This window comes from Nyctereutes procyonoides, unplaced genomic scaffold (genome assembly GCF_905146905.1).
Source record: "Nyctereutes procyonoides isolate TBG_1078 unplaced genomic scaffold, NYPRO_anot_genome, whole genome shotgun sequence".
NCBI lineage: Eukaryota > Metazoa > Chordata > Mammalia > Carnivora > Canidae > Nyctereutes > Nyctereutes procyonoides.
Genome location: NW_026575134.1, coordinates 23146003 through 23434360, shown reverse-complemented (window position 1 = coordinate 23434360; position 288358 = coordinate 23146003). Strand labels below are relative to the sequence as shown.

Here is a 288358-nt window from a genome sequence, read left to right as displayed (position 1 = left end):
CCTTTACCCTCACTCTGCGCGGAGTCCGGCGCTGAGGGTTCTTTGCTCTGTGAAGGACTGTGTTACAGAAAACGGATGCATTTTCTGAAAACTATGTGTCATGCGCTAAATTTGTGTAGATGTTGACTATAGATCATCGATGATAGGAATGGCATCGGTTACTAAGATCCCCGGAAGCACGTTATGCGCACATTGTTAAATGGTGCAAGTGCAGTGCCTCGCATGGAACAGGTGATGCACAAAGCACAGGGCCCTGAGCCAGGAGGGCACAGCAGCAAGAAATGCGGGCTCTGGGGCAAGGGAGCGTGGGGGAGGGCTTCAAAAGCTGCCTGTTTGGGAATGCTGGCAATTCCCTTGAATTCTGCCTTTTATCTTGATAAATTTGCTCAAATTCTCTAAGCCTTGTTTCTATAAAATGGGAAGAAACAATAGTTCCTGTATCACAGAGCTATTCTGTAGCCAAATGTAGTAAAGGTTTAACAGTTTTCTTTTTTCAAGAAATGTTAGCTATCATTACCTAATAAAATAAGGATTCTATCAAACCAAAGATCACTTTGAATACTGTTTTCTTTTTTTTTTTTCTTTTCTTTCCTCAAGGCTCCTATTTGTTTATTCTTTAATCAGGGTCCATTATTTTAGATAAAACTCAGCAATTCTTGACTACTCTTTATAAACACAAGGTATTTTATGTCAAAACGGAATTCTAAGCCTGCCTCATTCTTTACCTGCGTGGCCTCCTATCTGTTTTACATTCCTTTGCTCTCTTGCGCTGAATTCAATGAGTTTCAAGATGTGAATGAAAGAGTTTGCCTTGGATACATGTCAAACCAAAGCCACCAGTATTTATTTCCTCTTTCTCAGAGTAAAAAACCCACTGTTGGGCATCATTTTAGTTGAGGTGGTGGTGGGGGGGGGTGACTTAAGTGTTTTTAACTAAATTTAACATTCCAAGACTTCAACAGCATTTGAACCATTATAATATATGCATATTTAGAGGGCTATGCTTATGTGAACAGTTATTTTTTTCTTTCAAAAAGTTGTCTGTTACCAAACCAAAAAAAAAATTCTTTATATGCAGCTTCTGTTGTCAGAACCATCTTGTCAGCTAAAAGCAAAGCAAAACTCTCGATAAAATTCTCAGAAAAAAATTAAGATTTTTATGCTCAAATTTACATTAGTGACTTAATATAATTGGCATCCACCTGCCTTTACATCTTAATATTTAGCTGAAAAGAAATACGATAACTTTCCTGTTAAACGAATTGAGTTCATCACTTCTTCTTGCCATAATGACGTATTTTAGGAATTCACCTGTGTGTATGAATGTTCGTGAGCGTGAATATGCACGTAGTTTTTCTTAGATACCTTTGTTATATCTGTATGGCTTTCATTTCCTGGAAAAGCCTTAGTAGAGCATAGAGTCCGAATTCTTTATGCCTTTGTTTAATAGTGTCTTCGCATAGGTTTTCAGGAACCTGCTATTTTGTCTTCTGTATTTGAACAGTAAAGGAAGTTGGATTTTCTCCTCTGAAAGCACCTGGGAACTGTAGATAAGCAGAAGTAAAATGGAGGGAAAAATTAGAACGCCACAACCACAACGCAAATAATAGTTTTGGTCACAAACTGTCAAAACTTAAGAGAGTACAGGAGAATGGCAGAACGTGCCCCACCGAGCACACGTTGAGACCTGCTGTCTTCCCTGGTGGTGTCACATGGCTTTGATTTTCATCTAATTGCAAGAAAACACAAACACTGGCAAAAGCTTTACTGGATGTTGGTGACCCCACCGTGTTAAATAGGAATTGAATTTGAGCGCCTAAAGAAAACCTCTGTATGTGTTTGTTTGGCTTTTATTGCCACAAACTTAATAGGCCCATCAATCAGAGAAGAAACACCGTCTAGGAAATTGGAAAAAGTTTTGATGGTGAGATTAAAAAATAAGCACATTCTCCTACTTCATGACCTTGATTATTTATAGCTCTGGAAAAGTCATTCCCTGCATCGCATCCAGTGATTAAAGGGGATTAAACAGGGTCCTTTGAATCGCGCCATCCCCGGCACAGCAAAGGCCCCTCAGCGGAAGGCCAAGGGCTGCTCTCGCCTTCTGCCCCCGCCAGGCCGTGCGAGCGCCCAGCGTCTCTGGCTGCGGGGTGCGGGGGCGCCGCGCTCCCCTGCGCTCACCCCAAATCCCACAGGTAACCGCAAGGATTGAGTCGCCCCTGTTGTCGGCCGGGGTCGGCCACGTCCCGGCCCCTCCGTCCCCGCTTCACATGGTGCCTGCATCGCTGTACCTGGTGGGAGAGGAGAAGGGCACCCCGCCCCGGCGCTCAGGACAGCGGCTCCGGGGCTCTGGGCCGGCGCGCAGGGGAGAGGCCCGCAGGGAGGGGAGCGTAGGGGAGAGGCCTGCAGGGAGAGGTCCATAGGGGAGAGGCCTGCAGGGTAGGGGCGCTCAGGGGAGGGGCCCGCAGGGGAGAGGTCCGTAGGGGAGAGGCGCGCAGGGGAGGGGTGCGCAGGGCAGAGGCCAGGCTGCGGCAGGGGGCCCGGCTGGAGGTCGGCCGGCTCCTGCCCCCTCGCGGGCAGGCTCTCGGGCTGTGAGGGGCAAGTGCGAGCCCTTGGATCGGTGAGAGGAATCGGGGCGTGTGGGGTCCGCGTGTCCTGCTGCTCCGCGAGTGTCGGTGCGAAGCAGTAGGCGGACGGGCCGGGCCGTGAGCCCGTCGCCTGCCCGCGGCGTCCGGGGCTGGGAAGCTGGAGCACGGGCGGCCGTGACGGTCCTTGCTGAGCACCTGCCGTGACCCTAGGCCTGGCAGGTGGCGATGACGCAGAAGCTAAGAGAGGAACCGCAAGACACAGGCCGGCGCGCTTGCTCTCAGCGGGTGTGGCCCGATCGGCTCATTCGGAAGCGCCTACATGGGCGGCCCCGCGGGTCCACAGCTCGGCGTGCAGGCGCGGGGCAGGGTCTCAGTCACCCGTGCGCTGGGAACAAGACGCAAGAGTCCAAGTGGGTGTGAGGGCAAACTGCCCAACCAACCCGGGACCTTGACACTCTCAGACACAGGTGCACGCTCACGCATATGTGCACTCATCCCTCAGTTTTGAGGAGTAACAGTCCATATTAACCTTTTGCATGACTCGCATAAATTTGTCATTTTATGTAATCTTATTCACTTTTTTCCAAAATTTATTTTATTTTTATTTTATTTTATGGTAGAGAGAGAGAGAGGCAGAGACACAGGCAGAGGGAGAAGCAGGCTCCATGCACCAGGAGCCGACGTGGGATTCGATCCCAGGTCTCCAGGATCGCGCCCTGGGCCAAAGGCAGGCGCCAAACCTCTGCGCCACCCAGGGATCCCTCCAAAATTTATTTTATTGTAATATTTTATTTTATTTTTTTATTTTTATTGTAATATTTTGTTTTATTTTTAGGAAGAGAATGAGTACAATTGATACTATATAGAAGGAAAGATATTTTTCCTTTAAAAAACCCTGGTTCAAAATTATCTAATGAGTAAAGAAGGCAGCACACACACACAAAAAAAAAAAAAATGAGAAGAGAGGCTTCCGACTTTAAGGAGGGAAGTTTGACAGAGATGTTTTAGGATTGGAAAGACTTAATTGTGTTTGTTAATAGATAGAGGAATGAAAATAGAGATACCATGAAATTTCAAGAAATTGTGAAGATAAGAGAAAAGATTACAAAGATGATTATAGGGACCTCTGGGTGGCCCAGCAATTAAGTGTCTGCCTTCAGCCCAGGGTGTGATCCTGGAGACGCGGGATCGAGTCCCGCATCCAGCTCCCTGCATGGAGCCTGCTTCCCGCCTCTGCACATGTGTCTCTCCCTATCCCTCTCCCTCCCTCTGCCTCTCCCTTTGTGTCTCTCATGAATAAATAAATAAATAAATAATTGTTTTTAAAAAGGTGATTATAATAATATTAGTTTAATCACTAACATAAAAAAAAGTTTGCATAAAAAGCTTTTGGGTAGGTTTGAAAAATAATGTAATTTTAAAGAGAATGGAAGTGCTTCATAACAAACAAAAAAAGAAATGCAACGAGGAGTCTACTTGAAAATTATAGGTAAAAAACAGATTTGTAAACTAGCTTTGCGAGCCCAGCAGTGGTTTTAAAAAGTGAATTTGCTTTAAAGATAATTGAAAAGGTGGCTTTATTTCAGGGGAAGATGGTGAGTAGGTGTGGATGGGGGTATTGATATGTGTCACCTTTGGTAATGTAGGATTGGGGCAGTCAAGAGTCCAGACAATTCTGAATGTTATAGAAAAGATCATTTGAATGGATGGATGGTCAAGAAATTACACTTTAATATAGTTTTGGGGGAGCAGCATAATGGCAACTTCTGTATCCTTTAAATTATCCATGAAGATGTGAAAGGAAAAGAAAATATTGGAGAAGAAAAAAAAGAGGGAAGCAAACCAAAGAGAGTCTTAACTATAGAGAACAAACAGGTTTCAGGAGGGGACAAGGAAGGGGATGGGGATTAAAGAGGACACTTGTGATGAGCACTGGGTGTTATATGTAAGTGATGAGCCACTAAATTCTACTCCTGAAACCGATATTACACTATATGTTAACTAACTAGAATTTAAATATAAATGTGAAACAAAAACAAAAAACAAAAAAAAGGAAAATGTCACAACACTATCAAAAAGCATTGTAATAATGACAATGAACATGTATTGAGTTCTTATGATGTCAGCCAAACTTAGTCAAATGTAGTGACTCAGTTTATCTTTGAAAATATTTTATTGTTATCCATAAATTATCCTCATTTTTCAGCTGAAGAAATTGAGGTCAGAAGTTAAGTAAAATCCTGAAGCTTTTATAGCTAGTCAACAAGAGTTGAAATTTGAACCTACTAAATGTGGCTACGAAGTCTGTTCTTTCAAACACCACATTATATTGTTTAATAATAAAGCTTTTGAGAAATTGGTAATAATTTCAAGTTGGAACAGATTGAGAAAAATATGGTTTGAATGTGAGAAAACCAGGCTTCTGTTGATGAACTAAACTGTTTCCCCCTGTTTTTCTTGGAGAGAGGAGTAGGATGTTCCTAACCAATCCTATCCAAGAATAGCTCATGGGTGATGCCCACTTTATTCACACACTACCCCTGGATCTTAACTGACTTCCACACAGCTGCCCTGACTCTCTGCGAGTAGCCATGGATTATGCCCAGCAGTCTCCCCAGACCGCCCCCCTTTCCTTCGAGGGCCCACCCTGGAGTGAGCCTTCCCTTTTAGCACCACAGACTTCTGTGGGGGATCATTATACCAATCTCACCTTTCTCCATCGGCTCTTACCATAATGGAGAAGAGAAAACAATATAATCCTTGTATCAAAATTGAGTTTTCCAAGAAATAAAACTTTAAATCATTAGAGACAATGACAGTGGTTTTAAAAATGCCTTTGGGGGCACCTGAGTGGCTCAGTGGTTGAGCATCTGCCTTCAGCCTAGGGTGTGATCCTGGGGTCCTGGAATTGAGTCCCGCATCAGGCTCCCACACGGAGCCTGCTTCTCCCTCTGCCTGTGTCTCTGCCTCTGTGTCTGTGTCTCTCATGAATAAATAAATAAAATATTTTTAAAAAATAAAAATGCTTTTGAAAAACTTAGGATCAATCACTGGCAAATTCTAAATAGAATGCAAGTCTTACATAGCAGTGAATTTAAGATCAAACTGAACATAACCTGTAAAACAGGAGTAAAAGAGAGGCCAAGGATGCCCAGGATTCAAGAAAAGAAGTGTGTGAGTTATAATCATAAAGTGGGAAAATTCCATCTTAAAAAAATACATTCTAGGGGATCCCTGAGTGGCTCAGAGGTTTAGCACCTGCCTTCGGCCCAGGGCATGATCCCAGGGTCCTGGGATCGAGTCCCGCATCAGGCTCCCTGCATGGAGCCTGCTTCTGCCTCTGCCTGGGTATCTCTCTCTCTCTCTCTCTCTCTCTCTCTCTTTCTCATGAATAAATAAATAAAATCTTAAAAAAAATACATTATATTATTTGGAGTAAAAAGAAAAAAAACAAATCAGCAGTTGCTATTTTGAAAGATGAAATGCCTAAAATTTGGCATTATGAAATTTTAAATTTTTAAAAAGATTTATTTTTTTGAGCGAGAGGAAGAGAGAGAGACAGAGTAGGGGAAGTGGCAAGGGGAGAGGGAGGGAATCTCAAACAGACTCTGCTGCCGGGGAGCCAGCGGCGGGCTCGATGCGGTGACCCAGGAGAGCCGAGAGTCAGATGCTCAGCTGACTGTGCCACCCTGGCACCCCTGGAAATTGGTAAATTGTAAGAGAAAAATTAAAAGCCAAATAATGGGTAAAACTCTATCTGATCATTAAAATGAGATGAAAAATGACAGTGCAATCTTTATATTTCTGTATAGACACTTCACTGAAAAAGGAAATTAAATAGGACAATATATTTTATCTTTTTTTTTATATATTTCATCTTTGATATAAAGCAGGCAGCTCAGCGCAGCGGTGCTGCAGCTCTCCTGCTGGGACCTCCTGCCAAGGCCGCACCTGAGCTCGGCCTGCACCTGAGCTGGGGGCCGCACCTGAGCTGGGGGCCACACCTGAGCTGGGGGCCGCACCTGAGCTGGGGGCCACACCTGAGCTGGGGGCCGCACCTGAGCTCGGGCCGCACCTGAGCTGGGGGCCACACCTGAGCTGGGGGCCGCACCTGAGCTGGGGGCCGCACCTGAGCTGGGGGCCGCACCTGAGCTCGGGCCGCACCTGAGCTCGGAGGCTGCATGGGCCCCGCACCCGAGCCTGCGTCCCCTCACCTCGTCCAAGGAGAGCCGCTCCTCCGTCTTCCGTGACCTTCACAACCTTGTCATTTTCGTAAGGACACAGGCCTTCATTTTGCAGAGAGTCTGTCGAGGTGGGACTGGCTAGTGCTTCCCCAGGCTCTTGCCGAAGCTGCGGATTTGGGGCGGGGGTGCCCCGCGTGCCGACTCGTCCTGGTTCTCGTCTCTCGATTTCCGTGTGGTGTTGGTGCGTCCCACTCTGGGTGCTGTTACCTTAACACGTAATTAAGGCGACCGCTGCCGGGTCTCTCCACTAGAGAGGTAGGTACGTTTCTTTTGTTCTTAGTAATAGGTATTTTGCAGAAAGATATTTTGAAACTGAATATTCTTTTCCTCATCCCACTTCTCTCATTAATTCTAGAAACTATTGATATATCTTGCCTGTAGTATTACTTTGGTCACTATTGATGATTATTGGCTAATTTCATTTATACCAATGCATTTATTAGTTGATACCCTACTAGGATACTAGGAAGATACTTATCTTCTCCTACTTCATTTATTCATTTATTTATATCAGTGTGAACTAATGGATTCCAATCCTTTATTTATTTTTTATTCAGTGTGTTACAATCATTTTTATGATTATCCAGATTGGCCAGTGGGAGTTCTTTTAGCTAGATCCTTAATTGTTTTGATGTGTCCAAATCATTCTTTAAGTACCTCATTACTACCTGAGACAACATAGTGTTCTAGGACTTTCTCTGCTGCAACCCAGAAATTAGCCATTTCTTTAAGAAGCCCTGGTTCCTGGGCAGCCAGGTGGCTCAGTGGTTTAGCGCTGCCTTCAGCCCAGGGCCTGAACCTGGAGACCCTGGATTGAGTCCCATGTCGGCTCCCTGCGTGGAGCCTGCTTCTCCCTCTGCCTGTGTCTCTGCTTCTCTCTCTCTCTCTCTCTCTCTCTGTGTGTGTGTGTCTCTCATGAATAAATAAGTAATATTTAAAAAAAAAAAAAAGGAGAAGAAGCCCTGGTTCCTTTCAATGGAAAACAGTGTGTAGAAATGAAGATCCGAGTGCTACACGTAAGTCTTGTTATTGGGGTTTGCTACTCACAGGCCCTCTTAGTGGACAGAAAGAACTAGGAAATATATATATTCACACAAGTGCATGCACTACGCAGCATCACATCTATATCTATATTTATATCTATTTTAAACCATGACTTAATACTAATAGATTGAAATATTTTAAGACTATTTTTTTCAGAAAAATTTTAGATTCACTGTAAAATTGAAGGGAAGGTACAGAGACCTCTCATGTATCTCCCACCCTCACACAAACGTAGCCTCTCCCATTATCAGCATCAACAACAAATGTTACAAAGTTGGGTTTATAGCTGAGTCACTGAGGTCATGCCTTTGGTGTTTGGTCTAAAAAGTCATCATCGTACTCAAGGTCATCTAGGTTTTCTCCTGTGTTATTTTTTACCTAATACATTGCATTTTACATTTAAGTGTCTGATCCATTTTCAGTTAATTTTTGTTAATAGGGTAAAATCTGGTCTGGATTCATCTTTCTGCATGTGGATGTCCAGTTGATACAGCCGCATTAATCGAAAAGATAATGTTTTCTTCATTGTATTGCTTTTACCTCTTTGTCAAAAATTAGTTGACTATATCTAAGGAGGGGGGTCATTTCTGGGGTAATCTGTTCTGTTTCATCGATCTGTTTGTCTTTTATTTTACTAATACCACACTGTCTTTTTTTTTTTTTTTAGATTTTATTTATTTATTCATGAGAGACACAGAGAGAGAAAGGCAGAGACACAGGCAGAGGGAGAAGCAGGCTCCATGCAGGGAGCCCAATGTGGGACTGGATCCCTGGACTCCAGGCTCACGCCCTGGGCCTAAGGCAGATGTTCAACCACTGAGCCACCGGGGTGTCCCAATACTGCACCGTCTTGATTATCCTGTAGCTTTATAGTAACAGTGAAGTCAGGTAATACCAGGCCTCCATCTCTGTTGTTCTCCTTCAGTTTCATACTAGCTTTTCTGGGTCTTTTGCCACCCTATATAAACTTTAGAACCAGTTTGTTAAGTTGTTAGGATTTTGATTGGTAATCCATTGAATCAATAGATCAACCAACATCCTGACATTATCAACTCTACTTATCCTTTTTTTTTTTTATTTTTAAAGATTTATTTATTTATTCATTCAGAGAGAGCGAGAGAGAGGCAGATACACAGGCAGAGGGAGAAGCAGGCTCCATGCAGGAAGCCTGATGTGGGACTCGATCCCAGGTCTCCAGGATCATACCCCAGGCTGCAGGCGGCACTAAACCGCTGCGCCACCAGGGCTACCCTAAACATTTTAATCTAATTTACACCATATGGGCATCTCATAAGGTCAGACTTATCACAGATAACTGACCAGAGAATGAATTTTTATAAATTATTTGGTTCCTGTTAAATTTTTTTAATTTAATCTAGCATGGATATATTAGACATGCTAAAACTTAACCCTTAAACTTCCCTGATGTTTTTTTTTTTTTATAAATTAATTTTTATTGGTGTTCAATTTACCAACATACAGAATAACACCCAGTGCTCATCCCGTCAAGTGTACCCCTCAGTGCCCGTCACCCATTCACCCCCACCCCCCGCCCTCCTCCCCTTCCACCACCCCTAGTTCATTTCCCAGAGTTAGAAGTCTTTATGTTCTGTGTCCCTTTCTGATATCTCCCACACATTTCTTCTCCCTTCCCTTATATTCCCCTTCACTATTGAACATAAATTATTTCTCCATTTATTTATTCCTCTTTCATTCCGTTTATCAGTTTTGTAGTTTTCCTCCTATAGATCTAGTACATATTTCATTAGATTTACATCTAAGTATTTAATTTCATTTGGTGCTAGATGATAGTAGTTTAATTTCAAGTTCCACTTGTTCGTTGGTATAAAGGAAGAAGATTGTCTTTTGTTTCTTAACCTTATATCCTGCAATCTTGCTATAATAACTTCTTAGTTCAGGAGTTTTTGTCATTGATTTTTTTTTATTTTCTACATAGAGCTTTGAGTTTCTCACTACTAAGTATGATCAAAAAAAAAGTATGATGTTCAGTGTACGTTTTTTGTATATATTCTTTGTTGAGGAAGGTCCCCATTATTTCTAATTTGCAGAGAGTTTTTATCATGAATGGGTGTTGGATTTTGGCAAATGCTTTTTCTGCATTTATTGACACAATCATCCTGTTTTTCTTTGTTAGCCTGTTGATGTGCTGGATTACATTAATTGATTTTTGAATGTTGAATCAGTCTTGCATACATGGGAAAAACGTCACTTGATCACGGTGTGTAATTCACTTTATGCCTGTTGGATTTGATTTGCTAATATTTTGTTGAAGATTTTTACACCCATGTTCATGGGAGATATTGATCTATAATGTTTTTTACTTGCAATTCTTTGTCTAGTTTGGTAATAAGGGAATGCTGAACTCATAGAATGAATTAGGAAGTGTTCTTTCTTCTTCTAGCCTGTGAAAGAGATTATAGAAAATTGGTGTAATTTCTTCTTTAAACGTTTGGTTGAATTCATGCCTGAATCCACGTGGGCCTGGTGCTTTCTGTTTTGGAAGGTTCTTAATTATTGATTAAATTTCTTTAATATGGACCTATTCACATAGAACATTTCTTCTCGTATGAGTTTTGGTAAATTATGTCTTTCAAGGAATTGGACCATTTCATCCTGGTTATAAAATTTGTGGGCGTAGAGTTTTCATGGTCTTCCTTTATTATCCTTTTCATGTTCATAGGATCTGCAGAACAGATTCATTTTTAATGCATTATCAGTTGTGACTGTGCAATGACTTTTGGACTGAAATGAGAGAGAAGGAATAAAAAAAAAGGAGAGAATTAAAAATTTTAGTGTTGCTAATTTTTTTTCAAGCATTTATCATCATCTCCAAATATTCATTGACTTTTAAAAATAGAAGGATGTCATTTTTCCAATCCCTTCATTTTACACCTGAAATCACTGAGGTGGAGGGAAATGATACTACTTGATAAAATAGCATACTTAGGTCAATATAAATCCTTAAGTTTTACCTACAAGACCAATATTCAAGAAGACTAAATTGCTTAAAGTCTACTATAGGGGATACCTGGGTCTGCCTATGTCTCTGCCTCTCTCTCTCTCTCTGTGTGTGACTATCATAAATAAATTAATAAATAATTTTAAAAAAATAAATAAAGTCTACTATAGTCATCAAATGTGGCTCAAATTTTGCTGAATTGATTTTAAATCTGCTGAGCTTGACAGTACCTTACTACATAAGATATTTATAATAACAGAAGGAAGGCTAGAGTGGACCATGCTAAATGGCAATCAAATTAAAATAATCATTGATTTTTAAAATTAAATTAGATTGTAGAAGTAGTAACTGATGTTTAAAATCTTTACAATAAAAAAACAAATAAAATAAAATAAAATCTTTACAATCTTATTTGTGAAATCATGAATCCACTCAAAAGTTGGTTTAGTAAGTACCTATATGCTGGAAATTGTACTTTTCATGGAAGACATAGCGATTAAATCATATTGTCAAAGACTTAATAATCTGTATTTGAAAAAACATACAGTTAATATAGTTTTAATACAGTATATATTCAACATAACATTAGATAATGCTTTGGGACGCCTCGGTGGCTTGGTGATTGAGCCTCTGCCTTTGGCTCAGGGAGTGATCCCGGGGTCCTGGAATCAAGTCCCACATCCAGCTCCTTGCAGGGAGCCTGCTGCTCCTCTATGTCTCTGTCTCTGTCTCTGTCTCTGTCTCTCTCTGTGTGTGTGTCTCTCATGAATAAATAAATAAAATCTTTTAAAAATATGTTAAAAAAAACATTAGGGAATGCTTTCTGTGAAATACATGCAAGACAGTATAGGATTACAGATTTAGAAGCCAGCAAGTACCATCAAAAAAAATGGAGGGGGGAGAGAGATAAAAAGGATTTTCCTTTTTTGAAATAAAAAATTAGTCAGAGATCATTTGTTCAGTGAAGCTGGGCCAGTGTCTATACTTTTCCCTGCTATACCCCCATTTCCTACTAGTGTTGCCTGGTTCACTGTAGATGCTCAATAAATATTTATAAAACGAATAAATGAAAGAATGGATTTTGAGTGAACACTAAGTAACTTCATGTAGTTGAAGCTTAGGGCAATGGAATAGGGAGTAACAAAAGGCAAATCAGGAAATATTTATTGATGCATATAAAGAAAGTTTTTGTTACCACTTTATATAATCAGGACATTGTTCTGTGAAAAAAAAATGTGATGATATAATCAGACTTACTAAGCAGCAGCATCCTAAGGAAATATAATGTGAAGCACACAAATAATTCTAAAGTTTCTAGTAGTCATTTTAAAAATTACTAGTCCATACATACTCTACATTAAATACCATTTATATACCATTAGGGTCAAAATTATTATTTCATATCATCAATATTAAAATTATTAATGAAATATTTTTGTTGTACTGCCTTTGAAATCTGGTGTATATTTTACATTTATAGTCAATCTCAACTTAGATTAGCTACATTTTAAATGCTCAACAGTCACGCGTGCCTAGAGATAACTGTATTAAACAAAGTCTAAGTTTAGGGGTCTTACAACTTAAAGTGTGGTCCTTAGACCGACAACACTTGAGAAGTTGGTAAAAATATAGAATCTTGGGCCATACTCCAGATCAACACAGTCAAAATCTGTATTTTCCCCAGAACTTCAGGTAGTTATATGCACATGACAGTTGACAAAGCACTGGTCTGGGTAAGCAGCTGCGATGTTAGATATGTGCATCCTAAGTAGTACAGAAGATACACACCGTTGGAATTCAGAATGATTAGAACTATTACTCATATTAGTTTTGTCTTAACACTACAAAGCAAATAAAGCTTTGCATGTATGTAATATTGTATTCACACTGGTTTTTTATTTCATCCAAATGTTGGATTGTCTCATGTTATTAATACCTGGTAACCTGAGGTAAGAGTTTGAAGTTCCACAAAGGGGAACAAACATATAGTATCTATCATCAATGCCTGGTGGGTAGATTTATGGGTTTTATTATTTATTATGTTTCCTAGCAATAATTAGAAATTAACAATTAGAATTAATAATTAGAATTAGTCTCTAGAATAGAAACTATAAAATATTTTTGCAAATACATTTTGCAAATATAAGAAAACAAAACAAAACAAAGAATGGCAGAGCTAACCCTCCTAATTCTTATAAATCTTCTGCAGTCTCAATTATAAGAAAAAAATAATGATGATATAATCAGGCTTACTAAGCAGTAAGGTGAAACCTCTAAAATCAAAGTATCTACTTGAAGTATAGATTAATATTCCTATAGTTAATGGTGAATTTCACCCCCAGTGTATATTGTACTTTGAGATATTACCTAATAATAGTATAAAGCCAGTATAATTAGTAAGACATTTGAAATATTTTTAATTTAATCTTCCTTGTTAGACATTTCCTCTATTCAACTTCGCCTCGGGGAGTTCCAATTTACAACAGTTGTCTCAATATAATTATTAATAGCACCCCCTTTTGTTCTCAAAAGAGACCTTGTTTGGAAAATAAATCATTTGGTCACCCTGTTTATCACATGAACTTAAATTTGTCTTTTGGGTGTTTTATACTGTATGTAATGTATAAGTACAGTACATGTACACACTTTTAAAATATTGACCATATATTCTGGGGGGAAAAAATCCTCAGTATGTTGGAGATCACATAGTGGAGACCTGACTTGTGAAAAACTGGAATGTTTCCCAGGTTCACTCTTAGCCTCGTGCTTAATTACTCCCGGCAGCCCCTTTCAGGCCAGGAATCTGTGTTCCCTCTCATGCTGATGCAAAGTGACAGTCCAAGCAGAACTGTGTATTTTTCTCTCCTCTCTCTCCTCTCTCTGCTCCCTAATTGTGGGAAGAGGGGGAAATAATTGTTAGGAATTTCAGGGACCTTTCCTGCTTAGCACATTGTTGACTGGCCTAAGCAAAGGTAGAAAAGGCCACTTAACCAAGCCCGAGTAAGAGAGGCCTGGAAAGCCTTGAAGGAGAATCTGCCAACTGCAAAGTGGATCAGCCACTTATGTTCACCTGGGATCATCAGAGATACTCTGGAAGTGGAAATACTTATGTGTAAGCAGAAAAATTGAAATATAAAATTGAAATGATTAAGAATGGGCCCTACTCTAAATTGATAGATGTGTATATAATCTCAGAAAAACTTTCTGAGCTCTCAGAGTCTCCAAAAAGGAAATAAAACAAATTTATTCTTTGCCATTTCATGTAAATATAGAATTATTTTTTATTTAAACTGAAGAGAATTAGGATTGACAAACTTTGGAGAATGAGTGATGAAATGCGAGGGACCCACAGAAGGAGACAGCTGAGACATTTGGGGAGGGATCAGTTGAACCAGCAATTGAATGCTCCTGTGGAAATCAGAGAAACGTAAGGTTATCTGTCAAACACGACTCTTCATAGAGGAGACAAAATATGAAGCAGGACACAGAACCTCCCAAATATAGCAGACATTTGGCTGGGAATGCCGTCAAAAATTTAAATTGCAGGTGTGTATGTTCTACTTAGAGATGGTCCAAATATATGCAATTGCTCCCTCAGCATCCCAGCACTGCCTACAACAGATTTTGGCATTTTTCACGTAATGATGGTTTAAATGGGGACTTTTCCTAAATATGGTCTTCAGAGCACTGACTTTCCCAATACGCCGTGGGCAAAGATACCACTTTCAAGTAAATGTAGAACGACGTTCACACTCTATTTCTGTGGTAAGACTCACATTACATATTTCACATACTTAATGGTCTTAGAATTTCTCACAGTAGCCAAATTAGTTGTTTGACTTTCTTTATTTTATCATTACTTAAGCATCTTAAATTTCAGAAATTTGACTGTGAGTACCTCTTAATATTCCAGGAAGTGAATCTCCCTCAGAAAATATTTTGGAAATTGCCAGGATGGAGGTATACTGCTAGTATACTACTATTTCTAGTATGATGTTGGCCTTGAAATGAATACTTAAGTTTAAAGAAAAGCAAAGATAGTATTAAAAAGTTGGTTGGGTTGTTGTTGTTGTTTTTTTTTTTTTTTTCAAAATTTTAGTTGAATTTAGATTTCCCTTGCTCAGTTATTTGAACCTTTCTCTGTGTCTGAAATAGCAGTATTCTTTTCACTCCTATATTAATGCACTGACAAAAGTCCTGGTTAACAAAGAACCTGGCATTTAACATTCAGATATTCTCAATATGAAACCTGTGATTCTAGGATGGACATACAGATCTAGCTAGCTGGCTAGCTGGCTGTGACTTTTAACCATACTGCATATTTCTGAACTGAGATAGATACACCCTCAGAAGTACAATGTTGAAAATCATCACTGTTGTCATTTGGATGATATAATATAGTGTTGGAAAATAACTGCATTTACATTTCAGCTCATGATTATTTATTTCTAAAGGTGAAAAAAAAAGCTGGGCTAGAAAAATAGGAAATTCCCTAAAGAGTTTCTTGTTGGTACCTAGGGACTAAATAGTATAAGTTTTCCAGATGCTCAGAGATAATGGTGTAATCTGACCTGCCTGTACTATGGTTAACTTGGTAGAAGTGTGGGAAAATATCTTTCAGCACTGGACTTTGTAATCTACACTCATTTACAATCAATATGAGTGATACAACTTGAAGAATAAAATAAAGCCAATAGGTAGTATTGGCGAAGGAAAATGATTTTTTAAAAAATGTCCCAAGATGTTATTACCAATATAATTTTATTCTGTTGCCTACTTCCTCAAACCAAGTTCTTTCAGCCAAAGTCACTTAACATATTTGAATTGAATAATAAATATATTTACTCTCTTACTGTTATTTCTCAGCTGCATTTAGTATTAATTACTGGTAACAATGGATATAAACATCCCATTGTATAATCATAGGTGATTACAAATAATTGGGTTGGGTTAACGAACTAGTAAAGTAACAAGCATCTAATATTATTAGGTCTTTAGTTATTGCAAAAAAAAAAGATTTCAAATTCCATGAAATTAACAAGTGTATGTGAAATTATCTCTATGTCTGGCTTTCTTTTCACAAGTTCTAAATTTTCTTTGATTTTTGATGGGACTAATTTTAATGGCCCAATAGATATAAGCTATGATATAATTTTAATATTTAGTTATTATATTCATAAATTCCATCAGTTATTTAAGTTGTGATAGCCAAAGTACTGGATACTCTGAGTTTATCTTTCAACAGGGCACACATGATACCTGCCTTTAAGAAGGTTATAAATTGGTGAGAAAGATAATGATGAGCAAAGAGACGAAGTGATGGCATTTAGTAACTGAAAGGAATGCTGATGTAGATTATTTCCTCACATCAAAGACAAAGGTTGTATTATGAGAAGCATGTTTTTATACTTGTAGTATCTGCATTTTTGGTAGTGTGTGTTCCGGAATTTCTGAGGACAATTTTTCTGGCTGGATTTCAGTGAGACCTAAATAACCTTTGAAGAATGTTGCCAGATTTGAGCCCGCTTCACCAGGCTCTCCTCCTATATCTTCCATGATCAAGGTTAAAGGTGAGGACCATGGTTGTAAAATAAAGGATAGTCAGTGGTTCTGTCAATTTGTTTATGACTGTGTAGGTAGTATCTGCTGAAGTACCAGAATTACCCGGACATTTGGCAAAATGAGTTTCTAACAATACTCAAAAATCAGATAACACTTTTTAAGATGTCTGATGACCTGATTTTTTCCCTTTTTTAACATTGATGTTTCTATTCAAGATTTAGTGAATGTGATCGTCCAGAAATTTTAATTCTGACTAGTGTTGAAAGAAGTGCTGAACCACTTTTGTTTTGTGGGTCCATATCTTAGTACTTCAAATGAGTATGCATTTGTGTCTTTGAAATTAGTTCATTTCAGAGGAGGTAACTAAAAAACAGAGAAAGAGGAGAGAAGACATCAGAATGAGACTAAGAAGAAAGATGATATTGTCTACAATATGTAATTCCCATGTATATCTTGTGAAAGATAATGATTCTTCAGTTTGTTCCATTATAGCAAATTGCTTCAGAAGTAGGAATGAAAAGAAGCAGAAAAACTGGGTTCTAGTCATATGACAAACACCAACCTATTCACAGGTGAACCAGCTACCCCAGGGATTAAGAGAAGTAATCTACTTGAAAGTTCCATTTTTACAGAAATTGCTCTGTGGCTAAAACTTGCGAAACACCAGTTCTGTCTATAAATCATGCTTCTTTTAAATTATTTTTTTGACTTTAATTAATAGACTATTGTAAAATCTAATATTTGCAGCCGTCTTTTATTCCTTTACTCCCCTAAGAAACAAACAAACAAATAAACAAACAAAACACAATCCTAATATATCCCTGAGACTTACCAATCAGGAAAGCAAAATGAATCAATAAAATATGGATGGATATAAAAGCAGAAAAAAAGAAAGATGATGGCCCAAGCCAATGAATAGCAAACTAGATCCTAAGGAACAAAGGCCCTTAAACTTGCTGGGAGGAACTAGGGGAATGGGATTTAGCTCTCAGATTTGTCATCTTCCCTTGGTTCCCTCTTCCCTTACATTCACTCTCCTGGGCAGGTCAAACAAAGGTCTGGTATGTGGTATACGCTGCTGTAGAGAGGCTGTAAGGCACACAGCTGTTTGTATTTGGTACACAGGTGTTTCAGTCTTTATTTTCCATCATGCCAAGAGCAGATTTTTAATGGAGAATAATTCACAAAAATTTCTGTACCTGGTTCACAGAATTAAGCCCACCCAGGTTGAAAAGTAAAACAAAACTCAGTGCCACCTCCACTCTCATGACCAACCAGACAAGCAGGTAAATCATTTGAGAAGATTTCCAAGCTTAATCCTTTGAAAATTGATCTTACCTCAGGGGGATACCAAATCATATTCTTCATCTAAATATTCCTGCTTCAAGCCCTACTTGCTCAACAAGTTTTGTAGGAGTGAAAAACGTTTTTTGTCTTAAAACAATGTTGAATTCGTTCTAAAGAAAATGCTTTATCCTTATTTTTAGCAGTTAAATGATGCTTCTTTTAAAAAGTTAGTCTTTATTATAAAAATAACTATTATAATCTGTTTATATATTCTTTGGAAGTTGAAAGACAAAAGCATGCATTTTTCTAAAGACACTCATGTCAGTATTTTAGCTAAAAGTTATTTCTGCCACAGAGAGAAAACTCAATGAAATATCAAACAACCAACTTTTTTTAAAAGAAGTAAAATGCTACATGGATAGTTCCCTTGTGCAAATTTAAATAATAATACACAATAACGGTAATGTAATGTTTATCTCATTAACTTTATTTTCGGCTGACATAGAACATTTATAGAGGCGAGATGTTTGACTTGTGAGATGGGTGACCCCGATTTTAATCTGTGCTCTGCCATCAATTAGCTAGTTTTTTTAAATGTAATTCCCTTAACCTCTCTTGATTTAAATTCAATTATCCTTAAAATTGGAGAGTTTGACTATATTATCTCATAGGTCCCTGGAAGCTCTAAAATCTCTATGATGCTAAAAGGCCAACTCCACATAATTCCCATCTCCATCAGTTCATATGTGTCTATCTGGCCCAGTTTTGCTCAGGGTTTATATGAACTAATGACATGTATATAGTGTCCACGGATAAACCACTCCAAAGCTATGTTTTGCTTCTTAGGTTTTCTTAACATATATTTTTATTTTATTTTATTTTATTTTATTTTATTTATTTCTAAACATATATTTTTATTTATCTTAATTTTTAACATATATTTTTAAAGTTATATATCAAATAATTCGCATTTAAATTCCAACAATTAAACCCAATCAGAAAAAAATAAAATAAAATAAACCAATCAGATACACCAGGAACACAGTGTTCTAGTTCTGTAGGATCATAAATATTGCTAAATAATCGGGTATACATATATATAAAATATATAAATATATATATATATGGCAGTTGACAATTTCAAGCTATTTATTGGAGAATTTCCAAAAAGAAAGAGAATGAGAAGGGAAGGAAGGGGACAGATGGGAAAGAGAGGGGAGGGGAAGGAGAAGGAAGGAAGGAAAGGAGGGAGGGAGCAAAAAAGCAGTGAGAGTAAGAAAAGCCTTCTACTAGTTGTACAGTAAGGCTCATTTTGTTCACAGGAGTCACTCTGAGGTTGCTCAATGATCAGTTGTATGTGGGAGCAGCAAATTAGAACCATTCGTTTTCCTCAAGGTGGCATAGCAATTCTCAAGAGTGGTGTGGATACACTGATGGGTCACGATTAGTTGGAGGTGAATTTCAAGTAATTTGATATTTGTTAAAAGAGCAAACTTTGCAAATGATTTTCTTTCAAGTAAATCAGAACACATTTAGGTTAAGCCTATAATAATAACCCTTTTGCTTCTATTCTGACATTCTGTCTTGAGCGGAAAGAAAAAGTAGAGTAATAGAGGGCTGTAAATTGTTCACAACTCTCAGTAAGTGCCTGGCTAGTTGAGAAAGTCAGGGAAACCCTGTGGATGAAGATTGTGTAAACTGAACTCAACTTAGTCTAAGAAAAGAGGTAAAACACTGGAAATCCAGGGATAGAGTTTTGCGTCAGACTTTACTGAAGCAGGTGCTCAACACCTATTCCACTGAACCTTCCCCTCTCATTTGCGCCCAATACTGTATGGACTTCATTCCCCTACTGCAGACCCTGTATTCCAAACTGGAGGTGGGAGGGCAGATATCACCATGCGCACTAGTGCACACACACACACACACACACTATATACCTATGTACACCTATGCCAAGCAATTTCTTTACGTATATTACATATAATACATATTATATACATTGTGTTTTATATGTACAAATGTTATTATATATTTTAACATTATATGATTATATTATTTTATAATTATACAGTGTGTGTGTATCTCCTGAGGAAGGACTCTGTTTCACTCAGGTAGTTCGGTAGTACTTCCACTACCTTCCACCTTACAGACAAATCATCATGGCCATAGGGACCTGGTACTGGAACCAGAGGACCCAACTGCAAGGACATGACGTTTCACCAGAATAAATATGGAAAGAGTGTCTAACAGCAGTGATTCTCTGCTGAGTTGAATGCAAAAAGTTTTCATATCAAATTAATTTGATTATTCCCCATAATAACATTTGGAGAACAGAAACAAAGTAATAAAGTTACCTCGCCACCATTTCCATTTTTAAAGCTGCACTAATACAGTTCAAATACACTTCTTTGCATACTTATTGCTATAAAAGGATCAGATGGGTTACAAGAAAAATATAAAAACTAATATACCAATCAGGCTGTTAACTGTGAGAAATATAAACAAGCACTTAATATGATTTAAAAATGGAGAAAGGATTCCCGGCCCTAAAATTACAACTTGGCATTTCATAGCTGTGCCTAAAAAACAATGCTAAATAATTTTGTTAATTAGTACTTGTGAGTGTGTTTTAGTGTGTATGTGTGCCTGTGTGTGTGTTAAGGAATATTTGGTGATTTTACTAAACATTTTAGACATTTTAAGTGGCCACTGAATCACATATTTTAGCTTCAAATATCATTGTTTTGTACAGTCATTAAAGCTAAAGATCATCTTGCTAGTTTTGACGTTATAATATCTTTATTTTTATTAGGAGTTACAAGAAACGTACATGCATTTTCCACCAGAGGTCTACCACCTATGTGAGATTATTTAGAAGAAAAATTCCATTTTTAAAGACCCAGGAATTATTGCTAAAAAATAATACACACTTTGTTGTCTTAAGTACAAGATTTAGTTTATTACCGTTTTCTGAGAAATTTACTCAGTGTTAGGCAAAATCCTACCTTCTGGGAATTTAAAAAAACAAATATAATTCCTACCACTAAGAAGTTGATAATCGCACATTTGTGTGTGCATGTGCACATACGTAGGAAATTTGAACAGAGATAAGAGAGTTTGAAAACATATTTTAAAATAATATACTTAGTAATGTATTTTAAAAGTTGCCATCATACCTTTGCTAAAATTGGTGAAATTCATCTGACAGGCATTTTTGACCAATTTATTGAAAATTAAATTAAGGAATATGAAATGACTTTCATAAATTTGACTATATTTCACTTACAATCTATGTCATTTCTAAGTATATGATAAATAGTCCGTAACTGTGATTTGATAGACACATCAATGATTAGGTAATGCTTATATTTAAGGTTGTAAATATTCTCAATAAGCTCTTGTATATAATATTCACATCATTTCTGAAACATTCTAGCAAGTCCTCTGGTGACCAAAACCTCAGCTAATTCATCATTCCTATTTTCTCACTCACCAGCTAAAGCAATTTCCTTCCATTTGGGTGCCAGTTGGCACTTCAAGTTTCTTTTCAATTATGTTTTTAATTTTTTTGAGTTGTATTTGGCCTTCCATTTCATTCTAATTTTAGGTAGTACCTCTTTCTCACTGGATACCCATAAGTCATTCTTGTTCTATTGTGCTTTTTTTTTTTTCATTTCTTTCTTCTTAACTCAAAAATGTAAATTCTCCAAATTTGCCAAAGGATAATGATTTCAGATTCCATAGTAACAGGCTCACACCAAAGCTGTTTAATTCTGAAGTCACCATCTCATAGCCATCCTCACTCACACTCTTAATGCCAAAATGGCCTCTTGCCTTCCCCACTACTGCAGCACCACCATGAAGTTCCCTAAGACAGGACCCTACCTTCCAGAAATGGTCAGTGGAGCCTCATTTCTTACTAGATTGTGTTCTAATTCCTAGTCTTGCATCCAAGAAAAAGCATTCATGCCGAGATTCTAACAATTTTCTAGCAATGCTTTTATTATTGACTACATAGTTTGTGTATCAGTTATATCTCCTGTGCCTTAAAACATATCATGAGCCTCATCCAAGCATGATTGCTTCCTAACAAGGAAGCAAATTGGTCATTGTTTGGGACAGAGAGGAAATTGGGGAGGTGGCAGGGCTGAGAACTGCCGCTGTCATGGTGAACTAGGATAAGTTTTCAAATAGGCAGGTATGGTGACAAGGTGGAACATAAATATTAAATATTTAGTTCTGGTTCATTCAACATATTTGTGAACAAAGTTGCATAGCCCTCTGAAAATCCAAAGAAGAGAGCAGAACACACTTACAATTCTGAGATTTGGTTTGGAGATCTTTATCTTGTATTCACAGAAAAAGAAGCATAAGCTAGAGCAAAAGCTTAGCTTTGTTGTTTACTGACCCTCAAAGCTGGAGTAGTTTTTTATTTTTTATTTTTTACATTTTATGTATTTATTATATATAGAGAGAGATACCAAGAGAGAGCATGAGTGGAGTGGCAGGAAGAGGGAGAAGCAGGCTCCCTGCTGAGCAAGGAGTCCAATGTGGGGCTTGAGCCCAGAATCCTGGAATCATGGCCTGAGCTGATGGCAGATGCTTAACTGACTGAACCACCCCACCCAGGTGCCTCGGTTCTCTAATTTTTTAAGCCTAGTTAAGGTTTTGAAAATTTCAGGGGCACCTGGCCGGCTCAGTGGTATAGCACATGACTCTTGTTCTCAGGGTTTTGAGTTTAAGCCCCATGTTGGGTGTGGAGCCTACTCTTAAAAAAATAAACAAATAAATAAAAATAAAGTTTTGAAAACTTGAAATCAAAACTCAAGTACAAATCTTGAGAGTTCTCTGGGCTTGAAAATAGGTTCAGGCAGCTGCAGAACCTTAGGTGTCTAGGAAAATGGACAAAGAGGCTGATGACTGGGTTAGGAACCCAAAATAGAGGCCACATGAGAACCCTAGTACAGAGAATTGGGAGAGATTTTTGGACAACTTCAATTCATAAGAATCTGGAAGCAAACTATCGAACATTAACATGGTATGACCCAGGACAACTTACCAGAGACCATGACTTGGTATCTAAATTTCCACGGAAGAGCAAAACAGTGATCCAGAAGCCTGGGTGTGCCCTGGCTCAAGTCAGCCTCAAGCAGTCTAAAGAAGAGCTCCTAAGCCCTCTCCCCTCCAAATTAAATACTGGATTTTGTTTCTTTAGGCATGAATGTGGCCCATTCCCATGATGAATAGTGCTCTAGGGTTAGAGTCCTGTATGGTTATGACGAGCATCTCAGATCTGTGTACATGAAGGCATTTTATTTGAACCACATGGATCCACAATTGGGTTTGAAATCTAATGAAAATACGTTATCTTAATATATCTGGTATCCCTGAATTTATTACTGTTACAGGAGCCAGAAAAAAACCACAGGAGTAATTTTGCTCATAGAATTTTGGCTCTTCTACTGCCATCCTTAGCCAGAAGCACAATGCCTAAGTATTCAGGAAAATTAAGGAGAGCAGGCGAAAGAGTTATCTACATTGTTGTAGGCCCCCCAAGTAGTTTGCTTCAGGTTCCTATTTATTTTTCTCAAATATTTACATTCTCTTGTAACACATTCTGGAATCATCACGTTGACTTGTCTAAAGTATTCCATCTATGTGAAGAACTGAGAAGATATTTGTGAACTTGTGTTAGCAGGAAGACGGACTAACAAAGATGTAAAATATTCATTATCTGGTTAAAGCAAAAAATACAGATTGCATTAATATGAGAAAAAGAAAAAATAGTATAATGTCATACATAGTAGTGGAGGATTAATCATCCATGTCTTTCTTTGGTATAATGATAATTATGGCGGGCTCATTTATAATTTGTTTACAGCTTTCTTTTAAAGGGAAACTACTTTATGCTGTTTTACGTCTAATAGTTACAGATACACCAGAATAATTTGTATTTCCATTATTCAAATGTCAGTTGTAACATCATAAAGAAAAATTGTTGGTAGCTTATATTGGGATGCATGGTTTCCTTTTATGGCCAAGAGTCATGATCATGATTATCATATGTATCTAATAAGTGCTCTTTTTTATTGAGCACTAGAGGGATGTAGGATAAATTTCTGGCTTTCAAATACTGTCAAAACTGATGCAGGAAATAATAAGTTTAAACATCATTTCCGGAGATAACTATTAAAGTGTGTGTGTGTGTGTGTGTGTGTGTGTGTGTGTGTGTAGACAGTAAATAGTAACAGCAAGCACTTATGTGGCACTGATAGTGTGCCAGATATGTTGTAAATGCTTTATGTAAATAAGCTAACTTAATCCTCACAACAAATATGTGTTAGATACTTTTATTGAATGCATTTCATAGATGCAGAGGGACATATAGTATAAAATATTCCAATAAGGGGAGTGAAATGTAATGCAAAGTCAAGCGGAGAAAAAGATACCACATGCCCTGTTGCCAACAATAAAATTATAGGCCCTACAAGATTGGGTTTTTCTAGTTTCCTCACCTTGTGTTCTGGACTACCTACAATATTACCAAGTGGGAGTGATTAGGACTTCCAGATCTTCCAGTTTGTCTGCCTCCATGTACCTGGTTGTGGTCCAGAAGGTTACATAAGAGTACAGATTCCATCACATATCCATATAATGAAATATGTTTTAGAATTTGGAGATACCTTGTTTTTAAGATTTTATTTATTTATTCATGAGAGACGCAGAGACACAGGCAGAGACACAGGCAGAGGGAGAAGCAGGCTCCATGCAGGGAGCCCCATGCAGGACTCGATCCCAGGACTCAATCCTGGGACTCCAGGATCATGCCCTAAGCTGAAGGCAGATGCTCAATCACAGAGCCACCCAGGCATCCCAATAATTCGGAGATATCTTAAAGAAATTGAGTCAGTGGGAAAATATGTTGTCCAAGGGCTAATAAAGAGGGAAGTTACTGTAAGTAAGTGAAATAGTTCCATTTGATAAGTTCCATTTATTTTTAATTATGCCAAATCTGAAAAAAACCTATAAATGCATAATTTATACCCAATGGTATAGCTTCTTAAAGATGACTCCTTCAGCCTCCCCCACAAATAAGCCATGGTTTCTTCTTTCCACTGATGATCCATGAGATTTCTATTCTGTCTGTAAGCTTGACTCTGAATAAGCCCTAATAGAGTCTCTACAAACTCTTAGTCTATAATTTTGCAATAGGTATCTAGCCTGTAAAGCTGGTGTAGCATGAATTTAAAAAAAAATTGTTTAGATGTTTACCATACATTGGGCCAGTCTCTACCTAGGATTGGCGAATTAAAAATTGGTTTAAGTGTTTCTACTGGTTATATTTGTAAAAAGAGTTGTTTTATCACCCAGATCTATGGGTAAATTTATAGATAGAGCTGTAGTTATGGATATGGATGTAGATTTCCTCAGCTCTGCCTCTCAAGAAAAGTAATTTAATGCAAAAAAGCTATCATCTTCTTAAAGATTACATGAGTTTTATTGAATGTATACAGCAGCATGATTATATATTGAAAATATAGCAATCTCGAAATGCGTAATTATGTAAAAGGTATACTTGATATGGTTTCTCAATTGACAGAAAGCAATAATGTGATCAAATAGCATTAAATTTAGTAGCATTAAAATTACTTCAGTGTAAGCATACGAAGTCCTCTGGGTAGGGTCAATCATATATAGCCTTGCTTTTATAGATGCTCTTGGTTCAAAGGATCCTGCATATCTGTTAAAAGAAGATCTCCTCTCTTAAAAGAAGACAACAATGTTCACTTTAATGAGTGACCGTGAGGATTATAAATAATATCAGTAGTACCCATTGGAGTGTCTGATACAGATTACTTTTTAAACATATGTTTAAATATTATTATAACTTATGAAAGGAGTTATATTTATCTTGTCTCCCATGAAGCTCTTAATGGTATCCTAGGCTTAAATATTTCAGTCATCATTTTATTCATTCATTTATTCATTTGTTCACCCTATATGTATTTATTGACTACCAACTTACTGTCAGTCACCATTTTAATTGTTGTAAGTGCAACAAAGTACAGAAAATAAACAAAAAAAATTTAGGCAAATGATCATACAGCGCATCAAGAACTCTTGCTACGCTTGTTGGTATCCTCAGCAAGCCTTGCTCTAGACCACTCCCTCACTCCAGAAACAGAGGGTGCCTTGCCCTCCTTTCACGCTTTGTTATACTTCCAAGTGCTCCACTTCCTTTTAATCGGGACTAATCTCCTACTTCTTCACTTATAGCTGCCTTTAATATCTTCTCCTGACTAAATATCCTCCTTTATGGCATCTGCGTCTCCTCCTGAGCAACGTTTGACCTTAGTAAGGAAAGATATCCATTCTTTCCCAGCACCGTAAATATTCCTGTTTTCTTTTCTAAAATAAGTACTTAGGATTTATTGCAGAAAAATTAAATAATAATTGTTTATTTTTATGCTCATCTTATTTTCTCAGGAGCATATGTAGGTCACACTTTCCCCAAATCCCTCATCAGATCCTCTCCCACCCCTCCCCCCAACACACATGTGCAAATATATATGTCTTACATACTTTTTATTGAGAGGTCAATCTTGCACAGCTTTAGGGAACCAATTCTTGTCTTTCAGAATGAGAAGGTAGAGTAGAAAATTAGGAAATTTTCTCATATTCTTGGTGGTAATTTATCCTAAAGGTGATATCCAAATCCAGGACATAAAAAAACAAATTATACAAGTCCCACAGAATCAACAGAAAAATGTTATTCTCTATAACCCATCATCCGTAGTAAGCGAAGTGAGCGAAGAAGTTGTTCTAATCATCATTGATTAGTTAAGAAGCCAGTGTGGTTTTTGAATGTTCAGAGGCTTTATTTTAATGTTCTTTGGAAAACTAATTTGTATGAACATAAATAAAATACAGATATCTCAATACTGAAGTTGTTCAAACATACTGGTCTCTAAAACATCAGATCATCCTAAGATATCCTATTTCTTTGCCAGAACTTTAGTTTCTTGGTCACAGAAACCAGTTTTGTGCAACAAGGGAAATAGAACAGATGGCAAAGCCACAGCTCAGAAAAGAAAAAAATAATCATCCCTCTGGTTTAGATAATCTCTAGAGTTTTGCTTTTAGAATAAGACTAGTTTCCTATAGCAATACCTTAAAAAGAAGAATGAGGTTTTTGTGGTTGGAATTTATGACTAGAAGTGAGGAATACTAGAGTATAATTTTGGTTGCACCATTTATTCATTGTCTCTGAGAGTGGTGAAGTAGCTCTGATTAATAAATAAATATTGACAGACTGTTTCTAGGACTTTGTGAAAAGCACACTAGGCAAATATTCATTGTCACCAGAAATATTTAAAATATGATTATTCAAATATCAGATGGCAAAATAAATGAAACATAGGAGAGACTTATTTTTACCAGTCAGAAAATATGTAAAACCATGCATAAACCAAGAGTGATTGTCTCAGTTTTTTTTCTTTCACAAGGTTAAGAGAACAGTATTGAAAAGGGTAGCATTATCTCCTCAAAATACAGTATATAAATCTTTCTTTGGATTAGTATGTCACATTTTTGCTTTCCCTTGAACTTTTACATGGTGGGAAAGAATTCCTCAGGAGTTCAGCAGAAACATCACTTTACCAAACATCCATCTATGAATACCCATCGTGCGCGGGAAGTGAGGTGAAGTCAATAAAATAGTCACGACTAAGCAATGGCAGCATCTGACCTTTGGAAACAGAAGCTTTTTGGAAATCAGAACACTGGTTTGGGAACCAGCCTTCTCATCTGCCCACTGACCCCCCAAGAAGGGATAGCCTCATAAATGAAGTGCTGGATGTGAATCTAGATGGTGAAAGAAAGCCATGCTCTGACCCTGTGTAAGACAGCGCTGTCAGAAAAAAGGTAGAGAAGGAGGCTTTGAACACAAAGACTTGACCTCAGAGCTGAAAGTGAGTGGCTGTTCTCTCTCGGGGCAGATAAATCATGAATATTCGTGATTGCTTTTGAGTTATCACAGAAAAGGTGCAAACATGAGAAGTGAAACGCCATTCCATTTATTATGTCTAAAATAGGACAAAAAAATCTTTATCATATTTTATCTGGTTTTTACCCACACATTTTTCTTTTATTGGTTTATTAAGTTACTTGGGCCATGACTTCATTCCATCTAAACCATTTTCTTCACATTTATGAATATAAATACACCAATTGTTGCTACATTTAAGCATGAGCAAGAATTAGCATCTTCATAAAAGTTTGTTTTGGGGTCTTTGTAGCTTTTCTGTGCCATGTACGGAGAGCCAATGCACACACACTGTTGATGAATCAGATTAGGGCAAATCACAGCAAGCATTATTTAGTTTCCCTTTGAGGATTATTGTTACAGGGGAGGTATGCATTCTTGTCCCAAAACAAATGATTTGAGTATTATGCCACTGCCTATAAGTTTATGCATCTTTATACTTTAAATGTTACCTGATTACATTGTATGAAATTCTAATTATATACCAAGGAAAATTAAAGGTAATAGAGGTCTAAGTTTCAGAGTCTGTTACGGCCCCAGATCCCCAATGTCCTGGGGGAAAGACGTAAGTTTTAAAACAGGTAGTCTGGTAAACTAGCTTTACAGTAGATTTGAACTGCATATGGGTTACTTGTTATAAGTTCAAAGAACTCCAGTAGAGACTAAAATTAAAAAAAAAAAAATTAAAGTACCCAGTCTGTTTTTGATGAGTGTTTGACATTTATTACTTCCTTTGGCTTTTTTTTTTTTTTTTTTTGCCTTAAAAAAAAAAAAATGTGTGATTTAGAAGGACCAAACCACTGGCTGTGATAAAGTCAGAAATTAAGTTAGTCAGAAAATGATATTCCCTTGTCACCATTTGATTCATGGAAAATCAGGGAGACACTGTCTTTCCCCAAATGATTTTTGACAGTTTTCTAAATTCCCCTTTCAACTATATTATCCATCTAGGTCTGGAATACCTATGCCATGGGAAAACTCAGAGGGGAGAAAAAAGAAAAGCAAAAATATAATATATTACCCTTTTAGATTTTGTTTTTTCCAACATCCATTCCTGCTTCACCAGCAAAGAGAAAAGTTGTCAAATAGTCACACTGGAAGAGGTACCGTCTGGCCCAGCACAACTGAGTTTCTATCCAGGGAGAAAAGTCATTATAGGATTCAGAATACTTTTTATTTCGGTCTTATAAACAAGTTTAAAAATAACACCAAAAAAGGATGTTAACCATATGCCATCTCGCAGTTTGTGACTAAAGAGGATAAAGTTACCCGAGTTCCCTCAAGCCCTTTGAACTAGAGAGCCAGTGTTCATTTTCTGTTCCATTGTACGACTGATAAACAGTAACCCCTTCATTGCTATTCTAGAGTGTGTGGAAGGTTCCCTTTGTTCAGCAAACACAGTACAGTGCATCACTTTTATTACTGTACTTAACCAGAATACTTCAAACAGATGCTTATATTCACCAGGCTTTTGTTTTCCTTATTTGCCCCTTAAAAAATTCTTTTAGATAGAATCATCATTGACAAGTCATAGGCTAAAGAATGTGCAAAGGATCCTTATGTGTCCCAGTCCCAGAGCAGGATCAATCAATTATAAAGGCTTTTACCAGGGTTGTTGTTTTATTTTTTTAAGATTTAATTTATTTATTCATGAGAGGCACACAGAGAGAGGCAGAGGCACAGAGAGAGGGAGAAGCAGGCTCCCTGCAGGGAGCCCCACGCGGAACTCGATCCCGGGACCCCGGGTCGCCCTGGGCCGAAGGCAGATGCTCAACCGCTGAGCCATGCGGGTGACCCTTTACCAGGGTTTTAAGAATGTGTCCCATCGTTCAAAAATAAGCAAGCTGAAGATAAATCATTACTTTCAGGCAACAATATAATTCTTAGTATTACAAGACATGTAATATAGCTCCATTTACCACCTTCACTCCACAAATTCACATACCATTTATAGAGACCTAAATATGGTCAAACTACATTCTTCAAGCTACCTGCACATGTCATTTCTTGTAAAAAAAGGGAGTCACATTCATAGATTTTTCTTTACATGATGCATGTATTTAAGCAAATAAAAGGACCGCAAACGTGCAAAACCAACCATACAGAGACTTGGGTTGGGACGTGATGTTGCATCACCACATGATCATTGTCCCCTGTCACCCACACTGGGTTCTCAAAGCTCCAACTGCTAATTGCAGGTTATATTTTATTCTTGTGCTTTGGGAAAGTATTTTAAATCTCTAGTTTTATTATTGAATAATAAAACTGAATAAAAAGTGATAGAAGCAGGATTGTTTCATCTGCCATCATAGTACAAAGGGCATTACAGGTTTTTTTTAAAAAGATTTTATTTATTTATTCATGAGAGACACACGGAGAGAGAGAGGCAGAGACACAAGCAGAGGGAGAAGCAGGCTCCATGCAGGGAGCCTGACGTGGGACTCGCTCCCGGGACCCCAGGATCATGTCCTGGGCCAAAGGCAGATGGTCAACCACTGAGCCCCCAGGTGCCCCAAAAGGACATCACAGTTTTAAAAGTCTTGCCTATTTTATCTGTTGGCAATTGTTTAAATCTCAGAAAACATGTTGCAGAATGTTTCTCTTTTTATTTTTGGAAGTGACTTTGGTGTGACTACCAATCTCTAGGCATTCTTCCTCTTTCTCATTAGCAATATTGGATCTCATAATGAGAATGATGATGACTGTGACCTCAGAATAATATTATAGGAGTTTTGTAATCAATGGAAATGATACAACAAGGGCACAGGAGAGATGAGGCTCTGAAGTTCTCTAGGTTACACCAGAGCGAAGGGACGATGTAGACTCCAGAGATAATCACCAAAGACTGTAAATGTGAATACTCCTTTGGTTTTCAAGTTTCAACAGAGTTCTTGTGGTGTAGCAGATGTATTTCTGTGCATTTCTAGTTCAAATTCCGCAATCTGTGAGAGGGTCAAGGTTCGGTGTTGAGGAGGAGCCTGGCCATGTGGGAGTATTGCCTTCGAATGAAGGCAGCCATGGAAACCCTAGGTGGAGACAGGAGTAAGCTTTCCAAAATCTCAATTCTTTTTGCCTCAGTTTAGTCAGATATAACGTGGGGTAAAAGAATAGCAGCTTTAGAGGGTGGTTGTGAAGGTAGTGGAAATAATATATATGCAGGTATTAAAGGAACATCTGGATGGTGATAAATGTTCAAAAATATTGTTATTTCTCCTTGCTATGTTATCGTTAACCAGTGGTTCAAGGCCTGCCCATGCCACGTCCTCGACGTTCCTGGGCGCTTCACTCCACGATGATCTACTTTCAAGTTAAAGCTTTGAGGCCTCATCTTAATTCAACCTACCTTTTCACTTTGACTTGGTCTCCAGCAGTCAAAAATAGAACTCAACAAGACACACGTGCTTCCTAGAGGAAGTGTTTGTCAAATTTCACTTCATTAGAATGTGAAGAAGGCCATTAGAGGATAATGCTGTCATGGGCCTCCTGTAAATGCCTTTTGGTACATATGCATAGGCCAAAAGACATGGTCATGGTGGCATGCAAAACCACACAACACTAATCCATGATGATAAAAGCCAGATTAGGAATTATGTCTCTAGATGAGTAGCTAATGACTGGGAGGCGGTAGAGTCAAGCTGCCGGGATACTGGAAATCTTTTACATCTTGGTTGGGTGCTGGGTACATGTTACATCCATGTTATAATGATTTGTCATCTGGCACTTAAAAGATGTACACTTCACAATTGTCCAACTAAAACAGAAGTGCTCTAAAGATGTTTGAAGGTGCGGTCTCTAGAACTGAGCAAGGATTTTCATGAAATGTGTATTATTGAAAATTCACATTGGATTTTTATGGGTCATTGCCCTCTGGTTTCAGTTCTCAGGCAAGTCCTTAAGCCAGTACCCCTCAACTCTTAGAGCAAGTCCTTGTCATTTTTGATCATATGTGCTCAGCTCTGTCTCCCTTCATTCTTTGTCCTAGTTATTTTCACTGACTTTTAAATCATTTCCTGTTATTTACTGAAATTTTAGCACACAACTTAAGTCGTTTTTTTCTCATCCAAATCCTATTGCTATCTTCTGCGAATTCAATGTTTTTGTTCAGCTGACAACCTGCCCTCTCAGGTCCTTGGGCTCATCTCCATTTGTCTCAACCTCAGTGACTAAGTTCCATACTCACATGTGGGCCTTGTCATCACCATGAGGAGTTCGGAGTAAAAGACTGAGACAACTAAATCTATCACAGCCTCCTTTGTTTGGGCCCTCTCCCTCGGCGATCCCCAGGAGAGCGGTTCAGTTCTCTAATTCACACATCCAAATAGCCCGATGGTTCTGTTTTCCCAGTGGGTACTATTTTTTCACTTCTTTACAACCTTCCTCATTTAATTTTTCATTCACTATCAGGATAACACCTCATTCCTCCAGACCAGTTCAACTCCCTTGCATCTTTCTGCCAAACCCCAGTCTTGGATCATCTGAATCACCTGTCATCTCCACGCTTCCACCGGAAACTGCTAGAGACAATCACAAAACAATGTAAGTTGGCCACGGCACACACTCCTGATGACCGCACTGAATAGGCTCGGATTCTGTCCAGTGATTCTTAGTTTTCTTCATCAACTGGTTCTGAGCTTTTCCTCAGCATTCTTTTCAAAACGTACTTAGCTTTCTTACCTGCTGACTTTCCCTCCCCCTCAGAGAGAACAGCCACTTACTGCAATGGAGAAAATTATAAGCATCAAATGAGAACCATCCCAACTTTTTGCCACTCGACGGATTAATCACTTGTCATTTTCTTATTCCCTCTTGACACAGCAGCAAATGTTTTCTTCCTCCTATTCAACTTGTGTCCTGGACGATATTCTCTCTTTTTTGCAGCTCTCACTCTACCTTCTATCTCTTCACTCCTGTAGCCTCAACTCTTACTTCTATACCTGACAATCCTATCATGATTTTACAATTATCTTCTATCTGAAACTTCCCTCTATCCCACATCTCCCACCAGCTACCACTCCCCTTTTCCTTTTCTTCCTTTCACAGCTAACTATGCTGCTATGTGTAGATACCTACATGCATGTATTTATACATAAACACGACACATACATACTCAATACGTGCATTACACATCTATATCTAATTATAGTGTGTAATATACTTACGTATATAATACATAGGTTGTACACTTACTCTGCATACTTTTTTGTGCAAAAATGAGCTCATCAAAGTTGCAAATAACTAGGTGGTAACTAGGTCACTTAATCTAAAAGACACTTTGTAACCCTTATTATAGATTTTTTTGGACTTTCTCTCTGCTGAACTAGAAACTCTGTGAGGGCTGGGGCTGGATGTCTCTTGTATCTCCAAACCTTGCATAGTAGATCCTTGGTAAATATTTACTGTGTAATTTAATTAATGCTATAAAAAGTTGTATAATACTCTTTACTGGGACTTGCATTTAGAAAAACATTAGCCTTCGTAGAAAGCATCTGTTACTTAAGCACAAAGGAAATGTTTACTAATATTTTAGAACCAAGCTCTTATTCAACTTTAAGTTCACAGCTTTGGCATTTTAAAATAAATTGATGAATTTATATGATGCAATTTCTCTAAGCGGATAGGAGAGCAAAATAGTGTATTTTATATTATACCATCCAATATATCTTGATTCTTCATTGTATAACAGAGTCTTTTAATGTTTCTATGTCATCCAGAATCACTATAGGTAAGAACTTGTTTTTCTAACTTATATGTATGGGAAAACTTGGTTCTCATAAAAGATAAATATTCTTTAAGAACGAAGGAAGTATCTTAGGTAAGCAGTACTTTTCTGACAGGTTCATAACTTATGATGAGACTTCACTTCCAACAATGGATCTTTAATGTGTACCCCATCTTGTTGTGTACGCTATAGCAGACTCAATACAATATCTGGGAAAAAATAAAACAGCCTCATTCCTCCTGTGTTATTCTGTGGTTTGCCTTTATATGGAGACCAGTATTCTTCTATTTGTGTTTGAATGGTTTTTCTACATTTTATCCCTCATAACTGATTATTAATCCTATCTCCTATGGCTGTCTGTTAAATTATGTGATACATATCTTAGCAGCACCAAAGAATCACTGTCTACCAGGTAACAGTCCAGTGACATAATGATCACCCTCCTGCTCAGTACCTACCAAAATCTCTCCAGAGAGCAATGACATGCAGGGACAGAGCATTTGCTCTCCTTCCACTCTAGCAGGTACTCGAGAAGGGTCTGTTCTTAGATTGATCTGAATATTCAACAGCTGCATATCATTTTGACCTCTAATAGAATTACTTTTCTCAAATTATAGAATATTATTTTTAAAAGCCACATTATTTTTATAGTTTTATTTTTTTGTAAGAATATGTGACATGAAATTTCTCAGGACTCTACAAAGAATTTTCTCCAGTCTCAGTACCAGGAATAAGTACATGATATGTTCTCTGCAATTTGTTTATTATAGTCTGTGGACCTTGAATCACATTCTTGACTACATTAACCTTCATTGTCTAACTAGTAGCTCAGAGAGAGACAAGATCTGAGGTCTCTAGTTCTAGGTTAATCAGAGGAGACTCCTAATCCTTGTGAGAACTCTGTAGATTCGGTGACCCAAGGATTCAGACTAGTTGCTCTCAGGATAAAACAAACTGCTTAAGCTGCTCAGGGGAAGCTCAGTATGTGGTGAGGCTAGATGAGTCATGTAATAACAAGTTTTGTGTAAAGAGTACTAGGGCGGTCACTAGATGTGTAGCATGGTTTCTGTGGGACCTCTGCTCCATGGATAGCCTTTCAAGCTATGAAGAAATATAGTTTTCTTGAGTCAGCCTTCTGGCTCGAAAGCAGTCTCCCTGTCTTCACTTAAGCATAGATGTCCTCACTTAAGGATAAATGAGAACACACTGCTTATCCTGGATTTAGTTCTTCTGACCATGTGGATCGGCATCAAGTCCTCCTGTCCACTTGGAAGCAGACTCTTGGCTCCTGATCATGTAAATCAGTCCTCTTGGCTTCTAACCTGCTGTTTCTCAGTCAGAAATTCCAACCCAGCTGCTCTCCTGATGACTAACAAAACATAGCACCTTGGATCGGGAAATAATACTTTTCATTTTAACCAATGCTCCTGTAAACCCAATGTACCATGACATTGATAGAATAAAAGATTGCATAGAATAAGGAAAAGAATAGTCTTATTAAAGCTTTAGTATGTTGCAATTTGACAGACATTTCCCTTGTTGCATAAATGTCTTAAAAGGCATGAGTTATATTTGAACTTACTTATATTGTGAAATTCTTATGATAAGAAAAACCCTACAGAAAGCATAAGCTCTATGAATTTTATAACTACTATCTCATCTACAGTTAATAAGAAATCTTTAACTCTTCAGGAGATTGTCTCTATTCTGGACATGGGCATTTTTTGTTTTGCCAAATTGACAGAAAACAAAAGTAAGAGTCAAATATTCCATAATTGAGTTGATTCCTAATAGATTTTGTATGAAGTGATGAAATTGGGATAAAATAATTTAACTCTGGAATTTTTCCTTTTTATAACCTATTGTTATAGGTAGCCATTTGGAGAAATCTTCCATTACTTAGAAAGCGTGAACTGTCAACTTACATTGAATTGTAGAAACAGATTAAAATGAAAATGTAAAGTGCCAAGCTTGTTTTACAGTCAAAAAAAAAAAAAAAAACCTCAAAAACCTATTGGCCTATGGCCAAAATATTTGCCTCCCAAACGTCATCTTTAGAGCAATGTTTTAAACCCTCGGTGATTGCCTATCCGTCCTCTCAACTCCCAGCAGGCTAAAGCAGACTCACATAGTCCCACACAGATGTAGACAGAGAAACTGCTCATTATCAATCAATGAACACAAACAAGTTAAAGACTGCTCAGTTCCCCCTGTTAAAGGTAAAGAGGCTTAAAGCCCCTGAAGAGTTTATTATTCTGGGCCTGAGATCATCAAAGGCATTTGATTTTGACCTGCACAGTAGCCACAAAGGTTAAATCGAGGTTAAGTTTCCCAAACAAAATGGAAGCAATTAAGCAGTTCAATAATGTTGCTTTATTTTTGTTTGTTTGTTTTTAACCCAGAGGCCAATAAAAGTATTAATGTAATCAGAATGTAAGTTTTGTATACTTCTAAGAATGCAAGGGACACATAAGAAATTGCCCTTTATGCTTAAGTGTATGTTTTTACATACTACTTTTTTTTTTTCACTAAAAGTAACATTGGAAGAATATCCATATATCCAGCCAGTGAGTAAGATTTCAGTCTTTGCAGTAGGAAGTCTAAGGACTTTTGAGGTCTATCATTTGCAGTTAGGCAGGAAACGAAAATCAGCTTTGTTGAAATGGAATATTAATATTACGTATATGTTTATTGGAATATGGTCAGTTAGAAAGAACACTATTCATGGAAGCAAAGGATCTGGATGTAGCTATTATCCTTCTCTTGGAATGTAATGCAAGCATCACCTACTTTATTTTTATTTTATACAAATAATTTTCACATTCATTATCTCACCTGACTCCTAAAATATCTTTATAAGGTAGAGGGACATTTGGCAAATACAACAACAAAAAACATTACACGGCATGGGCAAAACCACATATTTAGTAAGAGTTGGAGCCAGACTCTAGTTCCTACTCTAGTTCCTACATCACAACACATCAGACCTGGAGTCAAGTCTCTTTAAGTAACGTGGAGTATTTGGTTTTATCTCTAATACAAATATTTTTAATGATATTCTGAAAGAATAACTTTTTAGCACTACAAGCAATAGTTGACATACTATTTACTGAATCTCGTGTGTCTGCAAAACTATGTGAAGAAGGGGAGGCCCGGGTGTATTGACTGTAGCTGCATATACCGGCAAAAGGAAGTTTAAAAAATTTGGACTGTGACTAATGAAAGTCTTCTTACTGAAGGCCTCTTCCAAGCAGATACCCTCTACCTTAAGTGAATCTTAAGGGGTTAATAAGAGGGGGGGGGTCCGTTTGAGGAATGGGCCGCTCAGAGACTGTCGAGGTGCAGGAGGAGGCTCCGTGGAGGAAGCGGCGGCGGCGGCCAGCAGGTCGGACAGGAGCACTTTATTCCTCTGCAGCTGGGACGGGCCGGCCGCACTGGGTGGCACAGAATGTCGCCCATCACTTGCCAAGTATGGACACACCCAGGTTTCCTGTTCCACATGGGTTAGAGCTCGGGTCACAGATGTCCGGCCGAGGGTGGCCTCGCTCCGACCCAGATCATGGCACGAGGGAAGGAGCAGTCACTCTGGGGAGCACTTCTTTTTTTTTTGTGCCTTGAAGCCTTTCGGTCCCTTATAGTGGGGACGTTGGGCTGTTAAAGGTTAAGGAGCCTTTTGTGGTGTCTCCCAGGTAGAGGTTGTCCCCACGTACACTGTGTAATTAAAACAAAATAAAACAAAAGATATCAAAGAGCGGGATGCTTTAGGTGGTGTCCTTCAAAAAACCTTTTAGCACCGTGAGCTTCCTAGGCGGGCTGTTTGCTGAAACCCGCGTCCGAAGGAATCCTGCGGACTCTTACAGGTAGCTGGGGGGGGGGGGTGTCTTTGGGCAGAGTAAGGGGGGCCGGCTGACGGGCCTCGCAGCTGGTGGGACTGCGCGGTCAGAAACCGTTCCCGGCATCTGCCCTTAGATAAAACAGCAGCCACTTCTGTACAGGACAGGCTGCAAATCACTTAGAGAGAAAGCAAAGTACCAGGGAGGAAAGGATGCGCGAGAGGGACCTGGGTTGCTGCGGCTGCTGCGCGGGCGGCGCCGGTGCCCTGGGGGGACAGCGCCATGCCCGATGGGGTCACCCCGGGCGGCGACGAGAGGCCGACTCCCGCAGGCTGACCCCCTGACCTGCGGACTCTGCCTGCGCCCCACGCGAGCCCCCGCAGCCCCACGCGAGCCACCGCAGCCCCACGCGAGCCCCCGCGAGCCCCACACGAGCCACCGCAGCCCCACGCGAGCCCCCACGAGCCCCCGCAGCCCCACGTGAGCCCCCCGCAGCCCCACGCGAGCTCCTGCAGCCCCACGCGAGCCCCCGCAGCGCCCGCAGCCCCACGCAAGCCCCCACAGCCCCACGTGAGCCCCCGCAGCCCCACGCGAGCCCCACGCGAGCTCCTGCAGCCCCACGCGAGCCCCCGCAGCGCCCGCAGCCCCACGTGAGCCCCCGCAGCCCCACGCGAGCCCCCGCAAGCCCCCGCAGCCCCACGTGAGCTCCCGCAGCCCCACGCGAGCCCCCACAGCCCCACGCGAGCCCCCGCAGCCCCACGTGAGCCCCACGCGAGCCCCCGCAGCCCCACGCGAGCCCCCCACAGCCCCACGCGAGCTCCCGCAGCCCCACGCGAGCCCCCACAGCCCCACGCGAGCCCCCGCAGCCCCACGTGAGCCCCACGCGAGCCCCCGCAGCCCGCTCCGACACGCAGCCCAGGAGACCGGGGACGCCGGAAGGGGCTTGAAGACCTGCACACTTTACTTCTGAACACCGAGATCCACCCCTAGTTTTTCTAGGTTCTTCTGAGACACACTTTCCGCGCAGCGGGGTTTTCCTCCGACAGCGCCCAGGCCCAGGGCCAGCCGGGCCGGCGGGGACGCGGGCGACGCGGGCTGCGCCTCTGGCTCCGGAGGCCATTCGGAGTCCCGGAGGGAGGAGCTCCCGGGCAGCGCCCTGCGGGCCCAGCATCCTGCCCGTTGACCCGCAGACTGGCCGCTGCTATCTCTCTGTCTTGCCCCTTCTCAGCCAAAGGTGGTTGGTTCTGACGCTTATTTTGTCTAAAAATTGGATACCTTGTTTCCTAATTACAAATGTTACACACCAAGCTTCAGATGTCTGTAAAGGCCGGAATCAGAAGGAGAGAGACAGGGCTGCTACTTTTTAATATTTGTTCTCATTTTTCTAAAATTTAAAATATGACGGATCAGACACACATATGTCAAGAAGTTAATGTTGGTTTGATCTTGATGGTGAGCTCTAAGTGCATGCCTTATCTATTTTATTCTGTAGTAACAATATTTTAAACGATTTTAAGCCCCAAGAACTTCCTTGTGGAAGTACCGAATATTAAAAATAAGAAAGCTGGGGGATCCCTGGGTGGCTCAGCGGTTTCGCGCTTGCCTTTGGTCCAGGGCGCGATCCTGGAGTCCCGGGATCGAGTCCCGCATCGGGCTCCCTGCGTGAAGCCTGCTTCTCCCTCCACCTGTGTCTCTGCCTCTCTCTCTCTATGTCTATCATAAATAAATAAAAATAAACCTTTAAAATAAAAAGAAGAAGAAAGCTAATTCAACTACATAGCTACCACTCAGAATTGATTACTTTAAAAATTTGAGAATTAGTCTTTTTAGCAACAACAGTATTTGTTGTTTTACTTTTTAAATACACATCTTCATAAATTTTTGTTGCTTTGTTTTACTGTCCGCAATTTTTTTCATACCGTGTACAATTTGACATTTTAGATCTTTTTAAGCATTCATATTTCACCAAATTTTGCCACCTATAGAACTTCTAATATCATTAATTATACTTGAAACCATGAATTATAATCATTTCATTGCATTGCATTGTATCATTTTACAGTAATTATAAATCTGTTCTATTAGTAGATGCTTTCATTGTTTTCAGTCAATAGCACTGTGATAAATAACTTTGTATAAATCATTTTGATGACTTCCTTAAGACTAATTTTTAAATACAATACACATTTAGAGCTCTTATGCATATATACATATCAAGCTGTTTTCTAAGAAGGTATAACTTCTCTTCTGAGATGAGTATGCTAGTGCTTAATTTGCGACATCTCCAACAAGAAAAAAACCAAATAGAGCTTGGGATTTTTGTCACTTGAGGGTAAAAAATATTAGCTTACTTCTGTTTATATTTATTTGATTGCTTTCCAGGTTGAACATTAAATATATATGTGTATTATATATATGATCCCTTGAGCTTCTTATTTTGAAGATGGACTTGTTATACTCAGCTTTAGTATTTTGGGTTTTTTTATACATATATATTGGAATTATCAGTTTTGTGTTATATTTAGAATAAAACAATATTACTAGTTCGTATTGTATTTTATTTCTGGCATAAATAAGTTTAAGATTTTATATAGTCAAGTGTTTTGTTTGCTTGTTGGTTTTTTTCACCATTTTCCCACTGCCTTTGTGTTTAGAAAGTCCTATTCGTTTTCTAGGATTGGAATAATCTGTTATCGTAAACTCAGTATCTTAAAATCACAAGAATTTATTCTCTCACCATTCTGAAGTCAGAAGTACAACATGTGCATCACTGGGTCAAAATCAAGATGAGCAGGCCACTGTTCTAGAGCTCAAGAGAAAACCCATTCCTTACCTCTTGTAATTCTGTGGCTACCTTCCTTGGCCTATGGCCATCTTCAAAGGCAGCAGTGTAGCATTGTCAAATCTCTCTACTTCTACCTTCAAAGGACCGTCTACCTTCTGAGTGTGTATCTAATATCCCTCTGCCTCTTTCTTGTAAGTTATAGAAAAAAAAATAACTTTTCTACCATATTGTATCAAACATTAATATTAACTTGGACATGGTACAATTTTTAGAATTTCTCTCTTTAAAAAGATTTTATTTATTTATTCATGAGAGACAGTGAGAGGCAGAGACAAAGGCAGAGGGAGGAGAAGCAGGCTCCATGCAAGGAGCCCAATGCGGGTCTCAACCCCTGGACTCCAGGATCACGCCCTGAGCCAAAGGCAGACGCTCAACCACTGAGCTGCTCAGGCGTTCCAGAACCTTTTTTTTTTTTTAATCAAAATTGTCTTTATCTACACTCATAATGATAGAAGTAGTGATTATGTATAAATCTCTATTATGCATGGAAGCAACTTTATCAAAAGATGGCCTCCAAAGATGATTAAAGTCAGTAATGTGGTTCTGTACTTAATTTTAACTCCTCAGATTTAGTGCCTCAGCTCTCATTATATTCCCCAAAATATGTAAAAAATATTCTAACCACAGTTGTTTTCTTTTATGATCCAGTTCTTAAACTATAAAAAGAAATTGCTACCTATAAAATATAATTGGTATTGCTTTTTTAGTCAGAAAGATAACCAGATGCTTTAAAAAAATGAATTCTTTATACAAGATTCTCAAAACTTATTTCCTCAATAACAGCTCTCATATTTTAAAAATATCATTTATTAGTCATGTCTTTTTTTCTTTGATATTTCAGTGTAAAATGAGTATGCAAGATGGCTACATAGGATGGATTACTTACAAGGCGTTTAGTGGATGCCGTTTTCTATAGGCAAAAAGATTTATTTACAAAGAATTTTCGCTCTACTTTTTTAAGAAAAAATGTCTAATATTTCATAAGCTGAAAAAGATTTTTCTGAGAATTAAATTTTTGATTAAGTAGATACCGAATAAACTACTAATATTTGTTGTTGTTTTACCTAAAGAAGATATGCATAGTTTCATAATCATGAAATCTTCCAGATGATCCTGAAATTTAAACTACCTCTAAGTTGAAAAAATAGTTTTATTTTAGTATTACTATTGTAATGTATTTTTCTTGGTCTACATTCTTAAAGTTCTTGTATTTGAAACATGGCTTTAAATCATTGTAGTTTCCACAGGCGCAGTTAATGAAAGATGCTCATATATGCATTTATCCAAATAAGTTTGTATATAGGGTAAAATATCTTAAATTATTTTTTTTAAGATTTTATTTATTTATTCATGAGAGACACAGAGAGAGAGAGAGAGAGAGGCAGAGACACAGGCAGAGGGAGAAGCAGGCTCCATGCAGGGAGCCCAACGTGGGACTCCCTCCCGGGTTTCCAGGATCAGGCCCTGGGCTGAAGTCGGCGCTAAACCACTGAGCCACCCGGGCTGCCCCAATATCTTAAATTCTTTCAGGAAATAGAGCCAGCAAAGAAAAATTTCACATTTCCATTTTTACTTATAAAAAATTAAGTAAATTATTTAATATTATGCATGAATGATTACCAGTAATCTATTCATAAGCTACAATTCTCACTTTTTCTTTAGGCCAGGGGATTTGAGGCAGCTGATTGAAACATATAAACACAAATTAAATGGAGAGAGGGATAAAAATGTGTAAGTTTGAAGTTAAGTTTGATTCCACAGCTATTTGCTTTGAATTGGATGCTTAGCGTGACAATTTAACAAATGTGTGCAACCAGTCGAAAACTTATAAGACATTAAGATTGACTGCTATATTAATAAGTACTGATATACATATATAGACTGGCAAATAGATAAATGATATGTAGAAAGAGATAGATACAGATATCTAGAAATTAATACGCTGATATATAGCAATAATACTGATATAAAAGCCAAAATGGAAAGTATACTTATGCTGTTGTCCAATCCAATAGAGTATTTTAGCCAAGCACAATTTGTCCTATATTTGGTAATTTTCCCCACTGTAATATCACTAGTTAAAGAGGAAAATGATGCTTGCTTATCCTTCCCCAGAGTTGAGTTATTCAGCTTATACCTATTAAACTGATGAGAAAACCAAGATGCAATGATGATAATTGACTTGTCTTTTGTCATACAGCCAATTATGGGTGAAAGAAAGCTGGAACCCTAATTTCTCGACTTTTAGGTCACACAGTAAGTAGTAGCCCAGTTTTAAAACCTGTATTACTTGGCCTGAAAACCAGATCATTTGGTCTCTGATACACTCTTTATATATGAATTTGTTGAAATTCAGAAAAATCTCCTGAACCTAGAGGAATATTTTTAAGTTAATTGAAGCACATTTGTATATGCAAGTTTTGACATGAGACCGCAACTTGGCCTGTGTTTATTTTTAGTTACCTTTTCATTTTCTTTAATCACACCATAGACATATAAATAGCATATAAATCAGTAACAATAATTATGCGTATGTATACTTTTTATTTGGATAATGTTGTTGTCTGTAAACTGTTATTCCTTTTTTTCAAAATTCAGCTTTCAGAGAAACAGTGACCACTGATTTCTGATGAGTCATTTCCTTCTCATTCCTTCAAAAAGTCTAGTTTACACTGTCCTCAATGGCTTAGACTTTTACTGTGGTCACTATAGATTTCCCGCTGTCCTGTGTCAAGTTCAGTTGAAAATGCTATCAACATCCCTCTGAGGGCTTCTTATCTACTATACCCAAAAAATAACCTATGCTCCACAAAATCTGGCTTCCTCATTACTTCCTATAAAACGTTGCTACGTGTCCATCTAGTAACCTGTGACTATTGTCTTCTTTTTATGGATGAGTTTTCTGATAATATTTCAGTCAGCAATGATTCCCACTCTCATATGGATTGCCATAAAACTTTTTTAAAAAGAATTCCTGAAATATATTTCTATGAATTGATTGTGTATGGGTCTCAGTGCAATTGAACTGTAACACACCATAGTGACCAAAGGCATAGACTTTGGAGCATGACAATCAAGGGAATAGCAAAAAATTAGTAACTACCTGTGTCCCAGGTGAATGCCAAACTCCTTGTCTTGGTCAAATTAATGTCAGAAATTTTAAAAATCTATGCATTTTAGAAAAATGTGGCTATTCATTTGTGGCTAATAGAATATTGGGAAGATGAGTGTAACTGTGAATGAGAAATGGTCTTAAGAGAAGGTTGAAATGACATCCTGGAGGAAGGGCCTGGAATGTCAAACTAATATATTGCTAATGTCCTTCCTGTCTTGGAAATGGAGAACATCTAAATCAGAATTTTAGCAATTTAACATTGATGTCTGTATGACTAAAGAAAAAGAGAGTTAGAAATCTCTCGTAAGAGGCTATTTTGGATGTGTAGGAGAGAAGTGATTAACATCCAAAATAGGCCAGTATAACTGGGAGTGAGAAGGAAATAGTACCTCATCTAGAACCTTACTTCTTTCACCTGCTACCAAATATGTGACAGGCCCATGATCAGTGCAAATATGGTGACTAGCTGTGAGGGAGCAGGAAGTTCAAGTCTGGAGTTGTAAATTCAAGCGAAGGAGAGGGTAGTGATGCATTTAAAATCAAAGGCAAGGGAGAATGAAAATTTGGAAGGGAAATTAGTGAATTCTCATCTACCCCTGCAGAGTTTGAGGTAACTTCAGGCTTATTTTATGGAGTAAACAGCAGGCTGCTAAGTGTGTAGCTTTGATATTTAGATAATAATTTGAGAATCACCCAGTAAGGATGATATTTGAAGATGTGGGAGGGAAGTAGAAAAATATGTAGGCTGAAAGGAATGCACTGTGATCATGGCACCTAGAAAATATCTGTACTTAGGGGACAGTGAATGAGCTGGCGAAAGAACTTAAGATGCAGTGACATGCAACATGGCTTAAAGCAGCCATGCTGTTGGGGTGACCAGCTGTCTCAGTCAGAAGCGCATGTGACATGAGATCTCGGAATTGTGAGTTCAAGCCCCAGGTTGAGTGTAGAGATTATTTAAAAATAAAATCTTTAGGGACACCAAAGTGGCTCAGTTGGTTAAGCATTTGACTCTTGATTTCAGCTCAAGTCATGATCTCAGGGTTGTGAGATCAAGCTCGGCATCAGCCTCCGCTCCACTCTGGGTGTGGAGCCTGCTTAAGATTCTCTCTCTCTCCCTCTTCCTCTGTCTCTCCCCAATCCCTCCTCACTCTCTAAAAAATAAGTTAAGTCAATAAATTCTTCTTAAAAAGAAAGAAAAAAAATTACTAAAGTAGCCGTGCTGTTAATAAAGGCAGCATACTCAGCCTTGTCATACCCCTTTGAGAGCTATCTAAGAATAAAGCATCAGTGGGTTTGATGGTTAAATTAATTGTTAATAGAGCTTTACAAGAACCCTCTTAGTAGAATAATTGGAGTCAAAATTAAATTCCATTTTGTTTAGAAATAAAAGGGAAATGAATTAAAACAGTTATATCTAACTAGTTTCCTCAAAATTAATGTAGTTTGTATTGTTTTTCTTACTACAGTAATTCATACAGGAATTTTAAATATGAGGAAAATACTGGCACCTCTTTATTCATTCATGGCTATGAGTGTGGGGAGGGTCTCAGGGTAGGTAGCATTATCAAGTTTAGGTCAGGTTTGAAGTGAGGAAATGGAGACAGTATTCTAGAAAAAGTTTAGATAATAGGATTTTTTAAAGTTTCTAAATGATCTAGAATGTAGCCAGAAGCAAATCCAATTGAGAAGGGCCCTGAAAATGAAAACACTGTGGCTTGATTGCCACCACAGCCCCCCCCATCAATGTATTTACTTTTTGTCTGTCTTTCTATTGATTTTTTATGCTGCATTATGGCTATGAGGTCACCATTAAAAGAAACAAATGAATAAGCAAGACCCATAACTTTTGTTCTATAATACTTTATAAAAATGGGACAATTTTTTTTAGTACTGAGCATATAACAGATTCTCATGATACTCATAATATTTTAATATTATAATTAATTAAATATATCTTATGCATTTGAACAGACACTAAATGCTAAGTTCCTACCAAGGCCCTGAGCTTCACTAAATGTGCTGTTGTGTTTTTGCAATAGCAGAATTAGCCAGACCAAATATCAGGTCACTTAGAAAATACAGCAAAGGTATTATTCCTAATATATTTAACTTCTTCACTCAGTATAATGTAAGTAATTATGAAAGAAAATAGAAAGAAAAATCTACTTTGCTTACGACAGGTATTTAGAGAATGAGACAGCATTATGGTGTTACGGATACCATTGTGGGCTTGAAGTCTTCTCAAGGCTTTCAGATGTTTTAGGCTCCTTGTTTTCTTATCGTCTAAATACAAATATCGCCATTAACTTAAATCATATGTGTTGACAAAGAAGGCAATTTTCCTTTTTTTGTCATGTGCCGGGATGGCATACTTGTGAATTTGTCTAGAGTTTTGCTGCACAGAATAACATGTAGTAGCTGGTCTAGACACATTTAATCCTTACGACAACCTTATGAAATAAATACTGTCTTCCTTGGGTTTTGTTTTGTTTTGTTTTGTTTTTGATGAGGAAAAATAAAGATAAAGAAGTTGCAAAAAAAAGTAGCAAAAGTGCCACACCCATTATGGATGTAGGTTTGAGGTTTAAAACATGGTTAAAAGCATTTTGGCTTGGCTAGGGTTTTCACCAGAAGCATAATTTTTACCCAAGAGAATAAATGTATGCAAGAAAAGTTTTGTTCTTCACTAAAAGATGTATTAACACTAAAGAGAATAATCAAACTGAAGAAAATATTATATGTTTGAGAAATTCCATGTTAGCCTGATTTTTATCTTTGGTCAGGCCAAGTCTTCAGGTCAGCGAATGGGAAAGTCCACAAGTTATTGAAATAACTTGAAAAAAAAAAAGTAGAACAACTCCAGGAGCAATTCTACCTTAGTCACTTGTCATTCTCCTGCCTAAAACAATATTCTTGATTTAATTAATTCTTGGTTACTCAGTACATACTGAGAAGGGACTTGATAATATCAAAAGCCACAGGAGCTGTTCTAAGGAAAGAGCTGACCCTTGGCTCGGACTCCTGGAAATAATCTGAGGTGGTGCTGAGATGGGAAAGCACCTAGAACAGCAAAGATGATTAAATGTCTGTGTTTGTTTAAAGCATTCTTTTGCATTTAAACAGAACTTGGAGGCATTTCAAGAAAATGAATGAAAATACAAACAAGTGCGTTTTGTAAGAAAATTAGAAGAAAGAACCTGGAAGGAAACTTGTCTCAGACAAGTTCTGTGAGGTTGAATACAGTGTTACCTGATGCTGGGGTTAAAATGGAGAAAAGAGCACATCAAAGAAGCACAATTAAGAAAGGGCTAGCATTGCACTTCCTTAAAAAGGAATAGTTGTTGGGTGCAAGCGTGCCACTTTTGGAGTCCATATCTTCTGTATCTTTACTGATTGCTGTGTGTGCGTGCCTCTGGATGAACACTAGATCACTGAGAGATGTGTTCAGATCTGTTACTCTGGACATGGACTTGTACATTTCTCATTGGAAAAGCGAATATTTCCACTTTCTATATTTTGAAACTGCCTTGCAGGCGAATTTTAATATATTCCATCTAAAAAAAAATATTCCATCTATTGAACTGAATATTTCGTTGTATTTGGTGAACCTCTTCATTTAGGTGGTGCTTTTGATTTTTTTTGTCAGATATTAATCAAGACATATTAATTTTGTTTTAATTTAGTATTTAATGATCATTGTATTTATATATATATATATCCATTCGAATGTTTGCTACACCATTCTTATTATCCCTTAATTGTGTTAATTTAACCTTTCTAATAGGTTCATAAGGAGGATATATATATATATATATATATATATACCATATATATGGTATATATAGGCATATAATAGGTATATATATATGGTATATACCTATTATTATTATATATTTATATATACAATTATATATAACATAATAGGATATATATATGGGATATATATATATATATATATCCTTCTGTTTCAACACTCTTCTATCCTTCTCCTTCCCTCTGTTACTGTTTTTCTTCTGTTCGAAGAACCAAGGCTAAAAATTTCATTATATCCCCTGTCGAGGGCTATTGTCCTACCCACCTTAGCCTTGGCTTTATCTCAGACCCCCACACTCAGTCAATTAAAATGTGTGTTCCTGCTTAGCAAAAATAGGCTGATGTCCCTAGGGTGTTGTTTTATATCACAGGATTCAAACTTCCCAGTCTTTTCTGGTTTCTCATTTTTCCTATGACTTTCGTTTTGTTTGTTTTTTTGTTTTTGTTTGTTTAGTATCTGTGCCACATTAGGATCTTTTCTATAGGTATCTGGTGTGTCATGTTAATTAGCATTTAAATAGTATAATAAAGCTCTCCTTAAAAATTAAATGGTGAAGATACAATTTTATCCTATTTTAGTTTTAGGATGCTGTTACCACCTTGTTTATTATTTCTACTCCCAGAAAAGTTTTCATCTAAGAGTTTTTCTTCCTTCTGCTTATCCTCCGTTTGATCGTGACTCTGTCTCTCTCTGTCTATCAAACCTCATGGTTTCTTATTCCTAGCCTATATTATATATTGTTAGGAGATTGCCATCTATTTCCTTCTCTTTTCTATAGTCATACTCTGTAGGTAGTTGCATAAGTTATTGGCTGTTTACTATGTTTCAGGCACTGTGCTTGGAACTAAGGCATTAAGGTAACTAACATACATTTCCTGTAGTCAAGGCCAAAGTATATTTTGGGAAATAATATGTGAAAATGAACTGTTTCAATAAAGTGAAATACATGCAAATAAATATATGTGAATGCACGAAGGTTGGTGTGATTCACTCTTTGTGAGACTCAGAAAGGCCTAAGGGAAGAAGTATCAGGTGAAGAGATTTTTAAAGCATGATCAGAGCTTCTCAGTCAGAAACAGAGCAGGGAAGCAATCTGGTCACAATGATTAGGTTATGCATATATACTTCATTAAGATATGCTGATTTTGGATAAACTTTGGAATAACTGGGATAGGTGGCTAACAGAGAGATGTTAGAAGATAAAATTAGAAATACCGACAAGAGCCAGATTATTAAAAGCCTTTTTTTTAGAACAGCAAGGAAAGAGAGAGCATTGAAAGATTTTATGTAAGATAATAATATTAATAATTTTCTTTTAAATTAGATAACTGTGTAATCAAGATGACAAGTTTTGAGTTTGTTGTATAAGTAGTAATCAAGAGAAGTTGAGGGGCACCTGGGTGGTGCATTCAGTTAAGTGTCCAACTCTTGGTTTTAGCTCAGGTAATGATCTCACGGTTATGAGATTTTGCCCCGTGTTGGGTTCTGCACTCAGTGTGGCATCTGCTTGAGATTTTCTCTCTCTCCCTTTGCCTCTCCCACTCATGCTCACTCTCTCTCAAATAAATAAATAAATAAATCGTTAAAAATTTTAAGAAGAGAGAGAAAGAGAAGTTGGAACACCAAACCAAGGCAATGACAGCATGGATAGGAGCAGAACCAGATAAGACATAGTTAGTAAAATCGGAAGAACATAGTGATTGATTAGGTAAAAATACTGGGAGAGGCAAGAGCTAAGTGAAAGGACATGATTGACTTTGGCACTTCAAGATTATTATGTGTATTGGAGAAAAGTATAAATGAAAGAGAAGGGCTTTATTTGGATAATAATGAATTTAAATTCGCCCCTGTTGAAGCTGAGCTCCATAGGGGATGTGGATGTGGATGTGTCTCCAAAGCAGATAGAAATATGAGTTTTGCAGTTTGGAAGAGCATTATTAGTCAGAGATGCTGATTTGGAAAATATCAGAATATCCATAATAGTTAAAGCTATGATAATGAGGTGAAATGTCATTTTCAAATGGTTAGAATGAAAAGAAAAGTGCCCAGGGGTAAACTTTGATAAAGAGTGAGGATGCAAAGAGGTGATTTAGTCAATAAAGCTGACAGAGGAAGAGAGGGCAGAGACCTCATAGACCTCATAGACCTGTGTAATAGGAGTTCAGTGAGAGTTCTGTGATGGAAAATAAAGGAAGGGAAATTTCAAGTAGGAATTTCAATTGATCAAGAGTATCAGGGATAAAGAAAATGTGGTACATATATACAACGGAGTATTGCTCAGCCATGAAAAGGAATCAAATATTGCCTTTTGTGACAACATGGATGAACCTAGAAGTTATGCTAAGTGAAGTGAAAGACAAATGTCATATGATTTCACTTATATGCGGAATCTAAAAAACTAAAATAAAACAAAATGAACTCTTAAATACAGAGAACAAACTGTTGGGGAGGGGGTAGGTGGCTGGGTGAAAGAGGTAAAGGGGAGTAAGAGGTACAAATATCCAGCTATAAAATAAATAAGTCACAGATATGAAAAGTGCAGCATAGGGAATATAGTCAATAATATTGTAATAACATTGTATGGTGACAGATGGTGACCACACTTACCATGGTGAGGAATGAATAATGTACAGATGTGTGGAATCACTATGTTGTACGCCTGAAACTAACATAACATCGTATGTCAACTATACTTTATATATTTCTTTTTTTTTTTTTTTTTTTTAGTTTTATTTATGATAGTCACAGAGAGAGAGAGAGAGGCAGAGACACAGGCAGAGGGAGAAGCAGGCTCCATGCACCGGGAGCCCGACATGGGATTCGATCCCGGGTCTCCAGGATCGCGCCCTGGGCCAAAGGCAGACGCTAAACCACTGCGCCACCCAGGGATCCCTACTTTATATATTTCTTTAAAAAGGATGTCAAATGCCAGAGATTTGAAATAAGATAATAATTGGATAATTAGGAGATCTTAATGTCCTAAGTAAGCTAGTAAGGCTTTCTGTCTCCTGTAGAGAACTGAGTAATGAGTGAGGGTAGGATTGGAGATAGTCCCAGTTGACTCCTCTTCTGAGAAAGTTGGCCATAAGGAGAAATGGAGATTGATTCATAGCAAGAGGGGAATGTGGAGAATGAGGAAGTTGTTCGTTACTGCCTTTCCTTTTCTTTTCATGAGGTCAGGAAATTGAGCATGTTTGTTGACGGAAAAGAAAAGAACCAAAGAAAGGTGAGAAAGAGGAGGTATCACAGAGAAGGGAATTGATGTGAGTTCATTTTGTGGGTACACTTAGAGACCAAGAGTTGCATACTGAAAAACTCAAGGTAAAACTTTATTAGTTTGTCTCAATGCTATAGGAAACCTTTAATGAAGTACTATCATTGATATAATCCTAGAAATATAGGTCTTGAAAATATTAAAAAATTATAAGAGGCCACAAGTTTCCATTATAATAGCAGAAAGCAAGAAAGATTTTAAAGAGAATCCATCTGAGAAATCAAATTCTGCTGATTGACATAGTACTTACTCAGCAACCTAAGATTAAATTGGATTGATAAGGAAAACTGGAAGAAAAAATAGTAGGTTTATGAGATTCTAGCAACTGCTATTTCACTAACTCTATATACAAAAGGAAAACTACTCCTAGGGAGCACTTTGATGAGTTCTGTTTGTGATTTTAATGATATGAAACTTAAAAAAAATGCTTTACGGTTGTCCAGAGCCAAGAAGTATCTGAATTTTTTGGCTCTATTATTGAGTAAACATGCTATTGTTCAAAAGGAAATTTTGAAAAAAATATAAAGCTTTTTTTTTTTGCCCAATTTAATACGGAATTTTAAAGCAACTTTGTAATGATCTCCATATCTGACCAGCTATTTTTAGTATGAGTCCCTGTGCTTCTGGATAAAAACAACCCCAAGAAAAGTGAAAGATAATCCCAAGTAAGTCCAAAAGTAAGTTACATACAACTCATGTACTATATATTAAGAGTCAGAGTCCTGGAAGAAACAGCTGGCACACTCAAAATAGGTAATTTGAGAAAAGTTTAATAAAGGGACAATTTACAAAGGTGTGGACAGGATGTGGGGAAATCACAAAGGGTAGCGCTGTGTTCTAGGCCTTTAAGAGAAGATGCTATTACCAACCAAAGGACTGATGGAGAGAGGGAGGGAGGGGGAAGGAGGAAGTGTTTACAGAACAGGAAAAAAAAAAGAGAGTAAGCATGCAGCCAGCTCATGAAATCCTTGAAGGAGAAGGGAAGGGAAACAAACAACGGGACCTTCCTCTCTATCCCTTTCTTCACTCATTCTGTTCTCAGGTTGGTAATCTCCGCTGGCAACTGCCAAATAAGAGCTGAAAGATACAAAAGCCAATGGGTTGAGTTTATACCTATACTGTTAAACTCCCTAGGCACAAAAACAAGAAGATGAGCTGGAGGATCCAGAGGGGCAAACAGAAGATGTCTAGCACATACATAGTTTATTCTTAACATGAACAATGATATAGCATTTTATTAAAAGAAAGTTTCTTACTAATTCTAACAGGTGCTAAATAAATAATTAAAGGATATCAGGTCAATGGGCTATCCTTGCAGCCTTTTGAACGTCCCCAGATTTTGGCTCACATTGGTTAAAATCATTTCTATTTTCTCTCTAGTGAGATATTCTCTCTACACCACAGTTCCCAGTGCACATGACTCAGGCTTAAGCAGCTCTGGCTGGTGCCGTATACTCTGGCCTCTTCATCACCCTATTTTAGAGCACAGCTGTGCTGCCATATTTCTGCCTCCCACCAATGCCAGCCGTACCTTGCTTTCCATACAGATAGAGGAGAGCTAATCAAAGCATCACAGGTGCATTTTTACATTTTGAGTCTTTCTCTGTCTCATTATATGTTCACTTTTCTTACCAATCTCATGTAAGCTTTCACCTACTGCCCGCTCCACCCCCGACCCCCCCACCCCCCCACCCCCACAAACACATCACCTGCTAGTACCCAGTAGCTAAGAAAGAGGAAGTTACTCAGTGACGTGAATTTCAAGCTGGGCAGAAGGGCCAGTTTCTACAGTATGGTAGTGGAATTACTTTGCCTGAGCAGGGTTTTTTGATTCCATGCAATTCGTATCACACAGGTGGTCCTAGTCAGGAAAGAAATAATCCACTCCCCTAGGCATCAGGACTAATACTTTTAAATAGAGTGCATATGAGGATGCCTACGCAGAGTTATTGGAAAAACATTTATAACTACAGGAGTCCTGTTTTCAAGAGTAAGATTAATCTAATAATAAAGGGCTTTGATTTACCAGAGTTCAATCAAATAATTTGATAGAATGATTTTCCCAGTCAACTGTTTCATTTAAACGCATTTTGTTTTTTCAGCGGCCACACAAGACACACTTATTTAAATATACACATATTTTTTAGTTTTGTTGTTGTTTCAGGAAAGAAGATGCTAAGAAATGTTTGTTGTATCCAAGTTAGGATCACATATGTTGCCTGCCTTGAGACCGAAAATATTCTAATGAACATTTTCATCTCTCTTGAGAAAGACATCGTACAGTAATCACTTGTATATTTTTCTGTTCTGTTGAAACTTCTTTAAAAAAAAAAAATATATATATATATATATATATATATATATATAATCAACTGAACAGAGAAAACTGGTTTTCTGCCAAAACCTGTCTAAATTGTAACCTATGCAGTTCATTTTAAAGCACTCATTTATCATTCACAAATTAACCTTGTACAGGAGAGCTGCTCTCATTTCTATTGCCTTTCTGTCCTGCAAAGAATAAAACTCAAGCATTAAACAAATAATAAGAGTTGAATCTGGGAGGCATATTTAATGCAAAGAGGATTTTTAATGGCATCTCTATAATTACCAGCATTAATAACCGACTATAAATCTTCATTTCCCAAATGCCATAGTTATTAGGAAGAGAATGATAATTTGTACTAGATATTTTTAAGAACCTTGTGCCAAAATCATGTTGCTTCCTTTTAGCTTAAACTATTGGTTTTCAGGGAGTGGGGATCAGATGTTTATTATAGAGCATAGTTCTGAAATACTATGCAGAATGATTTTAAATGTTTGGCTCTTTACTCTTTAGTTGGAACATGATATTACCACCATGATATTGGCTATAAATCTTTGCCCAACTCTGGGGTGGCACTTTAAAAATCACACTTATCTTAAATAATAATAATAATTCAAAAAATCTGGGTTACTGTAGTCGGCAACAAGCTACACTGAAAAAGTTATAGAGGTGACTTTTACTGCAGGAACACTGACTCTTGTAAGATATGCCTTGTAACTTTATTGCAGACAAATTTTTGAAGCGCTTCAAAAATTCTATGGAACATTTGCAAGTCTGGGTTCTCTTAGCCCGTGTTTTTTTGTAAAGCTTTATGGGCTCGGCTTGTACATTTAAAGACGTTTTCTTTAAAGACTTTCTTATAGGGAAGTCCATGGCAAAATGTGTGATTTCTGACACCTTTCCTGTTCCCAACAGCACCATTCTGAATTTATGTTCCCTGTCCTGAATCCTGCTCTCCAGGGATAGAGACAATGGAATGTCTCATTTAACGGTGAACTTCTGATTCGGCACCCCTTGCATACTGAACACTCTGACACATTTGAAGAGATATCATTTCATCCTTAGACTCCCTTCCGGGTGACTCGCTGTCTTTCTAAATGCTCCTGCACGATGAAAATCTACCTCCTATACAGCATGTATACTGAAATCGAATACAGGTATACGTTTCTATAGGGCGTCCGGTCATGCTCTCAGGGGAAATTTACCACCTAGCCAACTAATAAATAATAACGTTTAAACTTGGCATCCCAGAGGCTTCTCTTCCCCTAAAGGAAGCCCTGGCACCTCTTTGCGTTCATGCTCTGCTTGCTGTAAAAGGCACATCCCACTACTGAGAGCAACAGACCTTCAGAACCTGCCGCGTTGCGGTCCTACGGAGCTCAAAGGGCATGAGCTTGCATCTCCAGATAGATAAGTTTGTTTAAGGATTTTTAACTTCTTCCCTCAACTCTGGATGTGTTATCCTCGTTTCCCAGAAGAAAGGCCTGTGGCATTTCGAGACCAAGCACTAAGGGTGAAAGAGGCTGAGATGTTTAATTACGTGCTGTCCCTGCTGTGCGGAGCGAGGACCACAACCGCATCTCCTCTCTTCCCAGTATGCACGCTATCTCTTCTAGATGCTTTTCTAGAATTCTACTTCAATCTGAAACTATGAGAATGGCACTATAGAGGTTTCTGACTGACTATAAATCAAACAAATAAATTAGGATATTTCAAGCACAATAAATACTATTTTAAAATAGTTCCTATTTGTCCTACAAGAATTCTGTTCTCATTTTATACTTCCTGATTCTTCTCTTCCCCAATTTTCTTCTTTCTACTGACTTAGATTTCCAGTCTATATACATGAGTAGAATATAAAGTAGGCTCAACTTATTTTCATAATAGGAATTGGACTATTACTTTATTACATGCAGTATATTGATGGCTCGCAATCCCCGAACATTCACAGATTCAAGGGGAAACCAATGACTCAATTAACTTCTACTTGAGTAGTTACCAGCTGTTGGGAAAAGGTCTGTGTACTAAGGGAGGCATCATTCAATTGGAGAGTGACAAATGAATAAGCATGAAGTCACATCCACCTCCCAGTGAGTGATGTGACAACAAATATTATTTATTTCATTAGTGGTACTTGAAAGAGTGCTGAAGGTGTCCTAAATCTCTCTCTCTCTCTCCTCTCTCTCTCTCTCTACTCAAACAGGCTAAGAAAAAACTAGACTGGAATGGCCTCTGTCTTGTTTAATGGATTGTATATAGTTCATAACATATATTTTCATGGGAATGTTTTAGCTTTGTGTCAATGCTCATTCATCATGCTGTTGTTTGTTTTGTTAAACCTAAATAGAGCAAAAGATTAAGTGACCTTTTACTCTTTGGTATATTTACCATACAATTTCTTATAAATAATTAAATCTGGAGAATTTGAGGGGTTGTAAAAAGCACCTAAAATTCCTTTGTGTCATACAGAAAACACAATTAGTATGGCAATATTTGAAATATTTTCTTGATTTTTCTATGATTTCTATAAAAGTAGCAATCTTTGTTTGTAGATCTCATATCTTTTGACTTAAGTCGTCAGCTAGAAAAAAAAAACATGAACAATTGATTTAGGAGAATCACCTATCGTATAGGTCGCTTTTATGTTTTCTATCCTTCAGTATAAATTAGTCACCTTTAAATTAATGTTGAATAGAACATGAAGAACAAAAAGTAAACATTCCCTTCAAATGAATGATTGAGTTAAAGATGGGGGGAAATGCAAGAGAGAATTTTAATACATTTTGATTATGCTTAACATTTGAAAAATGTAGTTATGGTAAACTATTATTCCTCTTTTAAATTTTTACATATTTCTATAGAAGCCTTTTGAGATATTTGTTGGCCGTGTACTTTTATTCACGTATTGGTTCTCATTTTTGGCAAGATTTCATTCTGTAATTAACCTTATAGATACCTGTCTATGTATTTCAATAGAAGCGTGTAACACAAGTCTCAGGTTTTTTTACTGGTGAACCCTGCAACTGGGTTCAGTTAAGATAAGATTTCTATTTTAATTCTAAACTATGATATCATCTTATCTTTCCTAAAGTTCATAATATCTGAAATTCTCTAGATGTCATGTTAATTTTATTATCTTTATTCCCCATATTGGTTTCATATGTTGAAGCCTTAGCTTTTCACATAGATATAAAGTATTCCCCTTTCAGAGCCTGTGTCATGTGCTTTTTAAAATCCCCTTTCTACTGGCAAATAGAAACACACTGGATGTTGAGTTGAATTTGGAAACCTAAGAAACTTAAATTGTATGTGTGGGTGATGCAGTTTTCTGTAATCCCATCAAATAAGCTTACTTTCCTCTAAAATATGGAAGGATCCTGATATTTGGAAACATTATTAGTAAGATTTGAGCTCTGTCAGGGTTAACCTCTATATTAATCGCCAAGGACGGTTTACAGACCAACAGACCACATTGGGCACGTATACTCACATAGATGCACACATCCCTAAACATAGAAAGGTGACAAACCAGTTTTAATACTCTAATGGTTTTTCTTCCTATCCCATTTCCAAAAGCATTCAGTGAAGCTTGCTGTGAACGTTGTAGTTTCTGTAGGATTCCTTCCCCTCTCCCCTGTCTTCAGGTCTCAACCTTTCGATGAACATACAAATCTCTTCTCGGTCTACACCTGCAAGAAAATATTTGTTGCATGATGTGTCAAGATTCTGTTAGGAAAGAAGATGTGCTATTCAGAACCATTTTCAACTAATATAATGTGCATCTGCAGCATAAGAACCATCTGAGAAACTTATTGAAAAAACAGATGACTATGCCTCCTACTTTTGGGCCCTGAATCAGAAAGTTCAGAGTGATTTCTATATATTTGTATGTTGAACAAGCTTCACCCATCATACCAATGCACATCCAGTTGTGAGAGCCATTGCCCTAGCGCAGGTGTCACACATGGTAGGTATTATGTGCCTAAAGAATGATTTAATGGGCAAATGAATAAAGCCAAAAAATATTAATTTAGAACCAATAAACCTTTCTGTACTGAAACTAAATACAATGCATTGTTGAAATATAACTGATGACTGTGTGAAATTTGTACGTATATTCTTGGGAAAACTCTATCCTATGCTCACAGCTAATAGTAAGTTTTGAAACAAAAATAAAACTTATTCCTTGTAGGTTCCTTTGTCAGCAACTGTCATTTGCAAACCTCTCAGTTGTGCCAAGTTGCTAAAGGCAATATGAGATTTTAATTGTTTTGGGTTTTTTTTCTGCTAGCCTATCTTTATCTGCTCATTATATTCAACTGACAGATTATCCTGCTTGGATCTATTCTTATGTGTCCAGTACTCCATATTTCATTTTGCTCTGTAGAAGAAAGGTCTTGGTGGCCTGGTTTGCACATAAGTATTTGTTATTGGTGACATATGCCCTTCTACTTTATCTGTAAATACAAGAAGATGGAAATACAATGTGATATTCATAGTTTAGAAGCTATGGTTAGTGTTTCAGGTATGAAACTTGAAATCAAACTCCCTTTATACACCTCAGTTTAATTTTTGTTTGATTGTATTATCACTGAAGAGAGTGGAACCTAAATACCATAATCAATGTTCACTTAGTTTTTTAAAAAAAATATAAACCTTGTTATCTTGTATTTTGATCTTGTATATCTTGTATCTAGTCATTTTGAATGACTAGATTGTATAGTAAATAATACTCTAGAGAATCATATCATCATAGCAGAGCTTAATGGTATTGGTATATATGATAAAGCCAAGCTTTCAGAGGAAGTGCCAAGGTTAGTTCCACAAGTTCTGTTTGGGGAACTATGGTTGTCATGCTTAGAATTTTCATAGCATCTCTATACATTTCAACATTTATTCAGAAAAGTACATGCTCCTCATACTAATCCAAGGACTAGTTTTAGGGACCTTCTGTCAGACGTCTTTACTTCCTATTCCTTGTCAGGCTCTGCATAATTAATTCATTTTATTAGGGAGGTAGATGAGAATATAGAATTCTTAGAGGCAACAAAAAAATTATTTTAACATCTTTGCCAAAAGTTCTTTTACTTTTCACTGAAGATAATGGTAATCAGATATCACCCTCACTGGTGTATCAGTCTTCTGTTAGTAATGTGGATCCATTATTAGAACCCAAAGGAAAAGAATTATATACATTCAGACTCTTTTGATTGAAGCATTGAGTACTATCTATGTCCTCCAAACCAACATTTTTATAAATAGTTCCTTGGTAAGTAAGCCCTACTCAAAAAACTTATTTTGCATGCATCATTAATTTCGTGTTGGAATCCTTAATCACATAAACATAATTGAAGATAAGTGAGCACAGAGTGATCTGACAGGAAACTTAACGCTAAAATATACTTTTACTTCACTGCATAGAGTTGATTCCTCTAAGTTATGAAAAATTAAAGGAATAAGTCATAGGAAAGTAAGATCATACCAAATATCACAATTATATTACTATACACTGTTTAAATCTCTAAATGTAAAAAAAAAAATCTAAATATCACCAATGCCTCAGTTATTTTTCTTTTTGCCTTATTTCTTTTCTAAGAAATTACATTAAATTAAGAAATGCATTTCCATTATTTAATGATGGCCAGCTAAACAGTGTAAACTTGAATTCAATGACTTCATGAAGACCACAAAATAATTAACAGTTTTGGAGTTTCCAGTACTCAATTTGATACTTCTAAAAATATCTGGAGGTTAAAAAGTATTGTCTCAAATTTATAAAATATTGAATAACTCTCTCCTTAAAGTCAAGCAATTTTTCCTGGACTATTTTATCTCTGGTATACATCATTTTGTATGTGAAAACAAGAGAACTAGTGACTACTTTGCCAATGATCCTTAACCTATCTGAATGCAGAAGGCATGATCATATGTCGACATATGGATTTTGCCTGGTCTAAGAATTCTAATTGTCTTCATTTAGCTCTCTAGAATGATACAACTTTGTTGTTAGGACACAACTCTTTTTTTATGATAAAACATCTTTAATTTTTCTTCTCATTTCTTCAAATGCACATCTAGGAATTATGCCATAAGTGTTCTGAGCCATGGGGATTTTGAGTGGAGAAATTTTAAAAATAAGCTTTATTTAAGAACTATAAAACGATCCTCATGTAGGCTAAGATGGGCCAATATCAGTGTATTAGTCATTTTAGGCTTAATAATGATGCTGTAGGGACGCCTGGGTGGCTCCGTGGTTGAGCGTCTGCCTTTGGCTCACGTCATGACCCCAAAGTCCCGGGATCGAGTCCCACATGGGGCTCCCTGCAAGGAGTCTGCTTCTCCCTCTGCCTGTGTCTCTGCCTCTCTCTGTGTCTCTCATGAGTAAATAAATAAAAGTCTTTTAAAAATGCTGTAATAAAAAACCTGATATCTCAAAAGGCTTATTATCTTGTTCATTTTATACCTTTTTGTGACCTGCCTCGATCTCTGTTCTGCATCTTCTTCACTTGGATTATAAATCGAAGGAACAGCCTCTTCTGAGACATGGTTGAGGGAGTCGTGATGAAACCAGAGAATGGTTCTCATAACTTCTAATCAAATGCTGCAGCAGGATTGCTCATTTTGCATTGGCCAAAACAAATCAAATGACTAAGCCGAATTTCACTGGGGTAGGAAAATTACAATCTTACCATAGGGAGAGGCAGCACATGATTAGAAACTGTACCTCAGTTAACTTTTTGAAAATATTTTTCCATAAAGGTATCCTGAAATATAGTTTATCAAAAGTCTGTAATAAAATCCAACATGTTTTTTAAAGATTTTATTTATTTATTCATGAGAGACACAGACAGAGAGGCTGAGACTCAGGCAAAGGGAGCTCCTCCCTGTGGGGAGCCTGATGTGGGACTCGATCCTAAGACCCTGGGATCACGCCCTGGGCCAAAGGCAGACGCTCAACCACTGAACCACCCAGGTGCCCCAATAAAACCCAACATTTAAGAAAAAGTTTTTCCAAATAAAAATTATATTAAATTACATATAAACTGACACCTGGACTTTTTAATATAAATATAAAAGTCACTTAATTAACATTGTATAAGAAAAATGTTTTCTTCCTACCAACTTCCTACTAACTATCTGACCTTATTTTAATGGTGAATTACCTTTATCACAATATATTAACACTCTCGGATAAAAGCAAAAATCAGACCTATTGCTCTTCTAAAATGCACAACTATTATTATAGCATGGCACAAGTATTCTTTAAAATTTTTTTTTAATTTTTATTTATTTATGATAGAGAGAGAGAGAGAGAGAGAGAGAGAGGCAGAGACACAGGCAGAGTGAGAAGCAGGCTCCATGCACCGGGAGCCCGATGTGGGATTCGATCCCAGGTCTCCAGGATCGTGCCCTGGGCCAAAGGCAGGCGCCAAACCGCTGCGCCACCCAGGGATCACCCCACAAGTATTCTTAACAACAACAAAAAAAAAACATGCATAGATGGTGGCATAACTTCAATGAAAAATATATAAGTACTTCAGATTTGGGATTAGCATAAATTTGCCTATAAACAACATTTTCCTGTTTTAGGGCTAAAACCAAAATTGTATCATATCAGCTTATAAAAAAGCTTCATATTTTTCATCATTCACACTTCTCTAAGATTAAATTTCTTTTTGAGATCTTTCCATCAAGAAAATTTACTACATAAAAATCATATTTTCTTCATTTTTCATCATCATTAAATACATATTCATCATCATTTAAATATTCCTTTATTATTAACCACTACAGGGTTTTCTATAAAATTCTCAGCAAATCTTGAAAGTCCTTTATAAAAATAACTTTAAAAATATTTTTAGTATTTTTAATTTTAGGCTATTTGTGTAGCGCATATGAGTGGGAAATATTGAAGTCATTGAAGTCATTTGAAGTCATTTCTATAGTAGTAACTGGCTATCAGTAGATATTGAAGTTAGAAGTTCCATTCAAAATTGTAAAATTAGTGTGAATGTATTCGTATCTCTCTTCTTCCTTGCAAGAGGAATGAGTGCCTAAACGGATAAAGGACAGATCTAAGCTCCCAGGGGAAGATATTTTTAAAAAGAGATTTTAAGTCTAGAGTTGCTTGACTTCTTCCTTATTCTCTCCATCCTTCCTGTCTCTGCCTCTCTTCTTATCTGCTCCTCCCTCTCTCCCTCTTCTTTTTAAAATGTAACCCATTTAAATACCATAGCACATGGTACAGCTAGCAAACAACATTATAACATAAAATTTAGAATGGGAGCTGAATTTTTTACACACTTGAATTTTTACGAGTATGTTCATTACCATAAAAATAGACAGGCCTGTAATTTAGAAATAATAACTTTGTTCCCTTTTAATGATAGGAGATAAAGCACATCTCAACACATTAACAACATACATTTGAGAGTGCATACATTTTTATTGCTGATTTCTCCTAATCTGGAAATATTTTGGTATTTTTAGATTAGAAAGAAGGAAATTATAGTACAAATGAGTTAATTAATTTTTGCTTGAAATACTCATGAATGAAATCTGAATTCTTGTCTATCAAATAGAGGCATTCGTTTCATTGAATTGAATATTGGTTTCAGGAGAATATGGAATACACACTGAAAACACATTACAGCTGTGCCAATCTTTTTGCAATTATTTTGAATAGTTGGCTATTTGCCCCATTTGACAGTTTGTGAACATGGTGAATAATTTAGCATTCATGCTGCTGCTGTTTTGGCACAATTAACATGAGTCTCATATCCACTGCTATTCAAATTGATTGCAATATGGGGGGAAAGAGAATCACTGCCTTAATGTTCATTTCTTTGTACTCTATTTTTCTAAACACGGCTGGCAAGACAATGCTAAATAAAACACAATGAAGACCACTTGTGTGATGACCTAAAAGCCAGTGAGAACATCCCTTTTTATTAAATTCCTGTTACCAATTTAGATCTGGTATCTAATTTTAGAATTTTCTTGGAGAGCCTATCAACTGGACGTCCATGTATTCCAGGCATGTGCAAAATATTTATGGACTTCTGTGCAAAGCCAAAGACTGCCGTGTCATTATGTATATTATCATCCATTTGTCATTCTGCCTAACATGACTCAGAGGCAATGACTGTTACACAATTTCTTTTTTATTCTCGATGGCTTAACTTGAATTTAGTCTCCTGTTGTGCTGTTCTAATCTGACCAAAAAAGTCAGTATGATTTAAGATTGTTTGGAAAAATTAGTTTAAAATATATTTATCATAGATTCTTAATATCTTCATACAAACAGCTACTTTTCCAATTGCTCTTCTATCTTAGAAGAAAGTCTGAAAGGTATTGCGTTTCTTAGTGCCAAGAGAATCTCTTTTAAGTAAAGGATAAAAAGGATCACCATCCCAGTTTGTTCAGTGAATGTTTGGTAGTTCATCTACAAGTTCAAGGTAATAATGATAATATCTTTTAACTGACACCATAGTCTTCTCTTAGCTCTGTTGTAAAAGATTGCGAGCTTTCTATATGGTATAAAAAAAAATACTTGTTTCAGAACAAATGAAAAATCCTTTAGTTTGCCACAGTTGTACTTCTGGATGTGTTCATTCATTCATTCATTGAGGGAGAGCCTGAGTGACTCAGTCATTTAAGTTTGGGATTCTTGATTTCAGCTCAGGTCATGATCTCAGGGTCATGAGATGGAGCCCCAAGTCAGGCTCTGCTCTGGGTGGGGAGCCTACCTAGGATTCTCTTTCTCCCTCTCCCTCTGCCTCCCCCCTCCCACCTCTGCTCATGCTCATTCATGCTCTTTCTCTCAAAAAAAAAATTTTTTTTTTAATTAAAAGAAAACATTCGTTCAGTAAATATTTAGTTACACCTACCATGCCGGTACCATCTCAGGTGCTGGGGATATAGAAGAAAACAGATTGGTCATGGAGAATACTTTCTAAAGGGGGAAGAGAAACAGAATCCATACAGGGAAAATACATAATTTGTCAGATGGAAATTAGGGCTCTGAGTTAAAAGAGACCAGAGTTAGGGGACAGGAACAAGGCCTACAGTTTTAAACTGGGTGCTCAGGGCAAATGCAGCCTCCCTGAGAATGTAACCTGGGAGTAGATCCCTGAGGAAGCTGAGAGAAAAAAAAAAACATTGAACTCTGGGGGGAAGAGCATGCCAGGCACCAGCAAGAGCAACTCCTGGCTTTCGATTATTGGCTTTTAAGAATGCAGAGGGTAGAGGATCTCTTAGAAGATGAGAAGCTGTATTTTATAAAATTCAGCAATTCTCTTATGCGCATAAGGTTGGAGTTCTCTCATTATCATTCCAGTTTGTGAATGCAAGATTCTATCATTTTAATAAATGTGTTTGGAAAAATGTCAGTGCTGGTAGCACATTTGTCCACTTTTGCAATGTAACTGAATTTTTTTAAAAGTCCTTGCTATATCTGATATCACTATTGTGGTATGAGACTTGATATACCAACCTAAGTCCAAATGAATTGCAACTACATAAAGGGCAACATGAGCTTTTTGTCAATGTCAAATTATTTAATTTGCCCAGGGCTCAGTTTTATCATCAGTGAAATGGGAAAAACTTTTGTCTGGTGGAGGATTAAAGATATCATAGGTGAGTCTGTCTAGTTTGGCGTCTGGCTTACTGTGGGAAATAGAAAACTGATGCATGCTTTACAGTGGAATCATACTATTTATTATTAAAGTACAGTAGGAAACTTGAGTGTCACAAAACATGCATTGTTCATAATTTCATGACCATCACATTCCTTTCAAACAGAATCCTTGGAGCCAAAAAAGAGCCGGCGGCTACACACTGCAGTGTTAAAGGGCATCAGGTGGAGGGCATCGCCCAAGGCAACCACTGCCATGATTTCCATGTGTTAGGACCACCTCTTCTTTTCAAAAGATGAGTCTGGGAGAGAAATAAATGCCGTGCACTGCCACGAGTTGGCCACGGGTCTCTCTTCCAGGTGCCCACACAACTGTCCTAGCTCCTAGTGATTTGCACATTTCTGTGCAATCTGGTTGGGTCCTGGGCGTCATGCACTGTGGTAGACGTGATTTTACACCAGGGCTCCAGAGCACGTGTGGGCTTCATGTTGGCTTCACAGGACTCTGGTTCATTTCCCAACTTCTCAGGTTCTGCCTGGAGCCCTTACTCTTGCCACCTCATGCCATCCGTAGAAATGTTACCCCCAATTCTTCAATTACCGTGAATAGGTGAAATATTTAAAATCCAGAGTGATTCCTCATTCTCCCCGTTATTCTGCAGTTTTCACCAAAAATGTCTGCCTCCTTCCATCCTTTATCCATACATTTCAGCTTTCAAAAAAAGCCTTTGTTGAGTACCTAGTGTATGCTTACTGCTTAGTTTACAAGGCAAAGAAGGTGTAATTTTTCCCAGTGAAGAAAGGAAGGAAAGTGACCCTTACACAAATCATTATAATATATTTTGACATTCCATTATAGTCACTAAGAGCAGAGAGTGTCAGGAATCCAGAAATGGGCACAGACAACTGTGCAGAGTTTTAGGGGAGGGTTCAAAAACAGGATGACATTTGAGATGAGTCATGAAGGATGGGAAAGGATTTGATCACTAGAGTATCCTGGGATTTATTTTTGTAAAAAAGCAGGTTTTTGCTAATTGTTGTATCAAACACCCCTCTACAATTCTCATGCCAATACTCAAACTGTAAACTTTCCATGCTTTTGGTATAATTTGTATTCCTTTATCTGCACCTGCCACCCTTAACACAGTTCTTAGGAAATCCTGTTTAGGGAAAAGGAGGCATAAGGGCAGCACTCACAATAGCTTACTTTTGTGTAAGTAAGCTATTATACTATTAGAAGACAATGCCATAAAATCAGTTCAGTTAGGTTACAACCTCAAGTGGTTGTCAGTACAGCTAAATGTGCTGTAAGAATACCACTCCTGATACTTGTATTCATTGCATCAGACTTCAGGATTACGTAACAAAACCATAAAGATAAGCATAATAAATTAGCAATGCTTTTTAAACCAGAATTAAATTCTATTATGTCTGTTTCCTCAGAATTAAATGTATGGGGGAAAAGGAAAATAATTTATAAAAGGAAAAACTCATAGAAAATGTGTCTTTAAAATAATGCCATCTCAAAATTATATTTTTCTTCAAATAATACATGCATGAGTTCGTATGGGAGGGAAAGGGACCTTCCAAAGGAATGAATAAAATGCTGACCAAATACTTTATTACAAATATAATTGTTAATTGCCCTTCTTATTTTAATAGCACTTAAAGGGGATTCTGTCAAACAGTCATACACATGGACATACCTGCATACTTACAACAGTACAGAATGAGAATACACAAAAAAGAAAAGTGAAGGTTCTCTCCAGAAACTAGAAACTAGAGAAAGCGGGTTCCTTCATGTGAGCATTAATTGTCATTTTAAACTTCTCAACAGCAAAGGTTAAAAGGAAATATGTTTCTATCGAATGATGAAAAAGAGCATATCGGTTATTTATTGGAGAAAAACTTCATTTGGCACTAAATACTGGGAGGAATTTATCATGTGTATTATTATTTGAGATGTTGACTAGTATAATGAATAGTGGCTTTGCAGACATTGGAAGAATATAGTTTGTGAGATCATTTGTTTTATCAGCAGCCTACAATAAAAGTTAAAGGCATAATATTACAGTGTGGATCAGTGAGTCAGTTTCTATGAAAAACTTACTCTTGAAACCTGTCTTTACACTTGGGAGAAGAATGCAGAAATAAATGAAATCATTTGGAAGAAAGGAGATTTAATTTCCCCAAAGTGGGTATGGTAAAGGAAAATTGTGTGTTCTTGGTAGTTTCCCTTTTCAGAGTAGATATTTCAGTATTTGTTGTGAATTCAAAATTACAGAAAGGTAAATATTTCTAAATATTTCATATTTGAGAAAGGGAGAGAGCTAGTTATCCAATATCAGCTAATGACTAGCTAATTGCTTCTCTTATAGTTGGTCTTCCCAAAACCCACTGCAATTCAGATTCCGTTCCTACCACCAACTCTCTTCTTGCACAGGATAGGGCTGATTTTCATCCTCCCACTTCAAATAGGACTTCCATTACCCAGGTTCCACATCCCTCTCCCACATTTAGCTGACCTTCTTAAAAGTTTCTACCTGAATGTCCTTTCCTGGTTATTTATATGTCTCATTTCCCTATTTGGGGTTCTCCTCTTTTGCCTGTTCCCACCTGCCATTCAAGTTCTGTCCTTTAGCCCTATTTTTTTCTCTACCTTGATCCTGACTTCCATGTATCCCCATCTTGGTGTCTGGTATTTGAGCTGCACACTAACCTACCAAGCTGCTTATGTGTACACAAAACAATCTTCTTAAAACCAACAAGTTCAGGGACATCTGGGTGGCTTAGCAGTTGAGCATCAGTCTTCAGCTCAGGGCGTGATCCCAGAGTCCCGGGATTGAGTCCCATGTCGGGCTCCCCGCAGGGAGCCTGCTTCTCCCTCTGTCCCGTGTCTCTGCCTCTCTCTGTATGTGTCTCATGAATAAATAAATAAGATCTTTTTAAAAAAGTTCACAATCAAACCCCTTTGTCTTTCCTCAGGCATATCTGCTCCTCTTGTCTTACTTGAATCAGTTAATGGCTCTATCCATCTGTCCCATGGTCATGGCAACCGCTATAAATAATTGTATTATTTATAATATTGTAAGAACAGCATAGGAAACGTGAAATCCCACTTCTCCATTCTTTTCTTTATTGAAACTTCCCCCAGGACTAGCATGCCTCCTTTCTAGTTACCTGATTGACTTCTCTCTCCTATCCATAATCCACTACCATGACTGGGTGGCTTGGTGCCCCGGTCTAGACAGTTAGAGTAGAAACCTACCTGGCCTTTCTACCCTCCTGCTTGCTGCTGGTAATGATCTCCTTATACTGCAACCAGGCTCATTTATGTAAAAAGCAAATCTGTCTGTGGCTTTCTCCTCTTTAAAGTCCTTTTGTGTCTTGTCATCACCTATATTAGAATCGCTAGCATGACTGTATAGACCCTTTTTGATTTGCCCCCTGCTGATTTCTCCTCCCCCTCCTCCTTGCAATTCACACCCTGTTACTGGCAAAATTGCTCCCATTTCCTGCACTCACACATGCTCTCTCCTGTTATGTGACTTTGTACTCTGGCTGGAGCCTTGGCACGACCTCCTCATCTTTCTTCACCTGCTCTCACTCATCATTTAAGACCCAGCTCAGGCACCGTCTCCCACAGAAAGCCTCTGTAAAATCCTAGTTGGGCTAAATACCTATCCTTTGTGCTACAGGAACAATTAGCCTGTATTTTCTTTTCACATCACTTTCCTTTACTAGAATGGAACCTCTTCAGGGGCAGAAATCACAATTTTTGCCTTTCCCATAGCAACTAGTTCAGTGCCTGGAAATGATTGATAAAGATCCATTGTAATAAGTTAAATAAAAATTATCATCAATAGTGTGGCTGCCCCTTTATATCAAATGCATATCTCAATTTAATCAAAATGAGAGGAAAGTACATTGAACATGTGTATTTTGGTCACTATTAAACCTTTCTGAGGAAGAAATTTGACTTTTCTTCCCAAAATGGTAGGAATAAGAAACACTCTCTAGAAACATCTTGAACCGAAGTTTTCGGCATCATGCCAACTACATTTAATATCAGAACCATGGACTTGAGCTTCATCCCAAATTTCTACTTCAGAGACAAGAATGGAAGGTATATATATATATATATATTATAGATAAGTTTTATTTAATAAATTAATATCTTGACAATGGGGCTATTATAAATATTTTAACAAAGTAATAAATAATAGTTTTTATATTCTAATCCCCAAATGAAATTACAGTTCTAAGTGGAGCAATATGAATCATTAGATTCTTACTTCTAAGTAAAATAATTGAATATTGTTAATATCTTAAGTGATAAATTTCACACTATGGTTTGGAAATACACTTTAGAATATGGTATTTTAGGCAGTGGAAGGAACCAAAGGTGAAGTATATCTAGCCCAGCTAACTCACTTATAGAGAAGGATATTGATACCCCTAGTAACACATAACTGGTTAGTACCCATGCTGGAAATAGGACTCATGTTGGGTTTCTCCCATCAGTTGTACTGCCTGCCTCCTCACTTATTATTTAGAAATATAATACATGTATTATATACATGAAATATATCCCATGTATTTGGATCAAATACGAGCCTGTAGCCACCCCATGCTTCCAACATACACACCCCACTACATGGAAGGGTTAAATACTGGAATCTTTCTATTGTTGTCATTCTTCCTTGGACCACTGAGAAACATGAAAGGCTCATCCCTGAAATTAATAGAACCAATGAGTTGTACAGAACATCCACTTCTGCTTTACAATTTTGTTACAAATTTTTTTCCAAGTATATGGAATAAAATGGAGGTCTGAAAGTGACATTTTGTTTCCAGGAAATATGAAATGAAACACTCAGAAGAAAAAGAAATTTAAAGTGCAAATATTAGTAACAAAGAAAATAATTTTCTCAATATTTAAAGTTTAATCAATGTACGTAGGTCACTAGCCCATCACTTGTAAAACAACTTACTATTTAGATGTTGAACATTATTTTTAGAGAATTGAATATACACAGTATCCATTTCTTGTAATGAGACTCAGGTGATAGTATTTACCTTTAGACCCATTCACAATGTACTAATCAGAAACCTGCAGTTTTCTATATCCTAAGAGTCTGATTTCTGAAAATAGCCTTTATCACCTTTTCCAAGAGTGAAATCTGAGAGTAATTCTTCAGAATAAGGAAGTGGGTCAAAGTCAACTGTTCCACTTGTTTAAAGATGCCAGAAATCACACAAGTTTGTATTATTCAAGAAAGAAGAAAAATATTACATGTAACTGAACACTATGTCAGCCTAGCTCAATACTTTAAAATGACAAGAGTGATTTTTTTTTGGTCTATATTTTAGGGTTTATAATTAAACAGCATTAGGAGATAGTTGGTGTATATTTCTATAAAGCTAGAGTTAACATTGCCACTTCAATTTCATTGCAGAACTTTGTGGTAGGAAATGTGTTTGTTTGTTTTTGAATTCTTAGAATCTTAGCACAGTGTCTGGAACAGAAGAGCAATAAATGTTTGTTGAATTACATTTAATGTGTACATGTATGTATAGATGTACAAATATATGCATGCATATAAAAATACATGAAACTATAGGTTTTATAATCTATGGAGAAAAGATGTTCACTTGATTCAAACCCCCTACTATCTCACTGTTTTAAGGTCCTTGTTCCTCAGACAGTCTTATTCTCTCATGGCAGCATTATTTCCACGCCAAGCATTCGAAGGGAAACCTGCCTCCCTTACCAACAGCCCCACCAACCTCCAGGGGAAAGGGTGACACATTTTTCCCACACCTACTTATACAGGAAGAAGATTTACCCCTTAAATGTTATAACACCTGATATTTAGCTTACAGGTCAGAGAACTGGGCAAAACGAAAGCGATTTCTGTCAAACCTATACCTAATGAAATTCTATTATTTAAGGATATTTCATCACCCTACCAACAAAATACTTTTCTACATATCCCAAATGAGAACACAGTAATTTCTTCAGTTAGAAAACATAGTAATTTTTGCTCTTTCTTTTTCTTTTTTTTAAGTAAGCAAATACCAGTTTTTTTTTTCTTAATTCTGAGATTTGTTTTTCACACCAATTTTCATGGGCTCAGGAATACATGTAATTCTTTGAATCTGTTTTTTGACACAATGGGCAGAGTTCTGAAGACCTTCAGATTTCTTTCAATGCCTGTTTTTGCTGTTCATCTGAAAATAACAGTTTTGACAGCCAGCTTTGTCTCTGCTACCAACCCCATCCTGCATCTCCATGACAATAGTCAGGAAGTCATTCACTTACATTTATGGGGGAACCATTGTGTGAAAGGAATTGCACCAGGAACTTAACAGGAAACAGTCCATATGAGCCTCACCATTGAAATGTCCTGTAATTAAAGTGGTATTAGAAACAAATATATTCATGATATGTACACTTTACTGACAGAATGAATACATATAAATATGCCCCAAACACAACACATACATATAAAGATTTAGTTCATAATGTAGCACAAAGGGTGTTGTGATGACTATAGTTAAGATAAATTATTTTGCAAATTTTGTAGCAAATTTACTATAGAGAGGGGACTAATCAAACAACTAGGGAAGGGAATATTTATTGTAATACTATGTTTACTATATTTTATACCTAGAAAAAGATCTCTCACCCATTTTTTACAGTATCCAGTCACTCGTTTTCACAGTTGAGAGAACTGACTATAGAAAGTATCACAAAGCCCATTGAATGAAAATACACACACACACATAAATAGATAAACAATAGCAATCAAGGAAAACTTTTAGAGGAAATAAAAGGTCATCTTAGTTTCTACAGTAAACTACGTTTTTAAAATTCACCATGTAAAATAGCTGGCTGATTTCTTTTTTCTAATACTTCTAAAGCATAAATGTATTGTGGAGATATGAACATTTAAAGAAATCAGAATGGAAAGAGAGCTATAGTGTCAATCATGTAATTTTTATGAAATTGTTCTGAAATGGTATGAGGCAGAGGAAACATGATCCGGCTGTTGGGGTGGCAAACAGCCCACCACTGTTAGATAGCTCAAGTGCCACATCCTGCATCTTGTTAACTGTAACTCAATCCAGTCTATTTCAGCAGAAGGGTCTTTATTTTCATCCTGGCACTCCAGTCTTAAAGTAGACTAAAGCTTAAGTTTGTTTAAAGCTACAACATGATTATTCCTATAAAATAATTAGTGACATTTGAACCACTTTCTGATAGACTCAATTTAGTGGGAGACTAAGCGGCCTTCCACATTTATTCAATTCACATTTTAAAATGCTGCTAAATACATTTGAAACACAGCATTTTTGAGGAAGTCCAACAGGATGGATAGACTTTTAAAATTCAGCATAGGAAAAAAAAATTCAGCATAGGTTTATAAAACATGATTCTTTCTTTAAAATCTTCTTCACTTATCTCAATGCTTATGGCTAATATATTTAGAAAGTTTTGCCATGGACTGATAGTTATGCAGAAATAGAAATTGTAGCTCTATTCAGATTGTGGTGATTGTATTTTTATACTTTGTTATATTTTAACTTCTGACAATTTGGAAAAAATAAATATGAGAATGTACTGATTTTATAAATTAAGATATTCATAATTTATTTCTGAATCTAAATGATTTTTGGTGAGTATCCATCTATAGACTTGAGAAATTGTTCAAAGATGTGTGGTATTAGTTGTTGCCACGTCTTTGCCAATGTATTTTAACAGTGATAATGAAGGCAGAAGGAAATGTCCTGTTGAAACTATTAGAGTAAAGCATTCCATTAGGATGGAAAATTAACTTATTTACCAGCCAATCAAGATTCCCTAGTGTTCTGAAAACAGCATGAAAGAAAACTCTTGAACAGTTAAAATACTAAAGAGTGCTATTGACCTATGAGATGTAATGACTTAAAATATAAATAAGAACAGGAGATATTCCCATAATAGTTATACAGGTGTTTCACCTGATGACCTAAACTTCTCTGCTTCCCAAAGTTAAGCATGACACTTATCTGGGAAAATAATTTGTTCTGAAACATAAATACTAACATGAAGCTTGCAACTTAGGTTATTAAAAGTCACTTCCATGTTCAGGATTTAGTGCTAGTAATGAGTCCTCTTCTATGTTAAGACTTGATTTACCATGAAAGATACAATTCTTTCTGTGCTGTGCAAACTGTGAAAGGTGGAGGATCTCAAATAAACATCTGGCCAAGTGAGTCACCAGCAATTGGTGAAGAGGTGAAATGCTGTTCCCCTCAATCTGCAGCTGCCTACAGTTGGGCTGATTAGGCAAGGGCGACCTCATGCTTGTTAGTCTAAATTATGGTTTCTTACTACTGCTGTCTCTACTCTTTGTATTTTAATTTAGATATCTTACTCTCCGTGGTCAAACCTGCTACACTTGAAACGTAGATTTGATGCATTTAAAATCTAACATGCAGTACTTACAGGACAACTTTTCAACCCATAAAATTAATAGCAGCCTCACTCCTCTCTTCTTTCTCATCTAACATTTGTAGTGTCTACTGCACAAAATTCTTAAGGGGTTGTCTTTTCTTTCTCCAAGAGGGCATTTTAGAATCACTGGTTTTTTTGTTTGTTTGTTTTGTTTTGTTTTCTCAACAGTAGGGACATGATGCCATGGCTCATCCTCATTTTCAATTCTGATGCCCAGAGGTTCAGTCAAACTCTGACTGCAGAGGCTGACTCCCTCAGGTGTGGACACAGAAAGTTGGCCTGGGAACCCTGGCTTTCTGGATGTACTTGTATTGGGCAATGCCAAGTATGATATCTGATTTGGTCTTAACAGGCATTGGGAAGAGGGGGATGATCAACTTCATTTCTAGACAAAGAAACTAAAATTTCATTTGTATTACTACAAATTGTGGTCTGCGCTTTAAACCTATGTATCCTGCCTCATATAATACATGCATTTTCACAATTGTGATGACTTTCTTTCTGAGAGTTTTATAACCACCATTCTTAATTTTTAAAATGAAAAAAAAAAGAGAAGTTATTGACTGCCATTTGGAAACACTATACACTTGGAAACCATGTTAGAATGCTCATTTCTATTAGTACTGATATTAGCAACATACTGTAATCATTTGCAGCTAAGGAAATCCAAAGAAAGGTCTTTAATCTGAAAAGAAATATGTAACTGTATAAAAATAATAATAATACTAAAACAGTGACATTTCCCATGCTTTGAGGGAGAAGCCAAAGATATTCTCTTTTATGAGCTATAATATCATTACATTAGCAGCATTTTAAATGAGCAAATTAGAACTCTGTAATGCTACTGTCTATACTCCAATGCATCCTAATATCAGAGCATGGAAAACTAGTGCAATTATATCTGCAAATAAATAATTTCTACCAAATTATTTATTAAGGTTCTGAGATTTCTGGGCCACAATATTTTAAGTATCTAGGATATATTTCCTTGTACACATTAATTAATTAATTAATTAATCCATTAGTTAATATACTAAACTTTAGTCTGTGCTCAGTGCTATGCCGAGCACTGAAAATAAAATTTTAAAAGTTTCTGTTCTTTTGTGAGATTAGAGTGTACTGAAAGAACTTATAAGGAAGTTAAAAAGTGATCTTAATCCTGAGTCCTTAAAGCAAAATCCTGATAGAGGCAGATTAACTTTAGGGGCATACAATAGCCTATAATCATAAGTAATCCAACAAAATAGGTAGACAATCTGTCATCAGCAAGGGTATTCAACAATAACAGAGAAGAGAGTATATGAGGAATGAAAACAGATATAGGATTTGATGAAAAGAAAATAGCAGTAGAACTATATTTTAAATAAATCAAGCAAGCAAGCAAGCAAGGAAGCAAGCACTCTTGGCCAAAATAGGTACAGAAAGCTTTGTAGACAGTTTTTATGCTTTGTGCTAGAAAGTTACCAAAAAAATAAAGATAAATTGGCACCGGTTACTGGGAATATATATATCACTGTTCTTGAAAAACTTGGGATTTGTTTTGTAAATCACGGTGATTGAGATCTATGTGATTCTCAAAATTTTGTTGAATGGATGGGTAAATACAAAAGAAATGATGCAAGAAATATGGTAAGTAAAATGTTTTCACAGGTCCTGGATTTGAAAGTAAAGTATAAGGAGTCCATTTAAAATCGCATCTCTGGAACTATCTTAGGTTTACCGAGTTACACACAGTGGCAAGTGCCTAGGAATTCATGTTGACAGCCCAAGAAATAGATTAGCAGGTTTAGCTTGATTCATTCATATTTAGTTTTCTTATTTCTCTAAACATTTTTATTTTGGCCTAACAGAATTGAAATAGGTTTCACAGCATCATTAAATCTGTAGTAATTATTTAATATGTCAAAATGAGATTGCTAAACACCAAACTATCTGATTCTATCAACACAAAAAAAATCAAATGGCATTTCTACAAAGTTACACAATGAGAAGTAAACTCACTTGTTATTAAAAACTGTGAGTTCAAAAAAATTAGGGTTACTATTTTTATGCCTCAAAAGGAGTTTTATAATATTCACCCTGTTAGATATTTGGGGGTATTTGAAGTGCTCTAAATTACCAAAGCCATGTATCAACTTTGATAAAAACCAAGCATGGGAATAATCACATTATCATTTAAGTCCTCAAGTCAAACCATTTTCAACTTGGATTTGTAATTTAAGAAGAGTCAAGGCTGGGCATATTGGATGCTATTTCTCTTCTCATCGATATAGCAGGCATGAGAAAATGAATTTATGTTGATTGATTTTCAAAGAGATTTATTGTATGGGCATGCCCTGAGGAAAAATGGGGATGATTTGAATTTTCTTCATAAATCTTTTATTAATAATCATAATAAATTGTTAGTTAATAAACAAGACATTTCCTAATCTCTCCCATAAGGTGACAGCTGCTCCTGTAGCCAACAGAGTGAAATGAAACCTGGCATATGATTCTAACCCCACCCCCATGCAACAAAAGAGAAAAAGGGGGTGCAGAGACTGGACCAAATGACATTTAACACTTGAGACAATACAGAAAAGAGAAGAAAATAATTGGAGTCTTTTACTCCTAACTCTTGCAATTTGGAGAAATCTGTGCCCTTGAAAACCAGAAGGCACTGTAGATCTTGAGTCACCATCCGCCAGACAGTTGGTTTTGCCATTTTAATAAACCCTTTTAAAGAACTTTAATTCTAGGTTTCAGCATTTCTATTCTCTGTCATTATCAGCAGCAAACTCTTTAAAAACATTAAAAAAAAAAAAAAGAAAAAAGAAAAGAAAAGCAAAGGGCCTCTGCCTAGAACATAGAGATTTTAGGAAACTTAACATCTGAGGTGAAACAGTCTTTTCAGTGGGTAACAAAAGGAAACTATATGCATCTGCTTTGCCTGAGTCAGATGTAAAGTAATCCTTAAAACACTCCTACATACTTTCTTCATCTTGTTTATATAGTACAGATCTGCTTATTTATTTATTCAGTGGGAAGGTGTGTGATATGCCTTTACGAAAAGCAAATAATTGATAACTTCATATTCTGAAACACTCAACAGCCAACCTGCTCGTTTCATTTGTATTCTACGGACGCCTCATTTTTTCCCCCTCACTGCCTGGCCTGTACTGATCAGTATTAACAATGGGATTTTTGTCTCACTTGAAAACTTTCTTGTTCCATTTGAGTTGAGGTGGAGACACTCTCACTTAGAAAGAAAGAAAGAAAGAAAGAAAGAAAGAAAGAAAGAAAGAAAGAAAGAAAGACAGGTATTTTGATATTTTCATTGTTTTGTTATTTCAATATGTTAATATCCAGGGCCACTGCATTCACTTATCAGATAATCTGATAAAGAAGCTGTAAGTGATGACAAGCTCATTAAGTTGATGGAAAAGAAAACGTATGTTTAAAACATTTTAAAATGTTGATGGATTTAAGAAGTCAAAAGAAAAGAGACTGAAAAAAATTATCATTTATGTTCCTAATTACTGGATTTTGGCCACTCTGCAACTGTGATACTAACCATAAACGAAATGTCACGTATCTCTTTTTGTCACTCTTTTCCATCCCCCATGCAAACTTGGTAACCCAACAAAACTCACCTACCAGCCCTGGAAATCAGATTCTTAAAGCAAGGACAGTTACCACCTCACCTTACCATTCAAGAACTTCCTCTATCATTTCTGAAACCCTTAATTGTCTAAACTTTTCTCGAAATCTGCAGCCACAAATACTGTGACTGGCCAGTTTCTGGTCTCCTGAATTGATCTAACATTTATTACTTCAATTCATTTGAAAAACAAGGAGTCATTTGAGTCACCAAATAGAGTATCCCTTAGAGTATCATGAACATTGCTGCCCCAAGATAAAACACAGAACTGTCTTCTCTGCCCCAAACTGTTAGAAAATCACTCCAGAGGAGGGATGAGCTTATTCTCCCGAAATCTCCATTTATGGGCATAGGGAGGGGGGCAGGAGGGGTGTGTAGAGTACTAGGGAAGAGGTAATGCTTCCCTAGAGTGAATTCCCATTGCCTTTTACCAATTCCTCCTCTCAACTCACACTTTCACATGTTGCTTATACTAAAATCATTCACAAGGGTCAGATTCTGAAAATTTTAACTTAATTTCTTAAATACTGCTTTTAACCTGCCACCCCCGGCTCCCAGCGACTACTGCAGGAGTTCTTAAATCTATCATTTTTGGCTAGAACAAATAATGCATCAACTATTTAGTTTGCCCAATTAATAAGATGTCTTCGGATCTTTAAAAGAATGTTTTCACCCACACAGTTCTTTTTTAGAAAAAGAAAAGGTTTCAAATTCCTTCTACCAGAAAAACCCTCATTAAAAATGAATTTCCAACATGAGATGTCAGAGCAAGGACAAATGTTCGGCTAGGACATTTGCTATAATTCTGTTGATCATAGGCCTTTCTCATATAGTAATGAAGCATCCCTGGAAGAAAAAAAAAAAGAAATAGAAAATGTTAGATGGAAACTAATATCACAGGGGGTTTTGTTTTTGTTTTTGTTTTATGTGACTCAGTTCAATAACACCTTGAGAAGGGTACCAAAAACTTGTCAGTTTTTAGTATTGGTTTCCTTCTTATGGGAACTGGTTAGCCAAGTCATTCTAAAATTCTTGACTCAGTTATTTATCTTAAGAAGTCATCTACTTCTCTACTTCTGTCAGAGACCCACACTTTGGGAGCAGTACTCCAGCCAACCACAATAAAACAGGGCTAGAGTGGGATTACAGAGAGGCCAGTGTGTTTACCAAAGTGTAAATTTTTAAATACATCTACATTATATTTCTCCTTATATTCTTTAAAGGCACAAATATAGGAAGAGTTTTCACCTACCACTCAGAAAGATCCAGGGTATCCCTAACCTGAGGAAATACGTGGAATACCGTCTCACAACTTAGAACAGTAATTTCTGCTCTTAAATTACAGTGTTGGTTGCCATCCCAATTTGTTTCATAATAAATAAAATATAGAGAACAGGCATCTAAAAAATATCACATTGGTTTTATCCAATACATGCAAAGATCAAAAATATATTTTAATAGAGCAAAGCTTTAGTATGTATCTTTTATGACTACGCAGGTGTTTGGGGAAAAAAACAAAACTTAACCAACCTGTTGGGAAGTTGAAAGTGTTGTTTCTCTAGAAAATCAAGTACACCACCCAGAAAACTGTTGCTCTCACTCCAAAGTCTTTGTAATCCATCTCAATATGGAATGGGGTGAGGTTAAAAACTGCTGATTTATTTGACAGAAATGTATACAGCAGCATGATCATCATAGTAAGCACCTGCTCAAATTTGACTCTTTAGTACTAGTTGCTCATGTCTGAAAAGTTGAAATTTAAAAAGCTATTAGAGATTCACTTGCAAGTAAAGTTAATAAGAGCACATGATATATAACCTAGACTTTGAGAAAAAAGCAAAATAAGATTTTTCATTAATGCCTTAAATAAAATTTAATGTGAAAAGTTCAGTATAATACTCCTGGCTTTTAAAGAGCAGCAAATTATGCACTAACATTAGTGGCTAAGGTGACAAATACAGCAGGCTTGATGGTGCCAGGGCTGAGGCCACACGTTGTCAGAGCAGGAAGTGATGTTCCTTGGGGGGTTAATCAAAACCCATGCTTCACATACGCAGCAAGATTTTGAAAAGTTCTGATGAACAACCACCCAGGTCCACCCCACCTCGTTTCTACCTCAGCAGAGAAATATGTTTAACCTTCATTGTCTTCTCCATATTTATGGCTATAGAAAAAAGTTGAAAGCAACTTGAACCTGACAAAAGTCAAAGACTTTGGAAGAGGTAGAAATATAGATTCTAAACACTCCCGTATTTTCCAGAAGTTTCCTTTCCTTTCCTTTCCTTTCCTTTCCTTTCCTTTCCTTTCCTTTCCTTTCCTTTCCTTCTTTTTTTCTTTCTTCTTTTTTTTTTAAATCACAGTTAAACTACCTATGGTGTGGTTACACTTTTCTATTAATTTATAATTTAATCAGTCTAGCACAGTTATGCTTACCCAAAGAATTTACTGTTTCATACTTTTTAAATAAAAAAGGTCCACAGATAAGCAAATGTGAAGGTGAATTGATTAACTTTAAAATATTTGAAAAGACACAGAGATTATAAAAAAATTAGAGGGTAAGAAAAATATCAAATATAAATAAATATATGAAAGTGGGGTTTTTTTTTAGTTATGTGCACGTATCTAAACACGGGGTGTCTGTGCTACCAAATTCCAGACTTCAACGTTAATTTAAATGACTTGTTTTACAAAATTAAATAACTCTGTCCTGATTTTGTGGTTCAAAATCCAGATTGAATGTCTTTCTTCCCCATGGAGTCAATTCTGATCCTCTTTTATCTGAATTTTACCTACAACCTTTCATTTTTCCTGGAACACATCAAAATGTTTCAGAATTAGACATTACGCAAGTGAAATGGATACATTTCTAAATTTGCTTATCCTGTTTAGTTTTGACAAATATAAACTTGTTCCCCTACCCTAGGTAATGAGAGCTGGAGAAAAAATAAATATTTAAAGACATTTAAAATATATATTAATGAAAATGGTGCAACTCTTTAAAGTACTTAAACTAATTACATGTGATATTTCAAAAGGATAATTCATTAGTCCAATCCTCTAAATAATCCCAAAGTAACACGAATTCTTCTGTAGAATAAATGTCTATAGAGAGTAATCCATGGAAAACAGACAAGCCTCTTGTTTGTAGCCTTAATCCATTGCCTAGAGCGTGAAAAGTGCTCAGGATAACAAGTGTTGGAATCAGTAAAATCAACATTATTTTTGGATTTTATTTTCTTAACAATACCGACTGATCAATAGGCTTGCGGAAACTGACAAATACAATACGGTCTGTTTGATGAATCAATCTAGTGAAGTAGAGAGACTCCCTCCACCCCTTCCCGCCTTCTCCCTTTAAATCCTCTTCATCCTCTTCCTCCTCCTCCACCCACACACGCACACACAGAGAGACAGAGGTAGTGACAGAGAGACAGAGACAGTGGGAGACGCAGGAAGAGGAAGGAGGGAGAGGAAGCTGCTTCCTCCCTATTGGTCTGTAGACTTCAGTCATGAAAGCTGTAGTGGCACTGCTAGATCTTTCCTCCTAAGAATGCTAAGCCACTTCATTAAGTGTTTATGTTTGTAATTGGAAGACTCACCCTCTTCTTTCAGTGGAGTAATTTCCATACTCTGGGAGTAGAGTTCGCTCTTTTGTATTTCAATTGTGCTGGGGGGAGGAGGGGAGTTAGAACAGAGATTGTGGAGGAGTAAAGAAGGGAAAGTTGTGTCCTATTAACTTTTATATAACAACCCCCTGATAGGGTTATCAGCATATCAGCTTTGGGGAAAATCGAAAGAAAAATAGAAGAGGAAATTGAAACACCTCAGACAAAATGCCTTTTTAGGAACAAACTAATGGTGTCTGTATGACTGCCTGAGTCCATGCATTTGTGTGCACAGAAAATTTAGTAACCCTTCACCAGCTCAGGAAGACCCAGAGATACTCTCTTTATGTTGGTCCTTGACACTCAGCAGGGACTTTTGTGAACTTTGTCATCCTCCTCTGCCCTTTAACCAAAACTAGGGAAGTGGCTTTAATTAATGAGATGTGATGCATTACAAATGTTAGCCAGAGCATTCCAGAAGCTGGAAATCCGTAGATGTTTTTAAATTCTGAGTATCCCTTTGAGTTGTAATTTGTAATTCTCAGTGGACCTATATTTGTCTTGAGCTGATTGTTGAAATGGGCTTTACCAGGAATTTCTTCACTGAAATTGCAGTGGGGCGGGGAAGGGGGTTTGTTGGGAAGAGGGAATGATCTCTCACAAGGCTTTAAGACCTTCAGTGGTTAAAGTTCTAATGGTGAATAAGATATACAGACATTCACACATATGCATACGTGTACGTATCTATAGGTGTATATACGCACACGCACACACACGATGCACAAGTTCAAAGGAATTCTATCATGAGTGTCCGTTGTAAATTATGTAGGTAGCAGAATTCAGATTTTTTTAATCAAAATTGCACCTAAAAATGGCTATAAAACAACGCGTGCCTTGGGAAGTAAATTTATAGCTACATGCCTTTCACAGGCACGCTGGAGGGCTCTGCTCCCGGCTCTAATCTCCAGGAGATGTTTTTTGCATGTGTTGTGTGACAGGAGGGAAGGGGAGTGGGTTGAGCTCGCCTGCTCTCCCATTGTCAGCCAGTCTAGTGAGTGTTGGGAAAACCTGTCTGTGGGATCTTGTGTCATCTCTCCCTACATGTGTACAGGAAAAGTCCGCGCTGCTCACGGTGCCTGCCTCCCTCTCTCTCCCTCTCTCTCTCCCTCTCTCTCTCTCTCTCTTTCCCTTTCATTCTGCTTCCCCGGAGCCGAATGAAGCAGAGAGCAGGATTAGAGTCCGCCACCGGCTATCAGAAGAGCCTAGATAAAAGGAACTGCTTCTTAAGCACCACTGCAGCAGCCCTTGTTAATTTTTTTTTTTTTCTTTCCACACAACAGTTGTGCCTCATTATCCGGTGCCTGGCTCGATTTTTTTTCTTTTTTTTCTTTTTTTTCTTTTTTTTTTTTTGGAGGGTTTGAAGTTTCTGTGCTTCAGTGACTGTTACAGAAGAAGAGGTGTTAGTGTTGCCGTGAGGTCTTGATTGTCTGCATTTATGAATGAAACTGACCTAAATCACCTGTTACCTCCAGTTCCCAGATTGTTTGAACTTCTCTGGCCGCACAATACAGGAGGGAAGGCTGAAGCAGCAGAGGGACCCACAGCGTCTGCAGCATGGGCTGGCTCGCTAGGATTGCCTGTCTTTTCTGGGGAGTATTACTTACAGCGACAGCAAACTATCAAAACGGGAAGAACAATGTGCCAAGGCTGAAATTATCCTACAAAGGTAAATCTTTATTTTTCTTTTATTTCGGCTAGCTTTGTCATGCCCCCCCCGCCCCCCCCCACCCCGCCTTTTCATTCCTTGAACTCCCTCCCAACCCAAGCCATAAAACCTTTAGTTTAACCTGGGAAACCTACGTGATTGTGTGTGTCTTTCTGAGATGATTTAAACACTTTTTTATAAAAGCGTGTCTCCTTTTTGATATATGACAATTTAAATGCAAACAAAGAACATTTAATCACATTTGCAGAGAGGAGCTGAATGCCTGGTAAATGCTGATCTGTATATGTGATCATATGTTCTGTTAATTTTTCTGACTCTACTTCTATGAAAATAGCTTAAAAAAAAAACCATGATTGCAGAAACAGTCCCTTTGTAGATGTTAATGCTTCACCTAGAGTAATTGTTATAATAAATTGTATTTTCTTAGTTTTAGGCACTAAATGGTTAATCATCATCATGAATATTCAGTTTGTTCAAATCTGACAATCAGATGCTTAACATAAGCAGTAGATCATGGTTTGCCAAGAGAATATAAACTGGAGGGAACAGACTAGTTTTTCCACAGTGTTATGATTGTACAAAAGACTGTATTTGGCTAATTGGTGTAAAGCTAAAGCCTTTGAAATATAATGTTATTTAATTCCATATGTACTTCAGTGAGAACTGAGGAGGCATTACTTTTCGGTTGTACAGCTAGTTGTCTGAACTTCTTTTCAAAAAGAGTATAAATTTGAGAAAGGCAAAAAGCTTTATCACATGGTTGCTCTACTTTATTTGGTTACAATTTAATGCATATGCTTGGTTCTTAATGAGGACTTTAAAGAAAATATTTGTTCTACATTTGTTTAGGTAGATTTTATAGATAGAGGTATCAAATAATGGTAACACAGATTGAAAATTATATATATATAAAACTTTTAATGAAAGAGAATGTTTACATAACTGGGATATTAGTAAGATGGAGTTGGAGATTAAAATGTTTTAACTCAAGTACTTTTATTCCCTTAGGTGTTGCTTTCTTATGATTCTCAGATTTCGGGAATTGGGGGTGGGGCAGCAGGAAGCTTCAATTATATTCTGTTTTTAGCCTATAATGTAAAAGAAAATCATTGACTCTATCTGTAGAGATGTCTGCCTACTGCAGACACACTGCTCTTATGCCAGAAACATATTCTTTAATTCTCACATGATGGGGCACATCTCTTTCTGAATGCTCTGGTGTGAATGAGGACCGCAAATAGGAAAGAGAGATGTAATTTTCACACTTTGGGTTAGAAAATTCAACACCTATTAAATGTGCTTATTTGGAATTAATACTTGCTAGATAAAATACATTAGATATATTTATTGTTGGTATAATAGTTTCCTAGTTATTAAAGTGGGAATGGATTTAAAACATTAATAAACAACTGCAATTGTGCTTATCATGCAAGATTTTAAAAAATTACATAGCCCCTATTAAATATTTAACCTAATCGCTATTATATCTCTAGTTATTGCCTTTAAGTTATTTTTATAGTATATGATATTGTGGCATCTGTATTTTCCTCATTTTTTGCTTTCCATTTTAATTCTTTGATGAGAGGATGGTCATCAAATAATATTAGGGTGATGGTTGATTTTATCCAAGTTTATATGCCTTATGAGTAAGTTTCACATGCAACTTTACTTCTCAAAGATGCGGATGGGTATATGCTATAATCTTAGAGTAACAAATTTGAAACATGAAAAACAATTTAAAGATCTACTAGATTTGGAGATACTTGTTTATTAGATGCTAAATAAATTGTAAAATAAGTAAGATTTGAGAATTATGTTTATTTCACAAGAATTTTATTTCCATGGCAATATAGATTGATTTACTCTCCATTATAGAAGAGGTACCAGTCCTTTTTATATACTAAACAGCATTTATTTAGAATAGTCCTTTGATATGTGTACAGGCTATAAATTTGTCTTGTGTATATTGACAAAATGTATATATTGGACAGTCTTTATAACCTCCTTGTAGCAATGGCATCCAATAGAATTATTCTGAGTTCTTTTTTTTTTTTTTTATCAGAACAGCCCCACACCTACATAACAATTCTATTGAAATACCTAGTGCTTGGCAATTTGGTAAAATAAACTGTGAAATGAACAACAACATGAAGAATAAAAGGAATGGCCCAAGCAATTTTTCTTCTGTCATTTTATTGGTCTGTCATTACCTTTTTCTCTCTACACGTACACTTGTTTTGCCAAAGCAAATGCCTGGTAGCCAATTGTCAGTACTTTGTTTCTAAACTATAATAGAAATTTTTTTTTTTTTTTTAGCTACTCCTTTTTTCTCCTTAATTAGATGTCAAACACGGTTAAAACATCCACAGCTTTGCTCTTAAAAATATTCCAGCGTGATTCATGAAGAGTTAAATCCCTGCCAACCCTAATTTCCCATGGTCACTTGTTTTCAAAGATCCACCATTAACTCTCTCATTGCTCAGGTTGCTAAGACGAAGTTTCGTGCAATCACTGTGCTGACTTTCCACTTGTCATCTTGCCTAGTAGGAAACGAAAGAGATTTGATATGTTAAATTAGAAAGAAAAAAAGAAAAACAAGAAGGCAGCCTTTGTAGTGGATGTACATATATATATAATAAGGTACCTCTTTACTTTCTAGGAAAAGGCATTGAATAGATGTGTTCAGGACCATCTGGAGAAGTGATAATATTAGAAAAATGGGGGTATGCTGGCTTTTCCTCTGAACCAATCTGATTTAGAATCCTTGTGGGGGAAGCAAATGTGAGAACTCTGTAAATCTCAGCAGTCACATACAAATTATCCTCAAGGAACATTCACTCAGAGATACTTTTGCCTTCCTTAAATATATGTAATGTAGCTAAACTGTAAAATGCTTCTTTTTAAAATTGATGCATAACTGTTTATTTCTCCTTCAAATCTAGTCGAATTTCACTTTTCTCATGAAAAACCAGGCTATCATATAATCTTCCTTTTGGAATGTGTGGCACCATGAAGACTGCAGAAAAACCTATGGAAATCACAAGGAAATAAATTAGGTTTGGGGTTTTAAACAAATGACAAATGTTCCATCACTCAGTGTAATGAGCTTTTCCAGGACATTGTGTGCTTCAGTTTTAGGATAAATCAAAGACACATGCAAGTCTGAATGGTGATCATGTGAATCCAAAGGTTAAATCAATGCCTTTAACTTTACTTGCAGAGGGAGGACTCAGTAAATAGCACTTAAATAAATGTTTTAAAGGCTTTCTTTTTATACTTTGTAAAGCTCCCCCCTCAAGAGTCATCTAATTATCACAATGAAATTATCAGTCAAATCAAAATTCTCACATGTATCTTTCTGATAACAGAAGATAACATTTAATTAAAAATTATGAAATAAAATTTACAAAAGTTTTCTTCCCCATTGCTCAGTATGTTATGATCACTCTAGAGTTAAAAAATGGGAGTAATGATTTACTAATTAAACTTGTTGACTTTTTAGAGATTTTTCTTTACTTCTACTAGAGCACACAGATACACGCATACCTACATATATATGTGTGTATATATGAATATATGAGTATATTTTAATGACAAAACTTTATATTGTCATAGCTGAGAAAACTAATCTTGACAACCTACACATTCTGAACTATAAGAATGCTCTACAAACAAAATTGTTACTGGTTTACAATGATTCTCATATTTGAAATTATGTATTCATATATTTATTTTAGAGTGGGCAAGATGTTTTGGGTTCCCTGAAAAGTCCTCATGACTATCTCAAGACTCATATGACTGTATAGGATGGAATATGTCTTATATTAATAATCTCCTCAGAGCTAAAAAGAAAAGTTTCTATGAAAGGTAGAGAATAGCTCTACCACACACACTCAGAACAAAGAAGTTATAAAATCATTGCAATATTTTTTCTCCCATAGTCACTGCATGTTTGACATAAGGTTTCTGACTTACTGATTCTTATTTAACATGGCCTTTTCTTCTCGAATTAACTTTAAAAATCATGTTTTGAATCTGAAATCTTCAATTTAAACACACTAAAAACTAGAAATGTATATTCACCTACTCAACAAATATCTTCTGGCAAAATAATGAGAAATAAAACAAGATGCTCCGTCATACACCTTGTGATCCAATGCTGGTCAGATCAAATTAGGGCTAGTGAAAGTCTCCTGTTTGTGGCTTCTCTGAATAAAGCTGCCATCCTGATTGGGCTTTGAAATAATAATTTATACAGTGCAGACTTTTAGCAAGCAGGAAAATAACTGACACCACAATACTCTAACCCACCAAATTTTGATAATGGTATTCGGTCATTACTAGCTTAAATAAACCTGAATACTAAAGAGATAATTTTTCCAGTTCTAACTTTTTTATGTTGTTAAATTATTTCCAAGACTCCACTACTGACGTGAATAAATTATTTCCGTGACTCTATTACTAAAACATGAATATTTAGGCAAGTAAATAGATGTATAGATAGATCTGTGATAACTAATTGCTCTTTGTTTTCTTACTTGCAATTATCACATATAAATCAAACAACATAATTAACAAAAATGTTACAATTTTTGTTTAATTACATTTAAATTCTATATTCAAACATTCATGCAGATGAAAGATCTTTCAAGAATAAATTTAATTAAAATTGATTAATATGATCTTCTATGTTCCTAGTAAGGAAATAAATGTAAACTTTTGATTATAGATTATAATCTATTTATGCTTAGTGTGAATGTATCATTGTATTTCAGATATGTACTTTAGCTTATAAAGTTATCATGAACTTAAGTCGGCAATAAGAAATTTTGTGGCTTAACTTCTTAACCCAGTTTTTCTCATTTAAACTTCAGTGATACCCCCACACGTCACAGTTCAAAAGCCAAAATATTACACCTTTACATATTTTGGAGAATTTTGTATCTGAAGTCAGGACTATGATGAATAGAACTTGTTCTTCAATTGTACTAAAAGCTTCCAGAGAAACCAGTAGTGAAGTAAATTTTTAACCAATCACTATCTAACAGCATTTGTTTTCAAAGTTGTGCTATTTTATCATGGAGAGTTACATATGAATTCATGTATCAAACCTGTATGAAAACAAATCTATATAAATTGATCCATTAGTGCAAAGTTGTAAGTAAAAGCTCCAAAACTCATGACAGCATCTAAGTTTAGTGCATGCAGTGAAAGCTTATTTGAAAAAGACCAGCAGCTGTAAACATAAATTACAACAAGTGTGAGTCTTGGGATAGGTTTTACCCTTCAGGACTTCTAAGGTGCTATTTAAAGGAATCATCATGATTTGCAGTTCTATGCTTCCACTAATAGGTGGCACTAGCAATTTGTGACAGCTCTTTCATTAGTTTGGAATGGGCAGGCTGCTAGGATAAATATACACAGGGCAACGTGTGGAGGCCAAGTGTGGAAAAGCTGGCATAAGAGTCAGGAGATATAACATGCAGAAAGCAGAAGCATTAGTTAAAATGCAATTTGCTCAAGATTTCGGTAGGTTCTTTGCATACATTTACTGGTACAGCTGGATCCTAGAAAAGTAAATGGTTGTTGGAAGCAAATACATAGAGTATTTTTTAACGCAGATAGGGACCAGCAGTACCGAACAATCAGAATGGTGGAAGGGCAGTTTCATGTGTCTGTATGTATATTAAGTATTTTATATACATTCATGTATATTCCTTAAGTCTGAATCAAAGAATGTTCGTAGCAGAAACGATGCAGCCTGCCGCGGCACTGCTGCCAGCCGTCCCCATGGCAGACTAGCTAACCCGGACCGTGAAATGTTTAGTAAATCACATTCCGTGTATTTTTAGGAGTGACTCCTTCTGATTTGTGGGTTGTTTTAAATTATTATCATAATTAAACATAAGGAAGAATCAATAAATTGTATCTGACATGAAGAAGTCCGAAGGCTCCGTTACTATCTCCTTCTGTTGCCAAGACATAAACATCGGTATAAATAGGGAATTCACACACTATTGCCCAACAGCAGCAAAGCTGGGCTCCGTCCAACGCAGGGTGGGGAAGCCTGCCGCGCGCAGACCGGCCGGCGAGGGGCGGACGGGAAGCAGCAACGCGATTCCGTCGTCTTAGCCTTTTCTCCAAGCTTCGGGTGAGACTTGGAGAGCGCGGCCTCGGGGCATCCTTGCACCTGCCAGGTTTGCGGGGGGCGCTGACCGCGGCACAGGGACGCCCTTGATCCCCGCAGCTGCGCCCCGGGGGCCCCGTCCGCGAACCGCGGGAGCCGTGCTGCCCACCGGTCGGGGCCTCTGCAGGGCCTGCGGCTGGAGCGGGTCCCGCGGCGCCGCACTGGCGGTCCCAAGGCCGGTCGGCTCGGGCGCAGCGTCGGCGCTCAGCGGCCGGGCGCGAAGGCCGACTCCGGGCCCCTCGGACGCGCGTGGCTTCCGGAGCGCGAAACGCCTCTTCAGTAAGCGAGAGCGGACGGAACGCGCCTGCGCCGTAGTCGGCTCGGCCCGGGCCAGCCTGCGAGTGTGTGGGGCCCCCGGAAGTGTGCGGAGGGTGTGAGGCGGGCCCCCCCCGGAAGTGTGCGGACGGGGTGAGTTGGTGTGCCCAGAAGTGTGTGGATGGGGTGAGGCGGGGCCCCTCGGAAGTGTGCGGAGGGTGTGAGGCGGGGCCCCCCCCCGGAAGTGTGCGGACGGGGTGAGGCGGGGCCCCTCGGAAGTGTGCAGCGGGTGTGAGGCAGCCCCCCCGGAAGTGTGCAGAGGGTGTGAGGCGGGACCCCCGGAAGTGTGTGGACGGTGTGAGGCGGGGCCCCCGGAAGTGTGCAGAGGGTGTGAGGCGGGCCCCCCGGAAGTGTGCGGACGGGGTGAGGCGGGGCCCCTCGGAAGTGTGCAGAGGGTGTGAGGCGGGGCCCCCCCCGGAAGTGTGCGGACGGGGTGAGGCGGGGCCCCTCGGAAGTGTGCAGCGGGTGTGAGGCAGCCCCCCGGAAGTGTGCAGAGGGTGTGAGGCGGGGCCCCCCCCGGAAGTGTGCGGACGGGGTGAGGCGGGGCCCCTCGGAAGTGTGCAGCGGGTGTGAGGCAGCCCCCCCGGAAGTGTGCAGAGGGTGTGAGGCCGGACCCCCGGAAGTGTGTGGACGGTGTGAGGCGGGGCCCCCGGAAGTGTGCAGAGGGTGTGAGGCGGGCCCCCCGGAAGTGTGCGGACGGGGTGAGGCGGGGCCCCTCGGAAGTGTGCAGCGGGTGTGAGGCAGCCCCCCCGGAAGTGTGCAGAGGGTGTGAGGCGGGACCCCCGGAAGTGTGTGGACGGGGTGAGGCGGGGCCCCCGGAAGTGTGCAGAGGGTGTGAGGCGGGGCCCCCCACGGAAGTGTGCGGACGGGGTGAGTTGGTGTGCCCAGAAGTGTGTGGATGGGGTGAGGCGGGGCCCCCCGGAAGTGTGCGGAGGGTGTGAGGCGGGGCCCCCCACGGAAGTGTGCGGACGGGGTGAGTTGGTGTGCCCAGAAGTGTGTGGATGGGGCGAGGCGGGGCCCCTCGGAAGTGTGCAGCGGGTGTGAGGCAGCCCCCCCCGGAAGTGTGCAGAGGGTGTGAGGCGGGCCCCCCGGAAGTGTGCGGACGGTGTGAAGGCCGCGGGGCGCCACAGGCCAGATCCCCTGAACGCAGCGTGCCCCCGACGAGGCGCCTGGCATCCGATCACGTGGGTAAGACGCGGGGAGGATCGCGCGGCCCTAAGGCTGGCAGGTCCGCAGCCCGGCGAGGGCCTGGGTCGTGTCGTGGGCGACCACCGGAGGGTTTGCGGTTCTTCGGTCGTGGAGCCGGGAGGCGCACGGCCGGGAAGGAGCGCGGGCAGCTCGCCTCAATGCCGAGGGCTTGAGTCTAAGCCTCGTGAGGAACACTAGCCAACGCAGCGAGAGTGCGAGCGCGGGGAGCGGGGGCCGGGGTGCGGGGGCCGGACGGCGGTTCGGGGCCGGCGGGGTCCGCGGCGGAGGAGGGGAGCCTGCGGGAGGGACGGCCGCGTGCGGAGCTGCGCGCACGAGCCGCTATGCCGGCGCTGGGGCTAGGGCGTCGGGGCCGCCCGGGAGGGAGGATTTGGGGGAAGCCGGGACAGTCGTTCGGACCTGAGGTCAAAGCAAAAGTAGGCGGGCGCTTGGGGATCCCAGCACGTGCGTTAGAAATCGTAACGTTTTCATCTTCAGACTTGAAGTTTCAAGTGAATAAACTGGGCGTGTTGTGCTCATCCCTCACGAGTCCGACCCCGTGCGCCTAGGCTTTCGCCAGTTGGCCTAGTTTCATTTACAAATTCCGTTACCATAATACTTTTGCTCGTATTCTGAGTGTAAAGCGCACACGGCCCCACAGAACACTACGGCACGTGACGGCTTCTCGAGTAAGTAGGCGCCTGGCTGCAGCGGCTCCGCGGGAGCCCGAGCCTCCCTGGAGGCGGCCGTGGACCTTGCGGCTGACTGGTGCGCTGAGCGGACCTCGGGCGACCCGAAGACTGACGGGCGGAAGCGCGGTCGGGAGCCCCGCCCCCCGCGCCTGGCTCTTGGGACTCGGCTCTCCTTCCGGTAGACTGCGGATCTTCCGGCGCGGCGGACGGCGACGACCCTTGTGCTCCGGGTGTGACGCGGAACAGATCGGCCCCTCGTCAGGCTGGGAGCGCGGCCCGGTCTGCACCGCTCTGCGCCTGACTGGAAACGAGGTCGGTCCGAGCGATCCCCACTTGTCAGGGCTTTCCACGGACCCCAGGGCCCGTCTGTCCTTGGGATTTGTCTACAAAGCACGTTGACCGGGCACCAGGCGGCTTTCTAACCCATGGAAGAAAGAAGGGGAAGTTGAGTTCAGTTCCCCAGTGTGGGAACGCTGTGAGCGTAATTCCCCGAGATCAGAAAATCTGCTGGATTAGAATGCAGTTTTCTTCTTGTTTCCCTACTACCTATTTTTTTCTGCTTTATTATTTTGTTAACCATTCTGCCAATAATTTGTGAAAAAATCGGTTACTTGGGCAGCCCAGATGGCTCAGTCGTTAAGCACCTGCCTTTGGCGCAGGGTGTGATCCTGGAGACCTAGGATCGAGTCGCCTGCTCCTCCGCCTGTGTCTCTGCCCCCCCCCCCCCGTGTCTCTCTTGAATAAATAAATAAATTCTTTAAAAAAAGCAGTTACTAGTTTTTTATAAATCATGTTTGTTTTTAATATGAAGACACCCAACATCACCTGTATGATGAGTATCGGTATTAAAATGTCCCTTTCATGGTGTATTCCTGTTATGCACCATCTTTAATTGCAGAGTTATATACTGCATATATTTTAATCTGTTTAGTACTTTGTTATTCTGGATGTTTCTCTGGTTCGCTTATGAAAACATTGGTTTTAACAAACAGCCTTGGAAAATCTTGGGTCACTTCATAATTTATTAGGCAAAGTTGTTGGTTCGTGGTCACTTCTGGAAATTTGGTCACAGTGTGATTGTAGTTGCAAAATTATGTATAGATGAACTCCATAAGTCACTGTGTTTATATGTAGTACGTGTGTGTGTCAATTCACAACAAATACAGGCTAGGTTACATTCAAGTCCGTATTTTTCTAAACCACGTATGTTCGTGTTTTGTGGGAAGTGGAATGCTGAGAAATAGCGGATCTCTCCCTCTGCTTGATGTCAGGTCCTGGGTACTGCAGGATTGGCTATGCTCCCCTGAGCTTTGGTGTGTAACCTTCCCAGAGCACCTTCTGCCGAAGTGTCGCGGGCTAGTGGGCTGCCCCGTTCTCTCCCAGGCATCCCTACTCAAGGAGGGTCCCAACGTGTCCCTTTCAGTGGCCCTTCCACTGAGCGTCCCAGCATGGTGGAGCTAGGCCATAGTGGCATAAATGTCTTGCTTCCACCAGAATGCACAGTGTTTCTGCTCTCAAGTTGTTCCACCTCGAGAGTGCACGGCATGAGCAGGACACAGATTCTCCCAATACAGTAGTCCTCCCTCTTTCCAGATTTGAAAGATACCATCTTTTTTCACATCTTTTTTCAACTGATTCGGGCCACTGTCCTCCCCGATCCTCCCCTATCCTCCATCCCCATCTTTGCCCGAGAATAAGTCTTCATCTAGTATCTTCTTGTCCTCTCCAAATAAGTCTTACTCAAGCCTCTCCTTTTGAAAGAAAATCCCCTGCCCCCCTGGGAACTATGGAAAAATTTCTAGGCCTCAAAAATTAAAAGCCTTTATGTCTCTCGGGAAGAGGTTTAGAACTTTTCATTTTCATCAGAGGGGTCTCCTGAAGAGCAAACAGAATGATAATTTCTTAATTAGGTAATCTTGTCACTTAAAATTTTCATCAAATTGCCCCCTTCTACATGCATGTACCTAATGATCTAAACTAGACATTGTGTGAGTACAGAGGGTGTGGTTCCCATAATTTTAGTCCATTTGCCTCAGCTGTACACCTACAAAATATGCTGATTAAAGGACAAAATAGCCTCTTTGGTCCTTGAGATGTAGAATGTTGCCCAAGTGATGACCCAGAAGCAGAAAGCTCACACAACCAGAATTTCGGTACCAGTGTCCCCCCAGGGAGCTCTTCCCCATCTGCCCCCGCCCCTGCCTGTTTCCCCAGATGCTAATGTTACAAACTCTGGGGTGTTGTCACTTACACTTCGAAGGCTACAGAATGTCTACACTTGGATCTCTCTCGCAGGGAACTCCAACTCAACTTGTTCAAAGCTGTAAGCATTAACCTTTCTACAAATGTATTTGTCCTCCTTATCCCCAGTTTCAGAGAACATTGTCATTTTGTCCCAGTTGTCCAGACCAGTAGCATCTTTGCTCATTCCTTTGCTGCCCCCTCCCGCGCATCTAACTAGATGTCCTCTGGGTTCTGTCTCTTGAGTCATTTAAATCTGCCCTGTTCTCCCTTCCAGGTTAAGTCAGATCCTTATCATTGCATGCCCTACTATGGCAATGGCCACCTTTAATTACCGTCTCTTCTTTCCATCATTACTGGTGACAATTCTTTCTGAAATTCAAATCTAATTATGCCTTTCCTTTATTTTAAAATGTTACTGATTAAAGTCCAAACTCCTTAGCTTGACCTAAGAGTATGATTAACTTAAAGGAGTCTAGGGCATAGAAGGAACTAATTGGAGGTCTTGGAGTTGTTCAGATATGAGGAAATTAATCCCTGCATAAGGACCGTGATAATGGAAATGAGAGAAGAAGGCTGAAGATGAGGCATATTAAAGAAACATTAGATTTAGTAAATGATTGTGCGTGGGGAGGATCTGGAAAACTCAGGAACAATAAGTTTTTAAATTTCTGCAACTAGGCGTGTGATGTAACACCTGGGAGTAACTGGAGAGTGAAACTCTGCTCCTTGCAGCCCCAACCATGCCCCACCCGGTACCGACTTTCCCACATCCCACCTGTGAACTTTCCTTCCTGGGTGCACCTTTCCCAGCTTCTTTGTTTACTGATGCCATTCCCACCAGTAAACATTGACTTGAGTATCTCCTTTCATAAGGCTTTTGAAGAGGCAAAATATGAAATGGTATATGGTAACTCTCCTGGAGAAACTTAATCACTTAGAGGGGGAAAAGACCCAGATTGTCGGTTTTTTAACATCATACTCCTCGTTATCCGTTTTCTTTTTTAAGATTTTATTTTTTTAACTAATCTTTACCTCCAATGTGGTGCTCTGACTTACAAATCTGAGATCCAGAGTCACATGCTCTATCAACTGAGCCAACTGGGTGTTCCTATCCATTTTCTATTCTCAGTCAAATATAGAGTCTGGCACACAATAGCCCCTCATTAAATTCATGAAGTGGTTGAAGGAATAAGTGAGGAGATGGCAGATAATCATTCCAGGTGGGATTGCTAAGGAGCAGAGATGAGACCATACATACAATAGATTGGAGCCTGAGACAGAGCCCCTTACAGAAAGTGAACTACGTGATCGGAGGCAAGGTCATTTATGGTTGCAGAGGCAGTTAAAATATTGAATGATAGAAAATTTTAAAACAGGTTATAAAATGCAAATCTCAGGTTTGAACAGTAGATGATGAAACCTTTTAAAGTTTGTAAATGAGTGGTGTGTGCAAACCAGTGCTTTAGGAATCTAGAAACCTGGTAGCTGGCCTTCAGTTCCGAGTTAATGAGGCATCATCTGAGATGCTGAAGCGAGATTCTGAAACAAATGGCTACAGTTCAAATTGGGCCTCTTATAATGACCTTGTTCTCCTGGGGCACAGAGACTGCATATGTAGGCATGTAGCTCTGACTTATCTACACAGAGCAATACATTTTTCACATGTCCAGAAAAATGCAAGTTGTATTTAAAGAAAATGGCAGGTATTTGTGTTTTCATATATTTTAAAATCAACAGTCTAGCGTCATTTAGGATACAGCCATCTACCTAAAATACTCTATTACATATTAACTCCTTGAAATTGTCTTAGATTTATGGCAGAGCACACATTTAGGACTTCTGACGAGATGTGCGTATATCTTACTCTGCCACAATGTTACTATTTGGGCAGAGCAAAGATATCAAGGATGTCATCTTTGTTCTCGGGTTACTATATTATGCAGGCTCATCCTTCTTTAATAGATTTTTTTTCTTCTCCTGGGCTAGTGTACAGGGATTCACTGCTCTGCACTTGGTTCTAACTGGACAGAATTGGAAGCTGTGCTCAGACAAAGCAGCTACTCCTAAGACTCCAATTCCCCATTAGGCTCTTACACACTGGCCCAGAGCCATGGAGTTTCTTGCTTTCACTGCGTGTTCTTCATGTTCAATAGAGTCTCGGCCTTCTTTTGCTTCCCAAGGTGGCTATTCAGAACAGAATTAAGGTTCCCTTGGCACATTCTAACAGAGCACACATCCTCTCTCTATCATTCAACCTCCTAATCCAGACAGCTTCTTGAGAAAGATTTCTAGCATAACAGCAAAATGGGACCAGGTGACTAGAAAAAAGTTTTTCTTGCATGCCTGAGATCACTTAGCAAGGCAGGGCAGAGTCAGTGTCTGTTTAGTTCAATGTTGTGTCATCAGAAATAAGATGAATACTTGTCTCACTGGCATTGCTCCTTAGCTGTCAAATTAGAGAAAACTGTCTAGCCTATAACAGTATTTCTGTCCACAGCTTTATAAATATTAGCACATTTGTTTTGAAAGAATCTGTTTAGATTATTTTAGGCAGATGCCATGTACGGAAGTGAAATTAGTGATGCTACAGTAATTTGTTTCTTTGGTACAGAGCTCAGTCTCTACCACCGAGGTATACCACATGTAACACACATTGTGGGCCTCATTCTCCCGAATGGATTCTCCAGTGTACATATTATACCATCTTTTCCAAGCAATTTAGTTTTCATAGGGAACCAAAAGATAGAGGTAATAGGTGAATGTCTCTCATGTGCCCTACCTGAACAGCCAGATTTACTGCCTTTTCATGTTTCCAAAAGAATAAAATTTCACATTCTTGGAATGTGTAAAATGAATTCCAACATTCCATTCTTGGAATGTGCAAAATAAATATATTTAATAATATATATGATCTTTATTTAGTGTTTTTAAATTGGAAGTCATGCTGTGTTTATAGTGTTCAAACCCTGGCTTGTTGGCCAAATGAAAATCTGTGGCCTTTTCTAATTTAGCTACTAGAACAGAGATTTCACAAGGACAAGAGGAATCTCAGCATAGTGAAGAAAACATTGACTTGACATAGTGAAGAAAACATTGAATTGACTCTGGCATTTTTAGGTGTTAGGATGTGGCATGTTGTCGTCTTTATGAACCTCAGGTTGCCCTTCTCTAATGTGGGAGAATAGGTACTTTATGGAGGCTGGTATCGGGATAATAACAATACGCTGTAAGATGCCCAATCACTGCTTGGTACATAGAAGGTTCTAGATCACTGGGTTTTGCTCTTTGGTGTTGGTATGCATGCACGTATTCTCTGTTACTTATTTTATGAGTTTGATTAATAATAATAAAAATAGAAAATCTCAATTGTGTTATTTGTAGTGCACTTACTTCAAAGACTTGTAAATGACCGTGTTAATGTTAAAACATGAAGTTTGTCAATGTCAGCCAGTCAGAGAATATTTAAGGAGACTTTGTCATAGGCTGGTGTTGAAAGTAAACAATAAAAAAAATGGCCAAGTCTAACATTGAGCCTTTCAGTCCTGCATTGGTGAAGCTAAATGACTCGATGTTGACCTATTGCTGGACCAAGCTTCAAGTGTAACTTCAATGGAATCTGTAAATGTACATATAAAGCTCGTGGTGAGGATGAAGGCAGGTCTCTGGCTCTGAATATTTACTGAGCCAGCTGAGCAAGGAAGCACCTGTTTCTTAAGGAAAGGGTTGCCTGCATCTTACAGACTATAAGTTCCAATTCATGTTTCAACATGAACTAAAGTCAGTCATTTTAATATTCAGTAAAAATAACCAGGAAATGACGAGTTTTATTTGCTCCTGTACTTGCAGCATATCCTCTTAAATGGTGTAATGGTTGCCTTGAATATTATTTTGTTATGACTTAGTCCGTGAAGACACAACATCCTTCATGACAACTTAAAGAGTACTGAATTCACATAGGAATTAACACAATATTTCTATTTAATGTGTCCCTGAGTCTGAATGAAACACTGTAGATGTAAAGTCTGGGGCTTTCTGACCAATTCCATTACCACCTGTGATTGCAAATCACCCATTTGCAGGAAAGGGGATATTCGGTCATCAAGAAAATAAACTTGCAGTCTGAAGCCAGTAAATAGAATGAAGAACATGTTGAGAGAAACTTAAAGGGGCTTTTGTCTAACAGAAGACACTTGGAAGCCAGACTCGGAAAGCTAGACGTCCTTAAGAAGGGAGGTGACACTTACCACACTCGGCTTTTAAAGGATTTTTCTGGAAGGCAGAATTCCTTTGGAAAACACTTTATGCATCAGCATGAATAAATTACTGTGGTACTCTAGACAAAGATGAATTTTATTTCATTGTGGCTTTCGCCATATTACAATGCTCATAAACTATTTTACCTTATGCCAGACATGTGGAAGCAATCAGTATATGTAAATGATATGTGAAGGTGAGGTATAGCCTTAGCTTAAAAACTTAGCCTGTCTGTGGTTATAAATTATAACCACATCACAAAGAGCAACTTGCTTTTTAATGGTAACTTAAATGTAAAAATAGTCAGTGATGAATTTTAAGTGTTCTTCTAGTAAAGTACAATAAATGTGAAATACAGTGCTACTTTGTGCTGTTACATTATTTCTAGGACACAATATTCAACGGCAAATATTGTTTTACCTGACGTAATTGTTAATATGTGAGTGGCTGTAGTAAGACATAATTATGTCAGTCTGTCTCAGAGAAACTTTTGCCTAGGGTTGCATTTTATTTATTTATTTTTTACTTTTTCATTGAGATATAATTGATGTACAGTATTGTGTTTCAGGTGTATATATAATGATTCAGTATTTGTATATATTGCAAATGATCACCACGATAAGTCTAGTTAACATCGTCCACCATACATAGGTTTCAGAATTTTTTTTCTTGTAAGGAGAACTTTTAAGATGTACTCTCAGCAACTTTCAGAACTTTCAATTTTATTAACTGGGGTTGCCATATGTAGATTACAGTTGGCTACAGTTATTCTGTATTAAAATAAATGCATTCCCTCTTTCTATGAGCATGATATCAGTTTGTCTTTTGCCTATTCTTTCTACTTATATACAATATATATGCATGTTGATATGTGTACATGTACTTCATAACATTTCATAAAATTTGGACATAAAAAAATGAATCAAATCTCCTTGACAAAGAAATAGATATAATAAAAATAAGCATTACTTTTCTTTCTTTAAATGCAAAATAACAAAAATCTGTATCGATCACTGTAATGATTACTAGGAATAGAAAAATACGTAAGATTACTCTGTTTTCTTAAAAAACATCACAACACAGTGTTTGATAAATTACAGTACTCGATGATGAGGAAGTTTGGTCCATCATTTATATGTAAAACAAATGCTGTGATGTTTAGAGGTAACAGTGGTTTGTTAATTATTTTATGGTATGCTATTCAGAATGAGGAAAACATGTTTTACAGGGAGTAAGAATTACACTGGATTACAAGAGTATGGAAAATTTTGCAAGGAACAACAGGGAAGGCCTTTCTGGTAGAAGAACAGACTGGACACATGGGACATTAGTTTGTACAACTTATTTAAAACAGCAACATTAATTTAATCTTTTATGGAAAGGTATGGCACGTACTGAGGCAGTAAAAGCCAATTCAGAAAATCTAAAAATGTCAGTAATTGATGATTCTCTGTAATATTTTATCATTTCTATATCTACTAATATAATATGAAATGAAGTATATTGTAATTTATGGGCTCTGTGCGATAAAGATGCATGCATTCTGCTCCCACGGAGCTCATATTTAGTGGAGAAGGTAAGTATGTCAAAACACACATTCTGGGGCAAATGTGTGAAGAATAATGTATCCCAACAAAGAACTGTGAGAGTCTAGAAAAGTAAAATATTACAGAGAAGTGAGGGATCAGGGAAGTCTTTATGTGAGAGGAAATACTTGAGGTGGGCATCAGAAAGCCAGTTGGCTTACATGGAAGACAGAAGAAAAATGGAGAGCATTCTGGTAATGGGAATAAATTTACAACAAAGGAGAGACATTCCAGGACATTTCATTAAATATTTAACCATTTGAGTTTGCATAGCCATATTTAATAAAATCATATAAGTTCAGGTACTAATTGAATGTGAGAAATTGACTTCTCTGAGCACACAATGCATACCACAAAAGGAGGTGTTCAGTAACTGTCCTTTTATCCTTCAGTTTCCAGTGAAAATGATAAACCCATAAATATTGTCATCATCAATTTTAATTGATGTACTTGAGTGCATTCTAGGTGCATGGCACCGAGCCCAGAACCACACTGTAGTTGGAATTGGTAGAACATTGTAGTTAAGAGCATGGTTTTAGTAATCAGATTTGAACTCAAATCTGTCACATTGTGTGTGTAATCTTGGATAATATACCTCCCTAAAACTCAATGATTATTGGTAAGATGGGGATACTAAAAGATCTACCTTTTCAGATGATTGTGTAGATTACATGAGGCCTGGAAGGTATCTTTCTAAAATGTATCATGGGGGGAGGCACCTGGGTGCCTCAGTGTGTTAAGCTTAGGACTTTTGGTTTGGGCTCAGGTCATGATCGCAGGGTCCTGAGATCGATCCACACATCAGATACTCTGTGCTCAGCTGAGTCTCCTTGAGAATCTATCCCTCTCACCTCTCCTCCCTCTGCTCATGAGCTCTCTAAAATAAATATAAATCTAAATAAGTAAGTAAATAAATAACGGGGGATACACATGGAACATGAAGCAAAGGGTTGGCATAGCGAATGTCTAGTTAAGTATTAGACATTAATAGAAAATATAAGGATGGCTCACACTATGAGTATCAGGTCAAGTGGTTGAAAGTCCAAAATAGATAATAAGTGTAATGGAAAAGCACAAGAGGTATTCTTCACAAGGAGAGAGATAAGAGGAGGATTGAGGGAAGGGTATAAGTGAGATAAGTGAGGAGTTGAGATAGAATGGGAGCAATTAAGTAAATACATAAGCTATATTTGGAGGGGAAAAAGACAGTTTGTTTGCCTTTTCCCTGTTTTGTTAATCACGGGGTTGAATAATTTCAGTCAAAGTGGCTCCATTTGATGATGTAGATATATTAGTTATTGTGCTTGACTTTCTATTCTTCTCTTCTGAGAAGATTGATAAGCAGTGACTAGGCCAATGTATAAAACAAGAAAGAGTTGAAAGAGCAGGGTGACTGATATTCCAGTAGTTCTAGCTAATAATAGAGTTGTCCACGTGATCTACCCAGAAGACAAACTTAAGGGAATAGGAGTGAATCAGATCAGAAGAATGGGATCTATGAGAGGTAATAAAAGCTATGAGTCAGGACCGGGAAAGAGGAAACTTTACTTAAAAATACACTGGTTCAAATGTGTATATATACATATATGCATATATACACTGGTTCACACTTCAGTTTTTTTATCTCTCATTCAGTTGAGACAGAAAACTCTAACTTACAAAAATATTTAAATTTATAAATGATATTGAGTTATATAACAATAGTTAACTAAGTGAGGGTGTTTTCAGAATATACTTTATGAGAAGTGAATATAAGAGGTATGCATGAAATGCATAAAAATTGTTATTACCAAATGCTCCAATAATCTCATTATATTTCACTTATTGTTGAAATTGTGCCTAACAATATGTAGTTTCTTTTAGCTCAGGACAAGAACAGAAAGAGATTTTTACCTTATGTGACACTTAATGGCAGATGCTATAGGTAAAAGACTAAGATATGATATCATAGTCATTTACGAGAATAAAATACATGGTCTACCAAGGATATGCAAACACAGGTAACCTATATGTGGGTTTTTTATTACAATGTGCCTTCTGATACGTCATGGATTGAAACATGCTTTATGAAGCGTAACAGGCACATACAGTAAAACCTCTGTTGGATCCCTACCGTTCTCTCATCCAATATTACAATTATAAAGGCATTTCACTGGATTATAGCTCTATTCTTTTAAGTATTTTCACTTGAATGACTCATACAGAAGAGTGAGCTTTATTTCAATGAACTTGCTTCATTATGTCTTTTTAACTGAAGTAGCATTTTCCTGACTTTCCTTCCTGGGTATTCCTAATCATAGGAGCTTATTCCAAAAATTTTTTCAAGAAACTTGATAACACCATTCAAGTGTCCAGTCTTATGGCTCAAGTTTTATGTCCATTATTATGTAACAATGAAAGAAGGCTTAAATGGTGCCATTTTTTTTTAATTTCCAGAGCTAGTTATCTTCACTACTGAAATTGACCATTGCATCCTCTAAAATGAACACATTCTATTGGAAAGATGGCTCCAGACTGAATTATCTAAATTATTCACTAAATTTAATCAGTCATTGCTTCCAGTTCACAAATTGACGTTGTCAGAGTAGCTAGGAAATGTGGAATATTGCTCTGTCAGACTTGAGAATTCTGTGAAACACTTAAAGAAATACTTAGACATTTTGCAACACTACTCTTGAGTCTTAGATGTTAAGCATATGAAGATCAGCTGGTCAGTTGGTTTACAAATACTGATTTTTCTACTATTGTCCTTGGGGAAACATGCTCTTTTTTAAGCCACTGTTCCAGACTCTGATGGACATGAATCTGGCACCCTGGTGGTTTGTCCTGCCATCTTTCATAAGTAAATATCCTCATACATCTTGGAAGATAATGGATGTGGGGCTTTTTACTTTTTGATAGGTATACATCAAACTCATGGCATGTTTTCCATTAAATACAGGAAGAGAGAACCATTTGTGGTAGAAATCCCAATAGAAAACATATTTACACCCCTCTGATCTCTATTCCAGTCTGGATAGTAATTTTTTGACTTGGCTGCTCATTTTTTCAAAGTTCTTACCAGTCACGCTAATTGGGACCTTTATTTAAATTGCTTCAGCAATTTACAACATACCACAGAATAACCTCTTAATCTGCACTTTGTACCAAGATTTGTATCTACTGAAATTTAAGAACTGCATTCTAAATAATTTATAAATTCAAAGAAATAAGATATTGCATATATTAAAAAGGTAGCCACTGATAGAATTATTCTTAGAAAAAATATTGAGAGTTTTAATCAGAATTCCATATTTAGACTGTCACAGATTTACCATTTCCCATGCCAAATAAAGTGATGGGAGTGCTGTGAAAATTTAATGCTTGTTAGTGTTGGTGAATCACTGTGACCATAAATAAAAACTGCTATAAAACTTCAGAGCATTCTTTAGTGGGGCAGGCAAGGTTCACGTAGAGTCTGTTCCTTTGCCTACTTCCAGACATGTAAGATTCGTATATCGAGCTTTCAATAGTACATGCATCCACCTGATAAAATGTTTATCCTATTGCTCTATTCAAAGCAATGGATGTACTAATATTGAGGGGGAAAAAGTCAAAGGACTGCTCTAGGTTTCCAGTCAAACCATTCACTGGCTGTCATTTAAATAACCAAAACTACTTATCTGTTTATTTCATGCTCTGCCATTAAGTTATCCAGATGACTCCAAAGAAGGGAATAGAATTTGCTCTGAAGATTACTAAACTTCCCCATGTACTGCTGATGAACCCTCGTGACTCAAAAGCAAGGGAAAGCAGACATTCAAAATCATCATCTGACATGAGTGAAACACTGAGATGCTGGCTTCCTATTCCTTTCTACTGAGGATGATGGATATTCCCCACTGTTGAAATGTATACTGATATTTGAATAAGGTTAGAAATAAAACAGTTTTTTAAAAGTTACATTTAAAAAACTTCTGTGTTTCTGATACAGCGAGTAATGGAGATGGTAAAAAAAAAATCAACAATCACATTTAATGAATATTTTTTATTAGCCAGAAATAGTGCTGAGATTTTTGTGTAAACTGCCTCTACATGACAACCACTCTAGGCGGTAGACATTTCCCATCCTTTTATGGATAAAGAAGCCAAAGCCCAAAGTAGAACAAGTCAGACAAGTTGGAAGAAAAAAGTTTTAGAATTATTTTTAATTGTTATGAAGAATACTTAACATGAAATCTATCATCAATAAACTTTTAAAAGCACAATACACCACTATTGACTATAGATATAATGTTGTACACTAGATGTCTACAGCTTATTCATCTTGCTTAACTGAAACAATATACTTGATGATTACTAACCTCCCAATCCTCACCCCACCCCTGGTAACTTCCATTCCACTCTCTGATGCTAATAATTTGTCTATTTTAGATCCTTCATGTAAGTGAAATCATCATTTTCAGTCACTGCTCTCCTTTGAAAAAGATCAGATTCCAAGAAATTGGAAGAAATCACTGTTTAAAGGCCACAACTGTGCAATTGTATATACTCATTACAGAGAAAAATGGACTTAAAAAATTAATTACAAAATCAAAGAGTTCTTGGGACAGCTGGGTGGCTCAGCGGTTGATCATCTGCCTTTGGCTCAGGGCGTGATCCCGGGATCCGGGATTGAGTCTTTGGGAATTTTTTTTTTTTTCTAAGCATATGGCCACATTAAAAAAAAAAAAGAAGAAGAAGAATTAGGACTACAAGATTAATTCTAATTTTAGATTTTTTTTTAAATTTTTATTTATTTATGATAATCACACAGAGAGAGAGAGAGGCAGAGACACAGGCAGAGGGAGAAGCAGGCTCCATGCACCAGGAGCCGACGTGGGATTCGATCCCAGGTCTCCAGGATCGCGCCCTGGGCCAAAGGCAGGCGCTAAACCGCTGTGCCACCCAGGGATCCCTAATTTTAGATCTTTATTTATTCTATATCTTTACTTAGACAATGACATGATTTTCCATAAAATCTTTCACTGGTTTTTGAATTGAGTCATTATATGTAGTTTTCCAGGAATGTATAGCTAATCATATGCTATTACAAAATTAAGTTTACTGAAATAAAAAAAGTTATATATAAAAAGTAATTTAAAGTTATATATAAAAAGTAATTTTTACAAAAGCAAACTGTTTTAGACTTTTAATACTTAAGATGTTTTAGCATACAAACCATTATTATAGACTTTAAGAAAATTTTATGCAACACTCAAGTGAAACTTCTGTAATATGGATGGTTGAGGCTGAAATAATGCAAAACCTCTGTGTTCCACAGGATTTACTCTCTAAACCATAAATCCCTTCCTAACATCCAAATACTGCCCCAACATCGCTGGCAAATTGGACCTGGTTCACATAAATGTTCCCAAGTTCTGGCAAACTTTTTGACAAATGAATGAAATCAGAGACTAGAGTAGATTGTCATATTCTATGGCAGATGCTTTATTGGAGGCATTACTTCTCAGCATAAATGAAATGAGCAGTCTTTAGGAAATGTTAAGAGGCTCATCAGTCTTTCAAGAAGAAAGAGAAAAACTGTTTAGATAATGTAGCTACTCTAGTTTTACAGTAAGTGATGAGTTCTTTTGTTTAGGGATAAGAACAATTTGGCAACTATGAACGTCACAGGTTATATTTTGCTTTTTAATGCAGCTCTTTTACTTAAAAAATATTTTGAGAGGTGCCCAGAAGAACAATTGGAATACTTAATTATACGTGCCTTGACTGTCACAAACTTATAAATAATCAGTAAAGGAACCAGTTATGCACTATATCATATTTCTGACCTTAGGATTTGAGTTCTGTTTCATATTCTACTTGTGGATCTTAAATACTTGTACTGCTTTGCAGGCTGGGTCTCTCCCATTGGGTGTACCAACTTCAGTTGATATGTAGCTTGAATTCCTGTCAACTTGAGTTCATCATGTCCTCCTCTCAGACTCCTTCTCTTGTCCTCTACCATTCGGTGTATGGCACCATCATTTACGCAGCTTAGTAGAGAATTTGTCATGCTGGGTTTCTCCATTACATTAGATATATTTATCCTAGCTTTCTTTCTTGCCTTCTTCTTTTTTTTAAAGATTATTTATTTATTTATTGATGAGCCCGATGTGGGACTCAATCCTAGGGCCCCGGGGTCACGACCTGAGCCAAAGGCAGACACTGAACCATTGAGCCACCCAGGCATCCCTGATCCAATCTTTCAAATAAATTAAATTAAAAAAATAACAAATAGCATTTTTTATAAATGTCCTTAAAAATAGTTGGTTTAAAGGAAGTCACTGTTTTTACTGTTGTTGTTTTGTAATTAGTAATGATATCTTAAAAGATGATAGGACAGTCCAAATACCTTAAAAAGAGAAACTCAGGGTGTGGATAATAACTAAGATGTTAACTAATAACTGTACTTCCGCTTCGAAGAATAATTGCTTGTCACTATATTTTGCCTGAACTATGGCCATAAAGTGTTGGAAAAAAACAAAAACTTATCCTTTACTTTGTGATAGGGTCCAAAAAAATTCAGAATCTAGTCATTAGAGGCACCTGGGTGGCTCAGCAGTTGAGCGTCTAGGGCATGATCCTGGAGTCCTGGGATCGAGTCCGTATCAGGCTCCTTTCATGGAGCCTGCTTCTCCCCCTGCCTGTGTCTCTGCCTCTCTCTGTGTGTCTCTCATGAATAAATAAATAGCTCTTCTTAAAAAAAAAAAAGAATCTACTCATTAAATTAATGTTGTTCTCAAAGTCTTTCAAGTATATACATCAGAAATGCATATCACAGGTTAAGAGACTTACACTTTCTCAGGTACATCAACTTATATTTCTACCTATAAATTGGATACTTTCTAAAACAAAAATAGTACAATAGATTGAATCAGAGGTTAGGAAATTATGGCCTGTGTGATAAACAGCCTGCTGCCTGTCTTTATAGCTTGCAAGCGAGGAATCATTTTGTATATTTAAAAGATTGAAAACAAAACAAGAATAATATTTATAATGTAAAAACTATATGAGGTTCAAACTTCAATTCCATAAATCAAGTTTTGAGTCAAGTTTTGAGTTTTGTCAGTAAAAAAAAAAAAAATGTAAATTTGTTGTTCTCTCTCGCTCTAGGAGTACCCACACAAAACCTTCAATGTTGCCTCTTGGTCTGCAGTGCCAAAGATATTTACTCTATGACCCTTGACAGAAAAAGGTTGCTGATCAGTGAACTCAATGAGACTTGGAAATGACCAAGTAATTTATTTTTGGCATTTTAGAGGTCAAAAGTCAAATCGACCCCAATGATTGTAGAGATATACAAAATGAATATATTGGTTGGTTGACTCACAAAATATAGACAAATTCTGATACAAACTTAAAAAGAGTGTATTTGAGATTTGAGAAAGTATAGTGAAATCTTGCTTTTGATCACTTAGCTTTCTTCCATTTTGACTCAACTTAGAAGTTAACAGCTGTTCTTTCTCTTTTTGACTGAAGCAGCTTAATACGGCTTACATTGTTATCCTCATGGTACAGCAAATGCAGAAAAGTCAAAATAATTATGTTCCATGTAAACAGAATAAAATACAATGTTTAGTAAAAAAAATAAAGGTATTTAGCATTAAGATAATTTGGTCATCTCTTAATAGGATACTTTTTTTCTTATATGTATTGTTCATTTAAAGTGTAAGACTTCTCTTTTCTTAATGATTTTATTTTTTGTTCCATTTTATTTTTTTACAAATCTTACATATAACTACTACATAGCTGGTCACTATGCTATTTATGTAGATTTACATTATAAAGCAATAAAAAAAAGTTGAAAGGGATGCCGATATCAACATGAAATTAATTTGCCAGGCAGCCCAGGTGGCTCAGCGGTTTGGCGCTGCCTTCAGCCCAGGGCGTGATCCTGGAGAACTGGGATCGAGTCCCACGTCGGGCTCCCTGCATGGGGCCTGCTTTTCCCTCTGTCTGTGTCTCTGCCTCTCTCTCTCCCTGTGTCTCTCACGAATAAATAAATAAAATTAAAAAAATTAATTTGCCGTATTATGATAAATTGATAACTTACTGTTATTATTCTGAAAAGAACGAATTGTTCTACTGATTTTGTCTCTTTGAATGTCGAACACTCTCTAATCTTTGTCAGGGCAAAGGTGTTAATTTACATATTTACATTCTGTTTACATATATTTTTAAAAACTTCTCTTGTTTTCAGGTAGTATAAATCCCTTAGATCTGAACACTGAAACTGTCCTTGAGGAAGTGTAAGTCTCTTTCCATTTTCCAACCCAAATGAGGAAATACAATTTATGTTTCATTAAGCTAACAACAGAGAGCAACCTTTCCACTTCATGTGACGTCAAATTTTAACACTGGATGGTCACAACTTGAAACTGAACTTTATGCTCATTTTTGTTGAAAAATTTGTGTTGTTTCAGTAAGTGATATGTGTTGATTTTGTACCCTAATTGAAATAACTATTCAGGAGACTGGAGCACCATTCTTTATAATTCAGTGTGATAGTGTATTCCATCACCCAGCAGCTCAATTTCTTTCTTCTACCATCTGTTCTTTCTTTCTTTCCTCTCTGCCAAAAATCGATAGAACTCAATGAGCAAAATTGAGCTGTTCTGTAACCCAACCATATTGGGATTATTTTGTTCACAATACATTGACCTAGTTCTTACACTGGTCCAGTTTAATTAGGTAAGCCCTCTGTTTATAAAAATGCACATTTACTAAACTGTAAACATTAAATGAGTGTTATAAAAGCAGCCAAAATGTTATTGTTTCAACAGTCAAGATTTTAAGATGGCAACACTTGGCAAACATTAAGCCACACACTGTCTGTTTTCAGCTTGGAAATCTCTTTATGCAGCAAGAGCTTTTCATGAGAATCAATTGTATGCATCCAAGGAGATTTGATAAATAATTTTTAAATGCAAGGAAGTCTGAAAATATTATCAGAGATTTTACATATATATGCATTTCTCTAAAGGCAAGTCTATCACAATATTCACAAAATCCTAGAATAATTTTCAGTTTCTCTGTTCCATTTTAAAACTCTATATAAAGTTTTTGCAGCATGCATATTAAATCTATCTCATGATTGTCACAAATATAAATACAGCAAATGGAATAAACTGTAATGGCATTTTTTTAACAAACCATAATTGTCACAATGTTTGCTGTTGTACAGCCTTATTAGCATGAAAAACATCATAGCAAAACTCTATAAATCCATTTAAAAATTCACAGCAATGTTTAGCACCTGAAGAAATTGTAGTAGTTGCACTGTGTCTAGCCTTTGATTTTGTGTACTTCTTTAAATAACAAAAAGTCACTTACATTTTTAAAATGAAATGATAAGATTTTATAATTAGAGAGATGGGCAAGATGTAAAGCAATACATATATAAAAATGCTTTATCACAAGAGAGTGAGTTGTTGTAACTTGGAGTACCAAGATGTGTTCGCCTTCCATAACTTATGTCAAGGCTGTGCTAACAAAGCTGTTTGCCCCCGATGTCTCATTTATCTTTTCAACTTGAAGACTGAAATTGCAGTGTGGTTGATGACACTTACATTTGTCATTCTCTTTCTTTTCATTTTTCTTTTTAAAACATTTTTTCATTTCTTGCTAGAACTCTCTTAGTGGAAGGCACTTCATTTTTAAATAAAAGGAGCCTGGAAGATAAACAGCTTTAGGTCTTTATCTGTTAAATATGAAGCCATTTAATAGTACAAGTGATATCTTCTCTACTAAAAAGCCTTAAAGATTCATACAAAGGAATTGTTATCAGTTGTGGTCAGTTTTAACAAATAGCATCTCATTTTTAAAATTGATTTCATCTTTATTATGTGCATTAATAACATTGCACTCTGTGATCACATTATTTAATGTTACTTCCCAAGAAAGTGTCATTCTTTCTGTGATTGATTGATTGTAGGCTATTCATTGTGACCTAACAGCAAAAAGATGGAATTTTGGGTTTTAGAGCAAAGAAGAAAATTCCGAAAAAAAAAAATTTAATCTTTTTGAATCTTTTTATGAGTATGAGTTCCAATATCTAAAGACTAAAATTATAATGATTCCTAGTTAAAAAGCAGTAAACTCATTAAAATTAATTTAAAAATCACATTTTGTTCAGTAAACAAGGTTTATAGTAAAGAACATTTATATAGATACATAAATTATAATTATGTACAATGCCCAAATTTTAGCATGGTAAGCCAGTGATATTACATATCCGGTAGGCCAACTTACTGATTTTATTAATTATAAAACTGAATCCTTAGATAATTCATTGTTTTCACTCTTGAAGACTTGTGGCAGAGATAGGGCTTGCATCCACATAGTTTTTTGACCATTTTATGATGCTCCATTGTTTTCACAGGTAATGTAAGTAACGGAGAAACTTAATGCTCCTAATTTCTTCTCTATATTGAGAAGTGTTTTTATATAATAGCCAATGTTAGTTACAATTTGCAATAATGTTATTTTCATCACAATATTTAATATATTGGGGGATAATGTAGAGTTCTCACCACTGAGTATACATTAAAATCATCTGCTGAGACTGGGAAACAATGAAATAGGGACACCTGACTTTAATGTAGCATCAATTATATTAGCTTGAACATTTTTGAAAGCTTGTCAAGTTTGAGATCATTGCTGTAGTGGTATATAGTTCAATACAAGCTTGAACCCTCAAGAAAACAGTTAATATATTACAGCCAAGTAGCAAATAAGTTTAAGTCATTTTCTGATAAATTTAGATAATGAAGATAATTGTAAAACTATATGTTAAAAGATAACTCAAATGGCGGAAAAGACTCTTACATGTTGTGAAATAGTAGGTATTATGATAGTATCCCAACTGGTTCCCATCGAATTCTGAAATAAGATCCTATTCTACTAATCTTCTAAGTTATTTATGAAATGGTATACATTGACTTAATAAAGTACATAATTTCCAAAATTAGCCATTATTCACTTCTCTCTAGGTTTAGAAAAATGTGATACCCTTATTGGAAGCATACATTTATTTTTTCTACCAGATAAATTTGTAGAAAGTCTCTTCGTTCTTCTTAATACTTCTTTGTGTATTTGTAATATTGTAGGTTATCTTATTAATGAAAGCAACCAACATCACGGAAGCTTTACTGTTTCAAACATTAGAAGTCAAAGCATAGATCTCTGTGCACATGAGCTGCAAACAGAACAAGTGAGTTTGTAAAAACACCACACGCTAAATTAGTAAAAAAGAGAGGAGCTATGCACATTTAGTTTGAATTTTTGCAAAAATTTTTTGACTATAAGGAAAAACAATCCAGGAGACACATAATTTTGGCTTATTACCTCTTTATTTTTCATTCTCTCTTTTCAGAAGCACTGGTTTCTAATTAAATATCAGCCTGGAACATGGAATTCCAGAACTTTTTTTCCAGTTATGTATGAATTATCCTTGATTTTTAACCATGGAGCCTTTATTTGTATTAGGTAATACCTCATTTACTGAGTGAGATATGGTTGTTATCATCTATGGGAATTAAAATAGTAAATATCTCAAACAAAAACAACTGGACCTGTCACCTATTTTTTCTAATAATTTATAGCAATCATTGTTTTAGCCTGTGGCCCACTTCTCTATTTCATTTCTGGCTTTAAAAACTTGCAGTCATTACTGAAATGGTTGGTTTTTGAGTTTTTTTCCTGATTTTTTTTTTTTAAGATTTTATGTTTTTATTCATGAGAGACATAAAGAGGGAGAGAGAGAGGCACACACAGGCAGAGGGAGAAGCAGGCTCCATGCAGGGAGCCCAACGTGGGACTCAATCCTGGGACTCCAGGGCCATGCCCTGGGCCAAAGGCAGGCGTAAACTGCTGAGCCACCCAGGCTGCCCCACACACAGGTTTTTAAATAAATTTTCTCACCGTAAATTAGGAATAATAGATTCTACCTCGTAGGGTTATTACTAGGACTGTGCTAATATAAAAGTATGTGGTCAAATATTAAAAAATGACATCATGTGAAGTGGTTGAAGTTATCAGGTATTGTCATTAGCAAATAAGCAAGAGTACCCTTTCTTAGGTATAGCTAGAAGCCCAAACATAAGAGAGAAATGTTTATTTAGCCACAGAGTATTATTGAAATACAATCATAATTTTCATCAGTGCATAAGAGGTTTTGGAGATAAAAATATCAGATTTATTCTAGAAAATTCATTGCAAAAACCTATTTTAGTAGCAATTCAGAATAAATTGTGGTAATGAATTTATCAATGAATTAGGATATAAGCAAGATTACAAGAAATGGTTCCCAAACTTCATTCAAGTATCTTTTTACAAGTGTTTACCTTTGGTTTTATCCTTTAATATCCCTATTAAAATAGTATAGTATATGAAATTAATTGCCATTTTCCTATATAAATGTTATTTCCTTAAAATCATAAATATGGGCCATTGGAAAAGATGATTCATTTAGAAAGTGTTCGATAATTTATAAGTAAGATATCTCCCAAACATTGGCCAACATGAATTCATAAAATTTGGGATGTAGAAAAATATCTCTTTATATTACTAATTTAATTAATTGCTTTACTTATTTAAAATTACATCTAAAATAATATATTAATTGAGGGATGATGCTGTTTTCTGATCTCATTTTATGAAATATTTTGTTCAAAGTACTTCTATGCATCTTTGATAGAATATTCAATATTATTTAAACTGAATTTCATGTCACCACTGTTCAACACTTTAACTTTACTGTTTCTGAAAATCAAAGGCAAAACCAAAACCAAAAATATTCACTTTTATAGAATAAAAACAGTTACATTTTTTGACTTTGGTATATATTTGTTCTCACTACTCACTGTATTGCTTCTTTAATTGAGCTTTAAGATATGTATATATGTGTGTATATATATAATAAATACATATATTAAATATAAATAACATAGAAAACACACATATATATAACTTGAAATTTTAAGTTTGTTCCTCAAAGCATAATGTATAGGATAAAGATAATTTATAATTTATAGGATAAACAATTTTGTACAAGCATCTGAATCATATAAAAAGTTCGATTTTAGGATTAATAATTTAGAATTATAATGCCGCTCCAACATTTGTGGTTTTTGATGTTATATTATCACTAATATTCATTCTTGATTATCTGGAAAATAGATTTTAATGGTCTTTGCATTTGAACTTGAGTTTCCGAAGGACTTACCAGCAACTGTATTAATTAATCACTTGTATTTTCTTGACTTTGGTGTACAACTCCTCACCCAAGACCCCAGCCTCCATGTAGCAGCTCTCTTCCCAAGTATTTATGGGGGTTCCCAGAGACCGTCTCATTGCATTTTCAGTAACAAATCTAATTTGAGGACGCCTGGGTGGCTCAGTGGTTGAGCGTCTGTCTTTGGCTCAGGGTGTGACCCTGGAGTCCCAGGATCGAGTTCCACGTCAGGATCCCTGCATGGAGCTTGCTTCTCCCTCTGCCAGTGTCTGCCTCTGTGTCTCTTATGAATGAATGAATGAATGAATGAATCAATCAATCTTTTAAAAAAATCTAATTCAGCTAGCACCAGGATCAACCAAATAATGCTATTAGCTGTGAACCTCCATTCTCTCTATTCCCCTGGGGCCTTGCAGCGCTAGGTGACACAGACACAGCTTCACTAAGCCACCAAGAAGTGAAGCCTTTTCTGGAATTCTTCAGCAAGGCATTACCTCTAAGATCTTGAAGTGCGTCTTTGGTTGTTTGTCAGTAAGTTGAAAGTAATGATCCTCTCCCACTTCTGCTATGAATGGAGTAAAGCTTCTATCTGTAATTTGAAAAGTGCTTTAAATGAAATATAGTTCTCAGTGTTTCCTTAAACTTCTCTTTAAAACACAACAACAACAAAGCCAGTCCAGAGGCATAGGGGCCAAAAGGCAAATTGAATGACAACTTGCTATACTTTAGAAGCATCTCCTAAGTTTTATCCCTGAAATTTGTTATGAAATTTCTCTCCTGTCTCCCTTTTCCCAGGTTCCAAAACAAATGAGGTCCCCAGTTCCTGAAACTGAGCCACGTCTGGATCTCATGTTTGGCTCTAGCTGGGCTCTCTGCTTTATTTCCCTCTCCACATTGACCCTTGTAAAATCCTACTGGCCTGTACATATGGGATTGACTCTACTAGTTACCGATAATAACAGCATGTAACTTTTTCTATAGTGACTCTTTTTATTAGAGAAAAATGCACTAAATAAATGACACTTCAGAGCAAACTTTATGCACACAGGTGCTTCTGCCTCATATTTAGAAATATCATTAAAATATTATAGTATTTTTGGTAGGAATGACATGAAGATGAATAATCTTGCACTTTCAGTAACATGAAACTCAAAATATAAACATTTTATTCCAAGTAAATCCAATAAGATCTTATATTAAATACTGTATACTTAAGCTGGCTAGACTCTCAGGATGGGAATTAGGGTCAGGATTAAAATTAGTATAGAGCCAAGCAGTTTTTGAATGTATTGTTGCTATTTTTAATGATATGCTGTATCAGTATGCTGGCAAATTTACAGCATCAAGTGAATTTAAATATTAATTCTTCCAGGATATTTAAGAAAGTGAATATATTCATATTTTCTCCCCTGACAATTGGTTTGTCAACACTTTAAATATCTCTTTGCTTTTGATTTGAAGTCAATATGCAAAAGTATTTCACTTATGAATGAGCACACTTGTCCTGCACTTGCTCTGTACCAGTTCTAAAGTCAGACCATAGAGCTCCAGTTCTCTCCATAAACTAAGGTGTTTCTACGATCTCCAAAGCAGAAAAAAAAATATACAGTATAGAAAGAAATCATTTCATACATGACTTCAAACCACCGATTTCATGGACTTGCCAACCATTTTTATAGTTTAGCAGAGTAAAAACCTTCTAACGTTGGTTTTCCTAAGGTAGAGGAGCCAAAACTCCTGGTGTCCTGTGGGTGTACTCGGGGTGATTTGTGGTATAGGTGGCGTTTGTAGTGTAAAGATTGTGCACTCACATTTTAACCTCTGAATTGATCAAAAACTATTTCAATAAAAAGCATGCTCTTCTGCTCATGCCAAAGAACAACCTTTTGTCTTAATTCTGGTGAATAATTTTGTCGGAGCAAGGAGAACAGGGCCTGTGGTAACTTCAAGTTCAGATAGCTTTGACACTCAGCTAGCTTTGAGGACTTAACCTGTGTTTCTTAACCTCTTTGAACAGCAGTCTTCTCACCTGTAAATTGAAATACCTCCACTGGGACACCTAGTGGCTCAGTGGTTGAGCATCTACCTTCGGCTCAGGTCATGACCCCGGGGTTCCGGGATTGAGTCCCACATCAGGCTCCCCGCAGAGAGCCTGCTTCTCCCTCTGCCTGTGTTTCTCATGAATAAATAAATTAAAACCTAAAAAGAGAGAGAGAGGAGAGAGAGAGAGAGGGTTAGTTGTCCGAGTCCCAAAGAGAAGTGTTTTCTTGGACAAAAACTCCTTGAGTATCATAGAATGAAGAGACTACATTCTCTGGATGGAACACATCTGTTCATGTCTTAATTAGTATCGCTTTTTTTTTTTAATTTTTATTTACTTATGATAGGCACACAGTGAGAGAGAGGCAGAGACACAGGCAGAGGGAGAAGCAGGCTCCATGCACTGGAAGCCCGACGTGGGATTTGATCCCGAATCTCCAGGATCGCGCCCTGGGCCAAAGGCAGGTGCTAAACTGCGGCGCCACCCAGGGATCCCAGTACCGCTTTTATTAGGAAACCTTTTTAGGGGCACGTGGGTGGCTCAGTGGTTGAGCATCTGCCCTAAGCTCAGGTCATGACCCTGGGGTCCCAGGATCGAGTCCCACATCGGGCTCTCCACAGGGAGCCTGCTTCTCCCTCTGCCTGTGTCTCTGCCTCTGTCTCTAAGGAATGAATAAATAAAATCTTGAAAAAGAAAATAAATGAAATTACCTACTTCATAAAGTTATTATAAAGATAATGCATATAAAAGATGTGAAGGGGGCAGCTTGGATGGCTCAGTGGTTTAGCGCTGCCTTCAGCCGAGGGTGTGATCTTGGAGACCCGGGATCGAGTCCCACGTCGGGCTCCCTGCATGGAGCCTGCTTCTCTCTCTGCCTGTGTCTCTGCCTCTCTCTCTCTCTCTGTGTGTGTCTCTCATGAATTAAATAAATAAAATCTTAAAAAAAATGTGAAGGGCACCTGGCTTAGGACAGAACTAAATAAATATTCATTTTTTTCTTTTACTCCACAAAATGGTCTATAGTATTCAATACCAATATTTGGTGCAATTTTGTTAGTGATCATAAACATGGAATCACTTTACTCCTCAAGAGTCTACTTTTACTAAAAGGGGACAATATCTTAAATTTTATTAAGATCTCATGACTATCTTTTATGCTTTAAAAAAACCACAAATTATTTCAGAAATAAATATGGATCATAAATCATCATATTTTGAGAATCAACTTATGATCCTTATGCCTGTGTTTATTCCTTCTAGTGTGAAAATTGATGCTTCCTATTGTGGGACTTTTGTGTTCTTGGTTTCAGTGTTTCTTTTCTGGCTTTCTAACAGCAAAATGTCCAAAATATGAAACTCACAATATTAAGCCCATTAGAACACAATTGTCCATACCCAGCTTGTCCTCACCAATTGTCCACACCACTGAAGCTAGTGGCTAATAAATTAGGGTATTTTCAATCCTCAAATTACTAGAACCATTAATGCTTAGATTGCATCAAAGCTAAAAAAGCCTAGCCATATTTTTTGACAGTTTATTCTGTGGCCGAATTATAGTATCACTAAGGAACACACTCTTAAAAACTGCAAATTGCCTTAATGTTGAATGCTTTTCTCTAACTGGTGCGAAGAGGTGGTATTCTAATTTTATTTCTCCTACAATTACTATGTCAGCTCTTTTGGAAATACAGCAAGGTTAGACTGATAGAGCTTTATGTAGGAGTTGTTCATATAAAATGTTTTACTATTTAGTAGGATTTTTCCTAAGGAAAATACATTTATAAAGATGAGTGCTTCCAAAAAAAAAAAAAAAGAAGAAGAAAAAAGAAAACCACTTTATTTCTTTTAAATTATTGTAAAATAAAAAAAAGGTAGTGTGAAAGAGGTGTTTGTTTTAATTTGCTGCTTTTGGAAGGTTTAGCAATCTTAGATGCACTGGGTATTTCTGTGGGTGTAGAAACAATCCTTCAATGTTACCGTAACTGTATAAAGCACTAAAATATCAATTAGAATTTTGTGAATATTGTACCTTTAAGACCTTGGTAAACAATTTGAAGTGGCTATTCACTATGCTCAGTGGCAGATTTTTCTAAAGAGTTTTTGTAAAGAGGAGAAATTGGGCAAAATATACAGTCTGGTTTTGTTTTGGGGGCCGGGGGGATTGAAAAAAAGTCAAAAATATTTTGAGTTAATGATGATGCAAAAAGTCATTGCTAACCAGATCCAGCAAGTCAAATGAGGCTTGTTTATGAAATTACAAACTCTTACAGAGGCCAGCTTTTAAAATTAGTCTGTAAAATTTTCTTCAATTTAGGACTGAACTGTGACCTATTTTACAAGTTTTGGAATTGTCATCTACAAAAACCAACGTGCACAGTTTCCTTCTTTGCTGTCATCTTGTAGAATAATTACATTCTATAGAAAATATGGTGTTAAAAATTCTAAAAAAACACATAATTCAGGGCATCATAGTAATCTGCAATGATCAATGAAAGAACAGTTAGCAAAAGAATCTCACTGAATACTTTTTCTTAAAGATTTTATTTATCTGAGAGAGAGAGAGAATGGTTGGAGACAGAGGGAGAGGGAATAGCAGACTCCCTGCTGAGCGGGAAGCCCCATGTAAGGCTCAATCCCAGGACCCTGAGATCATGATCTGAGCTGAAGGTTAAGTGTTTACACTTAACCAACTGAGCCACTCAGGCGCCCCCTCAATCATTTTTTATTCGCAATTTATTCAATCAATATTTTTTGAATACCTATAGCGTACTAGGCACTGTTATGCAGAGGATGTACAAAAAGGCACAAAGACATGTGGTATTACCCAATTGACATTTATGATCTGGTTGTGGAGAGGGATTGTAAAAAAAAAAAATTATGGCAAAAGTGAATATATGGAGTTTAACTCCATATATTCAAACAAATAGGATATCATGAGAAAATTTGGCAGTGGGATCTGTTACAGCTTGTCATATCAGGGAAGCTGTCACTGAAGTAGTGCTATTTAGGTTGAAATACAAGATTCAAGTTAATCAAGTGGAGAGGAGTGGGAGGGGATTGCAAAAGTCCAGACCAAAGTCATAGCATCTGCTAAAGGCCCAAGACAGAAAAGAACTATAGATCTAAGTGTGCTGAAGATGAAAGGAATTGATGAGATACTGGCTTTTCAGGTAGGGACTCAAGCAGAAGAGATGCATAATGTGGTGATGTGGTGATACTTTAAGAGGATCCCTCTGATTATTCTGTGCCCAATGTATTGAATAGTGTAGTTGAATTTATTGAGAATAACGTTGCATTAGTCCAGGTAAGAGGATGGTGTCTCAAACTGATGTTAGTGGTGGCAATTGAAAGGTGACTGTAAGTTTAAGAGGTATTTTAAGGGTAGGATTAACTGTGACTTAAGAAATTTAGTTAATTGCAATAACTGTGCACTTTTCTATAGTTAAAATATCAAAGGTATCTTAGAATATTACAATTGCTGGGACAACCTGTGTGCTCTGGTTCTTCCAAAAAGACTAGTGCTAATTTCATACACATATACTCCATTAAAGTAAGCAAACTTGGAAAATCCACCCTCTGACTTTTTCTGAGCAGATCTGCTCTAGAGTCCCCTTAACCCTGTTAGTTATTAGTCAATGTGTGGTCAGCAACAAACTTTGTACATGAATTCTCAGATTAGCATTCAGCAGGTTCAGAAATCCAGGCTTTTGAGATCCCTGCAGATGTTATTCATTTTTCAACGATGAAGTGTGGTATTTCAAGGGATGTAGACATTTTTCAGTAAGGAAAACTGTCAATAGCTAGCAATTATACCTGCATTTTTGCAGGTAAGCAAACACATTGTAAAACATTGTTATAAGGATTTTGGAGAAGTAGATACCAGTGTGAGGAAAAATAAATTCTAGTACTCAAAGGAAGTTAATGATTAGCATCCTTTCTCATGCCACTGAAAAGAGTACATTTTTTGCCTATGGAAATATTCCGGAGAATGTTAAAATTGCATTCAGCATTCAATCACTTGCTCAGTATATACTCAGTTTGAAAATTACAATGCTAATTGCTAATTTGGTGGGGGGGATATAAAGAAAAACCAAAACGATTCTCTACATGTATTTTAAATCAGTGCAGGCATACAGATTGAACATTTCAAGTCTGGTTATCCACCTTTAGGTGAAAAGGTTAGTTATAAGTAAGGATTAGGTCTTGATATTGTTATACAGAGTCCCTTTAACAAAAGAAATTGAGACGTTCTTGAAGGGATTAACATTTTATGGGTCAGGATGAAGGACTATGACTTTCATTCAAATAAATATATAAGGAAAAAATCCTATGGCTAGAACACACAGCTGGCGAAAAACATAATATTCCCACATACATTTCATGTCTTTTTGACATGTGTATCTTCACTGTATACAGACTTATATGCGTACAAACTTTCCCACAGAAACATGCCACATACGTAGAATTGGAATGTGTATTTTACAAATAATCCCTTCACAGACAATTCAGGCAATAAATACTAAGCAAAGTAATGAAACTATCTTTTCCTGTGGCTCACTCAATTATGCAACATTAATCTAAATAATTTTTTTTCTAATAAATTATTTTGTAAATACTTTCAAGTATAGAATGACCCATGAATGCTATCATAACTCTAACAATAGCAATTTAAGGGTCACACTTTAAGAGGTTTGTGATTACCTGTCAGGAGGGAAAGTTTGGAAAGAGTACTTTTCTGCTATAAGGCTCACAGATGGAGACTTTAATCTTGAGTCGAATCCAAATAACTGAGTAGTCATAATACTTCGGTCACCTTAGGAATATAAACCCGATTATTTCTTTTTTCCCCTGATGCCTCATGTAAATGCTGGTAACCACTGATTCTAGAGGATGATACAAAACAAAACAAACCATTCCACAATAAAAGGTCTTGTTATAATTCACAAATTCCAATTGGAAAGAATTGTCTAGACACCCTAAGAAGTTGGAATCATTATAAGGTCTTCAGGAAGAAAAAACTTTAAAGATATTTAGACATTACATCATTCTTTTTGTTTCTAAGTTAGCCTGAGAAATATTTAGGAATCAGGTATTTTACATGTAGTGTTACAGAGGCAAAGAAATTCATAGACTCTTGCCAGTAGCTCCATCATAAATCAGATGTAGACTTAATATGGTATTTAGAACAAAGACTGAGCTTTCTAAATCTGTCTTAATCGTACAGTTAAACTGGATATATTTGAAAGTAATTATATTATGTTGCCCAAATGTCAGAATAATATTATTAATAGAACTTTAACAAAATCTCAGATATCAGCAAATAGAATACACACTTTAAATACTTTTCTTTGACAGATTAGAGTAGAAATGTATTTGAAACATTTTGACTTCAATCTTTTTCATCTTCCCCTATATAATTAAAATAAGCTAGTGAGCATAGAGAAGCAGCAAGTGTTAAAGCAGAGAAGACTGCATTTGGTAACTTCTTAAGGGCATATTTGATACAAGTTGACACATTTCTAATCTTATACCCAAGAGAAATTCCCAAAATTGAAAAGATGGCCTGTTTGAGGTCAAGTGCTTTTGTCGAGTTATTTGGGAAGAACAAGGCACACCTGCCCAAAATGCATCAACCTCTGGAAATGTAGAAGCTGTGGACTGGGAAGGCATAGAGTTGATGAAAGCTAGAATACATTCAAGTTCTCCCAGAAACTTTGGAGTAACTTAAAAAAAAAAAAAGAAAGAAAGAAAGAAAAATAAATCTATGAAAATCTAATGGGACTTGAGCCCATTTGAGTCTAATTAAAAGAGACACTATTTTCTGTAGTCCTGGATACGCTGATCCAACCATAGGCAGAATCCTGCATAATGGAAATCTTACATGGTAAAACGTGTTGATAGATAGGTCTTGAGTTGGAAGTATGAGGTCGCTGGTTTATATCCTGAGGAGAAAACCTGGACATATTCCACGAAAAACAGCTGCTTTCGTAAAATGTAATGTCTTGCACACAAATGGAATTGAACTAGCTACTGTCATTTTAAGGATTCCACGAGTCTCCAAGCAAGATGGACATTCGGACTCAGTGCCGCTTCAGCACGAAAATATAATTTTCCCTGACATAAATCAATAGCGGAAGAAAATACGCAGCAGTCGGAGTGTATACCTTACGACCTGGCTCACCCACGTCTACTGAGACGTGCTCCGGCCTGGAACGTGTGTGCGCGGGCGGCCGCGTCCGCGTCCCGGTCGGCCGGCGGGGGCCCCGGAGGCTGAGCACCTGTGCCCTTTCGGCGGCCGCAGCGTGAACACGAACATGGAGGGCTGTCCAGGCCTCTCACCGTAAAAGTCGGTCTGCCTATTGCTCCGCGTAGTTCCGTCAATGTTTCCTCCATGTATTTTGAGGTCTTGAAGCCTTTTTTATCAGGTGAAGAAACGTTTCCAACTATTAGGCCGCTTAAAAAAGAAACAGGTGCAGGTTGCGCTCCCCTGCCCTCCCGGTCAACCCTCGTAGAACTCTGGGAACCCAGGGATATCGCGAGGCCTGGCGCCGTGGGCCGCGTGCTCCCGGTGGGCCGCGGGTCGGCCTGGGTCCCTCTCCTTGGAGACTTCTCCGAGGCCCTTTGCGTCCCACCGGACTCACCCTGTCTCTCTCCTTCTCGTCTTTTTTTTTCTCTCCAACGCTAACCTGTCTTACTATTTTAAGTATTTCCAAGGCTGTGTTACCTTATCATTCTAACAGACGGTAAGCCGTCGGGCCCGCAGCACCGCCCACCCCTTACGTCGTGCGATGCGGCCGCAGCAGGTCGCGACGCTGGAGGCGCAGGCCGCCCGAGTGAGCAGGCTTCGCGGCGGCTCCGGGCAGCGCCTGTGCCGCCGTCGCTCCCCGAGACGCGGTGCCGCTCGGCTCGGGCACCCCGCGGCCTTCGGGGTCTGAGCCGGGAGGACGAGCAGGGCGCCGGGCCTCAGCCCCCCGAGGCCGCCCGGGAGCTCGTCCCTCCGGGACACATGGCCCCAGCCCCGCGTGGTGTGCAGCAGAGCGGGGCGGGGGGGGGGGGGGCGGCCGTGTGCTGCGCCTGCGCCGTGCGCCCCGCGCTCCGCGCCCCGCCTTTCGGGAGGCCCGGCCAGCGGCGCGCACGCGCAGACACCTTCGGACCGGGAGAAAGAGCTCGAGAGACTCAGAAAACGTGAAGTGACATGTTGTATTTTTCAGTTCTAGGTAAGGATTGCTGTTCTAGGAAAGTGTTCAGTTTTTTTTATTCAATGCTTCTTAATCAGTTTTAGCTGAAGTAAACATTAAATATTCATTGCACCGATTTTATAACCTTTCTCAGATTCCGTTTACTGAATATATATATTTTTTTACTTTGGAAATTTATATTAAAAATAAGTTAGAATCCTCCTAGGGAACCAGCGGAAACAGGCCACCTCAGAATCACCGCACGTTTACCTGCCTAAAATATGAGGGAATTAAAGACAACAGCACAACGCGGGGAATTGGTCTGAGTTTGTTTTTCAGAATATTTAGCCTAGAAAACGTCTGTCATTTAAAAATAATTCCCATCAAACTATTTTCTTCATTTAATATCCCAGTGCTTATTAAGAAGCCGGATTTTTCGTAGAGTGGGCCGTGAATAATGATAGTATCTCCCTGAATATTTCTTCAAAATAGGAGTGCTTTTATATAAAAAGAGTCTGTATCATACAAGATTGAGAAATGTCAGGGTTTTGTTTTGTTTAAAGATTTTATTTATTTATTCATGAGACACAGAGAGGCAGAGACCGAGGCTGAGGCAAGGGAGATGCAGGCCCCACGCGGGGAGCCCCACGCGGGGAGCCCGACGCGGACTCAATCGGGCCCGGGGTCGCGCCCTGGGCAGAGGGTGGCGCCAACCCGCTGAGCCCCCGCCGCCCAAAGTCGGGTTTAATAAAGTTTCCTTATACAAAATTCCTCGCAGCTCGCCCTCCAAAGGTCTTTAAGGTCTTAACCTGAAGTGGAATATGGTGACGTGCGCCGCGTTCTCTCCGACTGCCCTTGGGGCTCGTGGGGCTCCCCGGCCTAGGCTCGCCCATCGGTTAACATGCCTGTTTGCTTTCAGTACGTAAAGAAATAGCTTCCGCAGTTTTTAATATATCGATAATGGCATCTAAATGTCCCAGACATATTTTCTAACGTGTTTGGGATGTTCAAGGTTTTATACACATGTGCTTATCCTGTTTTCTGTTTACCAACTATGAGAAATCCTGTAGAAGGTAGGGAGAAAATAAGCTTTATAATTAAAATTAAATTTCACTGATGTCATGTTTTGAGCCTCAAACAGTATATGTACATTAAAGAGGGTGTTCATGGTAGTATTGTTTAATTAACAAAACAAATATACATTTAGTAAAAGATTGGCCACAAGAATCCTGTAGGACCAAGTATAAGAATTCATTTAAGCATTAAGATTAAAAAGTGCATCTTTTTATCTTTTCTGCACTTAGCCTTTGGTAAGAAAATACTTATTTTTATCCTGAGTTTGTTGCTCTCACATGATTATAAGGTAGGCGTTCCAAGGTCAGTAATAACTCTGCTGCAGTGTATATTAAATCAGTGTGTGTATTTTTCCTGAATGTTACAAATCAACTACTGATAGTTCAAAAGCTCTCTCTTTCTTTGATGTCTACAAAAATGATAACCAACTGTATGTATGTGGATGATGTGCCTTTCCTGATAGACTGTCTTTTGGCTTCGCTTCTGCTGATAATTGGTACTTTTGCAATAAGAGCATTTTCAACTACCTGAATCAAGACTTTCATAGCAATATCACTTACTGGTTCTTGACAGCTAATGAAGTGGCAAAGCAGGGCTGATAAACTCCAGAGCCTATCGAGAGGGTTGAGTGTAACATTTTTTAGATTCTGATTTACTAAATGAGGTGGAAGTCATTAAGTTCATCAAACAAACTCAGCTATGAACTTTTAAACTAATTTCTTGAGTTTTTAAAGTAGAAGTAATTTCTTTCCTTCAAGTGCTTAGAAGTGATAAAAGAACAGTTATAATTGGGAGCGCTGGAAATATTTTTCTTGATTTTGTAATTCTAGTTTCTACCACTTTTTGAATCTTATCAGTAGTGTCATTTAGCCTAACAAGAAACAAATGCCTGGTTTAGATAATTGCCTTTAAAGAAAGTATAAAATTAAAATAAATATTTAAGGTATAAGAAAGCTTATTAAAAATGTATTGCCACTAAGTGTATTACACTTAGTGGTAATACAAAGTCTGAGCTTTCAAAGCAAGTTCATGAGGCTGGAGTACATAGGTTGCTGTTTTCATAACAATTTATTAATTTGAAGAGAAACTTTAAAAATGCCTACTTTTGAAGAAATATTACAATTTTAAAGATATAAAATCATTTTTAGTTATTTAATCCAAAGCATAGTAATAATAGTAATATTATAAATAAATGATTGGCAGAGATAATCTTCAACCATTTACATGCCAAATAAAACGAATCAGGAAAATGAAAGAATTCAGGAATTGGTGACCTTAGATAATGTTATAAGAATGATTTCTTCATGCTGACATTGAACTGCTCTTAGGGTTTCATTAGAACCTAGTAACACGAACACTTTGCTTCACCCGTGCAGAGGCAAGTTTTACCCCTGTTGTTCTCTGTATTCAGACTTAATGGGAGAGTCTCATTTTGAATGTGTGTTAAGTCAGAGATTAAAAGGAGGTCATATTTCATTCTAAACAATGTTTATTACTTACCATTCATTCTGATACTTTTTTTTTTAATTTATTCATGAAAGGCACAGAGAGAGAGGCAGAGACACAGGCAGAGGGAGAAGCAGGAGCCATGCAGAGAGCCTGAGGTGGGACTCGATCCCGGGATCACGCCCTGGGCCAAAGGCAGGCACTAAATTGTTGAGCCACCCAGGGATCCCCTCTAATACTTTTATTAGTGTTTTGGGCTAGGGTTTTTTGTTGTTTTATAAGAGGGCAACAACATTTTTGATGAGGTATAGACGGAAGTTTAATAAGAAGTAGACTTATGCTACTTCCTTTGCCCATTCTAGAAGACATAAATCTGGTTCTGAGGTAGACTTTTGCTCTTGTGTAGATAAATGTCTGTGTGTCCTGCACTGGTCTAGAGAATGTTTAGTGTCTGCTGTCCTGTTCAGCCCAGATATGTCCTTGATTTTAATGGGCCCTGGGAAAGCAAGGATTTTCAACAAACATTCTGGATTCTTAGCTTCATCCTAGGGAATCACTGAGTTGTCTTTAGGGCTCTTCAACTAAACCTGGCTCACATTATCTTTAAATTCGATCCCAGAACATTTGTGAACATGACCCAATCTTAGAATTCACTTAGAGCAAGCAGAATGTGTTTGGAAAAGAAAATTGAACAATTTCAAATTGTCTCATTTTCTATGTAAGATCAAATGCTTAACTTATTTTTTTGGTACTAAGTAAATTTTAGAACTAATACCATGAGATAATTTTTGCGAAAAAGAAAATATTTGGGCAGAGTAGAAGATAGGAAAACTTAATTTGTCCAAATTATCTATATAATAATCTCATCTCCCTCTTTCATTTGTATATGTAGAAATATTACAAAGTGTCAATGAAATCTTATGAACCTACTTCATTAGAGCATCTGACTTCCTTTGCTTAAAAATTCTGAAATGTGACCACTCCAAATTTAAACACATTAGAGGAAACATATTTATAATGTGTCATCATAAATAGGATATTATTGTCATTAAGATTAGAATGAACTCAGAACACATTGCATGGTTTCATCTAGACATATTTTAAGTTCATTGATTTTCAGCACCCTCCTCTCCCATCTCTCTTCCATCCTCTACAGGAAAATCTGATTGAAACAAAATCTTTTAATGGGCAAGCCAGAAGTCTTCATAATCAAAATGTATCTATTCTAGTTAAATGAGGGGGGACATGCTCAAGTATGCCATATGAATGCACTCCCTATTTAACCTCACCCTCCAATAAAGACAGTAAAATAAGCTCTCAGGTGAACAGTTTCTACTTCTTTAACTGACAAACTCAAATTGTGTTTGTGACACTCAGATACGATGCAATTTAGAGAATGAAGAAACTAGAAGTAGTAAGGGGAGTAGGATAAATTATGGGTAATCTAACCCACTTGCACTGTTACATGCTCATAAACATGTTCATTTTATCTACCTAATCAGAAATCCATCTACTCATTCATTTGATAAACATATAGTAAATATTCTTTGTCAACCAAATCTAGGGTTTAGGTAATTTGTACCCCAGCCACACACACCTGCTCCTCTGGTTTGGTTACCAGTTGATCCGTGAGAATGTCCATATGATCTCCTAGACTTTCTTTTGACCTTCTCTCTCTTCCAACTCTAAGAAATAGATTCTCACCTCAATCAAAAAGGGACACCCATAAACACTGAGATAAATATATTCTCCAGGATGTTCATACTTGCATGTATCCATTTTCATCCACAAAGAAGACATATTTTTCCCATAAATATATTATTGGGGTGGAAATGATGGAAAAATACTAATGAAATACTCCGTTTCTTAAAAAGTGCGTTTACTCAGCATTAGAAAAATTCAAGTAAATCATACTTAAGCAGTTTTTAAAAATTCTTATAGTGACTATGTAGAGCCGATAACATGTAACAAGTGGTATTTATTTCTCCATATATGAATATTTTTCACAATTTTGGTACTGGAAAAAAAGGAAGTATACAATTTGTAAATATCAGAAAACATTTGCTTCCTTATAGCATGTGAAATATGATAGTTATTTGAAGAACACATTGAATATATGCTATGGTATATGTAAATAATTGACCAAGACTGCCTGAAAAATCAGACTTTAAATTGTTTTAGTTAGATAAGCCTCCTATTTTGTTTTCTTGAAGTTTGCTAATGATAATATAATCCTTGCTTCTCATAGGCATTTAATGAACAGTTGCTGGTAATAAAAACCTTACAATTACTTGTAATAAAAACCTTACAAAAAAATAAAAATAAAAATAAAACAATTTAAAAAAAATAAAAACCTTACAAGTAATTAAGACACAAAGAATCAAAAACAAAGTTTCAGTCTCTGGACTCCTAGCCTATCACTCAATGCAGTAAATTAAACCGGTGTGAATTATAAAAGAAGGATCCATGCTTTAATTGGAAATTTTTAATGACTAATCACCTGGCATAGAAATGAGTGATCATTTGCAATGTATAGTTGTATTAATCACTTTTAATTCACATCGAAACATTTGTTTTGCGTAATAATCACATTTAAATTCATTTTTATTTTTCCTAGGCGAAGTAAAAATTAGTATCATGCATTAGTTTTTTGTAAATTATTAGCAACTCTTATATTTTGAGTATTATTTGCACAAAAACTTACCAAGGATCAGGCAGCAAAAGTTACGTGAAAAATTAAAGTCATAATTTTTCTAGAAATTTATTAAGAAAGAACATTAAACTGAGAGCCAGAAGAATTTAATATAAATCTGACCTCTGCAACTGTTCATTGTAAAGTCATTTATGCTTTTTTGTAAACTGAAGTAATCAGACTTCATAGTCTGAAGATTTTTTTAGATCTCATGTTTAATAAATAAGTATATGGTTAACCATTTCTTCTACAGATAATTAGACTTATGTGGCACTGTGCTAACTTTATATCTAAGAGGCCTAAAGCACATATGCATGCAAATGAGTGGCATGGAATTAAAACATTAGTGTGTGTGGTGATCAGAGTGGGTGGGACATCAGAAGAGGGAGTAATACCTGCTCATTCTCAAGGCTTTCATGGGTGAGGTGGCTTCTAACTGTACCGTGGAGCATGAGAATAGAGGAAAATAAACTAGAAGCAGGAGAGGGCCAGACAGGTTTAGAGAAGACTAAAGTTGTAGAATTGTAGGAACGTATAGAGACAGGCATAGGATGAGGTAGGAAAGGAAAATTAGGGACCTGTGCCTTTATTAGGGACCCCGGGGTAAGATAACAATGATGAGTGCAGGTACTTTAAAAGCATTGCGTTTTTGAAATGCACTGTGGTCCATTTATATGGTGATACCTTGAGGAATATATTGAAGTTGAAAGAAATTGAAGCTAGGGAACCAGTTAAGCTATTGCAATTGCAGTGGTTTTATGTTTAATGTTACTAGTTAAGCAAAACATTGAAAACTTGATTAATGTGATTATTGTGTGTAAAATGACCATAATAGTACTTAACATACAGGATTTTAAAAATTAACCATTTTATTATAATTTTATAGACAGGTTGTAGATAATTTAGGGTTTAGATAGCATAATCCTATCAGTCATTTGAATGGAATATAAAACTAATTAGAAAAGCTAGAATATAATCTGACATACATGATATATTGCTACATTTGTGGGTGGGGTTGTAGATGCTTGTTATTAACTTACTTTAGCTGACTTTTTGTCACACTTAAAAAATAAAAGCTGTGTTAAGTAATATTTATTGAGACACTCGTTTCTGTGCCAGCAATAAAAGCCAGGAAAAATTTCTAGATCTAGAATTACAGCACATTTTAACTCTAGAAAGGAAGCTGAAGAGATAAAGTGTGATTAATCTACATTTGTACATGGCACTCACTGTGTTTTGCAAAGGAAAGCAAAAAAGTTCTTAGAAGGTTGGGAGAGGCTTGATTTGGATTCTGAAGAGTGAGTAGATTCCCCTATGCACATGAGGATGAAAGTTGGAGAACACTGTGAGAATAGAGAACATCTAAGCTGTGGTAACTATAGATAGAATGCCATGTAGTTAATTGAAAATCATCCTCTGTATGTATGTGGTTAGAACAGTACCTTTAATACAAGTGTTGTGATGATGATGATGATGATGATGATGATGATAATGATGATGATGGTGGTGGTGGTGCCACCTTTGTACTTTAGTTGTACTTTGTGGACTCTTTGTGGACATTTTCTAATAACTTAATAGCCATATAGATTCCTAGAATTTGTTTCTGTAATAAAGCATTTGAGGATGCAAATTGTATGATTTGTTAACCTTTTGATTACTGATTCTGTATTACCTAAATATATGAAGATATGTACCAGATTTCAGCATTCTAACTGAATGAATGATACCTGCAACCAATTTTAAAATATACAGAAAGGTGATGATATCAGTAAAGAAGAAAAGGGAGTGAGTTCTGTTCAAGTCCTGCAAACTCTGAGATGTCCATGCACTATCTAAATAGAGGTTTCTGAGAAACCTTTGTGTGGCCTTTTTTTTTTTAATTTTTATTTATTTATGATAGTCACACAGAGAGAGAGAGAGGCAGAGACACAGGCAGAGGGAGAAGCAGGCTCCACGCACCAGGAGCCCGACGTGGGATTCGATCCCGGGTCTCCAGGATCGCACCCCGGGCCAAAGGCAGGCGCCAAACCGCTGCACCACCCAGGGATCCCCCTTTGTGTGGCCTTTAGAGGGAAATCTGTCTTGGAAGATACACACTTAACACATGTCAAAATACTGCTGGTGACAAAGGAAACACTTGGAGAAAAGATTACCCATGGAGTTATTACTGTGCAATAAAGTTCAAGTATAGAGCAAATAATATAAATATTTAAGACATAGAATAGGGTAAGACCAAAAGAACCTGGCCCCTGATGTCAGATGGAAGTGGATATTTTGGCTTTATACCACACTAGCTCTGTGACCTAGGATATTCCTAATATCTATCTGAGTACATTTCTTCATGAGAAAAAAAAAATGGGGATGAAAACTATCACCTCACAGTGTTGTTGTTGTAGGAGACTAATGAGGATACCTAGATGGCATTCAGCAGTTTTTGGCATGGAATGCTCTTCTACACCTCATTCTGCTGGTCAAATTCTTACACATTTTTTAAGGCCAGGTTTAATTGCCAAGTTCTTTCTCCAAGGATTGTCCAATTCTCCTTCAGGTGCTAATTTCTCCCTCCTGTTAACTTTCTAGCTCTTATTATTCTCACTGTTGTTCATTTTTGCTTTTGCTTCTCTGAGGGCATTTGTCTAACTTCCATGAAGGTTTTATTAATCTTTATAATCCACGTACTTCTTAGCCAATGCCTATGTGTTACACATATATAAGGACTGGATATATGTTTGTTGAACTAGCTTAGACTTTGAGGAAGTAAGTTTCCACACATATTTTTCACATTATAAAAAATGAAAAACAGATTAATATCACAGATATGCCTGGTCTTGATATTTTACAAGCATATTTGAGGAAAAATGTACTATCCTTCCATGACAGTGTGGTTAGCTATGTGACATCTAGCAGCATGGGAGCTGGGCTTGAGCTGGTAATAGATCTTCACTTGTCTAAAACTCAAATGTGGGCACCTTGTACCTTGATCAGGGAGTTTGTCCAAGTCAAGAAGCTGATTATTCCTATCATCCACAAATAAGAAGTGTCTGGCAGAGAAGAGTCCTGGCATAAATTCAGTGCTTTGGGAGACATTAGAGATCAGACTTAGCAAACATAAAGAAATGAGTTGGAAAAACTTGGAGAAATATTTTAGGCAAAGGTGGTGGGATTGTGTTTTATAGAGTGTTGTGACCTCTGGCATAGGCAGAGAAAATAGGTAAGGTGAAACTTACCTTCAGACCAGGATGTATAATTTTGGTACCTATTTTGATATATTAAAATTAGCAGATAGATTTTTCTAAATATAGTTGAACAATACATATCAAACTTTGTAAATTGAGAGAATATACTCACCATCACCAAATAAATTAAAGCATGTAGACATCCACTAATATTAACTCTATTTGTGTCATAGCAAGATACACTGACTAAAAATGCTAGGAATAGAGTTCATTGACAATTTATCTTAGAGAAGTAATTGCCAAATATAAATCTGTGGAAAGTTACTTCTCTGTAATAGTTTTAAAAACAAGTCCTTGGACGGGTGCCCGTGTGGCTCAGTAAGTTGAGTATCTGACTCTTCAGCTCAGGTCATGATCTCAACAGTCCTGGGATTGAGCCCAGCCTCTGGCTCCCTCAGCAGGGAGATTGTTTCTCTCTCTCTGCTCTTCTCCCTGGTCATGCCCTCTGTCTCTCTGTCAAATAAAAAATAAATATTTAAAAAAATAAAAACAAGTCTTTGCTGAAATAAAAACAAAGTAGTAAAAATAAGGTAAAATTTTCTACAATATCTATTCATATCTTCATATCTTCATATCTATTCATATCTATTCATATCAAGGGTTATTATCCTTTGTGTGTATTTTTTCCTCTTTTTGTTAATTTAATAAAATGCCTCCTTTGTTTCTATGAAATGATATGATAGTCAATAGTACTTGTTTTTGTTGTTTTTATAATGCAACAGAAAGTGGCCAACTTTTATTTTAGCTCCTATTTTGCTTTGGAAACATTTGGTTTATGAAATTTAAAAAGTAATCTTGGAAGCACAAAATATAGTACTAAAACTTTGGACCTTAATGAACTGTCCAATATTTATAAATGTCTCGATGTAATCATCATTTATTCAAAATATTTGTCTTCATATAGATCCAGCTTTGATTTCTTTAAATGGGATCTTTGTTCTGTGAAAAGACAAAGTTCGGAACATCTGGGTGGCTCAGGGGTTGAGCATCTGCCTTCGGCTCCAGTCGTGATCCCGGGGTCCTGGGATCGAGTCCCACATTGGGCTCCCCATAGGGATCCTGCTTCTCCCTCTCTCTGTGTCTCTCATGAATAAATAAATGAAATCTTAAAAAAAAAAAAAAAGACAAAGCTCAACTCATGGAAAAGGCCGTAAGTCTAAACCATGAATGAATCAGGCAATTAATTTGAGTCCAGCAACTGGAAGGGTCCTATTACCTTTCATGCTATAAAATTTAGAGGACAGGTAAGCAAAAAAGGGAAAAGAGAAAGAGCTAGAGAAAATGAGAAATGTAATGGAGGTCAGATTTATGAAGAACAGGGTGGCTATTGTTTGGATTTGAAGGTCAAGCAGTTCTTCATCCTACTATAAAAACGTCTAACTCTGGGCGGTCTTGCATTCTAGAAATTTGTATTCATTTCATTGCCTTTTGAGAATCTGACCCGGTTACTGTAATATAATCATCTGTAGAAATCTATTTTTATCCTAAAGATAAGCAGAATACCACAGGAACATTCCAGCTTTATAATGTAGAGATAAGTAGTAGTGTATGATTTTGATATAAATTCTTCCATCTTTTTTCTTCTCGTGTTAAAATAATCATATAGGAAGAGCATCAGTTCATAAAATAATTTTTCATTATTTCAAATAATGTACTGATAGCGATCACTAACAATGTCTTCTTTATTCAAATAAAGCTACATTAGAGATTATGATGAATTCAGGAAAAAAGGCAGATCTGAAAATTTATAAATAAGTAGAATGAAAATTAGAATTGACTCACTAGGAAAGATCATGGTTCACCTCTAATAATTAGTTGGTAGGATACTCTGATTAAAGAACATCAATTATGGGCAGCACGGGTGCCGCAGCGGTTAAGCGTCCGACTTCGGCTCAGGTCATGATGCTGGAGTCCCGGGATTGAGTCCCACGTTGGGCTCCCTGCAGGGAGCCTGCTTCTCCCTCTGCCTGTGTCTCTACCTCTCTCTGTGTCTTTCATGAACAAATAAAATAAAATCTTTAAAAAAATTAATTATAATTTCATTTCTTCTGCTTATGTTATTAAATTAAAAATAAATATATCAAATGAAGTTATATATAATTGTCTTGAATTTCATAAGACCATATTTTGGAACTGTATCACAAGAGAGTGTAATCTATTTATAAGTGATCACTCTGCTGCTTGAAATTATATGAAATGATTTTCCCATTCAGAACATTTATACACTTAATGCTTACTGTCAACGTTGTCTTACAATATAATGGTGATAATAACACTTATCAAGCCCAAACTATGTGCTTCACTCTATGATCAGTTTATCTTCCATTTAGTCACTAAATTGTTTGGTGATCTGGAATAAGCAATGCTTATTTAATCACCTTTCAAATTTAGAATTAAAAGTTCATTAAAGAATGCTAGTCTGAAATGGCATTTTTGATGACAGTCATACATTTACTTCTCTTTATGGTTGACACAGCATGTAGAGGTTAAAGTAATGTCTCAACAAGAAAAAAGCTGAATTACACCCAAAAAGAATTAATAAGCTGTAGTCTGGTAGGATTCATCATAGTCAAATTGATGTAGATTGTTCCTTGTTTGTTGTTATTTGTCTGAATATGAACATAGGATGTGAAAAGGTAGGGAAATATTAAATATCTCACATTTCTGAGTATTTATTTTAGTTCCAGTTCCAATTTATATCATGGTAAAAATTCTAAAACAGAAACTAAAAAGAACTCCTAAAATCTGGAGGAGTGGAGTCAAGGTTGAAGTTATTTATTATCAATTATAGCTGACTGTGTCTACATATAGGAAAAACAATACATTTAAATAAGTAAACTATATTAAAGAATATGAGATCTATCTAGATTTAGCAAAAGGGTCTCTAATTTTAAGTATTTTTGCTCTGGAAAGTGGTGAGCTAACCCGTAGCCATCCAGAATTTGCTGTGGCTCAGTACCATGACGGCCTCAAAAAGACTCTTTCCTCAGCTACAAAGAAATATAAAGTGTCTGGTAGGAAGGAACATCTAAAGAAATTGGAGCAAAAAAGAATGATTAGGCAATATCAGTATATTTCAAAGTGATGGAAAACACAGCTGCTAACCCATACTCCAGGAAAATATTGTCTTTGTGTTTAATAAAATGATCCAGCAGTAACATTTTTTTAAAAGTTAGTTTGTTTCCATAATGATGTCATATATAAACCACCAAAGACTTTTCTCTAAGTTGTCTGTACTGAGGAATCAGCGATTTCTCCCTGAACGAATTTACAAAATTTAACCTGTTTTTCAATTAGGTGAGTATTTTCAATGTTTGGAATTATAACATAGATAGGCATTGCATTTGTTATTTAAAATTTAGGTTACAGATATTGGCAAGCAAAGAATATTTCACTATTCTTAAAATGACCTTTATATTTAATATTAATGTAAATCAAAGAGCATATTGCTCTTATTTATCCCTTTACCATGCAAAATTATTGTATTAACAAGTTAAAATATTTGGTAGTAAAGTAATTTTTCAGTGTGCTCCATCTGGACCTTAATTTCTTACTTTTTTTTTTTAATTTCTTACTTTTGGTCAAGAAGATTGAACATATTAATATTTTACTTCTACTCATATACACAGGTGATTGTGTCCTTAACTTTGCAAATGTTGTAGTAGGTATTTTATATGAATTACCTAACGTCATCCTTCATAATAGCTCTAGAATATATAATATTAACCCCATCTTCTAAAAACTGAGGCCCAGGTAGCATAAGGAATTCATCCTCGCTGCCATAGCTAGTAAATACTGTGGTGATGCCATAACTGGGTGATTCCATGTTCTTGCAGATATAGTAGTTGTCTTCCTATAACTTCTTCCACTTGATGCTTAAAGTTTCCTTATGTAGTTTCTATGTGTTTCCAATTAGAATCCACCTTTGTGTCTTTTAAGGGATCCTCCTATCAATACTTACAAAATTGTCTTGATTTAGAGTCAGCTGACTTTTTTTTTTTCAATTTGCCTAGCTCCCCATGGTTTGATTTATATTGTATTAGGGTAAATTATTATAGATTTTAGACCTGGAAGGAATATTGAAGGGTATCTTCTCTATTTGATAATTATTATCTCCTTGAACAGCCATTCAGTCATTGAACACATCCAGTAATGTAGTCCCTACCTCTCAGAGTAGCCCTTTCCATCCTCACACAGTCATGCTGAAATTTCAGTCTTTTTTTTTTTTTAAGATTTTATTTATTTATTCATGAGAGACACAGAAAGAGAGGCAGAGACACAGACAGAGGGAGAAGCAGGCTCCATGCAGGGAGCCCGATGTGGGACTCGATCCTGGGACCCCAGGATCACACCCTGAGCCGAAGGCAGACGCTTAACCGCTGAACCACTCAGGCGTCCCTGAAATTTCAGTCTTATACTGAGTCTCTGTAGCACTGAGTATCTGCAGTTATTTGGACAGTGACAAGAGGATGGCATTTAAATTCAGATATCATGTAGCAAATTCTATTTTTTCTCTCTGGACACTAATAGCACTCATTTATTTCAGATATAACCCATATGACTGAAATTCTCACTCTCTCTATTCCTTCCTTTCTTCCTGCCTGCTTGCCTGCCTTCCTTCCTTCCTTCCTTTTTTTTTTTCTTTTGGTGGGGGTGGAGGGTGGAATAAGGCTAGCCCAGTATTTTACTGTTTTTCGTGAATAAATTAGAAAATCATTTTTTAATAATTTGTTATATTTTTGTGTATTGGATGGATAGGTAAATCAGTAGATAGACATTCAATTTATTATTTACTGACTGGTCGTAAGGAAAAGAAACCAGGTGAGTTGTGGGTAGTGAGCTATTAATTACATATTTCCTGACATGAGGGAATGTTAATTCTGGTAGATAAGTTATTTATATGAATGATTAACAGTGTGATACATTCTATAAGGGAAATTTAAGCAAAATATTATAAAGAAATTATTTCTATGAAAATCTCTTGGAGCTTGCATTTGAACTAGCTCCCAAGAATGGCTACTTTTTTGTCAAGGTAATATATAGTTGTAGATGTCAGGAGCAATGGCAGCAAGAGCTGAAGAGTGGACAACTGCAGAGCATGTTTCCCTGTAGGTTACAGGACATGAGGCGGGAATACTGGGTTAGGGTCTAAACTCAAATGGTAGCGACCTGCCCTTTTGTGCTAAGTTAAGGAGATGGAACTTTATCCTCCACTGAAATAATATTTTTAGTAATATGGAGAAGTCAGTAGGAGAAATGGAGAAAGCAAGGAAATTTGTCAAATGGCTAATGACTTAGACTCAAGGCTGGAAAGGAGGAAGGGTCTGCATTGCTCATTCCTGTCCTTGGAAAACACATTCTACATTTTGTGGATGTGGATGAAAAGGTTCTACTATATGTGCATTGGAAAAATTTGAATTATTGATTCAGGACACAGTTTTGGAGAATCCTCAGCATTTCCATCCCATGGAAGGGGATTTGTGGTGGCATATACATATAATTTTTATTAAAGAAGATATTTAAACAAAACCTCTTTTATGATAATTAACAACTGCCTTTCTAATGCAAACGTGGACTTACAATTAATGTGGGTTTTTAAGAATATTTTTCTCACTTAGGTATAGGTTTAAAGGTTCAGTATTTGCCCCTTTACAGGAAAAACAAATAGAAGAATGATAACAAACTGAAAAATTGGAGTCACATTATAAAATTCATAGAACTTATGTTTTCATAAAAACCTAACTTAGCTTCTCTGTATATGTCCGTTACAAAAATAGTATAAAAAATTTAGATTCTGGTAGAGTTAATGATTTAATGGTCAGAAAGACAAGTAAAAATTCCTCATTGAAAAGAAACCCCAAACAACCTAGTAGTGAAGACAGTGTTTCCCCCATACTACCTTGCTCTGTTGTCCCCTATGTTTATACTTGTAGGTTATGACTTGGAACAAATGAAACCCTTTTAAAAAGTCTTTGTAAAATTAAAGACATTTTATATACAATACTGAGCATTTCATTCTATCATTACATGCAAAAAGATTCCATCAGATCAGTTGTGTGGATGAGGTATTTCTGTCCCTTTCTTCTGAAGGAGTGTGTGGTTTTGAGTATGAAATCAGCAAACTAATGAGTATGACTTCCATTTCAATGAAATGTTAAAAAAAAAGTTTCCTATATATTTCTTAGTATCCTCATTTAGAACAGCCACTGACTGGTAACTACAGCAGGCGGTATTACCTTGTACCAAGAGCCCATGCTCATGTAGGACCTCACATTAACACCAAATTGTCTTGCTTTGTTACCTTGCAGAAATGTTGGAATCCAACAGTGTAATCACTTTCAATGGCTTGGCCAACAGCTCCAGTTATCATACCTTCCTTTTGGATGAGGAACGGAGTAGGCTGTATGTTGGAGCAAAGGATCACATATTTTCATTCAACCTGGTTAATATCAAGGATTTTCAAAAGGTATCTTTATTCTAATATATACACTATAGTTCTTTTAAAGCACCTCAAGCTATTTAACAGTGTGGCAACTGGGAAAAAATGTTAAAATTAATATTTTATCTTTTCAGATGCAAGTAAAAATGATGCATTGATCTGATTATAACAAATCAATGGATGCAGTAAACCATAAAAATCATCAAGGAAGAAACCATAGTATTTTTGATGATCATTATAATTTCAGCTTGTCCTTCAGTAGTTATATCATTTTTGCTGCATAAAACTAAATACCTGAACCAATATAAACATATATTACAATGTCATGTGTGAAATGATGTGTGTGTATATATGTATGTATAAATTTTTACATGTCAATATTGCCAGCAAATGCAGAGTTCATCAATCATCATACACATGCCTAATCTGGTGTGTCACCTGTTTTTGTACAAAATGTTTATTGGAACACAGACACACTCACTCATTTACATATTGTCTATGTTTGCTTTCATTCAACAATGGCAGAACTGAATAGTTGTGATAGAGATCATCTGGCTCGCAGAGCCTAAAATATTTACTATCTGGCCTTTTAAACACAAATTTTGCCAAACCCACATCTAGAAGATCAGTTTTCTGTGTCGGGTTTTTTACAAGTGTGGTCATTTAGACATGAGCAGTTTAATCTTTATTCTTTAGAGTGTTTCTGGCTTATTTAATTAATAAACTATTTTGGAAAATAAACATGGATTGAAAAATTAGTTGAAGAATTAGAAATTATGTTACTGAGTCCATATACTATAGTCAAAGCCAATCATTTTTTCACAGTCAGTATTTTCCAGTCATAATTCTCTGAGGAACAAAGATCTTTTATGCAGTAACTTCTGGGAGTGTGCTAGTATAACATTTTTTGATACACATCAGTTTTAATGTATGTTACTTTTGCTTAATATTTAGTGTTTTAGAGTCATGTTCCTCTGATAAACTTGAACAAATTGGACAATAATTTTTAAAAAGTAACCGAATTGTATAAAAAGCTTTTGTTCTGGTTGGAGAATATTGCTTTGAGGATCAAATGAAGATGAAATTCAAAGCTGATTCATATCTCTAATAGAGTATGCCACTGAACCTGAGACTTACATTCTTATTAATCAAATGCTGAAATTCTGACTGTGCATAAAGACTTGATTCATTATGTGTATCATATAAAACAGCAATGCCTTTACTGATATAATTTGGGATTACTATATGGCATTTAAAAATCACCTTTGATATTCATTTTCTGATTTTTCAATCTATTTGATCTCTGAATCTTCTCAGATGATATCTAAGTATCCCTAGATTATTTATTGCCTGAGAAAACTGATTATCCATTTGTTTTTCTTAAATCACAGAAATATTTACCTTTGAGTCTTTTGTAAAGGTCATAAAGTAAGAAGGTTTTGTTGTTTAGTGAAGTCATCCTTTTTATATAATAAATGAAAAACCTCAGAAGATTAAGAAAAATCTGATGTTTTAAAAATTATATCAATTCAAATTTTCAGTGTTTATAATACTTTTATCATTTTATAAAATTGATATAATGAATATAAATATATATGCATATATCTATGTCTCTAGATAATATGTGAGCACCTAATGCCTCAGAATATATATTTAATGTTTAGCATTCTTCTCTGAATAATAAAGTAATAAATATTCTTAATTTAAATAGTTCATTCCAAAATTGAAAAGACATAATTATCATATGAGACAACCTACTGTTTTACAGGTGAGGAAAATCCCAGAGCCATTTGTATGCCCAGGGTATAATCACAGTATCTTCTGCCAACGAGACTTGTAATAAATATATACTGAAAGAGTGAATGAATTAAAGTTAGGTGACTTGCCCAATGTCATAGTGCTGTTAATAGCCTCTGCTTTTGAGTTTAAAATCATTATTCTAATGGAAGGCATATTTCTAATTAGAAAGTATCTCATTCCAAACATATTATTTAATTATACCACACTGTCTATAGGAGCAAATGCAGTTTACTTAATTATTCACATATATTTGTCTATTAACATTTTTTTAACCTATGTATGATGTTATTCAGCATTTTCTGAATCATCTACCCTTGTGATAAACTTTATAGGGGTCACTGTAGGACATCATAAATAATTCTTGAGGGCCTTATAAGATAATATTAAAGATAGGCCAATCCTTGTTAGAGACAGCACATTCTCAGATTTGAAAGGACCATGAAAAGATTCTAGGCCTTGATAAAAGGGTGCCATTTCTTTAAGATATAAGTGCTTACTTAGTAAATAATGAACAAGAGGGGCTGCCATGAATAGAAGCATAGAGGCATGAAGAAAGGAAAGTGTAATATAGATCATGAAGCCCTTTCAATATGAGAATAAGAAATTTAGACATTTTTTGTCAGATAGTTGAGAAATTTGTGAGCAAAGAAGACAAAATATCAATAGGTTAAGAAATGTAACTGAAAAGTTAGGAATTATTCTTCATGGAAATGAATACCATTGGAAACGACAAATACATATATTTTAAATAAATATATATATTTATTCTACTGACTTATAGTTATCCTCATTAAATTGCTTTCTAAAAAAAATAAAAATAATTTGCTTTCCAAAATAGCACTTTATACCCCTAATTTATTTTTTGCCAGATTTTTAAGCTTTATTTATTTATACATTTTTACTCTGAAACTCTAGAAAGTTGAGAGTTTACACTCCTCTAAGTTATCAAAATTAATTTTATCAACATTTGACATAAGACAAAAATGACAAAATGAGGCTCATGCTATCTCAACACCAATGGTCAAGAGCTAAGAAACTATGAGAAAACAACTCTCGCCTTTCTGAATTAAAAATTGTATGTTTAAATAATCTATGTTTTGTGTAATGTAGCTGGCAGGCTTAATATGAAAGTCAATAAATCTTAGCCCTACTATGTATTATTATTGCTGTATCTTAAATAAAACTTAAATTTTAGCCTCTCATTGTAAGTAAACATTAAATAAGAATAGATCATTGGGCTTTCTATGGCCAACATCGATAGGGCTGTGGAACCTGTGGAATGGACTACCCAGCATTCGGCTGTAGTAATTCAGAAATCAGGGAAATGTGAATTTTAAGGACATGAATTTACCATTTTTACAATTTTTTTTTATTTTGTGATTACTTTATAACAACTTTGTGGAACAGGTCAAATATTTTTAATTTACATACACAGATATACATGAAAAGCGCATGAAAAAGAAAAGAATACATAAGTTTTTTTTAGATTTATTTATTTATTTATGATAGAGAGAGAGAGAGAGAGAGAGAGAGAGGGAGAGAGAGAGAGGCAGAGACACAGGAGGAGGGAAAAACAGGTTCCATTCCGGGAGCCCGATGTGGGACTTGATCCTGGGACGCCAGGATCAAGCCCTGGGCCAAAGGCAGGCGTTAAACCGCTGAGCCACCCAGAGATCCCCAAGAATACATAAGTTAAAAAGCTTCAAAGGGTAAAAATAAATGTGTATCCAAAAATTTCGAGGGCTTTTATAATTGTGACATGGACCTGAAATGCATTTGTTATGCCATCATAGGTTATTTCAGTATGTCCTACCTTCTTGCTTCTGAATGTGTTGTATTTTGTTTTTTGATTCCCTAGATTGAATATCATAGCACTTGCACAAGTTCATGACCATTTATATTGAGTTATCAAGAGGTTCCCAAATAAATGATCAGTCATTTTGAGACTAAAAGCTATCTAGCAGACATGAATGATTGACTGCCACCATGTCTGGATTTTTCTTTTTTTTTTTTTTTACATATGACCTTTTTTTTTTTTTTCTGAAATTAACTGTTACCAGAAGAGAAAGATGAATTAAAAAAAAAAAAACCAAAACCATAAAATTGTCCACCCCAGTACAGATGGGAGTCATTTGATTTGCCCTAGGGAACTGAAGATTTTTATATTAAAATTTAGATGAGGATATTTGCATTAATATTATAAGGGAAAATACATCTGCAGTCCTCTAAACCAATAAAGTCTTGGCTTGTCTACTGTTGTCACTGTAGTCATACAATGAAGAAACCTTTCGAATTTAGCATAAATGTTATCAGAGGATGAAGGTGAAATATTAGGGAGGAAAGCATAATTGTTTTTCAGTTAAGTCTAAGGTTTTCCCACAGTGGCAAAGCTTTTAAAGCTATTTTATTTTTCACTTCCTTCTTTATCTCCAGAAAGTATGCAATGGTATTCTTACCTACTGTCCTGTCCAAAAACAAAACAAACAAAAAGATTCCTTTCTAAAATGTGGTTTTCTAAGCCCTATGAGTAGCTCATTCTAGTGTGTCATGCTGAGGTTTGAATTAGGGAATGGGATCCAAAGTACCTAGCGTTTAAGCTGTACGGTCACTATTCAATGATAAGGACGGATTCATTTAGGAGAATTGTAAGCCGCATTTTATGTTTATTTCTACCTCTCTTCACCAGATTTTCACATTCTCCTAACCTGTCAGGCAGTTCTTTTCTCTGCACACTACTTAGATCTGTTGACTACGTAAATTCTGTATTATTCAACTTTCATATACAGCGAAATCTAATGGGTAGACAGAGATTGAGTTCAGTTCATACTAATTAACTGATGCCACTGCAAAGTCTAAGCTAGAAGTCCCTGCCACATAATGCTTTGTGGAACTTACTTTGCTTAAGTTGCCCCATGTTGGTGTAACAGTCTGCAATGCTGAATCACTTGGAGAACTTAATTGGCATAAAATTATGTTTTTCTCTGCCCTTAGATTGTGTGGCCAGTGTCTTATACCAGAAGGGATGAATGCAAGTGGGCTGGAAAAGATATCCAGGTAAGAATCAAATCTACTAAATCATCTCTGTAAATGCATAAGTAATTTATTACTCTGTCATCATTTTTCTTCAGTATTGTATTATATAAACACCATGATTTACCTGTATATTTAATCACTTTTTAAAAACAAAATAATATTTAAGTTTGGATATTGACATTTTTATATAAAGAAAGTAGGTAAAAGTAACATATGCTTAAATAAAGCAAAAATATGTTCCCTTTGAGGATTTGTATATGTGTAAAAGATAATTAACAAAATGCAATTTTGCCACATTTTGTACTTGTATTTAGCATGTCAACCTTATTTGTACAAATTGATTTTCCTATGTTAATTCCTCTTGAATCCCTTTTGAATGATATGAAGTTTTTCTACTTCTGGGTCACGATTCAGTTATCCCTCCCTCCTTCTTGCCATTCCATTCTTTTTCTTTCTTTTCCTTTCCTCTTCCTTCTTTCCTTCCTTTCATGCTCTGGTTTCTTAAACAAATATGGATTGAGCAATGAATATATAACAGACATTGTCCTGGGTACTATGGAACACAAAAGGAAGGATAAGCAATCCTTACAATGGTTTTACCACTGTCAAGATACAGGTCATTTTTCTTGAAGTAAACTTTGTCAGTAAAAATAAGTGGATCACTGTTTTGAGGCATAGCCGAGTATTTGCACAGATCACGAAAAGCAGTTAAAATAATTTAAATCAAAAAAGCAAAATGAATTACAGGTTTGAAAATGTACATAATTTGTATTATCTTATGTCTTAGATATTTTTGCATGTCTAAAACATAAGAAACTTCTAAATGTTTTGTGTATGTATTGGCATTTAGAAGAAATATATCTTAGGTGCTTAAAAAGATACATTAACCTGTATGTACATATATAGATAAGTAGATATTTTCAAGGGACAGCTTGACTGATTGGTAGCAGCTGCCCAAGATGATGTATATGTTTCGAACAATTTAGAGGTGGAATCTGAGTTCATGGGGAAAGAATGCCTCAGTCTGGTAGCAGTGCTGGCAACAGGTAAAGGAAGATAAATTAAAGGAGCACGAAGCACTGATATTCCCCATCATTGATTATTTACATATGAACAAATGTGAGAAATTTAATCCTTAGAAATTTCATTTTAAATATAATGTTAAGTTACATTACACCTTTATAGCACAATAAACATTTTTCTGATTATGTGAAAGTGGACTTCCAAAAGTACGCTCTGTCAAATATTAAACTATCTCAAGCTGATTACATATGTTAGGACTATTGGAAAGGAGTAAATAGAACAATGAAGTAGTTCAGAGAAGTCAAGAATTTTATGTTGATACTCCTACTGACTCATTAACTCTACTTCTACAAGTACATTAAATTTGGAGTGCTTTGTTACTTTATCCATTACATGAGACATGACATATTTTACAACCATGACAAAAAAGAATAATAGTTTTTGTGAAAATTATTTAAAAGAAGAAAAACTTGGGGATCCTGGGTGGCTCAACGGTTGAACGTCTGCCTTTGGTTCAGGGTGTGATCCTGGGGTCCAGGATCAAGTCCTGCATCAGGCTCCTTGCAGGGAGCCTGCTTCTCCCTCTGCCTATGTCTCTGTGTCTCTCATGAATAAATAAACAAAATCTTAAAAAAAAAAAAAAACTTCACATGTATAAGGCAAAAAGTCATAAATGGACACAAAAAACAATTTTTAAAAAAATATTAACATCAGAATGCCATGTTTACCATTAACAGATTATGTTGAAAGATTTCAATGTGATAATAACCAAGGATGGATAGAAATCGAGAGTTTACTGGTATACCGATTTTTGAAAACAGACTCTTTCCATTTCTGTCAAAATTTAACAAGTGAAGACATGGAAACGTACAATTATGAGGATCTTTCCTGTGTCAAGTACTATGATAATTTAAGTGCTAGTTTGTAAATGTAATTTTAATAATAACTTTATGAGGTGGGTATCACTATCCCCATTTTCTTGGTCAGGAAATAGAATGATTCAGAATATTAATTCAAAACCTTTTCATTCAAAGTTGTAGAACATTTTGAGTACTATGTTAGAAGTTGAGATCAGAATTTCTGTGCCTCTGATGACGTTTTTGGAGTCCTGTGGCGTATATGGATTTGAACTTGCCTGTTAACACACGAAAGATAATGGAGATTCTAATAAATACTTCACCTATTCTGTTCTCATCAAGGATGTGTGCATAATAACAGACAGCTCACAGCATTCCTGTAAGACTCAAAAATCACATGTGCAATTATCACATAGACTGTTATGCAGGAGACAAATATTACTGGTATATATAAGAGAGTTTTTTATGCAATTTCTAATGAAAACATCGTTGATGAAATTAATTTGGTCCTCTTTAAAGATTATGACCACTGTAGTGTTGCATTATTCTGAATTCAATTCACTTTGAAAATTGAAGATTTGACGAAAATGTATGGATTTTATAATATGCACTGTAGCCAAGTGCATATTTGATGCAATGGTTGAATCAGCTCATTCAGTCACTAGGATAGCAGAGTCTTTTATGTTTCTGGTTTCCAAAATTCACCTCCATGCATTTCCCTCATCTTTTATGGCTCTTCTGGGCCCTTCCCTCCTCTCCTTTCCTTCCTGTCTTTCCCCTCTCATTCTGGTATCAGTACTAAACACGAAGGGATTCTGGTGTTAGCTCAGATGCAAGGAATTCAGCAGCTGCAGTCAAGTCATGATTTGCTCGATACCCTGTAAGTAACCCTGATTGTGGCCTCAGAGGTTTCCTCTCTAAGAAGGGCAACTTTAGTTTATTTGCCAAGATTATTTAAAATGTTTATGGGCTTCAAAGAACTAAAATTAAAAGGAAGTAAGACATGTAGAGTTTGTTAAATCTGATACAAGGTATTAATGGCACCTGAGCATTTCCTACTGCCTTATAATAAACATTCTGAAAACTTACAAATCATGTCAAATACATTCTGGCAGAGATAGGTGATTATGTGTGTGTTGAGAGGTGTAAGTTTCTGAATGGGAATATTAGCCATACTAATCTTTTCAAAAGTGGCCCAATTAATGTAACATGATAAAATGTTATTTGATTATTACTTTATGTTCTATTGAATTAAATCAATTCAATGGCTATATATTTTCTTTATTAGCACTTATTTAATGAAAGAAAAAAATGATAGTTTTCATATATTTTGGCTCAGAAAACTGTATTTTTCCTCTGACTCTAAACACTGAACACCAAACATTATAAAATATATTCAGTTAGTAAAATAGATTTCCTACTATTTTTCTGGTAACCCATCTTATTCCTTTAATAGTGCTTTTCATTGGCCTATTGTTCAAAATATATTTTATGCATTTCAAATGCATTTTATTAAAAATTTACTTTCTTTTCAGGTAACCTCATTTACATACTTCAATTTATATATCTATTTTATTTAAATAAGACATGGTGTTTATTCATTATTTTGGACTTTAATATACAGATACATTTTTTCCCATTTTTCTTAATATATGATTTTAGAAAATAGTAATTAGTTGACTTTCAGGATTTATAACATTTCTCCCATGATTAAAAAAAAATAGCATTAGGGGCAGCCCGGGTGGCTCAGCGGTTTAGCGCCGCCTTCAGCCCAGGGCGTGATCCTGGAGACCCAGGATCGAGTCCCACATCAGGCTCCCTGCATGGAGCTTGCCTCTGCCTCTGCCTGTGTCTCTGCCTCTCTCTCTCTCTCTCTCTCGAATAAATAAATAAAATCTTTAAAAATAAATAAAATTAAAAAATATATCATTAATATTCTTACTAATAATTTCTTAACCACTTAGACTAAGGGTAAGGAGTTGGTAAGAATTTTCATTCAATACCTGATTTTTAAAGTGACACATGGATGGTTTGATAGAAATTCTGCACTGTATCTTCAGTAAACAATAGTCAGCTGTGACATGTGGACAGTAATTCCTTTCAAAGAGTCCTTGTGATGCTGAAAAACCACAAGAATGAGGCTTGAGTAGTTTTTGCAGCCATCAGGACTCCAAGATAGAATTGTATCCAAAATAGGAACCGACCTGAACATTTATAGGAAAGTAAACTAGTGACCTCCTTGAGTGCACTCCATGGTTTCTAGAATCTGACTTACAGTTTCCCTCTGCTTTTAGTGTTTTCTTAAGTCCTTTAGAAATTAGGCTCCTTTAAACAAATCTCCCTGGAGGAAGGGTTGTCTTCTCAGTATTAGATTCAGATGCAAGGGAAAAGTAAGGCAAAGACACTGACTAATTTTATATATCTTCAAAGTGGATCAGTCTGAAGTCTGCTTAAGATGGTTAAGATGGGCACAGCCACCTGGGAAGTCAGGATACACCCCTCGATTGAACCGATGTAGTACCTGTATGTCTATAGTTTGTCAACTTACACAGTTCACCGAATATAGCATCTTACAGAAAGTTGAACTCCTTCCCATTCTCCTAGGCAGCTGGAAAGATACACACCATTTCTCATGGCTCAGTTTTGCATCAAACACATATGTTAAATCAGCAGCTGGAATCAAGCAGCTATTCCACGAAGATGGACTTTGTGGTAAAGCAGGAATCTGCAACCTGGGAGATATTTGTATTTCCTTTCTTTTTACATAGATGTGTAGATGGAGGGAGAGAGAGAATATAAATGGGTCTTAGGCTGCTGATAATGACATTTCTGACAACATCATTAATCTAAATTCATCTTTTTCCTTTTGTGGAAGTGAATATACCGGATATATACTAATATGCTTTCTTGGTGTAGCAGCGTCTACACTTTTACATTGTTGTGGTGTTTTTGCATTAGGGGAGTGAAATGCTCGTGAACCTTTCCATTGTTGTAACTGAGAGTTGTAATTTGAAAAAAAAATGATATAATATATAATATTATTGGACAGAGTCCCTGAATAAAGAGATAAACGCAATCCAGATATCTCTATTCTGACTGCTGTTATTCACCTTTACTTTCATTTTTTATTTATTTATATTTTTGGTCCTTAAAATCCACTTTGTTATTCACAATAACATTTTTATTGAAGGATTAACTTCCTTGACCCTGTTTTGCAAATGAAAACTGAATACATGCTAAGCTGGTAAAAGAATCTGTTTCGAATCAATAGCTCTCAGTATCTTCTTTGTTTATCCTACTAAACCATCTCTCTTTGCACTAAGTTTCAATAAAACCAAATGGCAACCGTATGACTGTTAGAAATATTTTGAACATCATTGAAAATCAAAATTTCAACCATCTGAGATGAACAAAAAAACCAGATTCTCATAACATTGCTATTGTTGGATACATTTCAAAGCGTATTGTCATGCACCTGAATTTTGGGACATTTTTGCGATTCTTGAGGGATTTATTTTTATATTTTTGTCCTTAGTTGTTATTCATTTAATGCTATGATGTATTATAACATGTCTATCAAATTTATCATGGCTCAAATTGCAGGGCCTTAGCAACACTGTTTTTTGCCAAGTGAATGCAATGGAGAATTTGAAGCCACACATGCATCTTAAGTTTCAATACAGTCCAAAATGCACATTAATCCTTGAATGTCATTTACTTTTTTCAAAGGTCAAAGTTAATATCAATTTTATATCATTTTTATTTTTATTTTGTTTTAGGGACTTCAAGTCATGTAATTTTTTTTTTCATGGTAATTGAATTCTACAAACATCTGAAGGCTTCATTAGACCTCAAAACCTTGATGTGTAATTGTTGGGAGATAATTTTTCATGAGTCTTTCACACAATTCTGCACATCTGATGAATAGAAGCAATGACTGCCTATTTTGCAGAAAATTTTAGAGGGTATTCACAGTGAAGAGTATTCCACTACCTTGGAAGGTGGTGTCTCCCTCTTAAAAGGCTGGTTTGCAAGCCTTGAGAAATAGTTTCCCTTGGGGCAAAGGGCAGGTATGCTTACTGTCCAGTATAATAAACTAACATCTTCCTCAAAATGTAATGGCCAGCATGCTTGTGACTATTTTAAATATTCAGTTTCCCTTATCTCAGGGCTCCTCTGCTGTAATGTAACTCACTGCATATGCAAATTGTCAACCTGGCCATCTTCATACTGTCACCAGGAATTAGAGCTTGGGGAACTAGATTAAGAAACGCTAACTCTAAGACTACTGTTATTTTTGTGGGCAAAATTGTCCTTTACTCTGATTCAGGAGCCACATATCTTGTGCCAGCATCCATGAAACTATTTGAGTAACTTGTTATGAGTTAGACAAAATCACAGATCTTTTACAATTCTTGACAACATTGGGTTATAATTTTTTGTGGACATTTTAGATGATGAAAGACTATGGTCACTATGTTAATTTTTGAATATGATTCCCATGATGAAATCTGCTGACATGTCACGTGTATAGACCACGATTTTTGATGAAAGTGAGTAAAAATCTTACCTACTTAAAGCCACAGGAATGAGCATAAACTTTCATGCACATGCATATACGTATTTTTACTTCTGCTTGGGGTTCAATATCCAGTAAGCTGAGCAAAATGTTTACAGTTTAAATTCAGCATTCAGAAATAATATTAATAATAATTATTATAATGGTCACTTATGGTGCTTACTATATATATATAGGAGCTTACTATATATATATATATATATATATATATATACCACCTATTCTAAATGCATCATTTGTATTAACTAATTTATGTAACTCATATTTGGTTGTAGGATACATATTTCCATTCAAAGCAACTGAAGAATCAGTTTTATATTTTAGGTAGAAGATACATGGAAAATGAAGCTTTGCCATTAAAGTATTTTTAGAAATTAGACTTTACTCATATTTTGAATTAATCTATTTTCTAATATGGCAAAATAAGATGGTAATTATTGTGTTGAATTGCCATAAACCAAGTCTCATATGTATATAAATTTAGATGGGTTTTTTGAAATCTTTTAGATTTAAGATTAAAATTTAAATGCACTTGCAAAGTAAGGCCAACACTTAAAATAGAGACAGTATATAAAAACTTTCAGAGAGTTTGGGGATTTTAGAGTGTGTGTATGTGTGTGTGTGTGTGTTTTAACTGGAAATTTTAATTATATCCTTCAGTGGTTGAAATGAAATTCAAATATTTGACATTGGTTTACAAATTATTGTATATTTGGTTAGATATTGTCACCCATGTATCAGTGTACATACTTTTAGAGTATAGTAAGCATTTTATACTTTGGAAGGTTTATTAGAATGATTTGGACAGTTCCTCTGGGGTTTTGGCCAATGACTTCTAACTACGTAGTTAGCAGGTGTTCCAGGTCAAACTGACATGTGTAGTTTCTACATGTCATCCTTGGTATTCTGCTTTTTTATGCACTTAAAAAACTTTAGGAATGGATTTCTACTCATTTCTAAGGGTATGTTAACCATCATATCATAGATTTAGTGTGAACTCTGGGAATATTTTTCTTGGATATGTTCTGTATCAAGGCAAAAAGCTTTGGCCAATGTTTGACTCTTTTTCTTTGATTTGGTTATATAGCAATAAATCACCCTTATGTCCATAGGACATTACAAAACTTTCCTAAAATCCTATATATATCATTTAATTTTTATATATTTCTCTTTACCACGTTTTTAAGAGTGGTAAGGAAAACAGGATGCAAAATTACAGTATCTAAAATTTGACACAATTTCAGGAGACTGAGAATCTTAAACTTTGTTTTTAGCTTTTATGCATTCACAAGCAGAACATTCTTGGAGATTGTCATAATTATATTCAAATTGAGTGCTAAACATACTAACTATATTGTATTCTCTGTACTATATGCTAGATAGATATGTGTATGTGTGTGCATGTGTGTGAATCAAAACATCTTTCTTGTTTTGTGTTTGAAGTGATAACAAAATTAATATAACTTATTGGTTCTAAATCTTAATATGCATTTAAAAAAGAGGAACCATTCACATTTAGAAACAGATAAAATAATCAACCAATAACTTGTGTTTTTCTTTTTAAATGGATCAAATCCCTGTTCCCCTTATATGACATATTGCAGTGAGCTGTTTTATGGTAGTAAGATACCTCCTTTTATAAGTTAGAATTTGATCAGAGACCAGAACTTGTATGAGAGATGTCAAAAAAATGGATTTTATTACAGGGATTTAACCTTATATACAGTTGTGGAAGATGGTGACAAAAATCTATGGAATTCTAGAATCTATTACCTTTGAGTCAAGTAGTGGACCTGAAGTTGTTGTAAGTCACCAGGATTCGCATTAGGGAATAAAAAGCTCATGTGAAGTGGGAAGAGCAAGGGCACACTGAAACCCACAAGGATACACTGGGACTCACAAGAACAAACTAGAATCAGTATCTCTTTCACTACCCCCAACTTTGACGATTTGACTGATCTACAAAAGAAGCTGGTGCTTTTTGCTGTGGAGTTGCACAGGTACCAGGACCAGATTGTACAGAAGCTAACAGGAAATATCTTGTAGAAGGCCAGTGGCTGCCCCCCACACACAAGGTAGCCAGCAGATTACAACAACTTTGAGAATTTTATGGTTGCAGTTCAACTTCTACCTTCCACATCTCATGCAGATTTCTTTTAGGGTCAATTTTAACCAGTTTATGGGAAGGAGAATTCTAGGAAATGTAATTCCAGCTTATATAAGTTGACGCAGTACAATTCTGCTATAATTATTAAACAATTGCTGTATTTGCTGTTTGGCTGACAGTGATTTATGTCATCTACCACTTTGATAAAGAGTCATTATAATTTATATGCCTCCACACTTGGAAGACTGGAATTTCATGAACATTCTAATGAACAAAATATAACTTTTCTTTGTACAGATTAATATTCAGTCCACCACTTCTTGCATTAAGTATGGGATTAAACTCCATTATCTGTCCTTAAGAGGAAGGAACAATTCATGATAGAGTTCTCACCCAAATCATCTTACAATATATGGAGTGGTGCAAGAGTTAAACAGATATGGAAATATTCAAATCAAATAAGCAGATGATTTCTTAGTTTTTTTATAAAGTTTTTTTTAATTAATTAATTTATTTATGATAATCACACAGAGAAAGAGAGAGAGAGAGAGAGAGAGAGAAAGAGAGAGAGGCAGAGACACAGGCAGAGGGAGAAGCAGGCTCCATGTACCGGGAGCCCGACGTGGGATTCGATCCCGGGTCTCCAGGATCGCGCCCCTGGGCCAAAGGCACTAAACCGCTGCGCCACCCAGGGATCCCGATGATTTCTTATTTTAAGAATAAAATAGCATGGCCTACTGATTGATTAATACATACTAAGGCATTATGCTAAGTACTTTACACTACTATAAAATTGATGTCATTTTTAGTTGAGGAAACTGAGACTCAGAGATCCTAGGTAACTTTCTGATAACCATACAGCAAATGAAAAATGTTATCTGAATAATTCTAACCCATGTCTGACTAAACTTTTAAAGCATCAGATTAATACCTCCATACTATTTCTATTTTGTTATTATTTAATTACTCTTGCTCTATCATTTTTTTAAAGTTTGTTTAAGTGTTTTCTACACCCAACATGGGGCTTAAGCTCATGACCCTGAGATCAAGAATCACATGCTCTTCTGACTGAGTCAACCAGGTGCCCCTGTATGTTTTTCTTAAATTCTCTGAGAATATCTTTTCAAATGTAAATAAATATCTCAGAAAAACTAACATCTTTATAAAATATTAATAGATTTTAAAATTCTAAAGTTTCAAATTTTCACTGTGTTCAGAAATTATTTTCAAAATTAATATATGTAATACCTATGCACACATATATGTGCATAGGTGTGTATATATACATATAATATACATTATACATTATATATGTATTATTGTAAATGGCCAAGGAGTCTCACTTATTAGGAGATAGGTTAAGAGAATATTTTATATTGTTAACTAAATAACACCATTTAGTACTTTGGACATTAAGCAATACAACCAAAAAATTTTTCACTTTTCATATGAGACAAGACAGAGGGTAGAGGAGAGGTATATGTCATTGAAATCAAGCATGCTTCTACAATCTGGATTTCATTTTTATTTCTCCTCATAGCCATATCTCTTATCTGATTAAAGATGCAGTTTATTTCCCTTATTTGAGTATTAAATTCTATTACAATAAAGAAGATATGCTAAAATTAAATATGCCAACTAATTCTCATCACAATAATCTCTTTAGATTATAACTCTATCTACTTGCTGTAAATCATAGACTTAGATGCTTTAAGGCATAAACACTTAAGTATTCAACACGTTGCATAAAATTGGAAAACACATACTATCGTTGAAATCAGAGTAGGGATTTTTTTTTTTTTGAGTAGGGATTTTTGACTACTAATAGTTCTCCTGGTTTGGCAGGAAAATATTTAGGCTGGTTTCACATAATATTTTACAGTTGTATGCATTCATTTGAATATAAGACGAAGAAAGGTTATACGAGGCACATATTATGGACCACTCACAATCAAGTAACTCCAGTGAATGGTACAAATGTGAGAATTAATTATATTGATGGCACAATATAAAAGAAAATACAAGATAAAATGTATTATTGGTTTCTCTGGTCTGCATGGAAGCTCAAAGTGAAATTGCTGAAAACTTCTTTAAATAGTAGAATAGAATTGCACTGAGCAACTTTTGCTACTACCATGTTGTATAAACAGTGCCTCTATGCATAGTCCTTTTGACAGAATTTGAAGGTCTCAAGTAATTTTGAAAGGAAAATGTTTATAGAATCTTAATCAGTATTTTTAGAACTTCAGACAAATGGCCAATCCTGAGGTGAAAAGTAAAATGATTTGATAGCCTTGTGTAGGAGTCTTCATTTAGTCTATCATTGAAGCTACTTTAAAAAATATTTTTCTGTTATAGTTGTATAGATGTTATAGCTTGATTAATAAATTAACATGAATAGGCTCTAAAACTTAAATAGCAATGAAATAAGGCCAATTTTGTTGTCCTAATTGAATCGTTTTTAAAAATTCTCCAGGGGCTCCTGGGTGGCTCAGTCGTTTAAGTGACAGACTTTGGATTTCATCTCAGTTCATGATCTCAGGGTCATGAGATGAAGCCTGTGACTGGCTCTGTGCTGAGCATGGACCCTGCTTAAGATTCTCTCTCTCCCCCTCTTCCACAGACCCTCCCCGCTTGCTTGTGCACACACTTTCTTTATTAAAAAAAAAAATTCCTGAAATCGAAACGAAACAAAGCCTTAAGGTGGGAAAGTCACTTCTTTTTATTATTCTGTCATTCTTAAAAATGAAGGTGAAACCAGGGGTGCATAGCTGGCTCAGTTGGTTGGGTGTCGGACTCTTGATTTCAGATTGGGTCATGATTTCAGGGCCATAATGTTGAGTTCTGGGTCATGCTCCAGCTCAGCACAGAGTCAGCTTGAGATCCTCTCCCTACCCAGTTGCTCCCCTCCCATTTGCATGTGCACGTGCTCTCTCTCAAATAAATAAAATAAATCTTTAAAAAAAATAGTGAAGGCGAAAACATCTCCCAAAATGGATGGAACAGCCTACAAAAGGGGAATGAAATTCCAGGTCACAAATTCAACATTAGATGGCTAATATTATAATTAGAACACAGTCAAATCTTAGGTTTTTTTTACATATGCCTCTTTGAAGAAGAGATATAACATCTTTTCATGATTGCTCAGGTATTAGGAAGACATGATTATGGATGATCTGGTCACAGCTGTAATAGCACAGTGTTAAAAGAATAAAAGACCAAACATTATTGCTAGATAAGTATGGGACAGCTTAAATAGAGAGAGGGATGGAGTGAGTGACAGGAACAATCTCACGGATTACTGCTTTGGCACGAAGATTCTAGTATTTGGCCAGCTTGCCAAATAAATTGACCAGAGAAAAAGAAAGTCAACAGATTAACTACAGGAATTAAGCTTATTAATGGATTTTCATGCAGAAATATATCCACCCATCATGATAGGATAGGATTCCTTTGCTTTCCCAGATGATAGATTATACATTAAAATATTTCTGCATAAACTACTGAAGGGATAGACTTTTTTCTTTTACATGAATGTTCACTGACCTGAGGCAATGCTATACTACACCCATTCATTTCAGGTAGATTTTTTTTTGAACCAGAACAAGTTGTTTGATTTAATCATGAATTGAATATATTTGAATAGAAATTGTTCATCTTCATAGCCTTCTCTCCTCTTTTCTCTTATTTAGAGTAACATTTCAATGCTCCATCCATAATTTAAGAACATGCAAGGAGGTAATTGGAATTGGAGGTAAATTACATTCTTTTGTAGAAAGTATAATTATCGGAAGTTAGTTAAAAACACCTCAATTCTGTTTTAATTTTCATGCATGGAGCAGTTGTTTTGACAGATGGATGGACTTTATTTTTGTAACCGTCCGGGAAAAGTCTGCGTAACATAGTCTAATCAGTGTTACATATTTGTAATGTTTGTTTTTGAATCACGGTGCATTTGGCTCCTACATCTTCTTTCTGGGGGTAGACATTTTCTTTCTAATTTATTTTTCCAGGCTAATATCTCTTTTGTGTATTTCCTCTATCAATTTGATCTGAAAGCCCCAGAAACCTTTAAAAAGTAAGTGCGAATGGTTTGTCACTAGGGATGATGAATCATTGCTCCTCAGGTGTGGCCTTGGAGTTTACTGGTTTATTACTGCCTTTGCTTTTACTTGTAGGCAAAGTTAACAATTTATAATGCTGTTGGTCTGGAGTACATTTCAGTAAAATAAGAGGTCGGTAAGGTTGCCTGATTCTCGGGAAGCCAACTTGTTGCTTAACTTGTCTGTGCAGATCAACTTAAGTTCCAAAAAAGATCAAGATTTGAAAAATGAATTCATTTTGAACTGATTACATTTTCTTTATTACGTTGTAAATCCGCTGGTGCTGAGCAAAGCAGTGCAGTAGTTTAATGCCAAAAAGTACATTACATTCTAAGTTTTAAGAATTGTCACGGTTCAAGAAAAGGTCAGAATCACTCTTCTTCTGCCTCCCTAGAACAGAAATGTGTGAAGTGTGTTTCCTTTTTCTGCCACGCTTCTTTCTTTTTAGAGGACTGTCCAGGCTGCTTCCAAATAAAATGAATATCCTGTTTTGGAACATTAAAAAAAAAAAAAAGCAAACCACACACACACACCCCAAAACCCCTTGGCAGCAACAAGCTAGAGAATGAAAGCAAATGAATGACAGAATTGATACTCTTTTATGTGGGTTTTCTGTTTTAAGGAACAATGTCCCTTTCAAGTTTTTGGTTCTTCTCTGTCCAGTACTTTTAATTCATTATGTCTTTGGAGCAATTTTTTTTAACCAATTTGAAAGTATTTCATTCAAAATGAATGAAATGAAAGAAAATATTTCTTTGTTTCATTTCAAATGTCTTAACCTACTCTATAAACCTAAGAAATTTCTCTCCATTCTATTTGCATCAATCTTTACTTCAAAATAATATTGAGCTAGCCCCTGGGCATGGCAACAATACAACCTGCTTGCCAACAAGGAGAGTCATTGGGGAAATGAACAGGATCATTCCAGGCCTTAGGCCAATAGGGCGGGTCCCCTGCCTTTGTAGCACACATAGACTCTGTTATCAGTATTCTCAGAGGAACTGTTTGCCAGGTTTCACAGCTATAGTCCTGTGACTGTTTTTCCCCCAGCAGCTCTGTGGAGGGATAGCTGTCACATTTTAGTGATGCTTCTCTGACAGTTAATAGAAAACAAATTAAAATTACACTATTCATTGTAGCTTAATTCCATAGTTTTCAAGAATCCTGAGTTTTTAATTATTCATTATTGCTAATCAATTGCCCAGTCTGTAAGAATATGAACTCACAAATTCTATGATTTTAGGACTCCTAACTGTTGCAGAGATGACATGAATCTTCATTTGTGTTCACAAGTATCCATGCTCATAAAATATTTCCTCTTTTTTTTTTCATTGTGGAAAAACTAGGGCCTAGTCTCAGATTTCTAGGAAGCTCTTAGGTATTACTAATTAGATTACAGAATTTGGATTTGTATTCAAAATTGCATGCATATCTTTAAAGGCATGGCAGGCAAACTGAAACCCTGTGCTTTTCTAAAAAGAACAAGACATCCATCTGGTTCTGCCACTATTATTTATTAGAATATTCGTTTGCTTACCAATATATATACACAGCCAGTTTCTTGGTTTCAACATATGGTGCCGGAACTGATTATTTATAATCATGAATGCTATAATATTGAGTCCACAATTAGGGATGGCTGTCTTTATGTAAAAGCAGAGTATGTGGCCACCTACATGTTTCAAAAAAAGGAGTGCCATGAAACGTTTCCCTGAAAATGACTTCTTTGCAAATGACTGGATATTCTTTAAAGTACAAATAAGTCCTTTGGGTAAGACTCATGAATGCCTGATTTGTAAATGAGTTTATCAGATGTTTTCCTCTCCACAACCTCTTTCCTCTGCATAGACATTCATGCCCTAGCCTCTTGGGATGAGAGAAACTGTTACAGAATGAGGAGTTTGTTGTTGAGAGTCTTGGAAGTTAGATTTTATCTGTTTCATCTGAGATGTATCTTTATGTATGGGTAAGATCTCAGAGTCAGGAAATTTATCTTCATAGCAACTTGCTAAATTAATTGATTTCAGAGCTTAATTTTATATGTTATAATGCTTTACCAGACAAACAAGTCAAGATTAAAGTGGCAAAGCAGTGGTAGAAATTAGACATTTATTTTAGTTACTCCTCTAAACTACTCAGCCTACGTTAAGAAAGTATCGGGAGTCATAACTAGGAAGTTACATATTTTACCTTACATAGGTTTACTTCACCTTTGGGACAATGTATTTATAGACATCCTTGGGTTTCATCCCAGAAAAATCAGTGACGATGGAAAGCAATTATTTGAATTTAAATAATAATTATCCGCTCAAGCTTGGTTGTGTGCTCCTTATTTTGGAGGCATAGAGTTAAAACCAAAATTATCAGCAGCAAACACAGAGGATAAGCATCATGCGGAAACATACTTACATCATTGTAACACCTCAGTTATAAACTCTGGCTACCAAAGTCCAAATGCATTCTGAGCTTTCACTTAAAAAGTCGCATGTCACAGGGAGTGAATTTGGGAGTGTTACCCACTTAGAGCTGCTGGGATCGACTCAATCTTCTGTTACGTTTGCCAACACTGCTTGCAATATAGTCTGCATTTCATCTTTATCTGCATTTCTGGTTACATATTTGGTTCTTATTCCCAAATGTTTATAGGCAGAAACACAAAATTAGTTAGGCCAGTCTATCACCAATAACAAAATCATTTTCAATGAAGTTTTTATTATTCATCATATGAATATTCATTTGACTATTTTCAAAATAGATTTTATGTATTCCATGATGAACTCATGCTTCTACTCATATGTATTCAATTTTTAAGATGTGTTATGTGGTTAACAGACCACAACATTTTATTTGAGGCTATTTTGACAGTTTGGATTTTTCTTTTCATTTTTTTCTTTTTATAATATTGATATAGGTTTGTATATTTAAAAATATTTTGCAAAAATTGAGTCTTCCCAGCCCTGGAATTTTTTGGCAATAAAACTATCAGTTTATATTCTGATTATCCAATTTTTCCTCAGATCTTTTATCAACAGGGACAAAAAGCTGAGATTCCTGTTCACAGAAAAATAATTTCTTTCACTGGAACTACAGATAAAACAAATAGAGAATATAAATATCTCTGTCCATTTTCTTTTTTCTTTCCAAATGTTTACTTAAATTATGCTTAGTTAACTGTCCATTCTGTTTTTTAAGTGATCTTTTATTCAGAAAATAAAAGCTTCTATAAGTAATGTCTAAGCTTCTATAAATAAGATTGACTAGAATATCGTCCATCTGATTGACTAGAATAACTAACTGCTCTTTATCTGAGGGGATTCATGGTTCATTGGGCAGGTGATCCATGTATGGGTTCAGGATGTCTATGAACCTCCAGAAAATATTTGATAATTACATTCACTCTACAAAAGATCTTTCTGCCTACAGATACTCTATACTCTAAATCTTCTCTATCTTGTACAAATATATCCACACTGTCTTTGAGGTTGAAGTGACATTTTCACTTTAACTTCTTAGGCTCTATAGAGCTTACCAGCGAGCAGAACTGCAGTTCAAAGTCAACTGCCCGTCACTATGGTTATTAATAATGTTTACAATTCATGTCTAATAGAAGGTTGTATTATCTTTTATTTTTGTTTTGTTTTTCTAAAATTAAACTTACAGCTGATTTTTGCAAAGAAATTTCACCAGTGTATTCTTTAAGTATCTTTAATTAACTGCATAATTTCCTGTTCCCCTCATCTCTAGAAAAATCACCTGTGGTTACTGATTATCTATACCTTTATTCCACTTTTGTATAAATTGATTGCAAAGAGTTTTAGTGGACAATTACGGAAGAGAATGTTTGGCCCCTGAAGAGTAAGAATGTCTATATTTTAATTCATTTAATAATATGAACAAACAATAGAAAAATAAGCCCTAAAAATGTTGTGAAAAGGACACAAAAGGAAAGAAATCTGTTCAAGCATGCCTAGGACCCTCGAGGATCCTTCAGTCCTGCTGACTGCTAGAACTCACTGGTCTTCCTTTTGTTTTACAGAAAGAATGTGCTAATTTCATCAAGGTGCTTAAGGCTTATAATCAGACTCACTTGTACGCCTGTGGAACGGGGGCTTTTCATCCAATTTGCACCTACATTGAAATTGGACATCATCCTGAGGTAAAGCTGGCGTTTAAAAAATGGTATTTGCCCATGACCTCTTCCTATTCAAATGCTTCATTACTAATTTCTTCAGCTCATTTAGCTTCTGGTTCACTATTCAGTGGGACCTCCTTCAAATTCAAATGCTGTTATTAATTTTAATCTGTGAGTGCAAAAAGAATGTGACCATCACTCAGCAATAACTATGGAACAGGAGGGAGGAAGGAAGAAAGCATTTGCTTTCGCCCCAGATTACAGAGTCCCATCCATTTTGCACGTGCAGCAGATGTCAGCAGGCTGAATGTGTACTGTTTTCTCCTTCATTCGTATATTGCTTGCTTCCCCCTCCTTTCCATCCCCAGCCACAAGTCCCTGCCACCACGGTTGTTTCCTTCTGCCTGGGGGTCGAGGAAAGATGCCATACATGTGCACAATGATCTGATCTCATGTTTGACCTAAATCATTCACATTTGTGTTCTTGCCCATCTAAGCTCGGTCTCTGGATTCTGAGCTATAATTTTGGCAGTATGGGAAAGAAAAAAACATGTTTCTTTAATTTGTTGTACAAAAAAGATGTTTCAGCGAGGAAATGAAAGTTAGGTAAATTTCAGTAAAACTAGAGATTAGGGAAATACTTTAAGGTTAGGGAAATACTTTAAGGAAAAGTTACAAGCATTGGAAGCAGGTCCACGAATTCGGTCACACCAGCAGCCTTCAGTTATAAGCTCTTTTATAATTTTTTGGCACAAAGTGCCAAGAAGAACAAAAGCATTCATGGGAGAAAATAATTTGTGGCAGAATTTTGTTTCAAGTTGGGATTCAGAAATAGTCAACGAATAAAGGATTCGTTCCCCAAATAATTCTGAAATCCTAAAGATAAAATCTAATTTACATGTTAGCCACTTCTTTATAGATTCTCTCCCTAAATTTTCTTAAGGTACCCAAAGTAATACAAAAATATGTTTTCAACCCAAAGGTTTAGAAATCAAAACAGTTTGTGCCCTAACTTCTTTTGTGTGTGTGTGTGTGTATGTGTGTGTGCCCTAATTTCTTTGTATAAGGAGACACCTTGGAGACTATGTGGTTTCTAGACTAAACACAATTGTTATTACTGGATCAATGATCCTGGAAAGACTAAGGTGTCACTGGTGCCCATTTGCCCCTCATGAGCCTCTCCCTGCTGCACCCTCCTCCTCCTCTCCCACACAAGCCTGCGTAGCACACTTGCTTCAGAACCCAAGAGTTTTAAGTAAAAACTCACTTTGAGGAAGGGCAATTACAGCTAAATTCCTTGTTTCATACTGATAAAGTTAGAAATAATTTCCTGCACATGGTCCAGGAGACTCTGTGAGCTTAACGTTTTAGCACCTCCTGGATAAAGCTCTCCCTGTGTGCTTTGGCCTCAGCGACTCCTATAGTCAGGCACCCCCCAGATTCGGGAGAGGCCGACTGCCCCACTGTCCTGTATTCTGAAGAAGCCTCTGGAGAACCTCTTTCCCATTGGTCAGAGACTGTGCTGTCAAGGGCAGTGGGATCAGGAGCGCTGAGTGCCTGGCACTAGTTAATAGAAAAGACATGGGCCGCGGAGTCGCATCTGGCTTCTGATCTTGTCCTATGACTCACTAGCTCTGAAGCGCTGGAGAAATTCCTTAACCTCTCTGAGACTTTGTCTCATAGTATATAAAACAAAACTGAAAAAATAACCCTTTGATCTCCAGTGTCCCTATATTGTAAGTGAGAGGTGGACTCCAACTGCCTTCCAATCCTCCTAGTAAGGGCATGACCCGCTGACATTTTTTGTTATAGAAACTCAAGGAGTTCTAATCCCATCATTGTTAAACACATGTCCTCTGTCGCAGAATGCAGGGCTTTCATCTGACCTCAGTTGAGACCAGATGCTTGATCCGGAACAAGCCACTTACTTTCTTTGTGTCTCCATTTATATGTGGTTGTTGAGAGAGTTTCACATTGTCTAATACGTAGTAGGTACTGAAAAAATGTCAGTTATCATTTTTAAAATGTAAATCTGCATCTCAGACTGTTGCTGTCTTTCATGTTAGTGTTACCTTGTCACTTTTCATCAGATGTTATAAATTATTGCACTGGGCTCTTATTTATTTTTTTTAACAGATGATTCTGTAGTTATCTTAGTTTCCTTCATTTTAAAATTCAAAGCTTCGATGATCTTGATGGCCATTTAAATTAAAATACCATGCTTTGTTCCTGTATTTTTATCATTTCCCCCAAAATATTGGTTTCTTAAAAATCTTTGAATTTCCTATTTAGTAGAGTTCACAGCATATTCCTTTTATAACTCATCAACTATTCATTGCTCCCTCGTGGGTGGGCAGGGGAAAGGAGAGGTACAGGTTCTAGAGCCAGGCCATTTACCCAGGAAATTGGAGGAAGCCATTTTTTTCCACTGAAATAAATAAATGAAGCTTCCCTTCTAATTTCCTTTGAGGTAAGATTATTGGGATACAAATATTTTCCTGAAATTCTGAAATTCAGAGCTTTTGAGAGAGGTCCTCCTTCAGAAGCTCAATGGCCTTAATTTGCATGGCAGCTATATATTGGGAAATACTGTTCCAGACTCTTTAGGGGGTCAGATGGAAGATGATTATGCAATCATCTGGGGGAATTTGGGGCAGTCTAGACAGTCAATCTAGGAAATTCTGGAAAAGATATTATCAAGATAGCTTGTCTAGACAACATAAAATTTAATATTCAAACGCTTAATGTGTCTTAGAGAATCTGTTTTAAGTTAATCTATATACTGTTACTTAAAATCCTACCCTTGGATTTAGACAGTTATGCATGTAGGAAAAGAATGACAGTCATGGAAAGACTGGAAGAGGAACATATAACAACGTATAACAATGAAGAGTACTTGAGGCTATGATTTTCGGATTCATTCTCATGAATTTTGAATTTACAAACTTTTTTTTTAAATTTTATTTATTTATGATAGAGAGAGAGAGAGAGAGAGGCAGAGACACAGGCAGAGGGAGAAGCAGGCTCCATGCACCGGGAGCCCGATGTGGGATTCGATCCCGGGTCTCCAGGATCGCGCCCTGGGCCAAAGGCAGGCGCCAAACCACTGCACCACCCAGGGATCCCTGAATTTACAAACTTTTATGTACAGGGATGACTTTTCATATAGAACAAGGGCATAACTCTGTCTTATGTTCTAGTTTATAAGTAGCACTAATACATTGCTGTTACCTGCCTCACACTACATAAAATAATGAAATAGTACCCTTTTTAAACTGTGTTCTGCCTTTACATATTACAGATGATTTTGTTACATGCAAAATTCTGCTTTTCACCTTTACCATGGCCTTTGAAGACATTTTAACCTTCAGTTTTCTCTTTGCAGTGTTATTTCTTTAAAATAACTCGGTGTCTTACATTGAGTTCACCAAATTGTTGAAAACTCATTGCTAGAAAATGATATTATGGACTTACCATTTCAGATGACTGAAAGCCACAGAAATAAAGACATCACGTTAGAAGCAATTCAAGAATCCCTTTATCATTTAGTAGCCACCGATCTTGTAGGAGGAAATTAACAGTTCCTTTAAATAATGATAAACAGGGCAGCCCAGGTGGCTCAGTGGATTAGCACTGCCTCCGGCCCAGGGTATGATCCTGGAGTCCCGGGATCAAGTCCCACATCAGGCTCCCTGCATGGAGCCTGCTTCTCCCTCTGCCTGTGCCTCTGTCTCTCTCTCTCTCTCTCTCCCTTCTCTCATGATTAAATAAATAAAATCTTTAAATAAATAAATAAATAAATAAATAAATAAATAAATAAATAAATAAATAAATATAAACAGTTTGCCAAAAAAAGAGAAAACTCTTGCCTAGTCTTCCTGTTATGACAGTAGACCTTAATTTCGCCTCCCAGTATTTTAATAGCAGTATTTATGTTTCTGAATACTGTATTTCAAAATCTACTTTTGCCATATAGTGAATGTCTTCTGACCACACACAGTATGTCATTGATTACTGTATTAAACAGATTTTCTGTTTCCTGTAGTACAATTGGGAATTGGTAGACCTATTAATTAACTCTAGTTCTATAAGATATGTGTCAATCAATCCTTGGGTATTTGCCAATGGTACTTGACACTGCAGATAACTGACAGTGAGGTCACATACTTTATACACATGTGTGTGTTTATCATAAAAATGCATGCAGAGTTCACGGAAGGAATGATTCAGAACTAGAGTACAGATGAGTTTTGAATTTAAGCTCTCTGCATCCATGCCATTCAAATGAAAAGCATAAGTCATCCTTACGAGACAGAATATTCCCAAATGGCTTATAGTATATGGTATTTCCCCTTCAAATTTACATCTGTTAATAAAAAAAATGTATGAATTTAGGAGGAGTATAGCTTTTCAAAAAAGTCTCTGGATGTTTTCTCAAATTCCAAATGGGCCTTTTCAATATACTGGCCAGGAAATCTAAAGAAAGATGGACTAGGATGAGAGCTGGAAAATATTAACTCTATAAATACTCTCATAATGTCATGATCTCAATTTATGATAGAACCAAAGGGACATTAAGAAATGCAATGAAGCTTAATGGCTATCTCCAAGGTCATTTCCACAATGACAACCAATATATCTAGGTACAAAAGAAAATGTTTTGTCTGGTTCTTCCCTTCCACTAAGAATAAGGCTTTGCTTTTATGTAAAATTTTGAATCAAATGCTCTTAGTTACCATCTCCAAGGCCAAGGTAGTGCTCTGTTGACTAATTTATACATCTAATCTAACCTTTTCTAATTGAGTCATCTCTCTCAATGCATTAGGCTATTTACCCCAACAGAATCCAAGTTGGTTTCTAAGAGGAAATACTAAAGCTGAGAAATTTAGAGATCTTGGTAAAACAATGAGCAGGTAACATCTTTCCATCTTTCTTAGATCATACATTGGAGTCTGAATTTACTTTGTACTGGGCTAACTGAAGTGGGAAAAGTCAGGATTCCTTGGAGATTTCTTCTTGACCACTCATTACTTCTACCAGAGGCAGTGTGCTCCTCATTTGCACTACTGGCTGAGCAAAATGTGGTTAGAGCAAGTCCATAATGGTTTCTAGGTTTTTCTTTCTTAATCTTTCAATGCTTCAATCACTTTGGAAGGTGGACTTGTGTAAGTTACCATCCTGAATAAATGATACCACCAGTTATATTGCAAATTAAATTTTAAAATACTCTGATATTTGTATTTGAGAAAAAGCATCATAATTCATAAATTCTGAGTGAACTGAACAGCTCAGCAATGTATTTTTCATGAGCTATTAACATTCTAAACTCTAAATATTAGCAGTAAGACAGTTTTTCAAAAGTAATAGAACTAGCAGCTAAGTGAGATAGCAGGCAGACCTAAGTTATGATTAGAAACAAGACTAGAAAAGAAAAAAAAATGTTCACAAATGGTACAAAAAAGAAAGAGTGAGAGAGTGCCAGAAATTCCCCACACCCTATTTAAAATGTTTCAAATCCCCATTTTATTTTTTGACTTGTTTGCTCTAAATATTTGCTATGAAAACACCATAATTATGATATTAATATTCTTTTATCCTCTACCACTTATTTGGTTCCATTGTAAAAAGTTTTTTCCTCACAATATTTCACTACGTTTTAGTCCTAAGAACAATGCCAGATAAAAATGGAAATGTTAGCATTCAGTTTTTAACTTGTAGGATTTTTATTTTCTTGTTTTATCATATCTGGTTCACCTATTGCCAGAAATATAATTTGGACACAATTAAGTAGTTTTCTAAAGGCCATCCATATTGGGGAAATATCATTATCAGTTACTTACTAAAAGTCTTTATCATATATGGTACTCAGTTTCTGAATCTTCTTCATTCGCATCTTCTTCATTCATAATCACTATAGATATAAGGACTGACTCTATATGGCATATTAATCAAAATATGTTTTTTCTCATGAACTCTCAATAGGTAGTTTGGATCTAAGACCTTACATTTACTGGATATAGCTTATCACTGGAGGTGTATACTACCCAAGTTACTCTTTCTCCTTAAGCCTTTTTTTTATTGATCCCACTCATTCCTCAGATAATCTATTTTAAGGGGAAATTTCTATCCATAAAAACTATAATTTATTCATTACCAATATTACATTTTATAAGAAACATAGAGAGTACTACTAAACCCCATTGCCTGTTTACCTCCCTGGCCCATTTTCATCTTCTGTTCCATTCTCCTTCCTCCATTATGACCCTTTCTTTGCCCTTGAACTCTGGGCTTGTGTTTTTCTTCTTTTATCTCTTTGTCTCCTCATCTAAATTATTTTCTTTGTAACCATACTTTAAGATAGTTGGAATACAGGTTGGATATACAGGTGAGAAAATATGTTAGTTTGATGTATTTGAAACTTAAGAAAAAGAATAGACTTGGGTGAATTTCCACAGATCAGAATATATTTGCCTTCTCTTGCAATATGTTTCAAAAGGGCATCAGTAGATTTGTTGCAGATGGCTCACTTTGATGACAATCTGAGAAAAATAATATAAGTACATTATTATAAGTAAATTATTTGGATAACTACTTCATAATCATATAAAACCTTAAGATTTTAGTTTCTTTGCTTGCTTGAGTATTATGATGATGTGAGTGCCAAGAGCAATCCTTTAATTTTCTTGGGCTAATGAGAAAGAAACAAAACTTGACTTGATATGCAAGTATCAAGAACAGGCCAAGAATAGGCCAAAGTAAGGTCATAGGTTATATAGAGGAACATTTTGCTGTAGCTGATATAGAGAAAAAGGGGTTATTTTTTTATTATTTTTTTAATTTTTATTTATTTATGATAGGCACACAGTGAGAGAGAGAGAGGCAGAGACACAGGCAGAGGGAGAAGCAGGCTCCATGCACCGGGAGCCCGACGTGGGATTCGATCCCGGGTCTCCAGGATCGCGCCCTGGGCCAAAGGCAGGCGCCAAACCACTGCGCCACCCAGGGATCCCGAGAAAAAGGGGTTAGAAAATTAAAGCATTCCAGAGCACAGAGGAAGGTTGAACTACTAGGCCCAAAATTCATAACTTCTGGACACTAGAACCATGTTCATATTGCAAGAAGGTACTTAGTTTTTAGAATACACAATATCATTGCATTACTATTGCTAACTTTTTAAAAATATTTTATTTATTTATTCATGAGAGACACAGAGAGAGAGGCAGAGACACAGGCAGAGGGAGAAGCAGGCTCCCTGTAGGGAGCCTGATGTGGGAGTGGATCTGGGGACTCCAGGATCATGCCCTTGGCCCAAGACAGTTGCTAAACCACTGAGCCACCCAGACATCCCACTATTGCTAATTTTAATTTTTTTTTGTGGTTTTGTTAGTACTTAATTTCGATCATGAATAACATGTAATTTCACAAATTTACTTACTTTTATTATTATTTTTTTTAATTTCACAAATTTACTTACTTTTAGAGAATATATGATGGAAGGAAACCCTGACAGCACACTAAGAGGTTACCTTGTGGTAGTTTTTAAGCAGATAGCATTCCCTGTTCCCTATGTTCACATCTGAGGACACTCTGCTTGCCCTAGTGTAATGTCCCCTGCTCTAGGGCTCCTCATGGATCTCAGCTGCTCCAGACATAACACATGTGGTCAATTTGGACAGGATGAGAGCTGGGGAAGTAGAAATAACAAAGGCTGGTGATGAGAATCAGCATGAGGTGATGAGAATAGCACTGAGGTGAAAAGGAAAGACATAATGAGAAAACCAGGACTTCTGGAATAAAAGTTTTACTTATTAAATAAATTTGAAGGTATACTAGAAAATAATGGAGGCTTAACATTTATATCTTAGGTTTTTTAGAATTGTAGCTACAGTTCTGCTTGCTTGCTACAATCAATGCCCACATGATCTTAGATGAAATCTGTATTCAGACTGATTCAATAGAGATAAAACTGACTTTAATAAAATACAGGAAACATTTTTCCTAAGCAACGTTTTAAAAGTAATGGTGAAGAATACAAATACAAATGTCTACCTCCAAAGAGTTAACATATATATATATATCAAATACCTAACTTCGACATAGTGAAAACATCAGTAATAACAGCAGTTATACTCCCAACAGCAAACAGTTATTGAGCAATAAACATGTGGCCTGCGATGGCTGCTTCACATGTGTTACCTCTTTCAGTTTTCACAAAATCTGATAAACTAGATACTTTTATTAGAGTCTCATTGTACTATTGAGAAAATTAAGGTTTTCATGAGTATCTTGTATTGTACCTGAGGCAAGCATCCTATTCAGTGGTTTGTGTCTGAATCTACAACCTGTTCCTTTAAAAGGAAGTACCAGCAACATACAGTGGGAAAGAAAGGATGAAATCATTAATTCTACTTTTTAAGGGATTAAATTAGAGATTTTTGAGTTGTATTATGTTTCAAAAATACTTGATGTAAGCCTTGTTTCAACAAGGTGATGACTGTAAATAAGAGAAATTCATGAAGTGAACAAAGGCATTCACATTTTAGCTGGATTTAGACAAGTGGATGAAGTATTGATGGATGTGGGACATAGTGAAGACTAGAAGGATGAATAAAAGGACATAGTCATAAATGGGAAAATGGCAAATATCCTAGTGTGCATAGAGTATAGTGGTTTCAGAAAAGGAGGCTGGAAAATTAGGATCAACTTGAGTTTGGGGAAGTTAGTCAAGAGCAATACAAATTTTAAGAAAAGGCCACTATCATTGCCATGATTGGTTTTTAAACATATTTTTGTGTAAACATATTTTTGATATAAATGTAAATGGGTGGGGGTACTGGGAGATGAATGGACATGTAGATATGTCCATTTTGAGACTGTGGCAAACATTGAGTAGTGTGATATAATGAGAACCTGAACTAATATTGAGTGAAAGATACTGAGTAATATTTAAAATTCTCATAGGAAAACAAGAATAAAAATAATACCTAAATCTCATAAGCCACTAGGTGAACTGCAGCTGAAAAGAGAACAATGTTTAAATTCTAATGAAAAAATGGTTTCCCAATTCTTTTGTGATAATTAGGCAGACATGTGTTATAGCATATTGTGGTCCATGCACACTCAATTTTCACTTCTAAGTCTACAAATAAGCTGAATTTATGTTGTGCATAAAACATTAAGCTATCATATGCAAACTTATGTGAATTTCTCACCCGCAGTGTATCACAAAAGCATGATTTCTCCAAGCTTGTAAATCCAGAGAATGCTATTTTGTGTAATGCATATGCAAAAGCAATTCAAACACACTTTGTTTAAAAAATAAAAATGAAAAACAAACAAAAACAACTAACAAAGAAATAAGATAAAAATATATAGTATTTAGAAACAGTGATTTTAATGAAAAATCTGTGCTTATTTTTAATCTCATTATTACATTATAACTTATACCAATTCTCTGAAGTTGTTATGAAAATATCATTGATTTATCCTTCGTTATTCTGTTCAGGATCTTTCCTGCTATAACTACTCCCCATGATTTTCTCATTATTTTTATTACTATTAATGGCTGTCATTATTGAGATGCTTGATGACTTGGTCAATATTATGGCATTTGATTTTCACAACTCTGTGATGGAAGTATTGTCTCCATTGTTCAATTTAGAAAATGAAGTTTCAGAGTGGTTCAACCATATATGTATATCATCACACAACTAGTAAATCTGTTGTCATAACCATCATAACATGTGGCCTTTCTGGTGACATAAATCTTGATGTTAGATATTGTATCATATCTTATAGGAATGATGCTGCATCTTTTTGGTTTGTTTTAGTTTTTTTTATTGTCATAAGAATAGTTAACACAAGATCTACTCTCTTGGTACCTTTTTAAGCGCATGATTCAGTATTGTTAACCATAGGCACAATGTTGTAGAGGTCATCTATGGAATTTTGTCATCTCGCATAACTGAAATTATTGAGCTACTGCTCAATTCCCCATTTTCCCCACCCACAGCCCTTGGCAACCACCATTCTTTCTGTGACTTTGACTATTTTAGATTCCTGATTTAAGTGGAATCATCGAGCATTTGTCATTCTGTGATGGCTATTTTACTTAGCATAATATCCTTCAGATTAATTCCAGCATTCTTCTCCATAGTTAAGATATAGAAACAACCTAAATATCCATCTACAGATGAATGGATAAAGAAAATGTGCTAGATACATACAACAGAATATTCTTAAGCCTTAAAACAGAAAGAAAATCTGCTCTATTCAGCAACATGTACTATGTGTTCATTAACACTCAGCTCTCAGTAAACACTCTCAAAACATTGAATTTCAAGTAAAATGAATTACAAGTTGTATTATTAGGAACATTCTTCAAAGAAACATCAAATTCTTTGTATTAAAAATGTGACAGTGGCGTCAGCTGGGTAAAATTGGATGGCATTGGCAAATTCAGAGTCCTTTAAAGGATATGGTAATAGTGTAATCAGGTGGTCATGTTTCAGTAAAAGAAGTGCTAGGGTAGCTCACAGAAACACTTTCTGTTTCTACCAATTCTCTATATAATCTAGACAGATATTGAGCAAAGATAAGCAAAAAGTACCTACTCGTGCTTCCACTCAGACACACAGGAGAGTGGGAATGTTTTATAATCCAGGAGAGTTGTAACTCTCTTTTTACCCAAAAGGGAAACTCAGAATCTGTAGCAGTAATAGCAATATATTTTAAATAGAACGCTTAAGATAGAAAAAAATAAAATGAGTTATGCAACTCTCATTTAAAGTTAGCAGTGAAACATGTCCCTTTACTTTTTATTTTGATTATGTACTATTTCAAGAACATTGAAGTCTGCATGCTGATATATTTAGAATTCTAGATTCTCTAATAAACAGAAAGTATGTAATTTTATATGGCATACAGATTATCAGAGGACAGAAAACTCAGTCTTTATTCCATGTTTCCTAATATAAATGGACCTTATCAAGCTATTTCTGCTTATGAAGATATTGAAATATTAATATATTTGAAAAAAGCTACATTTTTTTACTCAAATTTAATTTTGTATTTAAGAGTATTTAGAAATTCCAGCTAGAACAAATGCATTTAGAAAAATGTGTATCTATATGAAGAGGCATCCTTTAATCATTGCCTAAAAAATTGAATGGCATAGGCCTTGAAATTTTAATTAACAGTTATTTGTATCTTTGCATATTTTGCTCTTTGCTATAGTAATTTAAATCTATTCCTATATAAGAAATAGAGAATGTGGTATCAGTGACTAAGTACAGCTTTGAAATTTGTACATTTACATGCAAGAAATATATTGTTTCAAATTGTCAGAAATCAAACTGTATAGAATGACTACTTTCCATTTTTATTTTATTTTTATTTTCCAGTCTGACATTTTAATTCAATTTTGCATCTTTGGTCACTGAAAGCAATCTCAGGAATTGCTGAGTGGTTAAAAAGAGAGTCTAATGGGATCTAAAATCAATTCACAGGTCTGTCACTGATTCATTGTGTGACTTTTGCTGCCACTGAAATGGCATTAAATTGGTGTCCTCAAAATTTTCACACTTCAAGATTTCTCGTGTGATAAAAAAATACTTACCTAATATGCATTATGCATATTCACTTAAGAAAATAGATTAGTGATTAAGTACAGAGCTAGCTTCTATTTTAGCAAGTTACCTCACTTGAGATGATCACAAAGCTTTCTGCAGAGGCTAACCATCTGAATCTCTCTAATGTTGCAAATGGGGTTTTGTATACATGCCAGGGTTCAAGCTCCTTTTAAGTGCTTTCATCCTGGCAAACTTTTCTTTTGATTTACATTTATTTGGCATTTAATAGCTGTCTTACCTCATATTTAAATTACTTAACCTGGAAAAGATGGATGTTTAGTGTCCCACATTTCCTTGCCCTTTGCTGGCCTAAATCTTGGAGGCAAATGTTAGGTTTGCAGTAAGGAATACCTTTTCTTTGTCTTATGTCATATTAGATAGCAATTCTAGGTAGTGCCTTTGACACTATATCAAATTTTTGCTAATAGGAATATGGAATTTGTTAAAAATTCCAGCTAAAATTACACAGTCTCTTAAACATATGTAAAAATCTCCCCCCCCCCCCCGCCCCGGGATAGGGTATATAACTTACCTGACAGATTTCTAGGAAAAGATTGTGTAAATGGTAAGAAAAATATAACCATTTTTACAACGCAAATGTCCCAAAAACTAGAAGTGAATTGACATAACCTTGTTTAGAAAATACGTCAGAGGCAATCAGTAGTTTCCAATATTTTGATTAAAATCAACTTCAGGTAAAATGAAAGAGCAAAAAGAAATGATGTGTTTGCTGTATGAACGACAAAAAAAAATAATCATATTTACTTTTCTATCTTGCACTTACCAAAGTCTGAAAACTTTTCTAATCTCTCAAGACAGAAATTAAAAGTATTTTTCACCTATGCTGCTTAGAAAAATATTTTGATCTGGAAGATTTCAGTAGAAAAAATTACGTTGGAAAACTTGATGTGTATCTAGCCACATCAGGCCAGTACCGTACTCAACAGAAAGCTCAGCAATATCTAATATCTCACTTTAAAAAATTTACAGAGAAAAATGTATGTCCAGAACTAAACTGTGACCACAATTTCCATATAATTTGTGCTCAAAAATGCATATTTACAAAATATTGCTTAAGTAGTATTCTAAAATCTTGTGGCCATTTAGTGGTAAAAGCTGAACTTAAATTCAGTTCTCCTAACAGCTGATTCAGAGTCCTTTCATTTCACGGCATTGCCTTCACTCTCACTGCCAACCATGCAGAAAAACATGAAAGACAGCTTTTTCCATGTATGTCAAACTGTTTATGAAAGGTTTTTTCCTCCAAAATTAAGTGAATAAATAATCTCAGATAATTATTTTTAAAAATATAGTTATATTTTACTTTCTCTAGGAGTTTGTGGTCTGATTATAAGCAACATCATGTAATTTCAGAGAAAAATCACATCATTTCTTTTACAAAGTAATATTTACTTATGGAAAATGAGTCAATTACCTCTTCAGACTAGGTAAAATTTGAACGTTGTTTCAGTACTTTACACTATTTGCCTTTATTCTCAAAAAGTAGCCGTATTTGAGATGATTTCTATTAGTTGAAGCAGTCAACACATACCAAATATTATCATAGAAAATAATTGAAAACATAAGGAAAGCAACCAGAACACAGCATCATGCAAAATTTCACCCACACACCTCTGCATACAATGGACAAGAATGGCTAAACGCTTTGATCTTTCCTGGATAACATGAAAGGGTAAGAGGGAAAAAAAAGCAACATCTGTTGGAAAAAAAAAGTTTAATGAACAGGGTGGAGACTAGTTGAGTGTTGACATAAACAGGAGAAAAGTAAAAGATAAAATGCAGAAACAAAGTTATTTATAGTCACAGACCTCCATAGGTCCAAAGAGATAATAAGGTCAGATCTAGAAAAAAGATACTACAATAAATGTAGTTTGATTTATATTTAAAGTATGCATAATTCCTATAGTGAGTTCTCCACAAATGTTATCAATGGGAAAAATGTATGTAATGGTGCATATCTCTATATATGAGTTTTAAATATAAAACTACATAAAATATAAATTGTATGTATCTGTGTGTTTCTATCCATAGGGATGGCAATATCTTAGACAAAATTGTAAAGGTGTAATATAAGGAACACAGGTCAATTTAGACTGCCTGAACATGTATCTAAAAATACAGTCTTTAGTTTATTTTCGGTTTAAAATAAGGAAATAACTGCCTGTTATGGGAAAAGTGATTGTTTTAAAACGGATCCATTCTGTTTACAGGTGTAATCTGCCTGGACATTGTCCATCATTCAAGTATTATTGAAGCAAAGACATTTATCAGAAAGTTCTTGAGATTTTGTATCCCAAAGAGTGTTGTTCCTGGCAGTTTTTCTTTTTAGACTTGCTATCGTATTATGCTGTTATAGGTATAGATTCCACTATCCTGTAACTTGGTATTTTTAACGATTCTGGATGATACAACAGCTGTTCCCAAACTTGCATCTAGTGGATGACATGCATGTATATGACATTCTCTCATGTCCACATAACACTAGTCTGGAACCCAAGTGGACTAAATAATGACATTTGAACCTTACCATAAATTCTTAAGAAATAGTAATGAAGGAACTCTTGAAAGTGAATCGTGGGCAAAAAATGGCAAGAAGCCACAATCTTAGATGTAATGAGAAAGTATTCAGGAAATGCAGAAAGCTCTTTGCCTCTCACAGGTCATGCCTGTATGTAATAGACTAAGTCGACTTTACTGCTGGACACCAGACCAGAGATGGAAATGACATCTGGTTTCCCTTGATGAGATGACACTCCAACCTTACTTCTTCCTCTCTTCTACCACGTGGCCTGTCCAATCAGTTTTCCACACTGAAGCAGAGCAAGCTTCTTACAAAGTGAATGGTAGCTTTCTAAGACATTTTTCTTGTTTTCTTGTAACCTCAGCACTTAGGGAAATTACTTTTTTTGGTCTTGGTCCTTCCCAGCTCTGCTTCCTGGTTTGGGCCACTCTCCCCTTACCCTGTCCTGACACTCTGGAGTTTTGTTTTGTTTTGTTTTTCAGTTCTTTTATATTCCGTTTCTCTTCTTCTAGGTCTTTGTGCTTATGGTTTCTATTTCCTAGATGGATCTTTCCCCTGATACTAACTTTAATAAATCCATCTCATCCTTCTGATCTCAACTCATGCATTACTCCCTTAGTTTACCTCACTTCTCTTATACTGTAGATAATGCTGCTATTTTATATACTCTCATAGCAGCACAAATGAGGCAGACACATGGATACATATATTTTGATAAATTCTGATAGTGATTAGAGAATTTGTCTGAAATGGAATATATTATTTGCAGGTAGGATTCACATCATATACTCTAAACTGTTATGGATCGTTTCTTTATCTCTTAAGAGTTAATTATTCCTTTTTTTTTTTTCCTGGGCAAAAAGCCACAGACTATAAATTAGAATGAGAAATAAAAATCCTCAGCTAGTTTGAACTCCTGAATAACACCAAATAGTCTCTTTAAAAAAAATTCATGGCTACTCTGTATTTTAGTATGAGTCATTTTATACTTTTGACATAGATCACCACCTTTGTGTTAGGAATTATCCATACTCATCAACATACAATTATGCTGAAATTTTACACTTTTGATTTTTTTGGTTGGTATAATTGTTTTATCCCTCATATTCATAAGGCCTTAGTAGAGAACAGTTTTAATTAAAATTTTCACAGTAACTGGGGTGCCTGGGTGGCACAGTAGGTTAAGCAACCAACTCTTGATTTTGGCTCATGTCTTATTCTCTGAGATTAAGCTCCCATCAGGCATCCTGCTCATCATGAGGGAGTCTGCTGGAGATTCTCTCTCCTTCTGCCCCTCCTGCTCATGCATTCTCTCTCTCTCTCTGTCTCCCTAAAATAAATAAATATTCTTTAAAAAATTTCATAACAACATTTCCACAGATCTGCAATTGGAAATTATTCTGCTGCTAGAGCCTTTTTTGTAGCAATTAGGGAAAGAAGTAGTTGGACAATAAATATGGCCAAACTTAATGGAAGGTTGAAAAGAAGGAAGGAAGGGAGGCCCAGAAGGGAAGGAAGGAAGGAAGGAAGGAAGGAAGGAAGGAAGGAAGGAAGGAAAGAAAGAAGGAAGAAATCCACTTTGATAACACAGGTAGGGCTAAGATGGGATTTATTGCACAATAATAGCAGCAACAACAACAATGATAATGTATTTATTAATTTCTATTTTGGGCTCTTTGTTCAAAACAGAGTAAACATCCTTTGTACTTCAGTGCTCTGAGTATTGACACTCAGGGATTCTTTGAGTGCTCTCACTTGTAATATAACATCTATGTTAAACTCTGCATTGTGCTCCTGGAGAGTAATACACAGGAAGTAATAAATATAATAAGCAATGTGATCTTCAGCAGCAGCATTTTTCCTGACAGTGTAGGGAAGTGGGAGTTTTAAGGTGAGAGGGCAAGGAGACAAGTAGCAGGCAGACAGAAGTATGTACACACTACAAAAAATAATAACTGAAGGTAGCATTATGAGAAAACTATGTGCCATTGTTTGAGTTTCGAATTAAAGCTCTCTGAGGATAAAGGCAAATTTTATTTTGGTAAAAGAATTACCTTTCATCTACCCCTGTCAGGATTTAATTGGCAGGAGATGACACAACCTGCTTAACAATCAGGTATTTCAGGGGTTGAACAGTTTGACAAGGAGCAGGTTTCCCTCCACCCTCCTCAAATGCCTTTCCTCCCCTCTCTGTGAACAGCATGTATTTGGCCTTCATGAAACATCAGTTCACTAATACTCTCAGAGAGTAGACCATGGATTAGCTAGAAATCAGACTTTAAATTTAGTGGAATGTTCAGCGTTATGTAAAAATGCCACCTTTGAGTCCATGATTAGAAAGAAAGAGGACATGGTAATATTATGGCATTTAATTCTGTTTATAACGTACTGATTTATATTCTAGATAAAGCATCTCAGAATTTTGTCATGTGTGGCAGGTTAAAAAAAGAGCATCATAATTAAAATCACTGCATGTTTTTGACTAAAAAACGACTGAAGTAAGCTCTTTACTTAGGAGTTATTAAGAAGTGGATAAACTTCTGGATATTCACTGTGAGACAGATATGAGGATCCTGCCTGAAACATGAGGTCAGAGGAAAGCCGTTTTCACTAAGCCTGACAGAGTTTTTAGAAACTCTGTTTGGGTTAACCACAATGTTAGCTCGAAAAATCATTTAACTGTATCATTTCACTTCAGAGCTTCTGTGATCAAATGTGTTCAATTTAGTAAAATGCTCTGCTGAATAGATTCTGAATTGTGATGCTAAATACTCCTCATTCTGATTCTTCCCCTCCTCTTCCCTCTGGATGATAAAGTGCATGATTTTAGTTTGGAGTTTTTCTCTTCTTATTAGATGTGAAATACAAAATATTTTGTGTAAGAGCATATTGGTTTTATCATTCCACACACTTTTCTACAGCAAGCCATCTGACACCTGTTAGACACTTGATAATATTTATTAATTTGAGTAAAGTGAATGACCTCCAGTGTCAGCATAGTTATTATGACTTTAAAAGCACCAATTTTAAATGTTCTTGTTTTTAATAGAAAAAAGCCCTTAGTTAATTGATTTTGTCCCACGTTGATTTATTTTCTTTGCTTCTAGGTTTAAGCTTAAATGCCATTTTACATTTGTTTGTTTGACTCTGTGTCCTATGTTTCCTTTTCCTTGCATTTGGGTTTAATCTTTTCTCCTTGCAGAGAAAACGTGCTTTTGCCATGTGGCAGGCTCTTCCTGCACATATTTAGGCAAATTATCTGGAAACATTGTGTTATTTGCCTATTGTTTAAGGAGCTAACATTAAATAGTAAGTATTCAGAAATGAAAAGGAAGGCATCTCAGGATTGAGCAGCCATTAACACTCTGTCAAATTCCTAGAGTTTTATTAAACATACATGTTGATTTTTTTTTCATAACAAATACCCTGACTTTGCACCTGAACTTCCATGGTTTTACTTAAAAAGTTCTTAGCAAGAATTATAGGCATTTACACCTATAAAATAAAAAGGATCTTTTGTAATGTTTGTATTATTTTGTTACTCAGAGAATATATGAAATCAAACTTCAAATCTTTCAAATATTTACAAGCACAATTTCTTTAGTATAATTTCTGTAATAGGACAGACCTAACTTCAAATCTTTCATAATATAATAATAGTGATATTTTCAAATATATTGTCCTAAGAATGTTTTTTAAGTGTCTTACTTATTTAGTGTCTATATATCTATTAGAGAATTCAAATTAAAAATCAGTTTTGCCTCATCTGGGTATTTCATAACCTTTAATACTGAGCTTCAAAGCACAAAAGATTTCCTTTCTTTTTTTTTTTTTTAAAGATTTCCTTTCTAATTAATAAATTTAGATGTTTAAAGTAATATATAGTATACTTAAATTATAGGTGTTTGTATATATAAATATTCTTATATATAAAATAATTATATAAGATATATATATACAACCTATATTAACATATGTATATATACACCATTCTTTAGAGCTACATGATTATAAAAGAAGCATTCAATTTGTAAAATGAGCCTTGTAGATAATTTACCATAAGAAATGCTAATAACTACTTTGAAGCAATGACTGTATTTTTATTAGATGTTCTGATAATTTGAAATAATAGTATAACTTTATGTGATTTAGCACACCTGGGTGGCTTAGCGGTTGAGCATCTGCCTTTGGCCCAGGGCGTGATCCTGGAGTCCCAGGATCGAGTCCTGCATCGGGCTCCCTGCATGGAGCCTGTTTCTCCCTCTGCCTGTGTCTCTGCCTCTCTCTCTCTCTCTCTCTCATAAATAAATTTTTAAAAATATTAAAAAATAACTTTATGTGATTTAAATATGTATCATTTCAGTCAAGTATCTGAAGGTTACAGACTTTTTACACGTCCATCTTCAAAACTACAATTGCACTTAGATTGGTAATTTTTTAAACTTTTTCTGTTTTATTTCTGAAACAATATTTACAGCATGGTACTTGTTAAAATATTAATAGTTGACAAGTTTTTGTAGATTTTATCTACAAAGTTAAAAGTACTCTTGTTGAAGAATTAACTATCAGTAAGGATTCAATTTATTTTTTAAAATGGCAAAATTTGTAATAGTTCTACTAATGGCAATACATGTAACACAGACTCTTCTGCAAGTGGAGTTAAGATGAGTGTTTACATATAATTTCTCACCAAATGGCGTTTTTTTCCAAAGAGCTCTAAATTGACTCATCACTGAGTCTTAGGAGAAGTATTACTTCATTGCCAATTTTACTCTTAGTATAAGCTCAAAAAAGTTAAGCAAATAACTTTAAAACCCCTTTTCCACTGTTGCAATTTCTAAAAAAAAAAAAAAAATAGCGTAAAAGAACAAAGGCTTCTCACTAACAAAGGGATAATTATGTCTTATTTTTGAATTCTCAAACTAATATTTATATTATAGTGATTTTCATTTTGTTGGACAGTAGGTTGAGAAAAATAAATAGGACCATGCATTTCTTACCATTTTTTAAAATATGTCAAATTTTATGGTCAAAGAATAATAAAATATTATCTTTAAAATGTGAAATGTGTCTTTATAATCGATCAACATATAATACAAACAGTACCATTTGCACCATATTATGGTAGTTGTAAATAAAATTGTACTTGAAATTGAAATCTTGCCTTAAGTAACTTAGAATTTTACTTAGAGACATAAATCTAAGTCAACAAACATTTTCCACAAGTACTTGATAACAACATTACGGAAAAAAAAAAAAAAACAACATTACGGATTTGTAGTTGAAAGATAAGTTTGACATATTCTCTGCTCCCAAACCTACATGGGCATTTGGGGAAGAAATCATATATAGCATATATAGAAATCATATAAAACAATGGCCAATTATAATACAGCTATGTAGAAAGAACCACAGAAGCCGCAATTTGGGAATATCTTGTTTTGCCTAAGAGTACTTAAGCTCGTTCCAGAGCAGTTAAGACAAGAATGGCATCATTTCCACAAATGGGAGGGACCCTGTAAGGTACAGATGAATAAATGTAAAATGCGATGCAGTAACATAGAAGTCCAGCAATGGCCAAAGAATGTAATAATGCAATAGGTTTCAGAGAACAGAAGTGAATGGGAATAAAGTATTTGGGAAAGATTTCAAGAGGATAGTAATAACCTTAGTAACAATAAAATAACACCAATAAGCTACAATTTTTCAGTTATTTCTGAATACTTTTTTTGTATAGCTTCAATTTTTGCCTCAGTTCTCCACTTAGATGTCTGCTCTGGGTAGCCTCGGTTGGCTGCCTCATTCTCAGTCCCCACCTACATTAAATTACCATCATGTTTCACATATAATATTGTTGCTCAGAAATAGATGTGGAAATTGCAGGAACGTTGCATATGTATTTGTTTAATATCTGTCTTCCTTACAAACTCTAAGTGACAGAGGACTGTTAGTGAACATGGTTATTCAGCTTCACAACTACAACCCCAAGCATGAGTTAGGATCATTAAGAATATGGTAAAAATTAATGATTATATGTTCGAACACTATGCCAACTAGTTATCTTATTTCATTGCTACAGTAGTCTAAATAGGCAGATGGTTTTTTTTTTTTGTTTTTTTTTTTTTTTGCTTTCTGTGGATGAGGAAACCTGAGAGGTAGAGCAGTTATACAAGCAATGCAAAATCATACACGTAGGGAATCCTAGAGTCATGATTTGAATGCAGGTCTTTAGAATTACTAACCTCCTAATACAGTAACTATATGAAGTAACTTGAAAGTAAATTCTGATAATGATCTGAAATGACTTGATACATGCATAGAGCAAAGGAAATATTTTCACAAGAGTAAAACAAAAACCTGAAATGAATGCCAAATGTACTACTTTCATTGGATAGTGAAGACAACATGCTCAATAAATCATTTTGCATATTAGGAAATAGAAAAAAAATAAGTTGGGCACTAGAATGAGGCCAAATTATGAGGAATCTTGAAAGAAAGTTATATATATGAAAAAGAAAGAGCTACTCAATATAGTTGAGTAGGAAGTTAATATGATGAAAGCAGATTTTATAGAATACTCAAGTGCTAGTGCAGTATGTGATAAAAGTGATTGGTAAAACAGGATAGAGCATCAAAGAAGCCCTCTAGGAAGCTAAGCAGAAGTCTGGTATTGACATAATTACAGCCATATTTGAGTGGTGAAGGTAGAAGAAAAAAATATAAAGACTTTGGTAGAAGGATAAAAAAAGGGATTTGATAATTGGTAAATAATAAAGAATAAATGAAACTGATAAGCGAATGTTCTGGGCTTTGACAAATAATGATGATTTCAGTGATAAGATTTGGAGCATAATTAGGAGAATTAACTTGACTATAGGACCCTACTCCTTTTTTTTTTTAAGATTTTATTTATTTGACACAGAGAGAAAGAGCACAAGTAGGCAGAGTGTCAGGCAGAGGGAGAAGGAGAAACCGACTCCCCACTGAGGAGGAATCCTGGTATAGGGCTCGACCCCAGAACTCTGGGATCCTGACCTGAGCTGAAGGTAGACAGACCGTCAACTGACTGAGCCACCCAGGTGCCCCTATAGGGACACTTTTTAAGGAAAAAAGTGCAGTGCTTTGTTTCCACCGTGTCAAAGTTACGGATTAGAAGAGATATCCAAGCAATGTGTCACTTAGGCAAGTACTGAGCTGAAGGAGAAAAGAAGTATAGATTACGAAGTCGTGACTTTGAAGTTCTGAGGAATAGTTAAGAAAAAAGAAAATACAGGAAACCCAAGACACCGAGCAAAAGCACTTTTGGTGAAGCTGGAGAAGTGATGAAGAAACAGGAAATAGAGATAGGTATGGAACACACACAGGATCAAGTCAAAACAGAAAATCATATCTTGAAATAGTTACTCAGAATGTCCATGTTCAATGAAAATATCAAGGAACAACAGAAATGACCCCCCCCCAAAATAAAGCCTTGGCAAAACCCCAAGAGAGTTAGAACAAGAAAGTTGTTGGTGTTTTATAATATGACCTTTCAAGCGAAAGAGTGAGTTTTAATGTGGAAGGAATAACTGAGTAAAAGGGGTGAGTATAGAATGAATTATATGTGAATTTTGGCTCTGAAAGGAATCCAATTCAAGGGAGTGTAGGTGAGCAGGAAAAGCAAATTGTACAGCTGGCCAAATTTATCTTTAGGTGTTTAAAATGTATTTCCCAATTAATCCTATGAAAAAAAAAAAAAGCACAAGACTTATCGTTGTTTCTCAGGTATCTCATTTGCTCCACAGGCCCCGGTTATCGTTCTGAACATAGGAAGAAACAAGTTAAGACAGCTTGTGGCAGAGCAGGATTAGAAATAATGGCCCTTGTTCCCAGACGGTGTTCTCAGTACACAGACCACATTTCTTTTGCTGTGGATTTTTAAAATCATAACATTTGATGTTGCAACAACCCAAACAGTTGAAGCTACTATCTTCGGTTACAGTACCTGGGCCCAGGTACTCGCGAGTAATTATTGTAAATCCCAGCTCTGTTCATGGTTAGTCGTACCCCCTGGAGCGTGAGCAGGGGCCTTAACTTTCAAATGAATAAAATAGAATCGACCGTAGGGCGGCAGTTTGTGAGGAATATAAATATAATATGCAAAGGACAGTGAAAGAGCAGAGCTTCCGTTAGTGGCCCACGGAGACCGCAGCCCCGGGGTGGGGACGGGAGGGGAGGGGAGGGGAGGGGGGCCCGGCCCACGGCTGCAGGGCCGCAGAGCCTTGAAGGCCCGCCCAGGTGCGCTCACCGCCCAGGGCGCGCCCGGCGTCCTCTCCGCTCCAACCTGTGCTGCTGTCGCTGAGCCTGGTGCCCGAGAGGGCTGGCTCGAGCAGGTGGCAGGGGCCGCAGTGCAGGCTCCGAGACTCGCCCTCTGGTTCTGGAAATGATCCCATGATCACCTCCGCAGAAGCCTCAGTAGCGATAGGGGCGGGAAAACGGGAAGAACAACCCGTCCTCTTCCCTGCCCCGCGTGGCCCCTATCTTCGGGGACTGCAGCAATTACCATGTGCCAAACAAGGGCAAGGACAAGGACCAGAATCACGGGGAAGGCAAGCATCTAGGCTGACCCGCAGGGGAGGGGCGCCTTGCTTCCCCGCTCCTGAGCGCAGGACGCCTCAAAGCCTCTGACCAACGAACCGGTCTTCCTGGTTCCGCATTCATATGCATCTTCCCATTTTGCCTCCTTTATTTTCAAAAGTGCCAGGGGGATACAAAATAGTAAAGGAGAAGGATGGTTTCATTTATTTTCAAAAAGGCTAAAAGATACAAAAAAATACCCCTAGTCATATAACAGGGTGCTTAAGATGACATTAATTTTATCATATGAATAGTTCAGCAGATGTATTCCATGTTTCGTATTTGTCCTTTGTTAAATAAATATCACTTGACTTTTATCTACAAGAGGATTTCAGAATTACACAGCATCCAGTTGTTTTATGGTTCATAACCTTAGCACATGATTCAGGATATTCCTTAGTCTCTGTCTTATTTTTTCCTTTCTTGATTTTGTGGCCGATTTGGATTCCCATCTGTTTACTTGCTGTCCTCATCCCAGCCCACCAGTTACTTTTTCTCCCCAGAGCAGTGTCTAAGGTTTTATGGTCAGGTTCAAAGCTCTGTGTAATATGATCTCCTCCTACATCTATGTTCTCATTTCCTACAACACCCCCTCTCATCCTCCCTTTGCTCCTCCTAAACTTCAAATACAGTCCATTGATGCAGTTTGCCAAAAAATAGCTCATTCCAAATGTAGCATCCTCCTTTACAAATATAGGCATATCCTAATCCTTTATTCTTAATATCCCTGGAGAATCCCACATCGTCAGGCATCACATTACATAGGCATTTTCAGGTTTCAGCATTCTGTAACTTTACTTTTCCTAATGGCATGATCTTGACAGTGTATAATGACTATGAATAACAGCTTCCAAGTAGATTTTCAGAATATTGGACAGTATATATCTATAAAGACAAAAATAATTCACTTACTTGTATCTAAGTGATGAATCACTAAATTCTATACCTGAAATTAATATTACACTGTGTGTTAAGTAACTGCAATTTAAATACAAACTTGAAACTATAAAAAAAATAAATAATTCACTGGCTGATGGAAACAGAACCCTACCTTATTTTACTCATGTTCAGAAATGTTGACTTAAGCATTAGGATATTTGAGGTAAATGGATGTTGTGGCTTTTTATTAATCAACTGGAGAGCTGCCTGATTTTTAATTTTTCCTTATGTGTATACACTACATTGGCTTTAGCAAAATTTGAGTGTCTTCAAGTAGAGGGAGCTAGATTTCTAATACATACCATATCTGGGAGTATAAATTTAAATGACAGGAGACTAAGCTTATTATTATTATTATTATTATTATTATTATTATTTTATTTTTTAAGGACTACATTAAGTAGCTCCTGAAGAAAGTGTTTTGTCTCTTTTGGGAGGACTTTTTATTAGTACCGCATAGAGCAACAACACTTCTACTGCTAACCATTTAATAATCTAAATGAATTTTCCCCTGCCCAATCCTTATTATTTCAAATCAGTTATGAAACATCTAAACAAAATAGGTGTCTGGAATTATTTTATGATTTATAGAAAATAAGAATGATCAGATCATAGCATAAGTGGGTTTGCCTACATTTTTATACATTTACTCTCAATTCTCTAGATCCAACTGCTCAGAGAGCTGATTGATCTTGTTTTCAAATATTTCTGACTGAAAACTTATAAAGAAGCAAGTACAAAATTACAATTCATTAATTACACCTGATTTTCTCGCTGTGTTATTTTATTATCCTAATTTTAAAATTTTCAAATAAAGTTTTAGTTGTTAACTACTTAGTCATTTATTCAAAAAATGAAAAACGATTTCAAAGACTATCTGGAAAAAAACAGCCAGGTAATCATTTTTCTGGCTTTTACAATCAATTTTTTAAAGCATTTATTATGAAAGTAAATAATAAATAAATAACCATTAGAGATTTGAAAGAGATAAAGAAATAAAGAACCATAGCAAAACCATCAGTGATTTTACAAAATTAAACCAGACTCAAAGATCACGATAATGAATGTACAACAGCCAAAATTTCATTGAAATCATTTGTGCTTCTAAGCCTACCACACTCCCACCACTTGTATGATCACTGATGCTCAGCCAAGCAGAAACTTGAAGCAGGTCAACAAAACTAAACATAATTATAAAGGCACTTGAGATGTAGCATGTATTGTATATAGAATAATGCCTTCACAGAATTAGCTGTGGATTTAGGAATAAATGTTGGAACAGTAATCCACAAAGGTTACCATGGAAAGAGGCAGGATTATTTGCTAGAAAAGATTCTAAAGCTGAAATACTGAATAATTATTCTCTGAACTTCAGTGCTTTTAATCGCTTTTGATGGACTATGTAAAATAGTAATATTAATAAATCTAAACTATGTAGAAGTCATGGTTATCCTTTATTTGTACAGTCATCATTTTGGTTGTATTAACATTTGTTATATGCAAATTTTAAAAGATATTGAAATTTTTAAAATATATGGTCTCAAATTACTATTCAGTTAATTGTATTTGTATTTAATTATATTAATCAATATAAGTAAATGTATATTGCAAATCATCTCTCGTAATTTGCTCATAATTTAATGCCCTTTAATATAAATTTAAAGATAGAATATAGTATTTATCAGAAATTGGTTTATTTGCCAAAATAATTTAGGTGATCAGTTTCCTTTTGTTTCTTTTTTTTTTTTTTTAGGTGATCAGTTTTCAATCAATTTTGGACCTCCTTTGCATTTTGAAAATCCATGCTTTAAAAATATTTTTTGTACTCTGTGAAGAGAAGTGTCCAATTGTTCAATTCTAATATCAGCTTTTGAGGCTGAAACACATTTTTTAAATTATAACTGTAATGACACAGTAATGAATAGCACTGGCAATTGGCCTTATATGGTATTTAAATGATCCTGTAAAATTCGGACAAGATTTGACTATGTACTATTGTAGGTACTGCTCTGAGAGCATGATACCTGCAATATTTTAGTAATGCCACAAACTCAAAATTTACTTTTTCTATCCATGTGCAGACTTTAGATGGCTTAAATTTTTTGAGAGTTGGAATTAATAACAGATTCATACAGGTATTCCTTGAGCTCAAGATTAAGAGCATTTTACACTTTGCCTAGATTTTCTATATCCAAGTTGCTTTTAGATTTTCTTGGTCATCCTTTGAAAAGGACCTCAGAACTAAATTTTTCCAAGGTAATGTAATGGTCCCTTTTCTTTTTAAATTGAAGCATAACATTTCTACACAGGATCATAAATAAAGATCTACAAGAAAGTAGATTTCTTTTGCAAATGCAATTGCTTTAGCATTACAGTATTCTTCAGTAATAATAATAATATTAGAAATTACCTGAATTCCTCAGGATTTACTACTCCACAATATGCTCACCGCCTTTTCATTATCTTCCCTGTTCTTTTATTATCATTTTGAGCTTCTTCCACTTCCCACTTCCTTTTGCTTATCCTTGTTATTTAGCTTTGCAGCTAGAATGCAGCTCAAATAAATAATTTACCATTTGAAAATGAATGAAACATATATAATATATTCTACTCTTTCAAAGACACTACCTCTTACCTCTGAGTGTGCTAGCACACAACGGTAGCATGGAGAGTGAACATACTGGTCAAGGGAGCAGAATTAAAGCAAAACTACAAAGCAAACCAAAATGCGACCCCAAAGGTACAATCGATTTTTTTAAGTGTTTTTCTTCTGCCACCACAAAGCAAGTCATCCTCAATCTTGCTCACCATAATGTTAGAGAGAAACAAATAAAAAAGGAAGAGAGCAGAATAAAATAGGGAATCTTTAGTCTATATTATAATTTCAAAAAATTGTCTGTTTTCTTAGCCTTTAACATACACACTGTAGTGTATGTATCTATATCTTAAAATACTTGTAAACCCACTATCATACTTAAGATTTTAAGATACATAATATTAAGTTGTACCTATCTTTGTATGTGTTATATATATGAGGTCAAATATGTAGTATACATGCATGTGTGTGTATATACATAGGTGTAGGCATACTTAGAACTATAATGCATATACAGACATAATCAGTTTTCCAACACAACTTCTTTATATTTGCATATTTTTTCCAAGTTTCCCGTTAGCATACATAGTTATTTAGGGGCTTTCTGATTGTAATTATATGTATTACCCATCAACATTGATCAAACATAGACTTGCGTAAATATGACAGTTTTGTTTTTTAATTCAGCAGTGCCTAGACTTAGCACAATTTTGCTAAATTTTTCTTTTCTTCTATTCTCACATCTGTTCAAACTGAGCCATTCTAAGTATGCCACAAATATATCACATACATTCTTTTTTCAACTTATTTAAACTCTCTCTTCATTTTGAATTTGCATGACACAAATTATGTAGGAATATATGTCATAGCTTAAAGTAATTAATTTTTACTACTCTCAATTTTTATGTATTAATATTCTCCCCACCCCTAAGACTTTATTTCTTAATGACAGGGATTAAAGTATATTTTTTAGTATATGTGCTGCCGAAGCGAGCACATAAAGTATATTTTTTAAGAAGAGTAAATGGCTATGAATAAGCTGAGCAAGATATTAATTGAGCTTTCAACTACTCTTAAAATAATTTATAATAAAGATTCATTGTTTTCTCTAATTAAAAATGTCATTTAGAATGATATAAATTTCCAGTCCATGTGAATGGTAATTTTGGATGTACACAGTTTAATTTTCAACATCAAACATTCTATTTAATAAACCAAATAAAAATCCTTGATTTATTCCAGAATATAAATATAATTATTTGATAACAAAGAAATCTGACTTAGCCAGAAACTGACTTCTACCAGTTAGATTCATTTGTAAATAATTCAGATTTGTACTGTAATAGATTAGAAATAATGACCCAAAAGTCAACTCAACATCTGATATAGAATGTCTCTATGGTTACTAATTTGAAAGCAAAAGAAGTCACCTAATATCGGAGCATTTCTGTAAAGACTGCTGTGCTTGTATTTTTCAGTAGTTCACTATACACTCTTAAAACTCAACTCTTAAGGATTCTGGATAATTAATTTAGATGTAAATATTTGGAACAGTCCATTTTTTAAAATAAAAGAGACATTGTTAAGAGCAGTATGTATATAGATCAACTTAATTATATGAAAAGAATGAGCAAAAAACCTAGAAATTTATGATGCTATGACAGTTGAGTTTCAAATCACTTTGAAGTCCCCATTAAGTTCTATGTTTAACCATGATTAATTGCTAAACCTTGTAGTACTTTTACCATGAGATATGTGAGCGTGACCACATTCCTTCTGAGGACTTTGTTGTATGAAGTACATCTGAAAAATGGGGACTAGTAGATATAAATGCAGTACATTGATCCAGTTGATGATTCAGTTTGTAGGGGTTGCAAACTCAAATGCCTGAGATAACTATACAGGTGACATAAAATTTTAGATGGGGCAGCCCTGGTGGCTCAGCAGTTTAGTGCCACCCAGTCCAGGGCGTGATCCCAGGGTCCTGGGATCGAGTCCCACATCGGGCTCCCTGCATGGAGCCTGCTTCTCGCTCTAGCTATGTCTCTGTCTCTGTCTCTGTCTCTCTCTCTCTCTCTCTCTCTCTCTCTGTGTTTCTCATGGATAAATAAATAAATTTTTTTTAAAAAAATTTAGATGAAGAAGGAAATACAAAACCCTAGGGAACAGTGGGAACGAATTGTCCAATGAAAATTCCTAAGTCTCGTGAAAAGGCATTCAAATAGAAAATTTCAAAACCTTGTGCCAACAAATAAAGCATGTCTCAGGCCACATTCAGCCCATGTTCTGTCAATTTGAAGATTTGCTTAGAGAATAAGATACAGAGACCCTGTTTTCTATGAGCCATAGGATTATTGCACAAAATATTAAGAGAAAAACAATATAAATAGAAAAATATGCAAATAACATAAACTAGAGACAATATTGTAACGAATTCCCTTCAGTTTTTTTTTGCCATGCATCTTACATAATTATTGCATTATTGCTTCAGCAGTGTTTTAATAGGTATTAATTTTAGGTATTATAACATAATTAATAGATGCATCTATTTTAAGGCCTGTATTATAATCAGTTGTGTAGCTATGACATAATTTACTCCCCTTCCTTTTTGGTATTTAATTTTTTTTTCGGCATTCTAAATTTCATGATGAACTTTATCTTGTTTTAATCTTTTCCTTTTTTTATTTTTATTTTTATGTATTTCCAGATGTAAAATAATCAAATTAAAGTATGTGGATATTTTTCAGGTTCTTTCTAATTCCCAAATGATCCTCTAAAATTTATACTCTCACAAAGAATTCATAGGATTCTCTCCTATATTATCTCTGGCCAAAATAATAAATGTTTAAATATTTCCTAATTTGCTAACAGAAAATCATATTTACATGATGTGACTATGACAATATTTGGATGACCAGGCTTCACTTAAACATACCTTGGTAGAAATAAAATGTTAATTCTATTGACCTCATCATTTCCCAGATAGTATCTAGAAACAACCTTGATAAGTAAAGAATCCATATGAACAAATTTCAATACAGTACAAATGCTTCTTTATATTGACATATTTACATTTAAGTTGATAAAAATTCCTAGTGCTGTCTAATCATGGATGTAACAAATTCATTTATAAAAAGAACTGGTAAAAAAATAATAGCTGTACTTTTGCAATTTAGGATAAAAAAACTCTGGTGCTTTATGAAATGTTAAGATGGCAAATGAAGTAACTATGCTTTGAACATAGAAGACTTAAAATGCACATGGAAAGAAAGATTAAGTGAATTCTTCCACTGTTTTATTTTTGGGGGGCCATTGATCTGCTCTTAGGTTGCACTTACTTCATCAGGTCTCAGTGGGGTAAAACACTAGAGACTAAATTGTTCATGTTCTGGAATTTCTCATTTTAGCTGAGACAGAATTTTTCCTTTCATTGTTATACACCTTGGGAGTTAACAAGCATTCATAACTGAATAATTATACTATGACAGGTATGTGATATCTGCATAAACTCAAATTAAGCTCCTATTAAAAACATAATCTGCATGAAGTATGAACACATATGCTTTCTGTTTTCCTTGGTTTATATCATTAATTTTAATGATGACAAAAAGCAGATGAATTATGTCATTGTTTGTTTGAGGAACCCAGATAAATTCAGGTTCCTTAAATTTAGAGGGCAAATCCTATTTAATCCAGCTGCAAGGACTGTATATTGTTACTAAGATAAAGTGATACTAATTTTTCACAAACTTGGGAACAAAGTAATTTCATATGTTTTCTCTGCAAATAAGGTTAGAAATATGTTAATTCCTTCTACTTGTCTTTACTATATTAATAGTATAATGCAAGGACTATTTTAAATATAGTTTTATCTGTCATAATCGATTCAATTAAGATTAATTCAAGGCACCTAATATGTGAACAACAGGGAATGCAAAGTTAAGAGATAGTATTATGACAACATTTTATGTATGATGTGTATTCATGAAGTAACATGGCTGTTCAAATCAAGTACAAAAAATATGTATATATATTTTAATTTCTCCAGCTATTCCTGATTTTAGAAATTGCTTACTTGGATATATATATATGCTATATATGTGACCTTAGGCAAGTCATTTTTTCTCTTTGTTACTTCATATACAAAATTAGAATAATCCCACTATGTATTTCAAGGGGTATTGTGAGGGTAAAAAAGTAATTCCTACAAAGCACTTAGGAGACTGTGCTTGGCTAATAGTTGCTTAATAGATATTAACTATTATTATTATTGAAAATCAGTTATCAGCATGCTATTATAGCAAAGTTATACCACTTATAGTGTATTTATGATGATTAAAATTGTATCTAACTAGATGTCTGTGTGGTTTAAATATACTTCTCTATGTTAAAACACAATATATTTTATTTAATCCTTGAGGCAAATCTATGGATTATTTCCATTTCATTGATAAGGATATTGGCACTTCAAAAAAGATTAATAATTAGCATAATGAGTCATAGCATCTAGATTTCATAATCCATAAATAATAGTTTATCACATCTACCTTAAAGTACAGATGGCAGGAATCTTCTGGATCACAGTAAAGCCATATGGTCTCTGGAGACCAATTTCAGAGGTACAATTCCTGCTCAGGGAACTCTTGAAAAGACTGCAGACACTGAAATCAGTGGGGCCAGGAGCCAACTATCCCTACTTAGGCTTAAGTAGATGAACTTATTGGAAATGTCTGCTTTAATGATGTTATCCTTCCTTCTGTTTTGGATCCTAAGAATTTCTCAGGAACAGAAATTATATTCAATAAGAAGTCTGTGTAAATGTATCTAGAGAACGATCATAGATCATGAATATTAAAGTGGATCATATCTTATATAACTGGCATATTTTTATTATTTAATTTAATAGATAAAGTTTATTTCTGTTAAAAAAGTTATATAGTTGATTTTGTAGCTTTCCTTGCTAAGGAAAATTCCCTTTCCAACATGCATGTATATAAAAAAGTAGTGGTAATTATTGAATAAGTATAATACTTATTATTTATTATTGACTAAATATTTTATCTTCCCAATGACTACCTTTTGGATTTAAAGCCATTTAATTCATTTATTCATGAGAGACACAGAGAGAGGCAGAGACAAAGGGAGAAGCAGGCTTTCCATGGGGAGCCGGATGCGGGACTTGATCCCAGGACCCCAGGATCATGCCCTGAGCCAAAGACAGATGCTCAACCACTGAGCCACCCAGGTGTCCCATTATAGTTCTTATACATCTAAAACTACTCAAAACAAGAGGCACCTGGCTGACTCAGTCAAAGTCTGACTCTTGATTTTAGCTCAGGTCATGATCTCAAGGTTGTGAAATGGAGCCCCAGGTCAGGCTCCATGCTGGGCATGGAATCTGCTTTAAGATTCTTTCCCTCTTCCTCTGCCCTCATCTCCCACATATGCACTTGCTCTCACAAACAAACAAAGAAAAACAAAAACAAAAAAAACCCTACTCAAAGAGCTCATTAATATGAAAAGAAGGCATTGTTAATATACTCAAACTTAAAAGTCCTTATAGATGTAAATCCTTTTTTGAATTTATCTTTCAGTCTTTCCCTGAGGTTTCTCTTTGATTATTTGATTTTGTTTTACTTTCCAATTAATAGTCATTTATTTGCAGTGATATTTTGTTTCTTTTATTGCAGAGAAAGATAAAATTCTAGTATGATATAATATGGCTGAAATCATAGTTAAATCTAAGGCAGGACTAATACATTATAATCAGTGCAGCAAATTATATTTGCTTTATTCATAGAACATTCAGTAATGGAGACCAGGTTTACATTTCTTTTGTATCTTCCTACAATGTACAATGTTAAAAATGCTTTCTGATATACTAGTTTTTATGATGTTTATTATATGTAATTAGTATTATATTCTCTTGAAGAGTCAAGGAGTTTAAGTGATTCTCAACTTTGAAATAACTATGGAAAATAAGGAGATTCAAACAGGCCAGGAAACTAAGTTTGAATGATTACAATGGCAGAAGAATTGGGACTGAAGTTCAGAGGCTGAATTTATAAAAATAAATGAATTCCAAGTAACAGTATATAGAGAATGAAAAGGAAAATGACTTTTAAAAATCTGAATAATCCTCTGCATTATGCTCAAGAAGGGAAAACAAAGAACTTGGAGCAAGTATCCATGTTCACAGTGATAGGATAATAGAATCGTACCATGTTAGGAATAGAAAGGTCCTTATAGAATAACTAATTTGGAACCTCTTAACATGACTATGACATAATGTCAGTGATCCCTAAAGATTGCTTATAAAACATGCGTATGCCTAGCTTAGTTTTCTTGAGGCAAGAATCTATAGCTTTGCTGGAAAATGAAAGAGGATTCTGTTGTAAAAGAAGTTAAAAAATGTGAGCTACAAAGAAGGTTGACCAAACAACCTGACCAAGCAAGACACAACATACAGAATACAAAAATCTTTTAAATTGCTGTAGTGTGTAAAAAGGCCTGTTTCTCCCCTCCCCTGACTATGGCAGTGGTTCTTTTCCTGCCACCAGGCATGTATGTCTCCAAATCATCCTGCACATTGCTGTCAGATTCATCATAATATTGCACCTCTTTGATGCTATTGTTCTCCAGCTAAAATTATCACTGTATCACTGACACCTTCTGAATACACATTAAAATGCTTATTTTGGCAGAGAAAACTTTCCACAGCTTGATTCCAAATGTATTTTTTAGCCTTCTCTTAATGTATGTATATATTCTTCATTGTCTAAATTCAGCTTTGTTATTTATCAACTATGAATCTATTTTAAGGGGATTTTATTAATGCTGTTTCTCCTAGATAGAATAATCTGCCTCCCTGTTTTCTCTGCCCTCTCCCTATGGTGTCCTCTGACCCTATGCCACCCACAACCAGAGCACACAAATATACACACATGCATACTCACAGATATACTCATCTTGCACCAAAATACATTTTTTTAGGTATGAAATCAAATAAAGCCTTTCTTCCTATGCTGAAACAGAAAATTAACCCCATTTTGAAACTCCTATGGCTTCCAGTTTCTAATATTTCAGGGTGTATCTCACATACTACGTATAATAAACCCATTTTTTTAACATGTAGTAGTTAAAAACATGGATTTGGGAAAGAGTTCTGTTATCAAATCTTATTCGATTACTAATCAGCTTTATGACTTTGAGTATTGTGTAAATATCTCAGTTTCTCATCTGTAAAGCTGGCATAATAATAGTTAGGGTTAATTGAAGATTAAAATGAAATAATATACTTGAAGTACTAGGACATCATTAACACTTAGTATATGTTCATTGTTAAGTGAAATAACCTCCAGATAGCTTTATAAGCATTTAATGTTGTATGTATATAGTGTATTATTGTTAAACATAATTTTTGTCATAATTTCTTTTATGCTCCTTGAGTTAGACATTTTACCTTCACATTTCAAACATACTTCTTGGTCAAGTTCAATATGTATTTATCATATTAATTAATATTTATATTAGTGTTTCATAAAAGTTTTCATAAAACATAAATTAGAAGGTATCTAAAATAGATATAAATATGAAATGCCAGTAAGAAATTATGTATTTTTATAAGTAGAAAATTACATCTGGCAAGTCAAAACAGTTCTTCTAGTTTGCCTATATCCAGCAATTACTTGAAGTAATTTCTGTTGAGTACAAAATGGTGAAGTGGAGCAGTTACACTGGAATGACAGGAAACACAGGAGAGAGATTACATTGGTCAGAAAGATTTTTGTCTGCGAAGGAACATTCTGGTAATTTTACTCTCTTCATTGAAGTCTCTATTAAGAGGGGTAAGATTTATTAATAAGGCCCAAAGAAAATTATTAAAGTGGAAAAGGGATATAAAAACAAAACGACAAAACTATTTGTCACTAGGTTTTATTTTTTATCATTTATAGTAAGATTAAACCCATATTTGAAATATATAACAAGTATTAGTAATAAATAGTATGACAAAACATGAAAAAGTTAAAGGGTATATTTCCTAAAACTCAATTTAAAACTTGCTTTAGGGGCACTCGGGGGCTCAGTGGTTGAGCATCTGCCTTCAGCCTAGGGTGTGATCCTGGGGACCCGGGATGGAGTCCCACGTCAGGCTCCCTGCATGGAGCCTGCTTCTCCCTCTGCCTGTGTCTCTGCCTCTCTCTCTATGTCTCTCATGAATAAATAAATAAAACCTTTAAAAAAATTTTTAAAACCTCCTTTAATATTTGAATTTTATAGTCTGCTTCTACCACACAATTGTGTTCATTTGGGTCGTATCCTTAAATCATCAGCCCCTAGAGTCCAGGGTTTATGTCCTTTCTATTCCTGAGATACAGTTTTTCTATAAAGCTTTTTTAACTCAGTCACACATTCACTCATTTATTCACTCATTCTTTCACTGAGCTGTAACTCAATTCTAGTATTTAGTATTTGAAAAAAAATACATGGTGAATAAGATTTTTCCCTCAACTCAAAATAATTTAATAGGAAAAAAGAATATATGAAACATGGAATATCAAAGTTGAAGGTGACAAATGACACTAAGAGGGTAGGAATAGATTGCTATGCAAGTTCCAGGGAGAAATTATCTTTTTCTGCTGGGGAAAATCAATGAACATTAAATGGATTGTGTATCATGACCTAAACTTTAAATAATGAGTCAAATGTGTACCTGTGTAGATTAAAGTGAGTCAAATGGGAGAAAAATGACACATAGGAATATTCGGGACATGTATTTATTCATCTGTACTGCCATTAAATGGTACTTAGTATAACCCTGATTTATAAAAATAAAAAAAACTAAACTATTGTTTTTAGTGTAATCCCTTCTTGTAGATTTCATGGACTTTTTTTTTTTTTTTTTTTTTTTTTTTACTATGACTGAGGTGTGATGACAAGTCTTCTTTCCTTGGAGACCGTTCTGATTTCCAATTTTATTCTTTGCTGTTAAGGGAATGGGATTCAGGATCTAGAGCTGCACCTATGAAGTCCTATATTCACAAGCCTCATGGGATTGTTGAGCACCTGAAATGTAGCTAGTGTAACTGAGGAGTGGGATTTTTAGTTTTAATTAATTGAATAGCCGCATGTGGATCTTGGCTATAATATTACAAAACATAGATCTAGTCACCTTTTTAGGGAAAGTAAATTCCGGATGAATTTGATCCACAAAAGCATCTCCTTTGGGCAAAATACACTATGCCACAATATTTCCTGTGAGATCCTATTACATCCCGTCTTTGCTGAAGCCAATACAGTCATTGCCTGTGTAGTATTGTTAATTAGGATATGCACAAAGGAAGCTAATAAATTATATCTGCAGGAATCTCTTAAGACTTCTCCTAGGAAGAGACTTTTAATTTACTCTTCAAGGAAAGGAAGTTCACTCTGGGGTTGAGGGAGGAGGATAGGTGAGGGGAGAAGAAAGAAGTTTCAGGCAGAGATGAGGAAAAGTGTAGTGTGACCAGGGAATCCTTGATAATTCAACATAACTGGCAAACAAGGGGTCTCTTGGGAAGGACAAGAGAGGAGAAAGAGCAATTAGGAAAAAAAATAGAATGATATACGTTTTTAATTACTGTCCAAGTATTGGTTTGGCCTAATTTTATTTGGTTTCCCACCCAAAATGGCAATCCTGTCATATATAGGTAGGATTTTCTTTTCTTTTCTTTTTTCTTTCTTTTTTACAAACATCATTTATGTTTTAATCATTAAATAAAACAACTACAATTACAACTTTGTTACCTAAATTTATTACTTGGGGAAGATTGAGATTTAGGAAATTTATTGCCATGATGTCACCAATGGTTTATAATTCATAAGACTTTGGATTAGACATTAGCACAGTTATTATTTCCTCTAATGCCTTACCTCACCACAGTCTAATAACATTCAGGAAATCCAAAAGACAAAGGGGAAAGAGTGGTCTTGAAAGCTAAAAATAGTTGCTGAAAACTGATGCAATCATGTAATAAAATATGGCCCAATAACTTATATGATATGCTCACAGTATCTGCTAAAGCAATTAGAATCCATACAGATAGATTTTTTTTTTGTTCACGGATTTCTAAAAATGAAAATTACTTCAGCCCACGTAAGTCTTAGAAAGCTATGAAGTTTAATTGTGTACGTTGGTCTTAGGATTTCTGTGGTCTTATTACTTGCACATGTGATATATTCAACACTCTTAAAACAGAACATCATTGAGTAGCAGTCAGATTTCGAAAGGCTTCTTAGCCCAGACAGAAGGTTGTCTATGTGATATGTTACATATGACAACATTGAATAGTAACATTCGGTTCTATTAACAGAGTTGGTTTTTTTACAATGGGCTAATATCTTCACACATCTGATAGGTCTCACTCACAAGATAACAAAAACAGCAATGTAGGTGTTTCTTCATATCAATCACATTGAATTTATCAGACATATTAAAAGGATAGTCTGTTTTATTTGAGAAATTTACACATACTGTAATTAGTGATATTTTTCAAGAAAACTTTTGAAGTAGACTGTGGTCTGGCTAATAGGTAAGAAAAATTTTCAGTGCATCTTGGGAGTCTATGGCATTTAGATATATTTTAAACACCCATCCTAATTTCCACTGATGAAAATACAGGCAAGCATTTCCACTGTGGCACAGGAGATACTGATCAGTGTAGGAAAGGATGATTTTACTGTACGACTTTAAACAACAGAAAAATGAAATTAATAAATTTTGTTAGAGCATACCTTTCAGAAAGTTTTAGGAATGGTCTGAGGCTCAGAATTAATAAAAAACAGAGCCAGGGACACTCATTTCTGTCTGATAGCAACACGTTTGCACCCCATTACTGTATGTTGTAGGTATAAACTTTGCACTATAAACATTTTTGTGTAAGAAATGTCTTTTGTCTCCCTATTCAAAAATCAAATTATGTTTATTCCAGGCTCCCTTGTCAGTAGGCTGGGAAGGAAATCCAATGTTTTCCCTTTTAATAGGGTTACAGAAGAAAACAGAATTACACGATAGATACCCAGAAATCTGGGTAATAGTTACATTTAAAGGAAAAAAAGGGAAAGTGAAAGGCCAGCTTTGAACACATTATCTGACACCATGGCAAAGGGTAGATTTTCATCTCCTTTTAAACCATAACTAACATGCTTAACCTCTCTACTATGAAGTTTAATCCTTGACCTTGTAAATCAAATATTAAACATGAGGTTGGGAGAATTTCTTATCTACCTTGGCGTTGTCTCATTAACTTGGACACATGATCCCACACATCACATGTCTCATACTTTGTCGGGTACCTCCTCTATCTTTTGCCAGTTTTGTAGAATGTGTTATAAGGACAAGAAATTTATAATAATACCTAGAAAAATATTTTCTACTACACCATCACTTCTCCCTGCTTCTTCTTTACTATGAGAAATAATCACATATACAAATTTTAATAGCATTTTCTGTGATTTGTAGCAATAGAGTGTGTATCTTTTACTGAGTGTATTTCTTTTGGATTACTACCTAATTTTTGTCAAAATATATCTAAATAATACTGAAGCGATTTTTCTGTGCTTCTTCCTGGCATATGTCAAGCTTCGTATTATAATTTTAATACCCAAGTGCCTATGATAAATTTATATTTGTAAACAAGTTTATAATTTGGGTACTTAGAAAACTACCTTAAAGTAATATTTCTTTCAGATTATGCTAGGGAGGTTTACGATAACGATAGCAATATGTATTAAACTTTCTTTTTTTAAAAGATTTATTTATTTACTTATGAGAGACACAGAGAGAGGCAGAGACAAGGCAGAGGGGGAAGCAGGCTCCCTGCCGGGAGCCGGATGCGGGACTCAATCCTGGGACCGGGATCATGCCCTGGGCCAAAGGCAGATGCTCAACCACTGAGCCACCCAGGTGTCCCTGTGTTGAACTTTCATATTCTTTTGTTATAGTGGTTATGCGAGTGATATAAAGTAAAAATAAATTGTGTTCATTTTTTATTTTGCGGCTTAAAAATCATTTATTTCAATTCTTTAATCCTTATAATAAATCCTTATAATAAACATGTGAGGTTAAATATCCTATTGGCATTGACTTTCAGAGACCTAGGGCTCAGAGAGATTAATTGGTGACCCAAGAAGCAGAGCTGATCATTGGCCCAAATGGGCCTGACTTTTGACTCACTGCCCTTCCCACTACAACTTAGCACAATTCTGCGAAACCTCATAAATTTCTGTGCTCTGTGAATTTCAGAACTCAGCTGAAGGACCATCATTGCTAGGGGAAGGCTAATTACCAATACAGAATCACTGCAAGGAAAGGATAAAATCAGGAATTCACACTCGCAGTAATAAAGAGAGAGAATGTTTTTGGTTTGCTTCCTTTTGCACTCTTCTTCCTTAACTCAAATGAAATTTAAGAGTCATAATTTGAAACTCTGCCATTAGCTCCATCAGAAATATTAAATGTCAAATAAAGTGATCCTTACTGGCCATAAAATGAACAACCTTTATTATTCTAAGGAGATAGAAAATACTTTATGTGAGTAGTAGAGAAATTGCCAAAAAAGCTATTTTATTTCAGTCTGTGGACAAGTTAATGTGCTACTGGAAAAAGCATATATATTCTGACCTAATTAATTCCCAGAGAACATGGTTCTAAAAAGAGTGCTCAGTAATTACCCTTCTCTCGGTTTACTCCACTGTCATTTGGACAGTAGCTTGGTGCATTCTGAGAACAGGATCTCAGTCATGAGTTAGTTACTTCTTTATTAAGGCTTCTGTTGCAGTGCTTTCTGGAATACTTTCTACCTTGGTAGGTAGGCATCTTTCTGCGTGTAGTTGGATGTTCACTCCAGTTCCTGGGTCCTTGAGCCTCAACTGAGCAGATTTCCTCTGATAAAATTGTGTCACCTCTGTGCTGTTGTTCTGATGACACTGCCTCTAGGCACACCCCTGCTAACATACAGTTTGTTATCTCACACCTACAGAAATTGAGAAAGATAGTTTCAGTACTCTTCCACCTTCTAATGTGAGTGATTTATATGCTTGAGAAGCATATAAACAGAAAAATGTACAAATGAAGGAATGGGGAAGTGACTGCTATGACTATTTAGCATTTCCTTCTGGGAAGTACATACAGAAAAGTACGATATAGTACATTTTGTTCTAGATCTAATATAGCAGATTGCTATTTTTTCCTCTATGTGAAGGAAGAAGGAGTCATTTAAATTTAAAATTCTCTCCTTTCAAGAGCCATTAGGGGCGTGCTTGGCATACCTATGTGATAAGATGATCACTCTATTCTTATCATGACATGTCTTATTCCTTAGAGTTCATTTATACATTGTTACTTAAAACATGCTCAATGTTACCAAAAATCACTGAGCTAAGTAGATACTTGGCTGGTAAGAGTTGGTTTTAATCCATCTAAGTTATTTTGCTATCTCTAAAGTTCACACAAATAATTCCTCTTGATAGTGGATGCATGTACTCAACCTCTCTTTGATTAACAGGTATGTTAACATAGCTCTTATTGTAAATAAATTCAGTCCTTCTTTTTCTTTTCTACAGGATAACATTTTTAAGCTGGAGGACTCACATTTTGAAAATGGCCGTGGGAAGAGTCCATATGACCCTAAACTGCTGACGGCATCTCTTTTAATAGGTATGTGGTCAACGATTAGTTAAACAGTGAATTTTCTAAGGATAACAACCAGACCGCATGTACCTTTTTTATATGCCAAGATTTTCCACTCTTAATCACAAACTATTTCAGGAGGATGTCAGTTGAAATATTTTCAAATATTTTTAAAATAAAGAAAAACACTAAATGCTGCTTTGATTTTTACAGTGTCTAGTCTGTGATTCTTTTTAATCAAGATGGTTTAATAAGTGTCTTTAAAGTTGTCTACTCAATAACTACACATCCCCACTAGAACTTTAAAATTTATATTCTGAGAGAAAATGGTTTTGGTTTTCATTTTATGAAAGAGGTGTTTCCAGGGGGCATTTCAACAAGTCAGAAGGAAAGAATGAGATTCAGTCTATCTTGTTCATTATAGTTCCAAGATTTGTCACACTCTCAACGTTTGGACAACTTAATCAGCACAATCAGTTTTAATGGTCATACAATTGGCCCTATTGTGTTACCTTGAATTAATGAAGGACCTCTGTATTTATCTTTTATTTTTTTTTAACTTTAGGTCTCTTTTTTTAATGTAACAAAACATTTAATGTATTTCCTCTACACTTTCCTCTAACCACCTTCTTTTCGGTTCATCTTCTTTTCCTTCAACAATGTGGCTGGGTAGGGAAATGCTTAGTTATCATTCAAAGGGATGGAAATAGGAAGACCGAAGTAAGCAAAAGAAGAAAACTTTAGTCTCTGTTGAAAGATAAAGAATTGTTTACACATACTTTTTTTTGAAGGTTTTATTTATTTATTCACGAGAGACAGAGAAAAAGAGAGAGAGAGAGGGAGAGGCAGAGACACAGGCAGAGGGAGAAGCAGGCTCCATGCAGGGAGCCCGACGGGGGACTCGATCCCCGGGATCACGCCCTGAGCTGGAAGGCAGACGCTTAACCGCTGAGCCATCTAGGTGTCCCATTTCCACATACTTTTAATCACCTTTAGACTATATTAAATAAACACACAAACAAAAAGTGATACATCATTAAACAATTTTTCTTTTTTTCTTTTACTTTTGGGCATACCAGTAGCCGGAAACAAAAGATTCTGGGCCATTACCCTATTCCCGAATATATTTTTCTATATGATCATGTAGAAATTATATAACTTTTGTTTCCTTTTCTTTTTCTTTGTTTCCCTTTCTAGAAAATACAGAAAGTCATTATTTAATAATAAAAATAGTAGTGAAGCTTATCAAGTATAAAATTTCTAATTGAATTTTGAATGAGAAATCTAGATTTTTGAAAAGGAAATGCAGGTTATTATCTGATGTGTTTTAAGTTCAGTTTTACCAGTCTTTTGTTACAGAACGACTCTTTCTACTTAACAGAATAAACTCTAGTCCTAGTGACTACAGCATTAAGTATGAAGATATATTCTTTCCAGGATTCTCTAATGTTTACTTTACCAGTGTGCCTCACCGATGTCTTTTCTATTAAGAATAAGAACATTATAACATGAATTATCTCCTGTATAGCTTTTCAGATGTAGACAATTTCAGTCCATTTGATCCATTTATAGAGCATTTTAACAAAACTTTTAAAACCTGAAGGGATGCAGCAAATGTAGCACACTTATAATTTTCCTTTTCACAGATGGCCTAGTGATTACATGTGGATGACTTCCTTAAGTGCACACACAGAAACGTGAAGGTTGTCTTAAACCAAGGGGAGGAGCTCTACCTTGCTCAAACTTGCAGCCTTATTTAAATTGCATATTTAAAAAAAAATAGATATTCCTCCAAAAGCAGTATGTTAAATTGTACCTAAAGCAGCTTTTAATTTGTGGTATGTTTCTCAGTGGGGATTTGCTTGATTATTTATTTTAATATTCCATTGAGAAAGGATGATGACAAGTAAGTATTACATAGTTCATATGGTATGCAACCACACAAAGTCCACAAAGACTATGAAACTCCATCGTTTTGGTTTTATTTAGAACTTCTTTGAAAATGCTGTATAGGTTTGTGAAAAGGAAAATGAATGAAGGAAGTTTCATGAGTCAAGAAGAATATGTGTGGCTAAAAAGAAAAGCAGCTTTTACATGGAAGTCCACACTTTACTTACCTGATACAGTAAAATAATCAAGTAACTTTTAGAGGTATTTGGTGCTTCTGGACAAGGAAAATTATTCAAGTCAACATAAATTAATTCCTGAATCCTCTGAAGAGCAAGCTACAGAAAAATGAACAAGCCATGCTAGACCTTGTAAAATCCCTCAAAATATAAATTCTTCCCCTCATAGGACACTTAGTTCCCCTTGTTGGGTGTTTCTTGGCATTTTTCTCTTGTGTCGCTTTAAAAAGAACTGAAGTTTTTTTAACATAATTATTTTCTATACCACTTCCCAAACTTTTACATGGAAGGGTAGCACCTGTCTCTAAAATACAGTTTGTATATTGCATATTAGAGAATGGTTATTGGAAAAGCCTATCTGCCCAAGAGATTTTGCATGTATTCTCCTTGTTTCCGCACATAAGAGAAATTGTCAAGTTATTTCTGGGCTGTTTTCTTCCCCAATACTGGGAAATAAAATTTCATGTTTGACTCAAACCACCTATCAACTGGTTAGATGAATCTTGACAACAGATACTTTTTATATCATCAGTCTTTCTATTACGTAGTTTCAACCAGTAATAAACTTTAAAACCCAGATGACAGCTTAAAAATTAGTTTATGAAATTTATCAATGCTTGCTATAACTTCTTTTCAAAATGCCATGGTTTTTTATCATTAGTATTTTTAATAGACTTCGCTTTTTAGAGCAGTTTTAGGTTTACAGTAAAATTAATGAAAAGGCATCAGAGATATCACATATCCCCCCACACACCCACTCATATAGACTCCACCATTATCCACTTCCTCCACCAGAATGGTACATTTTTACAAGTGATGAACCAACACTGACACATCATTATAACTCACTGGTATAAGGAGGGCACTTGGAGGGCACTCGTTGTGACGAATACTGGAGATTATATGTTAGTGATGAATCACTAAACTCTATTCCTGAAACCAATATTACACTATATGTTAACTAACTGGAATTTAAACAAAGTGCCATGTGTTGTTAAGCTGATGACCACAGGAAATATGGATTCTTCCCTGAGCAATGCATAGCTACTAATTAAGTCTCCAAATCCTATAACCTGTCCTAAGTTTGTAAATCTTCTTAGTAAATTTTTCAAATCTCCTTTAATAAAAGTCATTGTCAATGTTAAATTATTACAGTATTTATTTTTAAGTAAGTCTTATTTCATCCACCTATAAATATTTTAATTTTAGTGACTTTGTTTAAAAATTCTTTATTAAAGGGATCCCTGGGTGGCGCAGCGGTTTAGCGCCTGCCTTTGGCCCAGGGCGCAATCCTGGAGACCCAGGATCGAATCCCACGTCGGGCTCCCGGTGCATGGAGCCTGCTTCTCCCTCTGCCTATGTCTCTGCCTCTCTCTCTCTCTCTGTGACTATCATAAATAAATAAAAATTAAAAAAAATATATATATATATATAAAATTCCCTTCCCTTCCTATAAAAAAAAAAGAAAGAAAAATTCTTTATTAAAAATAGCAGTTTCTCCCCTACTCAGAACAAATGCCAGATGTGGACATAAGAATAAAATCTTATATTTTCCACACCAATTAAGTGTCATCTCACATTTTCATGATCTGTAAAGAGTAGTCAACTTGAAAGTAGTTTTATTTCCTCGTTGCAGTCTTCCCTAGGCATTGTAGTGCTAATAATTTAGAAATAACCCATCACTAAGTAATATTATTGAAATCCATTCCAGGGGTCTAGGACTCTTAGTGATGGTCTGTTTCCCCAAGCTAGAACTCTGCCTTGCCTCAGGAAAAAAATATAATTTGACATTAGAATATGCTCTCACTTGGTATTAGATGAAATGAGATACTCCCTAAATTAATTAACTATAATTGAAAATATTATTTGAGCCTCCCAGAGCCTTAGTTTCTTTATATGTAAAATGACATGGCCATGCTAATTCCACTAGTTTGTTGTGAAAGTTAAATAAGAATTTAATAATGTAGCACATTTGGGTACTTACATATTTCTAGAATGTATGAAGAAGTAGAAACCAAGAAGAGAAAGTAATAATAGTGGTTGCTATAAAGGAATCTGAGAGATTTAGATTTGGTACCTTATAAATTTCATATTTTAAATTTTGTACCATGTGCACATATAAGCTACTAAAAGAAGTTAGTTTTAAAAGGACAAAATAAGTAACAAAGCCAGCACATTACATTTATTGGTACAGAGAAGATGCTCAATAGATGTAAAAATCCAAAATTATCCCTACACCCGCCCACTCTCAAAAAAATGGATTTCATCCATGCCCTGCATATGTGTGTTTGTGTGTATCTGTGTGCAAGAGAAAGAGAGACAAGAATTTATTTTTCCTCTGTTTCTAATTACTCTGCTACTCTGTGAGTGGAATTTACTTAAGGTGTTAACAACATAATGACTTGTCCTTAGGTTTGTTTGATTTTTGCTCAACATCCATGTCACACATTACACCTGTGTTAGTAATGCTGTGATTTCATCAGGAAATGTTTTTTTTTTTTTCACCTTCTACTTCTTCTCACCACACCCTTCTTAGGAATTGTAATCCAACACATTAACTGATCTAAGCCACATTTTTACTTCATTTTGAGCTGTGAACATAAAGTCCAGAAGTACATATGACCTTTTGTTTTTAGCACAGGCTTCTCGGATCATTCTGCCGTGGTGGAAATGCGGCTCACTAGACTCTTTGTTCACCTCAGCAAGGAATGGTTTCCTCAGAGATGAACCAAAACTGGGTATTCTATGTTAGTGATGAATCACTTACAGTTAAGAAAGAATGGCAGGATACTCAAACAGCCACTTTCATATTTGACAATATTTTAGATTGTTAGTTTCATCTGTCAGCACTAATTTTTCTTAGTCTGATGTATTATTTTTGAGACTTCAAACTTGCCATATTATGTCTTTTGTGGAGAGACTAAAACCTTTGTTGGACAGAGTATCCCCAACCACTTTTTGATACATATAACAATTCCTTGAGTATATTATTGTACCATCAATTTAATAAAATTGGACAAATGTCATATTTTCTTTCACTAGTAGCTTAGTACATTTGGAAAACCTCAAAAGTATGCATTTTAATCAAAATGCATCTGAATCATTGTAGGATAACATTTACTTAATACACTGCTTCAGGTTTCAAGAAGACATATATTAAGGGTCAGAAAACTGGAAAATTAACACTATGCCCAAGAATCAACACATAATTTGATAACTTCATAAATGACCTAGAAACTACAAAAGAAGTTTGGCAAGTAGACTTTTTTGTTAAACATATTTGTTCTCCAAAATAAGCCAACTGAGATAGAGTAAATTTCTTATACTCAGTTATCATTAGATTATTTTATATAGCCACAGAATATACTAAATCTTTAATCTATGGTGGAAATGCACAAGTATATTAAATAAAATATATTCTAAGTTGACTATTATTTATTTGCTTATGAGAATGCAAAAGTAGGATATCCTATCACCTATATACATTTGAGTGAAATAATAAATATGTCCTACAATTTCTGTGGAACAATCATCCCTGGTAAGAATCCTACAGACATCTCAGCAGAGGATCTGATTTAAGGCCTAGTATAAAAAACGGTTACTGATAGTGAGCACTGACAATATGAGAATGTACCCTTCCTGGTCATTTAATCGTCTGGTGCCCTACAGCTCACAGAAATCACATTGACTCTTGCTAAAAATAATATGCAGGTGGGAGGGAATTTCTTATGACTGGAGGCAACTGGTGCCTAAACCACGAACTTCCTTTTGTGTCCAAGTCAGTTCTTTAATTCCATTTTTAGTAATAAATTGGTCAGTAGTTCTCCAACTCAAGAACTCTCTGCTTTCTCTAATGACCTCTCTGCACTTCTCTAAATGACCTATTTATCTCTTCTTGAAAGAAAAACAAAATCAATCTTTCTGCCTTTCCTTCATGTATATTGATTTTTGCCTTGCTTATGTGGGAGTGAGTTAAAAAAAAGTATAAGTTGTGAAACAAGTATATAAATTAATAAGAGAAACAAATACCTATTTATATCCAAATAACAGTTTCTTTTGGTGTTGTTTTATTATTTCAGCTCTCCCCTGAATAGAGTTTACATGTAATAGCAACCATAATTAGGGATTTTAGTCAAACTAAAGCAAGCCTAATTTAAAAAAAGATTGAGTGAAATAGGGGAAAGGGACTAAATCTGCTAATTTCCAGTTATATAGTAAAATAAGTCACAGAGATATATAAAAAAAAGGATTGATTACGTTCTTTACTCTTCCATTTCTGATTATACCTCTTGTTGGGCGTGTTCTGTCTCACTGCACCCTGATATGAAATTGCTCAGTTTTCTCCTTTTCGTGGTTCTCTTTCTACTGTTCCTGATTTTCATTACCTAACATGTGATTGAGAGGGCAATGAGATTCAACTAATAATTTAACACTTTTGATTTTTCGAGGTAAAGAGGATACAAGGCATCCTATGTCAGGTGCTGCAACGTGAAAATACTTGAACATGAAAATTTTAGGCTGCCTTTACAACACATTCTTAACTAATGCGCTGTTGTTCACACAGATCAAGAAAACTAATTCACTTGAAGTTTAAAGTTCCATTACATCTATTTATCAATTGTTAAAAGGCAAAATACCAACCTTAATAAAAAAAGTGTTACAGTGATTGAAAACAAGTTAAAATTACGGAGACAATAGCCGTTTACATATTCCAAGGTGCCTTTGAAATTTGTAGATAGCTTATTCACAGCATTTTGGTGCTTTTAGAAAAGGTTTATTTTTACCTTATGGGCAGATAAAATGTTATTATAGCATACTATGGTGAGAGCAGGTCAGATTTGAACTTGATATTTAATTAAGTGAAGGGAACACAGGATGATTTTGAATCCCGAAGATACCATAGTATGATAGTTTAGAATGTAATAGAGTGCCATTCATTTACCTACTAATTTGTGCTTAAAATATTGTCAAACCATCATTTTTATTTGTCTTGATTCACAACAATCCAAAAATATCACAATCTTAAAACTCATCTGTAAGAAAAGATGTCTTTTTATTAATATTTCAAGCTAACTAAACCTTGGAGTTGCACAGTGATTCTTTCTGCTTAGCTCTTCTCCACTGCCTTGGACATTCTCTAAAGGTTGGTGCATCCAGACACATCAAAGAACTAACCACCAAAGGAATTGACTGAGTTGGACCACTGAGCATGTCTATTTTCATTATGAAACCTTTATTTGCAATTGAGAACTGAGTGTGATCAAAGAGTATCGTTTGAAAAATCAGCTAAATGAGACTTTCCCAATGGCGTTTATAATTAAAGATGCACAGGGAATTTTTCCAGTTTATCTAATATGAAAATCATTTGGAAATTATAGTGCTATACAAATGTTTAAGTTATAATTTATCACCTCATTTTATTTTCTAATCATTTTTCAAGTCAGTGAATGCAGAAAGATTAACTTATCCAAATGACCAACAAGATAATACTAAGTTTATTGTCATTGTGGTAGATTATTTAGAGAAAATTCTATATTTTTTGTTGTTTCATTTTGCTAGTAATTCACTATAAGTAAGCAGGCAATAATGTGTTTTCTGGATTAAATAATAGGAGGTACTTTCTGTTTAAAGAAAAGAAAGTATAATTTTTTTCAACCTTCAGTTAAGTAAAAGCTTGTTTGGGTTAGTGTAAAAAGACTGGGATTAAACAGGCCTGAGTTTGAACTTTCACCCTTACTTTCCTAGTCATTAGCTGAGCAACCTTAGGTTTCGTGAACTATAAAATAGGGACAACATTTACATCATGGGGTTGTTGACAGACTAAATGAGATAATTTGAAAGTGTCAAGCCACTGCCTAGCTGCCCAGCAAACACAGAATGGTATTCAGTAAATATTAACTTCTCCTTCTCCTCCCTTTTTCCTTTTCCTTTTTATTTTAAGCTTGTCACTGTGATTCCTCTGTTATTAAACTCTAACCTAGAGTTAATTCAGTTTAAGTAGAAATGAGTCAAAAACCACAATAGAGTCTTGATCTGTGGTGATTATGACCTGTATTTGTCAAAATTTCCTTCTCCTCAGACTTTTTAAAAATGTTTTTAAGTCTTATTTATTTAAGTAATCTCTATACCCAACATGAGGCTCAAACTCATGACCCTGAAATCAGAAGTCATATGCTCTTCTGACTGAGCCAGTCAGGCGCCAGACACATTTCTTTTGTATCTGAGACCATGTATGTGATAGACTTATTTTAAGACTACATGATAACTTAGAGCACTTCTCCCACTTGATATATTCAAAACTAAAAAGCAAGAAAACAAATTTTGCAAGGAAAATATTAGTCCTTTCTAAAGTATTGCAAAATCTTATTCATTCAGATACCACTAAAAAGGAAATATATTGAAATTTTAATTTCCATTAAAATAAAAACTATAAGCAGTATTTTACAGTGGTATCTTACCCTAGTAAATTAGGATTTTAGAGCTGCAGGAGCTATACGCATATAAAAATGTGATGAATGCAGTATGCATCTTGCCTTTTGTCTCACGTCATAATAGAAAGGAATAGTGTGGGGGCATCTGGGTGGCTCAGTGGTTGAGCCTCTACCTTCGACTCAGAGTGTGATCCCAGGGTCCTGGGATCGAGTTCCACATCAAGTTCCCCTTGGGGAGCCTGCTTCTCCCTCTGCCTGTGTCTCTGCCTCTCTCTCTGCGTCTCTCATGAATAAATAAATAAAATCTTAAGAAAAAAGAAAGGAATAAGTGTTAGGTTTTAGTGATGTCCACTGAACCATATTTTACTTCATTTTTTGAAGTTACTACTCACTGAGTAGAGTGAACATTTACTGAATATTTCTTTCAACAAAGACATAGGATAAAAATAAGTAACTGCCTAATGATGCAGACAGTATTCCTGTTTTCTTCCCAGCAGGGTCTCTACATGAAACTTTTATTTTGTTTTGTTTTTCTTTCCTTAATTGAATTAAAGTACCTGTATGTGGTTTTATTTTGTCACAACACAGATGGGGAATTATACTCCGGGACGGCAGCTGATTTTATGGGGCGAGATTTTGCGATCTTCAGAACGCTGGGGCACCACCACCCTATTAGGACGGAGCAGCATGATTCCAGGTGGCTCAATGGTAGGTGGCATGTGCCAGGGCGCAGGCGTGTTACCTAAAAGGTGTAACTGTAGTAGCCCAAGGAGAGCTTTCCCTGTACGCCTTGAGATCTAGTGTGCCATTAAACTGGTGGTGACTTCATGACTGTGGGTGTGAGAAAATAGGGGAAGAAGAAAAAAGTGAGATTAAAAAAATCAGGGAAATATTTACTTTGTGCCAAAATTGAAGTTTCTCAGTAGTTAACTGTGGAAAGAAAGAGATCTGGGCTCGAGCTCCGGAAGGGAGGCAGTGGAAAGAGATAAGATGACTTACCAGGGTTGTCTTACTCAGACACTACAACAAGTCTCACGATTTAGTATTTGTTTCCACCACACCTCTCTTCTTGCCCTGAGAGCATCGTGCATGTTCCTGAGTGTTTAAACAAATTGTAGTGCTGATAACATTACACTGAAAGTGCTTTCAAAATTTCATAAGACTTTTGTATTTTTTCATTTGATTTCTCGTTTCTTCTTCCTAAAATCCTCTCTCAGTTTTTATAGGTGAGAAAATTAAGACTAATATTTTATCTAAGATTTTTCTCTAACCCGGTAGTGGAAGATGTGGACCAAGAACCCAGTTTCCTTAACTTCAGATCCTGGCTTCATCTTGATCAAGTAGATACTTTCTGTTAAACATTCTTTCTCTTCTTAGTCTATAAATAAATTCAGTGAAGGAGAAAATGTTTGAAATTTGTATGCCTAAAATAAATAACATTCTCAGTCATATTTTGAACCAATAATCTTTATATATTCTATGTCAAGTTTGATTTTTTTATTATTCACTGACACATTTATCACAGATTTTTTTATAATGGCCCCCACAGTATTATCATGTTTTTTTTATTATTAAATGACTATCTCCAGGTATATCTGTCTTAAGTCTTATAAAATAAAGCTATCCAGACCCTAACCTTCCATCCATGAACTTGTCTCTGGTTTCACCTACCTAATTAATAAGGATGGAGCTCATGGGGAATAGTCCATCTGTGTTCTCAGTAAGATCCTTGAATATCTCATTCTTTGAACTTCTACCACACTTGTTTTTCTTTCCCTTCTGGGGTAGCCAAAATTCCTTTTATCACTTCTCTCTTTCATTAGTTTGTTAGAGAAAAATCACATTTCTACTGTGAATCTCACTGAAACTTCAGGAGACCATGAGTCTGTGATAATTTTTGTTCTGATATATCTCATACTTTATAGTGACTATTTAAACATAAAACATACCTCAAATTACCTCAGTCAGCATCTCTGGTCTCCTGCAACAGCATTACTGATCATCCTATTATTTTTTATGAATTAATGTGAATGGTGTGTCTTTGCTCTTAATTGTATGGATTGTTTTTCATGAATTTACCCACTGTACGTGTCTTTTGCTGTCTTTATCTCTCCTTCCCTTATTTCTTCTCCTGACCTGAAAACTAGCTCTTGTGTTCTATCCAAATTCTTCCTTTAATCCTGGTCTGACAAAAAGTCCCTCTGTGTCTAAGTCCATAGCCTGGTTGGATCTTGTTTCTCCAACATTCTCTGTTTTTTAATCAGTCTCTCCATTTAGACACTATCTCTTGCCATATTTCTCATTGTTAAAAAGACCTTTCCCATTAAAGTGCTGCTTCTCTTAGCTGCCCTCCTTTCTTGCTCTGCCAAGTTTCCAGTGAGCTTGACATCACTTCCCATTGTTTGTATCTTAAATGCAGATGATGCCTAAGATCATTCATAATTGAGTACAAACACCACGGTAATCAAAAGGGTCTGGACATACAGTCAAATATCCATGCTGGAGGGGAGGGGTATGTGAGGAATAGCGTGTGACCACAAGAAAAATCAGGAGTCTCACCAAGAAAAAGAAAAGATACTGAGATCACCGTAAGACTATGTGTGTAAGACTACAGAAGAACCAAGTTCCAAAATCCCAAGGAACAATCTTGGAATATCCATTGTCAGTTATTAAACTTTGTATGGAGTCAAAATTAGTGGGAAAAACCTCTTTCAATATTGCTATCTGGTCTGTTCTCAAACTGAAATATTTATGTAGGAGGGAAAAATGTTTGTTTTTTTATTCAACAAGAAGGAGACTTTGATCTACTAAGAACTCTAAAGGGCATACAGGCTTTCACTGTCCATGCGAAAGAAAATCCAAGAAGATGGAATAACATAAAGGAGAGCATAGTATCCATTTCATTTTTATGGCCTTGGAGGAAAAAAGTCATCAAGTTAAAGCTGCTTTTGTGTTGCACACTTCCATGTTGACAGCTGAGTTTGAAGAATTTACACTGTGGGAAAGCAGTCATTGTCCACAGCTCTGTACTTCATCTTGCAAATGTGTAGTTCATTTGAGAATTCAGTTATCAGTCTCTCAGCACTAAACGTGAGAACTGATTTTACCAAATTAGCACAAAGGTTACATTTGACAGGGTGCAGAAACCACAACTGCTGCAAGATGGAGGATGCAGACACATTTGAGATAGAACCAAGGGACTGTGTGAATCACAAGCCTCCTGAAATTAAATGCCATTCCAGAATAAAATTGGAAACATAATGTTTACATATTCATGCATAAAATAAATGGGTTTGAGGCATCAGCATAGACTACACAATCATTTGTACTGCCAGAAGTAATAAATACTTGCAAGGTACTTTCTGAAAAGTCTTTGGGGCTATTAAAATTAATTTGGCACAGGACTTACTTTACTTTTCTTAAATCAATTCAAACCTATTCAGTTACTTTGGACAAATCAGGTGGCCTATTTTAGGTGACTTAATTTTATTTCTGCTAAAGAAATAAAGTCAGTTGCCTAGAAGTAGACCTTAAAATATCTCGATATTTTAATGGAATTTCACTATTTTCATAATCACTGAAATTTACCTCTTTTATAAGAGCATCAATCAGGGTTTAAATTTAGTTTCATTGTTACAGGAAAAATTAGGGATGAGTAACAATTTTAGATGAAAGAACAGAAGAGAGATAGAATCTCTTGATTTTTACATAACTTGATTTTTAAAAAATATATTTTAAAAATTAGCCCCTAGTTTAGAGTTAGTAGATGTTAAAACAGCTTTTGATTTTGGAAAATATACTCCTATGTGTTTGACATGATGTGCCCAAATTCACTATGCTTTTCTCGTGCCTTATAAATTCTTTCAATATTATATCATTTTAACTTCATTTAAACTTCAACTCCAGTTTCACCTCACTAACAGTGTGAAAATGAGGTACAGTTGTTCTCTATGTGCTCATGGCAAGGAAGCAAGTTTATGCTGCTGTCTTAGAAATGATTTCTTAACATTTAGCATGTAAATACTACTCATTTGTTCTTACACGTGTTAGCCATTCATTAGAGCAGGTGGATGGCTCACCCACCTTTATTTTTCTTTTTGATGAATACTATTTCCAGTATTGTTTGTGTCTTGGACTGATGCTGGGATGCAGTATGATATGGAGGAAAGACTGTGCTCTTTAGAGTAAGACAAAGCTTCACCTTGACTTTAGTTTTAATGGGATTGTGCTACTACCTACCTCTTAACAGTTGTGAAAACTGGCATGCCCATGTTTAAAAAGTACTACTAAGTGAATGATTGGCATATAGTAAGCACTTAATAATTGGGAATTTTCTCTGTATCCTTTCTCCCACTTTCATTGGGTGGAGCATGCTTAGGAGGCTTTGTCAGACTCATTCTGTGAGTGATTATAGTTGAGTCAGGGTGAAAGGGCAGTGAGAGTCTGGTTTAATATAGGAAACCACATGGATCCTTGAAAGAGCCAAGGCCCAGTGAACACAAACAGACCTAATTACAGTGCCCAGAGTGTGAGGCCTTCCCACTCATTTCAGGAAGACCTGTTTTCTTTTAGTGGAATTTCCTAAAAGGATCGTGCCTGTGGATAGACCAACCCACTTGCTTTTTTCTGTAATTGAAATGGTATGCAAGTCATCATTCCACTTCCTCTCACTTGTAACATTCATACCGGGATGGCCTGCCCTCACTGGAATCAGCATAGCTTCCTCTGCGGTCATGTACTAGGATATTTCATGTTCTCTAAAGATTCAAGTTTCTCCACAAGACATTTTTATGAAAATAGAACCAAGAAATGTGACCGCAAATAATCTAAGAGAGCACAAATTAATATTACATAGGACATAATCTGAAATCACTTAACGCAACTCTTTCGATGCTTTATTTTAGTTCTACCATCTTCAAATGCATAAACTGTCATAAAGTATCCAGTTGGAAATTTTTATAAGTAAAATGAATTATCTAGCTTTGCATAATGTCAAACTTCTTAATGATGCCAGTCTGAATTACCTCTCTGGCTTAAGTATGTCAGTATTATTTTGCTGACCTTGGGAGAAAAAGCTCTCCGGATGCCTTATTTTATGGTTATATGAACAGATGAGTATCATAGAAGTTGAGTGATCACTTAGTTAAAACAACAACAACAACTGTAAATGTCCTCTTGGTTTTCATAGATTATGAAAAAAGCAACAGAAATATTGTCTTTTTTTAACTTTTAGATTACATCACCTATGAATTATACTCTGTATTCATTAAACATCCTGAGGTATCAGTATAAGGAGTCACAAATAAAAATGATAATATTTTTGGATATTTTTGCTGAAATTATCCTGAAACATAGATATATAATAATTTAAAACAGTCTGTTCCTAAACACAACCAAATAGTTTTCTGAGGTTTTTTTCTCATGAATCTATTTCCCAGAAAAATTTTCATACTGATAGATAATGCATACTCTCAAAAATATAATCTTTTTTTAAAAAACTATACAGCATGAAATTGCTCTACTCTCCAAATAATGATAAATTTAATAAACTCACTAAATACAACTTTTCTTTTTGTAAAGTCCAAAAAGCTACCAAAATGTAACTTTATTTGGTCTCTTTTAATGAGGACCTATTTTCTATCTCACATTTTGTCTAAAGAACATAATCATTTTCAACTGATTTTGTTTGAAATTATTCGCACTAATGAAGAGAAATGAATAAAACTTTGGAATAAAAATTAACTCATTAGTGGCAATGCTTGGAAGGTGATTTTGTTTTTTCAGGCCCCTGAGACAACATACCTGGATAGAATTGTTAGGATGTACTATTTTAACTTTATTCGATGATGGGCTAAAAAGTACAACTCTCCAGTATGGCATATTAGCCACAAATTTTGAACCACTTATTTCAGAATTTCTCATTGAATGATGAGACTAGAGAAATAACATTTAAGGGTTTTATTACATTTATTTAAGGGAATCCCACATTTTAAATTAAAATTGATGGAAATACAGAAAAGTGAGACAGTATCTTAGAAAATTCTTTAAATCAAAGCCAGCTCCCTATTTCTTCTTGGTTTTCACCATTTTTCTCTCTAGTCTTATCATCAGTTTAATGAATAGAGAGCCTGTCTACACCAATTTCCTCTTCTAGACTCACGACATTCAGAGCTCACTGGGCCTCAATAGGGATTTACTGATGACTGGGTAATCTGGGTTCATGTGTGCAGTGACATCAAGCAAGAGATTTACCCAAAGAAGTGGATGCCATGACAATGTGTGTAACCATGGTGTGACTGGCCTCTCTGACATGGCTCTCAAAAGCTTTCCCTCTGTGAAAACAGAAGCCTGTTTGCAAATTAATTAGTTTCTGGCGGCAGCTTGATTGTTGACCCAGAGTTTGTAGAGTGGAAAAACAATCAGATTAGTGTGCTCGGGGTAAAAGACCAGTGTGCAGTTGCGTGTGGCTTGCTCAACTATTGAAACTATGAATGGACTGAAACAAATTCTTTTCTGAGAAGCCCAGGCAGAGGTTAAGTGTGATGAGCCTAGAGCTCCCCAACAGCAGGGGCTGGGGAATTAAAGGATTTTAGCCAGATAAAGCTGAATGAAGGCAAGCAATGCCATTGAATTTTAATAGCATGGATAGTTTGGGGAGGGGGAAAAAAAAACCACTCCTTACTTCCTAATCACTCTGAGGGGAAAGAATAAGTTTGCAATGTTATAAATGTCCACTTGACACAAATACTTTCACAGTGGTAGATTTCAGAAGCTTTCAGACTGGAAGGTTTTAATTATAATGTCTTAAAAGCTAATATCATAATATCAAAATGGCAAAAAAAAAAGCGATAAAGTAACCTGCCTTTTCAAGTAGATAAAATTTTCATTTATATACCCTATTTTATGAAGTGTAATCTTCACCTGCCCACTAAAATTAATCCTGAATCAAGGAGAAATGTTGACTCCTGAGAATATATATCAAGAATCAAATCAGATAATTATGCCAAAAAATGAAGTCTGCAAGCTTAGAATAAAGATAAGTTACACATGCAGTTTTTGATGATTAAAATTTGTTTCAGTCAATAAATTATTGTTTATACTTTCTTTTGTAAGATTACCTAAAAAAATAAGCCATGTATACTCTTTTTCTTTAGATACCACTGTCAGATGTCTCCTTAATAACAGCTCTGGTGGCTATCACAATACTTCCCCATTCAAAAATCACTTATGTCTTTCAATTTACAAGTGACTTGAATCCAGATTTTGTTGCCTGTCAAGTCCTTTATCATCTAATCCTAAATGACTTCTCCAGTATTAAACACTAACACACTCAAATCAAATAGAGTTGGTTGTCCTCAAATTACTATCTTTTTCATTTAAACCCATTCTCCTGATTGATTTTAATCTCAAGAGCACATAGGTGCTTGCTCTTACTTATAATTAGTAATAATAATTTATGAATTAATGTAAGTATAAATGTTTTATTTATTAGAAGTGTAGTTTTTAGGATTTTGCTTGATGATTTGCTAAATTATAACTGGTTTTGGATTTTTTTTAATTTAATTTTATTTATTTATGATAGGCACACAGTGAGAGAGAGAGAGGCAGAGACATAGGCAGAGGGAGTAGCAGGCTCCACGCACCGGGAGCCCGACATGGGATTCGATCCCCGGTCTCCAGGATCGCGCCCTGGCCAAAGGCAGGCGCCAAACCGCTGAGCCACCCAGGGATCCCCACTGGTTTTGGATTTAACATAAGCTGACAATATAAAGAGCCCGTCAAAAATGTGTCTTTTAAATATGTTTATAAATTTGTCTAAATTCACATAAATGCAAATAATCTTTTTTTGCACCTTTAATTGCTAATTTTAAAAAAGAATATCAGGTTTTTTTTTTTTTTTTAAAAAAAAAGAATATCAGGGTTTTGCTTTCAAAGAGCACTATCCCATTTATACATTTATAAAATCCTAACCCGGATATAATGGGAAATAGATGACAGCAGAGGATAGCCTTCCCTTTGGGAGTCACACTGCCTTTTCTGTTTAGCATACAATGGCATTTAAGTTACAGCCAATACAGAATAGTTTTTCAGTTTACACATTGTCTTATGACACACTTGCAATTTAGTGAACTTTATTATCACTGATCCTGAAAGTTAAATAATGCCAAGGCTGATATCAAACTAATGACTGCCACTTAATAGCTTATGGAGTCAGTGTTTATCAAATATGTTTTCTAAACACATTTAAGAATAAATGAATAAATTGTACCAAGGTTTTGCAGGATGAAAGCTGTCACATAAGTCACATGAAAATAAATGAATTCTGAAGATAGGAAACAATAACACATAGATTATCATTAAGCATGACTCATTTGGGGGTAAATTAAAGGAAAATAAACCTAGTTATATTGGCAGTTCACATTATAGAATTTGTACTTACAGGGCTAGGCTGAACCAACAAGGTATAAGAAACCTTTCGTCAGTTACTCTCAGGTGTTTACAGTAATCATATTAAATATTTTGATAGCAGAGAAATTATTGAAGTAGTGGAATAATGCTGTTTGCCATAAGAAAGCTAAAGACTGCCCCTCCTGTTATGTCATTGCTGTTGATTTCCTTTAAATAAAAGGAGAAAAATCACATTTTCTCATAGTTATGAAGGTAATATAACTCTGGTCAGCCAATCAGTGCCCAAATTAAGAAAATTATAGTTAAATTGCCTTTGAAAGACCTTGAGATAATTGTGTGTTAATGAATCTTAAAATGTGAACTAATTTTCTGTTTTGTTCAAGCTGAAACTATTTTTAATTCCTTCTTTCCTCATTAAACATTTTTTAAAAAAACTAATCTGTCCACTGCATAGAGTCTACAAAGAAAGCTAAAAGGGAAGGAGAAGTAAAGGGAGAAAAGAGTAATTCCTAATGGTAAATAATAACTTCCTGATTAGATTTCGTCTTCATCCTTTAACCAAAGTAAACATCTGTCATGCTAATAAAATTTATAATGCACAAACCAAAATAAAAATCCCCCTAAAACTACACCAGAAAGTCTCCTAACCAAAGTCTGTCCCTAAAGTTTGTAGATTTAGTTTCCCTAAATCTAGTCCCTTTTCATCTCAGTCAGCAGTATTTCTATAGCTAGGTACATAAGTTTATCACTCACCCCAGTCTCTCTTTTTCCCCCTGGCAGTTCTATTCTAAGTCCTCCTAGATTACTGATAATAGCACAGTCAACAGCAAGGTACCAACATATTACTCTGGGCAACTTCCATTTTCTACCTACAGTAAGCTCTAGGTACCAAGAGCTACTATAAGAAACAGAGCTGAGTAAGAGCGATCCCTGCCCTCCAAGATAATACAGAGCTTTTTATAAATGAAAAACCGTAGAAGTCTTGGCTTATCTACGAGATCATTTGCATATATTCCCAAAATGCCTTAATATCTTAAAACCATTGTTTGAAGAGAGGAGGTACTATCCATTTTTTCTTTTCAGGAAACATGAAGTTTTTTTGTTTTTTGTTTTTTTATTCAGTTGATTTTCAGACTTTGATTCAGTATCAGGGCCACCAACTGTCTGAGGCGCTCACTATGAAATGATAACAAGATGTAACAACTTAAGTCTTTTATTCGTACGTATACAGTCTTCTGTTAGAGACTATGTGTATAAGTGCATTCAAAGAAATATTAAGGAATTGCCGCTTAAGTTTTAAGGAAAAATAATGCAAATCTGTTGGAATCAGAAAAACTGTAGATAATATGACATAGATTTTTATAACGTTATTTTAATGTCAGATATTCCTAATTATAAAAACATACAGATCGTTAACAGACACATGAAAAGATGTTCAACATCACTGATCATCAAGGAATTAAAAATCAAAACTATAATGAGATACCACCTCACACCTGTCAGATTGACTAAAATCAACAACACAAGGAACAACACATGTTGGAGAGGATGTGGAGAAAGGGGATGCCTCTTGAACTGTTAGTGGGAATGCAAACTGGTGCAGCCACTCTGGAAAACTGTGTGGAGGTTCCTCCAAAGGTGAAAACTAGAACTACTCTACCATCCAGCAACTGCACTACTAGGTATTTACCCAAATAATATAAAAATACTAATTGAAAGAGATGCATGAACCCCAACATTTACAACAGCATTATCAACCACACCAAATTATGCAAACAGCCCATGTCCATCAACTGATGAATGGATAAGGAAGATGGAGATATAGATAGATAGATAGATAGACAGATAGATAGTGGAATATAACAGCTATAAAAAATGAAATCTTGCCATTTATGATGACACAGACAGAGCTAGAGAGTTTTATGCTAAACGAAATATGTCAGTCGGAGAAAGACACATACCATAGGATTTCACATACATGGAATTTGAGAAACTAAATAAATGAGCAAAGGAAAAAAAGGGGGGGAGGCAAATCAAGAAACAGATTCTTAGTTATAGAGAACAAACTAATAGTTACCAGAGGGGAGGTGGGGAGGTGGAAGGATGGATGAAATAGGTGATGGAGGCTAAGAAGTGCATTTGCTGTGATGAGCACTGGGTGTTATATGGAAAGTGTTGACTTACTATATTGTACTCCTGCAACTATTATTGCACTGTATGTTAGCCAGCTGGAATTTAAATAAAAACTTTTAAAACATGAAAAAAAAATGAGAGGTTTGCAAATTCCAAAAAAAGAAAAAAAGAATTAGCACAATAGTCACTCATTTATTCATTCATGCAAACAAATAGATAATAAACACTTCAGATATTCAGTGTCCTGGACTGGTAAGGATACTAGCATTAATAGCAGTTGCTCACGTTTATTATGTGTTTACTATGTGCCATGTAAAAAAAAAAAGGAAATTTTCAAGAAGGGTAAATCATCCCAAAATAATGAGATAAAAAAAGAGATTGGTGGTTAGAGAGAAATAGGGATTGGGCAGAAACCAGAAACATTATTTTTTTTTATATTCAGGGATTTAGTAGAAATCCTAGTAAATAAGGCCTTTTCAGCTGATCCCTAAGCTTTAAAAGACATAAATGTGGGACACCTGAGTGGCTCAGTGGTTAGGCGTCTGCCTTTGGCTCAGGGCGTGATCCCGGGGTCCTGGGATCGAGTCCCACATTGGGTTCCCCACAGGGAGCCTGCCTCTCCCTCTGCCTGTGTCTCTCCCTCTCTCTGTGTGTCTTTCATGAATAAATAAATAAAATCTTTAAAAAATGTTTAAAGACATACATAAAAAATGAATTAATCATTAATAATAATCTTGTTTCTCGAAACAGATACTTTTCTGAGAGTAAAAGTGTTTCATTTTACTGTAGGATTTTAATTTCTAGTTTGATTATTTAAACCAAAAAAAAAATAAGAATTTAAGAAAGTCATGTTCTGAATAGTTTTAAGTAGCATTGTCTTAATTGCTTTAATATATTATTTGCTATAGAATTTTTACATATCAGTGATTATAATGCCTTCCCTTTACATCATTTAACAAAAAGTATAGTACTTTTCCAAATTTTTTGGGTTTTATCATACAAATCTGTAAGTTGCATTGCTGTCATGCTTTTTATCTGCCTATTTACAGATACTCTGAGCATTGTCTTCTTCCATAACATCTTGAGAGATATTATTTAAAAAGATTGGACAATCTACTTTTCTGTAGTATTTTCAACTAATTAATATATGAATAACATTTCTTGTTATATGGTCTAAGAAATATATCATAATAATATGTAATTATATATAATCCAGAGTATTGTTCAGATAACAGTTCTATGTATATTTTAATAGTTATTTCATGTAGAAATAGTAGGCCCACTAGAAAATAGAACTAACTTAAATTTAATCCAGATTAAAGACATAAGAAACCATTTCTTACTGTTACTAAAATAAAATGACCAACCCTATATTTATTAAAAAATAGGTTGGGAGTATCAAATTGATTTAGAAAATACCTTTATTAGTCTTAATTAGGTATCTATAGAAACAATTTTATATTGGCACTCAAAATAATAATCATTCTTAAAGCAATAATAGCTGGAAAGAGTAGCAAAGAAAAAAAAGGTAAGAAGAGTGTTAATGGAGTACCTGCACTGGACAAAAAGCAAAAATTAATTTAAGAAGCAGAAGCAGTTTTAAATTGGATCCACCACACTGTAAATGATGTGGCATTGTTATTACACTGAATATTTGAACGTTTTAATAATAATTAAAGCAATGATTTGAAAAAGTGATGTCCTTACCTAAGTAATTGACATAATCATGAACACCCAAAATCATATACTTGTATAGCATTTTATGCTTTTCACAGTGCTTCCTGTAAGATCACTTGATCCTCCCAGAAACACTGTAAAATAGAAAATTGTAAGTAATGAAATTTATGCTACTTATGAGAGGATAGTAGTAACCTGTCATTGAGTAAAACCTGAGATTAAACCCATGTCTTCTGAACCTCAGTTTTGTTCTCTAACATGTTCATTATGGTATTTACCATTTTTAAACTTTGTGTATTTCTGTTCTTTGCTAAAGATTTTACACACAGGAAATGTTCATCAATCTAGAGCCAGGGAAAATACGGGTGCATCCGTTTTTAAAAAGCAAGATTTGCCAGGGTTAAAGGATCTTATCCTATAATGGTTCATGAATTGTGTTATTTATGCATAGTTTTAATCACTGAAAACTTAGTTGATATACACCTGCTGCTGAGAGTTTGGCCCTTGGATAAACAGCATGTGCATCTCCGGGAGCTTGTTAGAAAAGCAAAATCTCAGAACCTCCCCAGATCTAAACACGAATCTGCACTCCATCAAGATCCTACACTAAAATTTGAGAAGAACTAGACTAAAACATATTGCAAAGTATAGTACATCTTTAATTATTAAAGAGAGCTAGAGACGTAATGGTTATGTTCCAGTCTACCTGGGTGGACAGTCTTACACTGAAGCTTAAATTGACAGCACACAAGAATGTGTGTGTGTGTGTGTGTGTGTGTGTGTGTGTGTACGCGTATGTGTATTCATTGGTTAGATTAATTTACTGCTCCTGATTTGCTGTCATCTAAACTCTCCAATTCCTCTCATCAGCCTTCTTAAATTAGTGGCTTTTGCTTCCATTTAAAGTGGGGAGATATAAGTACGAGCAATTTCAGGTTGACTGAAATTTCAAGCACCAATCACTGATAAGACCTATAGAGGTAAGGCTGGTAGGACCTGCCTTACCTGCTTGAATCCATTCTGCTGAGACAGTGTCAGATTAATACACCCACTAGCACGTTTGTGATAGCCCATGAAATCTGCCACAACTACATGTCCTGCTAAGTGTTAGGGATGAAAAAAAATTGTGGTAGACATAGTGACTTCTGGGGTTCAGAGAAGCCCAAAAAAGTTTTTAAAAATGGGTTTCAGAATTACAAATTAACTTTGACTACAGCTAGACTAGTCCTAATAATATTTTATTTTAAATAATAAAGCAGATGGGGAAAAAGCAATTTAGGATTTAAAATATCTGATAACTTATTTTCCTCTAAACATATTTTCAAACCATCCAGTAAATAAAAACAAGGTAGGTAGATTTTTTAGTGCAAAGAAACAGAATAAAACCCAAATACAGGGGCCCCTGGGTGGCTCAGTGATTGAGCATCTGCCTTTGTCTCAGGTTGTGATCCCAGGGTCCTGGGATCGAGTCCCACATTGGGCTCCCCACAGGCAGGCTGCTTCTCTTTCTTCCTATATTTTTGCCTCTCTGTGTGTCTCATGAGTAGATAGATAAAATCTTTTTAAAAAATCTAAATACAAAACCAAAAACTATACATTAATGTTACAACTTTAAATTTTGTATCACAATCTAAACTTTTAAATTATAGGAGTGTGATAAGATTTTATATATATATATATATATGATTTTATCATAAAATACGATTTTATATGTATATAATAGAACCCTTATGATTAAAAAACAATTCTCCAAATTTCATGTAAATATAATGAACAACTTTTTCACATTTAGTTCACATAGATGCAATCCTAAAAACAAAGCTAAAACTAAAAATAAGGGAAATTGTTTTGTTAAAATAACTATAGTTGTTTGTTTTCAATATAGTGTGATTAGGAAAGTACAAAGAAATACTAACTAATGTAAAATTTGAATTGTTATTTTTAAAGGATAAGATCTTGCAAATTAAACAGGGTATATAGCAAGAATTGTTTTCTGAAAATTCTAATTACTTTGAAATTATGCTATAAATTATCTTCTTTTCTGCCTTGAATGTCCCTTCCTATATAATTAGACATTTTCAAGAATCAAAACTATGATTGTCTCTTAAGAACAAAAGCCATAGAAACTGCTAATTATATCACATTTGAACATGTTTTTTCTTCTTTGAAGAGATCTTGAATTTCCAGCATTTGTGAGAACACTGTCTGACCAGAGGATGATAGAAATGCTGAAGGTCTGCTAGTGTTGCAATTAGGATAATTAGTTTCTATCTATAATAGCATTCATGTTATTAAAAAGTTGCTAAGGTCTGTGTCAAATAAAAACTGACCTAAATCTTCTCTGGTCCCCAAATCATTATTTTATTTTAAGAATCAGGCCACATTCTTAAAGAATTTTTCTTTTTCCTAAACCCCAAGGGCCTAATCAGAGGCAACTCAAAGGACTGTTAATGTAGTTCTTGAATGAGGGCTTGAATTATTACCATGTCCCAGAAAATGGGCAGATATCAAAAAGGACATTTTCCATTTCACTTATAAAATTGACTTTTTATTTCAAAGAATAAATTTTTTTTGTGAAATCACATATTGAGAATTTTTTGACAAAGTAAATTTTATAGTTATATGAAAATTGGCGCTTTTTTTTCCTAAATTAAACTGGTACTGGAATTCACAAATTCCAGTTTTGCCATCTGTAGATCCTCAAGTACTTTTCAGGGACAAAAGATAAGCAGAAATTGAATATATATACCTGTATTTTAATATAAGTTAATAGAAAAAATTAAATTAGAGTTACATATTTGTTTTTGTTTTTGTATTGCTTGGTGGTTTTGTTTGTTTTGGACCAAAATTTCAATCTGTCAGTTTAACTTTGAATCATGTATAGAATATGTGGGTGAAAAAATTATTTGGAACCTTTAAGAAATGCCTCAGAACATGGACAAGGAAAGATAAAAAGGTTTTCAAGGCATTCAAGTCATATGGTGCCTATGGTATTGCTAATAACAATATTGGGTAAAAAGGTAAACTAGAAACATATACATTTATGAGTATCCAAATATTCCAAATAAATGTATGAAATCAATTCTAGTATTACATGGATGATTTAATACTAGGAAATCTCTTAATTCATTGTCTTTATATTTTAAAAATAACATATATGCTTTATCTTGTTTAACGTTGAAAAATAAGGTAAATCAAATGACTTTGTCTGGTTAATTAAAATGTTAGCTAGGAGTAAAAGAAAATATTCTTAAAAAAAAAAGAAAATGTTCTTAATATAATAAATAAGAAAGAGCTGGACCCCAATTAAACTTCTTAATGCACAGAAACACTACTAATCTAAGTAATAATGTTGTTAGAATTATTTTTTAATAATAGACTTTACTTTTTAGAGCAATTTTAGTTAGGTTTGCAGCAAAATTGTGTAAGTACTACGCACTAACCGATTGCGCCCCTAGAGTACCTGTTTGCAGCAAAATTGAGTGGGAGGTACAGAGATTTTTGTGTACCTCTACTCCCCCAACACACATAACTTCCCTCAGATCTGCATCCCCCTACCAGATTGGTACATCTGTTACAGTTGGTAAACTTACGTTGAGACATCATTATCACCCAAAGTCCATAGTTAACATGAGGGTTCACTCTTGGTGTTTTACAGTCTGTGGATTTGGGAAAATGTACATAATGACATGCATCCACCATGATAGTGTGATGCAGAGAAGTTCCACTAACTTAAAAATCCTCTTTGCCCAACCAGTTTGTTCTCCCTACACCCTAACTCCTTGCAGGGACTCATCTTACTGTCCCCATGGCTTTCTTCTTTCCAAAATGTCAAGTAGTTGGAATCATACAGTATGTAGCATTTTCAGATTTGCTTCTTTGGCTTACTAATATTCATTTACGTTTTCTCCATGGTTTTTAATGGCTTTATAGCTTATTCCTTTGTAATTGAAAAATAACTACATTGTTCGGATGCAACACAGTTTATCTACTCACCTACTGAGGCATATCTTGGTGGCTACCAAGTTTTGGCAATTTTGAATAAAAGTGCTAAACATCTATGTGAAGGCTTTTGTGTGGATATAACTTTTCAGCCTCTGTGGGTCAACCAGGGAGTGTGATTGCTAGGCCATATAGTAACAGTGTGTTTAGTTTCATAAAAACAGCAACAAAAACAACAAAACACCTCCCCCCCCCCCCAGTATCTTCCAAAGTGGCTGTACCATGTGGACTTCCCACCAGAATCAAATGAGAGAGTTCCTGTTGCTCCACATCCTCACCAGTATGTGATACTGTCAGCATTGTGGATTTTGGCCAATCCAATAGGTGTTTACCAGCACCTTGATGTTTTAATTTATAGTTTCCTAATGACATAATGTGGAGCATCTTTTTCTGTGCTAATATTTGCTATTTGTCGATCTCTTTTGGTTGGTGAGATGTCTGGTAAGGTCTTTGGACCATTTTTTAAGTGAGTTTTTGATTTGCTTAGTATTGATTTTTAAGAGTTCTTTATATTGTTTTGGATAACAGCCCTTTATCAGAGGTGTCTTTTGCAAATATTTTCTCATAGTCTGAGGTTTGTGTTCTCATTCTGTCTATAATTGTTTTTCTTTTTTTCTTTTTTTTTCAAAAGATGTATTTATTTCTACAAAATGCATCTTTTTAAAGGTTTGTTTATTCATTAGAGAGAGCTTGTGTGTGCAGGGGGGAGGGGCAGAGAGAGGGAAAGAAGCAGACTCCCTGCTTAGTGTGGTATCCCTCCCCACCAATGTGTGGGGCTGATCTCATGACCCTGAGATCATGACCTGAGCCGAAATCAATAGTCTGATGCTTAACTGACTGAGCCCCAAAGTGCATCTTAAATGTATATAGTTTTTATTTTAAATGTTACCAATGAGTGAGATATGATGGTGGATTAAAGAAAGAGTTGAAAGAAGAGGGACGCCTGGGTGGCTCAGCGGTTGAGCGTCTGCCTTTGGCTCAGGTCGTGATCCTGAGGTCCTGGGACCGAGTCCTGCATCAGGCTCTCTGGGGGAACCCTGCTTCTCCCTCTGCCTGTGTCTCTGCCTCTCTCTGTGTGTCTCTCATGAATAAATAAATAAAATTTTTAAAAAAGAGTTGAAAGAAGATACGTTACATTTTTCTTCTTTCTCAGAGAGATTTAAATCATCCCTCTATGATATCTCTTTGGTGTGGTCGTTGGTTTTTTTGTTTTGTTTTGTTTTGTTTTGTTTATTTCTTGCTTAAGCACTGAAACTTTCAAAAAATAAATCACCCACACATAAATGGACTTGTTTCATCTCATTTAATAAAACAGAGTAAGCACACTGTCTAAAAAATTTGATGAACTTTCTGGCAAAGAGAAGAAAAACATACTTTAATTTAGAATGAGGTGAGTCAAGAATACCATTTCTTGAACTGCTACCAATTTTCTCTTTAAGAGAAAGTTTTAGTGTGAAATCATTATTCAGTAAGATCATATTACTTGTTATGGAGCAATGACTTCTCTAAATAAAAAGTCCTGTTTCCTTTGGATGTAGAAAATGAAAGTTTGCTGCCTTGATTTTCTTCATCTAAATTTGAAATTTATTTTTAACTTGTATGCAAAATGTTATTATTTTATGATCACGGACTTCATTGATAACATGATTTTGTCTTTAGAGAGCAGAATTTATATAATGTATGTTCTATTTAATTTCCTTTCACGTTGAAATCTGCTATAATGAAAAAATACTAAAGGAAAATTGTCTTTTTTCCAAACCTTTTTGATTTTATAGAAATTTATTGCCAATAATATGGGAGAAATCTATATTTTAAGTCCTTGCTCTCTATAAATGTAATGAAATTAATTTCCAAGTTATTACCTGCACATACATGTATATTGTGTATGTGTGTAGCCGTTATGAAGTAATAAAAAAATACTGGAGATTATTTCCTCCGGGAAATTCCATCTGATCTTCTTAAATAACAAATGATCTAATCTAATCATACAGTAGTTTATAATTAACATAATTAAAAAACATAATAAATGTAAATGTTCAAAGGACAGTTTATGATGGTAGATGAGTGCATTCATGGTATTAATTTATTTATTTAGGATCTAATACAAGGAAGCATCTATAAATGTTGCAGCTTCCTGCAGTCAAGAGGGACTAAATAGTCCAAAATTGTGGAAATGCCTAAAAAAATTATAGTTGAGGTGACTAGATTAAATATTAAAGACACCAATATATTTCTAATGCATATTTAACATGATAAAACACAGACCTAAACCACTGTATATAGGGTAGTAATAACAAGACATCATACGCAACTCCCAAAATCTGCAGTAGAAAAGGTCACTATAATATATAGTGAATAAGGTGCATGATTATATCATTCCCACAATGAAATATTTAACAATTGCTTCTTTTATAATCAACCAATATAAAGACCACATACTTACAAGATAAGAGGGTGGAAACATAGACCATATTTTGATAGATAATTAAGTCATTAAATAAGAAGAAGAAAATAAGAGCATCTGGGTGGCTCAGTTAGTTGAGCATCTGACTCTTGGTTTTGGTTCAGGTCATGATCTCAGGGTCATGAGATCAGCCCTGAATCTGACTGTGCTTAGCAAGGAGGTTGCTTGAGATTCTCTCTCTCTCTCCCTTTGCCCCTCCCCCCGCTAGTGTGTGCACTCACGGGTGCTCTCTCTAAGATAAACAAATCTTTAGAAATAAATAAGAAGAAAATAGTCTATGAACTCCTGATATAGCCATCTAGTAAAATTATATTAACATTTCAGTCACTCCCTAAAAACTACTTTGTCCTAAGCATTATGTTCCTATTATTTGAGAAGTTCAGCAAAACAGAGAATTAATTGTAAGACATACATGATAGATAAATCAGCAAAGTAAAAAAAAACATAAAATGTATCTTCTTGAAAACACATCCATATACATGACACACACACACACACACACACAAAAAGTATTTATCATGACTTTACTTTCCAAACATAATTCTACAACATGTAGACAGTCATATTATTAAGATGCTCCTATTTGAATAGATGATGTTAAAGACCATAATATTTAAGTAAAAAGAACATATATGCTGTCCACATACAGAAAGCTAATAATGCATTGAAGATTTTACTATACCAAAATTGCACCAATGTAAATCTAAGTTTTGTGTGGCTATGAATATAGCTCTTTAAGTCCAGGCATTGAGAGTAAAACTTCATTTAGGATTTTTTTTTTCATTTAGGATTTTTTAAACCATATGTCTTTATCTAAGTCATGATGGAGAATAATGTCAATGCTGCTCTTTTTAGTTTCTGACTCATTTTGATCTTCTCTTTGATTATAGCTATCCAATGTGAAAAGAAGCAGCTCTTGATTTGCTCTTTGTTTCTGCCTTGCAGCTTCCACTCCTATTTTTTTTTTTAAAAAGATAGTTGTTATTTGTTGACTTCAATGATACACTCTCTTTGCTCCTGCTGAACAGCACGTGGCTTAACAGTGAAGCAAAGATAACCAACTACAGGATAACAAAAAGGACAGTCAGGTTTCACAACAGCATGTTGTTCTTTCTGCATGTGTCTTAACGCCATTAAGTCATTTGGTCTCTATAACATCTCTGTATTCTTACCTTAGGATGAGAACTTGAGACACAGTTATGTCAAATAATTTGCTCACACAGTCACACAGTAAGTAGCAGAGCTAAGCTGAATGCTGTGACAGCCCTTAACTGCTGTACAGTTTCCTGCCATCAACCATGTGAAGGCGGTTTACAAACTGTAAGACAGTTATATAAATAGAATAGTGTTCAGTTGAGATCAAGTTAACAAGTATCTTAAAGTGTAAGACACTATCCTATAAGGGGATTTGAAGATGAATGACAAAATCCTGTCTAAAAAGAACTTACTGAAGAAACATGGTGTATCATTATGAGGGATAATCTAGAGCAGGTGGGGAAAGTGTAACTACTGTATTTGAAATTTAAACAAGATATTCTAGAAACCCAGAAGACAAATGTCAGCCTGAAGAACTTGAAGAAAGTATTTTTGGAAGGTATTTGAAAAAGGTCTTGAAAAATTCTTCATGATTTCTCATAGAGAATTCACATCAGTGAAATCATCTAAGAATGAAAGTTCTGGAAATCCAGAGTAGTGAGATAGGAAGGTACAGGGGAAAATGCAATGGGGGCTGATCCTAGAATTAAATACAGGGGATAGGTAGCAAAGACCTTAGTGTCTTTTCTTCCTCAAGAGAAAGAAAATGAGTGCGAGAGCAGGGGAAAGGAGACGGAGAGAGAATCCCAAGCAGGCCACATGCCCAGGGCCGAGCCAGCTCAGGGCTCAGTGTCACAACCCTGAGATCATGACCTGAGCCGAAATCAAGGGTAAGACACTTAACCACCTGAGCCACACAGACGCCCCTACTTGAAGACCTTCTAAGGAAGTCTGAGTTGAATTGTTTAGCTAATGGAAAACCATAAAACTCAGCATATGAAGTGTTCATTGGCAACAACGATTTGAAGCAGGAGGCTCTTTTAAGAAGACAGAGCAATACTTTAGGAGAGATATGAGAGAGCTTGAATTAGGACAAATGTAAGGGGAAAAATGCAGTAAAATGTATTAGGGATAGAATTGATCAGAAAAGCCAACCTAGTAGATACAGGAGATGAAACTGAAAAGATGAAAGTGGAAAAACATTCAATAACAGAAATTGTAAGGTAATTAACTTGGTTTAACATACAGAGGTGGAGGCACATGCTCCACAGCGATGTCTATGATCACTTCATGGGTTTCTTCTTCTAGGTCCAGGATCCCAAAATCTTTCCACTTCCTCTTCACCAATTTGGTTTCTGTTAAGAAATCTTGTGATGTTTGTTTGGTTATGACCACTTAGTTTAAATAGCCTGAGTTTGCAGTGGTGAACAGTTGCAAGCTTTTCCACTAATTTTTTGTTGATGTTAAATGCTGATCTCTTTATTAAAGTATTAAACAATAACCAAATAGTGTATAAGTATATGCAGCTTAGAGACAAAGGCAAAACACACAGGTGTCAATACTTGCGGCAACATGATGCAGTAGGAAGAACTCTGCTCTTGTTCAGACCCTGGCCTTCCCACTTACTAGTATGCATGTTGGACATTTGCTGGGTCTTAATGTCAGGGCTCCTTTCCGGGATGGTTGTAGATCACATAATGTATGAAAAGCATAAGGAAGGGCACAGTAAATGCTACTAATATTTTCCCTTACCATTTGTGCTCATCTTCCATTCTAATCAGCCCTTCTCCCCATCCTCGTGTGACTCATCTTGAACCATTCTTTGGGTTAAACTACCCCAAGGGCTATTCATAGTTTCCCAGCCAGCTAAGCATCAAAAGTTTTTCCAGGCCTATTCTCTGGCAGCTAGAAGTTTTTCTATTCCACAGCCAAAAATGATATATCCATTCTGCTTAGGTTGTTAGGGAAGAATGTGAGATGACCTTAGGCTGCATTCCCTGCATTCCCAATGCTCTGGAAGTTCCCATTCACAGTCTTTTCATTCTTTGGGACTTTTTTCCCCCTTCTGTTGCAGCAAAACTGAAAGGGGAAGAAACTACGACTGTCACCGGGGTGTGTTGGCTGTCATCTGGTGATGAGTTTTCCCTATCACCCATTGCCTCTGCTAGGTAGCTTGTAAGTAGTTTGAAGCCTGAGGCTGTGACATTGGAAATATTTTTTTTAATTGTAAAAATGCAGTTTTAAAATTTATATGAAATACAATTTGCCTTTGTTCTTCTCAGGGCACTTTAACAGGTTATAGCTTTATCAGCTGGCTTCTGATTCAACTTGCTTTCATTACCAATCTAAGTCTCTATTACCATTAACTTTTATTTTTATTATTTTTAAAGATTTTATTTATTTACTTATTCATGAGAAACAGAGAGAGGCAGAGACACAGGCAGAGGGAGAAGCAGGCAGGTAGGTAGGTAGGTAGAAAGAAATAGAAGACAGATCAATAGATAGACAAACATACAGGTGTAGGTGTAGATGTATATGTATTCTCTAATATAATTCTCCCAGCACCCCTCAGAGATAGGTGCTTTTTGACATAAAAGGAAACTGAGGCTAGTTGACATGAATTAATTTTTTGAGTTTACAAATCCAGTGAATGTGAGAAGCCAGATTTCTACCCAGTTTTCTTTGAGTCCTATCACAGAATATTTTTTAAAGATCTTATTTATTTATTTATTTATTTATTTATTTATTTATTTATGAGAGGATGTGTGCACATGGGCGGTGGGGGGAGGGGCAGAGAGAGACTCTCCGGCGTCCCCGTGTTGAGGGCAGAGCACCACGAAGGGCTTGAGCTCATGACCCAGAGATCACAACCTGAGTGGAATTTAGGGATCCCATGTGTAACTGACTGAACCTGGACACCCCCAGAGTCTGTTTCTTTTATTTTGGTAACTGAAGGTACGTATTTAGCAAGGATTTTCTTTTATGAGAGGTCAGAATATCAGTGGGGCTACCTTTCAAGTATGAAGAAGAGTATATGTATATTTTGTGAACTATATAGATTTTTAAGCCTTCTTTTCACAGTTGATTCAGAGAAAGGGGGGTGGATAATTGAGGTTGTTTTCCTGCAGTGGGTTTATGCTACTGTTCTGCTCGGGAACTTTCTCTCATGCTTTGTAAGAGGCCCCTTAATAGTATGAAACCAACTAGTCCTTGGGGCACCTGCGCAACCGAGTTTGTAGTCATTTATTCCATCCTCCATCCAAATGAACTATGTATAATTTATGTCCTAAAAAAAACAGTGTATGTTCTAACTTTTAAGTTTGTAGTCACCCCAAAATCTTAATTAATCATCCTATTAATTTAATTCATTTTCAAAAAACATATTTTGTACGATTTTAGTTGTGTGTTCTTATTCTTTGGGGGTATTTGGTGAAAAGGTTAGGTAGGTCCAGCCAAAGGCTAGTCAAAATGTTTCTGTACTGGAGATTTAGATTGATCCTAATGCTGAGAGCAGCAAATGTGTTCATTATTTAAATAAGCCCAAGCTGCCAAATGAATCATAAAGGCAGCCGGGTGTCCTGTGCCAAGGTGTCATTTTCATTAAGTGTGAGATTGCACCTGAAGGACAGTTTAATTTGCAGCTGCTAAAAATATTTCGACAGAGTGATACTGTTACAAGTGGCAGGTGGTGCCCAAACGTGAATTTTGCAAGAAATGCCATCTGTGGGATGAGGTGTGGAAGACTGTCAAGGGGGTGGTAAAGGAGATAAAGGGGGAAAGAAAAGAGAGGTATATTTACTCAGCGTCTATTGCTAAGATTATGACTAAAGATCCCATGCTTCACATGATAGTATTGGCTCAAGATCATTACATAGATTATTTGTTCAGCTTCTATTATGTGCTCCGGGCGTTGCAAAAGTACCACAGTACCTGTAAAGACACTGTTTCTTCCCCAAAGGCGTGTCATTTAAACTATCCAGATGAGAGAATCCTTTCCAGCTCTATTTACCTTTCATAGTGTTTACATTGCAGTTTGATGCTGGCAAGAGTAATGCACTTTGATCTGCTTAAAATGGATTTTGCCACTTTCTTTTGATGTTCAGCTTTTAGTTCACATCCACATTGATTTCCTGCTTCATATTGTAAGAAAAATTTTCAATTGTACAAGCTCAAAGATTTTGTTAAATCATCGTCTCTTGGGATTTTGTGAACTTTGCAGAATAGAGAACATTGAAATGTGGAAAGGCATCTAGGGATATTATCATTGTTCACGTTATTTAAAGATCTGTATATGTGTGTCTATTAGTTTTGTGGACTTGGCCGCATTGAAATCAGGCACTTGTACCTGGAGTCTGGAACGAGACATTCTCTGCCCTAATGGCCTACAGAATACAGATTTAGAAAGCAAAAGTAACTAGTGAGTTTGAGTTCTTCATTTCTGCCTGCCATTTGACGGTAGTAACTGAAAGTAGAATAGCTTCCTTTGTGAATACGATGAACTTTCTTTGATTCTCAAGGAGAGTTAATAAAGTAGGTCAGTATGAATGAATTTGGGTAAAAGTTTTCCATGGGGAGTTTTTGATGACAAGGCAAGTTATTGAATTGCTTGTAGTTTTTCAGGACAATGGTAATCTCTGACCTCCAACATATGCATTGTTTTTAGCTTCATAAAATGGAGAGACATATTTTCTGTGATTTTAATCCTATTGATAGAATCTAATTTTGAAATATTGCAGAGTATTAATTTTACTATATTAATTAAGACAAAAGGATGGGATCAAAAACAGAAAAGTTTCTTCCATGTTAAAAGAACATTCATGAAAATTCAGGAGAACAGGGTCACTTGGGGGGCTCAGTGGTTGAGTGTCTGCCTTTGGCCCAGGGCATGATCCTGGAGACGTGGGATCAAGTCCCACATTGGACTCCCTGCATGGAGCCTGCTTCTCCCTCAGCCTGTCTGCCTCTCTCTCTGCGTCTCTCATGAATAAATAAATACAATCTTAAAAAAAGAAAAAGAAAGAAAGAAATTTCAGGAGAACATTTTGAAAACCTGCTGTTGTGTAATAACTCTTAGAAATAGTTGCAATTTAAAGAAACATGTCCAAGCAGTTCTTTAATTGGGAACCTAAACACTGTTGTGGGCTGTTCTGCTCTTCCCAATAGCTTTAAGGAACTGTCAAAAAGCAAGGAAATGTGACTCCTCTAAACACACACACACACACACACACACACACACACACTTACAGTTTAGGAAATTCATTTATTAATCTATTCACTCATTTAGGAACCATATTCTGTTTCAGAAATTATGCTTCACCTGGAAGAAATAATTGGGAAAAAATAGGAAGATCAGCTTACAAGAAGAGAGAGGAAAGAAAACAAATGATTAAAGAAGAGTTTTCTGGATTCTAATCAAGGAATAGACGCCAGGTGCCAGGGAATGGTTGTGTGTTAAAAGGGGAAAGACAGTAGTACAAGAAGGTTTGGAAAAGGTGAGGCCAGAGGCAGAGAAATCAGTTTGAACGTGATGGCCAGGGGAGAAGAGATAAGGGCCTACATTTGCGTAGCTGCAGTGAGAGATTCAAAATGCTTCAGGAAATACTTTGTTATATATAGAAGCTGAAAGCGAGAGAGGGAGAGATGTAGGACAAATGCCTGTCATAACAAGTACAAAAAGGAAGATAATAGAAAAAGAATTAAATGTTATAAAAGAGATAAAAGGCAAATTTTCTTTCATGTTACATGAACTAAATGCCTGTGAAGATAGTAGATTGGGTATTTTCTTGAATGATAAGCAGATTCACTGAGCTATTGAAGGGAAACAGTGGTCCATCCTGCTAGAAATAGAAGTCCGAGTTAGTTTGTGGCTACCACTGACTGCCCTCAGTTTGTTTTCTATTTTAGAGACCCTGTGAATAGTGTAAGATTTGCCATTTTCCCCTTACGCTGGGAAGCTTGGAGCCAAAACCGTGGTCCATGTCACATGCACGTGTTGATGAATGGAGCATCTACTTTTCGAGTTGTTACTGGCTCACAGTGACCTTGGCCTTTGTGTCCTTTCTGCTTCCACATCTTAGTTCAGGCGACGTTGTCATACTCCGTCACACCTGAAATCTGTTCTGGAAGTTATATGGTTAAAGCCATTAGTACTTTCTCCTATAGCACTGTATGGATGGCTTAGAAGAAACAGTTGATACACGTAGAAGACCAGTTAGATGATTCCAAAAGTGTAACTGTAAAGTAAAAAAGAACACGAATTGTACAGACAACATTAAGAGTATAAAACAAGGAAAGAAGTGGCAATAATAGCAGCAATAAGTCTGATAATAAATTAAGAAGGCAAAACAGAAGTCCTGCAGGAAATGGAAGCAATTTAAGGTAAAATAACATTTTATATGTAGACGTTGATGTTGACATTAGCCAAAACGGAAAGGTAGGAGCTGAAGCAGTTTTAAAAGAAGTGTAGGTAAGTTCCTTACTAGTCATGATGAATTAAAATTGCAATGAACTACTTAGGTAGAAAATTTAAGCCAGAGGTTTAAAATGCAGACTTGGATCTAGGAGGAAAATAAAGGCTGATACAGCACAGAGATACTTGAAGCTCTAAAAGTGAATCAATTCCCAAAGAAAAAATTCTAAAAATATAACAAAATTAAGAATATTGAAATAGTGGAAGAAACACCTGGCGAAGTCTTCATTTACAGGAGTGGAAGGCAAGGAAAAGTGTCCAAAAAGACAGGACTTTTGGAAGCATCTATATTTGGGCATTTAGGAGAGAGGAAAAGGAAATCATAAAAGGAAATAGTGAAGGCTAGATAATGAGCAGTTGGGGTTCAGAGCCGCAGAAGCCACACACCAGAGAAACAGTGAAAACCTTCAGTAAAGATTTTATTGTGCCAATGGCTACAGACAACCAAGGAAGGATGAGCAGCCAATTCTGTTCGTCGATTTGATGGTTTCTATTGATTATCAGTAGAACACTCTCAGAGGTAAAATGCCAAAAGCTAGACAGACGGTAAAGAGTTGAGGAGTCAACAGAGCAGGGAGTCTGAGTATGAACGCTCTGTCAAGGGGTCGTAGGGTTTAGTGGGTGCAAGAAGCACAGCAGATTCTATAGCACAGTGTCGATGGAAGTTTCCTGTTTTCTTTTGTGGGGTAAAACTATTTTAAAAAGAAATATTTGGCACAGAATCATTTAAAAGGGAAAGATTGAGAAGCCAAAAAAAAAAAAAAAAGAACCAACTTCTTCCCTTCATTTTGCAACTTCCTATTTGTTAGATTTCTTCCTGTTTTCATCGTTTTTCTCGCTGCATTAGGTTTTGTCTTCTCTTCTCTTTGGACCCTACACCCCACTGTCTAGTTAAAATAACTTCAACTCTAGTTCCCATTTCTTTCCTGAACTTTTGCATTCCCTGGCCTGTGGGACAAGTTTACAAGCATCTCACTTTAAAAGCAGCACAAAACTGAGCTCATCTTCCTTCTCTAGTCCTTTATCTATCCTTTCTCGGGCGTTCCTATCTCAGTAAATGAGATATCCAACCAATTTTTAGATCAGACATTACTTTAATATTTCCATGTTTCCTCCCTACTCCCTACATTCAACATCTCCTCAGTGAACACGAACTATTGATCCTCACCTACGTCACCATCTCTGCTATTCCAGTCCAAATCACCAGCCTCCAAAGTGGTCTTCCTGCCTTCCTCCTTGCCTTGCTATATATTTTTTTCTATAGCAGTCACAGTGATCTTATTAAAATAGAAATCTGATAATGTCATTACTACGGTTAAAATACTTCAGTGGTTTCCCTCAAAGCCACGAGGCCAATATGTTCCTGAACAACACTTCCTTCTTATTCTGGCTTCCACTTAACTTTCTGTCCTCCTCTCTGACCACCTGTCTCTTCATTGACTACTGTTTGTGTGCACAACCTTGCAGTTTCTCTGACCTTGCATGTGTTCCTTCTACCTGGGACATTCCTGGTTACTCTTCAGGTCTTGAATTACAGGTCATATCTTCTAAGAAAAACTTGTCCTAGTTCTTTTAAGGCAAGATTAATTTTCCTTTCTATTTCCAACTGCATTCTTTCCCAAATTCTTACTTTTGTTCTTTTTGTGCAGTGTAATAATCACTGTTTAATCGTTGGCATTCCCTCGCAGATAGAAAACATTTCATCATAGTATCCCCTAATCCTCCACAATCCAGAGCATACAGTAGGTGTCTATGAAAGATTTGATAAATGAAAATACAGATGGTGAGTGATTGTGCGAAGAATAGAGATTGTTAACAGAGCAGTATTTTGTCGATTATTGGATTGAAAGCAAATAGAGGGAGGCTTTAGACTTAGAAATGAGGAGAGATCATTTTTCTACAGAGAGAAAGAAAAGGAAAACTGGAGATCAGGGTAAAAGAAGGAACAGGAGGAAGTTCACATTTAATGGTTTTGGTTGTATCAATATAGCAAGTAAGTCCATCTTTGGAGAGTTAAGAGAGAGATGGTACCTTAGTTGGCTTGAAGACAATCAGAATGATTTTATTTTATTGATTTATTTTTAACAGATTTTATTTATTCATGAGAGACACAGAGAGAGAGGCAGGGACACAGGCAGAGGGAGAAGCAGGCTCCATGCGGGACCCCAGGACCACGCCCTGAGCCAAAGGCAGATGCTTAACCGCTAAGCCACCCCAGGCATCCCCAGAATGATTTTAAAGAGTTGCTGCTAATAAATCTATAGTAAGCCACTAAAAGTCAATAAAGTAATTCCTTAGCAACACTAGGATTCTTGTTTGGGATAAATAGCCTGAGTTAATAAGTAGCACATCCATTCACTATGATGATATGATCATCCTTGCTTAGATACAGGACACAGGGAAAAAAAGTTCTGGAGTTTTGTAAGGCAGGTGCAGTAGAGGTTCAGGAGCCCAAGGGGTTTGAGGATAATAGGGAAGGCAATTAGAATGATTGATTAGAAGGTTTGGATTGGATAAAGAGGGGAATTCATCAGGGAGAAGAGAGATAGACTAAGAGAATAGGAGGAAGGGTACAAGGACAAAATGTAGTAAGGAAGGGGAAGGTGAAATTTAAGGCACTGAAGACATAGAAGAGTTTTCAGAAGAGATTTTGATCATAGAGAAGATTTTGTAAATTTAAAATAGAAGAATGAATCCTTTTAAATTTTCAAAAGAGATTAACTAGAGACCTATTTTATTTTGAAATAGGAATGAATGTTTTTCCAAGTACAGAATATATCCTGAAGGTCTTAAAGACAAAATACATTAGATTGATATTGTTTTTCTTGATATTCTTATTTTCTTAAAATGGATTTGTCTTTTTTCCCACATATAATTTATTTTTTGCTGTTTCTGACACTATGTCAAACTTAATTTACCAACAAAGTCCTCCATGCCTATAGTATCAAATATTTAAGGAGAGACATCCTAGACCCTTTCAACAATGAATGCAGTTGATAATTTGCTTGAATTATTTCTCACTAGAGTCCATGCATATAAAATGATTATTTTCTTCAGATATTTTAGAGAGTGAAACATGATGTTTGGTAACATCTTCTGTGAGGCCCAGATACCAAACTAAGAGACTATCTGTACATATAAAATATTGTTTGCTTTGTTGTCACTTTTGTGCTTCTGACTTTTGCTAGACTATAACTTTCTTTTTTTCCTAAGATTTTATTTATTTATTTATTTGAGAGAAAAAGAAAGAGGGAGAGAGAGATAGAGAACATGACTAGGGAAAGGGATAGAAGGAGAAGCAGACTCCCTGCCGAGCTGGGACCCACCTGCCCCCACCCCAAGGTGTGGCTCCATCCCAGGACCCTGGATCATGACCTAAGTTGAAGGCAGACACTTAACCTATTGAGCTACCCAGGGGCCTCAAATTATAACTTTCTGAGAATAAGTGATATATATTATTCATTTTGTTTCCTACACAGTGTCTTAGACATATTTGTGAGCAAATAAAATAGCTGGATTTAATTACTTGAAATTCTCTTAAGTTATGCAATTATTTGTGTGAACAACTACACTAATTTGGGAGGTAATATTAGATGAACTTCTCCTTTTTTAAAAATATTTTATTTATTTATTCATGAGAGACACAGAGAGAGGCGGAGACACAGGCAGAGGGAGAAGCAGGGTACATTCAGGGAGCCCGATGCGGAACTTGATCCCAGGACCCCAGGATCACGCCCTGCGCTGAAGGTAGACGCTCAACCACTGAGCCTCCCAGGAGCCCCCAAACTTCTCTTTTAGTGCTCTAGTATTAAAGCAGAAGAATGTATGATTTTTTTAATTCTAATTTTGTTGCTGAATTATAATGAGATCTCCAAATTTAGCATGTGAGTGAGGCTTCCTTTCATTATTATCATCACATAATATATTTGTTAACATTTTACAAGTGTTTCACATGCACCATTTAAGTTTAAGATATGTGTTTTTATACGAACTATTTGTGACAAAGTGAATAGAATCCAATTTGAAATAAATCAATTTGGGGACACCTGGGTGGCTTAGAGGTTGAGCATCTGCCTTTGGCTCAGGGCGTGATCTCGGATCTTGAGATCCAGCCCCACGTAGGGCTCCCTGCAGGGAGCCTGCTTCTCCCTCTGCCTATCTCTCTGCCTCTCTCTGTGTGTCTCTCATGAATAACTAAATAAATATTTTTTTTAAAAAAAAAGGAAGAACTCAATTTGAAATAAACCCAATGTAAAAATTAGTCCTCTTAGATCTGAGAGCTAAGAGCCTTGCCAAAATGTTGCAAGTGACCGAACTGAATTCTTTGATACGGAGGTCTGTGCTCTCTATGTGCACACACAAACACACGCACACCGCTGCGTTTCTCGGAGCCTAACGTCATCAGTGTGGTAAGAATTTTTTTATCTGTAACATACCAGTTCCTACCATGTCCGATTAGTTATTCTGCTCATTATTCCTGATGAGACAAACATGTACATACAAACATATGTATGTATATGAATAAGTTTACGAAGAAAGCTTTGTGAAGAAAAGCAAGCTTTGCGATAATTATGAAGATTGAAATAGTATATTATTTTATGTATCTTATAAAAGTTCTGGTGCTAAGTGAATCCAACTTTTAAAAGTTGTTTCCCCACTCTTTGGCCACTGGGCACACTGGACTTTAAATGTGAATAGGTAATAAATGGTATATTTCACATTACGTACAGAGTCTGTATAAGTTCCCTGAGTGGGATAGTGGGGTGCGGCCCTACGTGCATGGTCCCAGAGCAAATGTTAAAAGAAAGTAGGAAGGTTACAAGCCCAGAACACATGATGGCAATGATTGTACCCAGCAGTAAAGGTTATGACGAAATAACATGGGGAAAGCTAGTTTCAGGGTTCAGACCTCTTCGCTGGTATCTCGAGTACGGCACTGACCCACGTGCGCATATTTCATTTCTGACTCAGTAACATAATATAGCATGGGAGTAAAGATGGATTATTGTAAGAATATAAATACCTGCAATGTCCTAAGTGCTTTCAGTGAAATGAACTCAGCTTCTTACTATATGACATCTTAAAGCCAATGAAGCTATTGTATACTTTTATGTGTTTGTAAGCATCACAACCACATCAACCCAGGTATTTACAAAGTTTTATTTTGTTTTGTTTTTAAATGTGGCTCTAAACATTGCTAATATACCTTCTGCATAATATAGCCGGTCTTGTTTCTTTTTTATTTCTTTTTTCTCTCTGCTCCTCCTTGCACAGATACTCTCTGAATGGCCACTGTGTTTTAACCTTTAGGATCATAGCATCAAACAAAGCGTGCCATGTCCTTGTTCTCCTGGCATGTATATTCCATTGGGGTGGGGAGGGAGCTAGGCAATAAACACATAAGATTAGAGACAAAGAAAGATCAGGTGTTTAATAATGTTAGGAAGAGAAATAATGCATGAAAAAATAATAACCAAAAGTAAGGATTTTAGTGCAGTAAATAGAATAGTCAACAAAGATCTGTCTGATAATGCAATATTTGAAGAGAGACCAGAGTAAAAGTAGGAATCCAGTCATTCTGATTTGTGAGGTCAGAGTCACACAGGGAGGAAAATCTGAGGCAGTACTGAGAGTACTTGTTTGAAAAGCAGAAAGGAAGTGGTGTGGCTGGCTAGGACTAAGTAGGCAAGGAAAGGTAGGTAGAGAAAAAAGGCTAGCATAGACCAAATCATAAATGAGGTCTGATCACAGGAAGGATTTGTTTTATTGTGCGTGATTTGGGAAGATACAGGAGGGTTTAGAGAAGGAAGTGACATACTAGAGGTTCATTCTGACTGTTGTGTGGAGAAATAGAATGGGATTGGCAAGGTAGAAACCAGGAGGCTGCGAGGAGTCCAGCACTGGCCATGGTGGCCTGGGAAAGACTGGTCATAGACGGCGTGGGGAGAAAGCTGATGGATGTGCCGATGCATAGAACGGGGTTGTGAAGGGAGAGAACTCAAGGTGGCTCCAGAATACAGAGGTGGCTTGAGTACATGGTAAATAATGTTGCCGTTTACTGAAATGGAGAGGGTTTGTTTTTTTATTTTATGTGGATCTCCCCTCTCATCCAGTCTTTGCTGAAAACTATAATAGACCGATCTGTACTTTGATTTAAACTATTTTATAGTTGGAAGGAAGAGTAACAATAATGATGGCAGTAAGCAATATTTGATAGCACTTAAATATTTTAATATCCAGGAATGCATTTATACAATGTGGTCACACTGAGAATTTCTGCACCTACTCCTAACTTTCCAAAAAAGAATTAAAGAAATTTTTTTTGCAACATAAGGTGATTTCTAACATACTTTAAAATACATAATTATGAACAGTCTACATAATTATGAACTGTGGAAAGATTAGTTCTTGAAATATGTCAAAAAGAAGTGAAGAGAAAGTGAAAATGGACTGTAACGAATGGTATTATTTATCTAACTGTGAATTCATATATATGCTGTAATTTTTCTATCAGATCCAAGGTTCGTCAGTGCCCACCTCATCCCGGAAAGTGACAACCCTGAAGATGACAAAGTATATTTTTTCTTCCGTGAAAATGCGATAGATGGAGAACACACCGGAAAAGCCACTCATGCTAGAATAGGACAGATATGCAAGGTGAGGTAAAGAAAAAAAAACAATTGAGGAGGATTTCACTGTCCAATTATGGTTTTATTTCTTTTTCTTTTCCACCTGTGTGCAGGTACAATGAAAAATGTGGCTGAAAATTTTGACTGATCACTGTAAATATTAAATGGTAAAAAAATGACTGAAAACATGGTTGCTTATGAGTGACTCTTCATAGGCAAACATGTAGGCAGAGATGGTGATAAGTTATTTCAAGCTTACATGAAACTATCTTTGAAATTTTAAAGAAACATTTTTTCATGTTACCTAGGAAAACATACTTTTTATATTCTCAAACATAGCATAGTTTCCTATGATGTGTAACTTTTGAATGGATATTTGTTGTTGAAATAGTTTGATTTTATAAATTGATTATAGCATCCTAGACATGAACATACATATATGATTGTGAAGTTCTGAACTTGGAGGTAATTCATTTACTGTGTGACACAAAATTGAGTATGATATTACATTATACTGTTAGATATATAGAATAAAAATTGCTCAATAAATGTTTATGGATTAATTAGTATCAGTGTGAAGATATGATCACAGTACCATCCTTTCCCTCTACACTGTATAGTACAAGATATATATGCAGTATGAACAAAACCAACTGCTAATATATATTCAAGCACTTTTCATCTCAAGAAAATCACAAAGCCAGATCCAATAATTGTCTTCAATGGAATTTTCTTTTTCTAAGAAAATAGGAAATTTTTGAAAATCTCTATTGAGGGAGTTAGTTAGCATCTTGCCTACCCTAATCATGATCTAATTATTTATCTCTAGTATATTAAGTAACTGGAAAACTAAAAGTTTTAACAATTTGGAAACATGCAAAAATATGTGAAATTATATAGAATCTATTATCCAAAAAATATAAATCATATTTAAAAGCACTGCCTACAAGAGTTTAAAAAAATTGTTATAGTATATAGAATTATATAAACAAAATATAAATCATTGTTATGTTTTTGAAGGAATACTTGTGTTCCTTCAAACATATGCACATAAATATTATTTTAAAAGACTTTAAGTTACCAGTAAACATATACTATAGCAATATAATTTATTGCTTCATTAAGTAAAAATTCAGTTTCGTTATCAGTGAGGAGATAAATGAATTTCTTATATTAAGTTTTATGCAAATACCTTTTCATTGTGCTATTTGTAAAGTCAAAATTATTTCAGCTGTTCAACTTACAAAATATCCAGTGTTGATATACTTTTGTTTGAGGCCTATTTTCAGTATGGGCTATGAGGTGTGCGTTTAGTCTTCCATTCAATAAATACTCATTAAGTGTATCACATCCCAGTGTGTTCAGTGTATGTTCTAAGCCATTCCTTGAATAAAGTTTGAGTGAATAGATTTGACCAAAAGTATAATAAGAAAACATAGTTACTTGGATCTATAATAAAAATACTTATATTTTGAAGAAGAAATTATATATGTTTCAAGATACGAAGATAAAGAGAAATATCTGAAATTATCATTCACATGCACATTTCTTAAAACCAGTGTTATCTCCTTTCAGAATGACTTTGGGGGGCACAGAAGTCTGGTGAATAAGTGGACAACATTCCTCAAAGCTCGTCTGATTTGCTCAGTGCCAGGTCCAAATGGCATTGACACTCATTTTGATGAATTGCGTAAGTTGCCGATGATGTGTACAGAGAGTATCTGTTCAGACATTGTCATAACCACCAAAATGCAACTTTTTCTAATTTTGTTTTCAGAGGATGTATTCCTAATGAATTCTAAAGATCCTAAGAATCCAATTGTATATGGAGTGTTTACAACTTCCAGGTAAACAATTTTTTACTACTTGATTAACATAGAAACTTCGTTTCCTTTAGGTGCTTTGCAAGTATCCATAATTTTTGAAGACACATTGCTGAAAGAACAGTCTTGGCTTAAACTTTGAGTTTAAATAAGTTATGACCTACATAGTTGTTTAAAATAATAAATTTCAGCAAAGAATATCATCACCATAAATAGGATGAAAAATGTGTCATGTCCTATATATAGCTTTGACTTTAAAATCTGAGTGAAATGTAGACTATTCTGAAAAGCAGAAATCTGAGTTTTGATCAGAGTTTGTAGAGCTATAAACTGCGGGTAAAACACTTCCTCTTCTCCTTTCGCTTCCCCTTCTTCCTCCACCCCTTTAGCCTCACCCTCTTCCTTTCCCCATCACCCATCTTCCCAAGGCTCTTGCTGTCAATCAAGCAGTAATTATCTCCTGACTGTCTCATTCAGTATAAAAGTGATATTACCTGGAGTTGTTAAACAGACATTAATTCATTTCTTCTGCTTCCTCATTACTTACTGCAGTGGTTCTCAGACATCCCTTTGAGCATCCATCAGAGTTGCCCAGAAACTCTAGACAAATAGAGTTGCTAGGCCCTCCCCCCAGAGTTTCTGAATCAACAGAAATAGGATGGGTGCTATTTATTCCTTTATGAAAATATTGTTATTCAATTCTATAAATATTTGCTGAGGTTTACTATGTGTCAGGTACCATGCATCATGGAGTTGATGTTACAGAAAAGCAACCAGGCATCTTTCTTCCCTCATGCAGCTTGCCCTCTACCAGATATTGTCTGTACGGAAGAGTTTTCCAATAATCAACTTGAAAACACATGTTTTTCATTTGGTATGATTTATATGTAATTTTCTGTGGTGAAATACTGGTTAAAAGATAATCCTTCCATATCCTAAGTGTGCACAACTGTTTTATATCTCTCAAGCTGTATTTATTTGAGTATAATAAAATGGAAAATTGTGGCAGCTCATGGCAAACATCTAGTTGTTTCAGGTACCTGATTTTTGTCAATAAAATGATGGTGATAATTGCTATAGTACTCCACTTTGATTAGGATGTAATAGCTACTAACTTAAAATAATTTTTTGAGTTAGGAAGAGATTGCTTTAAATGCCTTCACACAAATCAGACTTTGTTACTGGCTGTGATGCTTTTGATGGTTTGGGAGTTTAAATAATACAATGTGACACACCATTTGACATTAACTATTCATTTTCTGCACCAGTTTCAGGTTATTTTATAACTTCTTTTTTTATGACTTCTTAAACATTCTTGCCTGCTTAAAAGTTCTCTGGTTTCAGTAATCATTCTTGAGGCTTAACATATCACCATTGTTTATATTTTTATTTCTATTTGATATCAAAATTAAACATTACTTTTTAGAAGATCGTCTCTTATGTGTTTTCCCACCAAAGTTTATGTATATGAACACGTATCTTCATATCATATATTGTCTACACATGATGCAAATATATGTACCATGAGTACTAATGATGGTTTCGTCTATGCCTTCTATTTTTCAGTAATCAGAATTTGTTCTCTTGTATATTGCTAAAATATTTACACATGACTAAAAACAATCCCAAACATTTATTTGAGATTGATTTTACATTCAAGTTTTGATAATTGATATCTGATATTTAAGAACTTAGAACAACTTAAAAACAGTTGTCTTACCACTGTATAAGGATGAAAATCTGTTTTATTTCTGTTTCTCTTTTTTAGTAACATCTTCAAGGGGTCAGCTGTGTGTATGTATAGCATGAGTGATGTGAGAAGGGTGTTCCTTGGTCCATACGCTCACAGGGATGGTCCCAACTATCAGTGGGTACCTTATCAAGGAAGAGTCCCCTACCCACGACCAGGAACTGTAAGTGGCCTAGGTGTTTAATTAATTACTTTAATTTATTTATTTATTTATTTATTTATTTATTTATTTATTTATTTTTAGTGCTCTCTATACCCAATGTGGGTCTTGAACTCACAACCCCGAGATTAAGAGCTGTATATTCCTCCAACTGAGCCAGCCAGGTGCCCTCCCTTTTTAATGTTTTTTTTTTTTAACTTATGGCCTAGTTGTTTAAAATACCAAAGATGGAATTCCTTCCATCTTGTTCCAAAGATGGAACAAATGTGGAATTCCTTTTATAACCTTCAGCATATAAAAAGCAGCTACAAACAGGTATTAACTATAGATAATGTAAAACAAAGGTGCCAAGACTATAAACAATGGCAAAACTAGGATTTTTTATGATACTGTGGAATTCTACATTTAAAAATATGTTTTGGGGTGTCTGGGTGGCTCAGGGGTTGAGCGTTGCCTTTGGCTCAGGTCCTGATCCCGGGGTCCTAGAATTGAGTCCTGCATCGGGCTCCCCGCAGGGAGCCTGCCTCTCCCTCTGCCTGTGTCTCTGCCTCTCTCTCTGTGGTTAAGTTCAGTGCTTACCAGTCATTAATACCCATAATTTTTGAGAAGTAGAAAGTGAATGGGTAGCCTTATTTATTTTCTTTTCTGAAAATGGCCTTCCTGGAGAGTTGAAACAATTAGGATCTGTTCTTCCTAGTTATATTGAAGGCTTCAAGGATTGCCTAGTAAATAGGAGGAAGAAAAGTCTTTAAATCAATATTATTGTCCCATGGGAAATTGGCGCATGCCCCAAGTAGGTAAAGAAGATATGCAAGAATATCTCAGCGAGAGCAGGGCCTAGATATTTTAACTGACACTCTGCTCTTGCGGACCTTTCCCTCTTCCCTCCAGCAGCCCCCGGACACATTCAGGCTTAAAAAAAAAAAAAAAAAACTCAAAATAAAATCATCTTTGAATCTGCAATTTAAAGTAGGAAGGAAAAAAGGAGAAAAAAATAAACCAAAAACCAAAGACCTCAGTATGGTAGAAAATAAGTGAAGTTATCAGTGATGGCAGAGGCCATAGTAAGCGGACTGCCCACCTGCTTCAGTGCAACATCTCTCATCCTAAGAAGCATTAAGGCAATAATTCCCTGTGATGAAATAATTTACATTTGAAGTTTTAACCTTTGCTTTAATTTTACTTCCGTTTTGTTTGTTCTGTTAAATTCCAGGAATTTATGTTTTATACATTTTATTAAATGTGAGGCTTTTAATCTTGTTTTTCTCTATAAACTCCTTTATGAGCAAATTGAAAATTCTGCATTTCATAAATATTACTTCTAGTCGATAGTTCTTGTAGATTAAAAATTTTGTAGATTATTGTCATTTCAGAAGGATGAACAAACAAGGTGAAATATTGATTATATGAAGTCAAATGAGTTTTACAAAAAGCGCAAGATATTTACTCTATTTCTTAATGGCAAACTGCTTTTACTTTGTTGGTGGGTTTTATATCCCTGTGGCTGTTTATATCTCTATGGCTCATTAATGCCAGAGTATTCCCAATATAACTTGACTCTTTCTGATTTCACCTCAACAAATGTGGAATTCCTTCAGGGGGCTAGATATTGTAGTGCTTGTTTGGGGGTACAAAGGTTTTGATCTTAATATACATAATGTATTTGCAGTTAATGATAGACGTTAGAAGTTACTGTGTGTCAGATTCTAATCTAAGAGATTTATATACACCTATATTATTTATATGTATTATGTATCTTATATTCGAAAGCCTAACTCTTGTTCCCTTTTCACAGATGGGCCTCTGAGGCAAGGGGAGGAATGAGGATTCAGTTCAGGCAGTTTGATTCTAGACCTGTGTTCTCACTTATGACTCACAGAGAGTTGCTATAACATGAGAGGTTAAGTCACAGTGTGCACTGAGTTGTTTCTTTTTTTTTTTTTAAAGATTTTATTTATTTATTCATAAGAGACAAAGAGAGAGGCAGAGACACAGGCAGAGGGACAAGCAGGCTCCCTGCTGGGAGCCCGACAAGGGACCTGATACCAGGACCCCAGGGTCACGCCCTGGACTGAAGGCGGTGCTAAACCGCTGAGCCACCGGGGCTGCCCTGCACCAAGTTTTAAAGTCAGAAGCAGGGGGATCCCTGGGTGGCTCAGTGGTTTAGCGACTGCCTTTGGCCCAGGGCGCGATCCTGGAGTCCCGGCAGGGAGCCTGCTTCTCCCTCCTCCTGTGTCTCTGCCTCTCTCTCTCTCTCTGTGTCTATCATGATAAATAAATAAATCTTAAAAAAAAAAAAAAAAAACAGGTTTAAAGTCAGAAGCAGAAAGTAATGCCTAATCTAGGAATTAGGGAAGGGCCTCTAGGACAGAGCACCTAGCTCCATGAATAAAATTCACTTGAATGAGTTCATTAATTCAAAAAAGGGGCAGCTGAGACTGGTCGTTTTGTTAACACTAGTGGAGAAAAACATACTAAGTGAAACATATTACATTCAATAAGTAATTTTATGATTTGCTTAAAAAGTAATTCCTTAAATCCTTCAACTATTGTAGGACATATGCGACATGTATACAACATATACATACATACATATCCAGAGATATTCTTCCCATTTCAAAACAAGTTTATTTCATTTTCCATAAGTCATATGACCTGTATGAAGGATATGGCAGAGACAATTGATTTCTCCTTCTAAGCGTCTTGTAAGATCAAGAACTTCTCTTAATTACAGTTCATTTCCCAACCTCAGTCATTAAATGGAAAAAGTTACTTAGGTATGAGACAAAAAAAACCCCAAGAAACTGGGGATGTTATACTTTGAATACTCGTACTATGTAATTAAATGCAGTGGAAAGAGACACAGTGAAATATGAATTTTCTCATTTTTGTTTTATTGCCATATGGGGAGTATTCATACCCCGAAGTGACATAATGCCAGTGTACCACAGTGCATCCTTTCTGCTTCTCTGTAGCCATCATCTATCTGTTCAGCTTCATCCACTCTGGCCAGTGTTCAAGGCCATGCAGATTGTTAAACACTTTGAATAATACATTTCCTTATCCTTAAAATCAATTGTTAATAAGATAGTACTGTTGGTACTTTTTGTGGTACTTTTTCAGTGTTAGGCTAGAAACAAAGTAACAATGAATAGTTTATACTGTCTTTTAGTTTGAAAAGAGTATATTTGTATTTTAGCATGATGCCATAGAGGAAAAAAATGTATCTAAGAAAATTATTCTGAGAGTCTCTAATCTGATTATTAATTTGATTTAGTTGTAACATATTCCATTTCTTATTTCAAATACTTTATCGTATCAGTAGAGTATATTGTGTTGCTACTAACAGAGGCATCCGACTCCTGTACACTGAATTCTTTAGATGTGTTTGTAGTTTTTGGTAAGAAATGGTAACATAACTAAATCCCATTAAGATTTAAGAGATGTTTACGAAATGTATACTATATATTACATCTATTAATATCAATAACCTTATGTTTTAGTTTATCACTTACTTAACTTTAAAGAAATAATGACAGGTTTAGATTTAGTTTATGACCATTGAGGTCATAGATTATTGTATAATGTATAATTCTATTTACTATATTTTTATCAAAAGATATTCTTCTCTTTATCTTAATAGTGTCCCAGTAAGACATTTGGTGGATTTGACTCTACAAAAGACCTTCCTGATGATGTTATAACATTTGCAAGAAGTCATCCAGCTATGTACAATCCAGTGTTTCCTATTAACAACCGCCCAATAATGATCAAAACAGATGTAAATTATCAATTTACACAAATCGTAGTGGATCGAGTGGATGCAGAAGATGGCCAATATGATGTTATGTTTATTGGAACAGGTAAATGTTTTAATTTTAGCTCTAAATTTCCTTCCAGAACGTTGTTTAATTGAGTGTGCTAAGAACTGAAGGAAGTTTTTATAGTCACTATCAAGATGTAGTTAACCTCTAATAAACGACTAAAACACATGAGGATCCACCATGACAGTGTGTTACTAAAAAAGTAACAACCTGATGTATATTGATTTAAACCAAATCTCCTTTTCAATCAAAAGTTGACAAGTGCAGCCAGGTAAAGCTAATGATTAGGTAAACAATGCCTATGATTGAATCATAACTCTTTTCTAGCCATTGGCTTTTTTGAACAAAGATATATTGCTCAAACCATCCCTAAAATTCCCAAGACATTCAATAATGTTTCTGGACAATATTGATGCAAAATTATCTGAACTTTAAAATTATCATAGGGTGTAAATCTTCTAGCAAATAAATTTTGGCAACAAAATTTGCTTAGTGTTTTTGCCATACAATCAGAAAAAAAAGAAAAAAAACTTCATCAGAGGAGCAACAAAATGGACCTAAAGAATCATCAGATACATTTTAGTTACATTTCTAAAGAAATTTAACAACACATTTTTACCAAATCCATGACTCAAGCAAGCTTTTTGCAGTTATATTTTCAGAATGAATCCCATTGCTTTTATGATATATTTTACCCCTACTCTGTTCATTAATACTATTTTGAAAGCACCAGTTACAAAACTGAAACTTGCTATTAGGGTCAGATTCCAAGGCAATAAATTCCTAGTCTCCATTAGCATTGTTAACTGACATAAATCAGTGAGAAGCAGAGAGACTGCGCCACCGAAACTTTGTGTAATAACATACATTTTCCCTTGGTGAGAAACAGAAAAAAAACTGAATTAACTACAGGGGAATGGCAAGTGTGTGGTAGGTGCTGTAAAGATGTAAAGTTTTATAATGAAATTGTGAAATACCTATATTATCAGGTGTAACAGTGTCAGAGACTGAGCAGTCCAGTGCAGTCTACTTTTATGAGTGAGAAAATTTATCAAAAGAGTCTCAATGAGACTCAAGAGTTCGATAAAAATCAATGAATTGCAGGTATCAACTTCTGGGTACATACATCTTTAGAAATTATAAGGTGATAGTATTTGTATTCAATGTCAAAATATGATTAGATCTAGCTACAGAGTAACTAAATTTACTCAGTAATGTCACACTTACCTTTTTTTTTTCCACCTCTGGCCTAAACACGTTGAGGAGTCCCTCACTCATTGTCTGTGCAACAAAGGCTTGCTTCAGGCTATTTGACCAAAGAAATCCAATCATGAGTTTTTAATTCCTCTTGGACACAAGCTGTCTTTAAAGGAGCCATTTTCAGGAGCATGTTGAATGTCTGAAGATACGGATGCCTATCGGTCAGTACAGACCAGGGTCATCTGTCAGCAAAGTGAATTGATTACAGTAATTTTATCTTTTAACTGGGTTGCACATCATAGTATATTGATCCTAGTTGAGTAATCTGATTCAATTTGTGTGAAATTGTTTGAAATGCTACTCGGTAAAACTAGATCTGGAACACAGATAAAGTTATGTTTAGATACTGGAAACCCATCAGAGGCACTGAGTAGATTAACCTAATTTACCTTTAATCTTGGTGTCATGAGTAGTCCAAAGTCCTATAAACATAGAAGTAACCTCTTAACAGAGGGTTGTGTGTGTGTGTGTGTGTGTGTGTTTTTCCCACTTTACAAGGGACACCCTAGCAACATTTTTTATTTTTATTTTTTCAGTAGCAACTTCTCTTGATCTCACAAAGGACATCGTATTGATGCCCTGAAAATGGTCATCAGTGGCTATTCAGTGAATACATTGTTATTTTTCTGATGTATGACTCTTTTTTTTCAAATAATGAGTCAGTTGAACTTGGTTAAAATGAGCCAATTTAAGATAAAAATAATCGATCAGCTGATCAGACCTAGAATGTTAAAATATTGAAGAATACACTTTAAAAAAAATGTTAATAAGCTCCTGTTCTTCATTCTATCAAGGAATAGGAATATACCTGTGAATACTGGAAAAATAGTGTCCCCTTATTAACCCAATTTAGAGTAAAAGCAACACTTCTTTCCTTAAAATATTTTGTCTCTTTTCACAGTGAGAATTAGGATAAACAGTGCTTTAAACTAGATACAGTAGTTTTTATGATTTGTGCTCCTGAATTTTAAATTTCTTTAGTACTCTAAAATTGATTATTCAAGACATTAATCAACCAATTTTTTAACCAAACGTGCTTAACCAATATTGAAAAACCACCAGAACAAGAAATCCAAGGTGTTTATTTTGGGAAATCAAGTTATTGTCATTCATCACTTAATGGTCTTCGAGCTGTCTTTAGGGGCCTGTAAGCACTAAAGGGTTCCAGGTGGCAGCGGAAGATGAGCAGCAGGGCTCTGAAGCTCTGACTACTGTTGCTTGACAACATTCTTTGCATTTTGTTGCTGCATTAAGACAAATCTGCATTAATCTTTACAGGTAGTTCCTGTTTTCACAACAAAAGTGGAAAAACCTGTCATATCAAATTGGTATTATTATATTTCTTAGTTTTTTTTTTCTTCTGAGACACCTGATTATGGAGATTAAAATTTTTTTAAACATAATTAATTCAACCTAGTGATTATTAAACATATTTTTTAATTTTACAAGTTCAAGATAAAGCCATCTTCCAAGCTTCACATATTTCTAAAACTTCGATTGTTTTTGTTCCACAGCCATGTATGCAATCTATCTAGTTGCATGAAATGCATTTGTATATATATATTTTTTACTACTGCTATAACAAAAAAAATAAAAGGAAGACTGAGGTCACAGTGTTCTTTCTGGGCAAATACTGATTTCCTTAATTAACATGGGCTTTTGTTCAGATCTATTGAAATTGTGTTCTCCTCCTCCACTTTCTTTCCAAGATGTTGGGACTGTTCTTAAAGTCGTTTCAATTCCTAAGGAAACTTGGCATGATTTAGAAGAAGTTCTGCTGGAAGAAATGACAGTTTTTCGGGTGAGTGCTGCTTAATTTCAAGTGTCAACAAGTTCACGTGTGTCTCTCCCCTAGGACAGCTGCATGCTGAGTTGGTATGGACGAGTAGTCTAGCATGCCCTTCCAATTAGCTTGTCAATTAGAAAGCCAGACACTAGTCAAAATAAACCTTGAAACTTTCAATGCTAGTTAAATCTAAAAATGTAAAGAAATATATTCTTGGCTCATATTTTGTTTTCTCAATAATAAAATATATGATTTATGTTTTATATTATTTATGTAAGTTACCACAGTGACTAGACTCATGTTGCTCCCCACCCCCAAATCTCCTCTTTCATGCTTTATGCTCTAACTGGGATGATAGGTAACTTCCATAATTGTATTAAAGGAAAAATACATTCGAATGTTGGGGAAATGAAGACATGTCAGTCATTTTTTAGCTTATTCATGAATTGTTTTATCATATTTTCTGAAATCATTTGTTAGCAAAAAACGTTTGAGTTTTACATTTACATATACATTTACATATACATTTATTTATTGAGAGAGGGAGCGAGCACAAGCAGAGGGAGAGGGAGAAGCAGGCTACCTGCTGAGCAAGGAGCCCAGCATGGGCTCCACCACCAGACCCTGGGATCATGACCTGAGTGGAAGGCAGATGCTTAACCAGCTGAGCCACCCAGGCGCCCCAGGTTTGAAGTTTTTATATCACTGGTGGCAAATATGTTATGAGTTCCTGGTCTACACACTTAAAGAAATATACAAATATTTGTTCCTTTTTCCAGAATCACAGATGGCCCAGGTAAATCTGTATAGTACTGGGGAGTAGAGACAAGGAGGATATGGGTTGAACTGAGAGAGGAGAACCAAGGTTATAGAACATATACTACATACAATGTCTGTTGTTTCTTTTAGATGGCTAGCTAGTAGGAAGAGTTTGAATTGAAGCACACCTTGATATGAATTATTTATGAGATATGACAGGGAAATAGATGCCCATAGAAGGTGTTACTTCAATTTTTATTAAAAGAATAGTGCAAACATATGCAGCATTTATAACCACAAAATAAACTGGAATTGGAAAAATAGTTTAGGCAGAAAATTAGAAAACACTGGATCTCATCTCACAACTCAAAATTATCTCATTTAGGCCCCAGGTGTTCCAGAAACCTTATCTATAAAACAAAGCTGCTGGATTGAATTTTTCAGTTGATTAAGTATTTTAATCAACTTCCTACGACTTTGTTTAGCCCCATTTCTAGACCATTTTTTTAACCCAATTAGGTTCTTGCTCATTCTTATTCAGGAATGTTTTGAAGAGAAAATGAAGTAGAATATGGCAAGCTCCTAATATATACTCACACAATTAAAATCATGATTAACACTGAAATAACTGATTAATCATGACATAGATATCTTGTAACAGCAACTAAACATTGTTCTAGTGGAAAGAGTTTTCACTTCAATCACATCGACATAGTATTTCTTTTTGGAATGCATATGTGTATGGTCTCTTTGAGCTTCTGCATCAAGAGAAGCTTAAGTGAAACAGCCAGTGGAATACTTACTTCACAAGGAAGCTAGAAAAAATAGAGACACACAAAACATCCAGGACAGTGCCAGGTCCAGGTGTACTGTGCTCAAAATTTTATTAATACAATTTTATTGTTTTAGCTTAGCTACTCTGAAAGTAAGAAGTAAGCCACATCTCGAGTCAAATTTTCTATTAAGCCTTCAAAATAATAAAAATCATCATTATTCTATTCTGGTTTTTAAAATCCTATATTTTGGCCTTATGTCATGTCTAATATGGAGTAATAACTAATCACTATTGTTCACTAAGTCCCATTTCAGTACTTATACATTGATGCTTTAGCCTACAAATTCAAAAATACAATTATCCAAATGGACCACGTTCACGATATAGAAGTCCATCTAGATCTAGCAAAGAAATCATGGGTACTGAAGGGTGAATAAGTAAATTGTTGTTTTGTGTTCATTGTTGTGTCTCCAGAACCTAAAATATATTTTCAGCCAACATCTATTAAGTGAATGAAGGAATAGGTATTGATGAAAAAAAATGAAATATGAGAAATTAAAGTGTTTATGGTCTTCCTCAGGGAGGCATACTTAAAGAGAGGGGCCAGTGGAAAACTGGAAACAGCAACAAGTTATCCTGCTGATTATATCCCATAGTAATCTCTAGTAGAAAGAAAATTACCAACTCTCTATATTTAGAAATTTTCATTGTTACCACTGTTGCAAATGAAATTATAGGACACACTGAAATATTATGTTAACTTAAAAATGTCTTACTTATTTCCATCACCTTCCCATCATGTATTTCCTTTCAGTTGTTTGTATATTTAATTCCCTGTGTCTCTAGGATTTTAAGTTTGTATTTCACACCTCAGTACATCTTAGTACATTAATAAAAATTCTAGTTTCAAAAGATACTAATTTAAGCTGATCTGTTAAATGACTTAACAAAATCTTGAGAGGTTGAAAGCCAACAGTCTCACAAGCAAATGCTTAATATCCATGAGATTTTGTTAATATTTTGCAGTTTCCAGAGAAATACACAACTGAATTAAGACTATGATAATGATTGAATGACATTTTTATGGTTTTTAAGATATCATAAGGAAGGTCATTGATCATTATCAACAATTACCTATAAGTAGGTAATATTGTGCTGGTAAATAAGTGATTTTTTTGTGTGACTTTATGCTTTTATAAAAAGATTGTTTGCATCCTGGGACACATCTCCTTCCACAGATAAATGTTCCAGTTCTCTCCCATATTCTCTGCTATACATTATTGTCATTATTATTTCTTTGGCACTCAAGTAGACAAAACATATTTGGGCAGAGTTTAGAGAAATATTTACTTTTAACATTCTATTCTATCAGGCAGAGTTCATACATATATTGTGGTCTAGCAATTGGAATATTTCACTGTCAAACTTTGTTTAATTTTGAACTAGGAGGGAAAAAACACAACACATTAAAGCAATTGCTATATTCAGTGAAACAAGCAGAGAAACGTTACAGTTTCTATACTTCTCTTTGAGCCTTACATGTAATTCCATTTAACATAAAGCAAAATTAAAAAGTGTTAACCTGAGCATAACAGTATTTTGACACAGTAAATAAACAAGGAACAGATTTCCAGTCATAGTAGTATCGGATACTCTTCGAGTTTAATGTCAACCAACAAGTTAATTTTATCAAAATATCATCTCCAGGAGACCATGTTCATTTGTTGTTCTTGCAATGCTGAATTAAAGCCAGTAATATGTCCATTGCCATCCTGAGGTTGGTTGTAGGAAAACACCCTGGCTAATCACAGAACATTCCAATGGTTTCAATTACATCCAAGATACTTTTTTTAAAATTCTGAGTGAAATCAAATCCCAATCAATATAGAAAGAAAAATATTATTCAGTAATAAAAATTTCCATTTTAGAATAAAATTTTAATAGGTAATAAGAGGTGAAATAAAACTGGCATTGGTATAGGACTCTAGAAATGATTTCAAATTGCCATTACATATTCAAAATGGTGAAGTTCTGAGAAATCTAATACCAAGTACTGCTTGTAATCATAAATCTATATTTGGATCATATTTACTAGTGATTCTGATCAACTTGATTAAAGTCAGTTGAGCCTTAATTCCTTAATTCTTAAATTTTTAAAGTTTTTAAAAAATTAATTTCACCGGTAAATTAATATTACTAGGAAGGCATTAGTATCGTACTATGGGATCTTCTTTCCAGTCCAGGGAAGGTTTTACTTTGGAGACAGAGGAGTGTTAAATCAAGTTGCTGTGCGTGTAGTACAATGGGTTTTATTTATAGTCCTATTGACTGCAAAGGATTGCAAGGCAGTTAGTTACATCGATAATGCATGCATTTTAAACTCAATTTATGCAATATTCCATGAACAGCTGAGCTAACAAATGAAAGAGTTTAATTTTCATTCAAATGTAAAACATAATTGATGCTTTCCAAAACCTAGTCTATTAACTCATTCTAAAGGAGCCTCCACGTGCTTAGCATCAAGGGAGTTATGTCAGATTCTCCTGGGATCAGCAGGTTGAAAAGCTCTACAAGCGCGAAAGTTTAATAAGGACTGGATTAAAATATCTGAAAAAAATATAGTAAATTAGAGTCATAGAAAATCTTGAAAAGATGCTAAGTTTTTAATTTCATTTTTACTTGAACACCAATTAACTTTGCAGTTGAAACCAGTTTCATTTAAAAATGCTTATGAAGCTACATCTGTTTTAAATGGAAGTTATATTCACCACCAGCTATTTCTCAGAAAAAATATAGCTTACTTAAATGGATGTCATCTTAATATATTGTCTATTAAAATTCAACTGCAGGCAGCAAATATCCTATCCCAAACTGTTATTGATTTCCTGGCCCAAAAAATAAATGTGGTTCTTTTAATTAGAAGATTCTAGGGTCTTAATTTAAGAATGTTGGAATCATAATATGATACACTAAACTTTTGTGTGTATTGGGGTTTGCTTGTTTTACAATTTATGTATGAAATGATTTATTTTCATCTACCTTATAGATAGTTGATTTTTGGAATTTTCCATGAACATGAAGTGTATAAATATTAATCAGCTTCACTCTTACATTGTTTCACTTAGGTTTTTAAAATAAATTAGAGCTAACTTTCACTTCAATTATATTATCTGTTAATTCACTATCCAAGAAGCACTTTCCTTGCACCTTGGCTATAAAACTTATTTCATGAAAGTCTATGTGCAGTTAGCTGCTTACATAACCACATAAACCATTTCTCATGCAAAACTGCTGGAATGGAAGAAGTTGCTGTGGAAAATTTTCCTAACTCTTCCAAATTCTGTTTGTGTTCATTGATTCCAATATTATACGAACCTAAATACAATAGTCAGCTTTGTCTTTTAAAGCTGAAAATCTGTGATGAATTGTCATCTCAATTTTTTTGATTTGATGCTACCAAGTTTTAAAAATCATATCTCTGCAAAGAAAAAAAACTAGTAGATAGTCTTTCATCATGACTGTCTCTGATAATCCTATAGAAAGTTCTTATTTTTAATATTGATTTAAACTATGAAAATGGGAACCTATGGGAAATCTCTAAGTTAACTTATTAAATTAATTTACATCCTAAATCATTTGTTTCATTGTGTCTCAGGCAAGTTGTCTTAAATTTGTTAAGACTATCCTGCGCTCAGCTTAGCTGTCAGGATTTGAAGTGAAAAGTTGCAATTCTCTAGCATATAGGAGGTAATTAAAACCACAAGAGTGGATGAGCTCACCTGGAAAAGAGTGCAGCATCCACAGGAGAGTACAAAGGAGCAGGCAAGGAAGGCAAACATAAGAGGAATGGCTGAAGGATGAGAAGACTCTGAAAAAAGCTAAGAATAGCCAATAAAGAGTTCTGGGGCATAATGAAATTTAACAGAGGAAGCAGTCAAAAGAAATGAGTAGGTCAGTCATGTCATATAAAGCAAAGAAGTCCAGTAATAATAAGATGGACTAGAAGTGTTCATCACCAGTACAGTTCATTAGCGATTTCTTCTGCTGAGACTCCTGGGCCACCTCTCTAGGGGCAAGGCTGGCCTCCGTGGGTGAGGAACAAACGGCCCCGAATGAGACACGAGTAAGTAAGGACAGCGAGTATAGGATACTTAGATTATTTTCAGAGAAATTTCAGCTGAACTGGAAAGCTTGAGGAAAGACCTTTCTAAAGAGTTGGCTGCCCTTTTCTCAATTAAGTGGAAGGAACAGAACGCAGTGAGGAGAGTGGAAGAGATAGGAGACAAGGGGGAAGTTGGTAGAGCATTCATTCATTTATCATTCATTCAACTCATTAATTCATTCACTTAACAGATTTTACTGAGAACTTGTAAATACCAGAAACACTCCCAGGTGCTAGGAATATAGCAATGAATGAAACAGCCAAACATCCCCGTCCTAAATTAGTGTGTAGGGAGTTGGGGAGGGCTTAGAGGGATGACTAGTGGGGACAAACAGGAAAGAAAAAATATGAGATGCCTCTGCTGCCCCTCCTTACATCCTGTCAGCCTTATCCCACCCAGCACAGCCTCACTGTGTACCCCAGGGCTTCTCTGATGGCAGGCCACAGGGCAGGAGTCACAGCTGGAGGTGTGACTCACCCATGTGGGCATCTAATGAGTAATGGAATGAATAAGTACTTTTCTTGGTACAAACCTCAGTGGCCAACTTTGAGAATCAGTGTCCACTGTCCTCAGATTTTCTATCGTGATGACTTCCATAACACATCTTTCTTTGACTGTTTCTCCTTCCTGTCAATCCCTAATTCCTCACTCCTGCTCTCTACCTACTGCTAAGGCCTTGACTCTGATGCTGCTTCGGGGTATAAGGAAACTCACAAAACACAAGATAAATGTTATATTTATGTCATATATATGTTATATATATCACATATCCCCATAAATGCAACATGTGTGTATATTCCAGATAGTGATAAGCACTAGAGAAAAAACTAAATCAAGTAAAGGATATGGGGGTTCTGTGTATGTGTGTGTGTGTGTGTGTGTGTGTGTGTAAGAGAATGAGAAACAGATTTGAATAAACACTGTGTGCCAAGCACATTGGTAAAGTGCTTGCAATTTATGAACTCCTTCAATCTTTTCATCAGTCTTACAGGGAAGATAACATCATACTCATTTTTCAGATGAGAAAACTGAATTACAAAAAGGTCTCCTACTTGGCCTACTATCATACTTGTAGCCAGGTTTGCAGTACTATTTGAATCTATGCAGTTTGCCTTCAGAATCCAACTCTTCACGCTTTGTTCCGGGCTCAGCTTTAGTCACCTACACAGCGAGGCCTTTTAAGGTGATTCTTCCCACCTAAGCCTCTTTCTCATCGGCCACCTCTGAACCCCCAAGCAATGTCCTTCTTAGTGTTTAGTGTGTCACTGATGAAAGATACAACGGAGCCCAGTTCAATGAGAGTAAATCTGATGGAATATAAGCTAATATTTTCAGATGAATAGCCTTGTGGTGGCCTAAGTTCATCAAAGAATGTACTTATTTATTCAAACTATATGTGTTCACGAGAGGCATCAGAACACTCATCAAAATATACTGGTGGTTATTACTTCCCTAGTTGTTACTGCTCTAGATGGCCTATTGATAGAAAGTGAAGAGATCATGTACTCTGACAAAAATGTGTAGTGTGGGGGCACCTGGGAGGCTCAGTGGTTGAGCGTCTGCCTTTGTCAGGTCATGTGGGGTTCTAGGATTGAGCCCCACATCGGGCTCCCTGCATGGAGCCTGCTTCTCCCTCTGCCTGTGTCTCTGTCTCTATCTATCTCTCTCTCTCTCTCTCTGTCTCTCATGAATAAATAAATAAAATATTTTTTTAAAGTGTCTAGTGTAGACCTTTGCACATTAAACAGTCATCTTGATAATAGTAGTCTCATCCTACCTGAGTTCTTACAGTCCATGACAGCTGGAAACTGGCCTAATACTATTAGCTTGTCATTGGTTTTATTAGGAGCTCGCAGGCCAGTATTCTCCATGTTAGTGTACAAATCCCCACAGAACACAGCGTCAGGGCTACTCTGTGAGCATGACAAATCAGGAAAAAAGCAAGGCCATTTTGTAACCGTAAACATTGTCCAAACCACCAAAAAATGACCAAATATCCTCCTATCCTGCCTATATGCTACTTCTTCACCAAATACTGCTTTAGCTTTATTCTGCTCTCCATTCCTCCTAAATAAGATAAATGGAGAGACCTAACCATAGAATTACTTCTCTTTTCTTCAATATCCCATGCAGAGCAAACTCCACATCCTTGAACCCTCCCTCAAATCAACTAACACAAGCCCAAAACACATGTGCCCTTTGGATACTCTTTCGCCGGGCAATCCCACAGTCTCCCTTCCTGCAACGAGCAATAACCCAACTTGATCAGCTACAAGTACATTCCTGATGGTCTTTGACTGGAGGACATTGATATCCTCATATTGTCTGTTCCAAGCATTTAATACTCATCTATATAGTTTCCTTCATGTATCTTGTTTCCTGATTATATTGCTGCTTCTAGGCACTGAAGTCATCTCTCTGAAAGCTTATGTTTGTGTGGTCTTTGTAAATTAATATGAATGACTGAATTTTCTGACTGACCAAATGGTTCACATTTTCTTTTTCTTCTTTAGGAGCCAACTCCTATTTCAGCAATGGAGCTTTCCACTAAACAGGTACTATCATTATGTATTACAATCAGTATTCTGTATTAATTTTGATTTTGTTTTTCAAATAGATAAACATCTTTATGATTCATCAAATTTTACAGATTTAATAACAAGAGTTCCCAAAAAAAAGAGAAAAGAAAGAACATTCTTACAATAAGCTAGTAGAATGAAAATTAAAGATCATCTTCATCGCCCCATGTTTTTTTTTATATATATATTTTTTAATTTATTTATGATAGGCACACAGTGAGAGAGAGAGAGAGGCAGAGACACAGGCAGAGGGAGAAGCAGGCTCCATACACCGGGAGCCCGACGTGGGATTCGATCCCGGGTCTCCAGGATCGCGCCCTGGGCCAAAGGCAGGCGCCAAACCACTGCGCCACCCAGGGATCCCCCGCCCCATGTTTTTGACACATCTTACATTCCTATAAACATATTTAAGTCATTGTTGTAAATTTTTATTTATAGCATTTCTTTTTTGGGTTACTGTAATATTTTGCTCAATTATGATTTTAATCTATCCTTAAAATCAGCAGTGGTGGATATTTCAGATTATAAATAAGTTTATAATTTAATTTGCATGTATAAATAACATATATTTTATAGGCTATTAAAATTATGCACAGGGCTGTATGTGTTTGGAGGGTCTTGACTCAAAAGTTGATTTTACTTTTTCAGTAGTATTGTGTACCAGAGAAAACATTTAGGTTGGCTGCATATAAAAGGAAAACAGTCACTGCCAAATGATAAGTTATTAAACTCATGAAATCAAAAGTTAAGGGCAGCATGTTAATAGTCTTGCCTTCATTCGCACTGAAAAAGAATGCTTTGGCAAGACACTTAAGAAACACAAATGACTTCTAATTGCTAAATTATATGTACAAAACAAATATAATTTTAACTTCTAATAAATTATCTTCTCCCCATAAATGTTACATAGCCTTTCTATTCATGTATCAGTGGTAACTCAAAAAAAAAAAAAAAAAGAGGATACTGAGTTGTAATTAATTATTAAATAACCTAGCAGAAAAAAGCTAGAATGGAGTAGGAAGCGCTTCACTCACTGTTCTGAAAATTTACATACAAAATTGTTAAATATGAAAATCATTTGGCTAATCTTATTCCTGAATTGTTGACATGTTTTACCTCTGACCATGTATTAGCCCTTGTACAAGTCACTAAAATACTGTGCCAGTAAAACTCAGTGTATATCCTTTCCACACTTCCATATCAAAATAGATTGATAATCTCCAAGATATTTAGAGAAACTCAGAGTGCAGATATTATTGACCTGATACTGTTATCTTACACTTCATAAGTATGTATTCACCTGTTCTTGTAATCTAAAAATTGTCAAATGTTGGCAAGGAAATCTGGGGATTTCCAGAATGGCAGCTAGACTGGGATATTCTTTCCCATAATGATTTTTAAAATTATTTATTCATTCTCTGCTTGGCTTCATTGCCAATCTTAATTATATTATGTATACTTTTATGAGATATTTATTTTTGTTAAAATATTTTGAAGTACTATAAGAATTGCCTAGGGATCCCTGGGTGGCGCAGCGGTTTGGCGCCTGCCTTTGGCCCAGGGCGCGATCCTGGAGACCCAGGATCGAATCCCACATCGGGCTCCCGGTGCATGGAGCCTGCTTCTCCCTCTGCCTATGTCTCTACGCCTCTCTCTCTCTCTCTCTCTCTCTATCATAAATAAATAAAAAAAAAAAAAAAAAAAGAATTGCCTATTAAATACACCACATTTCACACGTACACAAAAACACCCAAAAAACCAAAAACAGTTTATCAGTTTAAAATACCATGATATTACCATGAAGAAAATTATTCCTAGCCTTCGTTTTCATTTTTAAAACTGAGGCAGTAGTTTCTCGGACCAGCAGTATTGCAACTAATTTTCTGGATAAATGGACTCATCGCCTGCTTATGACCCGAAACTTGTTAAGGAGGATAGTGAGGAAAGCCTGTGGTGATGTTAAATTGGGCAGAAAAAGCACATCAGGTTACTTGTTAGGGACTGGATTATGCTCGCTGGTGCCTGCAAGCCTCCCGTATATTTCAGTTAGATGGCATAATTGGTTTTGCAGTTCTTTAATAGTACTACAGAATAATTGTAAAATGAAAACTAGACTTGAGTTGTATTTAATTTGGGGCTTTTTATCACACTTGTTCAAATGCTACATTGGCTAAGCTTTGTAAAAGGCACGTGTAAAACGATACTGAAATACTAAATTAGTCGCTGCTACAAAGCCCCGCCCCCCTCCTACTTCCTGTGGCAATTGCAAATTCATTAACATAATGGCATTGCCGCATGTTTTATCTGGACTTTAAAGATCTAGTCAAAGAGGCTCATACTGTGAATAATGAAGTGAAGCCTTAGAAAAATCAGGAGAATGCCTCAAGATGACACAGAGAATTAACACAGCACAGGATTTAGGCTGCAGGGATCTTGATGCCTGACGTCGCAGTTTCTCCCCAACACCCAGGACTTGAGTTCAGGTCAACCGCAGCAGCTGGAGTGTGCCGGATTCCCCATCTGATGATCTTTAAAATTAAAAGTAATTTTGTAGTTTTTTTAAATAAAGTAATCTTCCTGGAGGTAGTACAAGGATAAGACGGTTGACGTTGAGCAAAACTTGTTAACAAAGGCAAGCTCCGGAACTTTCCCCCTTTCTTCTAATAGGAGGGCAAGCTACGTGGCAGGCAGGTGGTATGGGGCGGGCGCCCTAGCATCAGAAGCAGGGGACCCCTGCCCGGGACCTAGAGAATAAATGCTAATGTAGGTACTCTGGTGAAGCAAAATCACAAACAGCAGAAGTAAAAAAAAAAATAAAAGTAAATAAAAAAAGAAGTCAAGCTTTCTAAGAACAAGTACATGAAGGTTTGAAAATTACTCCGTGTCTTCTATCTTTTATTTGAATTTTTATCTTTATTGGGATATAAATGACACAGAACCGTCGCGGTGTTCCGGTGGTTTCATGCTTGAAGATACGCTTCTTTGAGTCGGGGATCAGACTTGGATCACGGCCTTTCTAAACGGCCGTACCACGTGGCGGGCGTTGGCCACAGCTGCCCGTAGTTCGCGGTCTCTAAGGCCTCCGAGTCGCGCCTGCGCGGCGCTCTGGGGGGCGGGGCCGGGGGCGGGGCCCTAACGCTCGTGTCTCCGCAGCACCAGCTGTACGCGGGCTCGCCCGCCGGCCTGGCCCAGCTGCCGCTGCAGCGCTGCGCCGCCTACGGGAGGGCCTGCGCCGAGTGCTGCCTCGCCCGCGACCCATACTGCGCCTGGGACGGCGCCGCCTGCTCGCGCTACTTCCCTGCCGCCAAGAGGTACCGCCCGGGGCACCGTCTGCCCGGTCCACACTCCCTGCCCTGCCCCGCTCCCCACGCTCCCTGCCCTCCTGTCCTCCCCCCGCCCTCCCCGCCCCCTGCCCTACCCCCGCTCCCCCCCCCCCGCCCCCCCCCACGAAGCACAGGGGCCTTGCCCGAGGGCTCGGAGGGCTCGGACGGGCTGGGGCCTTTCTGTCTCTGTCCTAAGGGGTCAGAACGATCGGAAAAACACGGTGATCGCAGCTGGGCACCGAGCATAATGGGACAGATGGCTCTAGTAGATGACGGAGGGAATCCACACATGACAGTAAGGTCCTTGAAAGGCTACACTGGGAAGTTACAGAGTTTTGTGACCTCACGTTCCCCGGGGGCACAGATGAGGGCCAAAGCCACAAAGTCAGAAACCATCTAGACTGGGCTCTGGGCCCTTGGACCAAAATGCTCTTCCGCCCAAAATGTTCTTCTTTTTCTAACCAGCAGCATTGCATCTTGGTTTTAAATTTTAATAAGGCAATTTATGTCCTTGGATGAATGGAATATATGCAGAGAAAATACCTTTATTTACTTTAGAGTCTTAGCATACAGGAAGTCATCTATAAAAAGTCAAGAAGAACTTTTTCATGTTTTAGAGATAACCACACTTTTGTATAATGCTGACTAACTAGCATCAAATTCTATCTTTGACCCAAAATATATATTTATTTGACCCCTGAAATTTAAAGGCCACTGTATCATCATAGTATGATCTTGCATTTGTACTGTTTGACCTTGAAATATAAAACCACATAATAAAAGATCTATCGATCATTGTATCGTTGTATATGTGTTACACTAAGGTGTTAAACATATTCTTAATACTTAACATTTTTTGGACATACTTAAAAATTGCTACGATATTCCTAGAAGTTATCTAAAATAACATATTTGGATAAAACATAGCTGCAACTTGCTGTCTAGGACATTGAGGGCATCGGGCACAGGCATTTGATGATTTGATAGAGTGCCGCGTAGGCTACTGTTATCCTATAGGGAACTCTTAGGCACATCCTAAAAGTTGTATACACACCAGGTTTACTTTCACTTCAAAAAATAAAAGCACTTTCTTAATTTGACAAAATATTGATCTCAACACATTCTCTACAGCTCACATATGGCCACCTTTCTCTGTTGGTATTTACCATTTCAGAAACAAGCAATGAAAGATGAGAGTAGTATACAATATCTTGCTAATACAAATCCAGAGATTAACAGCACACACATCAACCTATTAAAACATAAAATAGAAATCAGAGTTATCAAGGTCCATTGCATTTTAGGAGCAATAAAATTTGGTTTATTTTTTTCCTATAGTTAATGTTTTACAAGAAGCCGTGATGTGGACTCTTTTCATTGCTAGTAAGCTGTTTTCTACATGTGGATCATTTAAGACGTTTAGAAAAAATTTTAGAGGAAAGGGATAACCTAATGTCTACTTAAATCTTTTAATTACATGCTTCGGATAATATTGGCCGTAGTGTTAAATCTCGTACAACTTAAATCTGTCATAGATAATCAGTCCATATACATTAGTATTACACATAAGTGTACTCTTAGCTTATTCTATTTAATGAATATAATTTTCTTAGGCCTTCAACATTTAGAATTGAAATAACTGTCTGTATTATTCCATGTACCATCCAATTTTGCTGAAGTTTAAATCTGAAGCAAAAATTTAGTTTGGAGATAATGTGTTACTGAGTAAAGAAACCATGGATAGTTTAATAAATAGCAATATGCAGTTTTTATAGTAATAGAATTAAATTACTCAAAGTTGAACTTTTATGGTTCCTAATATCATTTAGGATCTAGGTTCTTTTAATATCAAAAAACAAAATTCATGTTTGAATTAAAAATGAGTACCATTTCCTTTCCACATGAAAGTATATAGCATTACCTAATTTAGCAATGATTTGTTCAGATTTTAAGCGTTTTTATAAGAAAGATGAAAATAAGATCATAGCTACATCTATAATAAGTTAAAAAGTTGTATTTTATGTATTTGAAATGTTTATTGCATACCTATAATTCCAGAATGAAGGAATTATCATTAACACATTTTTGTTGTGCCTTGAAGATTTTACTTAATCCAATTTCATGTGTCTTTGAGAAGGACGTTTAGAGGCCTCACAGTTTATATATTCTTCGTGATGACTTTTTTCAAAAACTTAAGTGGCAGTAAAAAATGCCTTCCCAAATGCTTTGTGGTTCGTGTTTCACAAGTTCCTTGTTGGCTCAATTTTGAAATGTGCAACATCTGTTTGATAGTCTTACCAATTCTACAAATAGAAATCTATAAATACTTTAGTCTTCTAAATTTATGAATACAGTAACAATTTCCATGTTTGCAAATCTCCATGGCCTTTGTGAGAACTCTTTTCAGGGATGGTAACTAACTTTGCAGCAAGACAATATTCATTGACATTGACACAGAAAACAGTTGGGCAAGTGTCCCCAATCTTTTTCATTCTGTTATATGTAGCCAATCTCCATTTTTAGCCTCTTTCTCAAACTACACATCCTGCTTACACCAAAAAGGCTAGAGACAACCTCATTCTTCCCAGTGAACCTCTAACAGTGTGGAAAGAGGGCACCAGAATGTATTACAACTAACACTATCTGAGCAGCAGTATGTAAGAGAAATTTATTTAGATTTTTATAGCAAATTTGACTTTTCTATTAGAAGTGAGTCCTCTCTCACCTTCTGACAAAAGGCAGACTTCTTCACAATATTTGTTATTGCGCTTCTCCTTTAATTCATTTCACAGGTAAATTGGTTTGCAGTCATAGCCATGTGATCATGAAAGAAATGTTTTCTTTAAAAAAGTTGATATAGTAACCAAAAAGGAAAATTAAAAAGTCACTTAAAAATAGATTTCATAGAATTAGTACCTTTAAGTTTAACAAGAGTCTATTTAATAAATTACGTATAAGTATTAAGAGAAAGAAATCATGTAAATTTTAATTATCAAGCTTAGTCTCTCATTCGTGATCAGAATGAAATTTAATTCAGGTTATTGAAGAAATGGGTTGCCATTCTATATTTTGTGCTTTTTCCTCAGAATTTAAGATGTTAAGAATTTTAGAGTTTCTAGATGTTAGATTCTTATTGATTGACATCCAGTTACACATAAATCATGAATCTTCTGTTACTACTTTGAAAGACTTGACTGCATTGTTAGTATGTTTGTATACTCTTTTGCATTTTGATCCCCTGGAGACTGATCCTACAGGTGTAATGAGCTGCTTTAAAAAAATTCTTAAGTCACTTATAGATGCATCTCTTCCTATGAGCTCCTAGCGTCTTTGATTTTTGATTCTTCTCTATGCTTTGTGACACATTACCAAGAAGGAATAAGGATGCAATAATACCTATTAAATGTAATTGTTTTAGACGCACAAGACGACAAGACATTAGAAATGGAGACCCGCTGACTCACTGTTCAGACTTACAACACCATGGTAAGTTGCAACGCTTTCATCTTTCAACCTGCTGGTACCAGGATAAATCCTAAGCAATAGTGTGTACCCACACATGTGCATGCAGGGCACACACCTGTATATGTACCCATTCCTTAACAATATTTAAGGAAATGCAACTGAAGAGAAAGGAAATCTAGAAGAAGGAAAATTTTAAAGAATACTAAGTGGGGAATTATATTTATTATTGCGGATGTGAAAAATTCAAGTTTTAGTCCCTTACAAGACTTGAATTTCAATTTTCTCATATTAACAAAAAGAAGCCAGGTTTAATTGCGTGCTTTCATATATAGTAGCAACCTGAGAACAACAGGCATCAGAAATATTCATTTAAAATATTAAAGAAAAAAAAATAAAAAAAAAATATTAAAGAAGAAAATGCAGTCTTAAAATAAGCCATGCAAATTATTCGGTAATATGCTGATGATACAGACCTATTGTATTGTTATTGGGTATCCTAGTCAAGTAGAAGATAATCCCGATATCTTTACATTGATTTATTGGTAGGATATTCCTTTGAATTGGGGATTGTGGATTGTTTCATTTTATGCTTCCTAAAAGATATCAAGTCCTATTTAATGTCCAGCATTAAATGCTGTAATATCAACCAAACTTCCTTTAAAATGCAGTAAAATTGTAGTATATCTCACTTCCCCCCACGTCAACCCTTTACAAAAACAATAATAAGGCTATGCTTCCCTCTGCTGGGAAAACTTATCAATGACATCACTGCTTATGAACAATTTGTAGTTAAAAATAGCTGAAATGTAAAATGTAAATATTTTACATGTAATTGAATGTAATCATCCTGTTAACTTTTTTGGTGCCTTTTACATTAATCTGAAAAGACAGTATAATGTTTTTTATCAGTCAACTTGGATTTGATCCACTAATTCTGTGTATACAATATTCCCATTTCATGAATGTTAAGAGAACACTGCACAAAAAACACCTCCACATGCATTCCAAAACCTAGTTACCTTCTGAAGGTCAGATCCACCTGTTGTGTATGCTATACTTGCTGGTATGTGATTCGCAAATACTTCTAGGGTTGTCTGGGGGATGCAAATACCATGAGAGGTTGCCACAAATCGAGCCTATATTTGGGGTCCATTTTGCTTGCAAAATTTCTTGCCAAAGACTTTATTGTCTGTTATTACTCTTATTACAAAGAAAAAAGATACCACTAAATTTGAGCAAATGCTGTGATTTTTTTTTGTCTTTGTACAGATAGGGTACATAATTGACATATCCTCCTTAAATTTTTCAAATAGAGTATTTCAGTTGGACAACAAAACATTAACTAGTCTTGCATTAATGTATTTCATGTAAAAATATTGAATTATGATCAGCACCATTTGTTAATTTATTACATTAAAGAATCTTTTTGCTTAGATATGGAGAAGCTAATGATAATAACTGCAAGTAGAAGAAACAAGACAATGTAACTAGAGCTCATTTCTGATCAGACCTCAGTCTCCATATCAATATAGAATTTATTATTTTAAATATTTTAACTCTTATATTTCTATAGTTATAACACATGCAATATCTTAATATTATAGATATTTAATAAATGTTTATTTATTAAATATCTATATATTTAAGTATTTGAAGCTATAGCATCACTAGTTTATTGGTTTTGGTTTTCAGTAGAGAATTGAACTAAATATCATCTATTATTAATGTTAAAATGATTTAAGTCATATGTTGCTATTAGCACCATCATATTTAAAAATAGATCTCTTTTAAAAAACATCATTATTGACCAATCAACTAATAAAAAAAGATTATGTACTACAACACATAGGATACTATGCTATGTTTTAAAGATTGCTGGAGAATTACTGAGAGGTACATCCATTTGTTGAATAATCTAGTTCCTTCATAGACCCATTTGGTATTTTTTTCAAAATGATATATGTGCTAGAATTATGGGCATATATGTGTGCGTGTGTGTGTGTGCATGTATGTGTATATATACACACATACATACATACATACAAAGAAAAGCTGACTGAAGGCATTCTTTTTAAGTGATACTGTGTATAAATAAATGTTGACTGTTGAGTGAATGGCCTTTGGAAAGTACTTCAGAATTTAAAGTTCTATTTTGATGAAGTTAGAGTGAGGAAAGCTTGTAAAACCTGGGAATGTAGAATTGCTCAGCTATAGAAAGGTGAACATGAATCATTTTTTTCTCTTGATACTTCAGTCAAAATAGTATACTAAGGAAAAGGAATTGCTCTGGTTTAGTGTTAGTCGGTGTGTGTGTTTGTGCATGTGTATATTTGTGTGTAAGCATTGCTTCATAGATGGGTGGGATAGAGGAAATGATGAAATAGTCCAAGAAGTTCTGCAGAAATAAAACATTCCCTTTTTAAAGGCCTCTTTATTCCTTGTCTGCTTGTATTACTAATTCACCAAACATAAAAACTGTATACCATAGATTACAATAAATTTCAAATGTTTGGAAACTAAGTCAGGCATTCCCATATGGCCAAGCTGAATCTTACCGTTAGATCTTAGAATAGGTGATGTCTATTTTTGGAAGTAAAATGGGCAAAACCCCAGAGCCCAGCCCTGTTAAATCATGTATGTTGTCTTGCTAGTGTCACATCTCACATTGAATAAAATATTTGTGCTCATATGGAAACATACAAAGATATGAGATATTTTCCCAGAAAGCTGCTAAGCAACTTGAAGCCAAATTATACACTTCAGGACAATCAGTTCCAGCTGTAATAGTAAACATATTCTGTAACACTCTATATTTTACATATCCTGAGGTTTTAATAGAGAGACTATATAAAATAATTCAGCATTAAGGTGGAAGAAATTTCACTCTCGATGCAACCTTTAACACTCACTCAGCCCTTTGCTCCCTCTTGTGTAAAGGCAGCACACTAATGGTGAGCGGGCCTAGGTGTAATTTAGAAATCCAGCTCTCCTTCCCCTTAATCTGGCATAGTCTCTTCCATCGCTGGTGGCTATTCACCTAGGGAAATTTAGTATAAAACCCGAAATATATATGTGTTGGCAGATCTTCTTGTCTTCTCGCTCACACCTCATACAGAATGCTAAAGAGAAACTTCAGGTTGTTTGCATTCTGTTCCCTTCCCTAAAATAACTTGTGCACCGAATTGGAGCTTGTCTGACTTTGCCTCCGAGAGCATGAGTGGCTGAGTCAATTTACCTTTTCCCCTTCTTTACGACGAGTTGCATTCTGATGTACATGTCCAGAAAGGAACAAATCATAAATGACAACATTTAAAAACATTAACAATCATCTTAGATTTTTCAATCTTTGAAATATTTTATGCCCTAACTTTAGTTCAATACCATCATTGAATTTCATTTCATGGTAGTTCTCTTGGCTGTTCTACATACAAGCATTTCCCTTCTAGCATCCTACAGTAAAATATCCACAGAACTCAACCTTCTTAATCATCTCTGCAACTGGCTCATCTCAATTTATGTCTTGGTTGGCATCAGCATTGTTCCAGAATTTCATAAAATATCTTTGGCAGTGTCATCTCTGTGGTCTGCAGAGCTGTAAATTTAGTATTTTGTAGCAATGCTAATCTGGTCTGTGTTTTAGCTTATTTTATATACATAGAAATTCCAACTGAATCTGAGCATTTAGCCCCTAGAGAAGTCTCAAAGTTTGATGGATGAGGATGATGTCAGGTCCTAAAAAAAAACCCTGACTTTAATAAATTACCTAATAGTATCAAGTCAAAGACGTCACTGAATATAAGATGCACCATTTTTTAAGGACTGCTAAGAAAGAAAAACTGCCCAAGATGAATGATCTAATAGTGGTGCCAGCATCAAGCCAGCTTACAGTGTTTCAGAATTAGCACAAGAAGGAAGTAAACTCCCATGCCGAAGACAGCAAGGACGTTTACCTGGTTCACCTATAATCATGGGTGGTGGAAAAGGAGGAAAACCACTTCTTGAATCACAGGGTGCTATTCACAAATGTTTACTTTCTGAATTCACAGCAACAGTGTGGACCAAATACCTCAGACAAAACTTTAATTTAAAGAGGTGTCAGGTTAGGAGAGTCACATGTGTCTGGCAAAAGTAAAAACAAACTCTTTTTAGAAGAAAGAACTTGAACTCCAGTTAAGAACAACTGTAAGACATGCTGTTATCAGAAATGTTGAAATATATAAGTGCATATTCTAGGAAGAAATTATTACAGTATTGCCCTCTGTAATTAGGCAAATCCAGTCATTGATGGCATAGGTATACAAGACATGCTCACACAGACACACCTGAATAGGAAGAGGCTTGACAGAGTTTGTGCTTTCATTGTTCCTTACTAAAGTTTTTAAATATGTCATAAGAGATCGCCCAACTGTTCATACACCCATAATTTAACTGTTGTAAATGTAAAGTTTTTAAAGCATGCTGTATTTTTTTAAAAGATTATATTTGTTCACGAAAGACACAGATACAGGCAGAGGGAGAAGCAGGCTCCAGGCAGGGAGCCTGATGTGGGACTCGATCCCGAGACCAAGGATCACACCCTGAGCCAGGGGCAGGTGCTCAGCAGTTGAGCTGAGCCACCCAGGCATCCCAAGCATGCTGTATTTTTTAAATTCCAAATATAAGGGAAATATATTAAAATACAAGATGGTATTTTCATTATTGTTTATGGAAGGTTTCTGCTTCAGTAAATGGGTGTTTTCCATCATCTACTATATCTCTTGGGAAGAAGTAAATTAAAGTCTATGTTTCCTGATGTTTAAATGTAGAAATTCCTATTTCACTCTGCCATATAGATTATATGTGCTTTCTTGGTAAAACATATGCTATAAGATCCTGAAAATAAAACATATCAGATATTCAATATAGACTAAATAAATACGTTAGTAGATGCCTTCATATTGGTTGTGCTTTTTACGTAATTGAATTTCAGTCTGCCTTATACCAAGAAGCACTGCAGCCTCCCCCACACAGGTATCAGGTGCAGAAGTAAATGCAACTATTTAAATGGCTTCATTGTTAACCTCATAACAATTTCATTTCCATATTTTAAATTAATAAATTTCTAAATATTAAGATACTAGTGACCACCTCTAATACAATAAATTACCAATGAACAGTAAAATTAAAATACCCTGGTCATATCTATCCACGTGTTTATCCATCTACCTATCTGTATGCTGACAAGAACATTTTAAGCAAGCGTACATAGGAATCTGGATTCGAGAAAGATAGGAAACTACTTGAATTGTAAAATTTTACATGCTACCTTCTGTTTGGTAATTATTTCCCAGCACCAGAGACAGATCTTAATTTAGGAAATTAAACAAGGTAGTTTAAAATCTATTTTAGCAAGTTGATAAATTACAAGTTTAAAATTTTCTCTAAGGTTTCATAATCGAGTCTTTTTTTGTACTTGACAGATGCACTAAGCACATGGACTTTAATACATACATACATATGCATGCATGCAAACTCACATTCAATTAGTTCGTAATAGTTGGTACAAGCGTCATATCAAAATTGGAGAAATAACATACTAAGCATTATATTGATAAACAGAATTCCTGTTATATAGCTTGGTGTATTTATGCATATAAACAAATATAGTATATATATACACATATATATATAAATAGATAATTTGTTTTCAGCATACTATAATGTATGAGATTATTAAATCAATTGTTAGTCTTCTTAATTATGCGGTCCAAAAATATACATGAACATTAGGGATGAGTGAAATTTTTTGTCTTCAATTTTATTTATTTTTAGGTATTTTATGTCTTCCCAAGACTTACTGATTAATTCATAAAATGCCTTTTTAGCTACTACTACTTAAAGAGGGATTGTTCCTTCATTTGAAATCTAATTAGATTCTTTGCTATTGACAAATCACTATTTATGTTCCTGGAGAAAAATATCTAGAATCCAGTAAGGAGAAACTAAGTAATGATTTTATATCAAGAAATGAATATTTGCAGTCTTCTGTGTCACCTAGAGCTTGTGGGCAACATTTCCTTTCTTCCTTTGAATGGCCTTTAACACTGGGTGTTATTGAGAAAAAAATTTGCAGTGTAAAATATTAAAATTGCAATTTGATGAAAACAACTGGAATTAGATTTCTCTTTATGTAGTTCAGTAACTAACACTATTCTTAAATATTTAAAATATGTGCAACCATTTCCCCCTACTCCAAATTAACCTTTACTATTATATTCATTATTTATGAAATTCAAGTTTAAAATCACTTTCAGGGGGAGAACATCAAAAATGGTAACAGAAATTAAATAGTTGATTAAGTACTTGGTTTACTACCCCACCCATCTCTATTATCTTTCTACATGACATCACATTCTTACATTATTAACATTTCAATCCTGGGAGACATTTATGGGGTTAAAATAGAAAGGGAAATAAATGGAAAACTGAAATGTGATGCCTTCTGTTTCTGCCTTATTGGAAGAGAATCAAATACTAAATAAGGCCTTTAGCAACATGATATTTCTGGCCAAATGATGGATATCATGACTTTTTGTTGTTACAAAAGGAAGCAATTTATTTAACTTCTTTCTTTCCTCCCATTCTTTCTGGTTTATTAGCCTCATTTCATTTCCATAAATTATCCCGCTAAAGGAGGAAATGATTAATTGAAGATTGCTTCCTTAACATTATTTCTTGTCATTAACAACTGCGACATATTGTAACATTGTGTTATTCAAACACACTGTGGTGCTTTTAAAATAAATTTAATGTTTGTTGCTCTCAATTATTTTGCTCTAACTATTCAGTTCAACTCATGAGAATTCATTATGCCAATTTAACAACTAACTCTACCCTTCTTGTCTACTGGTAATTTTCATGACAAAAGTTTCTATTCAAAACAGTTGCTTTCTAAATGCGAAATGTATTTTAAAATAGATTAAAATGAGATTGCTTTCTTTCTGGAAATCTACAGATTACCCATTGGCATAGACATCCCCTAGACTCGTCTACTGGGTGTCCCTGGAGAGTGTATTCATATGATTTCTCTAATCTCTTTCTCTTACTATCCCATATTTGGAATTCTTGATTTTGGCGTATACTTGATTAGTTACCATCTTCTCCCGCCATATCTCAAATCAACTCTTGTAACATCACAAAACAACAAATTAAGAAGATTCGAAGTGTCTACATTTGCCAGTGTGGTTTTAATAGCACATTCAGTCATCATCAGGGTTACAAACCCTATGCCCTTTTTAACTGATTAAACTTTTAACCATTTCTTTTACATAATTATGATAACTCCATGTCCTGAGGATGTCAGAGTTACATGAGATTTCAGCTTTTAAATACAGGGTAAATAGTTACCCTGGATTTTCCATTCAGCAAACATCAGCTAAGGATTTGTGGCTGCCTAGTGCCAGGATCATAAAACATATGCCATGGAGGACGACAACCAGGTGAATAAATGATCGTAACAAATAAGACATCATGTGCTCAGAAACTATATGTAAACAGATTATTAGGAAGCATAGAAAAGGAAATACTTCATTTGATGGTGGTCAGGGAGTAAGACTGATATTGGGAAGCAGTTTGTCTTACTGTGGATTGCCCTACTACGGATTCTCAGTAAAGGATTTTAAGTTTTGAATTAACAGTTGAAACTATTACAAGAACACCCCTAACAATAATAGCACCTCACATATTTATGATTTCCTGTGTCTAGGCATTATACTATTATTTTTATGTAGATACATTTTAATAAGAAATAAGGTACTAAAAAGGGTTATAACAATTTTATGTTGCCCAAAATCGTTAGGTGAAAAACTAACACCACAGAAAAAAATCTCCCAAGATGAATATCGAGAAAATAGTGCAAGGCAGTGGACACCATGCTGGACAACATTTTGACATAAACACAGTGAGCAAGTCCATAGAGCTTTGCTTATGCGCTTCCTCAACACAGATCAGAAAGACCCCACCCAGCACAATTCACAAAAATCAATTATGGGAATAACCCAATGTGTTCCATGGAAACTCTCAGAACAATTAGTTTATTTTTTTAAAGACTTTATTTATTTATTTGAGAGGAAGTGTGAGTGAGAGAGAAAGAGAACATGGGTGGGAGAGGGGAGGAGAAGCAGACTCCTTTCCAAGCAGGGAGCCCAGCATAGGGCTCGATACCAGGATCCTGGGATCTTGACCTGAGCTGAAGGCAGACATTTAACCGACTCAGCCACCCAGGTGCTCCTCGGATCAATTAGTTTATCCAGAGGGAGATTTTAGATTATACTTACCCTGAATATGCAAACTTTCATATCCTTCAGAAAATTTCTAATTGTCAGTGTTTTCTTAGTTGAGCTTTTGATTTACATTGGATAATTGTAAATCCAATAGTAGATTATCTGAAAAATATTTAGAGGATAGCCATATTGTGCTACCATTTCAATGCAGAGCTGTTTGCTTTAATAAAGTCAAAATGATAGTATGTTTGATATCCTAAGAAAATTTTTGAAAATCTGGTAGGAAAGTAATAATCAAAATATTGTTTCTGTTTTTAGTTTTTTTTAATAGAAAGATAGAAACAGAGACAAAGATTAAGGGGCAAAGGGAATAAAAGGAGAAAGAAAGAAAAACTATTATTGGAATTCTGATGGCAGTTGGGGTAGAAGGATTAGGAAAGAGAATGGATATTTATTGAGTGCCTTCTATCATTCTAAAATATTTATTGGGTATCTGTTTATAAGAGTTCAGGAATTGGGAAATCAACCAAAAAATGTTTATAGATTGTTATATCTGCGAGCCCAAATATATGAATGCTTGCCTGATGCAAATTTAAATGAAAATGCTGGCCCTACATTAAAAGTTGCTGGTGATAGAAACATTCTGCTGCAGAGGAATTAACAGAAACTACTGTATTCAGTGGAAAATTAGTTTTTGCAATTATTACTGATGGCAGCAGAATCTAACAAACATAAAATAAGAGAATTCCAAACCAAAGGAAGACAGTAGTACCTACGCATACGGACTATGATTTATAGTTACTATGGCAGGACTTATAACTTCCTACTGCTTACTAAATAGAATGCTTTATTTTGCTTTTTTTATTTGGTCAAAAGAGAGAAATAAAGGCCTACTGAAAGGGAGAAGGAGTTCTAAAGGTATTGCTGAGCATAGTTATCAAGGCAAAGTAAAGACACCTGGTCCACGAACTAAACTCACCAGTTGTGCTTCTTAACTTATGCAGGTGGAAAAGTAGCTTAATGTCATGTTTCTAGAAGAACTCAGTGAACTATTGCTATATTCAACTAAAAACAACTTGGTATAAATCCTTGATTAAATCAAATGCCATCTTATATTAGATTCTACTATAAGTAGCAGATGAAATGTTTTTTAAACATAAGAAAATATTTATTATTAAGGGAACTTTTGGGCTCCTGGGTGGCTCAGTTAAGTGTCTGACTCCTGATTTTGGCTCGGGTCATGATCTCAGGGTCGCAGGATTGAGCACTGGGTGGGGACCCTGCCTAAGATCCTCTCTGTCTCCCTCTGCCCCTCTTCCCCACTTTCACGTGCTCTCTCTCTCTTAAAAAAAAAAATGAGAGAGCTTTTACTTTATTTTAATTGTTACACACTGAGGAACAGTTGCTGTCACCAGGGGAGACCTTGAAAAACTAAAAACTGAACAGATTTCTCAGGATTTTAAGAAAGGTTACCGAAAACTCTATGGAACAGTTAGAATGATTAAATTAATTGAGAAGAAGACAACTTTGTGCGTTTTTTAAAATGCACCTAATTGATATTACATTTATACTAAACTCTATTACACTTTCATATTATACAAGGTACATCAATCTTCCTTACTATGTGTCAACTAATGCACTGAAGGACAAGCAGAGCTCTGTGTTTGCAAGGAAGAATTTACTTCAGATAAAAATACCTTCAGATTTTTACAGACATCTATAGTAACTTAGATTAAGTTACTTAGTAATTTAGACAAGCCAGCTATTATCACAGAGTTTTAGAGGAAGAGTAGGCCTGGATAATCCAGAAAGATACTGGTGGATCAGCATGTTCTTTGCTTCTAAATCCAATGGATTTTTTGCTGTTGTCATGCTGTCATAGTCTATGATTCAGTAATAGGTAGAGAGTAAATGAAAAGTCTCTGTCTAAAAGTAAAATTAAATTTTATTTAATTTTTTTAATTTTATTGAAGTAAGAACACGTAACATGAGATCCACTCTCTTAGGTTTGTAAGTGCACAATGCACTATCATGCACTCTAGCACTCTGCTGTACCGCGGGGCTGAAGATCTACTCATCTTGCAGAACGGAAACTTCATACCCGTTGAATCAGCACCTACCCATTTCCCTTTCCCCTGGTCCCTGGCAACCGCTGTGCTACCATCTGCTTCTAGGAGTTCAGCTATTTTAGATGTTTTATGTAAGTGGGATCAGCATACACTTCTTGTTCTTCGGTGACTGGCCTATTTCACTTAGCATTTCCCAAGGTTCATTTGTGTTGCTACCTATTGCAGATTTCCTTCTTTTTTTTTTTAAAGGCTGAATAATATTCCAAGTAAAAGGATTTGTAAATCAGAGTCCAAAGTATCACAATTAGGAAAAAAAATGTATCCAGTGACCTCTGTGACAAGGTATCCTAAATATGGTATCATAGGAGATTTCCTAGCCTGCATTAGGCAGAGAGATTGAATTCACCTCTATCCGGGGAAACAGAAACCCTGCAGACTAGCACAGCAACATGTGTCAGATCTATTCATTCAGTGATAGAATAATAATTTCAGAGGAAATATAAACACACTACCATATTCAGTGTAGATATTAACTGACAAAGATAAACCCCACTATAAAAAAAAATGTGAATTAGAATCCATTAAATGCGGTTCCTTTACATTTCAGTCATTTCCTTTTTCCAGGGTATTGATCTGGTAAATAAGAAGGGACAGATACTTCCCAACTTTAGAAGAGTTTCATTTCACACTTTAGAGTGATAGGAAAGAAAGTACTGAAGTCGACCTCCCTGCAGATAGCAAAGGGAGGCAGAATGAGAGTAGGGGCGGGGGGATGAAGCTGAATGCAGGGATTAGGTAAAAATAGGACTTTGGAAAGCTTTAAACCTAGTGACAGCAAATAATATTGTCTCTGACAGACAAAAGTCCTCGGTTGATTAGAAAGAGAGTAAAATTGTCAAAGTGATGCCAAAAAAGAGGGGGAACATTTTTTTTTAATTAAAAATCTAGCTGAGTTTGAAGAAGAGAGCAAAAAATTTTCATCTGTCTACACTGTCAGCCCTCCATGCATGTGAAAATATATTTATTATTTTCTAAATTAATTTAATGAGTTCCATATTGTACAGGATGTCATAATGGAAACAGGATTATGCAAGATAATAAGGAATTTTTTTTCTCTCTCTAAATGAGTTTTACCTAGACTCCCTGTGTCCTACTTTTGATCTTAACTGTGTTTCATTTACCACATTGAAGGAGGTTACATAAAGGGTAAAATAATAGAAACTTAATCAGGAAACAGGTTTTCTCGTTGCTACACTCTATTATATACTCTTCCCATATTCTTTAGTGTAATTCTTGAAAATAATAAAAGATGTATCATTTTAAAATAAGGACAATTGAAACCACATTGCTTTCTAATTGTGCATCTTTCTCCTGAGCCATCCCAAACATTTCACACCGATTGATCTTCAGAACAATCTTGTAGATTATTTAAGGGCTGTTGGTGGGGAGTATAAACTTCCTGAACTCTACCTTCTGTAAAATACTAGATAAATATTAATGGCTGGTGCATCTAATTTTACAGATGAAAAATAAACATAAAGTGGCAAAATAATTTCTCAGAAACAGATTCATGTTTCCAAAAGTTCAAATAACTTTCCTGCTAAGGAATAGTACAACATGAACTGGCCCCATTAGTCAGAGCATAGAGTTTTACGGCTAAAATAATGTCTTGGAAAGTATTACCGTGGCATATAAAGATGTATAGTCATACTGCACACATGACTGCTTCTGTTAATGTAATGCTATTTTCTGGTAGACAAATCTCTGCATATGCTTTATATAACTTATACCAAAGCAATTAGTCTATTAAGGCAGGCAGTCGAGTTCTGAAACCCTACGTCTGTGACATTTCTGCCATCCTAAATCAATTTGGAAAAGACTCCCAACTTGGCAACAAATTTATCTTCTGAATTTCCACATAAATACTTTGGAAAGTTGAGTTTACTTCTCTAACGTTTCCTCATTTCATTTCCTCATCACCGGCCAGATAATCACCACAGCCACAGCCTTGAAGAAAGAATCATCTATGGAGTAGAAAATAGTAGCACGTTCCTGGAATGCAGTCCAAAATCACAGCGAGCTCTGGTCTATTGGCAATTCCAGAGGCGAAATGAAGAGCGAAAAGAAGAGGTATAGGAATGAAATAGACTGGATTATTTCTATCTAACATGTACTGTTAAGTGACCCCAACATGGTTGACTTGAGGGTGAAAAAATACCGTGAATCTTTATCTTTTTCTTAACCCATCAATAGCCCATTCATTAAACAAGCATTCACTGAAGGCTTATCATATGACAGAGTTTTGTGCTAGGAGCTGGAGAAGCAAAAGTGAACTGATAAGAATTTTGTTCCAGAAGCCATTTGGGATTTATTTGAGAGTCTTCTTTCTCCCCGTAGTTACCTACAAAACAATATATTATCTATATTTGTGCACACACACAAAATCAAATCCTCTGCTAATTTTAACTTTTGTTCACTTAATTCTGCTATCCAAACAGGACGTCTGTTAACGTCCTCAAAAGGGGAGGGAAGATTTGGGAAGAGGAGTAGGATATATAGGATGAAGATTCTGGGCTGCCATTCTGATATGAACTATGCATGTAGCATCAGACAGATCTTCCGCCTTAGTGTATTCATTTATTACTGTGTAAAATTAAAGAAATGTGCACAGAAAATCTCAATACTCTGAGACTTTAAAGCTTTTTAAAAGTATTAAATAACCAGATTATGGAGGTGATTTGTAAATGTATTCTGTGCAGATAATTGCACAAACATAATCTTAATATAAAGTTTAAAATCCTCCAATCCTCCATTATCTCTTTTGACATTTGAAGCGTCTTTAAATTTGTAATCACATTATACAAATGTCAAAGTTGATTTTATACAATTTTATACACTATCAACTTAGGCTTTCAGAGATGTCTGTTGTAAACTCTATTCAAAGTAAAAATGAGTTTAGATATATTCAAGAACATATCTTCATATTTATGCCACATCTGAGACTTACAAAGTGAATAACTAATTATCAGTCATGTAGTCCTATGCTTTCTTCTGCTTGCTCAACGCTGAGTTTTTAGTTTTTTTCAGCTCTGAGTTCATTCTCATGCTGCATTGTTTTCTAATATCACGGTTCTGTATTTTTAAGAATTGCTGTTAACTTTCTCCTATGCTTACATACCTTCTTTCAAGATTCTAAAATAAATACATCTTTGTCCTTTCACCATCTTGAATATTTTATATTATTATAATGAAAAATTATTTGAAGAAAATAGACAACCAGTATTTTGCAATGCATAATAAAAAATGATTTACAGAGATTTCTCTTTTTTTTTTCCAATGGAGAAATCCTATCATTTGTCTTAAGCAAGACATTTTATGAACCGTTAAAATGTGCTTCAACACAGAATCTAAAGTTTTACTTGAGCAGAGTTTCAGAACTTCTGTTTCTTTAAATGTGTATATTTTTGCTACCGTTTCTCTTGTGCTAGATCAGAGTGGATGATCATATCATCAGGACAGAACAAGGCCTTCTACTGCGCAGCCTACAGCGGAAGGATTCAGGCAATTACCTCTGCCACGCTGTGGAGCATGGCTTCATGCAAACTCTCCTTAAAGTGACCCTGGAAGTCATTGACACAGAGCATTTGGAGGAACTTCTTCATAAAGATGATGATGGAGATGGCTCGAAGACCAAAGAAATATCCAACAGCATGACACCTAGCCAGAAGGTCTGGTACAGAGACTTCATGCAGCTCATCAACCACCCCAACCTGAACACGATGGATGAGTTCTGTGAACAAGTGTGGAAAAGGGACCGAAAACAACGTCGGCAAAGGCCGGGCATACCCAAGGGAACAGTAACAAATGGAAGCACTTACAGGAAAATAAGAAAGGTAGGAACAGGCGGACCCACGAATTTGAGAGGGCACCCAGGAGTGTCTGAGCTGCATTACCTCTGGAAACCTCAAACAAGTAGAAACTTGCCTAGACAATAACTGGAAAAAATGCAATATACATGAACTTTTTTCATGGCATTATGTGGATGTTTACAATGGTGGGAAATGCAACTGAGTTCCCCCAATTATAAATTAAGTCCATGAGTAACTTTGCTAACAGGCTTTCCTCCTAATACCAACACCTAATAGAGGTCAGGTGAACGCAGATGTTCACTTTAGCAGACTAAATGTTTCCTATGAGATTTCATTGTACAGGTTTCACTTTCTTCTTTGCCTGAGAAATAAAAATGTCATTTGCCATGTCGCCATCTAAAGAAGAAAAACTGCATCAGCAAAGCCATTTTATTGAACTGAAAGTTTAAAATAAACTGCATGGATTTATGAAGCTGATGAATATTCCAAAATAGCGTTGGATTCAAGGATATTTTTTGTCTACCAGCACTCATGTTTATATGTACTGGAGGAGTAAAATGATACTGAATGAAATGGTCTGTGGAAATATAAAAAACATAAACCATCCATCATCCAGAAGAAAAATGGAATACACTGATCTACTACTGATGTCTTCTTTCAGCTTTGATCTAAAGATGTATTTTATTAAAACTATAATTTAAATGTACCATGACAAATATGCAGTAAAAATTAGCTCTTTTCTAAGCTAGAGTAGGTTTTTGTCTTACAGTTATTGTGCTATATAGTTTTTGTTTTAAAAACTCCAACCGCGTGCTGCTTTTTTCTGACATTGAGTTTTTAGTTCTGCAAGAGGGATAGCCGATATTGTTCAAGAAACACATAAGCATCATTTACCATTAATTCCTAAACTCTGGATATAAATCATGCTTTATTTCTCTGAGGAATTCAGATAACACCTTCCCCTTCTTTAAGTATAATCAAAGATTAATTTTAACTTGCATAATGTTCCTAGAAAGAACAGAGCATTTAACCAGCAAAGTAAAAAGAAACAAATTGATTTGTTAAATGCCATGTGTTGTACCTAATGGATCAATGAGGAGAAAGGGAACTGCATATTTATGAAAATAATGAGCATTGTTTTAATATAACATTAACAGAAAATCTCTTAATTCTGTGCTTGAAAACCTGCATGATATTTGAGATATATAAAAATTCTCAGGATTCCTTTAGGAATTACATCTGTGTCACTTAAATTCAAAAAAAAAAGGGAGAGAGAGAGAGAGAGAGAGAGATTGGTAATATTCAGAGCATCCTAAAAACAGATTTCCCAATTCTGTTTACACCTGTATCAGCTATCTTTTATCTCACCTTGTTTAAAACACATGGTTTGTTTCATGTTGATGGGAGTGACTTTTATACAAACTGTATTCGAGGACACAACTCACACTTAAAACGTGTAAAGCCCTTTGTTTCCTGCAACAACTTATAAAATAAGGTAAAAGATGATCAATAAAGGACTTGCCTTGTTCCTTGTCCTAACATGATTCCTTGAGAATCAACAACTTCAAGGTATATAAGACCTTCAGCATTATGGTATTTTCTCTTCCTCGCACTCACCTTTCCAGGAATCCCTCCCGAGATCCTTCATCATGCACAAAAATGCAAAGGAAACATCTTCTTGCTAATTAATAAAAGCGGCATTGGAATTCTAACTCTAGCTGTCTTGGGATTTTAATTAACTCAGCATTATTTTCTCACCTCAGACTACAGTGAATTTTTTTTAAAATTCTCAGCTGAAATATTTCACAGATGGAAGCTCATGTTTCAATTTTAGTGATTTGAATAAACAATTTGTTGATGCCTATTTCAAATGAAAGCCTAAAAATATTCTACATCCAATTTTAGGCTCCATTGATGAATACAGCATTACTTTTAGAATTACATCCTTAAATGGTCTTTGAATTTTAGGTTATCTGAAGGACATATTTCTGTAGAGAAAAAGAAATGTTCGAAATACTAATGAAAGAACAAAGACTACTCCAAAAATAGGTAATTTTTCTATTTTCACAGAGTATCTTCACTGTGCTGAAATTTGGTGTTGCATTTCCTTCTAAATTCGCAGCCATAACTGATTTATTTGCAGTAACAGAAGTATCTTATTTCATATTAGTCCTCGAAAATAATGAATTTGAAGGGATAGAGGTTGTTCGATAACTTTAGGGATGCCTTCCAATATCTGGAGGCTTTTTGTGTAACATTATGAAAAGCCCATAGAAAGGAAGCCTAGACTTCTTTGTTAAAAGAAACCAAACAAATCTACTGGCTTGCCTCTATAAACCATCAGGTCTAAGTTTTCAAAGAAAATTATAGTTATAACTTACAGGTAGAAACTCTTCTTGCCGTCATACTCTTCCAATGTGTATTGAGGGGGACAGTTTGCATGAAAAATGATTAACGTCCCATTTAATTTAGTTTTAATAGACTTTGGCATATGCATGTAGCATCAGAGTTGCAACTTTGTTAAGAGACTCATGTGACCATAAGCAAGTTATGACCGCAATCTGAAGGTTGGAGAAAGGTACATGGCAGCAGAGAAATTATGGCCCAGTTGAAATCCAATGTAAAATGTAAATGCATGTCAATGCACACTCAATGCTACTTTTATGTACTATTTAGTGATCTTCAGTGGTATGTGTTTAATATTTTTGCTACCTACACATTAGGCAAAAGAGATGTAAATAATCCTGAGAAGAGGAAGGACAGTAAACTGCACCTTTTTATAGGTACTCCATTCGGTGTGTTCTACATCATCCTAAAATGCGAGATTTCCCCACACAGGTGACAAGGTGGTTTATGTGCTATTTAAGGGCAGAGAGTGTGTGCCCATTCAATAAGCATGTTTTTTGCCAGGTAGTACATATATTCCATATCTGTATTTATCCCTGCATTTCAGATGGGAACTAGAAAACTGGAGAGACAAATGTAATGAAACTGCTGCTGTAAATTATTCCTTTTAGCATGTATTAAGTTGCTAAATACACATTTCTTCAAAATATTTGAATTCAGATGTCTTTACTGTTCCCTGTAGCATATGGTGTCAAGGAATATAAGTTTAGAAAATGTTGAGAACCAGAGTCAGGTTGCTACATAGCAGATTTCTTCATTCTAGTCAGTCTGTAAACTGGGTTCTGTATCTATGGTGATGATGTGCATTTTGATACCCTTTAGGTTAAATATTATTATTTTTGTCATGCCTAAAAGAAGGAAATTTAGGGATAAAATTCGATAATGTGTCATTATCATGATTAGTTTGGTTTCCTTCAAGATCTACAAAGATGCCCAACAAGTGTTATTGAAATTGCCTGTCCTTAAAGTTATACGGAACACTTTATTAATATGAAGTGATTCATATAACATTTTGAAATCTTTGCTTTATGAATTCATTTTAAAAACACAGGTTGCATTCAAAGTTTAATGGAAATTATCCAATTTAATGACTTCAAAGACAAACTTAACAAACAGGATTCAACATCGTCTTACTGTGTTATAACAATATGTTAGAAAAAACTGGCCTAATGCCGAAGGCATCCATGGTTTTTGTTTTAACTTTGTAATAATTCAAGTCATTGCTAGTGTTTCCAAAATACATGTTTCCATAAAAAAGAAAACATTGTTTTTCCCAAAGTTTGCAAAGTTTGCCTATTAGTTTATCTGATTTCTAACAATTTTCTTACACTAGTTGAATAAAGAAACACTTTTTGCAAAGTTAGTGTACTAAGAGGGCCTACGAATGAAGAGGGAATGAAGCCACATAAATGGTACAGCCATTTTCACAGTCAACCTGACCAAACAAAACAGCTTGGTTTTTATTTCAAACATGCAAACACACACACAGGCAAAGGCAGATGTACTAAATCGTGCCCACGGAAAGAAAGTAATGATTTTCATATAAAGAGATAGGGCTCTATATGCTTTGAGCTTTAGATCTAGACTCCTACCTGTTCAATTAAATTATATTGATCTTGTGTGTCTATTATGTGCTAGGCACTGTTGGTGCTGAGGACAGTAAAACAACTTACCGTCATCTTTCTTGGCAGGTCTTTCCTTATTCTTCCATCTCCAGGTGAAACTAACCACCTTCTCTGCACTAAGTCTGTGCCCTGTGTATACTTCTTATTGCCACACTTATCACAAAGGTGTAATTTCTTTGTTTACACCCCCATCCCTTTCTAGACTGTAAGCTCCTTGAGGGCAGGGTTTGTATCTAATTTATTTCACCCCCTGCCCCAGTACCTGGCATGATGGCTGGCGCCGGGAGAAGTTCAGTAAGTCGTTGGAGAGAACCAGGTCACCATGTGATGAGCATCACATACAAACTCAAAAGTGTTAGGGGGTCAATGAGGAAGGAATTAATTTAAAGAGATTATGAAAAGCTTCAGAGCATAAGGGACATACAATTTAGGAATTGAAATATAAAATAAACTTGCTCAGATGAAGTAAAAAGAGCAATCTGGGCAGAAAAAAATAAGGCAGATGGAGGAGAGGTGTGGAAAAATGCTTTCATTATGGGAACAGGTACTCCACATAGAGTATGGAGTTCATAAAGAAAAGTAAAATGTCCCACTATTAGGAATCCAAATGGAGCATTTGTTTGATTTTTCCTAGGCTTTGGTTTATTTCCCTCTCTTTGTACCCCACATTCTCATCCCTGGCACACGGTATCATTCATTCTGTTTCTTCTTACCCCCTACCCCTTTTTGCTCTCCCTCCCTAAGTTCGCTCCTAAATGTTGACCTCATTTATCTTTACTTAGCTGGAGTCATAGCACTTGACATTTTCAAACTAATCTTCATGCCATAATCCCCTTTCTAGTTCAACCAACCTTACTTTTATGCAATTTGTAATTCCACAGATGAACACCTGGGAGCAGATAGCTTTGTCAGGCCACTCTAACACAGCTCAAATGAAAGGTTCCCTTATATGTCACCTCCTTCAGCATTGCCCCACTCATCTGGTATTAGACTGCTTGGACACAAGCACAACATTGCCTTGCTAATTAATAGGGTGGCCCACAAACAAGACTTCATCAAAGATGGTGTTAAGCTATGAAGCCTGTGTTTATTCGGTGAATACCCTAGATGGAGTATTTATGGCTAAACAGTGATGCAGGTGAGGTTAGTACACGTAGTTGACAGGCAAAGACTCCGAATTTTAAGAACAAAAAGAAAAAGAAAAATATTAAGAAAATGAGGGGCTTAGCTGCATCTTGAAATTGTCAACTGAGCACCACCATTATATTAGACTGTCAAGTTTTTTCTCATATAACAAAAGATTGTATTTTCTCTTAATCTAAACACAATACTTGTAGACACACTGTTTATTTATATAGTTCCCAAGCAAAAGTTTTCATAAATGTGTTTAAGTCATCCCAATTTGGGTGATTATGAAGTCTCAACTTCATCCTCTCTTTGTAAATCTCACTGAAGCATTAGACCTCAAGTAAATACAGCTTAAAAAAAAAAATCCATCATTTCTGTAGCTCACTTCTTCAAGTTTTGATTGTTTTGTTGATGACTAATTCCAGAGAAACTTAAACTGTTTTAAACAAAGTTGTATGTCTAAAATCAAACACCTTTTCCACTTTAGGATTTTTTTTATTACACCTCAATTTTTAGGAGGTTTGCAGCCTTGAATTTCAATAAAAGAGTGACACTTTCATTAGTCCTAAAATATTTTTGTTTTTTTGTTCACTGTTTTAAATTGCTGATAAATGTCAACAAATTAATATAGGTCTCATATAAACCATTTGATAAATTCTACTTGAATTTATGTACTGACTAAAAATGGTAAAATACGTTTCAAATTTGCATTGTTGGCATCTACCAACTACAAAAATAATGCTTATTTTCTTCATTGCATTACTTTTGACCCTAATAGTAGTTTGTTGAAATTAGTTATGTTTAATTTGGTTGAGGAAGCAGGTTAAATTATTGCTTAGTGAATATTAATACAGCATCAGAAATACAAACTGGCATCCATATGGAAAAATGTACTATCAAGGAGTACACTGATTTCTTAAAATTATAAAATATATTTACTCAGAAGAGTTTGAGTAAACATTCATCTAAGCTTATTATATTTTAACCAAAATAATAGTCTAGTTATTTAGAAACATGCCATCATTAAGATGTTTCCTTTAACTTATTCTTAACCTCTCTAGAATTTACAAAAAAAAACAAAAAACAAAAAACAAAAAAACAAATTCCCTAGGTTACAAAATCTCTAATCATTTAAAAAGCAACATATGCTGTTTCCCCCAGTGGAGATTGGAATATAATTTGTAATTGTTTCCATACTGGTTTCTTTCTAAGCTCCTGATGTCATTAGACAGTGTTTATTAAAATTATTCATATCAGGGAGCTCTATATTCATTACTGAGAAGTAACATTCTTGAACTTAAGGGAAATGTTTATACATTTTTATAATATCTGATTGATATCAGTACATATTAAATCTAAGTTCAAACTATAATATATTGAGTCTATACTATAATATATTTAATACTTAATAAAATCAATATAAGGAGAAGCATAGGGCATTAGTAAGGCCTTACTAAATCTACTGCTTGGTAATGGTAATGTTACATTTTTTATATCCCTTTACAATGTTCAAGGTATTTTTGTGATCTCATTCGATTCTCCTTATAGGAAGTAGGGTGGTTTTAATATTCCAACTTTGTAGGAAAGTACGAGTGGCTTACTTAGATCTAACACTTAGCGAACTTTAAATCTCTGATTACAATCTTGCTTTTGATCCAATTAGAACAAAACATTTTATCACCACGTTGGGTCATATAGTGAAAATAATCTATTAGACTTTTAATGAATTGCCAGTGCAGTATGTGCATCATTTTGGTTTAGATCATCTAAAAACAAGGTACAACCAAGGAAACAATTTATTGACTTGGGCTCTTGGTGACATATTAGTACAGAAAATGAATGAACCAAATGAAAAGTTGGTCAAGTGTTCAGTTATGAAACAATAGAATTGCTGTCTGTAATTCACTTTCTCTAGCAAAAAGACTTCAAAGAAAAAATATTGGTTTTTTCATGCATCTTAAATATTTGAAATGAAGCAAAGAAAAGGGAGACTATTCCAATTGATACAAGATATTGTCTTCACATATTTGACTACATAAACAAGAAAAAAACTTTTTGGAATCATATATGCATTTACAAAGTCTACTTTTACAGATGAAAAATATTTGTTAGAAAATACCTCAGGTTTTGAATAACAATTCAAAGTAAATAATTACCTTTACAATAATTTAGCATATCAAGAGTAATGTCCCATAATTATTGGCATCTAAATAAAAATGTTAAAATTCTGGTATTTTAAAAAATATATAACTAGATCAACCTTATAAGTACTTTTCATTGACTAGTTGATTCTTGGTATATAGCAATTATCAATGCCTATGTCAACACATGCCAAAAGAAATCCTATATAGATTCTCATTTTCACAGTAGTAATTATAATCATCCGATGTATATACATATTCAACTTAAGTATGTAACAATGTTTTAAATAAGTTATATTTTTACTTGGTGCATATATCTAGATTATTTAATTTAAAATTAATTACTGCTACTATTAGCGCATGTATCTGGATAATTTAAAATTACTGTTACCATTAAATTACTATGGCTTTTAGAATACTGATTTCCACAATTCTCTTCCATCTTCTACAGTATCTGGCACATCTCTCTTTACAATTAACAGTCCTTCTTGCAAAATTCAGGGTCCTCCCAGCAATCCAGCTAACACCTTGATTCCACAGGTAATTGACCTATTTCTTCAATCCATCTTCAGTCATCAGCCAGAAATCAGGAAGGTTTTAACAGCATGTAGAAAATAAAAGTTCAAGAAGTGACATCAGCTCTGGGCAAATAGAGGAAAATAAAACAGTTTCAAAAAGATAAGTCATTATTGCACACATGATTTAAGTCTTAGAAGATGAAGGTGTGAATGGAATCAGGGAATACCTCTTTCATAAGGCAAAATAAACCACCAAGTGGCCTTAGAGGTGAACAGACCTGGTTTGAATGCAAACCATGTTAAAGAACTTAATGTGCTTGAGTTTTATCCTCTCATAAAACATCATTAAATTAAGATATCACATTTATCTCAATTTTTCAACTAGGTCAGCTTTTAGTTTCTAATTTTTAGAACTCCTATCTGCCATTATCACCCCAAAGGATATATCCTAAAGGTGATTTAGCTAGTGGTTCTGTACTAAGTAATCACTGGTGTGTGTGTGTGTGTGTGTGTGTAGAACACACAATTTCCAAAGTTAGCGTGTTCAAGCTTGAAAAGAAGACATTTCTGCATGCAATACTTCATAAACAATCTTCCAGAAAGCAAAATCATTCTTTTGATATAAGTATATTACATAAAGATCTTAAGATACTGTCTAAGCAATTGCAACTGCTGATGAAGAACTTTCAAAAATAGGATCAAAAGTAGAAAATAGTATAGAAGAAATTATATTTCTCGCACTAAGATATAATTTAAAGGAAGAAACTCTGAGAACAGGCATTTATTCATAGTCTTTCAAGAACACATGAGAAAGAACACTACCATAATTCACACCTAGAAAGATAATAATTTATGCAAAATCACTTCCTTTAAAAAGTAGAGATGAAAAGAGACATGACACTTCAAAACCCTGCCAAGCTAAGGATAAACATCAGAAATAAACCATATGTGTTGTGGGAGGCAAATCCACAAAGAAACTGTTAGGCAAAAATAAGACCAAACTATGACATGATCCAGATGTTCACTAATACAAAGGTCTCAGCAAAATCTGACAGACTTCAAGGTCTGGTAGGAAAGAATAAAAGTTCCAAAAGTGTGAACACTGATTGGCTTCAATTATTTGGTAATTCTTTTTAAATAATTGCCTTTTGTTTGAAGTATTGTTGTCTTTCAGCTTTAACTATCTTGGAAATTGATAAAAAGCAGCATCAAGAGATGAAATAACAGTGAAGGCTTTGAAGTAGAATTATTCCGTTCATAGGAATTTTAAGAGAGCATGTGGACTGGGTCCCCAGGAAAGGCTACTGTGTATGTTAGACAAACTGGAAGGAGGAAAAAAGAATAAGAGCTGTCCGAAAGTTTTATACTGTAACAGCCGGAAGAGCATTAAGGTCAAACTCAATGAAGCAGTATATATATTCATGATAGCACTGGAGAGAACTTTCAGAGAAGATCGAACTGGATTTCCTTTTATACATTAAATCTTGGTCTGCTTTCTGGGTATCTGGCAGGCTCCGGGTTTCTCGGTGCTTCTGATCAGTCCTGCTATGCTTAAATATCTTGCACTGAATACAACTCAACTCACCTTGTGCACAGCTTTCTCTTATTGGCTGCGCGACGACATAATTAACATAACATTAAGGGATTTAGAAGAGAGTGCTTAACGACTAGAAATATTAGGAACATAGGAGCAGAAAGATCTCAAATGCTATGAGAGTTGGAAGAAAGAGACTAGTGACTGGGACAGACAAGGGAAGAAAGTACTTTGATCTTCAAAGGAAGGAAGAGCATAAAGGAATACAGGGATCATCTCTTTTATTAACAAAGCAAAAGCCTGTGTTCCTGTCTTCTTCCTCTTTTTATCCTTCTGGAGATCCCATCACTGTGTGCTGCTGATCTCTGTTGGTCCTTGCTACTCCGAACATGTGGTGGAAGTGTAGACTACTGATAGCAACAGCACCTGGGAGCTTATCTGAACTACAGACACCTGAGGCCCCTCGTAGAACTATGGAATTGGAACTAGCATTTTAGCTCAGACCCCAAATGATTTGTGTCTACGTTAATGTCTGAACAGCCGTTCTCTAAGTGACTCATTCCTGTAGATTTGGATCTCCTTTCCTTAAGGACACACATGTAGACTGAACGGTCTACTACATTCTATGGCTAATCTCTCAAGACTTCCCTGACCCACGTAGGCTTTCTCCTGTCTGAATCCTAAGAAGGCTCACCCTTCTCCAGGGTCTGTTGGCATGAGGGTGGATATCAGACACTAAGATATGTGGGTCCTGGAATATCAAATCAAAATTACTTAATTACCTTTGATAACGACAAAGTACAACATATTTTGATAATATTGTGACAGAAATTGGTAAGTTGTTGCATTTTAAAACAATGACACAGGCTGGATTGGAGGTAGGAGAATTTCACTTAGGAGATATTTCTTTTATGGGACACCTGGGTGAGGCAGTCAGATGAATATCCAACACTTAGTTTTGGCTCAGGTCAAGATCTCAAGGTCATGAGATCGAGCCCCCATTCAGGCTTTGTGCTCAGAAAGGAATCTACTTGGAATTCTCTCTTTCTCTGCAGTTCCCCTGCTCATTCCTGGACTCTCTCTATATGTATAAAAAATAAACCTTTTTTTAAAAAGAAGATATTTCTATTATTTAAATTTTTAAAAAGTAATGCTTCCTCTGTTTCTTCTCGGATAAAAAAGAATATGGAACACATCAACTGTGTAAATAGTTTTATCTAGTTTTTACATAACACCCTTACGAGAGGCAGGGCAATGTAATGAGAGGGTATACTTTGTAGATAATATTCTCATCCCATCCTCTTTAAGTTCCCTAGGATAATGAAGGTACAGATTTTCCTGGACTAGGCTTCCAGTAGTAGGCTTCCTGAAGTTTGGCAACAGTATGAGAGTGACTGCTTGACCATTTGTTTCCCAGTAATTTTATAGTATTTCAATTCTACGAAGAGAATATAGTAACTTAAATATGTCCTATAAATAGAACAACTTAATTACCAACAGAAAGGCTTTCTTAAATTAAATGT

General features: G+C 35.9%; 1 protein-coding gene across 1 annotated transcript; it reads left to right on the top strand.

The window, feature by feature from the left end:
* The first annotated feature begins 80488 nt into the window (after positions 1 to 80488).
* SEMA3A (semaphorin 3A) lies at positions 80489 to 280509 on the top strand. The gene is given in 18 exon segments (XM_055300759.1): positions 80489 to 80789; positions 134486 to 134643; positions 139408 to 139470; positions 156155 to 156274; positions 196176 to 196269; positions 205388 to 205507; positions 237503 to 237645; positions 239193 to 239307; positions 239395 to 239464; positions 241209 to 241353; positions 244994 to 245213; positions 248144 to 248235; positions 256431 to 256472; positions 259650 to 259807; positions 263238 to 263305; positions 275602 to 275744; positions 277103 to 277451; positions 277454 to 280509. Coding segments are annotated over 18 exon segments (2316 nt in total). The 5' UTR covers positions 80489 to 80677; the 3' UTR covers positions 277558 to 280509.
* Positions 280510 to 288358: the final 7849 nt, after the last annotated feature.